This window comes from Vicugna pacos, chromosome 26 (assembly GCF_048564905.1).
Source record: "Vicugna pacos chromosome 26, VicPac4, whole genome shotgun sequence".
NCBI lineage: Eukaryota > Metazoa > Chordata > Mammalia > Artiodactyla > Camelidae > Vicugna > Vicugna pacos.
In genome coordinates, this window is record NC_133012.1 from 19,844,910 (window position 1) to 20,066,059 (window position 221,150).

At 42.5% G+C, this 221,150-nt stretch overlaps 4 protein-coding genes, 1 long non-coding RNA gene and 2 other non-coding genes across 21 annotated transcripts; 5 read left to right on the forward strand and 2 right to left on the reverse strand.

Moving 5' to 3' along the window:
- The first annotated feature begins 1,300 nt into the window (after positions 1 to 1,300).
- On the forward strand, positions 1,301 to 56,889 carry ACSL1 (acyl-CoA synthetase long chain family member 1). Of its 8 annotated transcripts, XM_072950463.1 has the most exons (22): positions 11,161 to 11,269; positions 20,961 to 21,193; positions 27,766 to 27,880; positions 31,511 to 31,575; positions 34,802 to 34,903; positions 37,105 to 37,204; positions 37,415 to 37,593; positions 40,550 to 40,582; positions 40,763 to 40,814; positions 41,335 to 41,408; positions 43,981 to 44,058; positions 45,763 to 45,897; positions 47,277 to 47,411; positions 48,250 to 48,345; positions 49,253 to 49,325; positions 50,796 to 50,884; positions 51,743 to 51,859; positions 53,300 to 53,443; positions 54,661 to 54,762; positions 54,873 to 54,944; positions 55,290 to 55,435; positions 55,551 to 56,889. In XM_072950463.1, the coding sequence occupies exons 1-21, from the start codon at positions 11,257 to 11,259 to the stop codon at positions 55,428 to 55,430; spliced, it is 2,148 nt and encodes a 715-aa protein (XP_072806564.1). In that variant the 5' UTR covers positions 11,161 to 11,256; the 3' UTR covers positions 55,431 to 55,435; positions 55,551 to 56,889. The 8 variants fall into 8 exon arrangements, with proteins under 8 accessions (XP_072806567.1, XP_072806565.1, XP_072806566.1 ...); XM_072950466.1 differs by lacking the exons at positions 11,161 to 11,269; positions 43,981 to 44,058 and adding exons at positions 1,301 to 1,487; positions 43,833 to 43,910 and having other exon boundaries at positions 55,290 to 56,889; XM_072950464.1 differs by lacking the exon at positions 11,161 to 11,269 and adding an exon at positions 1,302 to 1,487 and having other exon boundaries at positions 55,290 to 56,889.
- A 2,401-nt stretch (positions 56,890 to 59,290) lies between these two features.
- Positions 59,291 to 87,866, forward strand: CENPU (centromere protein U). Of its 2 annotated transcripts, none has more exons than XM_072950472.1 (13): positions 59,291 to 59,466; positions 68,212 to 68,260; positions 70,001 to 70,118; positions 72,227 to 72,332; positions 75,416 to 75,476; positions 75,956 to 76,192; positions 79,474 to 79,531; positions 80,654 to 80,762; positions 82,966 to 83,044; positions 83,261 to 83,308; positions 84,339 to 84,400; positions 86,170 to 86,326; positions 87,657 to 87,866. In XM_072950472.1, exons 1-13 carry the CDS (start codon positions 59,366 to 59,368, stop codon positions 87,768 to 87,770), a joined length of 1,299 nt encoding a protein of 432 aa, XP_072806573.1. In that variant the 5' UTR covers positions 59,291 to 59,365; the 3' UTR covers positions 87,771 to 87,866. The 2 variants fall into 2 exon arrangements, with proteins under 2 accessions (XP_072806573.1, XP_072806572.1); XM_072950471.1 differs by lacking the exon at positions 59,291 to 59,466 and adding an exon at positions 65,452 to 65,786.
- Positions 76,219 to 121,777, reverse strand: PRIMPOL (primase and DNA directed polymerase). 6 transcript variants are annotated; one of them, XM_072950468.1, is made up of 16 exons: positions 121,544 to 121,777; positions 120,530 to 120,589; positions 118,320 to 118,448; positions 116,300 to 116,529; positions 114,537 to 114,634; positions 113,493 to 113,622; positions 109,575 to 109,722; positions 105,560 to 105,847; positions 98,424 to 98,586; positions 96,542 to 96,630; positions 94,767 to 94,856; positions 94,577 to 94,685; positions 90,202 to 90,284; positions 90,076 to 90,122; positions 88,469 to 88,553; positions 76,219 to 77,892 (listed from the first exon to the last, which is right to left on the reverse strand). In XM_072950468.1, the coding sequence occupies exons 4-16, from the start codon at positions 116,477 to 116,479 to the stop codon at positions 77,798 to 77,800; spliced, it is 1,605 nt and encodes a 534-aa protein (XP_072806569.1). In that variant the 5' UTR covers positions 116,480 to 116,529; positions 118,320 to 118,448; positions 120,530 to 120,589; positions 121,544 to 121,777; the 3' UTR covers positions 76,219 to 77,797. The 6 variants fall into 6 exon arrangements, with proteins under 6 accessions (XP_072806569.1, XP_072806570.1, XP_031547245.1 ...); XM_072950469.1 differs by lacking the exon at positions 76,219 to 77,892 and adding an exon at positions 84,442 to 85,512 and having other exon boundaries at positions 121,544 to 121,776; XM_031691385.2 differs by lacking the exon at positions 76,219 to 77,892 and having other exon boundaries at positions 88,152 to 88,553; positions 94,767 to 94,853; positions 121,544 to 121,775.
- Positions 121,778 to 121,921: 144 nt separating this feature from the next.
- On the forward strand, positions 121,922 to 135,548 carry CASP3 (caspase 3). Its single transcript, XM_006197976.4, has 7 exons — positions 121,922 to 122,029; positions 130,350 to 130,417; positions 131,056 to 131,180; positions 132,429 to 132,557; positions 132,895 to 133,070; positions 133,355 to 133,475; positions 134,671 to 135,548. The coding sequence occupies exons 2-7, from the start codon at positions 130,365 to 130,367 to the stop codon at positions 134,892 to 134,894; spliced, it is 828 nt and encodes a 275-aa protein (XP_006198038.1). The 5' UTR covers positions 121,922 to 122,029; positions 130,350 to 130,364; the 3' UTR covers positions 134,895 to 135,548.
- Positions 135,549 to 160,622: 25,074 nt separating this feature from the next.
- Positions 160,623 to 160,695, forward strand: TRNAS-AGA (transfer RNA serine (anticodon AGA)). The gene has a single exon. It is a non-coding gene; the product is annotated as a tRNA-Ser (tRNA).
- Positions 160,696 to 174,045: 13,350 nt separating this feature from the next.
- On the forward strand, positions 174,046 to 204,861 carry LOC116285690 (uncharacterized). Of its 2 annotated transcripts, XR_012064512.1 has the most exons (7): positions 174,046 to 174,091; positions 174,398 to 174,482; positions 200,448 to 201,043; positions 201,212 to 201,312; positions 201,797 to 201,966; positions 202,184 to 202,255; positions 204,127 to 204,861. It is a non-coding gene; the product is annotated as an uncharacterized lncRNA (long non-coding RNA). The 2 variants fall into 2 exon arrangements; XR_004195366.2 differs by lacking the exon at positions 200,448 to 201,043.
- Positions 204,862 to 220,009: 15,148 nt separating this feature from the next.
- Positions 220,010 to 220,081, reverse strand: TRNAI-UAU (transfer RNA isoleucine (anticodon UAU)). Its single transcript has one exon. It is a non-coding gene; the product is annotated as a tRNA-Ile (tRNA).
- Positions 220,082 to 221,150: the final 1,069 nt, after the last annotated feature.

Below are 221,150 nucleotides of genomic sequence, written 5' to 3' on the forward strand. Positions count from 1 at the left end.
ATTAGCCAAATGGAAACCAATAAAAATGAAAGTGGAGTCCTTTTTTTTTTTATCTTTTCGATGAGGAGTCTAGACCTAGGAGACCTAGCTGGGGAAGGGTGTCTAGGAGAACTGAGCTGTTACAGAGGCCACGGGAGTGAGGGCTGCCCACACCGTCAGGTACCCGGTGCCCTGAGCACCAGGGGTGGACACAATGACTGCTGCCATGTTCAGGTGTTCTGGAACAGTGAGAGAAGCCTGGGGAAGTCCTCAGGACATTATCCTGGGGTCAACTGGAGTATGCCTGAGGCCTCGAGTGAGCACAAGCTCACCGCAATGTAAGCACAATTACATCTCCCTGACTATTATGGCCACAGTCTGGAGGCCGACTGCCTGAGTTCCCAGGGTACTTTTGCCTTCACTAGCAACCTCTCTGTGCCTCAGTTTCCTCTGTGTAAAAAGGAAATAATGACTGCCCCCAGCTCCCAGGGTTACGATGAAGATTCAATAAGAATGTGTGTGAAATGTTTCAGTAAATGATGTCTGTCCGTTAGGGGTGTTTGTTAAAACAATATTTCTTCTCATGCCTCAAATTCAAAGCAGCACTAGGTAAGAAGCCTCCACACCGTGCTGGGCGTAAGTACCACTGTGACTGGGACCGCAGTTATTAGAGGTTAAGGATGCTGGCAGGCCTCAGGTACTAGGAGGAAAAATAACACCTGGGCCTGAAAAAATTGCATTGGCCTCTGAAAGCCCCCTCTGGGCATCTATAGAAGCAGAGAGAAGCCCTCAGAACCGCACAGCCAGGACTGAGCAGCAGACAGGGCCCAAGAGCTTGGCAGGTGGATACTGCCCTTGAGCAATGTCGAACCTGGGCTTTGCTCCAGCTATACCCGGGCTGATTGGTCCCGGGTTGCTTCAGGTCCAGGGCTCTGCAGAGGTGGAGGCCAGAGCCCTCCCCGAAAGGGACCGTGGCGAAATCTGTCGTGTTAAAAAGGGTCGCGTGCAGGTCACTGCCAAAGAAAACAGGAAAGGAAAGCCCTCTGGTCCTCAGAGCTCCCGCCAAGAAGTCAGCGGGGCACGCGGTGGAGGGTGGAAAATGGGGAAGGGCATCTTCTTGGCTGAGTCATCACAATTTACCCTTTGCCCTTCCTCGGATTCGTCAAGAAATCCCAGGGCAGTTCGGGAGGCTAGAAATGAGCTTGCAGGCTGCCTCCCTGCACCCGCCCACCTGCCGCTGGCCCAGCACGCGCGCCACCAGACGCAAGGCGAGCGCGCGGAGGGGGCGTGGTCAGAGACGGGGGCGTGGCCTGAGGCCGGGGCGGGGCCTGAGGGCCGGGCGGGCGCGGCACGCGCACCGGCAGCAGCCTGGCTCCGCGGCAGCAAGGCCTGGGGCGCAGCCAGCTCAGCGGCCACGGCGGCGCCCTTAAATAGCACCCGGAGCCGGCGCAGGGCAGCCAGTGGGCTGCTGTGACAGCCGGCGGCAGACGGCCGGGACAGCAGAGGAGGTGAGTGCTCCTGCCGCGGGGAGCCGCGTCCGTGCCCACTGCAGCGCCGGGGTCTGGGCGGCTGAGGCGCGGGGCCGAGGCTGCCCCGCGGGCCCGAGCCCGAGAGGCGGTGGCCGCAGCGGAGGCGCGCGAAGGGCCCTCGGCGCTCGGGGACGTTCCGCTTTTCCGGCCTCTGCCCGGCGGCTCCCGGTTCCCGCCGCAGCGGAGGCCTCCGGGCCGCCCGAGCCGCCGCCGCTTCCTGTGTCGGAGCCTGGGGTGCTCGCCCGCCGCTCCCCACGGGCGGCGCGGGCACGGGGCTGGTGCACGGTGGGGTGCGGGCGCCGCGCGCCGCGGGACTGGGTCCTTGTCTGGGTGGCAGCTGGGACCGGCCCGGCGGGAAGCCGAATCCCCAGCTGTAGCTGCGACGCGTTGATCCCGCGGGGCCGTGACAGTGCTCTCTCCGCCTGGGCCTCCCTCTTGCCCCCGTGGCAGGGGTGTGAGGCGCGCTCCGACCGCTCGTGGAAGCGTCGGAGCCGGCTGTCCGCCAGTCTCGGCGTGCTGGTGGCCCCTGTGCCGGGCGCTTGCGAGAGGGTCAAAGGCAGCATCAAAAGCCGGTTGCCACATGTGGAAATTCTCGCGGTGCCTCCAGAGGAGTGCCCCTTAGCCGCTGCACGAAGCCGTGATGGAGTCACTTTAGGAGCCTGGCATTTTTTTGAAATCAGAAAGCAAAGATGGTACCTATCACATTGCAGCCTGGACAGAGAGAGGTGGTAAGTGACTTGAAAGAACACGTGCACGAGAACCTAGAGACAGATGGCTCCTGATAATCAGTGTATACGTTAGAATTGTAACTCCCTTCCCCACCTTACCCACTTTCAGGGTTATGGAGCTTAATTAAGACCATTATAATAAAAGTGCGCCTGCTTTAAAGTGAAGTCTTTGGTGCAGGAGTATCCAAAGTGCCCCGACCGTTAATATCCTTCCTTTTATTTTTGCCCGTTGCTTAGCATGAGAGAAACTGGTTAAATTTCACCTTTCTAACACATTTCACCTGTGATTATCTAAGTGCAAACAATCAAAACCTTCTGGCTGATTGTGCATTTTCAGGTGGCAGTGGCATGTTGGATTGGCTTAAAACTTAAGTTTTGAGTTGGCAGTCTGGTTGGGTGGCCTTGAGAAGGTGGAACTTTTAAATGAACCCTTTCTTCCCATAGGTGTGGAGCCAGCCTTGAGAGATGTTCTTACTTGTTCCAATTTAGCTCAAAGAATTTCTTCCCAGTCTGAAACTTGACTCCTTATTTGTGAAAAGATTGCATTAGACTGAAGTCTTTCACAAGCTAAAATTCTGTGATGAGAAATAGGAAATCCTTAAGAGAAGCACACCTCGTACCTTCCCCTCCCTTACTTGAGATAGACACATCACAGACCATGTGTTACAGACCTCTGATTTCTACATTTACTGTAAATTGAAAAGACTTAAAAATCACCCTTCTCTCACACTTATAAGCATTTTAACCTATTTCTTTCCCGTCTCTGTTATGAATATGTTTTATTATTGGCAATTTTTTTTATTATTTTTGTGGGCAACCTGGCTACAAAGAAGCTCTGGGCTTTTAAATTTGGGTCATTTAAGAGATAGATACTTGTAGCGACAGATATCTATGTATATCATTAAAGTCAAGTTTTCATAGCTGTCTTTGCTTTGGGGTGAAGTTTGGAATGGCTGAAAGTGTACCTGCATGCCACAATGTCATGTTTAATGTCCAGGTCTTGCTACGTCTTTGGTTTTTGGTGTAGCTGTCTTGTGGGAAGTGGTTGTGTTTGGAGGAGGGGCTGGGGAAAAGATCACTTTGTGATGTCATTACAGCTGGGGATTTCTCCTTGCTCCCTTCAAGTTTCACTTTTCTGGAAAGAGCGAGACTATAGGAATAGTAGTAATTTCTAGATGTGATACTCAATAGTCTTAGAGGAGTAGATAATTTTTCAAGGGCAGTTGCTGAATTTATTGTGCATATTTGCCAATTAATCCAACGTCCATTATTTATTTGCACTTACTGTCTGTTATAACCAAATTCTGTCAGTGTGGACAGAATTAATAATGTTTTGTGAACAGGACTGCTTGGATGATGCAATGGGTTAGACTCCTGTATTAGAAAATACAAAAGAACCTCCTTTCAGGTGACTCAGAGCTGTGGGTGTCCTAAGGCCTCTACAAGCCCTGCTCTCTGACAGGCCGCGGCCAGTCAGGAGGTAGATTGAAGGTGCCAGAGTTTTTATTGAAGGTTGTTGGTCAAACTTGGTATTCAAACAAACACGTTAGACTCACTTTGCTTTGACATTCATGCCTGGAGACCAAGTCTCAGTGAACAGAGCTGTTCCGAAGCTGCCAGTGGTTGAAGTTGAGTTTCAACATTCTAGCACTTAGAGGAGCTTCAGAGAGCTGTTAAACTCGAACCCTGAAGCCAGAGCTGATGCTGTAGGAAATAGGTCAGGAGTAGAGCGCATGCCTGACAGGCAGGAGGTCCTGGGTTCCATCCCCAGTACCTTCATTTAAAAACAAACAAACAGAAAATACCCAACTACACTTCAATAAATAAATAAAGTTTTTTTTTAAAGTTGATTCTGTGAAAAGACCAATTAAGTTAAAAAAAATTGAGGCAAATTTACCACTCCTTGTGTCTGCAACTCCGTTTCATTTCACCTCTGGTTCCTTACCTAATGTTGAAGGGCGACTCTTGAGAAATTCTGGTTTGTGTAAGTCTGAGGTGATACATAACGTGTACCACAGTGACAAGAGAAAACTGTCATGTAATCTGAGTTAGGTTCATTTTTCTGCTTTTTTACATCCTCACATTTAGAAGTTCTTGACTGTGTCAGAGATGACACAGTATTTAGTTGGTTGTGACCTTTGTGGAGTCAGGAGGGGAGGACGAAATAGAGTGGAGCCTTGCCTGACCTGTGGCCGGCTTGGAGGGATGGCACATTCTTTGGACAAAAACCTAGCTGGAGGTCCCCTATACTTTCTGCTGCAGAATACATTCAGCTGGAGATCAGGGTCTTGTCTCCAGCCCTAAGATTTCAAGACTGGTGGCTCCACGTAGTTTCCAAGTCTTAAATAAAAATTTGAAAGCTGTCTAATATCTAAATCAAAACCGCTTACCTCAGAAAAGATATATAAAAAACATATTTATATAAATATATATAATTATATATTATATGTAATTTATATGAAAGATACATATATATTTTATAATAGGAATCTATGCTTATAGAAAATTTGGAAACTATTAAAAAATAAAGGTCTTTAGGAGATTAAATAGTATTAACATTTTCATGTGTTTCCTTTTTGTGTTTTTCTTAACAATTTAAAAAATGTAAGCCTATATTTTTAATTGAAGATAAAATTTTTAATAATTTAATTTTAATCACCTGAGTTATATTGTGAACATTTTTCCATGTTACATACTCTTAAAAAAAATGAGTTTTGAGGATGACTTAGTTGGTTTATGGGATATGCCATAACTTATTTACCTCTCCCCTGTTGTTGGATATTTAGAAACAATTGTCTATTTCAAAAGTTTACCGAGCTTCTTAGATATTTCAGTATATCTTTTTTTTTTTAAGTTAGGGCGTGTTCTGCTTTCAAACTGTTGAAATTGGCAATGTTTTAGAAATTATTTTTATTAATGAGTGGCTTTAATGGACTTTTGGGTTCATGTGTTCTAGTCAAAAGCTGTTGAAATAAGGATTTCATGCTATGGAAAGATAAATGGAAAGATGTTAGGGCATCACAGGAGGAAATGCGGGTTGCCTTTTACATCATTTCCTCCTTCTGGGAGGGACTTCTGATGAGTGTATTATCTGTCCATTTGCACACTTTTGGCTGCTATAGAAATTGGTACTTTCCCCTCAGGTTTTGTTGTGGGGGAAAATGTCCATATATGTAAGGCCAGAATGCCCTGAATACCATTTTTTTTTAATTAACCAGAGTAAAGAGACAGTTGCTACAGGAGCTAGTTTCTCCCTCAGGGCTCAGCTGTCAGGGACAGAGCAGGGCAGTGGCAGCTGACTGACGAGGTGGCCACAGCCCAGCGTGGGCAGACCTGGGGCAACTGGTGGCGCCAAGTGCTTTGCTTGGTGCTTCTGCTCTGTTATCCCATTCATCCTCCCCACTACCCTGAAGGTGGGTCCTGCTATTATCCGTATTTCACAGGAGGTCAAGGAGCAGGTGCAGAGGTTAAGTCTCCCAGACCAGAGTTTGAACCTGGGCAGTCTGGTTTCAGGGCCAGAGCACCTGATGGTTTGGCTTTACTTCTAGAACTTGAAGGCTTCTGAGTCCAGGGGGGCCTGGAAAGTTCCAGTGATCCAACTGGTGGCAAGACTGAGGACAGAGCTGGTTCTTCTTCAGTGTCAGTACCCCTTGATCTTCCCCGTTTTGTTCACACTCTGTCTTGTAGAAGCAGCATTGCTGGAACGACAGCAAATTTTGATTCAGCTCCGTTCAGCAAGTGAGAAGATCACCTGCCGCACAGCTGTGACTTTCTAGAGAATTTAAGAGTAGAAGGCTTTGCCTGCCCTGGAAGTTGGTCTTGTTCTAGGTCATGCTGATAACTTTTAATAAGACAAGAGAATAGAATTGTGAATTTTCAGAGTTTGAAGGCACAGAGCTATCATCCAGTGGTTATGGCCCCCTTTTCCTAGGACAGTTTTAGGCAGAACCCCAATATGTGAAATAAAAGCCAGGTTGCCATGGTTGCAGGGAGTGGGGAAATGGCAATCTCAGATAACACAGATGCGGGACATGGTTACTTCCTGGCCTCTGAGACACTTCAGCACATGCCCAGGCTCCCCTGGTCACTGAGAGAGCCTAACTCACTCATTGGCCCGATGGAGATGCAGTCCCAGGTGCAGGAGATGGGATAACTGCCCAAGGTCACACCACTGTGTTCCCCTCAGGCCGTGACACACCGTAGGGTTTGGTCCTGGGCCCTGTGCCTGTTCGGACCTCGGTATTATCCTTGGCTTGTGCCCTGAGGTCCAGCCAGTCAGCAGGTTCTGCACCGTGCTGCCCGGCACCCACACATGTCTCCCTTTCATCTTCCATGCCACCGCCCTCATCCAGTTGGTCACCTCTAGTTTAGACGGCAAGGGTCCTTAGTTAAACAAAGAGGGAGAGAAGGATGACTCGTCCTAGCGCAGAGTTCTAACTGAGCCCCTCCTCTGCCCAGGAGGAAGCCTGCCAGCACCCCTTTGGAAGGTCCCACGTCTTCGTGTAGCTTGTCGGCTTCTTGAGTCTGGTTCCAGCCTGTTGTTCCTCATCCATCTCCCAAACTGCCACAGGCTGGAACTTTGGGAAAGCAGACTTTAGTGGCCCAGGGTGGAACCACAGTCTCTGCACCCGTGACTCTGTACCTGAGCTCTCCCTTCTGCCCGACCCACCTTCCTGTGCCTGCCTGAAAGAGCCCCCGGGCTAGCGTGTCCACCTCGGCCTGCCTACAGTGACCTTCCCTGTCCCACCCTCATCCCTCCAGGCCCTGCCCCTCAAGGGCACTTTTCCTGAGGTGACCCTCCTCGTCCTCAGAGTCCATGTCACTCACTGGAACCCTTGGCTGACAGCAACTGGCAGTTAAAATGTTGAAATACTCCCATTCTGGTTTGAAAATAGTTACTACCCCAAGGGCCCCCACCCCTAATTCAGAAACTGAAGGGTTAATGCCTGGCCCAGCAGAGGCTCTCCTGAACCTTGTTCTGGTGGTCGCCGACTTCTCCAGTTGGTTGGTGCCAGGCTGAACTCTTTATTCATTTTTTTAAATAGTGTCCTCCCGCTGCCCTTCCTTTGCCTCTTCGTGTGTGCATAGTTTGCTTCCCCAAATAGGCCCCCAGCCTCACTCTAAGCTCTGGACATTTAGGTGACCGGGGCATTGTCATTTCTGTGTTTTCAGCAGCATTTAGCTCAGGGCTTCACTGCTAATAAGTACTTAATATTATCTGGTGATTGATTGAGACAGGGAGACATTCAGATGGACAGATGTCCCACAGAAGGTGTCACTGGCAAGAATGTACATTTCATTGTTCCAGGTTTGTATGTTATGGTCCCGTGAAAGACTTAGATCTTTTCACTAAGATCCATCAAGGCATCGAAAATCTCCAGCCCAAAGCCTGTTCTTTCCCTGGGTTGAACTTGGTGTGCAGGAGGGCATCTGAGGTCTCTTCCAGGGTAATTTGTTAAGTTTGAGCAGCAGGTGGCTGTGGGCTTCGCAGGGAGGGAGGAGATCGGTGTCGAGTTCTCAGCAATCTTACGTAACTGTACTGTAGCCTGCGACTACCTGAGATTCCTACCTAAAATCATACCTTGTTTTTGTGTCACTGGTGACATGGTCAAATAGCTGTTTGTTCGTCCTGTTGGATGATTACCCACATTGTGCCTCAGACAAGCTTCGGAGGTGCCTCCGACTGAGGAGCTGGCAGGGACCTTGCCTGTCAAGCAGTCCAACCAATCACCGCACAGAGGAGGGGCCAGGATGCAGAGGGGTGTGCCCCGCAGCCCTGGGCAGGCCAGTCGCCCAGGGCGGTGCCAGACGGTTTTCCCCTGACGTGAATCAGAGGTCAAGCCGCTGACTGCAGGGCCTCTGTAGAGGGCACGCGGGGGCTGAAGCCGTGGGGTCCCGAGGACAGACTGCCTCCAATGAGGCCAGCCCTTGGCCTGGAGTCTCCTTTCTCCAGAACAGCCAGCCCAATCCTCTTGGCCTCCTGCGCTGGGCAAGGTGACAGTGACCAGCGCTGTCCTGCTCTCTGCAGCATGCCTCTTTCCATCACGGGGCCATGCTGAGTATTTTCGTCTCCCCTCGGACAGAAAGTCTACGTGCAGGCGTTGGTAGACACTGCTGGCCTGCGTCCTGGGTGTGGCTGGCTTCTCTGGGTGCTCCAGTTAACAGTGGTAGTTGTTGCCTCCCGGAGTCGGGAACTGGCAGAGACCAGCCAAGAAGTGACAGAGAGGAGACTGAGGGCTGGTCTCCAGAATGGGGTACATGTGCCCCGGGTCGGGGTGGACCATCCATTAGGGTGCAGGTGGATGTTTTAGAACTTCTGTAGGTATTTATTTTTAAGCTTTCTTTTAATATTCATATTTGTGTATTTTATAACGTTCAGAAAATATTTGCAGATGCATAGAGTTTATAAATAAGTGTATCTACATATTAGGGATACATTAATCATGATTTTTCATGCATCATCAAAAATTTGGAGAATCAGAAAATTAACTCCTCTGCCATCAGTGTGGCACAATCCCTTCAAATGCCATTTCTAAAAGGAGAATTTGTTAATTAAGGGAGGATAGACACTGCTTTGTGACACTGGGTTGTGATTCATGTCAAATTGGTATCTGCCTTCAGGAGAATCAGGTTAAATCCAAAGTATGTTTTTCCTTTGGACCCAAAACTTGACAATGTAGAAAGAAGCCTCATTGGGAAAAGCTTTAATTTTTTTCTGTTTTATTCACTACTGTGCCCCCCAAGGCTAGGGCAGTGCTCGACCTAGAGTGGGCACTCCATAAATATTTGTGTGTACCTTTTTGCATGACAATTAAAAATCATGCTGGGTTGGCTACTACAAGCCAGCATTTGAATTGGCTTTCTTTGTTTAAGCCTCTGGTCAGGGGCAGGATGCATGCCAGTTTTACCCCCGTAAATGAGTTGCCAAAGCTGTGGCCTCGTACAGGTGAAGTGGGCCTCAGTAGTGTCACTTGAATGATAGGATGTTTGGGATTTGCTTTTAAATTTTTTTTTTTAAGATGGGTAGAGAATGAAACAATACTGGCAAAATGTTGGTGACTGTGGAAGCTGAAGCTGGGGTTATGGGTACATGGTGGCTTCTTATACTATCCTATGTACTTTTGAGTAGGTTTGGAAGTTTCCATAATAAAAATTGAAGCCAAACATAAAGGGAAACCAAAGACCCCAAACTCATGCCACCTGTTCCAAGGAGGGATGGCCAGATGGGACAGTCTCTTTTCTTTCCTTCCTTCTTTTAAACACTGGGTCATTATTCTGGAATGCTCTGCAACCAGTTAGATTTATTTTGTCTTCCTCTTACTGGGACTAATCACCTCTTTTTAATGCTACCTGGACTCCTGGTGTAATTCTAGCTCACCAACTCCTCCCTCCTCATACCATGAGCCAAATCCTGGTTAACCTTTTCTCTGTTTCTCATATGGCTTCCTGCAGCATCGGTGGGGGTGTCCCCAGAGACGAAATCTGTAAATGCTCAACAGTGGATTCCCCCAGACTTAGGAGTAGCTGGCCTTGCTCTCTCTCTCTGGGCAGAAACGTCTTTCATTCTGTCTTCCACTCACCCGCTGCTGTTGGCTGATTTTCTAGTTTATCCATCCCTCTGAAACCTTGATCTATTTTAAGAGGCGTCAGTAACTCTACCCAGTCTTGTTCCCCCTCAGCCTTCTTATCCGGGTCACTGACATTTGATCGCTGTGACCTGTGGGAGCCACAAGGACTGGGCGTGCTTCTTCTTGTCAGCCCGTCACCAGGGCTGCCCTCCTGGGAGAGTGGCCGTGCCCTTAACGCAACCCTGCTCGCTCCCAGCACAGGCTGGCCCTCGGGTGTTTCCCCGCCCCCCACCTGCCTCTGCCTGTCCTGCCTGGCCTGTGTCCCTGCCCGGCTCTCTGGGTCGTCCTTCTCCGTGCTCCAGCATGTAATTAGTGCTTTCTCCCTCCTCTGGCTCCTGGAGCCCAGGGCCCTGAGCAGTTTGGTTAACTCCTGCAGGTGCGTTAACGCTTGTGGGTTAGGGGGAACCGTGAGAGCGGAGAGATGTATTTGCTGGGAGGGCTTTACCCCATCTGTCACTCCGCTGAAAGGACAGGTTGCCTCCCAGAGCCCTTTCTGGAGCAAGTGGGAAGTACCTAAATACAAGAGGAAATGAACTGACCTGACTTAGTTACAGCTTCTTTATCTTGAGAAACTAGGATAAAGAAACAAAAGCAGCAAAGTATAAAGAGTAATAAAACCGGAAAAAAAAAATACCCATGGAATTGATGGTTTTCAACATGGATTGTTTGATTTGTATGTCCTGAAGTCACCCAGAATTTCTGGGTGGGTTGGGATCCTGTTACTTTCCCGAATACCAGGACTGTGCGGCCACCTTTTGCTTCTTCTGGCATCGCCTTGGAGATACTCCTTGGTGTTGGTGATAGAAAGCAGAAGCTTCCCTCTGTCCCCCCTCTCTTCCCCGTCCCCTCTGGGCCATGCGGGCAGCAGGGGGCTGGCTCAGGGTTTTGCAGCTCGCGGGGCACCGCCGGTGTCTGGACAGTGCGCGTGGGTCTAGTGTTCCTTCGTGGCTTCGTTCTGCCTCCTTCCATGGCCACTACTTAAAGTTACTAGCTTTGAACAAAGCATCTGACAAGACCCCATGACTTCGGTGCCTTCTCTCTCTGCAGTTTCTCAAAAGAATGGCCCTCATCCCCAGTCCCGAGGCCTCAGCCAGGGAGCGCTCCTGCTGGCTGGGCCCGGCCCTGCCCGCTGTGGAAGGACAGGGGTCCTCTTCCCTGTTGGCTTGTTCTCCGCTTCTCTCGGGGCAGCCTCTTGCTTCAGGGTTTACTCCGTGGTTCATTGCAGGCCAGGAAGGTGGAGATGCCTCTTCTGGGTTTCTCTCCAGCTAGTGTGACAGGCCCTCCTTGTGTCGCCTGACTGCCCTGGACCGCACATCCTGTTCTGTAAGACACAGGCCCACGGACGTGGGCAGGACCCCTCCTGTGCCCAAATCAGCTGCAACAACGTGACTGATGGCCCCAGCCGGTAAGTGGGAAGCCTCCCTACGGGAGCCTCTTCTGTCTCGGTTCTCAGAGAAACGCCAGGCCAGCCTAACCCACAGGCCTCCTGGTCTCCGGGTGCTGGAGCAGAGCCCGCGGCGTCTGCTCTGCCCGGGGCGGCTCCCTTCTCTGCTCTTATCGGGGAAGTTCCCTGCCCGGCCATGACACACACCCGGACATCACTCAGCAGTGGTGAATCTGTGTTTGCAGACCAGTGGAAACATCTTGCTTTTCTTTTGATTTTTTTTTTTTGAACGGAAACATTTCCTCTTAAATCCATGCCACTAAAATTTAACCCTGGATCCCACCCAGAGGCTTTTCAGTGACCTGGATATCTGCACCGGGCACGGCCTAACTGTAATTATCATTTTCCCAAGTGGACATACCTGACAGGTCTCTGCTGAGGAGAGAAGGAAGGAGAGCTGCGTGGCTGTGGGTGTTCTTCTCTCTGGAGAATGCCGGGCAGGTCCTGCTTCGAGCATTCCTTACATCCCAGATGACCACCCACCCGCCCGGCTTTCTGGGCATTTCCGAGGGCTCCTCACTCCAGTCCTGCCGGTGTGTTCCAGCCCCTGGGCGGTTTCTCTGGTTTGGAAGATTCTCTTTTCTGTCAGAGAAATCTTAACGGAAGTTAGTGGCCAACCCTGGGGCCAGGCTCTGAGTCAGCCCTTCCTCTGCCATTGGCTGTTCCACTTAAGAAAGATATTTGCTCTCTTGCCTTCCCCAGTGGCAACCTTGATTTGTTTCAAAAAACCTGCAGTCGCATGTCTCAATGGACATCTAAATGTCTTTGAAGGAGAAGTGAGGACCCTTGCCCTTGGATGACCTTGGGGCAACATCATGCGTAAGTGAGAACAGTTTGAGAAACTGGAGACATCGTGGGCAGGTGGGCAGGAGAGTGTTTTTGGTGGCCTTTCAGTCAGGGGCTTGCATCTTGTTTGTTTGTTTCTCCCCCACGCCACCTGGAGATGTTGCCTCCTTCCAGCGCCCTGACTCATAGCAGTGGCGTGGGTGCAGAGGGAGATGCTGAAGTTTGGAGAGGCCCTGAATACCCCTCTTTCTCTTAGGAAAATCACTGCTCTGTACATACATGTTCTGGGGGCTTGCAGTGAAGCACTGGTCAGAATCACAGAGGGTCATTCTTGATTCAGGAGATGTTTATGAAGCACGTGTTCTGGGCAGGGCACGTGTTAAGCACTGAGGGTGTCTAGAGACCGACGGGTCGGGGCCCTGGCCCCAAAGGAGAGGGAAGCATCTCCATAATGGAAGCGTGTACTCGCCGTAAACAGAAGACTGAGGTGCTGAGGGCCACAGATAGAGGGTTCTTGGAATTCAGAGCAAGGACTGACTACTTCTGAATGAGGGGTCCTGTGAAAATTTATTGGCGAAAGTGGCCCCTGGCCTCCTTGGGTAGGACTTGGACACCTTAAAGCAGGGCCCGGGAGGAGAGCTGTTGGTGAGGCGACAGCAGGGAAAGGGGATGTAGCGGGCCTAGAGGCACAGGGAGGACCTTATGCTGGTCTTTGGGGAGGGCCCCCTGTGGTGCAGGAGGGCAGGAGTTCAGGGGAGGACCGAGGTGGCGTGTGCTGTGACACCTGCCTACTTGGCCGCGCTGAGGCCAGGGGTTGGCAGGGTCACCCAGAGAAGTGACAGGGATGGAAGGTTCTTTCACTCACAGACTGGGGGACAGGGCTGGGACCTACAGCCACTTTCCTGTGTCACCCTCCTCACTTTATGGCTCCGCCATCATTCTCCCAGGCTCAGAAATTCAACTTGCCAGTTCCTTCTCTTTTTTCCATTATATCCACTTAGTTACCAAATCCTAGTGGTTTTTATTTTAAGTGATTAAAAATTCTTTTTTCATTCTGATGAAATATGCATAACTTAAAATTTACCATTTGAATCATTAAGTGTGCAGTTCCGAGGCATTAAGTACAATCTCAGTGTCGCATAACCATTACCATCTCTAGTTCCAGAATTTCTATCATCCCAGATAGAAACTCTACCTGTGAAGCAGTCACTCCCCATCCCCCACCCTGGTAGCCTCTAATTTCTGTCTATGAATTTGCCTGTTTTAGGTCCTTTGTATAAGCAGACTCATACAGTATTTGTCCTTTTGTGTCTGGCTTCTTTCACTTAGCATAACGTTTTCACCTATGTTCAACAAGCTTCACCCACGTCGTGGCATGTGTCAGAATCTCCTTCTTTTGTAAAGGCTGAATAGTATTCTGCTGTGTGCACAGACCACATTCAGTCTGTCCCTTCATCGGTGGGTGGACATTGGGAGTCACAGCCCAGCTTTTTTAAAGTCCTGTGTGTCCTGGCCTTTTGCCGTCCTCTGCATTGTCCCCCACCTTTGTCTGTATTTGAATTACCGCCTGCCTGGGTCACAGCACTTGCCTCTCCAGGGCCATAGCCTTTGTTTGCCCTCAGACCGAGCTCTAGTCCTGTTCTTGTGTGGAGCCAGGCTGGGACATTGAACTTCCTGCCTCACGGTTTCCTGATCTTTGAACTGAGGGTCATAGCTCTGTGCAGTGAGGTCTGCTGTGAGCATTACATGTGCTCATGGGCATAATTGCTTAGCGCTGTGCCTTCATGAAATCGTGGCCTCACACTGATTTCCCTGAACGTTTTCCTTCCCCTCTCCTGCCCGACCTACCCCTGTTGTGTGTCCTGGATTAACTTGCGCCAAATCCTAGAGCTGAGGCGGGAAGTTGCTCCTTGTTGTCCCGTTTCTGTCCCCGTAGCCTGAAGTTAGACCTCATTTTCTTAGACACATTGTCCTTTAAGGGAGGCCCAGCTCACCCACTGGCTCCTGCACGCAGCTCTCCCGGAGAGGAGTGAGCACATCCATCATTCCTTTTGCACGTAATGCTACCTCGTCCTTCTCTACTTCGTGTGCGCATTTTTGTTGTGCAGTTTTCTTTCAAGCCTCGTGAGTGGGGTCTGCAGGTTTTCAGTTTGTATCCCGTGTGGATATTGAATCATACACACCCCGTGGAAGACGAGGGTTTCTCCAAACTCTCAGTCCTCATGTTAGAGTCTTACCAACAAAGTGCTCTCTCAGTCACTTGATTTTGAACATCAGTTGACAGGGCACCTTGTCTTGAATCCACCCCTGCCAGTCCAAGTCTTGGGTCCTTGTAAAAATCCACTAACTGAATTTATTTTCTCTAAGGCTAAGAAATTGAACACTGGCTGAGCGAATTACTTCTGGGGGTTGGACTTTACAGAGGCGAGCTTTGGATACTATTGTATAAAGCTTTTAAACATCCATTTAAAAAGCAGTGAGGTCTGTGGTTTAGTTATATGTATATGGACCCGTAGGGCAGATTTTTTTAAACTGTCCTAACATTATCCAAATGTGTTCCTGTGACTTGGGAGAATTTCTGCGGTGGTAGCTGCTGATGGGACTTCAAAAACAGCTTCCACTTAACCAGCTTAAATGGAAGAGGGAAATGTGAAGATACGCCCCAGAAAAATGTCAGTCCTCAAAAAGCGGCTTTGGAGATTTCCAGAGACCCTGTTGGAAGAAGCATGTTCAAAGATTTTGAATAAAATATTAATGAAATGTGAATAGAAAAACAGCAAATATTTCTAAAGTAATGGGTAGTGTTGTGTGACTTAAATATTTATGTAGCTCGATGAATATGGAAACTGTTACAAGTAGACATGTGACCATTTCTTCTAATCCCGAAAAGTTTTGTCTGTTCCAGTTGGACCCATTATATTTGGAATCTCTCTGTTTGGGGCGTATGTGCTGGTTGTGGCCTGTGGCCGAGAGGGGCGGGTAAGGCCTGGCCCTGATCTTACTCATTAAAACTAGTCTAGCTTGATCCTTACCTGGGAAGGCAGTGTGTCCCTCTCTTTCTTGGAAGACTTTAGGAGAAGGTCAGGGAGGGGTTGAATGTAGAATTAGTCATCTGGCCTTGACTATTTCAACAAATCCGTTTTCTCAAAACGGAGCATCTCTGCTCCCTTTCTCCTTTTAAAGTCTTCTTGGAAATTGAATTGGTGATCCACAGAATCACTTTAATGAAAAGTAGGTGGGGTTAGGGTTTACTGTGTGTGGCTGGGAAGGAAAGCCCCGAGGCCGTGGGTGAGGACAGCTTCCTGTGGGACTACTTGCTCCTTGTGCCTGGGCTCCCGAACGGGCCCAAGTGATCCTTGTCCTCAGGCCCGGGGTGAGGAGATGACCCCAGGGCAGGGACCTCGGTCAGGAACTCCCGTGTGGGCTGGGCTTGGGACAACAACTTCCGCTTTCCCTTCCAACCGGTGCACTCTGGCACCTCTGGAGAGCTTCTGTACCTCCCTCTCTCTAGGGAGAGCCTGGCTGCTCTTTTGGTTCCAGAGGGGATGGTTTAAGCAAATCTAGCTTTAGGTAATTTGCCAGCCAGGGTTAAGGAGCACGAATCCAGCGGGTCTGGACAGGCCCGTTGAAAGAACAGCGCACGGTCTGGCTGCTGCGCTCTTGTTCCTTCCCGAGGCCGAGCTCTGCCCCGCTAGTGCCAGACAAAGAGGGAGCTTTCAGGCCTCTGTAAATAGGCTATTGTACAGGGGGAGGAGGTGGGGCAAGGAATGGCAGCATCTTGCCAGCTTGGCCAGCTGCTTTAAGGAGCGATGTCAGGGTTTCTTCATTTGCTGCTGCTCGGGCAAGGGTGCTGTTTATGTGGGTTTGTTTAAGGGCTGCATTCCTGGTGGAGTAGTCCACCAAACCACTATTATTCAGCTGGATGAAAGCTTGAGGAACTTTAGAAGGAGAGAAACATTCAGCTCATCTGTTTTTTGTTTGTTTGTTTATTTTTTGGTTTCTAAATGACACGAAGAGAATAAAATGCTAATGTAAGTATCCATTTGCAGAATTGCGGGAGCTGCGTGTGTGTGTGTGTGTGTGTGTGTGTGTGTGTGTGTGTTTGTGTCCTTAGAGAATGATGCCCTTGTGGGTCACCTCTGGCCCCGACCCACTTTTTTCCTGGTGCGAAGAGAGTGGTAAGAGGTGAAGCTTTGTGTACGGTGGGCCTTGAACCCCCATGTTCAGAGGCCAGGGTGATGGGATAATGCTAGCAGGTATGTCAGATGTGGAGAGTTAAATGGGTTTCAGACGCCCAGCTCTCATCATCCTATGAGTGCCAGTGCTAACGGGGCCTGGAGAAGCCTCCTGCCCTCACACTTCCTGACCTGGGGTGTGGCCTGAAGGGGACTTGTGAGCCCCAAGAGCAGAGAAGTACGTGGATATTGTTAGTGGAGAGAGTCAGGGGCCCAACAGAGGGTAAGAATTGTTCACGTAGAGGAAAAGCTTGAATTGAGAGTCAGGCTGGTGTCTTGGTCTTGGAAGAGACCCTGGGGAAGCCTTGTAAGTCTCCATCCTCGGCTTTGTCGTCAAATTTTATATTGTGATACTCAGTTAAGACATAGGATGTGAAAGCCTTTCCAAAACACCACACTTGATGCTAATTGTGTTGTTTAGCTGTTCTTCCCAAAGTTTGGGCAGACGGGTTTGAGAGTTTCTGCTCTCCAACAGTCGCGCAGTCTGGTTTCTATTCCCCTGCCCTGTCCGTCTGTTTCCACCCAGGTCTAATTAAAGGCATCCTCTGCTCTGGTGCTTTGCGTTGGGTTCCTGCCACATTTCCCTGACCATTGTTATGGTCCCCGTCATCCTGTGGTTGTAGCCTCTAGCTCTGCAGGAAATTCAAAAGACTCAGCTGAGCGAGTTTACCTTCCGTAGGTGTGGGAGTAGCCGTGGGGAAGGAGAGCTGGTGGCCGGTAGTCCTGTGTGTTCAAGAAACACTGGCTGCTTAAGCCTTTAAGCCGACTGAATCATGTTCTTAGCAAACAGCAGCATGATTATATGCCTGGGCCATAAATACGTCCTGAGATGATGATATGGAAATTTGCTTTTGAAAGAATTAGAAAAAAATATTCCAACTAGAGCACCATTGGAACAAGAATAAAATCTGTCTGGGTTTTAACCATTCATTGGCAAGTTCATGAATCTTGATAGTTCTTAGAGACCTGCTGGGACTGTCTTAAGGCCTCGTGTTGTCTTCACCTACAGCATTTAAAGGCTATTTATTGTGGCTAATTTTCTTTGAATATAGGTCTGCTTCCATTTCTAAATAGCCTAAGTCCCTTTAACTTGATAGCAGTTAAATAGGAGGTAACAGATTTGTAGCACTCCCTGTTCACATTTAAGAGTTGTGAATTCACGTGGCTTTAAATGAGGTATTGCCTTTGTTCATTGTGTGGCCTGTGGCTTTCCTATGTACAGCACTGTCCAGTTTGTTTGGCGAAATTGATTTGTAGTTTGTTACCTGGCTGCCAGCTAAGAGGCGTGAATTAAACTGCTGTAGCTTATCGTTACCACCCACTGAAGATGAGGATTTAGCTGGATTTAAACCCTTAGCTTTACAGATTAGTACCTAATAAAATGTTCTTGCATGAGTGCTACAAAATCAGTAATTTTCTGGGGTTTTTTTTGTAAGTTTTCTTTCCTAGACTTATTTCTAGAGATAGACTTGTTTCTTTCTTAGTACAAAGCTGTATACTTGTAGCTTGGTTACTGCTGATGCTTAAGATTAAAAAAATTAATCACCTGTTTGTGACTGTGTTTGTTTGTAGGGGAATGACTGAATATTTCCACATAGGGATATGATTCTTTTTTGAGGGGAGGAAGAAGTAATTAGGTTTATTTATTATTATTTTTTTACTGGAGGTACTGGGGATTGAACCCTGGACCTTGTGCATGCTAAGCATGTGCTCTACCACTGAGCTGTACCCTCCCCCCGAGATATGATTCTGTTGAACAGCCCCTATAAATTCACACGGTCTAGGTTTTATGGAAATGACTTCGGGGGCTTCTGGGAGAGAAGAGGGAAGGGCAGGGGTGTGTGTGTAATATAATGGTAACTCCCATTCAGACTTGAAATGCTGGTGAGTGATGAAGACAGCCAGAAGATGGAAATGACTGGAGGGAAAGGCAGGTGTGCACATCATATGCATAAGGTTTCTGTGCATTCGTACAGTTGCAATATTGTTTATGAAGTCTGACTGCTCGGTGCCAGGAGGATCTGGGCTCGATTTGTCTGCTTATCCTCAAGTCTTGGTGTAAACATCCCTTCCCTTCCCTTCCTCGGAGAGTCCACCCTGATCTCTGGATCTTGATGGTGGTAACATTTACCCACCTTGCTGACAGACAATGCTTGTTTAATTTTGTGTCTCCCCCACTAGCCAGTTAGCCCTTGGAGAGCCTGGACCAGGTCATTGGCACTGTCTTCCCAGCTCCTAGCACAGTGCTCAGCACCCACTAGGTGCTCAGATTTGTTGAATGGCTGGAGTGGCTCAGTTTGAACTATCAATTCATCTAGAAGAAATCTGCTGTCAGTGTACTACTGACAGTCTATTCTGTTCTTGGCCTGTCTTGTGTCAGTTCGATATAACCCCCCAACATCTGATCATTCATTTCAATGGTTTTTAAAAATATGCCCATTGTCTCTTCTTATTGGGAAGCTGAGCAGAAAGAAAACAGTGTCTGTTTTCAGAACTGGCACAAGCAGTGACACTAACTGATGCCTGTCTCTGCCCGTGGGTGGAGCAGTGGGGTGACTGCTCCCAGCTCCTCATTGGCCCATCCTCCACCGTCTGTTCTCCTGGGATGTCAAGCATGGATTTTGTCTGCGAGTTACCTTTAGCCTAGTGGGCAGCAGCACAGGGCTGGGCATGTGACGAATGCCCTGAGAGACCTTGGCAGGCCGGGTAACATCGGCTGAGCCTTTCCACCCCATGCCCCGCCCCTGCTCCCACCCTTCCGCCTGGTCTGTTTCTGCATTCGTGTGTCACCCAGCAGTCAGCTGTTGGTGGCACAGATGGTGAGTGGTTTTGTGAGGGCTGGTGCTTTCTCTCCACAGTTATGACCTGAAGAAATGCGCTTATCTGCTCCTTCTCTCTTGTTATGTTAAACCTTGAAATTTTCTATGTATGTGTGTGTGGGTGTGTGTATATTGTGTGAATATGTGACATGAGATTGCATCGTGTTGGCTCCTACAATACTGATGGCCTGATATTCTGCAACCCTGTTAAAAAAGAAATATATATATATATATATATATATACACACACATACACACACACACATATATACACACACAACAATATAGATTTAAATTTAAAGAGAATTTCTACATTTGAAAAGAGAAGAAAATTATTTTCAGTCTTTGGACCTAGTTATTTAAAAGAACATACAGTAAGTAGCTCAAAAATAACATCCGACTTTATGGTTAAGAGGTTAACACTTGTTGCATTGCTGGGGAATTTTCAAGAAAAGTCTTTCAGATCATTTACTATGGTTTCCTTCCCTGTGTTACCAGGCACACTTTAGAGCAGATTTTTTTTTCTTTTTTGGGGGGTTTAGGGGTAGGTAATTAGGTTCACTGGTTTATTTATTTTTAGAGGAGGTACTGGGAATTGAACCCAGGACCTCATGTATGCTGAGCATGCGCTCTACCACTTGAGCTATACCCTCCCCCATTCATTAATTTTTAATTAGAATTGTTCTTATTTGTTATCTGTATTGCACATTAATATTTTATGTTGATGTATCTATAAATCTGTAATATTCAGGTGGAGACTTTAATATATATGGAGCTGTTCTTCTGATTTTCTTCTGTGTGTTTTGGCCTTGTAGTTTTGTTCGTAAACTCCTTGTAGTTAAGTGTCGTTTTTTATTACCTCTGCCCCTTACTGTTTTTCGCACAGGACTAATCACAATATCGGTAGAGGAAGCAGTCGTAATGCCCAGTGTTGACTGAACACGTGCTGAGGCCTCGCACCCTTCTGAGCTCTTTGTATGAACCCTGTAGTCCGTATGAAAGCTCTCCGAGATAGGTGCTGTTTTCATTTCCATTTGTGAATAGAGGCACTGAGAGGTCAAGTGATTGGTCCCAAATCATACAGCTCATACGCTAGGGAGACAGAATCCAGGATCTTAAATACAGTTTATACTTTCCGATACTGTGCTGCCATCTCTCTCTAGACAGTTGCTTGATAAGTATCTGTAGATATTTATGTGCACCAGATTATTATTTATTTTAGCTGTGATAGCTTGAGGAATATAAAAGACTGTCGTATCAGAATAGCCCCCTGCAGTTTCCCCTGTGTGGATGTGGCTGCTTTTACGGTACAAAGCATGTGGGGAAGGTGAGAGGCCTTGTGAAGTTCAGTCTGGTCTGTTTCACCAGCCTGGGAGCTTTGTGTGAAGAAATGGAAACCGATGGCCCACAGGTGGTTGGGGCTAGTTTATGCCGCTCTGTTCTTCTCCCCATCGGCTATGGTAATGAGGGTTTGGTGCATTTGATTATGTGGAAAAGAACAAAGAGAGAAAACTGGGCAAGTAAATGGTAACTTACACCACTTATTTGAACATGTTTTTGGCAAGAATTCTGAGTAAGTGAATCTTTTTAATGTGGTTAATGAAAACCTTCCACAAGGTGATAGAAGTAAAGTGAATGCCTAAGATGTTTTTAGAAAAGTGAAATCCTGGCAGCCAGGAAAAGACCGGACAGTCAGACTGGCTTTCATGCCTCGATCTGTCAGCCAGCCTTCGAGTTAGGTGGTCGGCCTTGGGGAGTCTGGAGCCGCGCCCAGCCGCCCTGGAATAAACATCACATTTTTCTCTCCGACAGACTTCAGCCTAGGACACTGCCAACCCCAGCCCAGGACGATGCAGGCCCATGAGTTGTTCCGGTACTTTCGGATGCCAGAGCTGGTTGACTTCCGGCAGTACGTGCGCACCCTTCCCACCAACACGCTCATGGGCTTCGGGGCGTTCGCAGCACTCACCACCTTCTGGTACGCCACGCGGCCCCGGGCCCTGAAGCCGCCATGCGACCTGGCCATGCAGTCGGTGGAGGTGGCGGTGAGTGGAGCCTGGCTGCCCGCGGGGTCCCCTGCCTCCCTCTCCCTGGTATACGGGCCCCACTGAAGGCGATGACAGTCACAGTCACAATCACAGGCACATATTTGTTTGCACTTTGTAGACTGAAATGTGCTCACCTAACAGAATTTCAGCAGTGACAAGAAATGGAAAAGGCCAAAATATAGGGCAGAGGGTCACACGGGGTGGTGCTGGTTGGGTGTCTACACATGTCACACGGGAGAGGCTTGTTCCGAAATCACATGGGGCTTCTGCGCTGCTCTGGGCTCTGCGCTGTGCCCAGAGGATCCCAAGAGGGGAAGGGACAGGCACGGAGGCCCCACCCTCAGGCCCAGGGTCCCAGTGGAGAGGAGAGGACGGTTGTCCAGTGTCAGGGGAAGATTTCACCTGTGATTGTCTGGTACTTGGTTGAAAGGGACTCAGGGGTTTCTGACAGGATGAGGCTAGACCAGGAACCTGCCGGATGACGTGGCCGCAGAGTTTAGGACAGGTATGAGGAAAGGAGGGCGCCCAGCAGGCCTGTGAGGTCGAGCTGGGTGCCGTGCGTGGTTGTGTCTAACGTGGGCAAAAGAAAGGTTGTGCTCTCATCGTTGTAAAAGTCAAACCAGCAAGTGATGTTCCATAATTAGGGCCTACTGGCTGGGATGATGTGGAAATGTGAAGGTCCTTCCAGAAAAATTCTTGGTCAAGACTGCCTCCCACTCCACCTTCCTTCCCTCCAGAATCTCCTTTTAAGATAAGTCAAAAAGATGAAGCAACTGGGTGTTGACTGGTGCTTTGACCCCTCACCTACTCTCTGCTTTGTAGTTTCTTGCTTCCCCTACCCAAGTCAGAATTCACTCTCAGTACTTACTACTTGCAAAAGAAGAATGTTGTGAAACTTAGATTCACCTCATTACTGCTTTTAGACTTAGCAGTGAAAGGTTCCCCCTCTCCCTGTCTGGTAGCCACGAGGAGGAGAGTGTATCCTTCCAGATAAAGCCCTGACCTGCTGAATACCTTTCCGTTATTTATAGGGTTCAGTTCTTTGTTTCGTTTCAGACAACTCCTTGGATTCATTAATGTGAAACTCTTAAAATATGTGAAAGGTATGTCTGTCTATTTCATGCCAAAATGTAAAAATAGAAAGGAAAGGAAAAGTTGGCTTTGTACTTGATTTCTAGCTAGAAGGTAAACTTAGTACTTCACAACAGCTAGTCATACACCAGTCATGAATAGAGTTTAATTTTTCTGATGGAGATGTGTGGGGTTTCTGGCATCCTTTCTCTTCTGGCAGAGGACCTGGTGTCTCATAGTAGCACTGCCATCACTGTGGAAAGAATACTGACAAGTGCAGATTTAAGATATTTATAATTTAGCAGCAACTGTTAAAAAAAAAAAGCCAGATTCTTACTGTATGAGAAGTTGTGGAGGCACTTGCACTGTGGTTTTTAAGTTCCAGCTTAGCATAAAGTCATTGAGCCTTATTAAAATAATGATGCATGTTTTCTGTAAAATAAGTTAAAACTGCAGATAAGCAGAAAGAAAATTAAAATCTTGAATTCCGCTTACCTGATTTTTCTCTTTGCTTACAGAAATAGATTTAGCTCTGATTTGCAGAATTTGTAGGTCTTAGGAAGAGATACAGAATTTGCTTTGCACTTCCAAGAAAGAACTGAAAATATTGAGTTTAAGACTTAACTTTGGGGTTATGACACCCATTAATTACAAAGCTTTTGTAATGCTAGCATCATCATATGGACTTCTGAGCAGAAAGAGGAACTTAATTAATTTCATTAAATTTTAATCAAGAGTGTGTATATCTGGTGCTGTTGTAGGGGCCTGATCACCAAAATAAAATATCGTTGCTTTGTTCCTACTTTGGGGACAAGTAAGCACCACTTGCCAGACCCACTCTCACACCCCATCCCGTTTCACATGTGCAGTTTTTCCTCCCTCCTCTTCCCATAAACTTTACACAGCTGTCAAAATGAGAAGAATCTGCCCTTTTTGGTTTGGCTGCATCTCATCACTACCCACACTGGCTATTTCCTAGCTACCCTTCTTTTCTTTTTCCCAAGCAGCAGCACAGAGGTTCTTAGGATAAATTAGAGCTTCTACAATTTGCTTTTATAAATCAGCGTCTTAAAGAGGATATTAGCACCCGTGCCACAGACCTGCGCAGGAAGGGTGACACAGACATAAGCTACACAATGGGGCAGAGAAGCTGGAGGTGGCAACGAAATCCCAAAAGCCTCTCATATTTCTGAGCCTGGTTTGATCAGGACCCTACTTGGAGAGCTGTGTCCCTCTGCCCGCAGGTGCAGCTCGCCAGCCTGCAGTCGTGCGTGTCCAGGAAGAGTTCTGTCTTCCACAGCGTCTCTCTGCTGTTGCTGCATAACTTTGAGCAGGGATGAAAGCACGTTTTTGTGCATATATCTGGGTTTTTAAAAATTTCTTTCACAAGTGATGTGCAGGTTTTCTGGTTTCAGCTTTTCTCAGCCTCTTCTCTGGATTTGAGATCCCTGAGTCCCCCCAGTGAAGGTGATCTTCACTGGAGTGACTAGAAACCCTTTGTGATTGGGCAGGACCCAGACCATGGTAGGTGCCGTTTCAGGACGTGGGAGAGCATGTTAGAGCCAGAAGGAACCAGAGAAGCAGGGAGATGTGCCGAGGCTGGGCCTGGCATCTCTGCTTGGACCAGGAGGCCTCAGGCAGGCTCACCCAGTCTGACCTTCAGATTCCTCATCCAGAGAACAGAGGTGGGGCACCTTCGGCTGCATAGATGTGGGCAGCGTCTGCTTGGCCTGCCAGGAGTATTCAGTAAATGTTAGTTTTCTTCTGACCTTCGCATTTTATACTCAAGAGCACAGCTGAGCCCACAGGGATGAGTTATATCGTGCAGTTAGTGTGTACATAACGAGGCACTGAGTTCCAGAGCTTATGAAAATGAATTTGCAGGCAGATGAGTCTGAAGGCTCTACTGGAAATGGAAGGGAAAAAGGGACAGGTGAGGCAGAAAACAGAGTCCGGGTCCTGCACACCGGTTGGAGGTATGGAGAGAATGTATTTGGAGGGGGTGTTTGTGTTGAGGAATGTTGAAGTCTAGGAGTGTTTTCATTCTCGTACGTCATTTCGGCACCTTTTCTAAAACTTAACGGGCTTCTTAATAACAAACTATGAAAACCCTTGCTAACTTACTTCTCAAGTAAACTCACGATAGGGGACACTTAACTGTGGTGAGGCTTGTCTGCTAGCTTTGGAGTGACTGTGATTTGAACGAGGTGGTAGCAGCATCGGCGCTGGGAGCTGGGCAGCGGCAGGTGAGTGTGGGGTGGGCTGCAAGGTGAGGGGCAGGTGCCCAGAAGACTGGAGGCACTGAGCCTGGTCTTTGTGCCAGGACCAGGCCGCAGGCGTACTAAGGAGCCACCTTTAGGGATTCAAAAATAGAAAGGTGATTTCTTTAGAAAAAAACTTTTTTAATTTATTTCTGGCTTCCCTTCAACCAGGAAGAAAAGCTTCAGTTACTCTGGGAATACAGTGAAACAGGTCTGAAAAGACAATTTGATCTTGTACAAATGATGCCCTCTGGCTTCATGAAGCAAGGAATGAACATGTGTACACATGTATGATGGAAATATGCGCTGTAATATTTATTGAAGTTTAAAAATAGCCTCCCCCACCCCGAGCATGGTCCACTCCTGTCAGATGGAAGGTGGCACATGGTGGCCTTCTGAGCCTCTTGACAAAACCCCTCCTTCACACCTGAAAGGCTCATGAGGGTAAGAAACGGGGACTTATTTCCTTTGGATGGTGAGCAAGCACCTCACCCGGACTAAACGGCAGGCAGGCAGGATGCTCTGGGAAGTTTGTCTGCCGGAGAGTGTGTGTCTGTTGGGGTTTGGATTCTGTGACTCTTAACTCTCTCCCCCTACATGGAGGTGGGCAGGAGCTCTTTCCTTCGTGTGGTTGGCTGGCTTCCTCTGGGGGTGAAGTGGACATACATTTGGCAGCACAGAACCCATTCACTCAGTACTGTTGCAGCCTCCCCACCCCTTAGCAGATCCTCCCATCAGGACAGGAGGGTTCAGGAAGCTGGAAATTGGAGGGCCATCTGGGAGCTGACAGGAAAAACCTCCTGAGGAACACAGGAGAACATTGGCGAACCAGACCCCCAGTTGGCCACCAGCGATCTGGGCCTGTCTCCTCCGAGATGGAGAAGAACGATGCGTGGGCAAGCTTGAAGCTTGCTCCGCTGCATTTTAAACGTGGACTGGGCCAGGAAGGCCTCTCCAGCATCTGTTTTCTCCTCTGCGAAGTGGCTGGTCTGCAGCAGATGCTCAGTAAATACTCACTTCCTTCCATCTCTCACGTAACAGATGCATCTGCCCTGCCGTCACTCATTGGGTGTAAATGATCTCGGGAAGTTGGCTGCTTCAATGGCGAGCAGGAATAGTAAACCTGAGGGTTCATGGTTACCCTGTGATATTTATGTCAGCATAATGGAGGAGTCTAGGTCCCTTTAAAATATCCCGTTCGTTATCATTAAAAACATATATATATGGTTGGGAGCATCACCTATCGGCTGGTCTTTAGTAAAGGTTCTAATGTGCTCTGCCAGTGATCTAGTATTGCTGGGTTGGGGGGCGATGGCCAGAGAGCCTCTCTAGGTCACTGGATGGAAAAGTCGCTTTGTGCCTGTTCATAACAGCTGCAGCTGATGGTGGTCTGGGCAGGTAAGATGCATGTAAAATCTAAGTGTGTATTCCATGTGGAGGATATTTCATGTGGAGGATATTGGAAAGAGAGAAAAAAACCCATCATTTTTACCCCCAAGGACTGTGTTTCCACCAACTGCTCCTTTTGCTAGGGGTGGATTAGACACTGAGATCTAGCCAAGTCTTCAACAGTCTCTTTAGAAGTTACTCAGTTCTCCCACCCCACCCCTCCTTGTCTCTTCCTTCCCCTCCTCCCTCCCTCCAACACCCCCTCCCCCCCCCCATTTCCTGTTCTCCCCACCCTCCCCCAGTCCTTCTCCTTAGAGGGAGCCGTTGACCCTTAGGGCCCGTAGATACCCGTTTTTTTCTAGATCAAGATAAAAGAGACCACAATGTATAAAGCTTGGGCCTCTCTATCCCCGAGAAATCCTCAAGGATGTAGTTATTTGCTTTTACATTTAAATATGGGAGTGATGCAAAATGACTCTCACCATCAAGTGATCCTTTTTTGCAAATATTGGCAAGAGTTCTGGTGTTGGTAACCATCAGTGGATTCCTGTCCTTCTGACCCCCAAGGGGAACTTGAACTTGTATTTCCTGTTCTGCCCACGTGGGGAGACTGACCTCTAGAGGAACCTTAGCTTGTGTAGACTTCGCTGAATATCCTCGTGACCGTGTTTAGCTCTAGTGTGTTTGACTCACGATCTTCTATTTTTTTAAACTGGGAAAACTGTATCACCACGTTAAAGGGGAAGGAAAAGACCCGTAATCCTCCCTGACTCACCCTCACTGGCCCATTTCCCGCACATTCCCCAGGGGTTGTCTGCAGAGCGCGCCCTGTTTCTTGAGCAAACCCCCACCCCAACTCCCGATCTTTAGGTTATGTCAGAAGTCCAGAAAGGCCAAATGTAAAGTATTTTTTTCATGTAAGTAGGTGTTCCCAGAAGTAGCTGTAGGCACTCAAATAACCCAGTAACTCAGTGCCCTGCCTTCAGGATGGCTCAGGCTCGTAGCAGACACGGACTTCGGAGCTCCCATTGCTATACTGTGCAGCCCCTCCCCTTTGTAGGTGTCACTCAGGTTGCTAATACCCAGTGCTTTTGCGTAGCATTTTCATTCAAGAAGAATGGTAACACATACACACATCAAAAATGATTCTTTATAGGCACACATGATCATTTCATAGAGCAACAAATTTCAAAATGCAGGTCCACCCGCATTTCCTTCAGCTCCTCTCATGAAATTACAGAGTATGCCTTATAATTAAGTGACAGTGTGACCTTCCACCCAGTGTTTCACCTGTAACTTAAATTGTGCCTTTATTTTTTTTTAACTGGGTTTATTTGGGAACAGCAGAGAGTTACAATTTAGGACATGGAGTCTATGGCAAACCACAAACAAACAGTGCTTTTTTTTTAATTTAGGTACTGGGCAGTGTGTCATTTCCACTGACCTGACAAAATCGGTCCTCTGTGCTGCCAATGGCTGCTGTCTGAGAATTGTCCCAGCGTGTGGGGGGGCGGAGTGGAGGGGTTTCCAGTCCTCAGACTCTCCATCCTTGTCTGGCGGGACCAGTGCTTATAGGTCTGCGAGCCTCTTTTCTTTCTCCCTCCGTCGTTTCCTTTTCCCAGGGATGCTGGACGGACACTGGGGCTCAGCCTTGCTTCTCTGCGGCCTGCACTGGTCTCCAGGCGAATGATTTATATTAGGTGCCAGCCCATTGCACCCTTCAGTTCATTCACATGCTCTCTGAGCAGCTACTTCGGGTCCCCGAGGGATTGAGGGCACACACATTAGGCTTTTTATTTTTGATACTTGCTTCTAACGTGCTGTCTATCTGTCTCTGCTCTTCTGTAGGGTAGTGACGGTGCCCGGAGATCCGCAATCCTGGACAGTGATGAGCCCTTGGTGTATTTCTATGATGATGTCACAACACTATACGAAGGTTTCCAGAGGGGTATGCGGGTGTCAAGTAAGCATTTGGCTGAGTTTGTGTGCCTGATGCTGAATGTTCTGCATTCAAAAAGAGGGTTCTTTCTTCAGAAAGCCACATTTGCTCACAGTTTTCACCTACTCAGCGTGGGTCCCGGCTCTCTGTCTCTTGCCATAACTTCTCCAGATTGAGGCGCACAGCACGGAAGTCCCTCTGGGTGTCCCCCCAGCAAAGGGGCTTCCGTGGTCAGGTAGTTGTTTAATGAAGTCACACATCCATTCGCTCAGTGTAGGCTCTGATGTTTCCTGCAGTAGAGAGACCTGTTTAATTGGACCCAATCCAACATTTCTCAACTTCACTTGACCCATATTTTGAAAAATAAACACTGACATTCAAAGCAAGTGATTTTCCGTCAGAGACACCTGCGGTGTGCCAACTCACTGGACTGCACTCCGTCCCTGAGGGTGGCCCAGGAGACCCCAAGTATCCAACAGCCGCCTGCCTGGCCAGCCTGTGTGCGCCCCTTGGGTCACACTGAGCTCAGCAAAGCCGCCCTGCCTCTGCTGTCTCTGAGCCCCCCGGCTCTGAGCGTCTTTTTGTCCCTGATCATAAAGCCTCTTCTTTCCCATCCCCATCCAGGGTGGCTGATAGAGTCTCACTAATCTCGTAAAACTCATATTGTGTTTCACCTTTTCTGTAAACCCTTCCTGGTCTGTCATTTTCATCCCCTCCCTCCAAGTGAGGCGTTTCCTCCTTTTCCCAGCATCCTGTACCTGTTTCTGCAGTCACTCCTCAAGGGTGTCAGGTGTTCCCCCGGAGCCCCGTCCCGCCGGCTGGCAGGGCAGCCACCCCTCCCCCACCGCCACCTCCGAGCAGCGCACGGCAGGTGCTTCATCAATGTGCCCTCGGCGGAGGGGACCACACCCGCTGCTACCACAGTCCCTCTTTTTAGTTTAGCCTCTTTGTCTTTTGCTTGTTCCTGGCTCCCCTCTAGAAATAGTCTTTGGGACCTGCCATTTGTTATTAAACCTTTCGGTGGTTAGCATTTGTTCCTGCCACTGGAGGCCAGACCGCACGCTCCCAGTCAGGGACGGCGCCGCCTCCGGCCCCCACGGTGTGTGGCATGTGTGTATGCTCAAGAAGCACCTCTTGTTTCTTCTCAGTCTTCAATCCAGTAAAAATTGGCTTGCTCACTTCAGTGTGTTTGCCCCAATGTTCCTGTAGCAGATTCATTAAGCCCCTTCACTACAAAGGAAGGCAAACTTACTTCTATATTATTTAATCTGCGAACTTCTTCAGAGTTAGTGTTAGGGTCAGGCTTTGTCTGTGACAGTAAATATCCACAAGGTAGAGCAGCCTGATGTCAGGCCACATGAAGACATTTATATGCTATACATGTAATACAAATACACGAGTGTGTGGATGTATGGGAGCATGTACAGTGTATGTACGCATATAAGATGTCTACGTATTCTTCACCACTGTGCAGAGCATGCGTGTGTATAAATGTGTGTATGTTTATCCCGTTGTTGGCAGAGGACAGGAGTCATCTGGGAGTATGGAGACTTCTGTTACACTTCTGACTCTCCCCTGATCTTAAGACAAGTCACGTAACTTTTTTGTGTCACTTTCTCTGCTTGGAAAATGAAGGTCTTACATGAATGTTTTGGAAAAATAAGTTCTTTTCTTAACCTGTACTGATTAAAGGGGTCTGCTTTAGAGAACACTTTTCTCTTCTTTTTTTTCCAGAGGACCTTTTTACTCTAAGCTTTGATTTTCATAGGCTGCTGCAAGATTAAGCTTTTGCAGGAGAGCAAAACCCAGCCTCGAGATAAGGTAGTTAGGAGTTTGTTGAATGATGTGGGAGAAGCCGGCCTAGAGCTTTTAAACCTAGTGCAGTATTTTAAAATGTCTTGTGCCTTTTTAAGTATCCCTGAACCCGGGAACCCGGGATTGAGTGGTTTAGCTTTGTATTACCTGGGGAGCTTTTCAGAAATACTGGGGCCCAGACCCTATCCCTGTCCAGTTAGGTCGAACATTTTGTTGGTGGGTCCTGGGTTTGGTACATTTCTTTAAGTTCCCCAGTTCCCTGAGGGTTAACCAGGGAGTCCTAGAGCGGGAGTCTGCAGACTTCCTGTATAGGGCCGGATGGTAAATACGTTAGGCCTTTTGGGCCAGATGGTCTCCATTACAACTGTTCAACCACAGCCTTAGACACTTAAGGGGAGAAGCGGGGCTGTGTTCCAATAAAACCATATTTACAAAACAGGCGGCGGCAGGCCTGACTTGGTCTCTGGCTGTGGGTTGCCAATCCCTGTTTTTGAGGACTAAAATGGCATCATCTCATCTGGCGAGTGCTTTTTTCCCATCTGAAAACAACTTCTGATGGAACTTGCCGTGTTCGGCCCAGTCTTTATCAGAAGCCCTGTGGACTGACGCGGGTCTCAGAGCCAGGCCCTCTTAGTGCTGCGCGAGAGAGCGGAGAGGTCAGTGTCAGGGGTGGGTCTGTCCAGCCCGGGTCCTGCCTGTCCTTACCACACCCACAGGTGTCACACTTCTCTTCCGCAGAGTGTGAGTTTGTGTATTTGGTCCCGGCTGGTCAGGGCTCCGGATGGGGTTATGCTCTGCTCCCCCAGCCCCCAGGTCCCCAAAGCAAATCTGACACCTCAGCTGACACTCCAACTTAGAATGCATTATAGCCTCAAAACGGAAGTGCAGGTGCTCAGTTCAGATGGGAGATACCAGAACATCCAGCCTCAGATGTCCCCGTAGGAGGAGCCCTGCAGACCCGCCGTCACCCAGAGCTGGAGGGACAGCCCGCATTTCTAGTTAGGAAGCATTCTCGTGTGTGGTCAACTCTGATCGTCTAAATGTGGCAGTTTAAAAAAAAAAATTTTGGTGGAGGGCATAGCTTTTCTTTTCAACAACTGCAAACTGAGTGTAAAGTGAGCTTGAGATAGATCTGTAGAAAGAAACTTGTACAATTCCAAATGTAAATGACTTGGGGCTATATTGATTACTGTGCTAGTTCTTAGTGTGATTGATTAAAATAAGGTTTCTTTCTTTCTGCTGATTTGGTGCCTAAGTTCGAATCAGGACACATCCTGATATTTCTTGACTTTTGCTTTCACAAATGCTCTTTTATTTTCCCCTCATTTCTTTCCTAATGAGGAAAGAGAAAAATCTCCATTTTTTTCTTTCTTTGAGATCAAGACTTTACCTACGTTCTTAGAATTCCAGGTGATTCTTCATACATTTAATCATCAGAATTTGGCCACTTAAAAACTGTATTTTCCTTTTTATATTCCGAGTTTTGAGGGATGCTTCTGAAAACCCATACCAAAATCTCGACCACTCAGCTGCTGACACCTTACTCAACCAATACTTTACCAGTATTGAGGAAGAATTCACAAATTAAGCATCCTTAAAAATTGTATTTGTCTGATCTCCTCTCTTGCCCCATATAAGAAACAAAATAGAAATAGAAAAACGAACACAAACTCAGACCAAAGCCTAGGGAGAAAGCATTTCCATTCTGAGTTCGTTATTTCACATCTGAGGACCACAGTAGAGTCTCCCTGTTACTTTGTGGAATGAGGTAGGATACAAATTAGAATCTAGGAAGATTTATGCATGGTAAGCCCATTTTTTGTTTTTTGCTCATTTTAGATAATGGCGCATGTTTAGGCTCTCGGAAACCAGACCAACCCTATGAATGGCTTTCATACAAACAGGTGAGTTTCCTGGTTCTGTGGACGCCTCATGCGAGCCATGGTGCTTGACTATGTCAGTTCTTGGAGGCACTGAACGTGGGGCTGGAAGGTTTCTCCGGAGAGTGCGTGCTGCCTAGCTTGGGGCTTTAGGACATACGTGTAGCATTTAAACGGAGACATTTCGCACAGACTTGGGGAGTATTTGAACTGGCAGCTCAAAGTATTTTAGAACTGATGTGTATGCATTGTGGAGTGCAGTGTAGTTTTTAAAATAAAATTCTAGAAATGTGCTTGAAGCAGGTGACTCTTCTCCCAGACCCTCGGGGGACAGGATTACTCCTCTCTGCCTTCAGTGGTACTAGACAAGTTTAGATGCCCCAGTATACAGTAGCCCTCTCATTTTATAGATGAGAGGAGCAGGCCTCGGGCAGGGGTGGGACTCACCCAGGTCACAGCTGGTTAGTGGGAGAACCAGGACCAGGAGTGAGGTCCACACTGTCCAGTGTAGGGATCTTCAGGCATCGTACTGATCTTGGCCAGCGTGGGGCTGGTGTGACCTTTAACCCCAGGGCAGCACAGATGTTCAGGGACAACACCTGTGTTACAGGACAGATGCACAGGAAACCATGATTGGGGCGTTTTCACTCCTGTCACTCTACGGTCCCAAAGGATCCACGGCCACAACTGTTTAAACAGTAGTGTGTGAACAGGAGGTAGCAGAGCAGGAAGACTTGCTGTTTATTTTATGTTTATCACAATTACAGCAAATCTCATGCCCCTGCTGCTCCCTGGTCCAAGCGGCCTCCCAGGGACAAGCAGGCGCAGCTGGAGGGGTCGGCTTTGCTGCCTTTTGTTTCCAGCACAGCTGGCCAGGAAACAGTGCTCTGCTCTCAGGGCAGGGCATCCCGTGGCTTCAGGAACACAGAGGGACCAGCCCTGCCGTGGTGGGTGTCTTCTGGGCTGTGCATGTGAAGGGGGTTGTCATCAGGAGCTCCAAAACCAGCCCCTGGAAAAAACACCTGCTGGTCCTCCCTCATCTGAGGACCAATGAAATGCAAAAGGCAGAGAGACAGAGAGAGACAAGACAACGGCTCAGCATGCCTTGCTTGTGGGAGTAATGAGCTGTGGCTCCGGTGAGCGGAGGGATTTCTCTGTTTTTATTTTGCCTTCCCAGAGCTAAGGAGTAGTTTTCCACCTAAATAGTTTTCAGATCGCTCATGCTCACAAGTGGTGTAAAAACAGTTCAGTGTGTTGGCGTTACAGCATTGCGTGACGGTCCTCCGGCCCCACGGGCTCTTTTATGTGCTTCATCTTCTTGTCCTGTTACTGTTTGGTGCCTTCTCAGCCTGTTAGTAACCAGTGCTGGGGCTGGACCCGCCCTTATGGTTATTATGACGGCAAGACGCCCTTCAGCAATAACTATAAGGAAACTTTAAAAAGTAAAGATTTCTTACTCTGGAACCTGGAAATTACAGAGCACACCTGTGCCACACAGCGAGGTCGCGGGTCGGTGGGGGGGGGGCGTTCACAGGGGGCCTGGGGTTCTGCTTTTATTGGACTCAAAGCGGGGGGCCTAGGGTTTCACGGGCTCACTCTTTATTGATGAATTTAAAATGTAAGAGCAGGAACTTAAAGCACAAGAAGAGAAGGAACAAGTGGCCCAAATGGTCAGTCACCAACATCGGCCAAGATGTCTTAAACAAAGGAGCCTGGGGAGGGGAGGGGCCCGGCTCCTCATCTAGTCTGTGGCTGGTGATGGGTTTGTTTCATGGTGCCATCTTGGATGTGGATGCATCAAAAAGCAGTCAAAGCTTAAGGCAGGCACTTGCATTGCAAAACAAACAAACAAACAAACAAAAACCCAACCACAACCCAACCATTGGGGTTCATACCACAGTTACTTAGAGTAATATGTCCCTATATTGCTTCTGTTATATTGGCTGGAAGAGAGAGGATGGGGTTCATTGCAGCGGGATTTTTGAGGGCAGATTGAAAATCACTGTGATTTCAGAAGGTATATTGTACGTTTCAGAGGCCAGTGAAGATAAAGAAGCAGACTTAAGCTAACATTGGATTAATATTGGATTTGTAAATTTAAATCATTTTTTCCCCCAGCCCAATAATTCTGACCTTTTAGGGCTGGGAACCCCTGTGAGCTTTTTGAAGAAAGGCCTGGACCTTCTTTCTAGAGATAGAAATGTGCGCATAGCATCCTGGTGCACTTTGCAGGCATTCCCAGGTTCCCAGCCCTTAAGGGCGAGCAGGAGTTGTGAAACAGTCCATGAGATGTGAAAGTAATAAGCATGTTGATGTCATTCTTGCTGTCATCTCTCCGGTGTCACTCTCAAGGCCATTGGCAGAGCAGAGGTGGCACTATGTGCCAGAGCCAACAGGCTTCTGGGGCAGGAATGGGTGTGGTTCTGTTTTCTGCAGGTGTGGGTGTGCTCTTGAGAATTCACTGACTGAGAATAAAGAAAAGCGTTCCAAGTTTCAAGATTAAAAAAAATTTTTTTTTAGTTCATTTGGGGTAGGAATGAGGAGATGAGGAGGCCAGCCTAATTTTTATGAATCTACCTATTTTTACTTCGTTGTAACAGTTGTGTACATTTTTGTATTTATTTCTCTTAAAATTGTTACAGATACTCCACTTACTTAACCATCCAGCCGTTGGTCTTTTTCCCCCTAGAGTCTTGTGACTTTTGAAAGTTTGAAATATATATCTTTGTCCATAAAGTTTTTTCTGACCTCCTGTTAAGACCATTATTTCCTAAGAGTAAGTTCTCAAGAATGGAATTGTAGAGCCTGATGATAAGAGCTTGCTTTTATGTTTTTAAAGGTCTCCCCCAAACCTGTTGTTTCTGTGTTCATAGCAAAGGACGAGTTTTGTCTGCTTGGTTGCTATTTATGAACACAGACACAAAATTCTGTCCCTGGATGGCTTTTATAACTTTATAAAGCTGAAGTATAGGGTAGAAATGTGTTAGACCCTGACGTACGTCATCTGTGACCTGCAGCTGTTGGGGTGAAAATTCATTTGCTTTGCAGAAGGAACCATATGATGCATTCCTTTCTGGTGAGTTCTGATGAGTCAAACCTTGACCTTTACAAAAATGTGAGCTAAAGGAATACCTGTTGGCCCCTGTCCTCCTCCTCTGGGCAGGGCTGCCTGTCAGCTGAGGTACCACCAGTTCGCTTTTCCTTTGATTTGGGCCTGACACTCTTCCTGGTTTTTTCTTCTCCACTTTAGGTTGAAGAAATGTCCGAGTGTGTGGGCTCAGGGCTGATCCAGAAGGGCTTCAAGGCTGCCCCGGATCAGTTCATCGGCATCTTTGCTCAGAACAGACCTGAGGTATTGACCATTAGGCACTGACAGCGCGTGGCTTGGAGAGCGCTCTTATATGAGAGCCAGTTGGTTCACACCTGCCTCTGCTTCAGACCAGATTCTGTGGTCTGATTGCGACTACAACATGCTTCGTGTTAGCCTTAAAGAGTTACACAGATGAAAACCCGAAACAGGCCCTTCCTTAGCCTTTAGGTAGGAAAAAAAAAAATCACTGGTTTCTGTGTTTTTAAAACCCAGGTCCGCAAATGAAAACAAGCAAAGAAACTCTTAGAACAAATAACTAACACAGAAGCCTTCCCTCTTGAAGGGTTGCCTCTGTGGTTAGCAAAATAGCATTAATAAATGACAAAGAAACGTGGATACATTTTTGTCATTAGCAAACTCTCACCTTTTCTTTCTAAAAGGCCTGAGCTTTCCCTCTGCTCAGGTTACAAAGTTTAAAACGCCAGGGGCAGCGGGGAGGGTGCTTGGCCTGGAGCTGCCTGTAGTTCAGGCAAGCAGACTGGCCGCCCCAGCCCAGGCGTGGCTCTTCTGCACACCGCCCACCACACTGAAGTAGATTGAAGTGGGACGCCCTCTGGAGCTATTGCTTATACTGTGAGTAAACAAATCAGTGGCATAGCCGGCTTAGAAAAAGTCAAGCCCTGAGTTGAAGAAATTGAATTGATTCTTCGACCTACTTGGGGTTGGAAGACATGCTGGCTCAATCCCTGTGCTACTGACTGCTTTATAAGTGAGAGTGGTTTCTTAGCGCTTTATGTAGTGCTGAGGGAGAGAAAGCATTTTTCACAGCTGGTCTGCGACCAGGCTCATGAATTTCGTTTCTTTCATTTGAAGTGAAACCCGTTTGAATGAACACACCCAGAACCTTTGCTTCAGTGGAGTTTTATAGTGAGTCTATGAGTAGGACACACATTCCTTCACAGAGTGGGCTTCTTCCTGCCTTTATCGGTTACTTCACCAAATGTTTGTTGAGTGCCTCCTATACGCCAGGCACTGCCAGGCACCAAAGGACAGCTGTGACTTGGCTCCTCTTCTTAAGGTACCATAAAGACAGCCCCATAAGCCTTTGTTTACTCTGTAATGTGTGGACACAAGGCAAAAGGATTCTGGGAGCTCTGTCAAGGAGGACTTCCTGGAGGTGGCATCCAGGTGGAGTCCGGAAGGCCGTGAAGGTGGGGAAGCCAAGGGAATATCAGAAACAGCTACACATTTGCCTTGAGCAGTGTGTGTGGGGATGAAGTGTTTTCCTAGGGGGAGTATGGAGGGGCAGGATGAGAGAGAGAGAAGACAGTTCCAGACGGGGGAATGTGAGCCGATGATGCTCCCTCCCCACGCTCACCCTGCCCTTCTCTGCTCCCTGCGTTCTGCAGAAGATCAAGAACTGCGGCTGGAGAAAACGGGCACTGCTGAGGATTAAAAGCAAAAGAGTGACCTGGCCACATCTGCCTGGTGGCTGGATTGGTTGCCATGGGGCTGATGAGTTTAGAGGCAAGATGACCAGTGACCGTATCACTTCATTACTTCCTTACTTTTCTGGGGAGGCTTTGCTGGGACAATTTCCCAGTAGACAGTGTGTCCCCCTTCCCCTGGTCCCCGGCTCTGCTGCCCACTGTGGCCAGATCGCTCTTCCTCAGACCCCCAGTCACTGTTTGGCCAAGAAGCCCCAGGGCTGCGCCTCACCTGGGGTGTAGAACCAAGCTCCTCCATGGACTCAAGCCTGCTCCAGCCCTCCACGCCAGACTAGCTGGTCCCTACCTCGCTGCTGGACCGTCCCTGCCAGCCTTGTGGCTCGCGGGCCCCCTCCCCATCTTTGACCACGCAGTCCCCTCTCCTGGGGTCCCCTTGCCCTTCTCTCTATCTGTCCAGACTGTGCTGCTCTTGCAAAGGACAAGCTTGGTTACGTCCCCCACCTCGGATGCCCACCGCGGGCCCCCTCGCCTCGGAGCCCGTCACTCTTGATCGTTGGTTCTCTTTTCACATATCTGCCTCAAATCTTCAGGCAAATTGCACTTTCCTTTTAAGAAGCGGACAAGTGTTTTGTCCTCGTTAGGAATCCCTCGGGTGCCTGGCACATAGTAGGAGACACACACGTTAGTTCTACTACATCCAGTGCTTCCTCCTTGAATCTCTAGAGGACTGTTCTCCCCGGAGTGGTCCCATGATGACATTTCATTGCCTCACCCCAACGTTTGCTTTTTCTTTAGTGGGTGATCATTGAACAGGGATGCTTTGCTTATTCGATGGTGGTCATTCCCCTCTATGATACCCTAGGAACTGAAGCAATCACCTACATAATCAACAAAGGTACGTCGGTGGCCTCTGGGGGCACGTTGGCTGGTTATTGGTTCAATCCAGTGACTACATTTGCTGATACTTAGCTTGATAGTGGTTTTCTATTTAAATGTACCTCTGCCTTGCTATTCAAAGAATGTGGTACTTAACCCAGTGTCAGATGCTATAGTCAGGCTCAGAATATCCCAGAGCTGATTCCTCATTGTGTCTCTTCACTTCCAGCCGAACTCTCTCTGGTTTTTGTGGACAAGCCAGAGAAGGCCAACCTCTTATTAGACGGTGTGGAGAATAAGTTAATACCAGGCCTTAAAACCATAGTTCTTATGGATTCCTTCGGCAGCAGTCTGTTGGAACAAGGCCAGAAGTGTGGGGTGGAGATCATCAGCATGAAGGCGTTGGAGGTGAGTCACCCTGCCCCGCCCCGCCCCCTTCTCTGCAGGGTTTCCCCAGAGGTCATTTTGGCTCAAATGCCTTACCCAGTGTGACTGCGTGGTCCCAGATCTGGCCCATTGTTCCAGCAACCCATAAAAGATGGAGAGCAGAAATTCCAGTCTCATTACTGGAAATAAGAATTCTACATGCATGCCTAGTGTTAATCCATCACAGTTTACTGGAAGTACTCTCATAAAGCTAGTTGCAAAGCTCACATGTTCTAGAGCACTGGCAAGTCACTCCAGTCAGTGCTGGATATGGGAATTTCAGATTCAGGAGGAGATTTAAGTTTTTATGTCCTCTTTAGGCTTCAGTGCCTCTTACTGATTTGTCCCTAAAACAGAGCCAGACATAGAAATCTGCCTCACTGTTCTCTTTTCCAGGGTGCTTTGGTAGAGTCCTGGTGAGTTTCTAGTCTAGATGCTTGATTTGGCTGATTTTCATATTATATTTCTTGAGGTTCACATTAATCACAACTTTAAAGGTAGGCGTTTTAGGAAAATGAGTGTAGTCCATACGTAAATTGGTTGTTGGACGTAGGATCATATAAGGACCTGATTTCCCCAGTTGCACTTGGATTAGAGTTCAATCCAAAAAAGCGGGCAAGAGGGGCCTCTTATGTGCACATCACTGGGGTAATTGGCTCAATAGAACAAGTCATTCTCTTTCTGAAAATGTTATAAATATTCTCCTGGAACTGATATAAATAGGGTTTTTTATTTATAGTTCTCCTTCTACTAAGAATTTGAGCTACAAGGAAGGAGCTAGCAGACCTTTCCTTGGGGGCTTAGTGGTCACAGGGAATCTGTCATGTGTTCTATCAGAGCTTCTGCCGCACACGCACACGCACACGCGCACGCAATAGCGTGGAACAGGAGTCCATAAGAGCTAATGGGTGTGTTGAATTGTTAAGTTGAGTTTTTAAATAGCTTTTTACCTAGCAGTTCCTCATTTTTTTTTTTACTTGTAATCTCATAATACAATTTCCTTTTCCTCCTATTTTCCCTCCTCTCCCTGCCCCCCCAACAGACACATACACAGGCATTTTTTTTTGTCTTTTTTGACTGCTCTATGATAAAGGAGTAATTTTAAGATTAAAAAAATTTAGATGAGTAAGTGACCAAAAATTATAAAGTTAATATTACAATATGTATTATAAAAGACATTGCTTTACACTTAGCTGTGTAATATTGATCCATATTTGGTTCTTAAAAATTTCATAGGCAAAAGATTAAATTTTTAAGAAATGAATTTAAAATTAGCCTTTTGGTTGATCATGTGATCCAGTTTTTATTAATATATATTTTTATTGCATCAAAAACAATGGTATTTGGCATTTTTGTACTTTTTTCAATATTTTATTATGAAGACTTTCAAACATGCAAACAAGTTGAAAGAATTGTACAGTAGACTACCACATACGTGCCAACAGTCTACAATTAATATTTTAATACATTTGCTTTATCGCATACTAATTACTCTGTCCTTTTATTCATCAATATGTCTTTTTTTGTGCATTTTCAGTAGGGTGTACATTTTATCACCCCCAAATCCTTCAGCATGCTAATCATTAAGTAGAATTCAGTCTTCCTTCTGTTTATGGGTTTGGGTTTGTTTTTTTTTTTTTTGACATTTGGAACCTAAAGATGACAACTTGTTTATTTTTATAATTGTTGAATTTTTTCCTAAATTATGACATAAGACAGGCTTGAGGCTGTAAAACTTTCTTGACAAATAATGCACTAATTTGGATAACTTTCTTCCCAATAAATTAAAAGTCAAATTGTATGTAACTGCCGCTTTATTTTTCTTAACTTCTTAAGATCTCTAATTCTTCAAAAATTGGTGTTATAAGAGAATTCTAAAAAGATGAGTGGAAATTTGTATCTGATAAAGATTATTTTAGAAAATGGTGGAATTGTCACTGCATTAGCTCTCAGCTGACTTCTACTTGGATTTCATTCTTCCTATTTTTAATCAGTGGTCTGTTATATATAATTTAAAGTGTGATTAGGGCTAAAGACTGTTTAAAACTGTGTGCTGGGCAGAAACTCACTGAACCCTGAGCCTACCCATCTAATTTCCATTTAATTTTAGGCATGCTCCTTCCATATGCTCACTTAAGCTGTTTGATTTTAGTAGGAAAAGAATGTAAATAGTTTATTTTAAAATTGAGTAGATATTAAAGTGGCCATGGAGACACTTTCATGCAGTAACTGCAGAATGAGCCCTTGGTAGTAACTAGGAGCCTGCTGTTGGGAAATGCTGCGCCTCAGAAATGAATCTGTCCTTCTTAACCCTTCATGTCTGTTCAGGAGTGGTCTTAGCACTTCTTTCGTGGCCTGTTGTGTAATCAGAGATTCCAGAATCCTTTTTCTGCGCCATGTCGGGAGTATGGATATTTGAGCCTCTCCAAAAATGGCCAGCATTTAAATCTGGCAGAGACTGATTTCTCTCTCCATACTGAAGATGTCATTTTTGCAGGATTGGATGATCATGTATCAGTGCTCAGCTCTGATTCTGGGAGGGTGCAGAGCATCTGTGTATGGTTCTCTGATTACAGTCGAGAGCCAGGCTTTGTTAAAGGCTGTAACAGGAAGAGAAGTGGGGACTGGAAGTACATGTAAGAGACTTTGATTCCTGTCTTTTGCATAAATCCCATGTCAAAGGCCAGTCCTAATGCCTTTGATACGCATTATGTAAGAGAGAAAACAACTGGAAAATGGCTTCTTGAAACAGTGGCCAAGTGTTTGGGTTCAGGTTAATTAGAATTGCTGTCATTTATTTAATCTGAAATGTATGCTGTCTTTGAGTTGGCTGTGAGTGAATCCCAGAGTAAGGGCAGCTTGAAGTGACTTGATGTGACTTTGTTCTTTACATTTAGAAAATGGTTCCTTTTAAGACTCTTTCTCTCTTCTCATCTAGGACCTGGGAAGAGCCAACAGACAGAAGCCAAAGGTGAGAGCACAGTGTCTGACCTGCCCCAGCCTCCAGCCTCTGTAGTTTCCATGTCTGGTCAGCTCAGAGCCTAGTAGAACTCTTGGATGATATCTTACAACTTAATCATTTTCTATTCTATTCTGATTTATAATGGCTTTTCTTTTTCTTTTCTTTTCTTTTTTTTTAACTGTGCTGTAGCCGCCAGCACCTGAAGATATTGCAGTCATCTGCTTCACAAGTGGAACTACAGGTCAGTTTTGAAAAGGAATTGCTTCTAAGTGGTATTTGGAAGTGTATATTCCATATCTCATTTTGTGGATGACTTATTCGAACTATAGATGGACTGAAAGCAGAAGACACAGAAATGCTTCAAGCCCTGTCATCTGGTAGCTCTGTAAGACAGTTCTAGAGTCTGAGAGTGTCCTCAAACGTTTATTGAAGGCGAAGGTAGAACCACCGGTCTTCCTAGGTCAAACTGTATCACTGGTTTCCAGAAATAAAATTCCTGGATTTTCTTCTCTTATTGCTATACACACCCTCTCAAACTTGCCCATATTAATAAAGATTGTTTAAGATAATAAGTTTCATGTAAAGGATTGCAGGTTGCTCAGGAATTTAATGTGACTCAACATTTGGCTTTCATAGGTGTACCTCACAGTAGAGGCACCAGAGGCCCTAATTATACAGGGTTTCTGGGCTTCTGTAATTTCTGTCAGTCCTGGATGGAGTTTCTGTCTTCTAACTTTGTTCTGCTTGTGTATATTCCTCAGGCAACCCCAAAGGAGCAGTGATTACCCATCGAAATGTAGTGAGCGATTGTTCAGCGTTTGTGAAAATGACAGAGGTAAACTTTGGCAGTATTGTCATCTCTCTCATAGCCATTGGTTGGCATCAGGCCTCAGGAGTGAAGGTGTCAGAGGCACCACCATCACGTTAGGCATGTGCTGTATTTGAAGCACTATCTGAAATACAGATAAGGTCTGAGCTTTCCTATGGCCTGAGGTCGCGTTCTGTCAGATAGTTTTCACTGTGGACCTAATCTCCAACTCCTGCCTGTGACTGATAAGGTGAATTGACAGATAGAATTTATGACATCTTTTAGATAGTAAAACTTTATTTGAATACTGCCCTATATAAATATTTCTGGGAAAAGACAGAACAACTGACTCTCTTGTGCTTTTTTTTCTATTTTAGTGCAGGGAAAAGAATTAATTTCTTTAAGTTGACAAATGTTACATGCTGCTGAAGGATTTTGAATTACTATTACTTTTATTATTTATTATGTTTGATTTGACTTCCGCTTTGTAAGAAGGATTAAAGCCTCGAACTTTAGTTGTTTCCTGTAATCTTAAAGTTTGTGCTACGAGTGTCCTAGTTTGCTCAGGCTGCCGTAACAAAGAGCACAGACAGGGGGTGGGGGGGGTGTTGAGCAACAGACCTGTGTTTTCTCACAGTCCTGGAAGCTGGATGTCTGTCATCAAGGTGCCAGCAAGTTCAGCTTCCTGGCTTGTAGACAGCCGGCTCCTCACCCTGCCTCACCTCTGCATGCCCACAGAGAACTTTCTGGTGTTTCTTCCTTCCCTTATGAAGACATCAGCCTTATTAGATCAGGGGCCCACGCTGATGACCTCATTTAACCTTAGTGACCTCCCCTGTCTCCAGATACAGTCACATTGGGGGTTTCGGCTTCAGTGTATGACTTTGGGGGAGGAGTTGGTCACAATTCAGTCTGTAACACCAAAGGTAGATTTCAAACTTGCCTTTTTATAGAATAGTGGTATAGTGAATGCCTTCCCCTCATATCTTTTGCTCACTTTTATAGAATTTGTTTTTGCAAATTCTGTGTTTCTGGGAGGGCTCTATAGGCTCTAACTTTGGTGGCAGGAGCCTGTGCTTCGTGGTTTTGGAGAATGGGCATCTCTGGTGGCTGCAGAAGGTCGATCTCATTTTCGCTTTTAGTTCTAAATGCCTTTTTTGGTATATACTTTCTAAACAGAGTTCAACATTTAGTACCTTATCAAAGTGAAATTTTAATTTCTTCATTGGCCTTCCAAAAAAAGAAACTTAAAATGCAATTACCTCATTGACCTTCAAAGAAAACTTAGCATGGCGTAAATCATTGAGGTAAATGATTACAATTAATGTTAATATTAAAATTAATATTACCAGGGGCATTCTCGGCTTCGTAAAACTTCTTGTCCTGCTCACGCACATTCTTTGTTTGACCTAAGCCAGAAAACTGGAAAATGTAGATGTTGACAAGGCTGGTTTCCCAGCGTGTAGCACTCTTCTTCTGACAAGTGCTACTGGAGATGCAGGCCACACTTGAATAAAGCTCCCCTGAGATGACAGCGTGACATGGGTACATCACGTGCTTGCAGGGCCCGGGACTCGTGCTCTCACCTGTGAGTGCATGATTACGAAGGGTGGCCCAACTTTGGGGACGAAGGGCACGGCTCTCAAATGGGTGCATCGCGCCCTCAGCAGCTTGACAAAGCCTTGATTTCTTAGCTGGTGTGGCCACAGCTGCTGCTGGCAGCCCCTTTTTTGGCCAGAATTCTCTATATTAACAACAGGAACATTCCGTATGCATCCCCCACTGTGCCCGGACCCTAAGCAAAGCCCGTTCTTAGCTATGAAATGGAAACCAGACGTCTGCACTTACTCGAGATGCAGACCTGTCACAATCAGCATTTTATGGTCAAGCAAATCCCCTGGGGCCAGGTCAGAGCTTGCGTTAAACAAATGGGGCTATTTTTTATGGAGTCAAGCAGGGTTTTCAGGTAGAAATGTTGATCAAACTAAAATACTTTATTTATGCTATAAATAAAAGGGCTTGGGAATCCAATTTCTCTTATCTTTCCTCCTCCTCTCCCTTTACAACATAAGATGCTGGTCTTTTGTTGGAATGAAACAAGTTTCTTACCTGACTGTGGAACTGAGCTCACCAGGCAGTGGGGTACTGTAACTTGGAAAATCTAAATGATTAGAGCACGTAATCTCTGGCCATCCCAATCTGGGCAACATTTTCCTCATTTTGATTCAAGTCCTCAGTAGATTCACTTTGTCGCTAGGAGTGACCTCCACTCTGTTTGAATAATTTATTGAAGTATTGCTTTGCATTTTACTCTTTGGTGAGAAATAATTGCAGAGAGTGAGCCAAAGCCATTTCTCCTTAGCAGTGAGAGATTACGTGCTCTGAAATAATAAAGTGGGACATTGCTGGAAATCCTAATGCTTTTCTGCTTGCTGCTACCTTTGCTTACAGAATGTCTTCATTCCTACCCCAGATGATACTCTCATCTCTTTCTTGCCTCTCGCCCATATGTTTGAGAGAGTTGTAGAGGTAGGCACTGAGTTTTATTTTGATTGCTTGCTCATTTGTTTGTATTCTGCTAAGTTGTTGTGTCTTACAGAAAGTACTTGCCTTGAATGCCAGTGACACACACATTTCGTTTTTACCGCTTGCACACATGTTTGAGCAGCTATTGCTGGTAAGTGTGCGTGTGCAGGCCGTCATCCCCATAGAGAATTCTTTGTTCAGCCCCATTTTAGAAATACCACTAATTAATTAAAAGAGTGTAATTTTTTTTCTGGATCCGGTTACATGAACTGTAATTATTCATTTTAAAATTACAAGCTCAGACTTCTGAAAGATACAGATACAGACATGAGTTCGGAAAGATGAGCTGTGAATGTAGAATTTTTATGAATCCCACCCCACAAAGTGCAGTGAGGCTTCTGGTCTGTAAGAAGTCTCTAATTTTGGGCGTGCTTGTCCATAGGCATGAGTTGGCTTAAGACTCCTTTTTCTCACCAATGTTCTAAGTGCCCTTGGAAAAGCAGGATGATCTTCAGCTGACCTCCCACTGGGGTCCTCGCACACAACCGTGTGGCGAATTTAAAAACTGACCGAGAACCATCCTTTTTCCTTCTTGGACAGTTTTGGATTGCGTCCTTATAGGAGAAACGCTGGACACTTTTTCCTTCATTTAAAGAATGTTTTGGGAGCCCCAGCCGGGCTGCAAGCCGTGGGCTAGGTGTTGGAGCCAGAGGAGTGACTGATAAGGAACCGACCCTCTGATTAGCCACTGCCCTGTAGGATTTACTTACCCCACGGGCTCAGGGATCTTCTGTCCAGCGCTTCTGCTGCCTGCACACCCCAGGAGACCTCGAGTCCACAGAGTGAGCTCAGATGAAGTTGACAGTGGACCATAGGTGCCTCACTGTGGTTTTCAAAGTGTGCCCAGGAAGCAGGCCACACTGAACAAAAAGCCTCCGGGCTTAAATTTTTAAACAATAAACCATGGTATTACCCTTCTAGTGGTTTCTGCTTTCAAGCCTGAGATGATTTGTACTTCCGTTGCATCATCTCTTGAATCTCTCTTTCTTTTTGGAATTTAAAACAGGCAGACTCTTTGTCAAGTGCCTGTGGTTTGCCAATGCAGTTTGCATCAGACAGGAAAAAATTCAGGCACAATTATAGTTGGTTGCAGACCCCTCTGAGACGGATGGACGAGCGTCTCAGCTGTGGCATATTCTGACTTGTCAGAAATGTTTAGTTAGATTCAAATAAAATAAGCAAGACTTTAAAAGGCTGGTTGCAGCAACATGGATGGACCTAGAGATTATCATATTAAGTGAAGTAAGTCAGACAGAAACACAAAATGTCGTATGATATCACTTATATGTGGAATCTAAAATAAAAAACTGGGACTGTCGGCAAGTAGCTAAGTTTTTATTTTGAGAATAAATTAGACCTAAAGTTTCTGGAAGGCTAAAAATACTTCGATTATCTAATACCATGTCATTCATTCAGCAGATATTTATCATGGAGCTAAAATAGCAGAACCTCTATGAGCATCGCTAAAAAAAACACATTCTCTGGTTTCTCACTAGCTCCTTTGTCTTCAGGATGACCAGGAGAAATACCACAGTTCCATGGTGGACAGTGACTGGGGGGACACAAAAACATTGTTTTAAAAGCTCCCTACGTTTAGGAACTTTAAGATTTCTGGAAACTGGTGTGAAATGCTGAAGCTGATGCTTTGTGTGTGTGTGTGTGTGTCTGTATGTGTCTGTGTGTGTCTGTATGTGTCTGTGTGTGTGTGTCTGTGTGTGTGTGTGTGTCTGTGTGTGTCAGGCAGCCCCCGCTGCGATGGTGAGATAGGTATTGGGTATTTCTGTTCCCTCTCTAGTGTACAATGCTGTGTCATGGAGCTAAAATAGGATTTTTCCAAGGAGATATCAGGCTGCTTATGGATGATCTCAAGGCACTTCGACCCACTGTCTTTCCTGTGGTCCCCAGACTGCTGAACCGAATGTTTGACCGAGTAAGTCCTAAGCGCAAATCAGGGGGCTGAGAGTGGGACCTTGAGTCTGAGGCTCAGGTGTGAGTAGGGCTCAGTGGGTCCCTTCTGTGTGACCGTGGACACTGCCCTTAGTGTCGCAGAACTGTGGCTACTCCTCTGCAAAACCAGAGTCCGTTTACCTCCTAGAGCTGTGGGTAAGAATTGTAAGAGGAAACACACATGAACTCACCTTGTAAACCAGAAGGTACAATACAGGTATAAGGCAGAGGTGGTTTTATTTTCACAGTAAACTCTTTGAGCCTCTGTTTTCTCATCTGTACAATGGACTGTTACTCCATCCCCTTCTCGTAATTGCTAATTGCATCATATGAAAATAAGAACTGTGAAATGGCTTTATAAATTGCAAAGCTCCACCACATGTAAAATATTGCTTCCTTAGCCACACTGAAAGACTGACTAAGCTAAGCCAGGGATGAAGAGGAGGCCAGCCCCGCAGTGGTGGGCCATTAGCGCCTGGACCGCACAGCCAGGGCAGGACCCATGTGCTGTGAGCAGTCTCCGAAATGAATCTGGACTGGACAGTTCCAATACTCTGTTTTGAGGCATGGCTTCTGTCATCAGTGAGAACCTTCTCATTTTTTTAATGGTTCTTTTTTTAAAAACCAGTTTTATTGAGGTATAATTTACACTACATGCAATTCACCGATTTAAAGTGTGCAATTCAAAGGTTTTCGGTACATTCACAGAGTTAAGCAGCCATCACTTCAGTCCATTCTAGAACATTTTTATCATCTCAAAAAGAAACCAATCATCTTCCACCCTGTTACCTCCTCTACCCTCCAAAGACCTAATCTACTTGCTGACTCTGTAGATTTCCCTGTTCTGGATTTTCATGTGAATGGCTTCAGGCAATATTCTTTTGTGACTGGCTTCTTCCACTTAGCATGTTTTCAGGGTTTATCCGTGCCATAGCTGCATCTGTACTTCATCCCTTTTTATGGCCAAATAATACCCCACAGCGTGACTGTAGCACATTTCATCCATCCATCCATCCATCCATCCATCCATCCATTGATTGGCATTTGCATTTGGGTTGTTCCACTTTTTAGCTATCATGAGTCCTGCTACTTATAAACAGTCACGAAGAAGTGTCCATGTGGATGTGTGTTTTCATTCTCTTGGGTACGTACCTAGGAGCAGACCTGCCGGGTCACACGGTAACTGTGTTTAACTGAGGGGCTGCCTGCCTGCTTTCTAAAGCGGCTGCACCGTGACACGTTCCCCCAGCAGTGATGGGGGCTGCAGTTTCTCCACATCTTCACCAGCACTTGTTATTATCGGACTTTTTCATTCTCGCCTTCCTGCTCACTGTGAAACCTTCTTGTTTCCTGACTCATTAGATTTTTGGACAGGCCAACACCACCCTGAAGCGATGGCTGTTGGACTTTGCCTCCAAGAGGAAAGAGGCTGAGCTTCGCAGCGGCATCATTCGAAACAACAGCCTGTGGGACAAACTGATCTTCCACAAAATACAGGTGACACATTGACTCAGAGGTGTCACTTGTCATGCAAACTGATTTGGGTTTCAGACTTTCTATGGGGGCTCTTTTCTTTTAATTGAAGTATAGTTGATGTATAACATGTAAGCTACAGCTGTACAATGTAGTAATTCATAATTTTTAAAGATTATACTCCATTTATAGTTACGGTAAACTATGGGCTATATTCCTCACGTTGCACAACGTACCCCTATAGCTTACTTTATACCTAAGAGTTTGTACCTCTTAATCCCTGCCCCTGTGTTGTATGAGGGCTCTTTTAAAAAGAGAAGGTGAGAGAAGCAGTTCCTGGTGCAGTTCTATTACCTAAGGACAAAGCCATCAGCTAAAGCTCAGGATCCGAGATAAACCTAGACGGTGTGGTGGCTCTTGAGGGCAGAGAAGAAGCCAGGTAGCATAGCCTTTCTGAGTCTCCATTTGCTTCACTTTTCTGGAGCAAGTGTATCACTCTTGAGGTATTTTTTTAAGGCATGAGTGATAAAAGAATATGAAACAATATTATGTCTCCCAAAATGTTGTAGTTGCCCCCAACCGCCACCCCCCGTTCTAATTCCTTAAATACCTGCACGTAAAGGTGTTCCTTTCTTCTCCAAACCGGCTGAGAATGAATAGAGTAGTTCCGGGTAGAAACAGACTCCAGTTGGTGTCCCTTCTGAACACCCGTGCCTGCCCCGTGCGATGGGGGTTCTGCGCAGCCTGCAGACCAGGAGCCGGCGGGTTGGGGTGGGGGCAGGTTCCAAGAAGGAACCTTTGAGGAGCCGGCCGACTCCCAGCCGCCAGACCCTCATCCTCTCCCCTCTCCCTGCCATGCAAGTCAAGCCTGGGAGGAAGAGTGAAGCTGATGATCACAGGAGCGGCGCCCGTGTCTGCCACTGTGCTGACCTTCCTGAGAGCCGCGCTCGGCTGCCAGGTGAGCTGGCCCCCCTGCAGTCCTGCCCAGGGATCTGCTTTCGAGGGGTCATTCTGATTCTCCTTGTGTGTGTCTCATTTTTCTTTGGAAGACTGCGGTATTCCTAGGTTGTTTGGAGAAAGAAGTACAGGCAGACCTCAGAGACGCTGCAGGCCCGTGCAGTACAGCGAATATCGCGCTAAAGCTGGTGCCGTGACCTTTTTGGTTTCCCAGTGCATAGAAAAATCATGTTTACACTAGACTATAGTCTGTTAAGTGTGCAATAGTATTATGTCTAAAAATCAGTATACATACCTTAATTTTAAAATCCTTTATTGCTGAAATGCTGTCATCTGACAACACAGATGTGTAAGAAACGCAGTATCCGGGAAGCGCAGTGAAATGAGGTGCTTCCGTATGTATCTTTTACCCCAGGCAGGGTATGCGTTTGTGTCCACCCCTGAGTAGCTTTCTCTAGGGCAAAGCACAAAACATGTCTTTAGAATCAGGCACGAGGGCACAGGGATTGGTCGTGATAAGCTTACTTGCAAACCATGCAGAGAACCTGTCTTCGAGGGGGCGGGGGAGCCAGGGAGACCAGGTGACAAGTGGGACGTGTGTGGGGTGAGCGGTGAGCTGACAAAGGGAGTGCCTTCCCGGGTGGGTTGTGCGCAGTGTGACCTGTCACAGCGATCCCTCCTGGAAGGCCCCGGAAGGTTATGTAGAAAATGGACGTGGATGGTGCCGGCGTTTGGTGTAGGGGGCGAGGATGTTGGGTGCAGTGTTTGGAATGAGTTTACCAAACAGAAAGCTTTGAGGTTTCACCAGTCAGCTGATACCCAGAAGCAAGAGGAACTTAGTTACTGAGCACTGCTGGCAGAGGTGTGACTGTCCCCTCTCATTCCTGTTCCATCTCTTGGCGACCCAGTTCTACGAAGGCTACGGACAGACCGAGTGCACTGCCGGGTGCTGCCTGACTGTGGCTGGAGACTGGACGGCAGGTGCGATGGCGGGGCTCTCCTCGTGGGGTCGCACAGTTCACATGGGGATTATTGGAAGTTATCATTGGTTCATCAACCAACTTAAACAAGTGCTGTGTCTCAAATGATAAGGGCTCGGGGCAGTCTTATAAACCTGGAGCCCCGTGGACAGTGTCTCCTGTGGCAGAGTGGGATGTGATTTTTAAGGCTCTGTCTGTCAAGCTGGGTGGGTGGCAATAGAGATTTACCCTGAACGTTACACCTAAAGATGGTGCCGTTTGTACCAGGTTCGGAGTGTTTGGCCCAACAGAGCTTCCCAGTTATTAACTGGGGTCTAATTACTTGATGGTACATTTTAATTAAATTTCCACTGTGTGCTGAGCTAGGCGTTGAGACTATGGAGAGAAATGAACATAAATCCTTTTTCCCAAAAGGAAAAACAGGAGGACAAACACCAATGGCATCACTTGTGCACCTGTGGTTCTGTGTTAGGTGCTTGGGGTGTATATTGTGTGTGTTTCATCCCAACATCCCAGAGATGAGCCCTGGTACCTCTGAGAGGAAATGATTGAATGTTGGCTAAAAAGCATGTAAATAACGTATAAGCATTTACACAGCCTTATGCTTCGGAGCCAGGATCCCACCCGAGGTCTGACCACGAAACTTCCACGCTTTCCCCTTTACCACGCCAGTAGTGCGTTCCACACTGATAGGTAAATTCCCTGATTTGTTTGCTATATCGCACTTATGAGCATCTAATAACATAGATTCCAGTGTCAAGAACTCCAGTAGCATAATTCTGCTGGGATTGGCACTAACAGTCTACCTCATGGTGTTTGTTTAATCTTTAACCCCTGGTGCCTCACCAGCTAGAGAATTTGGAACAGTGACCTCTTTAAGCTAAAATAAGCTAGGAAGAATGATTTGCGACACTCTTAAAACTTACCTAATTTCTGTTATTTTTGTTTTGGGAAAAGAACCCAATCCTAACACCCTTTGGCAAGAGTTAGGTGAGCTATGAGAAGAAGCCTCATCTTGTCTTAACTTTTGACATGTGCATCCAGTGCTCAAGGAAATAAGGCCACGGTGTCAGAACCATGACCGTTCAAGGTGGGCACTCACTGAGAACACAGACATCACGTCCTTATGAGGGAAAGGGGGCAAAAATGAGCAAAGCCATCAGATCATGGGAACCAGGTACAAGTTTTAGAAAGCTTGCTTCCAGTTATTCATTAAAATCCTTAAAATCAACAGCCAAATCATTTCTACTTTGAAAAATAATTTGGAGCATCAAACTTAGGGAAGATCCCAAAGAGATGTTTGAATGTTTCTGACTGTATTCTGGGAAAGGGGAGACTGGCTGTGATGCTGAAACCAGAGGTGTGTACCAGCTGTGCTCATTATGAGCAGGCTTGCTTTGGATAAAAATAATTTGGCCTAAGGGTATCAGTCGTCGCATTAGGAGTGACCATTCTTGTATTTGACATACAGGCCATGTTGGTGCCCCAATGCCTTGCAGCCTTATAAAGCTTGTCGACGTGGAAGAAATGAATTACTTGGCAGCCAAGGGCGAGGGCGAGGTGAGTGAAACCCTGCGGCGCCCGCTCCCTGCGGGGTCCTCTGAGAGCCAGGGCTGTGACAGGCGCGGGGCCGCTTCTCAGCACAGCTGCACGGAAAGCCGGCGAGCTTGGGGTTGTGATCCTGGAGTCGGACAGGCTTCCCTTTATGTTTGATGCTCAAGTGCTGTGGACAGAGGGGCACGAACGCCTGCCCTCTGTTGCCAGGCCCAGTGGGAAAGTGGGCCCAGGAGGATCTGAGGGCTCCAGTGCCCGGAGTCCTGGGGCACAGCTTCCCGCCTGCTGAGTGCCCTCGAGGGCTATTCGTGAGCTCCTGGCTAGTGGGAGGAAGGTCCATTACTTCAAGGGATTCCATCCCCTGTGGGGCTTTCCGGCAGCTTTGAGCTTGAAGTGGGGCCATTAGAGGTGCTCCCAGTGGGCTCTGTCCCAGTGGGCTCTGGCTGCTCTCTCTGGATCAGGGAATTCAGGGCCCAGACACACACACAGACCGACACACACAGACACACAGACACACACACGCACACCCTCTCTCTGGATAAGCCCCAGTCAGTGCCCCTAACAAAACATCTTTTTTCCCTCTAGTTCTGTTGAGAGATAATTGATACCCAGCGCTGTGTAAGTTAAGTGAACATCCATCATCTCATGGAGACAAAAAAAAAGAAGAAAAATATTTTTTCCCTTGTGATGAGAACTCTTAGGATCTCCTCTTTTAACAACTTTCAAATATACCATATGGCTACTCTCACCAGGCTGTAGTTATGTCCTCGGTGCTTACTTATCTTATAAGTGGATGTCTGTCCTTTTTGACCACCTTCCTCCAGTTCCCACACCCACATCTCCCTCCCAATCTTTTTTCTTCAGGTGTGCGTGAAAGGGCCAAATGTATTTCAAGGCTACCTGAAGGACCCAGCAAAAACAGCAGAAGTGCTGGATAAAGATGGCTGGTTACACACAGGGGATATCGGAAAGTGGTTACCGGTAAGTGGTCACCTCCCCTGTTCGCAGAAGCTTTGGTTCCACTGTGGGGATGAAAAGCTCCTACGAGGCGGCGGCACCCTCCCTTTCCTCCTCACTGAGCGGTGGAACGTAGCCCTCCCGTTTCCTGCATCCTTCTGTAGCGTTTTCACTTTAACTGCAGCAAATGTGTTTTGTCTTGACACCTGACATCATTTCTGGTTGCTGCTTCCAGTTGGAAATCCAGAGAGACTGTGTGTGGCTTTTCCCAGTTCAGTGCTGGGCCTTGGTGTTGGGGCCTTGGTTAAGGTCTGGGGGGGGGGGGCATTGCGTAGGCTGCCAGAAATGTATGACAGGTGAGAATTTGGGAACACACATGTTTCTTAGGGTTGTCCTCTCAGAAAAAAACAGGGTGAGTGCTTTGAAGATTCGGCCAGCTCCTTTGAACTTAGCCCAGAACCGAACCGTTTGCTGTAAAGAAATGCTTGTGTGAGAAGGTTTGACCAACTTCTGCTGGTTGTAGTGACAACCACTTTTTCAAGCTTTTTCAAGTTGTTACTATGTTTAATTGCAAGCACTTAATTGGGGAATGTAATTTTTATTATTGGGTATTGTTCCGGTCTTACAGGTACAAGCTGTTTAATGCTCCGAAATTTTTATTGCTTTGAAAAATGCTCCCCTGACCAAATTAATTCAGATTTCAGAATGCCCAAGCTATTTAGAAATCAATTAAGTCCCTCTTTCCAGACTCAGGAGGGATTAAGTATCCGTTCTAATTCTGGCTCTGGCTCTAAGGAGCATGTCTGGTAATCTCTCTGGACCTCAGTCGGCTCCTTTTGGAAACAGAGAACTGACGTGGCTGAGAGAACCCTAGGAACTTTCCAGCAGGTGACTTTGGGAAGCGTCAGTGACCCGGGATGGGAGTCGGGGGTTTGGTCATCAGAGGTGGGCACTGCTGGCATTCAGCGAGCCACATCCTCTGGATATTCTCACATCCCCACAGTCATTGTGGGGGCAGTCCACAGCCCCTGCCCTGGGGACCAGGAGCAGCCCCTCCTGCCCCGCCCTGGAGCAGCGCTGTGGGAGGCTATCTCTGCTCTCAAGGGGCTGGACCCCGCTGCAGGGCCAATGCATCAGTACCTGGTTCAGATGTGAGACTCAGTGATGCTCGCTCGCTAAGATGAAGGGAGTGATGGGGCGTTCTGATTGGCTGCCAAAGGTGATGTGGAGTCCAGGGGCCTCTGCAGTCCCTTCTCTGTCTGCTTGGCTCAGAGGCCTGAGGCAGGTGACTTAATCACTCCAAGCCTCAGTTTCCCTCTCTGTAAAGTGGGTCAACAGCTGAGCCCTGCCAGGGGTTATGAGGATTGAATGACAGTACAGGGAAAATGCCCCGCCTGGGTGCGACTGCCAGTTGGTGGACCGGTTTACAGCCCCCTCCGCCTTCTCCCCTCCCCCCATAAACAGAACGGCACCTTGAAGATCATTGACAGGAAAAAGCACATCTTTAAACTGGCACAGGGAGAGTACATAGCTCCGGAGAAGATTGAAAACATCTACCTCCGAAGCGAACCTGTAGCTCAGGTGTTTGTCCATGGAGAGAGCTTGCAGGTAGGTGCTGTCAGGGCCTTGAAATGCAATGTGGGGGAGGGTATAGCTCAGTGGCAGAGCAGGTGCTTAGCATGTACGAGGTCCTGGGTTCAATCCCCAGTACCTCCATTAAACAATACAAAAAGTAATTTAAAAAATAAATAAAATTTTTAAAAATATATAAATGCGATGGGAAGTTTCCGATGAGTGGGAATTGATTGTTGTGTCTGACGTGCTGGAATGTTGTGCTGACACATTGCTTTTCACTACTTGGCATTTCTATTTTTTTCGTTTATTTTGTAACTGGAAGTTTGTACCTCGTGTTTTTGGAATTTCTTATCCAGAAAAGTTTTTTTTTCTCTTTAATTTCCAAAGTTGTATTTTATCTGGAGTGGTCTGCTATACCAAGGGAAGCTGAATAAAGATACTAGGGAGTGGGTAAAAATAAGCATCTGATTTAATTATGAGGCAAAATATTGATAATTATCTTATAAGAAAGAATTTCCAAACATACTGAACCTAACTTATTTATGATATGCCTCCTACGTCATTTTTGAGCAAGTGTTAGTTGCGAGCCAACATATACTTAAAGTTGAAAACAAAAGTCAATATTGCAATGAAACATCATTTGCCAAAATATTGGACAGACAGTGGTAAGGAAGAGAAGGGGGTCTGGTTTCCTGAGGGTTAATCTTTCTACAAATCTTAAGATTCGTAAATAATTTTAGAAGAATTCTTTTTATCTTATAAGAAAATGCACCTGTTTTTTTTCAAGATGCACCTCATTTTCTTTGACCTGGAATCTTACCATGCCTTTGGTTTTTATTTGGTTTCATTGTCACTAAATTGAAAGACTGAGGTATTGGAGATCTTTTAAAAAATGAATCTGCACGCATTTTCTCTTTCTCTTTGTATGAAGCAGTTATCTGATATCTGTCACCTTGTTTGCTTATTTGACCCTGTTTTATTTTAAGTATACACAAAAGTAAAAAATCAAGATTTTTATTAGATTTTGATTCCCAGTGGATCTTTATTGCCCAATTCCCGATGCTGTCTATATTTTTGAAGCAGGAGTTCTAAACCTGGGCCCCGTGGACTCCTGGGGCTGGTCATATGCTCTGAAGAGAGGATCTGAAACTTCCACCAGATTCTCCCAGGAGCCCATGACAGAAAATAAAGAACCGCATTTTAGAGCATCTGGATCAAGCAATGTAATAACTCACTTGTGTCGGTTACAGGCGTTTCTCATAGCAATTGTGGTACCGGATGCTGAGACAGTAGGTCCCTGGGCCCGGAAGAGAGGATTTGAAGGCTCCTTTGAAGAGCTGTGCAGAAACAAGGTAAGGTTCCGAGGTGTGCAGTCCGCCTCCTGATTGTCCGTTTGCACTAAGTGCAAAGCGCAGGGACTCCCAACACAGGAATAAGAATCTTGTTTTTCTTACCTTATTAGGATGTCAGAAAAGCTATTCTAGAAGACATGGTGAGACTCGGGAAGGATTCTGGCCTAAAATCATTTGAACAAGTAAGATTTCCATTCAAGTGCATGAATTCCCCCAAGACGGGTTTTTGACTTGAGGATGTTTGTCGTGAGCAGGTTATAGAAGAGGACAAGATGACATAAAGACATCCGTGCAGAAGGGATGCTGGGGTGATTCGGCAGGGGAGGGGATTACTGTGACCAGGGGTCTGGATTCTCCTCCTACAGGTCAGGCAGCAGGCCTGGTTCTGTGCTAAGAACAGGCCACAGCCCTTAGTTGAGACCATGCAGCCGGGCCTGGCTTGGACCACCCGGATGGTCCTCACCCCTTCGGAGCCTTAAGTGCTTAGGTAGCATCCAACCTCCTTTAACAGCCTGGTTTATTTGCAGGTCAAAGCCATCAGTCTCCACCCTGAGTTATTCACCATCGACAACGGCCTTCTGACCCCAACCATGAAGGCTAAAAGGCCAGACCTTCAGAATTATTTCAGGTCGCAGATCAATGAACTTTATTCCACCGTCAAAGTCTAATGGAGGTGGGGAGCCCTCTGCAGTCTTCTCCCACTGCCACCCTCACTGGTAGCTTGGACGACGGCAGGTGCAGGGAACGAGCATCCTTGTCTGACTCGTGCGTTCACATTCTCATCATAGGAACACTCGAGGGAATGGAGCACTGCCTTACAGTCACCTCGCGTTGCAGACCATGTTCACGGTGATATATATACAATTTCCAAAATGAGCCTTAAAAAATTGTAAAGGGGAAACTATAAATGTGCTAAGTTATTTACGACTTCCTCAGTTCAAAAGGTGGGTGAAAACTTCTGTCTCCCTGTTTTGCTCACCAAGGGGTTAGGACTTTGCTGTCCCTGAGACGTTTGCTGCTTGCTGCAAGTCCCCAGTTGTCTGCTACTCCAAAGAGTTCCGTGCACTGGAGGGCGCCGTCCCTTACAAACTGGAGCTATCCCAGCCGGAGGACGTCACAAGTGGACCAGAGGGTTTTTTTTTTAATCCCTGCCACCTGCCCGTCCCCATCTCACAGTCCATCCCACAGCCCTTGTGATGAACCCCTGTCACTCCTGCTGGAGCAGAAGGTTCCCAGTGAAGCAAGGACAGACCCAACTCAAAACAGTGCACTCTGAGTCTCAGATGGCCGCTCCCCAGCGCGGGTGGATTCTGGCGCCCACAGCGCAGAATGTTCTCTGACCCTTCTCTCCAGTCCCAATGCCCTCCCTCCATCCTTTCCCAGGGGTTATTAGAAAATCGGCCTTAGACCCTACAGTGAAGACACGCATTTCAAAAAGAAATAATTACCTGGATCAACCATGCACAACTGTGATGCCAAACAGCTGTGTGGTCGCTCTGTCTGTGATGGCCCACCCGTGGTCTTTTAATGTGGTTTTCATATCAAAAGAGTATGTTGTGATTAAGTGGCTTTTTTCCCCAGAATAAACTCTCAGGCAAGGCATGTCTTTGAAAATATTAAGGGAGTAGATACACTTGGTACTTATTGAAATGGGCAGTGATAAATAAATGCTCTTTTCTCATAATTCTACCTGATTTCTAGGAAATGTATTTGACAAGCCAAAACTCTAGCACGTAGGAATCTGGAAATCTCATTTCCCGGGATTAATTTCTCAAGGGATTCTTTTTTTTTTGATTTGGGAAATTAGCAGCTTTTCACTTTTCTGCAAGTCTTTGCCACATGTGACTAAACTGAGTTGTCATTTATACAGTGAAAGCAGTTGTTTTGGGACATGTGAAGACGTGAATTCTACAAGCACAACAGGGTTTGCACTAAAGAACTGTCGTTGTGGTAACACTATTTGGTAGCCTAACTTCATATGTATATTCTTAATTGCACAGTCAGTAATTTGTCACACTGGGGTTTTGAATGTTTGCTTTAAGTGTTGGCTATTTCTATGTTTTATAAACCAAAACAGAATTTCCAAAAACAATGAGGGAAACCAAAATAAATATTTCTGCATTTCAAGTGAGTGAGTGAAGCCTCCCTTCTCGTGTCGGGGGGTGGTATCCGGACTGAGGGGCAGAGCTGAGAGCACGGCGGGCCCTCCGCGCCCAGCCCTTCCCGAGGGGTGGTCCCCCTCCAGGCCTCCTTCCCGACACTTGCAGATGCCGACCCAGGCCGGCCAGCTCCTCCGGCAACAGCCCTGCTGTGTTGTGGAGAAGAAGCTGATGGTGTGAGCGACACGGATAGTCTCGGGAATGCAGGTTCTCGGCGGGGTGGGGGCTGCATTTCAGAAGGGCTCGCTGCGGTTGGCTCTGGGGTGGATTGCACTCTGCTGCGTGTTAGTCCTTCTCTTCCTCCAGAACTGTCTGGGAAGCCGTCTCATTGGTAGCAGCCCACTTCTTCTTTCTTTTCCTCTCTCCTGACCCTACGTTGTCATTTTAAAGATTTTCTTTTCCTGACTGGGCGAGTGTCAGCTTCCTGATGCTAGTCGTAACCTTTCTCTTTCCTCCCTGAGCCCCCACTGCAGGGCTTAGGAACTCGGAGGTGTTCGTTAAGTAACTCTCACTTGAATGAATACTCGACGTTTTGAAGCACGCTTCTGTAATGAGGTTGATAGAAACACTGGGGTTTTTTTTTTTTCTTTTTAAAAAAAATTCTGGTGAAATACACTTACAGTTTACCGTCTTAATCATTTTTTAGCATCCAGTTGAGTGGCATGAAGTGCATTCGTATTGTTGTGCTGTCAGCACCACCATCCATCTCCAGAAACAAAACTGAAACTCTACCCACTCAGCAGTAACCCTCATTCCTCCTCGCCCCGGCCCCTGGCCACCACCGTTCACTTTCTGTCTCTGAATTTGACACCTCTTGGAGCCTCGTATGAGTAAATCATACAGTGTTTCTTTCTCTGACTCATTTCACTTAGCATGATGCCCTCAGGTTCATCCGTATTGTCACAAATGGCAGGGTTCTCACTTTTTATAGTTGATTCATATTCGTATGATTACACCACATTTGGGTTAGCCATTCATTTGTTGGTGGACGTTTGGACATCTGCTCCCACCTTCTGGCTGCTGAGAATAACCCTGCTATGAACGTGGGTGGACCAGTATCGGAGTCCCTGATTTCACTTCTTTTGGGTAAATGCCCAGAAGTGGGGCTGCTGGATCATAGGGTAGCTCTATGTTTAATTTTTTGAGGAACCTCCACACTGTTTTCCACACAGCTGCACGATTTTGCGTTCTCACCAGCCATGGACAAGGGTTCCACTTTCTCCGCATCCTCGCGGTTACTTGTTGGCTTTTGTTTTATTGATGATATCCATCCTAGTGGATGCAGGCAGTAACCCGCTGCAGGCTTGATTTGCATTCCCTAATGATTGGTGAGGCGGGGCGTCCTTTCGTGTGCTTACTGGTCATTTGGATATCTTCTTTGGAGAAATGTCCTTTGCCCATTTTAAAAAATTGGATTGGTCTTTGTTATTGGGCACTGGGAGTTCTTTATATATTCTGGATATTAGTCCCTAAACACCATCTTCAGTTCTTGCCTTTCCAGGCGCACTGCATCCGATGGCCTCCAGCCCACGAGTGAAAACCGCTCCTCCAAAGCCCTGCCTCACCCCGGCAGTTCGCCCGGCTCCTCCCCGCCGCCCTGGCTGTGACACCGCCTCACTCTGTGTCTACACTCCAACAGTTTGTTTTTAAGTGTATTTGGCTTTTGGTGTTAAATATGTTTGCCTCACTCTCAATTTTTTAAATTCCTCAGGATAATAATAATAACTGAAATGTCCTGAAGGTTGCCATGTGCCGGGCACTAGTCAGCAGGTTAGTAGGTGACCCATTTCAAGCCAGATGCTGCTTGGTTGCCGTTTTTACAAGGAGGACATCAAAATACCCGAATTCGATCAGTGTCACACACCCCACAGACCTGGAGCGGACCAGCCTGGCTCCAGACGCCCAGCTTTCCACCCCACACTGTGGAAGTTTCTTCTTGCCTGCCCGTGGTGGTGACTTCCTGACACAGCATATCAGCGGATTGTTTCTTGGCGCCAGCGCTTGTGCCTCTAAATTTCAGTCGAAGTGGTTTTGATTCCCGCTTTGTTCTTGGTCACAGCGGAGGCTAATACCACTTCCTGGTTTTCTAGTGGTTTTGTGGCTTATCAAAAACTAAATATGGTTGCTCTCGGGAAGGCTGGTAACAAATCCTCAAGGACCAAATGTTATGTAGAACCACCCACTCTAGTTTAAGAGGAAAATAAGTATAAAACTGGGTCACAGGCATGTGGCAGGTCCATGAGATCCTTGGAAGTTCTAGGAATCACCGGCTGTGAAAGTAAGAACAGCTCCGGGTCTCGTGGGTTTGCTTGGGGCCGGGGCGGGGGGTGGGGTGGGTTGTGCTGTATTCTTCCCTTACGTTCTCTCTCTTGATTCTCCCAAAACCCCTGTGAGGCAGGTGATGGGTCCACAGTTATGTGTCTAACACCAGCTAAGTGCCAGGCATGGTCCTGTGCTGTGAGGACTCAGCCATGAGCATAGAAGACAAGATCCTGGCCCTGGAGCAGCCCCCTTTACAGCAGAGAGACGGACAGGAAATGAGAAAGTAAGTGGACAGCTTCAGATGGGGATGTGCTGGGTGCCTTGAAGAGAACAACTGACAGAGTATTAGAAGACCACAGGGCCTCTTCTAAGTGTGATGGCAGAGAAGCTGTCTTTGAGGAGAGGACACTTGGGGTGATAACCTGGAGAAAGAGGCAGAACAAGCCTTGCCATGGTTTGGAGAAAGAGTTTTCAAATAGAAGAAATAGTGAGCGCAAAGACCCTGGGGTGAGAAAGAGCTCGCTGTAGTCCAGGCACAGAAAGGAAGGGGCAGTGCGGCTGGAGCATCAGAAGCGAGGGAAAGAGTGGTACCCAGAGAAGTGAGAGACGAGGAAGGGCCAGTTATCAGGCCTGGCAGCCCAGGAATCCAGGGTTTACTCGGAAACCAATGAAAGGTTTGAGGTGAGGAGTGACATTCCCTGAATGACCACTCTGGCTGCTGCAGAGGGACCAAAGGAGAAGCTCAGAGACCAGGAAAGGACAGCGAGTGCACGATGGCAGCCCGAACCAGGGTGGAGGGTAAGTGTGAAGGCTGCTGGAGGCAGAAGCAGTGCATGTGCAGGATCAGGAAAGGGAGGGTTGGGGGTGAGCACAGCTGGGTGGATGGTGGAGCCGTACTTACTGAGACGGAAGACCCTGGGGCATTGGTTTTGGGGGAGGGAATCGAGGTTGGATCTGGACAGTTTCCATTTGAAGTTCCTGCTGGACAAGCACCTAAGGATGGATGTGGGCCCGGAGCACAGAGAGCGGTCAGGAGACACCAGGTTGGAAGTCAGCAGCACAGAAGAGGTATTTAAAGCTGAGGGAATTTATCAGTAACCCGGGGGAGTAGGAAACAGCAATGGGGATGGAGGGGTACCTGCCATCGTCTGTCAGATGTCTGTCTGGCCCAGAGCATCCTTCCCACTTATCCTCCAACCTTCTGAAGTTTTCATGGACGGTGGCCACGGTCGTGAGTGTGACTGAAGGGGACTCTCCTGAGGTTCAGGGCACAGAGGTAGTTCCCCTGGGTCTTTTGTTAGCGCAGCACCCCCACCCCCACTCCCACCCAACCCAGCTGCCCTTTCACGCCTGTATTCTAGAGCAAGTGCCCAAATCTGTGTCCATCTTGATCTCACCCCTTCACCCAGAGAGAGTAATTGGGAAATTGACCCTCCGCCTTACTTACTGTCCACACATGTGGCATAGAAAGAAATCTAGAATTTTCCTTTTGACTTTTTCCTTCGCTGTTGATTTGTGCCAATGGTCAGCGTCTTGCTGGGTGAATTCTGCTTCTCGGCCCTGTTCTTCAGGTACAGAGGGATTCTGTTCTTGCCCAGGAGCGGGTTTTCCCCCCTACCCCGCCCGCCCACAAGTATATTTTGCACATAAGTTCTTAGCCACTCTCCTTCGTTGAGATTTTTAAAGAGGGAATGGTTTTGGCTGTCAAGTTTCTCTAACAGAATCGTCCTTGCTACACACGAAGGCTGCTGGTTTTCCCTCTAGGAACCCCAGGCAGGCTCCCTGCTTTGCATGTGGCTGGGTAAACTGGAGGGTGAGTCACGGGAGTGACAGCGGAGTCCGCTGCAGGGGAGCTCACGTGGGTGCTCGGCTGGGACACACGGAGCATGTGTAGAACCAGTTGGCTCACATTCTGCATTGGGCAACGTGTGCCGACACAGAGGGACTCTTGTTTTTGAGTCTCTTGCTTTCCCACACCCTCTGATACTGCCACCCCCACCCCGCTGGCTCCTGCCAGCTCCTCGGCCCCGCCCAGGCTGAGCTGCCACCCAGCCCTGCGTTTGGGAGCAACTCCGCGGCTGCCCCAGGCAGCCTCAGCTCCCCTGACTTGCTGAGGCTTTCTCCTGCTGTCTCTCAAGCCCATCCACTTCCCTCCATCCCTCAGTCCGCCTAGCCAAGCAGGGCGGCAGCCAGCCCTTGCTGGGACGACCGCATCTGCCCCTTACTTGACCTCCTCGTCTCCTGGAGCGGTCTCTGCTCACTCACTTCTCCCCCACTTGGCAGCGAGGATGATTTCTCTAAATCACAAGTCTTCATCGCATGACTTCCCTGCTTAATCATTCCAGGGTTTCCTATCGCTCTCAAGTCTGAACCGCTGAGGCACTTAGAGGAAGGCTTCTCCACTGTGACTGTGCACCAGGTCCCCTGGGGATCTGAAAGCACGGATTCTGAGTCAGTAAGTCTGCAATCAGGGCTGATATTCTGCATTTCTCATAAGCTCCCGGGTGGGGCCTGTCCTGCTGGTCTGTGCAGGCCACTCTGAGGAGCAAGGACCAGGAGGTCCCCTGCCTGTCTCCCTAACCTCATCTCTTGCCACCTTCCCAACTCTGTTCCAGCCACACTGAACTTATTCTAGCTCCCAGAATGCATCACATTTCCACTCATCCCTGGGCCTTTGCACGTGCACCCTCACTAGCGCACTCTTGTACCCCAGCCTGGCTGGCTTCTGCCCTTTATTTCAGTTAGAGGGTAGATGTCATTTCCTCTAGGAAGTCTTCTCTGATTCTCCAACCCCAGGGAACAAATTGGGGAGTGTGTTTGTGGCCCAGCAGTGGTGTGAGGTGGAGGGATAGGGTGGTAATAATGTTATGCTCAGGGACAAGGTCAAAGGGGTGAGTGAGCTGAACCGTGAGGTACAAGGTGGCAGCCAGAGAGGTGGGGAGCCATTTCCTTCTACAGAATGTTCTAGGAAGAAGATTCTCGTGTCCCCTGTGGTGGACAGAAGACTGTCTGACCTGAGCTTGTGCAAAGGGTCCCAGGTCTCCTGCTGAGCAGAGAGGATCCCCGAGGAAAGGCCACTGCTTCCGCCGCACGAGGTCAGCCACACAACTGTGTGTGTGTCCTCAGGCCACCTGAAAGTCATGTCTGCATGACCAAGGCTGTTACAAGGATGAAAACTTTTTCCAGAAAGTTCTTTTTTGACCACAGCCTGAGAGAGAATCATGGAGACAAGTTTCTACAGTAGAAATCTCCTTTCCTTAAGAAAATCTTTTTCTTTAAAAGTATCCTTTAATTTTTTTTCTCTTTTTTAGTTTATGTGCTCCTTTGGTCCTTGTTTGATTTTTGACTTATAAAGTTATTTCCTATGCAGGTGGGAAGTCGGTTATTCTTGGCTATGAAATCCTGGATTTTGCTAGAATGTTCCTGCCAGGGTTCCTGCACCGGACTCTCTGAGTCCAGCAGGGGGCTGGGAAGGGGATCTGAGACACTTGATACCGCATCGTCAGGATGTAGTGATCAGACCTGTTTAGCCACGTGACCTCAGCTTGGGTAGGAGAAGTGCCAGTTAGGTCTGGAAAAAGTAGAACATTAGTTCCACAGCAAACAAGTCCAGTAGCTGGGAATCAGAGCCAGGGCAGGATTGGAAAGCATGTGACTTGGGGAGGGAGCTAATGTCACTGCAGTTTGCTCCAATGGAAGAACGTCCCTGCCCTCCAACATTAAAAGACACTGAATAGTACTTCCTTACTGAACTTAATTTCCGCTTGAACCAACTTTAAGCCAGTATTTACAGTGTCTGAACTGGTCGCTAGTTAAATCTCCAGCCCTGTTCTTACTCTGCCCTCTAGTGGGCACAGCACTGAATAGAAAATTCAACAAGAAGCTGGCTAGAAAAAAGCAGAGGCACCGTTGGAAGTGAGAAGCCCCTCTATCTAGGGTCCTCCACATTCTTTACCTCTTTATCTTCATGGTAATCCTGTAAGATAAATAATGTTCTCACTTATATTTTCATTAAGCATCAAATTAATAATTCCAAAATATAGAACTAATATATAGATACCTACTCCACAGCGACGGTATCCACAGAGAAGTGTCCATGCACAACCACGGATCCCAAGGATCCAAGATACTTTGTAGTTCTTTATTTTCTGTGTTTGTACTACAAAAGCAATAGAGTTTTTTCATTTCCAAGCTTGAAAGTAAATCACATAACTTAGCGACCCTCTGTGTACATGTCCTCCAGCACCTCCGAGCCTCCCAGTGTCCCTCCGGGTTACCCCCAGGGCTCCGGATCCGCAGTCTCCACTCCTGTGTTCTCAGCCCGCTTCCAACACCCTGCTTCACCGCATCCTGAAGACTATTTCTTCTTCACAACCGTCCCAGACACCTCGGGACAAGGTTGTTGATTTTAGCAAACATTTACAAAAGATTAACTGTGGTGGGAAGAGCGGGGAGGGTATAGCTCATTGGTAAAGCCCGTGCCTAGCATGCAAGGGTCCTGGGTTCAATCCCCAGTACCTCCACCAAATAAACAAACAAACAAACAAACCTAATCACCACCCTCCCTCACCCCCCCAGTGGTGGGAAGAGTACAGCACAACACAGGCACCATCTTAAGTTAGAAAATCTTGGCCATGGCTTCTTCCCCAAAGTAGTCCGCCATTCTCTTCGTGGGGAGTTTCTCATCGACCAGATCCTTGGCTGCAGCGTCTTCAGTTTGCTGGGTTCCTCCTCTTCCTTCCAGTATCCCTTCTCCCTTCTCTGGCTGCAGCCTCCAGCCCCATGCTTCCATTAATGTCTTACAATGAGCCTTTGTGCGGTCCTCCTCCCTGGCCAAACTGGACGCAACACCTGGCTTATACGTTCAGATGCTCGTGAAGGGATTCTGGTCTCCACCCCCAGCAGCAGAAACAACCAGTAGAAGCTTTGAGATTGCTAGTCAGCATCAAAGTCCTAGGAAAGGCTCTCATCCCAACTCTGCCCAGAGCAAACTGAGTCTTCTCCATGTTGTAGTGTTGCCTTGCTTTATTGCACTACACACACCGGAGACCCTGGAAGGTGCGGCTTTCCCTCTCCCCTCCCCTCACCCAAACTGAGAATCACTGCTCTAAGCTAATAGTTTAACTGAACAAGCAGCATGACAGAGGTGAACAATGTGAGTTTGGGGGTGGGGGGGGTTGGAATCCTAGGTGGGATTCCTGGCTTCCCTGCGGCTAGCTCTACAACCATGGTGGTGTTGGTAATAGCAGAAAGACTGAAATGTATGCAACCCATGTTTGCATACACAGGAGAATGGATAAATAAAATGTGATATATTTACTTAATGCATTCCGAAGACAATGAAAATGAATGAACTACAGCTACAGGCATCGATGTGGGTAAATCTAAAAATCATAGCTTTGATTAAGAAAAAACACTTCCAAAATACATACCAAATATCATTTATATAAAGTTTAAAAACAGCAATAATTATTACATTACCTAGGGATATATCAAGGTAGAAAAACAGAGAAGTGGTTATCCTTGGAAGGAATGATAATTATCAATTTCCTAATCCAGTAGCGAGTATCTGTGTGCTCCTTTTTATCTTTATACATGTTATTATTTTGTATGCATGAAATATAATTTTATTGTAAAATATACATAACAAAGTTCAGTATTTTAACCATTTTTAAGTGCAGTTTAGTGGCACTACTTAAGCACATTCACACTGTTATGCAACCATCCACCCACTGTCCATCTCCAGAACTTCTTCACCATCGCAAACTTCTTTGGGCGTCAAATCCAACAAATCATTGCCAAACCGAGCGTCTGAAGCTTTTGCCCTGTGTTTTCTTCTGAGAGTTTTACAGTTTGAGCTCTTACAGTTAGGGCTTTTGCTCCATTCTGAGTTTATTTTTATTTATGGTGTGGTAAGGGTCCAACATCGTTCTTTTGGAAGATACTACATTTTTAAACAGAAAGCAAAGAATCAGAGTATTAGCTCCAGAAGGGGCCCTCCCCATTTACGAATGGAGAAACTGGGATAGAAATAAAACAATAGGCCAGGCTCACACAGCTGATTAAGGGCAGCAGCGGACTAAAAGCCAAAAGCTGTTTACAAAGCTTTACAGCGGACGACTGCGCAGGCGCCTAAGCACCCGCGCGCCCACCCGGGCTTTGGACCCGCCCCTCGCGGGCGAGCGCCCTCAGGCTTTCCGGCACTGGCTCCTCCCCTTCCCCATCCTGAGGGCGGGCCCGGCGGTCCAGGAGCGTTGGAACTTGGGAAAACAGGCGCGGCGCGCGAGTGAAGGGAAAACCCGGAAAACCCTTGGCGGCTCATGGACCGTGAGGAACTGGGTGTAAGGCGTGAGCTCCCGCTCCCGCTCCCGCTCCGCCTTCCTACTATACCAGGCCTGGTTTTCTCTCGCACTCTAAGACGGGGAGGAGCCCCGCCTTGTAAACTCGGGAACAAGGGCGTGGGCGGGGCGGAGGGCGAGCCCGCGTGCTTAGCCCGGATTGGTTGCTTGGAGCGGCGCGAGGTTTGGCGGGAGTTTCGGGGCTGCGCCGGCGCAGAGAGCTGCGGGCTGGGATGGCCCCGCCAGGGCGAGTGAGGCGCGCGGGGTAAGTGCTGCGGGCCCTCGGAGCGCGGGGCCGGGGGCCGCTTTGTTTTCTTTGTCTTCCGCGGGGCTTGGGCCTCTCGGAGCTGTTCGTGCTCCCTGGTTCTGCCACTGTGCAACTTGTCCTAGTGACTAACCGCTCAGGGCCTATGTTTCCGCGTCTGTAAAACGGGAATAACAACAGCCCAACTTCGTAGGATTATGGTGATGTTTAAAGGATTACAGTTTAAAACTGTGCCTGGCGGGGAGGGAAGAATGTTGGCCACTGTTAGCATTACGTCGTGTGGGTGGGTGCTCGAATTGTTTTGAAACAAACTGTCCAACAAATGACTGTTGAGTGCCTGCTATTTGCCAGATAATATATTCTAGTGACGTTTACACTCTGGCTGGAAGTCAGTATTCTTATTTTCAAGATCCTGCTTGTTTTCGTAACACAAGCCAGAGACCATAAAGCTGAACTAAATCTCCGGCGGGGACACCAAGCTGCCGCTTGTTTTCTTAAAAGGGGCACTCCAGCCACGATGAGTCACGCCTTTTGTTTGTTTTTTTTGTTTTTTTAATCAAAAAGGGTATACATGTAAAAAATAGGCTGCAAAACTGCTCTCTAAAATATTCTTCATGGATTCATTGGCAAATATCTCACTGGTGGGGTCTGGAGTAGATTCAAGGCCCTGTCCTGGCTGGAGGGGCCTCCGCTTGTCTCCACAAGTTCACACGTTCATGAGTTACACCTGGGCCGTGGGAAGACTGCCTGGGCAGAGTGCATTTGTAGATGCGGGCTGAGGGTGGACGGCAAGCCAAATGGCACAGGGTAAAAGCTGCAGCAGAAGGGAGCCGGGAGGTGGTGTAAAGGAGATTAGACTTAAGGGGAAAATGGAAGACTCCCCAGTGGAGAGAAGGATTTGGAAAGAATATAGGGGCCTTGAAAGATCAGCCAGCAAGAGTTACACTTGATCTGATAGGCCAGTAGGTTTTTTTTCTCTCCGCACCCCAACCCATAGATACACACACATACATACATATATCATTTTTGGCTTCCAGACTCAAGAAATCTGTTCGCTCTCCTCCCTAAAACACACTAGTGTGCATACACCAAAAATTTTACATGTTATCACGGAGGTTTCCATCTTTCCGCAGCCTCACCTTGCTGCTAGCCTAAGGTAAGAAGAAGCTTGACCACTTTTTGGAGCACAAAGCAAGAAATAGTGGAAAGAGTAGGTTAAGAAGTTATGTGATCTTTGTTTCTGGTCCTTTTCCTTGGCTGTGTAATGACTGGTGTCACATAACTTTTCTGAACCCCAGGATCATAAAATAAAGGCTGTAAAACTAACATCTGTTCTACTATTTTCTCTGGGTCTGAGAATCAAATCAGTGGTTTTCAAAGTGTGGTTCCTTGATCAGCTGCACCTGGAACTTGTCAGAAATGCAGAGTCTCGGGCCTTCCCAGGCTTACTGAATCAGCCCCCCCACCCCGGGGGTGGGGCCTCACAGCCAGGCCTAACAAGCCCTCCAGGTGATTCTGATGCCTGAAGTTCAAGAACCAATGCTCTCAAAGAGTTTTCCAACTTTTGTTTAAACTGTAGCTCACAGTGAAGATGTTTTACATCACAATGGGTACACACATGTGAGCAGACACATAACAAAAGGTTTATGAGAGCACTGTGTCCAGTGCAATCTTGTATTTTATATTCTCTTATGTTTTCTTTTAAAAATTGCCGCTGAGGGGAACCTTAAAGGACATTATAGGGCAATTGGTAAAACTTGGATATGGACCGTAGATTAGACAATGTCAGTGTTAGATTTCTTGGTTTGGGGATTGTGCTGTGACTCTGTGAGATAATGCCCTCTTTTTTAGGAAAAACACACTGAAATAATTAGCGGTAAAGACTCACAGTGTCCCCAGTTTACCTTACATGTGTACACACAGAAAGCCAATGAGACAAAATGTAAATTGTGACATGGGATTCACTTCTACCTTAAGGACTGTTAAGGAGCTCAATGAGAAAATGTGTGTCAAAGAGCCAGGCTCAGGATGGAACCAGGGCCAAGGGCTTGATAAAGTTTCGTGTATATTTCTTGCTTATTTCTGCAGAAAGTCAGCTGTTGCTGTGGTTTGGGACATCAGGGACAAGGATGACAGCAGGGTTAGCAGTTGTCCGTGTCCCTGAGGGCAGAGAGCTGTGCTGTTTATACATAAGTGATACGGTTTGACTTATTAAAAAACAGAATTCAACGTGTGAGATATAGTTACGCTTTCCAGAAGGATTTTGCTGTAAACTGAATTTTGTCATGTGCACATTGTTAATGCAGCTAACGAGGAATGTAATTTGGAAATAAAATGCTTGGAAGACATGGCAAGTTACGGTGTTTTGCCCCAGTTGTTTTTATGCATTCCTAACTCTTGTATGTTTTTGCTCTTTCATATGAAGTGAGAGAAATTCACGGAACACTGTAGGAAGAACACATTCCACAAAAGATGTAAGTTATCTTTTTATACTATATTTTAATTGGCAACACACAGTAACATTGTATGGGAGACTTGGTAAGCTCAGTGTTTTATTGTAGGGGAAAAGTAAACTCCTTTCCTCCAGCTTTGTCCAGTATACTGCGGTTAACGTTTTGAACCTTTTTTCCCCCCGCTGCTGTTGGTTTTATTTTCACTGGGACAGTTGGCATCGTTGAAAAATCGTACAGTTTGCTGTATTTTGCTTTTTTCACTTACAGCCATCTCTCCACGTCGTTGCAGTTTTCAGCAGTTGTTTACAATTTCATAATATTCCATTTAGTTTTACCTTCACATTGTATTTTTACTGGGGGGTAGAGTCTTAGGAATAAATGAGTGTTAAAGGCGGGTTTCTTTAAGACTCTCCACTGCTCCTTTCACGTTCTCTTCCAGCGGCTTGGCCCCCAGGCACTGGATTCTCCTTAGCAGCCTGTGCCTGTGCCTGGGGGTGGGGACTGCTCCCGCTCCGGGGCTCCGGGTCCCCGGTCCGCCCTGGGCTCTCTGTCTGGGCGGTCCCTGTCCGCCTGCTCCCCTGCCCCCTCCTCTTTACTCGCGCCGCCCCCGGCCCTGGCTTGCTCCTTCTTTGGGTGGGTTTCTTCAGCTTCCCTGTCTCCTCCCTCCTTTGGAAGGCAGCGGCCTCGCACGTGGAGGCGCACTGGCCCCGGGGAGTGTGGATGGTGGGGCCCTGCCAGCCCCTCCTCCGCATCCTGCCCCCAGCAGTCCGTCAATAATCTTCCACGGAGGGTTTGTGAGTGTCAGTCTGTCCGTTTTATTCCATCTCCTGTGTATCTTCCAGAATCTCCTCATACTTACTGTCTTCCGTGCTGATGGCATTTTCCAGAGCCGCCACGGAGAGTTTCCTCCCCTTCGGTGTGTTGTGGTCTTTTATGAGGGGAGCCGTCTTCGCGGGGCTTATGAGGATGCACCGTAAACCCGTGTCTCTCCTGCAGTCAGGAGTTGTCACCCCTGTGTGTCCTCAGAGCTGTTTATGAACTTTCAGGTAAACGGGTGTATTTCTGGACAGAGGGCCCACCGCTCTCCTGGATCAGGCGTTGGTGGCCTGCATTCTGTGACCAGGTCTAGCCTGCTCCCTGTTTGTACAGCCCTGAGAGCTACGGGTGGTTTTTATTTTACATTTTTAAATGACTGAAATAAAATCAAAAGAAGACTATCATTTGACATGTGAAAGTATGAAATTCAGGTTTCAAGATTTATAAATAAAGCTTTATTGCAACCCAGCCGAGCTTACTGCTGTCGCACTGGGATGGCTGAGCCGAGCAGACCCCACAACAGAGCCTCCACGTCCTGCAAAGACCAATACACAGTTGCCCCTTAAACAGCGCAGGTTTGAGCTATGTGGGTCCACTTATAACCCGGGTTATTTTCAGTAGTAAATCCTGTATGATCTGCAGCTGGTTGAAACCGCGGGTGGGGAACTGTGGATGGAGGGCTGAGTTGCAGAAAGTCATACTGGGATGTTCAGCTGTGCGGAAACTGGGCGCCTGTAACCACCTCGTTGTTCAATGGGCAACTGTATTTACTCACTGGTTTTTTTATAGAAAAGTTTACCAAGCCCTGCCTTGGATTATCCAAAGAACCTGTGCCGCCCAAAGTGTCACGGCTCTTGTCTTCACGCAGCAGTGGTAGCAGGCGTTTCATTTGTGATCTTGTTTGCTGGGGCCAATTCAATGACTTTGAACTTCATTTACTTTTAGAAAGCTGGCCAAAAGCACAAGCCTACTGATGTATTTGATTTTCCTGATGATTCTGATACCTCAAGTATCGGCAGGCCGGGTGAAAATGAGAAAGATGAAGAACCCTATGAAACCTTTGGTTAGTATCCTAAATCTTTATCCCAAAAACCTCAAAGTAGTTCAAGCAATAGCACTCAGGCTAGGTACTGATAACAATATAGAAATACCTTCACATATAAAAATGCGGCTATGTACACATGAATATAATGGTCTGGGGAGTATTTGCTACTTTGAACTAATTTTTCTCACGTCTAAGTACACTGGAACTAAGAACTCTATGTTTATTAAACATAGTCAGAGTGGAACTGTCCCCGTAGCATTTGTCAGCAGGCCAGCGGCAGTAGGACACCCAGCACAGGGTCTGTAACAAGAGGAATGTAGAAGGTAGTTCCCGCTTCATACCTCCAGGAGAGTCACTCGGCAAGAGGTAGCATGTCAGAATTTCCTTTTTGAAAACGTGGTGCATACGTTTATGTAGAGACCACATTTTGTGTGTCTGTTCACCTTGGGCTGCTTCTGACTGTTACGAACGATGCTGCAGTGAGTGTGGATGTGCACGCACGTTGCAGTCCTGCTTTCCCTTCTTTGGGGGCTATGTGTCCCCAAAAGTGGGACTGCTGGCTCAGTGGTAATTCTGTTTAATTTTTTGAGGAATTGCAGCTGCACCATTTTACATTCCCATTAGCAACGCACAGATTCCAGCTTCTTCACATCCTCACCATTACTTGTTCTGTTTTTTTTGTTTGTTTTTTCTTTTTTGATAATAGCCATCCAGATGGATGTGAACTGGTATCTCAGTGTGGTTTTGAGTTGTCTTCCCCTAGTGATGACTGATGGTGAGCATGATTTCAGTGTGCTTTTTGGCCATTTGCACACAGGCTCACCTCGGAGATACTGCAGGTTTGGTTCCAGACCACTGCAATAAAGTGAATATTCAATAAAGCAAGTCACACAAATTTTTGGTTTCCCAGTGTATGTAGAAGTTATGTTTACACTACATTGTAGTCTGTGAAGTGTGCAGAAGCATTATGTCTAATAAAGTGTACATACCTTAATTAAAAAATACTTTATTGCTAAAAAAATGCTCATCATCTGACAGTGCAGGGATGCCACAAAGCTTCAGTCTGTAAAAAGTGCGGTATCCGCCAAGTGTGAGGACGAGGTCTGCCTGTGTCTTCAAAGGAGTGTCTGCTCAGATCCTTTACTCATTTTTAAATTGGGTTATTTATCGCTTTATTGTTGAGTAGTAAAAGTCCAGCTTGTACGAGATTCAGAATTGGTCTAGTTTTCTGTTTTTCCCTTGTCGTGCACAGAAGTGAAGTAAATAAACCCCTTTGCCTAGTTGAGGCGAGTACAAAGTATGTTTCTAACTTTAAAATTGAGTAGCTGCTCTGTGCACTGTACAAGCAGCTGTCTACCTGCACACACGTTAAGCGTGTGCACTGGCCTGCAGTCTGAGCACAAAGAGATGGTTGCTTGGCTCTTACCAGGCGCCGCTCCTCCCCGCGAGGTCTCCACCCCGCCGTGAGCCTGCTGGGGTGCTGGGGCCTCTCCTGGGACTCCTGTCTCCTCAGCAGGTGGGAGCACCCTCATCCTCTTAGCAGCTCCTTTCTGGGTCTTTCCACCAAGGCCCTTTGGTCTCCTCTCCTTTCTCTTCTTCATTCCGAGTTAACTTTCCGCTTAGCTACAGGCTGTAGCAGTGCAGAGGGAAGGGGAGAGGAGGCACTGGGGACCCTCCGCAAAGGGCCATCCGTCAACCGTGTTGAGAGTCCGCCCTGCGCCAGGCACTCTGGGGGGTGACAGAGTCGGGGGAGCAGGCCAGGCACTCCAAACCTGAGAGTTGACATTTTAATGCAGCCGCCTCGCAGGTACACGTGTGACACGCCACCAGGCGGGGAAAGAGAGTGCCAGACCTCCTGTTATCGCCCAGCTCGTTAAAAATCTTCCACATAATATACGAGCACAGTACGGTTCTAAGTGGTGACTGTGCATGTAGTTATGGGTGAAATGGTTTACACTTTTTGCTGTTGAGGTGTGAGATCAGAAGTAGCCTGTGTAATTGGTTTGGGGTTTGTTAGCCATTTAAACAAAAGTTGCTTTGTACTCCGATGTAAAGGAACAAACATGAATATGGCCCAGACAGCCAGACTTCTAAAGTTGCCCTTTTTTCAAAAAAACCTTTTGTAGACCCTCCTTTACACAGCACTGCTATATATGCTGATGAAGAGGAATTCTCCAAACACAGCGGGGCGTCGCTGCCCTCAAGTCTGCCAGGAAAAGAAGCGAAAAGAAGGTATGAGCGTGTCTCCAGCAGACATTTATTCATGGTTAGTGGGGTTTCTGAGATGTTCTTTATGAAAGCAGCTTATAAAACTAAGCTTTATAAAGATCTTTTGAGCCAGCTTATGTTTTTCCTCAAGAGAACTTGGACATAAAAGAATTAGTTTTTCAGTAATTGACATTACTTATAATCACTGTAACCGACACCTGATTACTCCTAGAGAGACGCCAGTGAAGGTGGTTTAGCGTTGAGGTAAAACGAGGAGGGCAAAGAGTTCACGAGCACAGCATTTTACAGGTGATTGTTGACAGGTTCCCTGTAACTTACAGATTACCTTGCAGCAAGAGAGATGTTTTCTAGTGCAGAACAGAATAGGGGAGACAGGCTGATAATCACAAAGGAGATGGAGTCTGTTGGAAATTTCAGCTGTGTTGTCTCTAAGGAGATTTGGTTTGAGTTTGACAGATTTATGGGAAGGCGTGGGTCAGGTAAGTCGGGTAAAAACCCCTCCCCAGAGACAACCCACCTAACGAAGGCTGTGGTGCTAATGATGAGTTACTAGCTAGAGCAAGCCCTGTACTAGGTAATAGGTCAGTTCTAGTTACTGGCTATATTTTGAGAGTAACAAAACGATATTTTTGAAACGTTCCCCACTGGGGCAGAAATCGAGACCCGGTGTCTCTGAGGGTCTCTGCCGTGGGGAAGCCTTATGGTACTTGGTTATTTGGGAGACTAGTTTTTCTATGAGATGTTATTGAACATGGGTAACAGAAGCCAAATATTTGGAAAAACACACACTTCATTTTAAACAGTGGTGGCTGTAATTTTTCAAGAACTTTTTGAATAGGCAACACATTTGCGTGGTTTAAAAATATAAAATGGTTAATAACAGAGGCTTTGTCTCCTCTGAGCCGTCTCCCAGCTCCTGTACCCCTTCCTCCGTCTCCCCCCCTCCCTTAACCTCTCACATGGCTTCTTCACAGTTTCCTTGTGACACTGAAGTTCCACTTGAGTTCTAACCTTCCTTGAGGAGGCAGGACGCCTTGCTCCCTGCCTTCCCCACGTCCTGCGTCTTGGAGACCTTCCACATCAGCGCGTGGGGGGCTTCTCATCCCGCCTGCAGGTGCAGGGGTTCTCAAGTGTGGCCGTCCCCGCGTTTACGTCCCTGGTCCTGTATGGACAGGCGGTTGGGTTGTTTCCTGTCTTCTGCTGTCACCAGTTCCTGGTACATATGTATTCCACACACGTGCCTCTGTTTCTAGAGGATGTACGTTTAAAGGAAATCCTGGGTCAAACCAAATGTGCGTTTTAATTTTTATAGTTATTGCCAGATTCCGACCAGAATGGCATCAAACTTGGAGTTTTGCCAGGGTTGCCAGTGTGGTGGTGCTCAGACTAGTTCTGGTTTGTATTTTTCTTGTGATTGAGTTGAGTGGCATCTCTTCATACTTTTTTTTTCCCTTCCAGTTTTACTGAGATATATTTTGACATACAGCACTGTATACTTTGGGGGGGGGTAATTAGGTTTATTTGTTTATTTTAATGGAGGTACTGGGGACTGAACCCAGGACCTCGTGCTTGCTAGGCACTCTCTACCACTGAGCTCTACCTTCCCCGCCGCATCCCTTCATATACTTTAAAAGTTCTTGAATTTCTTTCTTCAAACTCTTTAGATCCTTTTTCCATTTTTCTAGAATTTGTCATTTTCTTCCTGACTTCTGTGACTTCATTTAGACATTAGTGAAATTTACCCTATTTGTCAGACATCTCCTGGCTTGTGTAAATGGACTGATGATCGTGCCACTGAGTAAGATAGGCGGACCTAGGAGATGGGTAACCCCTATCACCATGAGGCAATCATGAACTTGGTGCTCAGAAGTCAGGACTGTTGTGTACTTGGGTCTGGTGCCCAGAGGAGAGGGCTGAGCTGGACTTCACACCGAAGTGGTTCGATACAGGAGGTGTGGGGCTGTGGGCACGGGTGAGTGCTCACAGTGAGAGACAGTGGCCTGGGAGAAGGCAGGACCAGGGGCCAACCCGCAAGAACACCCAGCATCTACTGTTCAGGTGGAGGAGAAGGAGCTGGCAAAGGAGAGAGAAGACCAGTGGCTAGAAGGGAAAGAGGGAAACCAGAAGAGGGTGTGTTCACGGGAGTGGTGGGGGGAGGGAGGGAGTGTTGTCAGGAGGCTCAGATGCAGTTGAGAAGCAAGTCAGGGAAAGCCTGAACACACGTTGCGTTTAACAGTGTGGATGTTCACAGTCATCTTGGTTTTGGGGGTTAATAAGGCCAAACAAAAAACATTTGGGTGAGTTAGACAGGGTTTGTGTATGGATACAGAAGGAAGTCTGGGACACAACATTGTAAAATGATTATAAATCAATAAAAAATGTTAAAAACAAAAACAAACCCAAAAAAAGGATACAGAAGGAAGTCTGGGCAGAAAAGAGCAGAGTTTTCGGAACTCAAGTGTCATTACCATCATCTGTGTCCTGATCCCCCAGCCGTGTGTCCCCATGTCCTCTGTCCAGTGCTTGCGAATCATTCTGCACTGTCTATGCCTTCCTACTAGACAGTGAACCCCTTAAAGGAAGGCTCCTAATTTTTCAAGTCATTTTATTCCCTGTACTCTGCACTTTGTGGTTAGTGTTAAATATTTGTTGTATTAAATTGCATGAAATAAATGAAAGAACTCTCATCAGAAGTTTAGGGTTGTTTTTTTTTTTTTCCCTTTTCAAAGGACCAAAGAAGGTAGGGCCTTTTATATCTGCTAAGGCTGGGCCTGCTCTCTGCAGACGAGCACAGGTGATGGCCCATACACCTGGGGCAGCAACAGGGAGGAAGGAGCGGTCCTCCGACAGGACCGCAGCGTGCTGCAGTGGGACACTCATGTGCCTGCCGGCGTCAGACCAGGGTGGCCTTGGTGAGGGGGATGACCCGTGACCCTGGGAAGGCGCAGGCCCGGCCATGCGGGACAAGTGGGAAAGCTCCTTGTTAAATCAACCTTGTTTTCGTGTTGGATGAGCAACTTTTAGGAGACATATGTGAATATAAATGAAATGTGTGCAAAATACTGATGGTTTGTTCTTTGGTACAGTTCAGGCACTTCTGAAACTGAAGCAAGTCAAAACGAGTCCGTAAGAATTAGTGCAAAAAAGGTATGTAGCTGTATTCTCCCTTCTATCTTAATCTGCAAGATACTTCATATCCTGTTTAGACTGGATGCAAGCAGAGGAAATGTTCTGTGAAACATTTCATATTCTGTTTGTATGTAAATAGAGAAAATGCTCTGTAGCAACGTTTTTCATAAGAATATTATGTTTTAGAAGATACTTTTGAAATGAAAAGTGACATGTTTTTGACCTCAAATCTCTTATGTACCCTGTCAGTTTTCACAGCGTTCACGTAATGTGTCTAGACTGTGATTTACAGACGTGGAGTGATTTGTTGGGAGTGTTGGCCTGGAGCTCCTTAATCTGAGTTTCTCGTCCTGCCCAGTAGTCACGTTGCCGTCTTCCTGTGTGGTCAGTCTTGCAGTTCAGAGATGAGGAACGTGGACTTTATAGTTAGTGACTCACACAGTAGGGATGGTAAGCATTTGTGTTTTCTAAACAGTAATGCTGTTTTCTTGACACAGCCAAGAAGAAAGCTCAGGCCCATTAGTGACGAATCTGAAAGCACTGAAGAAGGTGATGTAAGAAGAAAAGTTAAACCAGCAGGGAAGGTCAGTGCACAGCGACGTGAGGCTGCTTCGGCCATCGCGGCTTCTGAGCTTTCAGAGAAACCGGCTGAATCAGTCATTCCTAAAAAGACAGGACCCCTTGGTGCCAAGTCCTCTGTTGAAAAAGAGACCCTGGCAGCAGCAAGTCAGCCGGTAAGAGGGGCTGCCGTCCCCACAGAACAGAAGTTGACTGAAACTGTTTAGGAGGAAAATATTTTCTCTTTCCTTCACTTCTTTTAAAAGATAAGTTTTATAATTTTCTTATTATAAAAATATGTTTATTTTAGAAAATTTGGAAGGTATGGAAAAGAAGATAAAATCACCTACAATTCCATCACCCAGAGGGGTGATTATAGCTCAGTGGTAGAGCACATGCTTAGCATGCGTGAGGTCCTGGGTTCAATCCCCAGTACCTGCATTAAAAATTTTTTTTAAATAAAGACTGTGTCCTTCCTCTGGGGCTTAAAAAGAAAAATCTATCACCCAAAACTAACCACCATGTTTTTTGGTCCATACTCTTCAGTCCTTTCACTGAGCTTGTCTCACCCTAAGTGGGACCACTTAGGTGTCAGCAAGTATTCTGCATACATTTTAATGAATGCGTGACATATTCATGAATATGCCATAGTTTAATCTGGTATTAATGAACAATTGCAATTTTAAAAAATGTGAGTGCTTTGATGAATTTTTTTCTGACTAAATCTTTGTGCACATCTTGGCTCATTTCCTTAGGAAAAAAATTGCTACAATAAGATTTCTGGGTCATAAGTGTTCTGTCTATGATTCTTGAGAAATAATATTTTTTAATCAAGCTTTTGATATGTCAGCACCTTGATTTTGGCCCATTGAAATGGATTTCAGACATCTGAACTCCAGAACTGTCAGAGAAGAAATTTCTGTCATTACAGTTGTGGTAATTCATTACAGCAGCCACAGGAAACGTAAACCACCACCCAGGGACTTTTCCTTTTCAGTAGCGTGCTTTTGGGTTTTACAGTTTATAGAATTTCCTTTTTTTCAGTTTCTATACACCATGCAATGACTTTTCCTTTTTAGTAATGTGCTTTTGGGTTCTACAATTTCTAGAATTTCCTTTTTTTCTTAATTGGCTGAGATTCCCTAAGATCATCCTTTCCTTCTTTAGACATATTTATGATAGCTGCTTTAAAGTCTTTGTTTTCCAAGTCAGATACAGTCAGGTCTCTGTATCTGCAGGTTCCACATCCACAGATTTGACCAACTGCAGTTAGACAATATTCAGAAAAGTTCCAGAAAGTTCCAGAAAGCAAGAGTTGAAATTGCCCTGCACCAGGAACTATTTACGTAGCATTTACATGTATTCACAGCTACTTACATAGTATTTACATCGCGTTAGGTATTATAAGCACTCTAGAGATGATTTAAAATATACGGGAGGATGTGCGTAGGTTATATGCAAACTGCACCATTTTATATGAGACTTGCACGTCAGCGGATTGTGGTACCTGTGGGGGATCCTTGAGCCATCTTCCTCGGATACCGAGGGACGACTGTATCCGGGTTTACTTCAGGGTCAGTTTCTTTTGAGTCCTTTTGTCTTAACTATAGGTCACTTTTTTCGTGTGGTATTTTTAATCTAGTACTTTTTAATTGTGCTTTGAACGCTACTGTCGATGGGTTGCTGAGATTCTGAATTCTGTTTTCTTCTGAATGTTGACTTCCGTTCTAATGTGTGGCTTGACTGTCGGCTGGTCATCTTGAACTTGTGTAGGTGTGGTGTCAGCCTTTGTCAGCGTCGGTGTGTGGGAAGCCCAGGGTGTCTCCCAGGCCTCTCACTCTGGGAGGGACTCGGCTTCTGTATTCGTGTTCAGTTGCTGCAAAACAAAATACCACAAACTTTGTGACTTCAAACAACATACATTTGTATCTCAGTCTCTGTGGGTCAGATGCCAGGCGCGCCTTGGCTGGATTCTGCTCAGGGTCTCACAAGGCTGAAGTCAAGGTGCTCTCCATGGCGGAAACCTCATCCGAAACTCGGTCCTCATCTACCAAGCTGTTGGTAGAATCTAATCCTGGCCGTCGTAGGCCTGAGGTTCGTGTGTGTCCGATCCAAGCTGGGGGTCTCTCTCAGCTCCTCGAGGCTGCCCTCAGGCCCTGGTCTAGCGGCCCTCCCACAGTACGGCAGCTGACATCTGCAAAGCCAGCCAGAGTCTCTCTCCGCTCCACTGCCGTGCGTCTTACGTAATGTGACGGAATCAAGGGAGTAAATACCCCATCCTGTTCACAGGAGCCTCCCACACTCCGGGAGGGAATTACTCAGGTCATCAGGAGCCATATTTTGGCCTCCACAGCCTCCTTTCTCTGCCTCCCTGGTGCATCTGGCCGGAGACGGGTTTCAGGCTCCGTTAGGGTGGGTCTAGAGCAGGCCTCACTCCAGGCCAGTGCTTCTCAACCCTTTTTCATTGTTGTCCTCCCTAAGAAGAGCCTTCCTAGGCATTTTCTCCTAATCACCCCCCTCGTTAAGTTTTAATACATGTGTATGTGTGTATGTACTTGGTTCTCTGGAGGGTCGGAAGCCATGGTGGTGTCCAAGAGTTTTTGGCAGGTCCCCGTTGGGAACAGTTTCACCCTGAGCGAGACGGCATGGCCTGGAGGGCAGTTCTCACCTCTAAACTGTGGTCTTTCCGCAGTGTAGCTTGGCTGCGTAGACAGGTGCTAAGTAGCTGTTAATGAGGCCTCTGCATTTTCTACATCCGGTTTCCCCCGGAATTTTCTGTCCTTTACTATGTCTTGTGTATGTTCTGAATCCCGTGGTAGCCGCACTGCACTGCACTCCATGGAGCCTCACTCTGCACATGTGGAGGTGGCAGGGACTTTCGGGGAACCCCTGCCCCCCGCACTTCTGGTGTTCTCTGGGAGCTGATTATAGGTGTGTCGGCTGCTGTCCTCCGGTGTCTGCCGCCTCGACAGAGCAGGGCTCCTTTCTCTGCTTGGACGGGCGGGGCCGCTGTCTGAGGCTGTCCCCAGGCGGGAGGGAGGGGGACTTCCACAGGACTCACCTTCTGATCCCCCCCTCTTTCTTCACCTGTTGTCCAGTGCCACCCCCTGACCCCACTTTATGGTTGCTTACTGCGAGAAAGCTAGTTCAGAAGCTGTTACTTCTTCACAGCTTGGAGCAGAAATTGAGCTGATTCCACACATAATTATCTTAAATAATAAAAGTATAATTTCCCCCAAGGCACACAATTTTTTTTAGTTTTTATTTTGAGGCAGTTTAATTTTTTCAATGTTTCTTTATATTAATTTAGGTAACTTATATAATTAATATTTTAGCTTCAAAGGAAGAGAATTGTGGCTAATATATTGATGGACAGTGTCTGATAATACTATCTTCTTAATTCTCATGTTTTAAGAAACTTCTCTTGAATAAAAATCTTCGTTTTTTTTGAACTCAGGAAAAGAAGATGTTTCATGGCAAAAGGAAGAAACCAAGAAGTGAAGCCACAGACCTGGGTACAGAATAGTGTTTTATACATAGTCAATAATGCAGGAATTTCAGTTTTTAAAATATATTGCTTAATTTGATAAAGTACTAAATTTAAGTATATAAAATGCCACTTTAAAAAATTAAAAATATGTGACTTTGAAGAAACTGATTTTTCCAGCATCTATCATGAAAATTTTCAACATACAACAAAGGTGAAAGAACTTTACAAAATATGTTCATACACCTGCTACCTAGATTTTACTATTGAAGTTGATTTTACTTGCTTTAGCACCTATCCATGAATCCATTAATTAACTAATCCATCAATGGATCCATTAATCTGTTTTATCCATTCGCCTATTTTAATCTTTCGTCACATATGTACACTTTTCACACATCACATAGCATGTACTTTTATTTGAGGCTACTTTCACTCAGCATAACTTTTTTGAGACTCATCCATGTTACTTTGCATTTTTATTGTCACGGAATTTATTGGAAAATGGGAGGAAAAATAAACCATTTTCTCTCTTTCCTTCAGTTCTTTTAAAAGATAAGTTTTATGTTTGTCTTATTATAAAAATGCTTATTTTAGAAAACTCAGAAGGTATGGAAAGGAGGATAAAATCACTTAACAGTTCCATCACCCAGAAGTTACCAGCATGTGTTTTGGTCCATACTCTCCAACCCTTTTACTAAGCTTTTCTCACCCTAAGTGGGATCATATCCTTGTCATCAAGTATTCTGCATATAATTTAAAAAATGTATAATATTTCATTCATGAAGATACCAGAATTTTAATCTCCTCTTTTACATTACTACAGCCATCTAAATCAATACACTCAGTAACCTTTATGTGTTCTAGAAGGGGGTGGCCTGTCAGGTAGATTAAAACTAAGAAAACAGTTAACAAAGATCTCAGCCACCAGCAGCGCTGGGTAACAGCAGCCTGTAAAGTAAAGACGCAGCAAGGTAACCGAGTGGCAGCTTGCGCGGCGCTGGGAGAGGGAGGCGGGAGCACGCCTCCCCCTGGGCGCTTCCTCACGAACTCCGCCTTCAGCGAGTTTGTTGCAGGCTTTCAGAACCCCGGACCTGGAACTAAATTGCTGATAATCACAATACTGAATTGACTTACCCTAACGTTCTAGATACTTCCGACTGTGTACCGATTTGGTGTTTAAAAGAAAAGAAAACCAGTGACATCATGGAGTTAGATGTTGTTTTGTCTGCATTTGAGAACATCTTCCTAGAGTATAAGTAAGTTTCTTTTTTAAATGTATGTATATTTTTTTATTGAAGTAAGAGTCAGTGTACAGTGTTGTGTCAGTTTCTGGTGTACTTACAGCACAGTGCTTCAGCCATACGTGCACACACACACATTCGTTTTCATGCTCTTTTTCACCTTAAGTTACTGCGTGCTACGTAAGACACTGAATGCAGCTCCCTGTGCTGTGCAGTAGGAACCTGACGTTGGGATCTACATACCTCATGAACTCCCCTTGAAGCAGCACTTCCGCTCACCCCACAGCTTTTGATGTGTAGCATTTTCATTATCAGCTTTACATGTTTTTACACTTCCATTATAATGTCTTTAATTCTGCAAATTATTTCGTAGTATGTTTTTGTATGTCCAAATACATGATAATGAATTTATATTTCCGTATTAACCTATCTTAAATAGTTCTGGTCAAATTTCAAGGGCTGGCGATACCTACTTCTGAAATATTGAGGCTTCCTTTGTGGCCCAGCACATAATCTATGGGGAATCTCTAGTGAGTGGGTCTGTATGTAGAATCTCTCATTATTGGATCTATGTAAAATCAGTATTATTCAATTTTTCCTGGTACTTCTATCAATTTATGTTATTTATATAGAGATTATTTTATTAGGACATCATGTTTAAAATTGCTTTTAGACTTAACATTTTATCTTTATGTAGTGACCTTTTCCATTCCTAAAAATGCTTTTTTTAATCTTAAAATCTATTTTATCTGTTAACATGTTACTAGATATCTTTTGCTAGTATTTGCCAGATTTTATATTTTCTTTTACTTCCAACCTTTCTCACCTTGAACTTTATTTCTTAGAAAATGTTTTTAAAATCCAATGTATCCCATCTTTGAATTTCAACTGTGGACTTTAGTCCAGTTACATTTATTTTAATTACCAGTATACGGAGGAAGGTATTGATACATTATTTATTAAAAATTTTTGTTTTGTTATTTTTAATCCTATATAACTTAAAAAGAAAAAAATCTGTAACCCCACCAGTAAGACTGGAACTTTGGCAAACTCTCAGAATCTCCTGGCCTTCTCTTCCTTCCCTACCCCAAGCCCCATCATCTTATTGTACCCAGACACTTTAATTCTTGGAGAAGGGCTATCACCGTTGATATGTAATGGCTTCTCTTACCTGTTTCAACGTGTCTGTTCTTGACCTTGAACCTGCTGGGGTACTGCAACTTCATAATTGTTTTCTGTTAGAATTAGAGTTCTCATAAAGGCTTTTGGGGCCATCTGTAGTTGTTAAGTTGGTTTCCCTGTGGGGGAATGAGGTCTGGGGCTTCCTATTCCACCATCTTCTGACGTCACTAGAAGTACTTTTTAACACCCATCTATTATTGGATGGGAACGTATACAAAAATCTGTTCAGAAGTGCAGGCCTTCTCTCATGTTGTGCTTAGCGTCTGAAGAATTAGCCCATGGGCTTAGCCCCCTTCTCCTGGGTGACTTTTCCTCATGGATTTGCCCCAAGAAGAAAACATGACAAACCGTAACTTACACAAGAGATTTACTCTCAGTTAAAAGCGCCGTTGGCTTTACAGAACACTGTGCTGAGGCAGAGCAGGGGTCTAGCTGCTGCCCTGGCAGAGCGTCTGCTACTGCTGTGGTCACTGCAGGTCCGCCATCCGGCTGCGTGAGCCAGGCCGGGGGACTGGGCCCCTTTCTCCCTGATGACAGGGACCGCGACCGGCTTCTTTGGGTCAGCTTTATATTGAAGAACTGTTGGCTTCTTGCTATTTACATGATCATTGGTTAGTCCAAATGAGTTACACAGTTATTTCTCCAGTTGTCTCGGGGCGGGGTTGGGGGGGCAGGAAGGAAGAAGTGCAAGTCTGCTGGTCATTGGATCAGGCAGCAGGAAGACTGGGATTGGCTGTAAACATTGCTTTCCACGTGGCTTGGTGTCACCTGTAGATGAGGTCAGCGTCGGGGAGTGCTGACCACATACATGAGGGTTTAGGGGGAAGTATTTCCTGTTCTTTTCTTTTGTTGAGATGTTCCCAGTATTTTTTTAAATCTGAGTAAGGGCTGTAAGCTGACCGTGCCATCTTAGATAATCAAAATGGCGTATACCAAATTGTGTGTGTCTGTGGATGTGCTAAACATCCAAAACACCCCTTCCAAAATTCTTTATATGATACTGGGTTTGACTTTGTTTTTTTAAATTCTGCTACAGACAAAAAATAGACTCTAGACTTTGTAAGGAAGCCATCAACAAATTTCATTCCACTTTGAAAGAAGAACTCATCAAAATGGTAAGTTGACATAAATTTGTTGGTCTAAGTATTTTTTACTAATCCTGAGGCAGCATACTGTCATCTTAGAAAAGTTTGCGTTTGCTGGCAATGTGGTAAAGAATGCATCAGAACTGTCCATATTTCACACGCTTTTAAACAAGACGTTCTATTTTGTGAACTGATAAACATTTAATTTTGGAAAATGCATGTGAATATTTATTTTATTTTGTGTAGCTTAAAGAAGTCCAGATGTTGAAAACTCTGAAAAGGAAGAACACTAAGGTAAATCACTTGTGTGATTAGAACACAAACATGTATAGTTAAGTGAAGCCTGACTGGGTTTATGACCTTCAGAGTTTGTAAAAGGTATTTTCTCTGTAGTCAGGCTGACTTGATCTGGTGCTTGATCAGGGGAGTGCTATTCATGCCAGCTGAGGAATGTGGGTCCCAGCTGGCCTGAAAATGGCTACCAAGCCCTGGATGACCAGTGACATGGAAAAGTGTTAAGTGATGTACATTTCTTTCATGGATGTCAGAAACAAAGCCTTTCAGACTAAAGAACTGCCTCATTGGGAAGAATACTGGGTTAAGGGTCAGGAGACTTCCTTTCTTGTCCTTGTTCACTGTACTTTGGTGCACTGTACACCACCAGGTGTGCAAGGAGAAGTGAGGCCCTCCTTTCCCCTGTTCACTGGACCAGGTGACAGCTGATGCTCCGGCTCTAAACTCGTATGACTCCACATGTAGGAGCTCCCCCTCTCCTTTACAACAGAAATGGGCTTGAAATGCTTGCATTTTTCCTTCTGGAGACTATTATTTCTCAGTTTTAGTCTCTTGTTGGTCAATCCTGCACTTCTTATAAGTGAGAAGAGTATGAATGTCCAGCAGTGAAATACTAGGTTGTTACTAAGCGTAATGGTTGAGATAATACAGTTTATTATATTGAAGTGTTCTTTTTACAGATTGTATCGTGACGCTCCCCTGTGTCAATATTTTCCTTGTGTTCCTAGATAAAACCAAACCTCCGTGCTTTATAGCTCATCGGGTAGTAAAGAAAGGCCCTACTTCCTCTTCACAGTTGTCCTGCAGTGGACGCCCCTTTCTGTTTCAGAGTTCCCTTTTCTCTTCCTTGCCAGCACATCTCAGTTTGTAATCACATCCTGTTTGTATGTAATGTCTCTCTTCCCTACCACACCAAAGTTCCATGATAGTAAGAATGGGGTTTGTTTTGTTTCCCATTGTATTTCCAACACCTGGTACAGGGCAGTGCTCAAATACTTACAAAATTAACAAAAACTGTTGTGTCACTCAGATGATTTCACATATCGAAAAGAAAAGGCAGCGTTTGATTGAAGTCCAGGATGAACTGCTTCGGTAAGATAATACCAAAGTCCTCTTTGCAGACTTACCTAGAAGGATTTAGGTTGTCACGTGAGGCTAGTAAAACTTGCTGCTGTGCTGCATTTAAATACCAGGTTTTCTTTGAGCTTGGAAGCTCAGTGAAGGCAGGTTATGCTGCAGAGTTGAAAAGCCTTTGGCAAAGGAGAATTCAGCACTCATTTATCCACCATCAGATTTCTCAGTTCTGGCCTGAGAGGCAGCCAGATTAGAGACTTAATGCATAGACTCTAGAACTAGACTGTCTGGGTTTGAATCCAGGCTCTGCCACTTACTGGCTCTGCAACCTTGGTCAGGTTACTTAACCTCTTGGTGCCTCAGGCTGCTCATTTGTAAAAGCATAATGATAACTACACCTCATAGGATGGATAAACATACAGAAAGTGCCTCCAGTGGCTGGCCTGCAGTAGGTGTTGTATTAAGTGTTAACAGTCTGTGTTACAGTTGTTGAAACATACACCTTGGCAAGGCACTCATGTGAACCCAACCCCAAGTGCTGGGCCGGGAGAGCTCCACCAGGCTGTGTGCGTGGTCTGGCGGGGAAGACTGGAGTGCACTACATCACCAGCCACCTCCCTGGGCGGTCCTCCACACGGACATGACCGCTGGGTGAGCCGGGCGGTTGGCAGTGAAGCAGCAGCAGAATAAGCAGCATCAGATGTGCTCTCTGCTCTTAAGGAGTTTTAAAATAGCTTGAGAAAGTGGTATTATCAGAAAAGACAGCCTATAATTAAGTACTAAGTTTTAAAGACAAGACTGCCATAGAAATTTATAAGTGGGAGAAACTGGTTGTCTGGTGTACTGGTTTCCAAATCTAGGCTGTGGACTGGTGCTGACCCACGATAAAGCTTTCACTGGCTCAGGCCAAAATAAGAAAATTAAAGACTATAATGATAGGGAGCTTTGTGAAGTGTGAGCTGTTCATACTGGGCAGGTCCTGAGTGCTTCACATGCTGACTCATTAACCGTTGTAACCCTGTGAGGCGGGTTATTATGGATGTATAATAAGATTGTGATCAGACTCGACTTGTCTTAGAGATCAGCCTCTTTTGTTCCTTTTCCAGGTAGAATTTTAGAAGTTGAGAAGCCTATTTTGAAAAGGCACAGAAAGAAAGAAACGCGGGATATCGTAATTGTAACTTTACGTGTGAAACCCTAAGGCGCGGGGCGGTAACTTACCAGAGCCACCCGCCTGGGAGGTGGGGGAGCCAGGACCTGGTGTTCGTAACTTTGTGTTTTATAGGTTAAGAAAGAAAAAGCAGGTTGCCCAAGGTCACACATTTTCATCCAGGCGCTGTGATAGTTCTTCCACTGGTTTTATTGGACCTTGGAAATGGACAAAACTTCAAGAGGAAGGAGCAGCGGGAAGGATTTTGTCCATCCTTCTGCTGTTTAACTGCAATGCCTATCTCTGCCTGAGGCTCTAAAATGTTCACCCAAGTATATGTTTTAATTCATTTTAGTCCCCAAGACCCTAAAAATGACATGATACATTTTAGGATACGTAAGGCATATTCTTTTGTGGGCTTCATTGCATGTCGTACTTCAGAGTTTTTCCTATAATTTAAATTGAAATCTAGTATCTTTTTTACATTCATAACCACAGAGCCCAAGATATCTCAAACCATCTAGCCCACTCCCCGTTTCCTTACTTCAGTATACTTACACATTCTATCGCATACACTGCAGACTGTTTGTTAGACTTTGTCATTTATTTTGAGGAAAACATTTTCTGTTTGTTTTAGGTTAGAACCAGAGCTGAAACAACTACAAATAAAGTATGATGAACTTAAGGAGAGAAACTCTTCCCTTAGGAATGCAGCATATTTCTTGTCTAACCTAAAACAGCTTCATCAAGATTATTCAGATACTCAAGAGAAAGACCCAAATGTCAAGGAAACGGTAACTTCAATTTTTGCTTGTCACTGTGCTTCAGAAGATGGCACACTTGCACGCTGAAGTACCAGTTTATTAAAACCTTTGTAGTTGCTTCCGATTTTTGCTGCAGATTTTACTACTGTTGTGATAACCAGCTCAGATTAATAGAAATGTTTTAAACAGGAAAAAATTACATACTTGTATACCATAATTTTATATAAAATATACAATGTACACATAGACTTGTTCTTAAGTTCAATTTTAGAAGTAAAAGTTTTTACACTGATCTAGAAGTTAATTCTCCTGAGCCTGAGGTTTTTAAAAAATTTTCTGTGACAGTACCCAACTGGTCTAAAGCTTATCTGGAGTTGGGGATTTGGTTACTAGGAGAAATTACAACAATAATAATAATGGTTAAATTTGATCAGTGATAATACTGGTTGAATTTGAACATAACAAACAACGTTGGTGAGAACTAGATTTAGCGACTGCCATGTTTGGAATATGTGGCTTTTACTGCAGACATCATGGACTTCTACTGTAGTGTATGTCTGTTTTGCTTTAGAGAGTGTAGCTATTGGGGTATATGTCTTAACTCTTCCTAAACTAAAAATCTAGCACCAAATGTTAGTTCTCCCTGCAAGCAGGTGTCCTGTGGTAGCGCCAACACATTAGGCTCTCAAATAATTGCCTAATAATGTGGTAGATGATATTCTGGGAAAATTCATTATGTGGGTGGTAGAGCTTTTCTGCTCCATTTTATTTTAAAGAAAACCACCTTGAAAACATATTAGATAGCATTCACCCTTAGATAAAATTTGCACTATTAAGTTTTAATTTCAAAATCATGAGTTTTCTATTTTATGTTGGGTTGGTATTTAATTGTCTTTAGTCATTAAGGACATTTGGGTTGGCAGCTTGTAAGACATTTAATTGATTTTCCGTAAGTAATTGTTTCTAGATGATGGATTTTTTTTCTCATGAATTTTTATGGCCTAGTGTTCTCAACTGCAGTAAAAGTAAATCTACCATATCATTTTCTGTGTTTAAAATAGGTATTGAGATCAAGCAGACATCACAGAGCTCTAGCTGACTTGCCCCAAATCAAGTCTTGACCTGTCCCAGGAACGACTTTGCTTTAAATAATTCAGATGCTGCAGTTCTTTGAACTAACTGGGCTTCTGGTCAAGCTTTATCATTTGTCCTAAGGAAATGGATCAAAACCAATTTCCTCAAAAAAAAAAAAAAAACTGAAAACTGATTCATGAAAAGCCAAATTAACATTGGCATTTGTTATGTAAAATGGATAGGGTTGTAAGTTTTTAACATTAATCTAAAAATTTTCCTTCAACAGTATGATTCATCCAGCCTTCCAGCTCTGCTATTCAAAGCAAGACCCCTTTTGGGAGCTGAAAACCATCTGCAAAATATCAACTATCAGTTGGAGAAGCTCCTTGAGCAGAAATGAGATCAGTGTACTGAAATGTGCACATACAAAGATTCGTTTCATGCTACTGCTTGTTGCATTCTGAAGCCACTTTTGTAATAAAAACTAAAAAAGGGATATGTACTTCTCCACAAAGGAGATTTTTTTTATTACTATTAGTTTTCCAAGCTAGCTATATGGTCTAGTCACCAAATTTCAATATTCTTTGTCATTAAAATTAGATGACTGGGTAGTAGTTTAAGAGACTGTAATGAGTTTTAAAATGTTGATACCTAATTGGCCCAAGACATATAAAATGTTTTACCCTATAAATATACATGCAAAATGAAGCTGGGATGAACATAGACTTAACTTCAGTTACTCAAATAAGGAGATTTCTACTGAATTTCAGCACACTGGGGCTAATTTTCAATAAAAGTGTTTTACTTCATTAAAAGAATTAGTAGCAAAGCGATAAAACTTAGTTGATATAACCAGTTTAGTAAGTTACTATAATTTGTTATTAAATGTCTTCAAGTAATTATATAGCCCAGTTATGTAAGTGTCCATGATTAGCTATTCTTGTAATACTTCTATAATTAGTTCGTCAGAAATTTCATCCACTCCATTATAACCAACAAAACTGCTCTCTGCAGCTTCTGCGAATTCAGCATCTTCGGTAGCCTCCAAAAAATAAGTGTCATCAATGCCATTATCCCAGTGAGCATCAGAAAATGTACCTTTTGGCAACGCCCTAGATGATGGTTCATGAGGATTCTTGGTTTCACTGTTTGTTGCGTCATCTGCTGGAAACTCCTCCTCTTCCTTTAGTTTCAGAGGGCGAGGGCGAGTGGAATAGAGAATACCAGTTATTCAGTCAGAAAGAATGTGTAATAATTTCACCACATATTTGAGCTACATTGAATTAAGGATTTTAGTTCTTCAGTGGACACTAAAATGAATACTCTGGGTGATACTGTCTCCAGTACAGTCACCACAGGAACGGGCTCATTGTTGCTGCCTTTGAGTGGTCCAGACACTCTTGAAACTCCAAATTTGGAAATGCCTCCAGTTCCTGTGGTTACTTCTTTCCAGTGTGCACAGACAGGGCTAAAGCAACAGTAGACTGATTTTTTTGTTTTAATAAGCAGGTAGTCCTGTTGAAGGCAAACTGGAAAGTGTATCTGCTATCTTAACAGACTTACTTTTCTATTTATAAAGTATTTTAAAAATTAACATGGATTAAAAAAATTGTAAAGAACAGTTTTGAGACAACTGTCAAAGTATGACTGGATTTATGTATATTATAGTACTATATCAATATTAAATTTCCTGAACTTAATAATTTCACTATAGCTATACAAAAATGTCCTTCTCCAGCTACATGCTTAAATGTTAACACTTTGATTGCCCATCGTGGATCAGGTGCCCCAGAAGAAACACAACCGTCGCCCAGTTTTGGGTGACATGGTGATCAACGTGTTAAGGGATGGAGAAGGGTTTTGATGCCTGCAACTTAATCTCAAGAGACTTGTTATGGACTGAACGTTTATGTCCCCCCCAACCCCGCAATGTGATGGTATGGGAGGTGAGGTCTTTGATGGGTGATTAGATCACGAGGGCGGAACCCTCATGAGTGGGGTGAGTGCCCTTACAAAAGACCACAGAGCTCTCTCATCCCTTCTACCCTGTGACGACATCTCAGTGACCCAAGAAGCGGACCTGAGTCAGCCAGCACCTTGACCTTGGACTTCCCAGTCTCCAGAACTGTGAGAAATTTGTCGTTTGTAAGTCACTCGGGCTAAGTATTCTATTATAGCAGCCTAAAATGCCTAAGACAAGATTCATCAAAAATAATGTGTAATGTGTACAGCAGAGAGAGAAAACGTGTGTAGCCAAATGCTAACAAACGGGCAAACCTAGATAAAGGGCATACAGGAGGGTTCCTTGTCCTGTGTCATGTTTCTACAGGTTAAAACTTGTTTTTAAAAATGTTTAAAAACTACAATTGTACTAGAAATTCTTCCTGAGCAGAAACATAAACATGAGTATTTGGATACTTTGTAAGGCAAAAAATGAGAAACTTAACTAAATGAGAAATATGTACCGAGGAGAGAAAAATGAAGCTGGTTAAGCAGGTTAACAGTTTCCCATGCAGCAGTAGAAAAACATGAGATTCATTTATCAGATATGTGCTGAGATGGGACGATCACAACATATTCCTAAGTGAAAACAAGGTACCAAACTCAGTTTAAATGCTGTGTGGACACATGTGGACACCATCAGCCATTTACTGTTGTACCAAGAACTAGTTAGTAATGAGAAGGAAACTACAAACTGCCCTTACCTGTTTGAGAAGAAACCGGAGACATACTTCAGCAGGTAATGGAAAACCTAAATCAGAAACAGTAAAGCTATTTTATATAGATACCTAATTTTTACTTTGTGGTAAATGCAAAAAGCAGTAACTCACAGTCAGATTTGAAGTTTTCTGCTTTACATACGGGGTCATGACATTTTTGATACCAAACTTCTTTTTTCAGGTCAACCAAAATCCTTTACATTAAAAAAGAAAGAAAAAATATTAACTTCCTATCCAGACTGGCTAGAAAACAAAATTCAGCTACATGCCATTTATAAGTGATATGCCTAAGACTTAAAGATGGAGAGAGGTTAAAAAGTAAAAAAATAAAAAAGATGGAAATAGATATACACCAACCAAAATTGTTATCAAAAATATCACAAAGTGGACTTTGGAGCAAAAAGTATATGCCAAGTTCCTCCCAGGAAGATGTAATTTCCAACCCGTACCCACATCTCTGATTCAAGAGAGCTTCAAAATAATATGTGAGCAAAACTGACATTTCAAGGATAAATAAAACAAATCTTCAACCATAAATCAAGATTTTAAAACATTCTTTTGATAACTGATACCAAAGAATCCAAAAAAATTCGGGATACAGAACATTTGAGGATTTAAAACAATTATAAAAATTGGCTTATATAAAAAATTAGGTACAGTATGAGTCATCAAATTTAAAGTATTCATTCACACAACACATCTCTGACAAAGCAAATTATTTAGAAATGACAAAAAGATAAAACTCAGTTTAGAAATTAAAAACATTTTTCTTAATAACCAAATGACTTAAGGAAAAATCATGATGGAAATTAGAATATACTTAGAACTGAGTGGACCTGAAATTACATATTAAAATATGTGAAACAGCTAAAGTGACCTTTAGAAATTTAGAATCTTAAAAGCTTACTTACAAAAGAGAATGTCTAAACCCAAGTAAGTAACTTTACTTAAAAAATGAACAATAGAGTAAACCCTAATAAATTAAAAGGCAGGAAGTAATAAAGAACAAAAATTTAGAAGAATCAACGAGGCCAAATGTAAAAACTAAAAAAGGTAATGACAAATGCTATTAGAAATTTATTGAGATGTAACTACAAATGCAGAATATACTAAAAATACAAGACTATTAATCCACTTTTTCCAATAATGTTGAAAATTTTGGTAGGACAAAGTACCAGATAAAAATATACCAAATCAATCAAACCAAACCAAACAAATCAAAGTCACAGAAAATCCGAACAGTCCTATAACCACTAAAATGTTTTCTTGAAAATTTGATTACTTTAAATTTTTCCCCACATTTCACAGAAGAGGAAACATAAAATAGCTAATATTCTGTGTGGTACTGGAACCATACCAAGGAGGCAAAAACACTGGCAACCCAGTCTCATTGACCCATAAACATTCCAATAGTAAGACTCCCTAAAATGCAGACTAATGCTGCAGTTCCCATACTACACCGAAGTGCCCCCAGGTCAGTGTAGGGTATTTATATCTTCCTGGGAAACACGGTGATACTTGCATCTTCAAGCACCCTACAAACTACTTGCTTGTAATTCACAGCTTCAATATATCACCATCCTTCTTCATTTCTTTCAGTGATGTCCTGTCTTTGTAGAGCTAGGTTTTGTGGTGGTGGCTGCAATAAAAAGCACCATAAACGATTTCGCGTGAAGTGAGACAACAGTGGGAGTGGCAATACCCAGCCTGATCCAAGGTTGAAGAGGTTGTGTATGCAAGGCTCAAAAGGACACACATCCCACTAATAATTATATTTAGGAAGGGTCAAAAGGTCCAAACTTCTAGTTATAAATTAAGTCATGGAGACGTAATGTACAGTGACTGTAGTTAATACTGTGTTGCATATTTGAAAACTGGTAAGAGTAAATCTTAAAAGTTCCCATCACAAGAAAAAAAATTCTAACTATGCATCATTGCATGGTGATGGATGTAAGATTTCTTGTGGAGATCATTTTGCAATGTATACAAATATAGAATCATCATACCTGGCACTAGTGTGTTATATGTCAATTATACATAAAATAAAAACATTTTCTTTCAGTTGACGAGTATTGTTTTTTCAGTGAGCTACTAAATTATTAGGACAAATACGTATTAAGTTGCTTGAAAATGATTAATAAAGAGAACTATTAGGTATTCCTTTTGCCCTTGGAGCAATGAGGGAAAATTACTAAGATACTAAGGGCACCACCAACTGAGCAACTCCGGAAACCTCTGGGCCGACGGCAATCTGCTAGGCGGAAAGTTCTTATGTATAGCATGCTGTTTGCAGGATGTTTCTGATTTCTGCATACAGTAAACAAACCTAGAGTCTATGGGTTTATGAGGCACAGTTCCCTAGACATGTCACACAGGCTATGTAACTACGAATATAAAACACAGATGTGTCATAACCTCAGCACTCTGCCACGTGCAGTCCCTGCTCACTTCTGCCTCAGCTTGCAGCCTGAATCAGAGAGCATCCAGGGCAGGAAGGACAGGGGGGAGCCCTGCCAGCTACCCCAGCCTCAGCACTGCTTCACCTGTCCCTTTCATTCCCTGTATCTTTGGAGCTACTATTAAAGCTTAACACTAGGTAAGATCTGTGATTTCATATGAGTGAGCTTTGACAATCCAATCCTCAAATTCATTAGTAATCAGGGAAATTCAGATGAAAACCACAGTATCATTTTACAATCACCAGATTAGCAAAACAAAGTTTTAAAACCTAACAATTTTAATAAAGTGTTGGTGAGACTATGGAGCAGTAGAAAATCTGAAAACACTGCTGATGGGAGTATAAAGTAGCATGACCATTTGAGTAAATAATTATCTAATAAAATTAAATATGTGCATATTCTATGACATAGCAATCCTACTTTTAGATAAATACTTTGAGAAACTGCTGCGTATGTGCACTAAGTGATATATACAAGAATATTTGTAGCTTCACTGTTTATAACCGCAAGCCAGATGTCCACAGTAGGACAACAGGTGAACTAGTATATTTATATGTGTATAATGACATACTACACAATAATGAAAAAAGAGTAAGTAAGCAACAGCTACCTGCTGCAGTATGGATGAACCTCACAGAGTGCTGACCAAAAAGCAAGTCAAAGGATGCAACTTACATAAGATTCAAAAACATGTAAAATGAAATAATATATTGTTTGGGGATACAAATATATATGGAAAAACCATACATATGCAAACAAGGGAAAGATGAACACAAATCCAGGATAATAGCTACAGTGTCTGAAGAAATTGGGGTTGGGCCCACAAGGTGTTTCTGAGGTTCAGATAAATTCTGTTTCTTATAGTGGGTGGCAGATATGACAAGTTATTTTAGTATTAATCCTTAAAATGTACATATAAATTAGACACACTTTTATATGTATGATACATTTCACAGTTAAGAAAAAGAATACGTTATGGATATATAATACAACCTGGTCATTCTTCAGAAAGAAATATATAGCAACCTGAGAACCCCAAAAAGTTAAAAGATGATCAATGACTGATAATGATTTTCTGGTAAACTCTTACACGTAGAAAAAAAGACGTAGAAAGATCCACCAAAGGCATAACCATAGTTATCACTGGTTCTGGGACTATGGGTGGTCTTTTTGTGTTTTTCTGTTACAGCTTTGTGTACTGAACGTAGAGTTTTTAAAGCTGTTTTTTTTTTAAACTGAATTAATCTACATATGTAGGTATAGCATTGAATCGCGATACCCAACATGTCTTCCAGCTTTCCAACAAAAGCTTCATGATCATTGTGTCACATCTGGCCCATGTGCTGTAAACACTTACTATAGCGAAGTCTCAGCTTTGATGTTAAGTATTAAAACATAACAAAATTTCTCACATCATAAATGATAACTACTGGGTTTCTATTTTACCTCTATTTTAAACATCTCCTTATATTATTTAAAATTCAATTTCTGGCTTTACTTAATCCTTTCTCCCTCTCCTTTTGCCAGGGGCATTTAAAATAAAACTCCAAAAACAGGGCCTGGCATATACAGCAAGCACTCAATAAATACTGGTTCCCTTCTATACCATTCTTTGTCTTGAATGTGTTAACACATAACCTTAACTCCATTTCTTAAACACTAACTGAGTAGTTTCCTTCTTGCCCAAATTTGCTCATCTTTGATTTAGACTCCATAGGTGTCAAGGGCCAATGGCTACGGCCTCTCATTTCCTTCCAACCCTGCTCAATTCCACTTTAATCCTCAAGATTAAACTATCTAAGGAATTATTTTACCAAATAAAGATGCACGGACTAGAAGCAAGGTAATATTTAAGACATACAAATTAAACATTAAAAAACACAAACCAAATAAAATATAAATTGAATTACAACTAAATCTATTATAAAAAAATCATTTTTATATTCTCAACTTAAAAAATTTTATAACAAACATTTAAAATGTACTTATTAAACACACAGAACTCATTAACAGACAGTATTACTTACATGATATTATTACTCTTGTGGGCTCTTCTAATGTTTTCACACCAGCGATATTTACAAATATCATAAACTAGTAATTCTTCTGGAAAAAAGTAGTTCCAACGCCGAATTCCTGAAATGCAAATAATGTTTCTAAAAGTATTATTACTGTATCATACATATAATAGTTAATAAAGAATAAGTTATTTTTTACCTCCTTTAATGCCATTTTTATTCACCAGAGAGAGAACAAATTGATCAATTTCAGGGTAAGGTGAACACTGAAAACCTTCAACGGCTTCTACTGTAACAGAAAGAAAAATTAATTATAAACTATACTGGCTGAAAGTTGAGGAGTTAAATTTTGATTTAAGTTGTTTAGTACAACTATGGGTTTTCAACACCCCTCTCCCTGCCAGCTTTTCTTTTTTCCTTCTCTGCAATTTTTCTTTTAGTCAGTCATGGATTCTTACAAGGAAACAGATAAAAATTCAAACCTCTCAAATCAAATGTTAACTAATTTTGGTATCATTTCAATTGCTTTCTCTCTGATAAAGAGAAAAGCAGCTCCTTCCATCCAGGAGCTGTCCTAGTATTGTCGCTGAGGCCTTGGTGTTGCTACAAGCTGGCTGGGGACTCAGCTCAGCCCTGGTGTTCTCCTGTTAATCATAAACTATTTCACAGAACTTCAACATCAGATAAGGCCACTCCGTGCCCATGATGATTCAAGTCAAAAACAAGACAACTCTGTAACCATGTCTGAATACAGACAAAACGTGAGCATTTTCCACACCACAAAAATGAAAAAACGGCCACCTATGTCGTCTGATATAAGTAGCTGCTCCTTTACCAATTACAGCTTTGGTCTCCCTGTAGCCAGCCTTCCTTCTAGATAAGATTTATCAAGATGTTCAATCACAGAATTGTCACTGACTGCACCCAATTCAAAACAAACCCACATTTCCTTGGATACTCTTCAGAAGCATCTAACTCAAGCCTGAATCCTACAAGTCCTTTCTAACACTGCTTTACAGAGATGCCCCAGTTTGCCATGGTGTGCATTCTCCACTGCGGCAGCCAGTAATAAACTCAGCTTACTCACCACTGGTGTGGCCCTCAGTGCTCTGTAGCTGTATGGCACTGACATTCAGTTACATTTTCTATCTAAGACACTAATGAAATAGTTTAGAACAATTTATTTTAAATCTCCTTTAAATTTAAAGATAGACTATGTATTTTTCTTAAAGCCTAATCTTGCTTACAAAGGTAATATACATAATTAAAGAAATTTTGGAAAATACATTAAAGCACAAATGAGAGAAATAAACCTCCAAATTAACATCTAGAAATAACTGTTAAACGAGAGGAAAGTAAAGATAAGAAAATGTTATCTATATTTTAGTCTTAATATCATAAATGGGCATTTTCCATATTATATAAGCTTTATAAATCTAAATTAAATGACTAGAGTATTTTATAGTATGTAACCAATCCCATTTTGTTGTACATTTAGATTTTCAGTTTTTCACTATTATAAATAATGATAGCCCAAAACATTTGCATAAAAATATTTACTGGAAAATTTATATATGATATCTTAGATTTTCTGAAAAACTAATGGCCACTGAAAGCATAAGGAAGCTCTCCACATACTGGAAATATTTTGGAAAAGCTCTGCTAGGTTAAATGAGAAACTATGGACAGTGGTTACCCATCTTTGTAGACAGAGGGGTGAAGAGAACTTACAGTTTTTTTCATTTTAATATGTTTATTTTATACAAACTATCGACACTATTTTCATATTTTTCCCCGAAACCATAAAATGAAAATTAGTAAATAAGCTTTAAAATACAATTTTTTACACTTTTTCCCATTTTTGATAGAAACCTAGTTGTTCTGGAGAATTAGTACATAAGAATACTTAAGATTTTTAAGCAAAATAAAATTTTCATCCTTAAATTTTCATAGGAATTGTTTTCTTAAAATTACCTGAAGTACTGGTGCTGTTAAAATACTCAACTCGGTTTTGTTTATTTTGAGATATGTCACATGTCAGAATTCGTAACGCATCTGAGAATCTGAAGAAGAAAATATATACAGCAAAGTAACATATTAGAATTAAACAGCTGTGACTACAGAAAGGACACAATTTCAAACAGTTCCACAGTAAAATCCTTCGTTCAACAGCTAATTATTCTAGGATGTTTATACCACGTTTGCCTACAAAAGCACCAATACACCCATACAAATAGAGTAGCCTGGTGATCATTTCTAACACTTGCCTCAACTACAGAGTGAATCAGAAGACTCTTGGACCGCTGAAGCTACAGAATGAAGTATAATTCTATTCCCCAAACATACAGAGCCTTTGAAGTTTTTGTTAACAATGATTTTTATAGTCTGAATAATAGGAAGAAAAAAGAAAGAGGGATGAAAGCAAAGGGAAAATAGGTTAACATTAGCTGAAAGAAAAGATACATTCATAACTATAAACAATTTTGCCTTTATTTCACAAAGAAAAATACCTGATACTTAGTTGGATATACAAATGACAATTATGGTAACCCTATCCAGCGGAACCTCCACTTCCGTAAAATTAATATTAAAACTACAAAAGAAATGGGATTTGGTAATCAAGAGATCACCTGTACTCAGGCTGTATTAGAGGCCAACTGTGTTACTCTTCCCATAAGTAATAGAATGTGGCCTTATTCTGGTGCCAGCAACAGCGGGCAGCAACAATCACACAATTTTCAGGACCACATTACTTCTAGAATCTCAGATATGACTAACAACTAACATTTACTGAGCAGATACCATGTGCCAGGCACTGCTGTAAGCACACACATACATACAGTTCTACCTTATTTAATCTTCACAACTCCATAAAATAGATGTTAATATTACTTCCATTTTAAAGGTAAAGAAACTAAGACTTTGACTTCTGAGACTTGGTATAAAAGGTCAAACAGTCCAGAAACAAATAGAGAAAAACAACCCATCTTCCCACCCTCCTCAGTAACCACTATCAAGTGGACATTTGGACACAACTTTCCCTATGGCGGTATATTTTAAATATTTTTATTAAAATTTACTTCTATGGAATTTCTCTTTAAAATTATATATATTATAAGAAAGCAGGCAGAGAAGAATCAGAGCAAGTCAATTTAGCAAGATAATTTGGTCTGATCTTCAATCACATGTTTTGCACTAACAAAAATTGCTAGCCAAGAATGAAGGGGAACGAAGGCAAATATTTCTGTTGAAAGATGTCTTTCGAACTTTTTAAAAGTGATCAAAACATTGGAGTTTAAATGTTCAGTAATAAAACTGACAACAGAGTATAGCAATATAACGGAAAACTATATATACATAAAGTTTTATTTATAATTAATTGTTGGCAAATTATTAACTTGACAAATATTCATGATATAATGTTGAGTGGATAAAACAGATGACATAACCATACAAATAACGATCTCAAGAAATATATTTCGAATAAAGGAGCTACATAAATTATAGTTCTTAATATGCACATATAAAATTAAATGTTAAATTATATTTCCAAATGCAATACAAGTAGTTTTTATTTTCTTTTTTATAGAAGCGATAATCATTTTAGGAAAAATTGGGCAATATTATCAATTATAAACATAAAAAGATATAAAGAGAAAGATAAGTGGTTAAAAATAACTTAATCACTATTATTTTTTAATTAATGGACAAAAAAGAGCAGTTAACCAAGAATTTTAAGAAGCAACTTTCTCTTCCTCAAGGTAGAAAACAATTCACACGTTAGCAATGCACAATGCCATTCACTGCTTAATAAATATTCATGAATACACAATGGTTTAATTCTGGTACTGTATACCTGACATTGCTAACCAAAGAAGAGAGGAAATACTGATATTCTTCAGAAATATTCTTTGATGGTACAGGATAAAACTTGTTATCTTCAGCAACCTCCAAAGCCACATACTTTCCTATTTTTGATGATTTATACAGCCGAAAGTTTCTATTTCTTGTATAAACTCCTAAAGCAAAAATTAATAAAATAGTATGAGTACATGTTTTCAGTGATTTTTTTTTACAGTCAGCAAATACTAAGTTAATTCTGCACAGCATTATGAGAAGAAACAACCGGTGCTGGTTCAAGATGGTGATGTAGGAAGATGCTGAAGTCACCTTCTCCCGTGGACATGCCAAATCTACAGCTATCTATGGAACAACTTCCTGTGGGAAAAACCTAAGAACTGGTGGAGCAACCCCTTCACATCAGGCAAACGAGAGGGAAATCACAACGAAGCGGACAGGAAAGGCTGAGATACACTCTTGCTATAAACTCGACCCCAGGCACAACGGCACACAGTCCGAAAAGAACTCAAACCTGGGACTCCTCCCTGAGGAGCAGAGTTCACACCCCACATCAGGCACCCCAGCTTTCTGACCAGCACCTTAGGCGAGACTCCCAAAACCTGGACTTGAAGGCCAGCTGGGCTCACGCGCACAAGACACATAGGACTGTGAGCACTGAGGAAGCTCTCTTAAAGGGCTCACATGCAGACGCACCTGCCCCACGGCCAAGTGTAGAAGCGGCCCCTTGAACAACGCCCATTCTTTAGGTGAAAGTGGCTCATTTGCTGATTTTAAAGCAAAACTGGCTGAGGGACGAGGTCCTGCTGGGACATTCTCCAAGGACGAGGCCGGTGGGCGCCACATTCCCGCTCTCCTTCTGCCCTGCGAAAGCCAGAGGGAGCCACCTTCCTTTCCTCTTTTTTCCTTTCATCAGTGGGTGCCATCTTCAAACTTCCCCCTCTGCCTTGCTCCAGCCAGCAGGCGCCACCTTTGTGCTCGCCCTCTGCCATGCTCCAGGCTGCCAGTCTCTCCCAGAGCGGAGCTTCTACACACACCTGGTGCCCTGGTTTTCACATCTGGTACTGTCCAGGGGACACCCCCTGATCTCTGGGCTCTGGAGTCTGGAGCAGCTTGTGATCCTGGGTCCTACAGGGCTTAACGATCAGGAGACAGCTCTTGGTAAACTACCACTCCCAGAGCACCGCACAGACAGCAGACTTAAACACACTCAGTCTTTCTGACAAAGAGGCCTATCTGCTTGTCCAGGCGCACGGAGGCCGGGGAAGGGACTCACAGGGAACAAAGGCCAGTAGGCACCACCTCTGTGCTCTCCCTCTTCCTCCCTACAGCTCACCAGTGTCTCTCAGAAAGGCGCTTACACACTCATCTGGAGCCCCAGTTTTTGTGACTCCTGCCCGGGCAGACTACCTGGCTCTGGTGACTAGCGGGGCTGGAGCTTGTGGTCCCACAAGAGTGTACACATTTGCATTCTTTAAAAGCTGCTGCCTGAAGGTCTGGCTTCCAAATCAGCTTGAATCTGGGTGCTGACTGAGATCCTTTCCTTTGGGACACTGACTGGCCTTGGTACATGCTCAGCTACTGAGCTATTAAAAAATAAAATAGACTGCCTGGACAATCACAAAGGTTTGAGACAACATGAGCTAAGACAGGACTGAGTGACAAAGTTCATCTACACAAAGTCAATCCTTCAAGACTTGGAGAAGTGGCTGTTTCATCTAATGGATAGAAATCAACATAGAGAGTCAAGCAAAATGAAGAAACAGAGGAATACGTTCCAAACAAAGGAACAAGATAAACCTCGGGGGGAAATTCTTAATGAAATGGAGGAAAGTAATTTACCTGATAAAAAGTTCAAAATAATGATCATAAAGATGTTGGCTGAACTCAGGAAAAATGGAGGAACACAGTTAAGAACTTCAACAAACAGAAAATATAAGAAAGTACCAAACAGAAGTCACAGAGCTGAAGAATATAATAACTGAAATGAAAAACACAGTAGAGGGGTCCAACAGCAGACCAGACAAAGGAGAGGAGAGGATCAGTGAACTCAAACACAGGGCAGAGGAACTCACCCAATCAGAGCAGCCAAAAAAGAAAACAATAAAAAAAATGAAGATAGCTCAAGGGGCTTATGCGACAACACCAAGCAGACTAACATTCACATTAAAGGAGTCCTAGAAGGAAAAGAGAGAAAAGAACAGAAAAGAACCTGTAAAAGAAAACAGACACAGATCCAGGAAGCCCAGAGAGTTCTAAATAAGACCAACCCAAAGAGAGTCACACTAAGACACACTATAATTAAAATGTCAAAAATTAAAGACAAAGAGAGAATCTTAAAAGTAGCAAGAGAAGAAACTTATTACATACAAGGGAACCCCCAAAAAGACTACGAGCAGAAATGTTGCAGACCAGAAGGGAGTGAAGAGCATGATATATTCAATTTGGCTGGCAGAAAAGCCTCCAACCAGGAGTAGTCTACCTGGCAATGTTGTCATTTATAATCGAAGGACAGATAAAGAGTTTTCCAGACTAGTAAATACTACAGGAGTTCATCACCACTAAACCAGCCGCGTAAAAAAAACATTATTAAAGGGACTTCCTTAAACTGAAAAAATAAAAAGTGTGTTAATTAGTAACAAAACATATGAAAGAATAAATCTCCACTAGTAAAGGTAAATATGTAGTAAAGGTAGTGGATTAACACTTACCAAACTGGTAGGAAGTTTAAAAGACAAAAATAGTAAAAATAACAACATAATTAAGGGATAACCAAGATGTAAAATGTGACATCAAAAACGAGGAGTAAAAAATTTAGAGATCTAGAATGTGTTCAAATTTAAGTTGTCGTTGACTTAAAAAGACAGTTATAAATGTAAGTTACTATATTTAAGCCTCATGGTAACCACAAAGCAAAAACCTATAGTGCAATACAGAAGATAATGACAAAAGGAAGCTAAGCATACCACTAAAGAAAGTCATCAACCACAAAGGCAGACAGCAAGAAAAGCAGAAAGAAACAGAGAAACTACAAAACAATCATCAGAAAACTGCCAAATATATGGCAATAAGTATATACCTATCAATAATTACTTTCAGTGTAAAGGGACTAAGTTATCCAATCAAAAGATACAGAGTGACTAAATGGATTAAAAAAAAAAAGACCTATTTATAAGCTGCATACTAGGGACGCACTTCAGACACAAGGACACACACAGGCTGAAAGTGAAGGGATGTAAAAAGGTATTCCAAACAAATGGCAACAAAAAGAAAGCTGGAACAGCTATACTTGTATCAAACAAAAATATGAGATAAAGAAGGGCATTATGTAATGATAAATAAAGGGATCAATACAAAAAGAGGATAACATTTGTAAATGTTTATTCATACTCAACATAGGAGCACCTAAATATATAAAGGAAATATTAACAAACCTAAAGGGAGAAACAGATGGCAACAGAGCATTCAGAAAGAAAATCTATCAGGAAACAGCCTTAAATGACACATTAGATCAGATGGACTTAACAGAACATTCCATCTAAAAGCAACGTTCTTCTCAAATGCACATGGAACCTTCTCCAGGAAAAATCATGTTAGGCCACAAAGCAAGTCTTAACAAATTTAAGAAGACTGAACGCATATCAGTATCTTTTGTGACCAGAGTGGTATGAAACTGGAAATTAATTACAGGAAGAAAACTGGAAAATTCACATGTATGTGGATATTGACTAACAAGCTAGTGAGTAAACAATGGGTCAAAGAAATTAAAGAAGAAATTTTTAAAAAATACCTTGAGACAAAAGCAAATAGAAACACAACATACTAAAATGTGCAGAATGCAACAAAAGCAGTTCTAAAAGAGAGAGATTCATAGTGATACAGGCCTATCTCAAGAAACAAAAAAAACCCTCAAATCATTTAAATTTATACATCAAGGAACTAGAAAAAGACCAAATGAAGCCCAAAGTTAGTAGAAGGAAGGAAATAACAAATAACAGCAGAAATAAATGAAACAGAGACTAAAAAGATAATAGAAAACATCAATGAAGCCAAGAGCTGGTTCTTTGAAAAGATAAAATTGACAAGCTTTAGCTAGACTCACCAAGAAAAAGGACTCAAATAAAATCAGAAATGAAAGAGGAGCTATTACCACTGATACAAAGGATCATAAGAGACTGTTATTAACAATTATGTACCAACAAATAGGACAACCTAGATTAAGGATAACATACAAACTGCTGAGACTGAATCATGAAGAAATCAAAAATCTGAAAGGACCAATTACCAGTAAGGGTACTCAATCAGTAAAAAAAAAACCTCCCAGCAAACAAAAGTCCAGGACCAGATGGCTTCAAATGTGAATTCTACCAAACATTCAAGGAATAAATACCAATCTTTCTCAAACTCTTTCAAACAGTAAAAGAGGGAACACTTCCAAATCCACTTTGCAAGACCAACATTACCCTGATACCAACACTACACAAGGATACCATAAGAAAAGAAAATTAGAGGCCAGTATCACTGATGAACATAGATGTAAAAATTTTCAACAAAATATTAGCAAGCCAACTTGAACACAACATTAAAAGGATCATACACCACGATCAAGTGGGATTTATTTCAGGGATACAAGGATGGTTCAACAACCACAAATTAATCACATTAATGCGATGTAACACATTAACAAACTGAAGTATAAAAACCATATAATCAAAAAAAATCATATAATCATCTCAATAGATCAATAGATGCAGAAAAGCCTTTGACAAAATTCAACAGCCACTTATGAAAAAACCTTCAACAAAGCAGATACAGAGGAAACATACGTCAACATAATAAAGCTCACATATGACAAGGCCACAGCTAGAAATACTTAGCAAAAAAACTGAAAGCTTTTCCTCTAAGATCAGGAACAAGGACGTGCATTCTCACCACTTTTATTCAACGTAGTACTGGAAGTCCTAGGACTTCCACAGCAATTAGGCAAGGAAAAAAAAATAAAAGGCATCCAAATTGGAAAAGAAAAAGTAAAACTGTTATTTGCAGATGACTTGATATTATATAAGCTGAGATCTTATAAGCTGAGATCTGTCCCAATAAACACACTGTAAGTTGAAAATATCATTAAGTTGAAAATGCATTTAACAAATTTAAGAAGACTGAACTCATATCAAGTATCTTTTCTGACCAGAGTGGTATGAAACTGTTTAGCCTAGCCTGCATTAAATGTGCTCAGAACATGTGCATTAGCCAGCAGTTGAGCAAAATCATCTAACACAAAGCCTATTTTATAATAAAGTGCTGAATAGCTCATGTAATTTATTGCATACTGTACTTAAAGTGAAAAACGGAATGGCTGTCAGATACAGAATGGTTGTCTCAGCTGTCTACCCTCGTGACTGCACAGCTGACTGGGAGCGGAGGCTCAGTGCCGCTGCCCAACATCACAAGAGAGGACCGTACCACACATCACTAGGCCAGGAAAAGATCAAAACTCAAAACTCAAAATACGGTTTCCCCTGAATGCATATCCCTTTCACAACATTGTAAAGGCAAAAAATTTTAAGTCAAACCACCATTAAGTCAGGGACCATCTATATACAGAAAACCCTAATGACTCCACCAAAAAATTGTTAGAACAAATGAATTCAGTAAAGCTGTAGGATACAAAAAAAAAAATCAAAACACAGAAATCTGTGGTATTTTCATACACTAATAATGAACTATCAGAAAGAGAAATTAAGAAAATCCCATTTACAATTGCATCAAAAATTATAAAATACCTAGGAATAAAATAAACCAAGGAGGTAAAAGACCTGTACACTAAAAACTACAGGCATAACTCAGAACTAGTGTGGGTTCAGTTCCAGAACACCACAATTAAGCAAATTTTGTAATAAAGCAGATCACATGACTTGCTTTTTCCATTTCCCATTGCACATAAGTTATGTTTACACTGTACTGTAGTCTGTTAAGTGTGCGATACCATTGTCTTAGAAAAAGTACCTTATTTAAGAAATATTGTATTGCTAAAACATGTTTACCATCATCTAAGCCTTCAGTGAGTCATAGTACTAACATCAAAGGTCACTAATGATAGACCACAAAAACAAATACAATAATGGAAAAATTTGAAACATTGTGAGAATTACGAAAATGTGACACAGAAACACAAAGTGAGCAATTCTTGTTGGAAAAACTGCGAGTCATGCTCAAAGCAGGGTTGCCACAAACCTTCAATTTGTAAAACACATAGTATCTATGAAGTGCCAACAAAACAAAGTATTCCTGTTACACTTCCAAATTCTGGCACCTGGTTGTCAGGGTGCTAGAAGGATACGCAATGCAGCAGGAACGCTTCCCTGCTCTTGGCCTGGTAACCTTGTCTGTAGCTTAAACCTATATTCCCTCAGCCTGCAGACACTGAAACTCTGAGATGCTCTAAACCATCAATGGCAAAAATGCTGCTCTTATGGCTTTTCAAATCATAAGCTAGAACTCAACATAACAATGAGGTTTAGTTCCTCATATTGGAGATCATCTGACTGAGGGGTCCAGACTGGCCTGTGTGTTACCTAACCAGGCTGCAGTCTTGTGCCAGTGGCTCACACATCCTCAGGTTCAGAGACCACAAGCAAGCGGGCACAAGAGAGCAAGGCTGAAGAAGCCACCGGTTTGACCATACTAGGAAGCTGATGAAACAGCTCCTGCCACTCCTGCAGAGCTCTTCAGTGGAGAAAACACCAGCCTTACTTTGCCACGTAAAGAGCATGATTTGTATATCATACGTGTTTTTACAATGTATTTCGTCTAATTAAACCTCTCAACAGTGTTGGAGAGTGCTGGCCCAACTGTCCCACTGTCACGGACCCTTTGGACATTTCAGAGCAGAAGCCAGCCACCACCATCCTCTTCTGGAGCTCAGGCCAGCCTGGTGCTTATGTCCCACGAGACCTAAGAGCGCCGAACAGAAACCTACTAGATGTCTAGCCCCTGAGCTCACTGATCACACTCTGCTCATGGTCACTGTGGGGCAGCAGTGGTAGTGTGAATCCCGGGTGACAAGCGGGCACTGACTGGTCTCTCATAGAAGTACACAAGGGCAATCAGATAGAGAGCAGTCAATCTACTTACCTAGATCTACAAAAAGATGCCTTCCTCCTACGCTGTTCTTCACAACTAAAAATGAAAGGTCAGGACTGCTTTGCTTGGCTGACGCCAGCCCCTCCAGTTGCTTTGAATTCGATGTCCAGCACTCTCCTATATCCTCATCTGTGGACATTTTGCTAAAGGAAATTCCTTGTTTAGTTGATGTTTCAGAAAAATGGGAAAATCCATGGCCAGTTGTCTCTGGAATTGTACAATCATCTTCACTGGCAAGTAACTGAACAGCAGGCTGTAAAATTTTTCTCACGAAATTACCTAAAGAGGGAAAAAAGGTTACTATAATTCTTCCTCTCTGCAAACTATAATTTAAGATCTAAGCACAAGTCTACACATGACGATTTTACACAGTAAGGCTTCTATTTTCGATTTCCAGTTTTACAACTGAGTTGTTATTACAAACTGTAACACACTTCTGTACTTCCTTTTGTGTAACCTTTCACTTTTCAAATTCCCATTGACAGGGGAGTTTGGTGTGACTTATAATCATCTTAGAAGGGAAGGTTAATGTGAGAAGACTTGCTAATGTTACTAGTATGGGCCTGGGCCTAACTCACTGTCACCAAAAAAGCACCACTTTTATTAAAGCAAATTGGGTAGAACTTATAATCACAATTGATGATTAAAGAATCCAAGATTTATATGAGTAAACATTGCTGCCAAGATCATGCACTGAAACACAGAGAATCTCTGACACACTCTCCTTAAGTCAGGATGTTGGCAAATTTCTCAGGACTTACTCTCTCTCCTTTACCCAGCATGATGTGCCCCAAGAACCCTGACATTCATATCCATCAGTTTAAGGTTCTTGCTCCTCCTGTCTCTCCCTATAAATGGTCATGAGGTGGATTGTGGCCTCATGACTATAAAGTCCAGAACTAAAGCAAGAAAATACATTTATTATATGTCAACATTTATTCTAAGAACTCTAAATATTAGTGGTGCTATCTTTACCAAGAAAACATGGTATGACAATCTGGAACTTTAAACACTCATGTATCAGTACACCACAAAATCAAGTAATAATTTGGTTAAATTGCTTCGTGTATAACGATACTGGAGAAATGCACCACTATAAGAAAAACTTAATTTAATTTTAACCTTTTAAACTGGTATGTTCGGGGTTTGTCACTTTATTTACCAGAGAGCTTGAACCCTAAATCATAAGATACATATGCTCAAAGTTCAAAATTCTTTCTCCAAATTTGACTGAATTACTTCCCTACTCAAAGAAACAAATCCATTACTTGCAAACTAAACTTCAAAATGAAAGCAAAAGCATTTGATCCTTGCAATCATGTACAGACATGATTATCTCTGGAGTGAGGGAAATAAGGTAAACACTGAGTGAAAAGAAATCACGATGTATCAAAAGACAATAAAGCAATACAAACACAAAGTGATTAAGTCAACCTTGCAAGAAATGTAAAATTACATCTACTTGACCCTAAGCAGTAAGAGGAGCGAAGGTGTGGCTGGAGAACCAGTAGCAAAGGTCACGCCAGGAGGCCAGGCAGGCCCCTGACCTGTGGCAGGGAGCTAACATGGCCAGGCTATGATGGCGATGGAACAGTCTTAATACTGACACCGGCTCCCAGCAAACTACTCTGCTTTCTACTGCCCTTTCCCCATCTATTACCCTCCCCTCATCATTAATATAGGGACAATTTTATTGGCTGAGAATAACTCAAAAGAATGTAACAATCACAGGAATTTCAGGTCCTATGGCAGGCTGGCAGAAGAGTATTTCAGGCAGATCAAGTTTGCACATTTTGCTAACAACTCACAATCTCTGACACTTACCCTAATTCCTCTTTCTGAAAGGCTGAGGACAGGAAGCAGAAATGTCAGCAAGAGATACACTGAGGGAGGGGAAACGAAGGGGGGAATTTGGATTATTTCATCATCTCTGTATCTCTGGTTCTGATGGTTCATAATCTTAGAAGCGAGAAGCCTCAGACGGCATCCCATTGTCAAGTCTGACTGTGTCTCTCGAGCCCCACTAGACTCCCACTGCTCCCCACATTAGTCACAGACTCCTGTCTCTATACTTTTGCTTATGCTGTTCCAACAGTAAAGCCTTTCTTATCTTTGGTTATATGATGGAACTGGATTTAAAGCCCAGCTTTAATGGCAGCACCTTCAGAAGATACCTGAGGCAGAGACTGCTAATTACCCATTAGATTTCTATTCTCCACTTCTCTAGAAACAAATCCCCCTGTTTAGCCTTGTGGCCAGGAGTCACAGAGCAGACTAGGAGGAGTAAGCAGGGGTCAAGAAGTACCTTGCTGAGGACTGTCTCTGCACCCTGACAGAAGAGGCCACCTCACACTCAGTCATTCACTCAGCAAATACCTATTCCACGTCACCTGTATTATGATTGCTACTGCCCTTGTTCTATCAGTACAAATTGCCTCCGGAAGTGGTGAATGCTTTGACGTGATTGGCACTCTCTGCCACAGAGGGAACACAAACCCGTCTTAGGGTTTGGGATGTGACAGAAATGGCTTCTCAGATGACAACACCTTAACAGACCAGGTGAACTGGTCAGTCGGTAGCATCATCAAGTGCAAAGGACCAAGGAAAATGCGGCCCTGGTGGGGGCTGAGTGAAGGACAGAGTGAGAAGAGCCACATGGTGAGAGACGAGGCCAATGCTCAGGGGACCTCATCGTGCAAACCTCGCCACCCGGACTTTTTCCTGACGGCAAGGAACAATTCTGAGAAGGCCTGAGGCACAGAAGTTGTATCATCAGGTCACTACAGCTGACTAGGTAAGCAAGCTGAGAGATAGCATTTCTATTTGGGTGCCTGAGTGGATGGCGGTACCACTTTGATACAGCCATCACAGGAGAAAGAGCAAGTTTGGGGGAGGAGATGAGGAGTTCAGTCTAGGTTGTGCTGAACTGAAGCGTCTGTGTGGGGACATTTAACAGCATAACAATCTTGGCTGCAGACATAGATTTGAAAGTCACTGACACATAGATGGGAACTGAAGTCATGATAGCAGATGATCAAGGTTACATACAGAGTGAACAGGACGATGATAGATTCAACAGTTACTAATATCCAAGGGAAGAGACAGTCAGAGAAGAAATGTCCAACTAAGCTGACAGCAAATGGGGAGGCAACAAGGAGTCCTAGGTACACAGCACACTAGGTCACTGTGACCTCGCATGGCCCCAATCTAGTAATTAGGTTCCTGACTCGTATGCTAGTCCCTTTACCCTAAGTCCCTTTAAAACTGTCAGCCACTTGTTCTGAAATGGATTACCTGTTACCTGAACGTCAGTCAAGCGTCTGCTGTTTGGACCTAGGAACACTTGCCCTATCCCTGCTTTGATATACGTCAGCATTTTGGCTTCTATTCAGACCGAGGTTTTCAGTGTTCCCTTTCTATTTGTTCTCCTTTGAACTGACCTTATTTTATACCTGGGCCTATATCTCTAAATGTCCAGTCTGGAATTAATCCTCTGGCTACACTTCCAGGCTTATACATCTAACTTCTTCCTACCCCTAAGGTTTGGCTTGGAACAATAAACAAGGCTTCCTGGGTTCTGCCTGGAACCCAAGCCCCAGTCCTCCCATACTAAAAGCTAAGGGAAGGCTGAAGCAAAGGTCAAAAATCCAGAGCTGAGGCATCACTGATTAGACTGGAATGAGGCCTCTCCCACATTTCCCAGAAAACTTCTGAAATGACTCCTGTTGGAACAGAAACCAGGAACAGGGCACACATGGCCATCCCAGGATCTACAAACAGAGGCACCAATGCCAAGGATATCTTGAATACACTGTGTCTAAAATATGTCTAGAACAGGAAGGTAGGTCTAGAACTAAAGGCAAATCCTGAAAACATGAAAAATCACAATTCATTTTTTAGGACAGGTTAACAACCATAAAACCTGACAAACACAAAACTTAAAGAGGAAAGGGAAATATAAGCTTTTGATATAACTTCATGACTTTTTAAAAAACAGTATACTTACCAACATGAATGTTATCTTTAAACGCCACATCATGGAGTTGAAATATTAAATGGTGACTAAATTTTTCTTCAGTGCTAGAATCCAAGTTGAGAACATCTTTGGCTGAACAACTAACCCTGTATAACTCTTCAAGTGCTTTACAAACATGCTGAAAACACAAGTAAAATGTAAATAATTAGTATTTTTTTAATTTGTTTTAAAATTTTTCCACGAGTAAAATTCAAATATCTTGGTACAAGTAAGTCTAACCTGTTTATTTTGATATACTATCAGATTATTTATTATATAACAATTTTACCAAATTACTTATGTATTAAAATATACATAATTATACATGTTTACGTTCAAAAACTCATAGGCTTTCAGGATTAAAGGCCTCTTAGAACTCAAACAATTTACTGTACACATTAATCTCTAAAATCATAGTAAAAATACTTCTTTGTAAGCATCTTTAAATATCATCTATGAGTTAAAAAGTCAGTAATTCCACTACTTATAGTTTTAGTTTTCAAAAAGTACCTCACGCACATGAGCCCAAATCTATCTCCAAGAATAAGCCTCCAGGGCTGGATGGTGCTGACAATGAAGGCAGTTGTGCACGACAGGAAGGCAGCAAGCATCCGGTTAGGGGCGCATGATTCAGAGTAAGAAAGATCTAGGTTTGAGTTCTGGCTTTGCCATTTACCAGCTCTGTCACACTTTAGTCAAGTCCAAATCAAACATTCCTCAAAATGAGATAATAACAGAACCTAACTTTGGGGGCTGTTGTAAGGAGTAAAGAGAAAGTGAGAGTGAAGAGCTGGCCCAGCGCCTGGCACATGCAACTGCTTAAATGCATTAGCTGCGCAGCCACAGGACAGGTCCCTTCTCCTGAGGCTCAGCCTTCTCTTTCGCAAAACTAAGGTACTAGGAACTTCTATGCAGGGTTATCTTGGGATTAGCAAAAATGTATGCACATTGCCAAATACTTAGACACCTAACAGTTATGCAGTAAGTTGTATTTATTAATGTTATTTTGGCATTATTATAGCACACCACCTCCCACCATGCTCTCTGATCCTACTCTTCAGTAAATTCTTTCTCAGAGGCTTCCTCAATTTCCTTATCTATATCAAATTCCCCCTATATACTCGACCGCTCTTTGCAGTACTTACACAGCTGCAATTTATGTAATTTGGGATTATTCTGATATGTTTCCTCTACGTTACAGAAAACATCCTCAATTACTTGTCCTCTCCTGCATCTGTACAGATAGAACCCTGAATGTTAGCTAGCCACGAGGCTATCCAGGATAAAGACCGTGTTTCCCTGATTCCCTTGCAGTAAGGCGTGACCATACGAGTAAGTTCTGGCCAACGGGATGTGAGCAGAAGGAAAATACTCCACTTCTAGGTTATAATCTTAAAGGCAAGGGGCATGCTCACCTCTTCCGCATTTTCTACTGACTAGAATGCAGACACAGGGGAGATGAGCCTCTTCAACAATGTAAATAAGGGCACCATCTTAGAAAGTGCAAAGCAACAAGTCTAGTTCCAGATAAAGTGGAGTCACATCCAGGTACTACATGAGAGAGAAATTCCTATCTTATTTAAGCCACTTTAATTTTAGGTCTTTATTAAGGCGGCAGAATCTATCCTAATTTATTATCCTCCATTAGATGATAAATTCTGTGAAGGCAGAAATTACCTCTTTGGGCTAACCATTGTATCCTTAGTGCCTAAGGACAGTGATATTAGTAGAGGCTGAAAAATTTTTGATAAATAAAGTCTAGTTTTGTACTTTGGAGCTATACAGAATAAATGTAATGGCTCTGTAGGTAATAAAAATAATCATAACCTCCTTAAGTCCTCCTTCCCAAGTTAAATTTTAAATAAAATTTTAAGTTACAGGGAACATAGCTAGTATTTTATAGTAACTACAAATGGAGTATAACCTATAAAAATTTTGAATCACTATGTTGTACATCTGAAACTAACACAATATTGTAAATCAACTATACCTCAATTTAAAAATTTTGTTATTTAAGTTGTAAAATCCAGAAGTTAAAAATATATGATTATTTGAGCAATGCTACCTGTCAACATAGTTTTATAAACTGCTTTAGCACCAGAATCATTCCATTTGGCAGAAGTGGCTTACTGAAACTGTTAGCTAAGTCAATAAATAAAGGGCATCATATATTATCACTAAGTATTATTAGCCAGTTATTTATTAACCATTTGTTATAGTAACAGCTAACCTAACTTATGCCTCTTCACAGAGACTCCAAAGTAAAAGTACTTACTGGATTATACAGTTGTTAAACACAAAGTAACCAATAAATGAAATTAATTTCAATATAATCATATGTAAAGTAATCATTTATATTAAGTAAAATAATTCTAATAACTTTTCTACCAATATGGTAAACACATTAAATACAAATGCTGTATACTTTTAAACTTAGATTCCTACAACTTTTTCTAACTCTTGTTGATGTAAAAGATTAGTTGTTCAAGACTCATTTGGATAAGAGTGTATAAAGAATTAGGAGGAAAACATTTTCAACACCTACATGACCTTTGCCATACCAGTGTTTATGAATCTATGTTACAAATGGGATTTGCATTAGTGTTGATTCCATCAGGGATGTTTCTAGTTTCTAATACAATGTAGTACTTTTTGGTTAACGGTCTAATCATATTTAAGTGCTAGTGAAAAATCTCTGAATCTTAATTACTTGTTAGCCACACAGAGCCTACATAATAAATCCCACCTTAAACTGTAGAAGTATATTATATACCAGAAAAGTCAATATCTACAGATTATTAAAAACATAATTAAGATTAAAAATTAAACACAAGTTACCAACTATAATGAAAACATTTGAATTTATTTTTAAGAGTCCAATAGCTATTTTAAGAAAAACATAATTTTTAGGTCTTTTTGGGGGGAGGTACTTATATACATTTCTTTTGCTTCAAAGCCAGGAGAAAGCTAACATTACGATTTTTTACAAAACAGTATTTGCATACATTTTTCAAATAAATTTGAAATAAAACATGCAGAGCCAACATAATCAGCATATATTCCTAAATCAAAAACATTTTTATTTAGATATATTTTTAACATTATAGAATGAGTCATCACAGTTAACATCTAAAAGAAAAAATAATTAATCACTAAATGTTAATAATACCTACTCTGAGATCAAATGTCAATATAATTTTAGTAAAACTTAATGCCATAAAATTTTAAAAGATTTTATAAACAAACCTAATAGAGCTTAGTTGCACAAGCCCATATTCCTTTTATTCCTAACTTCTTGGTTGACACTAAGAAATCAAAAATATATACTAGAACTGTACTTTTTTCTCTTTGTTAAAAACAAAGAACTGATCATTGTATTTCTAGACCAGATTTTGCCAATAACTGGCTGTAGAACCTGGAGTTGTAATTAATTCTCTCTAGGCTTTAGCTTCCTCATTTATGATGGTGTAAGAATAGTTTCCATAATTTCTGCTAGTTCAAAACTTACGACACTATTTTTATCAAAATTTTCTTGAAGCTTATTCTCAGTACTGTTTCTACAGTAAAAATTACTTTGCCTAATCTTCACCAGAGTCAACTACTTGTAAGTCAAAGAATTAACACGTAATTAAGAAGCAGAAAATTCCCAAACTGCCATCTTTCTCAAAGCTTTTTTTAACTAGATATGGTAATATAATGAAATATATGGACATTAAACTGAACCTTCCTTCTTTTTAGAAGTTTCCTCAGAGAAGTGGTATTAAGAAATGAAAGTCAAAAGGAAGAGTAACAAGAAAAAAAGAGAAACACAGAACCTATATACTATGTAGGTTGGATTCATTTAATGAATGAGTAAGTGAAAAGCTACACAGGTAGCTGTAAGGAGAAAAACCTGAGTCTGTAATTTACCTCAATGAGTAATGCAACCATCTTTTCCCCATCAGCTCCTGGATTGGCAAGTTTGTTAAATTCCAAATCAAAATAAAGCTTGCACACAGCATTTTCAGGAATGACTTCATAGCAGTGTAAAAGATGTCTTCTGAATTGAATAATTCAAGATTGTTAGGTTTCTATCTCATACCTTCTAAATCACAGAAGTTGTTCTTATATCTCAAGATACTGTATTAACTGTGATTTAACAACATAACTATGTTACAATAAAGACAAGAGAATGTGAACAACTGTTCACCATAGGTTTATGGATCACAGTATCAAGTTTCCATCAAACAAGATGTAACAATCATATTCTGTAACATTACTTAACTGGAAAATACAGTCAACTTCATACTGTTATTTATTCACAAGTGATTCTGATATTAGGTAACACTTTTATATTTGTTTTTGGTATCACCATGAAGTAAATTTTGAGAAAAGAATTTTCTCAAACTGGGAAACCAGGATCATGCATTCTTGGGATTCCATAAGTTTTTTAATAGGAATTTTTAAGTTTTATATTTTCATTAGGAATATTTAAAAAACGGGTTAAAAACATTCTGAATCACCTGACTTCAATGAGCTTTCAAGGCTCACATTTGCTATTATATTCTCACTGGTATCAAGAGGCATGACTTTAACATGGGTTATTATGAACAGACGTCGACTTTATTAGTAAATGATAAACTGTGCTTAGTGAAGTTCGGATGGCATCGTATCCAAATAAAAGGTTTTTGGTGATCTGAACAAGGAAAAGTGATGGGGGAATTGTCATCACGTGGCACAGGTAGTACAGGAACTCAAAACACCACCCCACACACAATTTGTTTCTCCCAGCACTGCGATAATTCAGTGTTGCTATGACAAGGAAACTTCAAGATTCAATTCCAACAGTAAAGGAGTAACTAACTGTGTGACTGAGAATTACGAAAGCCAAGGCAGCTTGATTTAATTTCACAAGAACTTCCACAAGAATTATGTAACTTTAGTTTAATGTGTTGGCCTTTACAAACTACTTACCGGGATTTATAATAGAACCAAAGTTGAGCATAGGTTGTTACAAGGTAAATACGCTGACCATCGTCCACTTTCCATTCTAAAGCAAATACATGAACGTCCTTTATAAAATCAAAAATAATGTCCAAAATTTAAATGCAAATTTAAAATCAACTGTAGCTATTAAATGTTCATACATATTCATTCAAATTTTCAAAAACTAGAATATGAACATCTATATTATTAAAAACAAGAAAATTAATCACTAGATCTACGCCAATCAAAATCTAGTTATTTGTATTTATTTATATTTAGTCACTTAGCTAATACCTGTTCAAGGAAGAAATAATTAGAACATCCGGACTTTAAAAAAAAAAAAAAAACAGAAAAACTAGAATAGTTGAAAAATGATTTAACTTCTACTATACTTTTATTTGCTAGTTTATGAAATTGAACTTATCTTTTAAAACTACATAAACATTATTATAAATGATTTGACCTAAAATTAATAAATCCTCTCAAACATATAAAAACACACAGGAACCATTTTTTAAAATGTATTCGTATGTTAATCTTAGAAGTTTAAGGAAAGTTTTTTAATGCTTAACTTTAACGAGTAACTATAAATTGTTTTACCTATGAAAAACCAATTTTTTTAAGGTTAATTGCTGTGGCCCTTGATGTAACTCTGCTGCCATAGTTTCTTCTAATAAAGGAATACACAAGTTCTTTCGTTTCCACCTAGCTAAAGGTAGCTGTTGAGCCTGTAACTTCTATTTTCATGAGAGAGATAAAAAGATTAAGTAACGCAACCCTATTAAAAATCTTCAGGATAAATTTTATAAACTGGTGATTGGTAAATTCAATACTCATATAGCTATACATATATTTTTTAAATTCAAGATCAAATGAATCTGTCAGTATTTTGACATCTGAATTAGCTTTACACAAAATGAGCACAAAAGGTTTTTCTATTTCCTATTCTCGTGAGATGTGAGTGAGCCTCCTTTACTAGGGAAAGTCCTCCTCCTGAAAAACTTTTAGCACTTTGAGTTTTTATACATCATCAATGATCAGAATCACAATATATTTATGCTAGATTTCATATATACATCTTTTCATTATATTTCTTTATATTCCCCACAGTGCCCAACAAACAAAAGATGTGCAGCATACTCTTGTTTATTTTTGAGCATCACGTCCTTTATGAGGCTAGCACATAGCAAGCACTTCCTCCTACTTTCCTAATGTGTCAAAAATTATGACAAATCCACTCTACTGCTCCAAAGCATAAAAGGAGACAGCAGAAAGAGAAAAACGTGTGTGCTTTTTTAAGTTCTATGGCTTATTAACTCTAAGCTACAATATTCAAGACATCTTTTTTTTTTCAAGACATTTCCATTTAAGTTCAAATCTCCATTCCCTAATTTCATCCTTAACATCTCACACTCCACTCATTTCCTGATATTTCTGTGGATGTTGTTTTAGTTTTACTCTTAAACTCATTCTAGTATTTTTCAGTCCATGAATACAGTCACTTTTTCTCTAAGCACAGCTTCATTTCTGTCATTACAATTTTTTTAAAACTAATTGACACTAGATATGTCATTATTTTTCATAATTAATATAAATGGTTAATGAGTCATAAGGGTATTTTTCCTAAATGATATTAAGATTGGAATTAAATTCTTTTCGTAACATATGTGGCCTGAAATGAAGACAAACAATAGATTATTTTGGAAATCTTACGTTAAAGTGCCCTAAAAACAAAGATAAGAAAATATTACCTCTTTACAGCTTTTAGCAAAATTAAAAGCTTGAGTTTGCCGATGAAATAGTTTCCAAATGGAGGGTGGTTCTTCTGGTTTGGACAATCTTGGTCTGTACACCATGGACAACGGCTTCCTCTCATATTGGGATGCTCGTTCTTCAATTTGCTTCAGTCTTGCTTCCCACTTCCTCTTCATTGCTTCAGAAGTATGAGGAGACTAGATCCTTTCCCATGTATCAATTACTACTAAAACAAAAAAGCAGACATCAACTTCCTCATTCAAAATATATTTTGTTTGGTAGAACTAATCTCTGCTTATTTCCTTGTCTGCTTTACATTTTATGTTTTGCATAAAGTTTTAGTTAACGTGAAACAAGAACAGAGCTGGTTATCAGAAATCTTTAGATCCTGACTCTTCCATCTAATAGTGCTATGGTTTTTTTCTTATTGTATTATTTAATTATCTTATTTTGGCAGTGACGGGGGGAGGTAATTAGGTTTATTTATTTTTAGAGGAGATACTGGGGATTGAACCCAGGACCTCATGCATGCTAAGCATGCGCTCTACCACTTGAGCTATACCCTCCCCCTCTAATAGTGCTATAGTTTTGGACACAATAGTGAAGCTCCCTGAATCTTAATCAGCTGCAAAATAAGAATCAATATCAGCTTTATGTAGTTATCTTGAGGATAAATATGGTAAGACATGAAAACGTTTTGCAAATTATAATGCCTCACGTATATATATGTTTTTTGTATCACTATGGTTTTTATTACAATAATTTTATTGCATCAAGTGCCATCTACCTTGCCCAGCTGGTGCTCCTACCTTGGCCATCATTCTTGTGCTATTATTTCTTAGTGGAGAATTCATTTTTTGGCACCACTGTGCAGTTCTTAGCTCCCTTTCCCCCTTTTTTTTGTTCATTGCTTTTCTCTTCTCCCAAAACAACAGTTAGCTGGGAGGATAACCCAATGTATGAATGGGAATTAAAATATTGGCTAGTTTTGGCTTGGGATATATGGTAATCATAAGCATGACTTAAAAAAGACTAAATCTTAACCTATGTCTGTTAATTTAATGACTGTATTTTTGTGACTAGTCAATGTGAAATGACTGTATTTTATTCTTTGTTTATTAATGACATGTGTTTGTTTACATGCAATGCTTCCTTGTTAGCCATGCCAAAGTAGGGGGGCCAGGCAATACCTTTCCAATTTGGGATTACGGTTTACTTACAAAGGAAACAGGGTAGGTTTTTAGAAGGGGAAAAAGCTACCACTGTACATTAAAAATGGGCATAAATTCTCCAGCATTCCTCCCATCAAGAGATGCCAGTTGGGGGAAGGATACAGCTCAAGTGCTAGAGCGCATGCTCAGTACCCAAGAGGTCCCGGGTTCAATCCCCAGTACCTTCTCCAAGTGGAAATCAATGAAGAAACCTAATTACCTCCCCCTCAGAAAAACAAACAATACAAGCAAAAAAGAGATGCCAGCTAAGCCCATTCTCATACTAAGTCCGGTCTTGGCCATGTGACTTGCTTTGGCCAGTGTCACATCGACAGATGCGAAGCAAGCAGAGGATTAATAACTGCTTTTGCATTGGATTTGGCAATCCTGGAGTCCTGCCCAGAGATTCATGCTGTAACTCTGGACTTCTAGAGGACAAAAGGCCATCTGGAGAAGAACCAAGAACCCTGGCTAACAGCCAGCACCAACTGTCAGATACGTGAGTTGAGCCATTTTGGTTCATCCAGCCATCATTTGAATTAAATGCTTGATTAAGCCCAAGTGAGTTCAGGTGAGAGATCCAGTAAAGAACCGCCCATCCAACACACAGGACTCTTAAGAAAAAATTGGTTTTTTTGAAGCCAGCAAGTTTTGGCCTGGCTTTTACACAGAAATAGATAACTGACAATCTCCCTTTTCACTAATACCATCTATGTCATAATTTACATATGTAGAAAACAGACACATTAGTTTAAGAGAAATAATAGCATATACTAAAGCATATGACAGTAAAATTCCTACTTACCTTTGGCAATCAATGCCTTTCCAGTACTTGAGTTCATCAAGTTGATAAATATGCTCTTGAATTTTAGCAGAAAACTTTGCAACAACACCAACTCACTGGCAAACTCCTAGAAGGAGAAATAGAATCACCCTGAAAGATTAAGAGAGGGTAGGAATGTCATGACATTGTTTAAAAAAAAGTGACTTCAACCATAACAGACCCAAAAAAGATTATTCTCTCAGAGTTGTGCCTAATCCACACAAAATTTATAAATTATAAACCAAAAAATAAATAAAATTCTAAAGATCTCAACATTAATTCCATAACAGATATGCCTAGGAAAGGAATATATAATTTCCCTGGACTGAAGAGATGGAAAAAATTTTAATACAGCTTTGTTAATTTTTCAAAGTGATATGACTCCTTATTGCTAGAGTCTGATTTTTCAGTTTATTTTAATCCACTTCACATGCAAATAAAAATCCCCTCCATTTAGACAGCCTAACTGAGAAACTGACTTTCTTCTATGAAACTAACTTTCAATAAAGTCCACTGATTACTTAAGAAAATGAACACAGAATGCAATCAGATGTGGACTATGGTTCTAATACCTAACCAATAACTGACTAGAAATTACCACGTGGATGTTCACACTTAATCACACTGACATCAGGAAAATTATTTCTGGTTTTGTAAAAATATTGGTACGACCACAGGAGTATATCATATATGAAAATCACAGTCACAATTAACAACCAGTTTAAGACTTACTGGACTGGAAAAAACCATGCACGTCAACAGAAAAAAAAAGTTCAAAATATTTGATGCCCTCTTGTTCTGTGCACAGTTTGAAAATTTTAACAGCTGGGCAGGAGGGTTGAATGTCAAAAGCAAAGGAAATGAAGAACAGGAAGACTTCTGGATTTGAACTATCATATTCCTCATCCCTACCCTCTGGGACAGTATGTTACCATTTTAGAAATGCTTTTAATCCCTGGTGGGGATATAGCGCTTTTTTTCTTCACATGTATACAGCTGTACATCAAAACCCCTTTCACACAAGGACCATAACTATTTTTGGTTAATAGTTTCCAAGTTTCAAAGAAAAATATTTGTTGTATTTTTAAATAGCAGGCTTAAGAGCTCTATTATTTCGCAGCATTGCACCAGAATGTTTAATCAATTTTAGTACCAATTTTACAACTTAAGGTGGTAAGGCTGGAAATAAAGGCTGGCTTAGTCTTTCTGGAGTGGGAGAAGGGGCAGTGAGAATGAGAGTGAAGAGATGGCTCAGACAGCCAACCTAAGTAACTCTGGTTTTCCTAGGTTTAAGCCTAGACTTGCTCAGCTGTGACACTTGACGGCCTGGTCCCCAGGAGCTGCTGGACTAGGCAGCATGTGTTTCTTCATGATAACTGGCTTCTAGGGAGAGCTGAAGCCTGCCTTCTATGGTTCTCTCTGGCCCAGTTCGCCTAGCTTTTTTTTTTTTTTTTTTTTTTGTCTAATCACAAGTCAATTCCTATTCCCCAACTTCAACTTCCCACTCTGCCCTGAGAATAGATTCAACAGTATTGTGTGTTTTCTGGCATATTTGTTCCAGTTCTAGTATTTAGTAAAGTTCTGGTATTTGGCAATGTTTTCTTAATATAATTCCCTTTATGGCCTCTTATAATACATTTATACTATTTCTCCGACTGCTAATGTATTCATAATAAAGTATGTTGATTAAACTTCATTTAGAGTAATAACACAGTTTACTTCCCAGATGATTAACACCATACAAAATTAAATACACTAATTGACTTTTTTTTTCTACTTCAGTCTCTTTGCCTATCTATGCTGAACAGAGGTACTCGTTTAAATTTCCCAAAAAGCTCCTGTAAGGGATAAAACATCCAGTGACACAGTGTTTTCTCCAGTTCCACCTTTCTACCCTCCTTATATGATCTCCCATCCAAACAGCCTAAATCTGCCAGATTAATCACCCTTAGGACCATTTTCATAACTTGTCCTGGGGACACCCACTAATGTTTCAGTGCATCACTTAATACACACTAAAGTTTACCTCAATAAGCCCAAACTTCACAGGAGTTGGCCTTAAACCACCTCCCCATTTTATTTCTTATTGTTCAGCCTTCTCACCAAACGAATGATGATGACCACTCCCCGCACCTGGCCCTCTCCACGAGCCCTCCTGGATTTATTTCTCTCACCTGGAATGCCCCACTCACCTTTCCCAAATTCTCCCCTTTCAAAGCTCAAATCAAGTTCTGCCACCTGTTGAAACACCTCTGTGAAAAGAAATTACCAGACTAAGTCAGAAGACATTGCCTCCAAGCCAATCGTTTTGCTGTAATCAAAGTTTCCCCAGACTAAGTAAATCAGTGTAATTTACACAAAAACAGAAAACTGCTGCTGCTTTAACTGAAGCATCATTTTGGTAAGAAAGTTTAGCAGAGGAAGTTTAAGTGTCACTATGGGGTAACAGGACTGGTTTAAAGGAAAAAAACTGGTACACTAGTACCTTCCTTATGAATAACTGCATGCCAACCACTGTTTGGGTTGGGAGTGGGACCTAGTCTTCAGTTTTTCTGCAGCAAAGAAAAGGACTGCCACACACTGCTCCTCTCTGTTTGAGAAGGGTAAAGGCCTAGATTTTATTCCTGGCATCTGAGTTTAACTCGTGTAATTTAACAAGAGCAAACTACTAACTTTCTTAAGCCCAGGTGAGAATCAGAATTCCCAACTCCAGGGTTCATTGACAGGAAAAGAAAATGTACTGCCAAAATTAATAAGACAGATAAGCACTCAACCAATGTAGGCACAGAGGTCACAACGTGTATTTGTGTACAAAATATCGCCCCTGATTTATACCCAAATGAACCAAAGCGCTGGAGGTGGGCGAGCTCTTCACTTGGGGCCCGTGACTTGTCAGAGTGTCAGGAACCTCTTAAAACCTGGAGAATTTTCCAAGCCCAATTGTATCGGCATATTCTGCGAAAATGATTCAGGGTCTAAAAAGATTTTCTGAACTTACGTAGGCGGGGGCCCAGCAGGGCAGTTAAGGCTTCTGACTCAGGAACAGGGAACTGGGGGCGACCTAACGGAAGGCCTCAGGGCACTGAGGGGAAGCAGAGACCCGGGGGGCCGCGGCCGGCTCCCTCCTCCCTCCCTGACAGGGCGCCAGGCCCGCCCGCGCCTCCCCGCTCTCAGTCCCTGCGGCCCTCACGTCTCCCTCCGTTTACCTCCAGAAACGCGAGAGTCCTCAGCGGCGGGCGGGACCCGCCACCTGCCCACCGCGGCGCGACGGAGTCTTCAAACTGGGCGCCGGGGCGGGACCGGGCGGGAAGCGGGGAGCGCGCGGGGCCTGTGAGGGGGCGGTGTTCTGCGGCGGCGACTTAAGGGAGCGGCCTTCGGGAGGCCGGGAATGGCGGGCGCGGCGAGCCGGGGGCGGGGGGGCCTCCGCGAGGTGGTGAAGCGGCAGTGTTCTCGGACTGGGCGGTGTTCCGAGGGGCGGGGCCGGGGGCGGTGTCCTCGGGCGGGCGGAGGCGGGGCGGGGCTAACCGGGGCCTGAGGGACGTGTCGGCGCGGAGAGGCGCGCGCGGAGCCGAGGGGCGGGGTCAGGGGCGGGGCCTGCAGCGGAGCTCTGCTCTAAGCGCTGCCGCCACGGAAGCAGCGCTGGCGGGGAGCTGTGCAGAGGGCGCAGGTTGCTACGGCTTGGGTGCCGAACGGTGAGTGATGCCCTCGACTTTTCTCATCGCTGCGCCGTCAGCCCTGGACTAGTTCCCTCCACCCTCCCGAGCCCAGCGCCAGTCCCAGGGACCTGAACGGGCTAGCAGATGCTCGCGGAGACGAGCGAGACAGGCACGGTCCCAGAGGCAGATCCTTTGTTTTGCCACGAAGACGGGGGCGGGGACGGGCACTAAAGACCGCTGCTCCAGAGACTCGGCCGGGGGGCAGGAGGCCGAGCGGGAGAGCGGAGACCCCGCTGGAGATGCGGAGCCTGGGGGGACGAGGGGCCGGGCCGAGGATCGAGAAGCTGGGCCGGGAATGGGGGTGTCGGGAGACCCGGGTCGGGATGCTGAAGCCAGGTAGCAGGAGGCTTGACCCAGGTCGCTGAGCCTCGGCGGGAAAGGCGAGGGAGGCCAGGCTGGGGTGCTTAGGAGGGTGGTAGGAGGTTGGACCCCGGAGCGGGAGGCAGCGGAGATCCAAGACTGAAATTTGAATCTGGAAGGAGGTGAGGGGGATGGGCGCAGAGAAACGATGACCTGAGGGCTGGAGGCTAGCTGGTTCTGTTTTAGAGGCCTCGGGGCTGATCCTCTCATTACTGGGCGAGGGTTTGGTCTCTGCTGCCTTCTTTGTCTCGGGCCTAGATTTTCTCGGGTTGACTGTGAGACCCCGCTTTCCAAAGAGGTAATTTTAAATATTGAACTCCTGTTCATTTTCGTACCCGAAGGCCTCCATGAATCCTTCCAGCTCGTGCCTGTGACTGTGTATCCATGGCCAAAATCCCTTAGGAGCTGCTCTCAAATCCCCTCAGCACTCCGTTGACTCAGAGTGCCTTTGTCACTCTTGTGTGGTTCTGCTCTCAAGCCGTACTTCCCAAAGCAACTGCCTCTTTCCCGGTTCTCAACAACTGGCTTCCAAGCCAAGAAACTAGGAACCAATCTTCCCAGCTGCCTCTCCTACCTTTTTCTCCAGTTAGCTGCCAAGCCTTCTGGACCTCCTAAATACCCGCTGGACCTGCCCACTTCTCTCCATCTCAGATTTAAGCCCCTCTAGGCTCTCACCTGGCTGCAGGAGCCTCATTAGCCTCCTTACTTCCAGATCCTCCGCCCTTCTCCAGTCCATTCTTCACAGCCCAGGCTGAGGGATCTTTACAAAATTAAAATCCAGAAAACTGTTCCTTTGCCCATGGGATAAACTCTGTTTCTTAACATGGTTAACAAAGCCAAGCACAGGTTAGCTCATTGGTCCCCTCCCCTGATTTATTTTTCATTACTGCACCGTTTCACTTTCTACACAGCCATGCTGCTCTCAATACCTGTTTTCCTGGAACACTAGCGTTCCCGCTCCCCATCAGGATACGTTTGCCTGAGGAACGCCTATTTACATTTCTGTTTTCACTAAATGGTTCTAGGTTAAGTCTAACTATTATGTGTTCCTTTTGCATCTGCCGGGTCCTAAGAGGAAAATGTCATATCCTTTGCAGTTGCTTATTTTTACACTCTTTCCTGCTAGCTCCTTACCACATTCCGTGAGCCACTGTGCTTATTATTGTGTTTCTTGTTGTCTTTCCCCACATCCAGGCCCTGGCACAAGTGAATGCCCATTTATAGTATTATGCTTTTTAATAATTATGCCCTAGCTAGAAAAAAAATAGACCTGTTTTAGAATTACTTAGTAAATTATAATTAAAAGATGTGGACTAGAAAGGAGTGGTAGCGGTGAAATACGGACTTGCTATAACGATATATGCAGGCAGGATTGTGTTAGGAGATATTAAGCAATAAGCAAGGTGGTTAGAAAAGCCTGTATCAAAATGCACTCAGCCTCTTTGAGTAGTAATTACCTGATCTCTAAGAATGAAATGTAAGGCTTAAATCATTCCTATCCCAACCTGATGTTTGAGCTTTGGTTTTGCTTTGCTCTTCTGCGGAAGAAGGCTTTTGAAAGTTAAAATATGTTTTAATGAATGAACAGTTTATTGGAGTGTAACAATAAAACCTGTTCACACTAAGGAAGAAATGAAACATTGTATCCAAGTACATCAGATTTGCTTTTGCTTTCTTGGAAAAAAGTTGTCTCCTGTGATTTTGAGAGACTGATAACTAATAGAGGCAGTTATAGAATGCTTCTTTCCTGTTTTGCTTTCACACCCAATTTAACACAATCTCCTACTGCTTTACCCCCTTCTAATGCAGGAAAGCAGTCTTTAGGTTCATGAATGGCATTAAGTCAACTCTGGTGCCTAATATTAGATAGTTCTTGGTTCTGCCTGAAAGATGGAAAGCACTGGTGTTTGGGTCTTTAAAAAGATGTGGAATTCTTAGACTTAGATACTGTTGTGTATTCATTTAACAAATACAAATGTAATGGAGGGGAATAGGTACTCTGCTGTCAGAACCTGAGGCCACATTCCCTAGTCCCTAGGGTGACAATTATATTTCATTCATAAATTGGGCATGAGTAATATACTTCATAGGGTTATTGTGAGGATGAGATGAGGTAATGTCTGTGACAAGGCTTTGTAAATCTCTACGTAATGTTGTTGATTCTACACCTATTTAGGTATTCAGATTGCTTATAGGGTTTCTGCATTAGAGCATAAAGTTACCGATTTTGTACTGAGCCTTGTCTGGCATCTGTCGTGATGAGCCGCTTTTGAATACAGTGAGCTTCAGTGCAGGGATAGGATCTTGGTCTCCTCCATTACTTCGTACTGTTGGTGTTCAGTCAGTTATCACCACACAAATGACAAATGAATAAATACTGCTGACTCTGGCTTTTCGCACCTTCTCTGGCAGGTGGTTGTCAAACTGAAGCTCCTTCTGCGGAGGAGTGGTTCTCAGTGGGAGGGAGGAGGCCTTCTGGGTTATCTGTAATTTTTATGAAAGGTAGCCAAGATCCTTCATTCTACATTTATTTTATAACACAATTTAAGTCTTTGAGGGCTTCCCCATGTCTTCTTTTGTCCGTCCAGAGATGCCATTTTAGGATGGCCCCTTGCACTTAAGTAAGTACTGTGTTCTTCCTGGCTTGTGCTCTGAGGAGTGGAGAGCCCTCCAGCCTGTCTTCCTGTACGTTACAGCGGAAATCTCTTATCCAAACTATTGTGAAAATTATCTTATTCCTGTTTTGCTTACTAAATGCTTACTAAATCTGCTTTGGAGACTTTGTCCTCAGTCATTGGTAATGAATATGACCCCGATTTTATTGAGTTCTTTGGCCCAACTACAGGCCATCATCCTTGTCCACATGTTCTGCAACCAGATATGGAAGGCTGACTATTACACCATTGAGAAGGGACTTGAGCATCTGAAGATTTTTGTATTGTGGGGGGAGTTGTCCTAGAACCAGTCCTCCATGCATACTGAGGGAGGACTGAATAATCTCCCCAGAAGTCATGGTGAAAAGCCTTTACCTTTCCCTTACTTTTTTTTTTAATTGAATTACAGTCAGTTTACAGTGTGTCAATTTCTGGTGTACAGCATAATGTTTCGGTCATACACGATACACACATATATTCATTTTCATATTCCTTTTCATTATAGGTTGCTACAGGGTGTTGAGTCTAGTTCCCTGTGCCTGAAGAAACTTGTTGTTTATTTTATATATACTAGTTAATATTTGCAAATCTCGAACTCCCAATTTATCCCTTCCCATCCTCTTCCCCCCAGTAACCATTAGATTGTTTACTGCATCTGTGAGTCTGTTTCTGTTTTTTAGATATGTTCATTACTGTCTTTTTTTTACCTTTCCTTTCGAGGCCAATAGAGACATAGAAAAAAGGTCTGAATGACTTATACTGAATGCTTAGTATGAAACCCACTATTTTACTTTAAGAAATAAATTACCCAGTGGTGTCAAAAACACCATAACCATCATTCCTGTTTTCTTCATGAATTGGAGTAAGTGCACTTTATACTATTTCACAGTCTGTAGTCAGTTTCGGTCATGTTATTTATGCTCTCTGCCTCATCCTAGTGTTTCCAGGTTATGGATTTTTGTTTTCCTTCTTTGAAATTATTGTTAGTGTTACCCCTCCTATGTAGTACTAAGCCACGTTCAAGTGTGGGAGTCCATCCTCTCAAGACAGACAGATCCTCGTTTGAGTCCTGGGTCTGCCATCTTGACTACTTTAAGCCTCAGTCAACTGACCTGTAAAATGGGAATCATATACTTCAAAGCATCATTGGAAGGACTAACTAGAAATACATAAATTACAAAGACATAAATAAATGTACCTTTTAGCTCAGAGTCCAGCCCCTAGAAGCCAGCAGTTAAGAGGAACTGTTATTATGTAAAATTCAAATCACACTTTGCATTATGATTCTTTGGCTACCTGTTTTGGTAAATTTTTACTTACAACTTTTTTTTAAGACAGTCATGTTCGTGGAAGTGATCAAAAGTAAGTGGTGTTGGTTCTTATGTCTCATTTTGAGATTTAAAACCCATTTGGTAGGGCAGAGACCAGGCTTTAATCCCTTACCTCAGTTTCCTTGTAGGGCAGGCAGTAAGAACAGCCAGCCCACTGGTGGGTGACAGGTTAGCTGAGTATGAATCTCTCAGACTGATTATACTCGCTTGATAACGCATTTTGAAATCTCTACCATAGGCACACATTCAAACTGCCTTTAATAACTCTTCCCCCCAAATGTTAATGCTTTATAACTTCATATAGAAATTTCAATTTCAGAAATTAATTTTATTCCTCTCCTTGATCCCTATAGATAATTTATCTGTTTTACTTCATTATTACAATATACAATAATCCCTTTAGTTGGCTAACCGCAATAAATAGGGAAATCATTGCAACTTTTCACTTCTGTAGGTATTTTTGTGTGGCAGTAAATTTCTACTGAGAAAATTTTTTACTTTTTGAAAATCCAACTGTTGTAGCTTCAGTGGCAACTGCTAAAGGGATCTAGGAATTTAGAGACCTGATTCTAAGACCCAGGTTCCAGATTGGCATCTAATATCAATTGGTCTACTTCAACCCAAACTTCTCTGGGACCCAGTCTGTGTTCTGAATGTAGTATCATCAGCATCCTGAATTGATGGGAAGGATTACATAACATCAGTACAGTGAGAAACAATCAGTGTTAAGTCTATTGCTGAATCGCAGTATTTCTTTTAAGCCCCTATTCCTATTTATGCTTTGTCAAATGAAGATGTTCCAAGAACTAACTCCTGTCATCATATAGGGCATGATTTTTTCCCTCGGGGGATCATTATTTTATCTTTCTAAGATGAGGTCACCACACCCAGAATATTCAGCCAGGCATTAGCTAATGGAGATGAGGTAATGCTGAGTATAACCCTTAAGTAAATTCTGCAGGAACCAAAGCTCTGTTCCCAAGAGTGTGGATTTGCTGCTTTTGTGTGGGAAAAGCAGATGGTGACAAGTGGAGAGCAGATGTGCACATGTCTGATGCAGTGAGGATTTCATCTGCTATTAGATACATTTTCAATAGTATATGAAGGTCAGCTGATACTGTTGCAATATATATTATTCAGATACTAATAACAAAGGGAAGGAAATACATTATAGTATTTGTTCCTGAGAAATCCTTTATCAATTAGAAACTTTTAAATCCTATTCTAAAAGAATTCAGGTTTCTTTCAGCCATCAGCTACCTTACTGAAACAGAATTGTCTATCTGGTGTCTAATACCAGAAATTATTAATTACAATTACTTGTATTAAGGCTAACCTACCGGAAACTTTCTTAACTTTTAAGAATTATTTGTTGATTAAATGTACAAAAAGGAAATGACTACTTGAAAGTCACCTATTATTTAGATGAAATCTTAACCTTGGTATGAACCAAGATACAGTTGACCCTTGAACAGCAGAGGGGTTAGGGGACCCTCCCCATAGTCAAAAATCTGACCATATTATTTATAGTTGGCACTCCATAGCCCCGCTCCGTATCCATAGATTCAGCCAAGCTCAAATGGAGTTAGGGCTGTAGTAATTGCTATTTAAAATATCCATGTATAAGTGGGCCTACACAGTTCAAACTCAAATTGTTCAAGGATAACTGTCTTAAAACTCTGGAAAGCTGGCCACTATTTAAATCTAAACCTTCTATTAACGGTCATAAATGTAGAATCATTTTATCCTACAGCTTTTGTTGGTGAAAAATAAAAGGTTGTTAGAAGTTAGTATTTCGGTCTGAGAACCATTGCATCATTGTTTGAAGAAGTGTTCGGTAAGAGACCTTAGGGCCTTGATCGTTCGTGGGAACATACAGGCATTTAGGGGTTCTTGAACACATCCTGTGTACCCTACATTTGGCAAACTCATCCAAAGGGCCAATTTGAGGCAAAAACCCTGGGGTCAGGAAGGACACCGGCAGGAGCTCTGGGTTCACCCTCAGAAATTATTAAGTCTTCTTTCCCACTGTGTTTTCACTCCGTGTTTTCCACAGGCTGGCCATAAAGTCTTCTTGAAACATTAATCGTACTATTACGTAACTGCCTAGGTTTCCAGAGTTGTTAGCCACCCTGTACTGCTCTCTCAATTAATCAAATTAACTACAGCTTTGTTTTCAAGTATGGATGGATTGTCATCTTGACATTCATTGGGGCAAGTTGGCCTCTCTCTATATTTGGTTCAAGGAAGTTTGAAATTCCACGTACGTAATACATGTTTATTGTATGTATCTCCATCACCCGGAGATAGCCGCTGTTAATAAACAGGTTAATATATAAAGATGCTATGTAATTACTTTTAGTCTTTTTCTTGTGTTTAATTGAGATTAAATCTTTTTTATACAATTTTATAGCCTGTTTTTACTTAGCCTTGTAAGTATTCCCCATGTCATGGATAAGTTCTTTTAAAAAGCTTCATAGCTGTATTGACCAATGTACAGATACAATCATAACTCAACTATTTCTCCACCCAAATTCTCAGTATTTTGATGAGTAATGCATATGCTTCCATTTCCTCCTCCCCCTGATCCCTACAGTTGTTTCCTCAGGCTGCATTCTTAGAAGTGTAAGTTTACCAGAGCAAACTTTAAGGCTTTTATTGAGGGGGTCACAATGTTCTGCTGTCACAGTGTTCTCAAGAGATGATGCTGATTTCCGTCCCTTCCAGTGGTGTGTGGGAATGCCTGCCTCACACCTTTGCTAGCTTTCTGCATGATTAGTTTTTGTATTACTTGGTAAAATGCATGGGTGAGTACACAGGAAGGTATAGATGGGACATTTGGGGATTTTTGTCTCACGCTTTATCTTCTAAATATAGAGAAAATGGGTGCCTCGTCTGCCTTGCATCACATTCACACATTATGTCGAATAGTTTGCCCTCCTTTCATTACACTAGCTGAACCCTTGTTCTGATCTGAGACTAGTGCTTCTCCATATGTGAGCTAGATTCACAAACCCTCTCATCCCTTCAAGAGCTGTGCTCTTTTTCTGCTCTTGCCTTAGTAATTTCTCACTTAACGTGGATCATTCTCATCAGCCTGAAGACATGCCTTAGGTGGCCCATCTTTAAAACCAGACAAAACAAGAAATCTCTGCCCCTTCCCCGTACTATCCCATCTCCATTCCCTTTCACAGTAAACCTGTGTTTACTCACTTGTGTTGTCTTTACTCATTGTTGTTTTCCCATTCTCTCCTCAACCCAGCAAACGTAGATGTAAGCGGTTGCATATAATGAAATGAATTTGCTGATAGAAGCAAGATAGGTTAATATCCTATAGGGTAATAAAATGTAATTTGGGAGGGTCATCTTTTCTATAGGTTGGAAATCAGTTACATCATTACAAGACAAAACGCATCTCCGTTGCTATAGCTATTGGCAAGAGTCACTCACGTGGGGTCTGTTTTCTATGGCTTAACTTCCTGCAAAGTCGTAAAATAGCCTAGTAAGGAGAAGGCCAGTCAGAAGAAGACACCCTATAAAATCAGATAATCCCCGAGCTTCCTCCAGCCAGCGGGAAAGGCAAGATCGCATAGGGTCTTAGGCACCAAGAGGAGCCTCATTTCTACGCTAATTGCAAGTAGAAACCACTGGAGTGTGTTAAGCAGAGGAAGGACAGCATGCTTTAAAAAGATCATTCTGGCTGCTGAGTGGAGAAGCATCTGCAGGAGGTTGGAGTGGAAGCAGAGGCCAATGAGAAGCCCTCTGGAGCAGTCCTCAGGTTTGACTCAGAAACTTTCAACAGTGGAGGTGAAGCTGGGGGAGAGATGGTCATGCTACAGTGACGAGGTCCATATGAAGTGTCAATTTAGAGAAATCATTGGAGTAATTAATATAACGCAGTGGTCTTATAAGGACTGATTTTGGTTGATACCTATTTTCTTTACATTCTAGTTAATAAAAGTATCCATGGAGAACACTGAAAACTCAGTGGATTCAAAATCCATTAAAACCTTGGAGACGTGAGTATTTAAATGAAATCTTAGACAGTCAGAGAAAGACGGGTGTGTGTAACACAGCAAGCTTTGAGGAAACAGAAAGAATATGGGCTTTCAAGCCAGAGACGCCCAGATGACTTCCTGTGAGAATAAGTTTACTGACCCTGGTCTAGATGACGGGTTTTTGGATAAGTGATCTTCAGACAAGTATTTTCAATTATTTACAACAGTAATTCTGTGCAGCAATAAGTTAATTTGTTCATCTCATAGGGTTAAGGAATAATTTAGGAATTGTGATAAATACTGTATTTTGAGCCTTTTTTTAAAGTGTAAAGTGTATGGTGAAATTTTAATAAAATTTAGAGGAAAACATAAAATATAGAGATTAAAAGTCTAATCGCTGAAGTCCAACACATGCTTGCAGCCTTGGTCTGACACGGTATCTTGCGTAACCGTCAGCACATTACTTAGCCCGGTGGTGGTCACTTATCTGTGAAATAGGTTTTTGTGAAATTTTAGTCAGGAAAAGCCTGTCACACACAGCGTGGCCCATTACATTCAACAAATGTTAACTGTTCTTACGTGTCAGAGAAGTTGGATTAATGTGAACAGTAGCATTGGCCGTTTCTCTCTTTGTAAACTATTATTTGATTTCCAAACAGAAATATCTTCCATGGAAGCAAATCAATGGACTCTGGACTACCCTTAGACAATAGTTATAAAATGGATTATCCTGAAATGGGTTTATGTTTAATAATTAATATTAAGAACTTTCATAAAAGTACTGGTATGTATCATAATATAATTTTGAATCCTTTTCACTTATTTGTACCATTTGCATTTGATATAATATAAAAAAACAGAATTGATGTTATTAGTCAGTAAACTAATGACTCAGAATGGCCATGAGGTAGAGCTAGAACAGGATCCTGTGGTTCCTAACATTCAATGTGGACTCTTAATCTTCTACAGAAGGCTCACAAACCAGGACCAGAATTCAGTTACCTTGCCACATAGCTGCATAGTGTCCTCAGCAGTTCCAATGTCAAAACCTTGATGAGCTTATTTTAATTTTATAAAAATAATACATGGTCATAAACAGAAATTACAGATTAGCAAAAATTAAAAATTAAGATCACTCACAGTCACACAACTCCGAGATAATCAACACCACTTTGGATATAGAAACATTTCCTCTTTTTTCCATTCATACATGTTAAATATACTCAGTTCTGTGTGTCCTCCCATGCCAGCCCTCCATGCTTGAGGGTTTTTCAATTTGAGTACATTGTCCTGTCAACCTGGACACGTGTGTGAAAGGCACTGTGAGGAATGAGGGAAGCCCGGGAGCCCTGTACAGGCCTCACACTAACTTAGTGCACAAATGAAGCTAGTCATGATAACCACCAGCCAGTCGTGGTTGGAAGGATGAAAGGAGATCACTCAGAACAGATGCCTGATGAACAGTATTAAGGTGGTGTAGTGGTTTGTGTGTGTGTGTGTGTGTGTGTTTTCCTGAAAAAATATTATGAAAGTACTAATGTATCCTAGAATTGCTGGGAACTTTAAATCAAAGAAATAATTCCTCTGAGTGTGTGAGGGGTGTGTGTGTGTGTGTGTAAAATCTTAAAAGTAGGATGCTATTGTTTTCTAGTCTTTTTTTTTTTTTTAACAAGGACCATTTGCCCATGGCAAAATTTTATCTACAGAATTTTAATGGCAACATAGTGTCCTATTAGATAAATGAGTTATGACTTATGTAACCAAACCCCTCTTGTTAGGCATTTAAGTTGTTTGTTTTTCACTATCGAAGCAGCTATGAAAGACATCTTTGTGACTGTATACAGCTTATACCATGAAGTGTCTTATATGCTAAGAAATGAAAGAGACTTTGTGTTACCATGATCAGGATAATTGAATTTTCTTAGCATTTGAAAGGAAGAATTTATTGTGGATTGTGTGAATAGTTCATTTCAGAGCAGTTTATCTTTTTTTTTTCTTAAATGCAATTAAAAGAAATGTTTTTCTGTCCAAGGAATGGCATGTCGGTCTGGTACAGATGTAGACGCAGCAAACCTCAGGGAAACGTTCACGAACTTGAAATACGAAGTCAGAAATAAAAATGATCTTACATGTGAAGAAATTTTGAAATTAATGTACAATGGTAAGAAATAATTCAAAGCATGGCCTTCATTGTCCAATTTATGTTACCGTCTATCTGTAATTATACATATATACGTATATACCAAAAAAACACAAGAATTGTGGAACTATACATAATCCGACTCCCTATATTTTTAATAAGTAAAATGGGTTATTCGTACCAACCCCCTAGAATGGTTTGAGATCTGTTGCTCTGCCCCAAGCTGGGTTTACATGATTTCTTAGTTCTATTCTCAGATTTCTTCATCTTGTTCCCATACAGTATATATGAGACTGTTGAATAAAATTGCATTGATTTTTTGTTTGTTTGTTTTTCTTGTTTGTACATGTTTTTTCAGTTTCTAAAGAAGATCATAGCAAAAGGAGCAGTTTCATTTGTGTGCTTCTAAGCCATGGTGAAGAAGGAGTGATTTATGGAACAGATGGGGCTGTTGATCTGAAAAAATTAACAAGCTTCTTCAGAGGGGACAGTTGTAGAAGCCTAACCGGAAAACCCAAACTTTTCATTATTCAGGTAATACATGTAACTGAGCAGCTTGGTCACTGAGGATTCATTACGCAGTTGGAGATTATCCAGAGGAGTTATTTTTCTTCCCCAAAGCTACTGAACTGTTGTTCCTTTTTTTCTTTATTTAACCCACCACCTAGGTAGAATAAATTTTAATTTTAGACTTATAGCAAAAGGACTCTGCATCATTAATATCAATTTTTACACAGCCCTTACATTTCTTAGAGATAACAGTTATGCATGAACACACATTTTTAAAAAAAAATAAATGTTTATTTTCTAACCTCTAGGCCTGCCGAGGCACAGAGCTGGACTGTGGGATTGAGACAGACAGTGGCGTTGAGGACGACATGGCCTGTCAGAAAATACCCATTGAGGCCGACTTCTTGTATGCATACTCCACAGCACCTGGTAAGAAGCTTACAAGAGACAAATAATGAGTGTTGTACATAGATTTTAAACAACGAAGAGGGTGTTCCGAAGGCTCTCAAGAGTTTGATATCCATTTAAAAAAAAAAAAAAAGCCAACTTGTCTATATTTTAGGGTACCTTAACCACAGGCAAGTCTCAAAAGGTTGTCTTTAGCTAAGTTTGACTAGAAAATATGCATTTATAAGAAAACATACTTACACAGTGTCATTCATGAACTTACTACCTCATGGATACTGTATTATAACATAGGCCAACTCAGAGCTTTTCCCATTTCCTGGAATAGGAGAGAGGTGTGTTTTCCAGGAATTCTTTGGAAGGTAGGAAATAAAACGGATAACCATGAATAGCATATGAGCAAGTAGAGGTGGAATGAGGGAAAATAAAGTGAAAAATGGTTTATGAATAGGCTATTAACCTCTACTTTTTGGTAGTTGTGTTACGTGTCATCATATAAATATTTATTGATCATACAGTTGTTTACTTATTATACAACTAAGGGTGTCACAAAGTTTGGAAATATAGGGCAAATGTATCTTTAAACAGCGTTACATTTTTAAATATTCTCAATATGATATTTTTTAACGTCCAGGCATCTTTCCAGATAAAGTATATCCAAGTTAAAAGCTGTGGCTCCAGTAGTTAATCTCGGAAAAGTACAATCAACACATTATTTCCCCTCTGGACTTCTAAATATGCTATAATGTGTTTATTATACTCTAGTCAGATGTCCTGTAGACAGTTTAGGACTCTCAAATGTGTGTGCATACTGAAACAATTTATTTCTTGGATAAGCCAATAATCTGATTGCAACACGATGCTACTTACAATGAGCCTTTTGATTTCTTTGCTTTTGCGTCCCCCGTGTGTTTACCTCTTCTCCCCTGTTGGAAGGGAAGCCCAGGAAGTAGAATTCTCAGTAATTCAATGGCCAACTTAGTCTACAACTCATTCTTCCTGGTCGAAAGCGGAGATTATTATATATACAGCACATGTTTGTCTTTTTTGTTTCTGTTTTGCTTTCCCCTGGAATCAAACGTGTCGTTTATTTGTTTGTTTTTATGGCTAATAATGCTTGGATGTTTATGCCTGTTTTTTCCTTCATGATTATGGAATGATTTATTAAGTCGGCTAACATCAGATACCCATGATTTTTTGGTTATATTTTGCCTTGTAGGTTACTATTCCTGGAGAAATTCAAAGGATGGATCCTGGTTCATCCAGTCACTTTGTGCAATGCTGAAACAGTACGCTGACAAACTTGAGCTGATGCACATTCTTACTCGGGTTAACCGAAAGGTAGCAATAGAGTTTGAGTCTTTTTCCATTGACTCTGCTTTTCATGCAAAGAAACAGATTCCATGTATTGTGTCCATGCTCACAAAAGAACTCTATTTTTAATAACTAAAGAAATGGGTGCTTTTTTTTTTTTTAATTTGTATGCGAAATGAGCAAATGGTGTAACTGATACTGTATTTTCCTCTCTCATTTAAATCTCATCTGACCCTCCAGGTGATACTTTGAGATATGCCACTTTCATAGCAATAGAACTATTATGGCGCTACCTCAAACAGAGTCAAGTAGTTGAAATTGAATTTAATTAGGAATATAAATAAAAGTGGGTAGTGATATAATCATTATGAGAGGAAATGATTATAAATTAACAGCCTCATAATCAAGTTTTAGTGATGATGCGATGCTACAAATTTTCAGGGAATCGTGGAAGAAGTTAAACATTGCAGAAATGAATTGCAATGATGTCGATATGCCCTCATTTCAGAGTATGTGTTCTGGTTTTTGTCAAACTATAGAAATAATGATGTGGAATATATATATAATCACACCATGGAACCTGGGGGTCTGTGGGCATGGTCAAGGGCTTGATCTTAGAATTAGTATTTGGAGATAAGAAAATGGTGTGTTGATTTTTGTTGTTGTTGTTGTTTTGTTGTTGTTTGTTTTTTATCTTTTTATGAAGGTGCTGGGGATTGAACCCAGGACCTTGGGCAAGCTAAGCCTGCACTCTGCCACTGAGCTACATACACACCCACCCACCCCCCTCCCTGAGAAGGATACTCTTTTATCACTTATCTGAGTGTGTGGTTTTGTGATGTCTGTTCTGAGCATATCTTTGTTGGTTTTAATGAAAAAAAAGTTTAATATTGGAAAAGGAACTAAATGTTTTACTGAGGTAAAGTGGGAGCAAACTAAGGTGACTTTTAAGGTTAAATGCAACATTAACAGAGGCAGACAGAGTTAGAAGTATAAGGTGCTAAAACGCAGCTCACCCACCAGCCGCTGGGCCTCACATACCAGCAGCACATCTGAGGGGTGCTTCTGTCAAAGCTTCCAACTTGGATCAACACAGAGCAGCGTGAATTGAAGAAATTCTTCGGGAACTTACTGCAACTTACAGAATAAACACTGAGGTGTAAGGAAGAAACAGCAAATCAATCAGCGGGACACCCCAAATTAGAAGATGGTTTGAACCTGAACGGAGCACAGCGCACGCAGCCTGCGTGATGACGGCAGAGACATAGACTATGGCTTCAGGAGGCTAGTTTCCTCCTGCGTGAGGATGCCCCCAAGGCAGGAAGCTCCAAAAAGCAAAGTGAATCAAACTTCCGAAATGGAAATTTTCCAAAGATGGTGAGAGTCATGATACAAACCATAGCACTCTTTGTAGTAAAATCTTTTGAGCATAAGTGAGAGCCTGTTGATGTTTACAATCGAAGGAGACACTGTTATGATCACATACTGTTCTCTGAAATGAAAGGACCATGGTACACGGGACTTTAGAATTCATTGCGTCTTCCCTCCTTTGGTGCCTGGGGAAACTGAAGGCCAGAGAGGAGATGCTGCTGGGACCAAGCCGCTAAGGCCAGGCTCCCAGCTGCCTCGCTCAGGGGGGATGTCAGCCGTCCCTACGTCGCTGTATCCCACTGGTTTTCAATCTTGACTTTCCCCACGAGCTTCCTTTTGCTCAAAGAAAGAAACACACATTTATAAATGACACCTATTTGTTTTGACTACAGCTGTAACTTTTTGTAAATGAAGTGTGTAATTGTACCTTGGGGTATGTTATGTGTGACAATTTTGTAAAAAATGTATGTCAAAATACAAATTTTAACTTAGAATTGCCAACATGTTCAAGTTTTTTGTTGTTTCTGATGTGCTGTTAATTGAAGTTAAAATATTTTGAGCCAAGAGCTTGATTTGGAAGGGCCAAAGAGAATGTAATATTTTGAGATGGTGACAAATTACCGAACAGGATCAGCAGCCTTCCTGTTCTCCTCGGGGCCCTCTCAGAAGGCCCTGTTTGTAAAATTACCTTGACACCAAGAAGGACGCCAAGCTTGCCTAGACCGCAGTCCGTAACTGTGACCATACTTCTGTTTGTTTCCTTGCTTTGAGGAATGGAGAATAGCTGGGTATGAAGGCTACTGCTGAAATGAATCCTTTTCCGCCCGCAGATTTTTCTCAGGGCTGATAGAGGAGGGGCAGAGAACTGGGGGGTATGGGCTAAACCACTGATGCTCCCTGAGGGTCACCTGGGAGATGGGATTGTGACACTGGAAGATGTTCCCTGTTTACGTACTTAGAAAAGGAATATGAGAAAGTGCAAAGGGCAGTGGTTTTACATTTCTTCCAATGTTTCTATAGTGAACATACATTACTTTTAAAATAAGAAAACAAGATAAAATTCTCCTAATTGGGAATAGGGGATTATTCCTGTTTCCAAGGAGTAGGGGGCGGATGAATAACTTCTTTGAGACACATTTAAAGCTTTAGTTCTGTACTGTGTTGACAGTCCAGCCCATTTTAATCTCTGCTAAATAAAGAAGTCTTAGATATTAGAAAAAGACCAAGAACGCAATATAAAAATGGACCAAGGACATGAACAGTTCATACACACACACACACACACACACACAAAGACCCTTATACCTCAGGTTAAAAAGCTTCAGTCGTCATCATAAGAGAGATGCAAATTAAACTAAGGTATTATCTGTCATCTATCAGATTGACCAAAATCCTCAAGTTTGATGACATTCTTTCGGCTAGGCTGTGGGGAAATGTATTCTCCATTGGTTGGGAGTGCAAAGTGGCGTAATTCTCTGCAGAGGAGAATCTGACGATACCTGTCATTTTTTAGCCTTTGAAGAAGCACTCTCAGCTCTTGGAATCCACACTACCCACACACCAGTCCATGTACAAAATGTGCACGATTATTCCTCACAACATTGTTTCAATGGTAAAAAGAAAATAGCAGCAACCCAACTGTAAAGAAGACAGGCTAATACACTGATACATCCACACAGCGGAGCACGACTTGCTATGAAACAGAATAAGGCTCCTTTTCAACTGACAGGTGCAGATCTCCAGCATGCAGATTAAGTGGGAAAGATGGAAACACAGAATACTATAGACAGGATGCTGTTATTTTGTGTGAAAAGGGAAGCGGGGGTGGGGAGGGGATAAGAATATGCATAAAGTAAGACCAGGAGGATAAAGGAAATTAACACAAATGTAAACAGTGGATGGGGACAGGAATGGAAGTGAGATTTCTTTTGTGTTTACCTTTCTATATCATTTGCACTTTTGGGGACCATATCAATGTATTTCCTGGCTTCAAAAAAAATGGAATTAAATCAAGGGAAGGTGGGAGAATGGCACAAAACTATCTGAGGAATGAGAACGTGGATCAGTACGGGGCTACGGGATGCCATAGCTGTTCAGTGCAGCCGTGTTACGAGATTTCATTTAACTTATTCTCTTCTTTGCCTCAACCTCTATAAGGTATTAGCTGAGAAATTAACACGATATTAGAACTTGGGCCTAAAGTAATTCTCAGCATCAGCTCTTTTTAGTTCAAGGAGCAAACTAGACTAGTCACATTAGCTTCTTAATTCATTCTCTCATTGTTGCATCCTTATCCTTTGCCATACGATTATAATAAATAATCACATGATGAGGCAGAGCAACAAATATCTACCCAAGAATTTTTGTGCGCAGAATCTCTGCCATCTGCTACATTGAAGATGAAAAGAACTGAAGAACTGACATGTTTAGAGATGTTCAGAAAAAGCCAGCATCTCCCTTTCAAGAAAATTCTGCCAAATGCAAAGTTGGTACAAAAGCTATTAAGTAGCTTGTTTGAGTTTACAAGTGTCCATTGTCTGACCTACCCCTTATGCTTTGTTTTTAGGTGATTTGAATGTCAGCTCAGAGACCTAACAGCCTCATACGCGGTTCCCTAAGAGGGAAGCGTGTCTGGCTAATGTGTTGAAATCTAATTCGTTGATTTTACCGAAATATTTCCAAAACCTCATTTCTGCCTGGTAGGTTTAAGGAGCACTGAGGAGGCTGCTGTGGATGGAGAAGAGTCAGCAAGCAGGAGGGTAAGTGAGGTTGAGAGAGGAGACAGTGCAGGGCAGGGCCATGTGGATGCTCTGCTTAGGGATCCCATCTGGGGAGAGTCCATGTGCAAAGGGGAGAGGCTCCAGCATCCCGCGACCTAGGAGAGAAGACAGAAAAAGACCGCAGGAGCTGAAGGCGGGAAAACTGGAGTACGAGGTAAGAAAGCCACGGGAGGAAACTGTTCCCCAAGGAAGGGGCCAGCTGGGACGAACTATCCAAAATACAGGGGAAATGAAAATTGGAACTATACACTGGATTTGAGACAAGAGGTTATAGGTGATCATGACAAATATCGAGGCAGAAGTCACTTAGAAAGGATTGATACACGAGTGTCAGGTAAGGAAACAGAAATTCAAAGTATAGAAAACTTGAGAAATTGGCTACAAAGGACAAGAGAAAGAGGGGGAAGTAGCTAGAGAGGGAAGTGAGTTGAAATGTTGTTGCGTGTGCAAGAGTTGAGCCTGTTTAAATGCTAATGGCAAGAATCCAGTCAGGAGAAAGGCTGAAAATACTGGAGGGAAAAGTAACTGACCGTGTAGGTTTCCTAAGAAATGAGAGAGGGTTAAATCCAGGCATAATTGTGGGGACCAGAGAGGAGGTTTTTTGTTTGGAGGTGGATGGTGTTTTTTTTTTTTAAACAGGAGGAAATATGAGAGGCTGAGTGTGAATAAAGGAAGGCTTGTAAATTTTTGTGGCAGGAAGTTCTCTTGTAATATCTTCTATATTTTTTTTAAGGAGTAGAAGACAAGGGCTGTGCTCAAAGTTAACTGTCCAAAGTGTCAGGAGAGTACGGAAGGTTTAAAACCATCGTTGTCAAGAGCTGGAGAGTCGAGCTGACCAGAGTTTAATAAGATCACTGGGCAGCGTTTAGGGCCCAGATGAAACCACAGTGTTGCCAGCCTGCCCTACTGTGTGATTTTTATCTAGGAACATGCAGATATTTGAGTATTGGCATGTGTTGGCTTCATTCAGCTTTGGACTTTAGCCCACATTTTTATAAAAAAGGAACCACGGATTTGAGGATCCTGCAAAATGAGTTACTGAATTGATAGACCATGGAATCTAAGCTGGATAGAGAAGGAATGAACAGGGAAGGGGGTTAATTTCAGGGAATAGGAAAAGTTGTCCATAGCCTGGTGGTCCTGACGGATGCAAAGTTCCCTCGTCCAAGTAGTGGAACAATAAGACTAAAATGATGACAGATTGTAGTCAAATTTGATCATGAAAATGACGTAGCTGATTAAAAGGATGAAGTAAAATGAAAGACCATTTTGGAAATGATGTCATGGAACTAAGAGGTGAGAATGTTGGATGTGCCTCCACCCTATCGGTACTGATTTGCTCAAATGAGATTCCATATGTGGGAGTAAAAAGATAGTGTGATAAAATGTAGTTGTATTTATAAATCGTTGATTTTATGGAATTTTTAAAAATCTATCTTTTGTTTTTGACAAATAACCTTTTTTAAAAAAAAAGTACTATGGAATTTTTAAAAATCTATCTTTTGTTTTTGACAAATAACCTTTTTAAAAAAAACTACCACCTGTTTCCACCATTATTCATAAAAGAAAGGACATTTTAACTTTCGCCTCCTTAATTTCTTCCTCAACCCCAAAATAAGGAGGGGACATAATCTCAGATTAAAAGATCATACATTCCAAGGGAAAGTGGTGTGTTTATTACACCCACACACACTATTGCCTTTACTTTTCTCAGTTTGCCAGAATCAAACCTGCTGCAGGTTGAAATGTTCCTTGTGATACTATGATTTATAGTCAGTGTGTATTTGGTCTTCCTCATCCTAGCACTGAGCTCCTAACCCTTGGAATTTCCTAAATGATGAGAGAGATTAAAATGCCTTTTATGTGTCCGTGAGGGGACTTTTGGAAAGCCCTAAGGTAACCTACGGATGAGACCTTGTTGCCTGGAAAACCAACCATGTGATTAGAGGGTTGGAATTTTCAGCCCCATCCCTGATGTTTAGGGGAGGGGAGAGGAGCTGGAGATCGAGTTTAATTACCTATGGTCAAAGATTTAAACAGCCATGCCTATGTCATGAAGACTTCATTAAAAAAAAAAAAAAAAAAACCTGGGTTTGGATTGCTTTCAGATTGGTGGACATGTGGAGATGCGGGGAAAGTGGTACCCAGAGAGCATGGAAGCTCCGCATCCTTTCCCCAAACCTTGCCCTATGCATCCCTTCCATTTGACCATTTCTGGGTTACATCCTTTTATAATAAACTGGTAATCTGGTAAATAAAATGTTTCTCTGAGTTGTGTGAGCTGCTTTAACAAATTCATCAAACCCAAGAAGGGGATCATTTAAACCTCTGATTTATAGCCGGTTGGTCAGAAGCACAGATGACAATCTGGATCTTTTGTTGACCTGGGGGATGGGGGGTGGAGAGCAGGGGGCAGTCTTGTGGGACTGAGCCCTTAACCTGTGGAATCTGACCCAGTCTCTGGGTAGGCGTGTCAGAATTGAGTTGGGTTGAAGGACTCCCAGTTGGTGTTGAGGAATTATTTGGAAGTATGAGGGGGAAAGTCTGTTAGAACTGGTATCAGAACCTAAGTCCTTGAGCTAACATTTGGGAAGCATTACTCTAGTTCTTTAAGATAAAATTTCACTTGCCCCTTGAAATAAATTTGTGCTCTTAAAAATTTCCTTCCCTAATGAGACTTGGGCAGTGAGGAGCAGCAAGGAGATATACAGAGATAGATCCAAATCAAATGCAATAAGCACGTGGGTGTCAGGAACGAGGATCTGGGGGTTCCAGTCTCTAGGAGGCCATTTAACAGCAGAGTGATCTTGGTCAAGTTATGATTTTTTGTTCCCTTTCTCTCCACAACCAGATGCATGTGGAAGTTCTTTGACTATGAACTCATGTCAGTACCTGTAGGCAGCGTGCACAGTGATCTCTCTCCATAGCTGAAAATAATTGGCCAGAGCAGAAGCAGCCAGGTGAGCGTGGAGAGCAGAGGAAGCCTTGTGGGGAGATGGCCGAGGTCATCCGAGTACAGAGACTCAGAAGAGGTGGCAAGAAAGGAAACAAAATCTCATATTCCGTAACGTTCATATCGGTTATAATTTAACAGTCTTCGAAGTGAGTTTATTATGGTATTTCCAGATCCTATGGTTAATTTATAGTATTTATTTCTAGGTCTTCAAGTTTTCCAAGGCCCCTGCTCATTATTAAAGCTTAGAAAAATAATTGTTAATTTTGCTCAAAACCTTAATATATATATATATATTTTTTGTTTCCAGTTGTTAATCAGAGCATCATACAGTCAAAAGCACAGAGTAGAATAATTGTTCCCTGTTTCCAGCCAACACTGCTGTTTCTCTTTTTCTCTGTTTTGACCGTTTACCTCCGGAGCCATTGTTGCTGATGCAAATTCAGAGGGAGAAGACTGAGAAATAAAATTTGCAAGTGGTATCTGTTGAGAGTTTCTATTATTTGTAAATCTGTGAGAACTAGTTGAACTACTGCTGGGGCCTGGGGCGAGTGACCAAGGCAGTTTGTGTAGGAAAATCTTGTTCCCCATCCAGACAACCTCACCCTGCCCTCCCCGTCTGCTTCTCCCCCTCCAGCCCTCAAGGCTCTAGTCAGTACTTTATCTCTATTGATTAACTTGGTAACTTCTAAACAACTTTTCAAAAAAATCTTTAATGTGAGAAATTTAATATGAACTTTGTGGGTAGTATGACTATCTCTGATGTTCAAACCAAATATCCTTTGTATTTCATTTGGATTATAAATACAAAATCATGCAAAATTAGAACCTGATTCATCCTGTTCTCTCCCATCCTCTTATTTGCCCTCAAGCATAGGGCAGAATTAAAAGGTTGAAATAGTTAAACTAGAACAGTGGTTTAAGTTTATCCAAGGAGAACATGGAAAAGATAGGCTAGACTCAGAGCCACAAAAATTCATTCATATCCTTAAAGTGAACCACTGAAAACATTAAATGATTTGCTACAAGTTCTCTTTACAAATTTCTTCCTAAAAGTCATCCGGTCACTGATGGAAGCTCGATGTGAAAGTAGAGTCTTTAGGTCATGAGCCTTAAAGTCATCCATGTTGTGTTCAAGCGCTGGTGTAAAAGTCCCTTCAAACCACTGTGTTAAAATCAGCTAGCTTAGCTGGAGGGGAGCCTCATTTCAAATTGCGTCAAGAAAATGCTGGGGAATTCCGAGCTGACATCTGCACTGTCTTTGGAGGTTTTATGTATGTTGGGCAACCCTTTTTTTTTTTTCTTTTTCCAGCATGTGAAACTTACAGGTAAACTATGACTAAGAAATGTTTTTCACTAAACACAGTCATAGTTCATTTCAACTCAGAATTCCCCCCTCCCCACTTCACCTCCCACGTGCACACTTCCTCTGTTGGGTTTCCTGTAGTTTGGGTAGTACCAGCTCTGGAATCTGCTAACTAGCTACCTCTCCCCTAGTCTGAACCCCAGTTTCTCCTCGACAATGGGGGCGACAATATCTTCCTTCCTGTAGGAGTGACGTGAAAAAAACTTTAAGATAATGATGGAAAAGTTATCTGATAAATGAAAGCTCTAGAGAACCCTGGTAGGTCATTCTATGCATCTATTGTTCTGCAGTCTTTGGAAATGTCAGTAGAACTAGGGAAAGAACTTTTCTTATCATCACTTACCGCTCTGAACTTTGTGCCCCATCTATTCTAAGTGACTTATAAATATTAACTCATGTCATCCGCTTATCAACCTTATGCAATATCTCCAATGAACAGAGGGAAGAAACTGAAGGAACTTGACCAAGGGCACAGTGCAGTGAGTGGCACGGTCAGGATTTGAACCCAGGAGTCTGGCTGTAGAGTCTACCCTCTTAACCACGATGCTGGGCCACCTTGACAGGCCCTCTGAGACAGTGACAAGCCAGTCAGCAGGTTTAGCTCTGTGTGCAGACAGTCACTGGGGGACTTAAAGTTTTCATTGAATAACTGTTTACTGAGCATTTACAATATCTTTGCCAGGCATTGTGCTAGGTGCTGGGGCTACAGAGACAAAAGGCATGTTTCATACCCCAGAGGAGTTTGTTGGACAGGAAATATGAAATAAGAAGCTGGAGGGGAGGTATAGCTCAGTGGTAGAGCGCGTGCTTAGCATGCCTGAGGTCCTGGGTCCAATCCCCAGTACCTCCACTTAAAAATAAATCTAATTACCTCCCCTCCACCCCCACACCCCACACACAAAAAACAAACAAACCAAAACCAAAAACCAACCTCTCACCAAATAGGAGGCTATTTGCTTTCTTTCTAGTCAATAAGAATAAGCTGAGTCAGAGGAAATCCCAAAGCACGGGAATGCTAACCCCTGCCTTGTCCCAGGTAAACTCTGGCCAGCCTCCCTGTCTCTAGCTGTTTATCTGTCAAAAAAGAAAGCAAAAGAATCCTGGATGATTCAACAGTTTAGGAAACCAGAGGTGGTGCTTGCCAATGTTAAGGCAGATCAACTGATGGTCTTGGTTTAGCCTACTTCCTCCAGACCATAGAGTCAGGCCAAGCTAAGTCACAAGAGCTCAGCCTTTTAGGGTCTTAATACCCATGGGTGATCCACTTAGCACTCTTGCTCTGGAGAGAACGATATCCTCACAGGCTTGTACACAGGGAGTGAGTGTGGAGACAGCGCGTATCACAACGTTGCAACAAGCACTAGAAAGACCCAGGCCACTCACACCTGTGTGCGTGACACCACAAACCAGGTTTAGTGCCTCAGAAGTAGAGGAAAGCAATACGGTCCCGTCTTCTTGAAGTTGTGTTCTAAGGAAAGCAGTAATAAAGATCAAGATAATACTGGAAACACTTATTGGGGATCTATTCTCATGAAGTGAACGTGGAAGAAATAAGCAAATGAACAAATGGGTGTTTAGAATAAAGACTGATATTCCACAAGACTTTCTAAAATACGGGCACTTGAAATTCCTTTGTGTGGTGTCCCGAAATCTCTTTCTCCTGACATCCTGTTAGGTCTTGGGTCGTGGGTCAGCAAGTCAGGCTGAGAAGTGAGGAGTCAGACTCCAGGGCACAAGGCTGTGCGTGACCTCAGGCCTGACGTGGGGCAATTGCAAAGGCTTTACCTGGCAGATCTCGGTGGGGACAGCCGCCCTCCCCACACACACTGCACGCAAAGCCAGGGCCCGGGGCCAGGGGCCCGCGTGCACTGCTCTGATTCTGCAGGGAGACTCAGGCCCTCCCAGGTGGCCGTGCTCTGACACTTACCTGCATTCCTAACCCAAACACCTCCATCTGGAGCCTCCTTACTGGGGGGCCCGTGGCTGAGTCCCTTTTCAGACACCTCTGCAGAGACCACCTTATAGGCTTGGAGGGTAGGGGGTTCTGAAGACATTTTTCTTCATTCTGACTCAGTTTTCAGTCCTCTTTCACTCCCAGCCCTTCCCCCTCTCCTCCCACTCCCTCCATAAACTGGCAGGAACCTTCTATCTGGGACTGCCTGTTTGTGCCGGCCCTGTCCAATGGGGGAAAATAAAACACTGGGAAACTCTGCTCTACATTATCTAGGAAAGCTGTTAAGAAAATAAATCCTGAGTTCTCCCCACAAGGGAAAAAAAAATTTTTTTTCTATCTCTTTAATGTATCTATATGAGATGTAGATGTTCACTAAACTTACTGTGGTCATCATTTCAGGATGTATGTGAGGCAGATCACTACGCTGCACACCTTAAACTTACACAGTGTTGCACGTCAATTCTATCCCAATAAAACTGGAAGAAAAAAACAAAAAACCCTAAAACACTGGGACAACCGATGCTTTCTCCAGTTCAGCTCATTATACTCTCCCAGTAAGGGCTTAAAATTAGGCTCGACTCTTAACTCTCACTCTGGTTTGTTGTCTTAACTGGTCACCTTGACACCTGGCAGCTCCACTCGCTCCAGCTCCACTATTGCAGGAGGTTAAAACAGAAGGATATTTTCTGATCGTAATTAAAGGGAAAGTATTAGAACTGGGAAATTAATTAAACAGGGAGGCACGCGGACTCTAACACCTGGGCAGCCTACGTAAGCAAACCCAAACCTAAACCAGTAATGCCGCAAGGTTAGGAGATCAAAGCCCGCGGACAACCACCAACAGCTGGCTTTCCCAAATAAAACAACCGCTGAAGCTGCCGCCGATCAAGTAATTTCCTTCCTTTGCTTCTCCATCTTCCCTATAAAGCCTTCCCCTAGCTCTGTGGGTGGGGGCGCTCATCACCACTTCCCGTTTGGTGCTACCCAATTCAAATTGCTTTTTCTCACATGAACTCTTTAAAATGTAGTATGCCTCCATTTATCTTTTAACAAGAATCCTAGCCAAAGTAACCAAATAAATAACCTGCCAGGAAAATCCCTAGTCAACAGCTGCTTTCCTCTGTATGGTCCTAGCACCACAGCCACCCTAGGAATGGATCAGTCCCGCCAGCTTCAGATGAACCCTATTATCATTTGTCAACAATGATCTTTTGGGTGAAGTTTAGCCAAGGGGATGTTCTAGCTTCCAAATTGTATTGATAACTTTTTAAAAACTCACACATGAAGTCTTAATAATTCGCTTCTCCTGTGGCTAAAATTAGCAGCTTAGATTGAAATCTTAAATCAGAAAAAGAGGCAACATCCTAGAAGAAAAAGAAAGCCATCCGTTCTATTTCTTAGATTGCTTTGAACTAGAATTGTGTATGTGAAAAAACTGAGCTGCAACAAATATGTGAGTTTGCTTTAGACCTTCTTTAATCCGAGCATAAGAACCATGAGAAAGTAGAGGGTTGACAGGGGACTGACAAAAGAGGGGACCCAGGAGGCAGGAGAGCAGGGAGGGACACCAGAAGACTCAGTACATGTGTATGTGTGTCTGTGTGTCTGCGTGTCGGTGCATTTGCTTGGAGGTTCAGTTCATCACACCTACTTTCAGGATATCAGCTAATTAGTGATAAAAAGTTAAGGCAGCCATAGTTTTTATCCCCTTAACTTTCTGTCACTATTTCGTGGATGAAAGATTGGATATTTACTCACTGTAAAGTGTATGACATTTAATAAGTGCTTAATAAATGAAAGCTACTATTATTATTACAACTACTATTATGAAAACAGTATAACGGGATTTTTTTTCCATCTTAGATCGACATGAGAGAGGAGCATGTTGCTTGGACTTGGTAACTCAAATTCTCTTCCTCCACCTTCAAGGTAGACCCAGTCACATGGTATTGGATAGTTGAGGTAAAAGGAGTTACCAGGCTGCCTCCAGTATTGCTTCTAAAGGAAAACAGCATGGGATTCTTTGTTACAAAATTTGCCTTTTCTTGACAGCAAGTGGCCCAAAAAGAAGCATCTAAGACCTTGGCAGGTTGTTTGTTATCACCATTCCCAAAGCGGTATGTCCTGTGTGTGGTGAGCATAAATTTTTCAACCCACCAACTCCAGTATCCAAGAAATGTAACTGTAGGGGCAGAAAAAAGTTCCATCATTCCTTCTAGGTCCTTTGGTCCAATAATTAAATTGACAGAAGATAGAATAATAGGCAAAAAATAAATTTCACAGGTACAGGAACCCCATAAAAATATGAGACTCACAGGCAGTCAGGTCATTGAGGCTTATATCCCATCCTGAGCCAAGGAGAAGCGGGTTGGGGTCTGGGCTTCGAAGGGGAGGAAGACAAATCACAGGAAGATAAGAAAAAGTGTTTGCCCTGCCATGCAGATAAGGCTTTCTGATATTAAAGTAATCTCTGGTCAAAGCTCTCTTCCTGGTACACACCCTTTGTCTAAATTCTTTTAGGCAGTTAAGGGAGAGGCAAAAAGGTTTCCCAGCGCCTGCTGCCTCTTTACTGCCTTCAGCTCAAAACAACACACGTGCCAAAGTGGCCTGTTTTGGGGTGGCGCATTCTGTTCCCCCTCCTTTCTCTTGTTAAATGGCAAAACTAAAATGATTTAGTAACGAGTCTGATGTCCCTTATTTAGGGGAGATCTATGTATGGATCGGGGGAATACAGTGCCTAAAAAGCAGTGGAACGCTCTTCCCAAGGACTCTAGGGCAGGAGTGAGTTTTCCGGAGCATTAGAAGAAGGAATGTGGAAACAGGGCCCGACTGGGGAGCGGGTGAGGTTTCCTTTAAGACTAACAGGCCCTGTTTTCTAGGGGAGGGTGAACTAGCTGAAGCTGGGTTGGAGGATTGTGACTGGTGCACGCCAGGTTTCCCCGACAGGTGTTTCTGGTAAATGCAGGCTGGTTTAAGTTTAGATTTGTGACATGGGTGGGGCCACTGGGGTGGTCTCCATTTTGGGAGTCCTGAATATAAATTATCTTTATCACTCCATTAATAGGTCAGGTTACTTGAACCTCGATTCTGCCTGGTAGTGGAGAACTCATCAGTTTAGAGCAAACCTAGTCCATTCAGAGTTAACCAGGCCCACTTGGGGCTCGCCCCTGCCTGGCGGTTTGTAAACCATCACATCATGGAGGGAGGAGGCAGTTGGAGGCATGGGGACTTCCATTGTCATAGGTGGTCCCTGGGTCCTGCTGAGACAAGCGACATTCCATTTGTTTGTCCTCGCTCCCCTCTGGGGCATCCATCACAAGTCTGTGTTCCCGTGGAGTTTCTGCTCTTAGGGTTTACCCGGAGGCCACTCTGCGTCCTCCCGTCCCGTCACGAGGCCCCTGTAGGGGAGGAAAAATAATTTTCCCTTTACCCTTCTGAGTTTATGGCTGAGGTCCCTGTAATACAAGATAGTCACAAGAGAAAAAACAAACAGAAGTGTGTACGTGGGCGAGACAGGAAAACTGAGTAGCTCCCAACCTGACATAACCCACTGGCTTGAGTAACCTCTTCAGCTACAGACAAAAGGAAGAAAAGTGAGAGGAGGCTGGTTAAGGGGCGGTTACCAGGAAAAGCAAGGTAAACAAGGGTGAGGTTTGTCACCACCTCCTCCGTGGATGGGTCTCTTATGATGAAGGCTCACCCTCTTCTCGGTACAGAGAGGAAGACACCCTGACAAGTGGCAATTTCCTTTACAAATGCAAATTGCTCTTTAGAAGAAGAGTAACTTGTGCTTTGTTTTCAGGGCTCCCCCTGTGTCTGGAGTTTCTCAAAATAATCCTGTGCCAAAGAGCTATATTTTAGGGCAGCGTGTTCTGTGGCGACACTTCATCCCTCAAAGTCAACTGCATCTCAGACCACAGAGGAAGATGACTGAGCTGTGTCAGGACCAGCAGGGTGTCTGGGAGGCTGCCCCTGGCCCACGTACCGCTTAAGCCTTTTCTGCAGCTACCATGATGGGGAGGACACTGGGAGCTTCCCCGTCAGGGATCCAAGCAGGAAGTGGGGTGCCAGTCCCCTCTAATTCGCAGAACCCCAGATCTAAGGGGCTGGAGAGCTGGGCTCCCTCCCTGAGGCCAACACAGTGACTCCCTCCGGCTCTTTTCCTAACTGGGTCTCCTCCCTCCTTGCTCAGAGGACTTTGACTTGGTGGCAGGGAGGACAGGGAGGGAAGAAACAGATCAGGCTTCTCCTTCTGTGTCACACCCAGCCTCCAGCTGTTAAACATCAAAACACAGGAACTGAATGCGACAGTTCTCCCTGGGGCCACGAAGGCCTCGTGTCTAACAGGTGAATCAACAGCGTGGGAGTAGGAGGTGGTAACAGAGTGAAAGGAAGTGAGGATGCCACTTTTGCCTGTAACAGTGGTTACTCCTATGCAATCTCTCTGTGCCAAACACTTTACAAACATCATCTCCCTCAATTCTTGAGAGAATCTTATGAGGCACTATTATCTTCCTGATTTTGTGACTGAGGAAATGCAAGCTCAGGGGTTAAACAACCTGCCTAAGGTCACACAGCCTGTGGCTGGCAGGGCCTGAACTTGAATCCAGGTATTTCTGACTCCCAAGTCTTTGCTCTTTCTCCTATCCCCCGACTACTTGCTTCTTCAAAGGATACCAAATGAAAAACCCAAGCCAGAGCTCGCACTAGAATCTAGCAGAGAGCACACGTCTGTAAAACAGGCTAGGAAAACCCCTTACACCTGATTTTTAGAGCTTTGCCTCATGAGATATTGAAGCAGCAGGTGTATGGTGAGTTGGTCACAGTGATAGCAGATCAGAAAGGACTGGGGTCATAGCATGGGCCTTCCTTGGGAGTCTCTGGAGGAAAGAGCAGAAGAACACATGATCTCAGATCCTTAGAAACAATCTGAACAGATGGCAGAGACTCACGATGGCCAAGAACTGTACTTCACTGCATCACGTCAAGAAGCCACTTTAAAGAAGGGTGAACAAGTCTCAGCATAGACCTGGAACACTACAGAGTCAGAGAGCCAACTCTGGTTGAAAGTGGGCAGATCGCTGTCCTGGGATGTGTACACCGGTTTTCTCACCTAAATTTCTAAGTCTCTTGGCAATACATTTAAAACACCATAGTTTTCTTTTTTCTTTTCCTTTTCAATTTTCTATCCAATGCCATTGTTTTTTCACTCATCTGTTACCTTTGGACCCAGAAAGCAAAGCAGCAGCAGCCGTGAGAGCTGAGGGATCTAAATTGGGAGCATCTGTCCATCGTGTTATGTGTGGGTGGGGGTAAACATACATGAGCAAGAAGACAAAGCGTGTTTGGGCTCCAAGCATTGCTCCAAGCCAGGACTAACTGTATGGGCATGCCACAGGGCCGGGCACTTGGGATGGCGTGGCTCTTGGGAACTCAAAAACAAAGCGGAAGGTGAGAAACAGGAAAGAGCATTGTGAAATTAAAAGTTCATTAGCTTTAGGGTCAGTGAGATCTGGCCACAAAGCCTGCCGTCTCCACTCATTAGCTACTTGAGCTTGGGCCTTTAACTTACCCTCGGTCAGCACTGGTTTTCTTGCTCATGAAATAACTTATCATAACATCATCGTTGCGGTGTGGTTGTGAAGATTAGAGATGATAAATTTACAGAACACAGCCTAGGACTTCATAAGCAATCAGTTCTGCCCTACATCAAGGCTCACTTATGTCCTAAGGGATCTTCCACAGCTTCCATCAGATTCTCAGAGCCCATAACAGGTTGGATTCACTGCCCTGCTCTGTGCACAAGGTGCCAGCAGCTCCTGCAGAAAGCTGGGGGGATGTGAGTACCAACTGGTCCCTGCTACATTCATTCTCTACCGATGCATAACCATTTAGCACACACTCCGCGTCTGAACACAGCACAGGTTTATTCTCTCACAGTTTCTGTGGCCTGGAGTCCAGGCACAGTGTAGTTAGGTCATCCGGTCAGGGTCCAACCAGGCTGAGATCAAGGTGCCAGCCGGGCTGTGTTCTTATCTGGAGGTTTAACTAGGGAAGAAACCACTTCCAACCCCATTAAATTTACCGGCAGAATTCAGTTCCTTATGGATGTTTTCCTGCTGACTGTCAGCGGGACCCCACACCTCTCAGCAACTGTGAGCCGCCCTTGGGTCCTTGCCACGAGGGCCCCGCCACGGGTGGCTGATGACATGCTGTGTGCTCCCAGGCCAGCAGAAGGACCTCTCACTTCAAATACCTCCTGCCTTCAGAGAAGGGCCAGGCCCTTCTGAAGCATTCACTTGCTCAGGTCAGGCTCACCCAGGAGCATTTCCCTTTTTTTAATTCAAAGTCAACCAATTAGAGTCCCTAGTTACACCTGCAAAACCCCTTCACTTTTACCAGGTAACCTCACCCTACAAAAGGAGCGACATCGCACCCTACTCCCGGGTCTCACCCACCCTCAAAGGGGATGGAATCATACAGGTCTGTACACCAGGGGGCAGGAATTTGGGGGGCCACCTGAGAATTCTCCCGACCGTGCCCACTTGGTCACACTCAGCTTCAAGTGAGGACCGAGGGCTGAGCCTTCATACGGGGTGACTAACACGTGGAAGACGCCTGTGAATCAGCTTTGATTCATCCGGAAGTTCACCAGGTGGTTTTTCTTCTGGCTAAATTAACGTATCCTACAGGATCGCAGCAGAAATTCCGGATGCCGCACCCTAAGAGAATACTGTCCTTTTGGGAAATGGTTTGCCCTGGGGGAAGCATCTTTTACCATCTCCAAAACGCCTTATTCTGTTCTGCAGACGCCGAGAGGTTGTGACGCCCATCCACAGGAATTCAGGTCACGTGACCTGAGATCTAAATTTTTTAAATACTCTTAATCTAAATGTGGGGAAAGAAAGCCTAGACAGGACCAAATTCACCTGGTCCCCTGCTCTGGGCCTCTTGCAGTGATGTCCTGACCAGAATGTCCACAGATTCAACTGAGCAGGATTCCTAGCAGGTAGTCTAATGAGTAGGTGACCACTAGAAAATGGAAAAAACAGAAGCCAGTGTTGGGTGGGTTGAGGCATTTTCCAAATAAAATTTAATGTCCCGATGACTCCCATTGTAAAGAGAAAGAGTAAGAATTATTTTCAAATTAATTGAAATTGAATTAATGGAACGAATTGAGGAATATTTCTTTTGCATAAAGCCTTTTTTCTTGTTTGCAGTGGAGACATAATTTTGTATTAATATTAATGGGCTCCAGTTGTTCAGTGCTTGCTCTGAACAATAAGTTCATCCTGATACAATTGAAAAGACTCAAAAAAAATCTCCAAGGAGACTTTTTTTCAGCCTACCCATCGTCAGTGGGCAGACAGGTCTAGTGACCATCCCGAGCATCAGAAGTGCACGATGGTGGTTACACACCGAGATGTTTGCTGCTTTGTTGCCGTGCTCCATCTACACTCTCTGGTCAATGAGTCAGGGCAGGGAGGTAAAGGGGGTTCACTCATGACGACAAGGTCTCACCGACTCTCTGGATATCAATGTCTTGACCTCATTATGGTCACTGTGGTCTTATCTCCAGGAATGAAACATACAATAGCAATTTGTTCCCTTACTTATCATGTTGATATACAAAACACTTAAATGCTTCAGAGTCTGCTGGTATGCACCACAAAGCACGAAGGGAAAATCCCCATAGAAGAGGCCCTTCTCACCTGAGATTCTGTGTGTGACGGTTGAGTAGTAAAAGGTTGAAAAAACAAAGCTCCCCAAATGTTATGGGTAACGCAGCTAGTCTAACTTCACAGAGTTTGTACTTTTCCTTTCCAACTCAGCAGAAAAATACAGAGATAATTAGCAACTGATAGATCAATGTGCTCGGCCATTGACGATTCTGTATTGTTAGAAATTAGCATTTACTCCTACTCTAGGCTACATTAAAAAAAAAAAGTCCACCCAAACACCTGTAGAACAAGTCTAATGCCACTGTGTTTCTAGATGACAGTTACAGTTGGGAAGGAAATAGTAGTTCACGTGAAACAGGAATACTTAAAACATGTTGCAGAAACAGTAACTTTAAAACAACATAGTCAGAACTCTCTCCCCCGGATACTGACAAACAGTGAACACTATATACTCAGAGATTGATTCGGAAAAGAAATCTGAAGAACCAAAGGTAGGAAATCTTACAAGGAATCAAATTTAAAATAAAACATTGTGAAAGAGGTAACAGAATTGTGGAATAAGAGAATGACAAGAAAACTCAACATTCTGTTATTGAAAAGTCTTTTCTGTTTTACTTTTTTTCTCTTTTTAAAAATGACTTAAAGTACACCAAATGGATTCATCATAATCCTTGGTTTGTGGCATATCTTGGTTCATAGGTCATTCTTGACTGTGCCTGGGCCTCTATGTAAATATATTTGAATGCACTTGAGTAAAATAGTGATCACCTGTGAACCCACCGCACAAGTCAAGAAGCAGGACTCTGACTGTAACATCTACTAACACCTGCTCTTCCCCTGTCCTTTTCCAGGCCTCACACCCTCCAGCCCAGGGGTAACCCTCCCCTGAGTTTTTGTTTATAATTCCCATGCTTTAAAAAAAAATGTTTTGTTGCATACACACGATTGCCTAAACAACATATTGCTTGGCGGTGGGTTTTTTTTTTTTTTAATGTATAACCTATTTTCCATTCTCCTACTAATCTGTCCATTTTCTTATTGATGAACGTTCGGTTTATTCTCAGATTTTTGCTTTACTCAGTGTACCATGTGAGGGTTTTTTTTTTTTTTTTGTCTTCTAGTGCACATGGGCAAGAGTTTCTCTCCAGCTTATAGCAGAGGAATTTTTTCTGCCATAAAATATGAGAAAGTTCAATTTCATGAGATAATCCAAATTATTTTCCGAAGTGCTAGTTCTAATTTGAATTCTGACCAAATAATGAATAGCTTTCTCTCTCACATTTGACCCACAATCTCTCCATATTGGGTGCTGTCAAACTTCTTAATATTTGCCAATAGAATTGATGCAAAACATCTCATTCATTTTCCTGATTACTCAGGTTGAGCAATTTTTATGTGCTTATTGGCCAGATGTTTCCTCTTCTGTGAAACCCCTATTGTCTTCAGCCAATTTTCTATTGCATTGTTAGTTTTTATTAATTCATAAGTGCTCCTTAAACTGTGTTTTTATATTAACCCTTTGTAGGTTTTAATGTGCTGCAAATGTCTTTTTCCATTTTATAGTTTTTCTTTAAACCTTTTGATGAAAGTTCTTAATTTTGCTCTAGTCAAAGTCAAGTCATTAAAAATAAGTAACTAAATTAAAGTAAAATCATCTATAAATTGTGGTTTAGGTTGAGTAATTTCTAGTCACTGTTCTTATGTCCACTGCTTTTTATCTTCTGTTGAGTTTATCCAGCAAGACTTAAAAAAAAATTTTAGTTGTTATATTTGCTTGAATTTAACAGAAAAAAATAACTGAAGTAAAAGTAAAATCAGTGCTGACCTTTGGAAGAATAATTTTTTTCGCTCCATGACAAGAGAAAGCTATTATTCCCTTTTCTCTTTCTCTTCAATACAGAACGTATTAGCAGGGCCCATTAGAAATTACTGTAGACCTTCAATTTTGGAAACACCCTTGCTCTTCACCATATCAAATATGTTAAAGTGATCACATATTTTACATTAAATATAATTTTCCTATAAAATGTTTGAAGGAATTTTAATAATACATCAATTAAATTTTTATTATTTTTTTTTTTTCAATTTGAGACAACAGCAAACATTCTTGGAGGTCCTTTGGTTTTCTGGCCCCAGACTCTGCACCTGGGCTATCCAACGGCTCTGGACTCACTTTTTAAATTAAAAGGATCCTTGATTTAAAATGTTTCAGGTGTATAGTTTTTCAAGATATTGAATATAGTTCCCTGTGCTATATAGTAAGTCTTTGGTGTTTATCTATTTTATATATATTAGTGTGAATCTGTTAATCTCAAATTCCTAACTTATTCCTCCCCTGCCTTTCCCCTTTGGTAATGGTTAGTTTGTTTCATATGTCTGTAAGTCTATTTCTGTTTTGTAAATAAGTTCATTTATATCATATTTTCAGATTCCACATATAAGTGATATCACATATTTGTCTTTCTCTGTCTGACTTACTTAGTATGATCATCTATGTCCATCTGTCGCCGATAGGTGCAACTGGTGTTCCAGGTTCTTGTCCCGTCCCAGAAAGAATTCAGAGACAAGACTTAGAGGTTAAAAAGGTAAAGTGAGGGTTTATTAAAGAATGGATAGTACACTCTCAGGGGAGAGCGGGCAGACTCAGGTGAGCAGCTGCCCTGAGTTTCTTTGACAAGTTAGTTACATAGGGTGTAAAAATGAATGGGCGGAATATTCACTGAGGAGGGAAGGGTTTGGGGTCGTATTCCCTGATTAGCATCCCAACTCCACCTTCCCAAAGGGAGGAGAGATTTTTGTCCTTATTTAGTCTGTATCGGAAGCGTCATGGCGTCAGTGTATGATGGGTACTTCTGATCTGTAAGGCTAATTTTATTGAAATGAGGGCATAATGAGTAAAAGGTTACATTCGGGCACTGGAAATTCCTGCCTTTTCTGACCTTTCTTTGTTGGTCTCCAAGCCAAAAGGTGTGGTCCCTTATCAGCCCAAAGATTCCAGCTTTTCTTTCTCTGCCCAAGGACCCCTGCTGCTCATATGATGTGTAGTTTCCTGCATTTGGCTTGTGCCCCTCCTTCCTGCCTAATTCCTGCCATTTGGTCTGTGTCCCCCTTTCTCTGCTCATATTTAGCTATCTGCCTGCTCTAACACATCCATGTTGCTGTAAATGACATTATTTCATTCTTTTTTATGGCTGAGTAGTTATCCATCGTGTATATGTGTGTGTGTGTGTGTGTGTGGTTGTAACTAGTGGGGCTATATAGATTGGGGTGCATGTATCTTTTTGAAATAGTTTTCATCTTTTCTGGATATATGCCCAGGAGTGGGATTGCTGGATCATATGGTAACTTTATTTTAATTTTTTTAAGGAACCTCCATACTATTTGGCTCTGAACTTATTTTGTTGATGAGAGTGGATTTGACGCCTGGCAGAGCCTTGTCAAATTTTCCTTTCTCTTTCATTAATCATCATCTCCTTCTGAAGTGTATAGCCTGGCATTCATTATACTCTTTTCCAGGCTTGGTTACTCCAGGGAAATTATGCTGTTTCTCTTGGGGGCAGTTTATGTCATTTGATAATGAGGGAAGTAAATCCTATGATACAACTTTATTCAGTCATCTTTACCCAAAAGCCTAACATTTTCTTAAAAAATGGAAACTATCATTTCTGGTCCTTTCTCAGTGCTATCTAAACCAAGACATTGTTAGCTTTTGATACTTTAGAACATGTCTGTCATTCCTTGGTTATCACTTGCTTAGGTAACATTTCTCCCTAAATTACCAATTAAATCCTAATTAAATTAAATCCTAAATTTTGGCCTGATTCTTTATAAATGGCTCAAAATTGCTTCCATCTTTTTAGCCAAAGTTGCCCAACTCTAAAGCATCATTCTTTGTTTATCTACTAAGAAGGAATCTATTTCAGGTTACTTTTTGCTGAAATTCGTTCATACGCTCCTCGGATCACTGCATACCGCCTCTTTTCTAGCTTCTGTTCTGCATGACAAAGACGCCCAAAGCTCCGAGTCACGAGGCTTCTTTTCTTTTCCAGGTACTCCCTGCTAAGTTTTTCTGTTTGCTTCATTATCATACTTCCAACCATTTCTGTTTAATTTGTAAATGGGCTTATTTTAAGTTTGCTCTTTCCATTGTTTTGTTCTGACAACCTAAGTTTAGCAAGTTATTTTTTTCTTCTCTGATAGCTCTGATGGTCGGTGCTGTTAATAACATTAGTGTAAAAAGTGAAATTTGTCGCTTCTATGCTGATACTTGAAAAATGATTAAGTTGTCAATTTAATAGGTGTTTTTTTTAAAAAATGTGACTAGTAGGCAAGGGCTTTTTTCTGTTGTTGTTTGTTTTATTTTGTCTTCAAAGTCCTTCATAGACTAGATTTAAAAGTTTATGGAAGATGGGAAAAATTATCGGGTGAAAGTTGCTTCTTGTGACTTCAGGCTGACCTCAGGCAAAGAAGAGTGGATTTGAGAAAGACACCATCCTTCTTTGGGGATTTGCATTTTAAAAGAGGAGCCCGAAGAGGCAGCTATGGAAGATTTGTTTTAGATGTTAGGGGAAGGAAGAGAGCATCTCTGTACCCCTCCACTTACATTTTGTTGAGCCTCTGTTGTTTTAGGGGAAAATATGAAAAATGTCATTATATTACCGATTATAATGCACACCACACTGAGTGCAGTGATGTGTTGATTGTTCATACCAGGGCAAGAACTGTGCGTTCCTTTGGCCAAAGGCTCTGTATTATTCATCCTTCTAGCCCGAGGGCCTAGAACAGTGCCTGGCCCATAGTTCATCTCAATAAATGTTTGCTGAGTAATACTTGGAAGAGTTAAAACATCTTTCCATGGCCTTGTGTAGGAAGTTAAAATGTGATTTTCCAGTGCTGGTACATAAAAGGTGTTTATTCATAATTATATGGATGACATTCTAATTTCTGAAGAGAAGGACCAAACTGAGGTTACTGTTACATTGTTTATAATGATGAGTCATTGTCTGTCCTCATGTCTGTAAATGTCTTGTTTCCCTAGATGGACTAAACGCCTGTGCCCCGTCCTGGGTGTGCCTTCTTACCTCCACCACTGGGGGGCAGCACAGATAATGAAATCAACTCCATCAGTTCACACCCTGCCGAAGCCCTCCACACCAGTCTACGATACACAAATACTCTTTGCTTGTAGAAAATATTCTCAAATAGTAATATGCAACGATTTTAAGTTTTAGGATTATTTTTTCCAAACCTGTAGAAAACCCCAACACATTACCTTAGACCATAATCCTGTGATAGAATCTCATTTCCTAAGTGAGGGTTTAGTCTAAGGTTCCTTTCAGCTCTAAGATGATTGTTTTACCAGGTGGATCCTCTCTGTACCACCCACCCCATTTCTGATTTTTAAATGTGGGGGTAAATAATAGATGACCAGGTTTACCTTCAGGTCAAGAGTGGCTGAAGCCTCAGGGCAGAATTGGGTGTGAGGAAGAAGGGCCCTGTGACCCTAATCAGGCCTCCTACTGCCTGGGAACCCTATTTCCTTCCTTTTTTTTTTTCTTTTAATTGCCTTTTTCTTTTAATCCTCTTCCTGCTCCAACTGTTAAAACATTACCCAGAAATTAAACACAAGGAAGCTCAAAGAGCCCAGGCAAGCCAGCCCAAGAGGCGCAAGCTCCCTCTCCCGGGGGCCGAAGTCTTGGCACAGGGGTCCCCACTCGGAGCCCATAGTAAAAGCTGGTGCGGAATAAGGCAGTTCTGGGGACTGGCAGTAACCTGGCCCAGAGGGGCTTTCTACAGTGGGGCACCTCTACCAGGGCCAGGCCATGTTAGAAAAGTGTTGTTTGGCCTTGCCCAAGAGCCCCGTCCTGTGGGCATCCAGGAACTGGGTGCTATGTGCCCAGTAGTAGCCAATCCTAAGGCCCCAGATTCACACAAGGTGCCCAAGCCACCGAACGCAGCCCCTAGCCTGGCCACGGCTGCGGATGCTCTGGGACCCTACTTTCTGAAGCTTAAATCTGGGCAACGATCTGACCAGAGGAATGTGTTTATAGATCTCATGTCCAAAATATGACCTGGGGACTATCCAGGAAAATCTGGAGTCCGCAGTCCTCAGCCGGATGGTCAGCTGTAGGAAGGGGCCGTTCACACTCTGTCTTGTGCATGGTCATCTCTGATGTCAAATTTGGTCGCAGCTTTTTGCCTCTGGTCTGCTTCCCTTCCTTGTTCGTTTCCCATAAGCTGCTCACTACACCCTGCTTCCCCACGGGCCACAGTCAATTTGGGGAAGTTTTCATCATGAAAGCAAGGGACCACATAAGGAATTTAGACCCTGAAATAGAGGGAAGAGCGAGACAGGGAAGAAGGAAAAGCTAAGACCAGGGTGGGCTGCGGAGGGTCCTGCTGTGGGTGGTGGGCTGGTTTCCACCGGGATCTCAAAAGAGCTCATGCAAAGCTGCTTGGAATTGTCCACCCGAAAAGAATGGGAGGCCTGGGATTTGCCCACCTGCTCCTGATCTGCCCTAGTTGAGGTGTCCTCCTGGACGGTAATGCCAGGTGTTTCCGGGCTGCGTTGGTGTGTGTTGGAGACGACCTTGGGGCGGACAGTTTGGCTTGGGCTTGAGGTTGAGGTAAGATGCTGGCAGCACAAGACAGTCAGTGCTTCCGCAGAACCATCCACTGTGGCTGAGACTGAAGGGAAAGGGCTGAGAGGACATGATGCCCCATTGGTTTGAGCAGTTGACTTCGTCAAGGATGCCTTTACCTGGACCTCGTGCTTTGGAAGGTGCCTCTCTGGCCTTCCCCTCACTGCCCCCCTTTCCACCCAGAGCTTGCACCCTCTCTTCTAGACCACACCCTGGGTATGCAGGACCCTCCCCAAATGGCTGTGAGCTTGCATGGCCTCGTCCATCTTCCAAGTCAGGCTGCTCGCCCAAAGGGTACCCAAGGTGCTGCTGTCTGAAGAGGGTAAGGATGAGTGGATAGAGCTTGAATGGGGATTAGGGAGCCCATACAGGGGATGCAAGTCCCCTCATGTGAGAACAGGGCTGGGATGACAGGGAAAGGGATTGGCCCGGGACTGGGGGCCAGCTTTCCCTCTGCCACCACGTTTCTGTCCGGGACACCAAGGAGCCTGAGAATTCCAAACTCAACCTTTGTCTTTGCAGGTCATGTCTGTGGTATATTTGTCAAGGTAGAAGTAGGAACATGTTTTATTTAACAACTTGTTAGCTTGATTTATAACTCATAATTACTTAGACACATGGCAAACGTGGGAGTCAAGCTCCATCACGTTCCAATTTTTGTGGCCTTGAACTAAGAAAAAGGAACCTGGAAAAAAAGGCTTTGTATACTTGCATGATTTTATATAGAATTCCCAAGTTCATTAGCTTTGGTAATGACTCATGGTTGTTACTAAAATAAACTTTATATTATCTTTAAAAACCTAGGGATGTTATTTAGGTCAGCAATTAGAAGGCGCTAGACTCAACATTTCTGTGAACCAAAGGATATGAATGACTAAAAGCTGGGGAAGCGTTGAATTCGAGGGTTGGATCTCAGAACATTACATGCAAAATTGTTTTTGTCGACTCAGTGCTGGCTGAAGCCGGGGCAGGAGAGCGTCAGGAATAACACGTGCGTGAGTCAGTGAGGAAGGTGGGGAGCAAAGCAGAGAGAAGCGGGCCCTGTCTTAGGTGAAGATGAGCCTTACAAGAAGAGGAGGCATTTTAGAAGGAAAAAAAAAAAGGTTAGGGGGAGGGTAGAGCTCAGTGGTAGAGTGTGTGCCTAGAATGCACGAGGTCCTAGGTTCAATCCCCAGTACCTCCGTTAAAAAAAAAACAACCTAATTACCTACCCCTTGCCAAAAAATTAAATATAAATATAGGAAAACACTGAACTTCATACAACAGAAGGAGGCTACCTGGACTTGCATTTGGGCTCCATCAAATTTGGATGCTGGATTATGGTCAATTTACTTAGCCTCTCTGTGCCTCAGTTTCTTCATGTGTAAAATGAGGATGATTATAATCCCTAACACTTATGATTGGAGACAATATATGCAAAGGGCTTTGAAGGGAGTTTGTCACATAGAGAGCACTCAATACTTGTCACCTGCTATTTAGCAATAATAATAGACCCTAAAAGAGAGATTCCTACTTCACACCTAGCTTCTCAAAAGAGTATCAGACATTGGCGATGTGACAGGAAATGACATCAATATGATTTTTTTAAAAACTCTATTGTGGTAAGAACACATAACATGAGATCTACCCTCTTCACAGTGTTGTCATCTATAGGCACAATGTTGTACCGCAGGTCTCCAGAACCCGCATCATCTTGCATGATAGAACTATGCCTGTCAATTCGCTCTTCCCCCTCTCCCCCTCCCTGCAGCTGCTGGCAACTCCCATTCTACTCTCTGCTGACTGTCTAAAGCACCACCTATATGGGGATCATGCAGTATTTGTCCTTCTGTAACTGAGCATAATGTCTTCAAGGTTCATTTATGTTGTCACGTGTTATAGCATTTCCTTCCTTTTAAAGGCAGAATAATATTCCGTGGTATGGATATACCACATTTTTCTTTATCTGTTCATCTGTTAATATTTAGATTGTCAGAAATATACCTTTTTCCAAAAGGGTTTTGAAGCTACTTGAAAACTTTTCTCTTAACTTTAGGATTTCAGAGCTTAGCTGCTGAATAAGGGGTGACTCCAACAAGCATTTGGTGAGGACCCACCGTCTGCTGGCCCTGTGAGGCGTTTGAGGATAACACATGATGGACAGGAAGAAGCTAATAATAATTTGTGCTTAAGTCATTGAACAGATTATAACATGAGGCAGAAAGTGGCAGGTGTTCAAGAAGAAGAGGTACAAAATGCAATGAAATTGTCAAAGTGAGGAAAATGATCTCTCAAGGGTCGGGAGGATTGGAGGCGTGTCTGGGGAGAAGTCACTTCGCTCCCGGGCTGGGCGTTGAAAGATGGATAAGAGTTTGACAGTTAGAAATTGAATTTTGTGGACTTGGCCATGTCAATAGAGTGTACTCATGTATTTTTATGTCTCGCAAGATTTACTCTTTGTACATTTTTTAAGAGTATTTGTTGAGCACGTACTGTGTACTCTGTGCTGAGTGAGGCACAGGAGTTGCAGGAAACTTATGACACAGCTTCTGCCCTTGAGTAACTTACCCTCTAAAATGGAAAACAAACATGTATATAAACTCAGTGCAGTCTGATAGTCATATGCAAGTCATCATGATTTTCCATTTTTTAAATAAAATTTTATCTATAATTAAAATTATATGTAATTCTATTTACTTTATAAAATTTTAAACTTAAAAGTATTTCCTTCCTTTTCCCTGAAAAACCCATTACATAATCTTAGAGGAAGTTTCAGTCTGTAACCTTCATATAAACTGCAGTAGCCTCTGCTGCTGAGGTACCTGCTTGTGACTGCTGGCAGAGTCCAGGCATTACTGGGAAAGAATAGTGTGACTTTAGAGCTGTACCAGGTACTGTCCACAGTTCTCAGAGCAGGGAAGGCAGTGCTGTGGTCGAGGAAGAAGGCATCCAGACCGTTCTCCTAAAGCCCTCAAAGTTCTGCAAATACCTTGCAGGCACAGAGCTCCAAGTATATGCCAACAAAGCCTCGTGCCCCCAAACTGACGCCCTTGCAATCCATTTTTTCACAAGTTTCCAATTCTGTCTCTTCCAAGACGACTTTTTTAATAGCTGCATATTTCCAAGCTTGTATTGCAAGCAAAGAAAAGATGAGAAGGGGACTAAACTTTGTGGAATGTCACCTGCTCCACAGACCAGGCACTGCCTGGGGAATTTGTGTTCTTTCTCTCTTATTCCACATCAATCATCATGTGTAGACATTAACCTCCATTTTGCAGGTGAGGAAATTCAAGCTCTGGGGGAGTTCATAATCTACCCAAAGTCGTGCAGTTTGTATATATAAGGCTGGAATTATAATCCAGGCTGTGTGATTCCCAAGTCTCACTCCACCACATAGAGTCCATTTTACTTTGCAATCAGCATAAGTGGGCTATTTCTGCCCTAAAATAATCTGTAGGACTACTGGTCTCTCTCTCTCTCAACTTAACAACCATGGGTCTGCTTTTTAGTATTTGGAAGTGTCATTACATTACATCAGTTTGCTTTTGTTTGACTAGGGGGCATTATACTATTGAGCTTAGAGATTTGTGATATTCTCGTCTAAACTGAATGAAAGCTATTAGGGGGTCTTTAAAATTAACCTAGTTTGATACAAGAAAACAGAAACAAGTTGAGTTGCAATGAGGTTGTCACTTCTGAATTTAAAACTAGTCAGGATAAAGTAGATGTTTAAAAAGATCACTATAATCTTCACCTGAATACTAATACATTTTTTGATCAAACAATATATATGTTTACATGTAGGCAAATAAAACCCACCTTAAAATGCTAATGTCATTTTCTCTGTTATTTCTTGAAGCCAAAAAAAAAAGATACTGAACTATTGACTATTAGGCAGCAACACAATGTTGAATAAGTAAATAAGATTTTCAGAGATACGCCTGCACACAGCATGGAACAGCATTTAGTGCGTGCAGAATCCAGCTGCACCAGAATTGTGACAGGAAGACGAGGAATGTCATAAAGGAAGAATATATTTAGCTGAATCTGATCGGGAAGTCAGAAGACGTAATTTCCACGAAGAGTTTCTTGCTTTGTTGATTTGTTGATTCTCCACATTCTTCCAAAAAAAAAGAAAATCTAGTATCAAACTGCCTTAATTTGTTAACAGTGTGACTTTGGCAAAAATCACTTCTATATCTTAGGCTCTCTAGCACCGTATTTCTTTCTTTTTCCTTCCTAAAAATAACCATGTGAAGGTACTTAAAGCTGCTGAACTGTACACCTAAGAATGGTTAAAATGGTATATTTTGCTACATGTATATATCCGCAATAAAAAAAAAAAACTAAAAGCTTTTTAAAAATGAAAGATTTTTTAAACATTTTTGATTGAGTTGTAGCCATTCCACAATGTTGTGTCAAAAAATGAAAGATCTTAATAATTAAAATAAAATAAAAAGTAATTAAAACTATCTCAAAACTAAAGCTAAAATTAATTCTCCCTCAATCCCCACATCTACGTGCCAAGTGTGTTATTTCTGCTCTGATCATTCTACTGTGAGTGTCCATCTGTGGACTCTTCTGGCTAGTTAATCACAGTAACCTGGGATGGGCACCATTTCTTCTCATTCTCTTCCTCTGGGCCACCAGCTACATCCTACATCCTGCAGACCACCCCAGACAGCTATTCATTATTGCTGTGCCCCTCCCCCAATTTCCTGCGGTACCCGTTTTTTTATAGCCCACCTCCTGCTGCTCTAGGCTGATCTTCATGCAGTTGAATATCTTGGTATCAGTGACTGTGGACCTGTATAAGCAAAAAATACGATTAAATTGCTCTTTTCTCCTTGCAGAAGATCCAGGAATAGGAATATCTTTGGGTGGCCCATCTCGGTCCATTGCTTCCTATTAGCAATGTAGCAAATGTTTTGTGGCTTAGGATTTCAAAGAAGAGGGATTTTATTAATTTATCAGCTGAATCCATATTACAACAGCTTGTGAAGAGTTTGCAATTGTTTGGATTTAAAGCAGGGACAACAGTGAAACACTTAATGAAAAACTTGTACAAAACTTGAACTCTTTCCAGCAGCTTAGCTATGTGAGAATAACGTTTACACCATGGCAACCCTAAAAAGACAACATTTTTAACTTAAAGCTGTTGTTCCAGTTGCTTCTTAAAACTTTATCCCAAGAACCGAGATTGCTTTTCAGTAAAATGCAACTACAGGCTTTTCAAAACTAAGCTTATGTTTCCTGTTGATGAATTTATTTATTTATCTATTTTTGAATTTATTTTTTATCTTTGAATTCATAGAGTGATTGTCAATAGTATTGCTTATCATTTAATTTTTCAATAGAATGATTTTTATTTTTATGTGCTAGCAGAGCTTTAATACTTCTTATGACGTTACCAGCTTTTATTTTGTGCTTTGTGATGATGATGCCAGCAAGTTACATTCTCGGCCACATTTTGCAATGTTTTGGATTATTAACAGAACTATCTGTGTTTTAAAACTATGGCATTAAGATATACCCTCAGATAATGCCATTTAATGGTCATGTGTTTAAAACTTGTGTAAATAACTATGTTTCTTTTTTTGCTTAAAAAAGAAACTTTTTATTTCTATCAGAGTAGAGCAGAGTTAGTTTGATTAGAAGTGTGATTCTTAAATTGTGTGCCGAAGCACCCCGGGGTGACCCGCAAACTTACGGAGGCACTGTGGGTTATTTTAAGTTTTTGAGGAACATAGGCACCTGCTGGCTACCACAGGAACTATGACTACGAAGTTGTTTAGACCTGACTACTTAATGAAGAGAATTATTTAGGTATTTCTTTTGGCCTGGGAGCGCCAAGAACCAGGAAAGTTTGGAAATCTCTGAATTAGAAAGATTAGTGGACATGAAATAAAAGATAACGGAGAATTATTTATACAGTATAATCCTGTCATTTTATAGAGAAGAAAACCAAGGTCCAGCATGGTTAAGATTATAAAACCCATGAGGCCTGAATACCCAGTCTCCTAGCTCCCTTGTCAGGCTGTAAGTAAAAAAACCTGATGAACTTGATCGTCTGTTTCCACTCTACACCATTTCTCTCTGTCTCTCTGCTTTCTGGTCAGTAGATCCAAGCTCGGGAGCCCAGCTTCACCATATAGCAGTCGAATAGCTTAAACCAAGGTCCTTAAACTCTGTGACGCAGAATGTCCTCATTTGCAAAATAATCAGGCCGATGATAACGGCTAATCATAGATAAAAACTGAGTCACATGTAGATCAGTAGAAATAATGCACTTGAAAAAGTCTTTGTAAATAGCCAGACACTTTATAAATTATCAGTGTTCATTCAATAGCATTTAAATATCTACTGTGTGCCAGGCACTGGAGAGGCAAAAAGAAAAACAAAATCACCCCTGTGTTTAAGAGCCTTATCTCCCCTGGAGGGGAGAAATAGGAATGATTATAATAAAAGTTGGTAAATATTCCAGTAGAGGCAGTGACCAGGTATACGGCAGAGAAGGACTCGGGCTGGAGAAGTCCTGGCAGAAGGGGCAAGGGTTGGGTCTAACTTGGAGGGTGGGTAGGTAGTGAGCAGGGGAGGGAGAGCAGTCCAGGGACCAGAAGTGCTCTGGACCAAGGAGAGAAGTGCAGGAACAGAGTGCCTTCAGGAAAAAGCATAGCGAGGGCTGGAGAGAGGAGGATGAGAAACAGGAGGAGCAAGATTACAGATAAGAGAGTAAATGTGTGTGCTGGATCCTGAAAATATTAGATGGAATGTCCCATAAATAAATAATTCATAAGTTTTAAATTGCAGGCCATTCTGAGGAACTGATGAAATCTCATTCCCTCCACTGTGAGTCATCCCTTTGTCTGGGGCATCCATGCTGTACCAGCACCTGCCTGTTTGTGTAGGAAAGAACCGAGCATCTGCAGGGATCGGTACTATCTGTGGTTTCAGGCATCTGCTGGGGGCCGTGGAATGTCTCCCCTATGGTACCACTGAAGCCAGGTAAGATCAGCTTCTCAGTGCTTCCTGGGTACTCAGGTGACCATCACCTGCTGCCACCAGCCCCAACCAGGGACTCCGTACCACAGTACAGTCCTTACCCCCTAGCTGGGAAAAGCCTGGCTTCCACTGTCAAGACAGAGGGCTTCACTGACTTTTTGCAGAGATGCTCTCTTGTTTTCTGTCTCGATCTTTCACATCTGTCACTTCCTCTCAACTTTGACATTTGCTTTGGTCAGGGGTGAATAAACCATGGATGAGTTCAGGCCTAGAAATCCCTGAGACGAAGCAGGGTTCGAACAAATGAGAGGTGGCAGTTCAAGGACCATGCAGCAGGGCACCTGGGGTACATGCCCCTGACTCCCTCCATCCCTGCAGTCAGACCTGATGAACAGACCTCCACAGCTGGACTCTGGGAACTGGGTTGCTCAGCCTCCAGGATTCCAAACTCCTTCATCAGGGTGTTGATACCATAGTTTAATTATTATTTATTCAGTGTTTATTGTTATTAGATGCTAGGTATTACAATAATTGTTACTCCTCATAATTGCCCTTTGTGTTAAGTTCTATTGTTATCGCCTTTGAATTAAGCTCTAATATTATCACCATTTTACAGGTAAGGAAACTGAGGCTTATAGAAACTAAGTAGTTTCTCCCAAGTCACATGGGCTGTAAGTGGCAGAGCCGGAAATTGAATTCAGGTCTGATTTATTCCGAAACCCCAGCTCCTCACTGGAGGAATGGGAGCAAGAAGAGAATTTCTGCAGGAAGACCCCAGCATCGTGACACTCCTGTATGTGCTCAGTATCACCGTGTGTGTGTGTGTGTGTGTGTGTGTGTGTGTGTGTGTGTTTGTGTATCTTGATCCAGGATGTGTCAGTGCTGAGTGGTTTTGAAAGTCCTAACTGAAACAGTCAGAATATACATAGGAATTAGCCTCAGCTGAGTAACTTGACCTATGTTTTCTCACGTCGTCTTTGCGCTCTGAATGGCTAGCATGGACTTTCACATTCACGTTCTTACTTGCCTCTCTAGGACTGAAATAGGTTAATGCATATCTTGACTACAACGTGGGGCTTCTAAAAGGCAAAGTGCATATAACATAAGACAACGTCCATGGATAATACTTCTACACTGTAAATTCTTGGTCGAATCTTTACCAAATTTTTCTTCGAACACACTGAGAACTTTCTATGGCTTAGATGAGCCGGAAGTCAGCTATCCAGCAGTATACTGGCCTACCCTGGCTCACGAGAACTGGTTGTGTAACTTTCCTTACAATTCTGCATTCGGTGAAGTCAGTTATCCATGATGGAAGTATTTGCACCATGTGTATTCATTTCCTACTGCTGACAAAAAAGTAACACCCAGTACCATAATAAGAGTTAACTATTCCTGTTTTATGTATTTATTATTTATTATGTAGTATGCATTATTTTCTTAACCAGTGTAATAGAGCAACTGATTAATATTATAAAGATAATATCAGTGATTTAAATGTACTGTATTCTCCTACAGTTCTGGAAGCTGGAAGTCTGAATCAAGGTGTCAACAGCGCTATGTGCCCTCTGAGATTCTGGGTAGAGTTCTTCTCTGCGTCCTTTTAGTGTCTGGTGGTGGCTGTCAATCCTTGGCATTCTTTGGCTTATAGATGCATTTCCCCAAATGCTGGCATTCTTCTCTGTGTCTCTTCTCCCTTTCTTATAAGGGCACCAGTAATATTGGATTAAGTGCCCATCCTACCCTGGTATGACCTAATCTTAACTAATTACATCTACGATGACCCTATTTCCAAACAAGGTCACGTTCTGAGGTACTGAGGGTTAGGATTTCAACATATATTTGGGGCAGGGACACAATTCAACCCATAAATAACACCATGGAAATCAGCCAATGCCACAAATCAGAGCTTTTATTTTTTTGAGTTGGTTTCCAGCATATCAGTGTATTGATCTGTCACCTGACACCTGGGAAGGGCCACCCACCTCAATAATCATTTTTCCATGGGAGTTTTTAATCAGAAATTACATCATACTCCAAATGGACTGTACCTCCCCTGGCAGAGGAAGCATTAAATATGGCAGGATGCTTGGTGGGATTTTCCAGCCATTTCTTAGCCCTTTCAAAATTTCTATGTATTTCCATTATAAATTTTTTTGAAAAATACAGAAAAATAGAAAGAGTAGAAAGCTAAAAAATGAATTATTCATAGTTTTATTATCCAGAGAGCTATTAATTCTTGATAAAGTTTCTTCAAAATATTTTTGAAACTATATTTCTCTTTATGCCTAACCTGTTTGAATGTTTTGCCCTCTTTTCCTCATGCTTTTTATTTTATAAATTTAAAAAAATGTGTGAGTAATAATACATGAAGATAACGTTCTAGTTATAAAAAAAATTACACAATAAGATTAAGCAAAATCCATCTTGAACCCTACCCCCTACCCAATCTTCTCTCTGGAGGTGGACACTCATCAGTCTTAAGTGATTTTCCCCATCTTTTAAAATGCATTTTCATGCAGAAACATCTTTGTTCATATAAATGATAGTTTTTCCCTATAAACATAAACCATATTATGCCATGTATTTTACACCACAGCTTACTTCTCTCCTCCCTCCCACTAAATTGTATGTCTTTGAGAGCTTTTTATGTCAGATTTAACTTGTTCTCTTTTATTGCTGCAATGTATTTCCTTCTACAGATGTGCCAATAATTTCTTTAATTATTTTCTGGTTGCCAATTTGTAGGCATTTTCAATCTTCCACAATCACAACTACGTAGCGATGAAAATCCCTGTACATGCCTCTTTGTGCATATATACAAGTGTTTCTCTAGGATAAATAGCAAGAAGCTGAATATCCGAATTGAAGAGCATTTATCATTTTAATATGACAATTTTCCAAAAAAAAAATAATATGACAATTTTCCTTGAAGATCATCCCAGTTCACCCTTCCACTGATAGGGTAAATAATTGAAGAAATAAAGAAATGAAAACCACAAGCCAGAGGTTCTAAGTGGACTTCAGATTTGTTGCTTTACATTTAGATTGCAAAAACTTCCAACTTTCTCTTCTCTGTATTTTCTAGGTTACATCCAGATTCTCTGGTTTATAACTTATGTCTTAGCTCCAACTATATATTCCTTGATTGGAGGTTCAAATTCGCAGGTGGCCATCTCACCAGAATCCATTCCTCATTTTCTGGTGGCAGGAGACGTTTCATTAGTCTCAATAAAACTAATTTTTCTATGTTTTGTTTGAGTAGTTGTCTCTTTCTTGTGGTATCTTTCTATTTAATGTAAAGAAATAAAGATCTTCTTTTGAAAGTTTATTAAGATGTTTACATCTGCAGTGTAATCTTCAGCCTCCAAACTTAAGGGAATTGTTTAGAGTTGTGAAACATGTTTTTGTAAGAAATTTGTATCAGCTTATGACATACATGATCAATACTTTTCTCTTAAGGTGTAAATGGTGACACCAAATATATTGTCTTCTTCTATCTTTGTAAAAGTTAGAAAACTGAGAACAATTTTTGGTTTTTGAGATGCATGCCGTGATTGGTTATCTTATTCTTTGTGAGTAATGGAACAACTTATACAAGAATTAATGTACTTTTAATAGTTTTCCAAACCAAAGCACAACGTTGAACATTGTTTTATAACAAAAATTCCAGGCACTGGAATTCAGGCATTGATTGAAACAGTAGGCTAACAAAGATAAAAAACATATAAATATTTAAATTAAATACAATTTTATGGGAGCACAGAAGAAGGAAATTCAAGTCCCCAGGAAGTCATGAAGGAAAGAATTTATCTGTTGACAGTGGAATGGCTGAATGGGAGGGGGGGGGGCGGTGGGAGGGGGGCATACAGGGCGAGTGGGCAGTGAGCACAGTGACATGGAACATGTCACATGATGTACAACACAATTTGTCCAAAGAATTGCTAGTAGTTTAGTGCAACTGAGACATAGCGAATGAGGCAGGAACAGTAGAAGAGGTAGTTGACGAAGCAGGCAGCTTAGAGACACAGCTGGGGAAGGATGCTGCTGAGCATTTGAGATGGTAGGAAGCAGAGAAGCCAGTAAATGGGCTAGTGCAGTAATAAAGGCAAGGTTCTGAGCTCAGGCAATAACAGTGGGAAAATGAAAAGGAAGGGAGAGTATCGAGGCCTATTTAAAGAGTGGAATTTATAGAACTTAATGTATGTGAATTGTGAAGGAGAGAAGCGTAGAACGTCTCCTGGATTATTGGCTTGGATGACTGGTTTCTATGAATGGGGTCAGTTAGACAGAGGAACACAGGGTAATGGGACAACTTGGACAAATGGGGCAAGCCTGCAGAAATGTGGAAACAAAAAGAAGCAAAAATTTGATTTCGGCTTTAAGAGGGATCAGTAAGCCATCTCCCCAATGTCCCGTAACAATAACAATGAAAGTTCACAGGAAGATTAAAACAAAATCACTGTGAACTTTCATTAGTATTGTTATAGGACACGTGGGAGAGGGCTTACTGATCCATCTTAACAGTCTGGCAATTTCTTATCAACTTAAGCATTTGCTTTAAAATATGACATAGCAAACCCACTCTTATGTATGTACCCAAGAGAGATAAAAGCTAATCTTCACCTGAAAACCTGTATGCAAACGGTTATAGCAGCTTCATGTATATTTGCCTCAAATTGGGAACAATCCCAAATTTCCTTCAGCTGATGAATACATGAACAAAGTGCAGAACATCTGTGTATCAGGATATTATTGGGCTATAAAAAAATCTCCTGATACACACAATGAAATCCCTCAATCTCAAATGCATTTTACCAAGGCTCAAAAAGCTACGTGATATGTGATTCTGTTCACCACTGTTGTGAATGGAAGGTTTGTATCCTCCATCCCCAAACTTACGTTGAAACCTTAACCCCAAATGCGATGGTATTTGGCAGTGGGGACTTTGGGAGGAAGTTAGATGAGGTCATGAAGGTGGAGCCCCTGTGATGGGATTAGTGTCCTTATAACAGAGAGAGACCAGAACCCTCCCACTGAGAAGGCAGATGTCTGTAAGCCATGAAGCAGGCTCCCACCAGGAACCAAGTCAGCTGGCACCTTGATCTTGGACTTCTCAGGCCCCAGAACCATGAGAAATAAATATCTATTGTTTAAGCTACCTGGTCTGTGATATTTTGTTATAGCAACCAGAGCAGGCAAACACAATCATAATCTCAAAAAAAAAAAAAAAAAAAAGCAAAACTGCAGGAACAGAAAAACTGTAAGTCGTTCCCAGGGCTTCAGGTTAGAGCAGCTGTCTACAAAGGAGCATGAGGGAATATTTTGGGGGTGAAAAAGGTTAGCTTTGCTAACTACTGATGAACCTTACTCAGTAGTTCCAACTCTAATCTTGTTGCTTGTATAACAGCAAAACACAAAGTCAATGCCTGAAAAAAAAAAAATCAGAGGAAGAATGAACTGGTTTAGATGTAAATGGGCAAGGAAAAAGACAACAAAATAAGAGATCATTAGAAATGCTGAAAGTAAGCCAAAGTAGGAAAAGCTAGTTTCTGGTGAGAAGCTATTCAGCAGAAAAAGACCAGGCGGTTTCTGTGGCCTATAGGTTCAATATATACACATAGTCTGAGTACAGAGTACACAGTACACAATACTCTGTGTTTGTTGCCATCATAGCTAAAAACCTAAAGCAGCCTTACGCAGAACTCATTAGAAATATGGTGTTCTCTACACTATCAGGGAAATGTCGCTTAGTCCCTGGCATACATAAAGAAAGGTATTGAGAAGTAGTGTAATAAACTTTAAAATAATTGAAATAAAGAAATAATATAAAGTATTATGGAAAACTTAGAATATAGAGAAAGATATCATTATCTAAACGCAATGTAAATCTAAAATAAATTATTTTCCAACACAAACAATATGTGTTTCTTGCAGAAAATTACCAAACATGACGAACAAAAGGAGAAAATAAATTAAAGTCCCATTTTCAAAATTTAGAAATTGACAGAAATCAAGTATATCTAAATTAAAATAATAATCAGATACTATTTTAAGTCTATCAAGCTAACAATAAAGAAGTTGTGACAACACTCAGTTATAGCAAAAATGTGGATCTTAGAGAATTCACAATCTATTTTGGTGAAAAGAATGAAAAGAGGTTCAACCACTTTGTAGAGCATTTTGGCAGCATCTGGTGAAGCTGAAAATACATATATTCTCAGGGGCTGGCAATTTGCATAATAATATTGTTTACAAGAACAAAATATTTGGAACAGAGTAAGAATCCCTTATCAGATTAGATAATTAAATTGTGTCATTGTCGTACAATGCAATAGCATATAGAAGTTAAACTGAATGAATCAAAGGTGAGGGTATAGCTCAAGTGATAGAGTGCATGCTTAGCACACACAAAGTCCTGCGTTCAATTCCCAGGACTGCCTCTAAAGACAAACAAGCCTAGTTACCACCGCAGTCCCAAAAGAATGAATTAGAACTATATATGTATTATGTTTTTTGATAAATCTAAAAGAAAAGGATGAAGGGCAGTGAGAAGAGCAAATTATTTAACGATTCATACGGTATGTATGACACCATTTTCTGAAATACATACAATACACATACGTATGTAAATATATACACATATACATAAAAGCCCTTCAGAATGTATATGTATGTGTGTGTATTTCTCTGCAGAAGAGAAAGAACTACATGAGCTATCTCTATTCGTAGAGTTTTTTCACCTCTGTAATTTTTTACTTTTAGAATGAAGAGAAAGAAAAAGGTTGGGTAGGGGAAAAGGAGGAAGGAAGGAAGGACCTAAAGTATGGCAAAGCTTTGTGGTAGCCAGGATGTTTAAAACTTGTGCTATATACTTTTCTTCATATTTGAAGTATTTTATACGAAAAAGGAATACATAGCCCTGGTAAACAATTCAGAAAATAAAGTGTAAAAAAAGTCATTCCTCATTGAAAAAAAAAAAAAGAATCTTAACATTTTGTTGCATATTCTTCCAGACTGAGACATATTTTCATTAGTCTGCATGTCATACACAAAATGTTTTTGGTACTCTTTTCGAAGAGGCAAAAATTTCTCAAAAATCTTATGATTGATGAGATGTATTGATGTCTGTTCTTTCTCTGAATCTTTGGGATGGCTTCTTTTCCTTCATTCTACGGTATTTTCTCACAGTTCCATAATCCTGTTTGCAGATTCTGTGCCTTGTCCTTAGCCCCACTCAGTCCACATGAGGGCTATCTCAATCCATCTCAGATCTACTGTCGAACGGAAGACGACACGCACAGTTCCCAAACCAAGTCTTCCTGTCCCACAGGGATTCACTGAGAGCACTCTAGCCGTCTGACCTCTCCTAACTGCACCCTTTGACCTTCTGACACTCTTAGTACACGTAATTCAGGAGAAACTACAATCCCCGTGGGGCTCTGCTCCCTGGCGCCCCGCCTCCATCCCCGCGCCTGCGCACTCTAAGCATGGACTACAATTCCCAGGATGCACCGTGCTGCCGCCCTAGCCGCTTTACTTCCTGCCGGGGCGTTTCCTGAGTAACAGTGGCTCGACGAGTCCAAGAGAAGTTAAAGGTGGGAGGAGTTTGTGGGTGGCTTGGGAAGCTGTTGGGAGTCGTTTTATTAATTTTTTTTTTCTGTCACACAAAAAGCTGCAGGTCTGCAGCAGAGATTTCTGGTGCGCACGGGCTTGGCTTTTCTGAACCGGGAGCGAGGTCACTCAGACGGGCCCTGCACAGGGGGTCACGGCTTGCTCTCGCCCTGGCAGCCCACTTGTTCGTGGAGTTGTCCGAAGTCCCTCCCGGGGTGTGAGGGTGGCTGACAATCCTGGGTTTTCATGGAGTGGTGGATTTTTTTTTTTTTCTCTTTATATCTTCGCAGGCCATTTCGCGGGAAATTAGACGACTAGAGGAGGCTGCAAGTCAGAGATATTTTCTCCTGGAAATCCAGGCGCGCTTCTTGAAAGGTTGTTCCCAGTTATAGTTTCGATCTTTGTTTCATTTGGGCCTGGGATTCCTGTTTTTATGATCTTTCAACTCGTAATTGTTAATGTGCTGTGAAGAGAGAACCCGGGAGGAATGCCTGTGTTTAAGGGGAAGTAAGGAGTCTCCTAACGCACCGCTTGACTGACACCTTTCATATATGTGATTAAGATATGTAATATGACATGCTTAATAAGTGTCACACATGGGAAACTGCAATCCTTACCCCACACCGTTGTAAGTGGAAACGTTCTAGTTCAGGATTAAGGGGAATGTCAGAGGGACATGAGTTGAAGAGTGAATGGTGGGCGCGAGGTGAACAGTTAATTACAGGTGACCACAAACTGCTTTTTCAAAAAATGTGTTATTGCTGAGGAGAAAGATGGGTGGTGGGATGAGACCCAGATCTGCTATTTATTAAGGCCATCATTTCATACAGGTTAGTTTACCTCTGTGGATCTCAGTTTCCTCATCTGTAAAAGAAGGGTGATTTTACCTTTCCTCCCCACATGACAGTTTTTGAGAAGGCAATTTAAAGTGAAGTATATCAACACAGTTCCTAAATTCCATACTTACCCAAAATGAGTTGGTAATGATAGTCATGAGGCGAGGTAATGAAAGGGCAGGGCAACTAGGAATGCCAGTTAAAAGAGGAGTTGAAACCATTAATGGTGGGGTCAAGGCTGAAGAGTAAAGCAGATGAATCTGGGAAGGGCCTGAGATTCTGGGAGAAGACGGGTTGGTCAATTGGCAGTATGTCTGTCTTTTCACTAAGCTTAAGGAAGGTAGGAGGCACATCTGTATGTTCACAGCTGTCTGCCTGATGCCTGGCGGTGTCCAGCATATGGTGCCTTTGCTCTTATGTCCCCTCTGCTTGGAACACTCTTACCCCATGTATCAGCCAGGATTCTCCAGAGAAGCAGCTGGTGGGGGGGTTGTGTGTATATACACACGAATATATGTCTTAGTGTACATACACATACGTGCATATTGTACACATACACACACACCATATATGTGTATTTTAGCAAGCATACATCATGCATACATACCGTACATATATGCATATGTACTACATGTGTCCAGTAGACACGTACAAATATGTGCCTATGGTAGCACACACACAAATAGAAGATACACTTAAAGATTTATTTCAGTGAATTGGCTTCTGTAATTGTAGGGGCTGGCAAGTCTGAAATCTGTAGGACAGGTTGGAAACGTGGGTGGGAGCTGATGTTACAGGCTTGAGGCAGAACTTCTGTCTCGGGGAAACCTCAGTTTTGGTTTTAAGGCCTTTCAAGTGATTGGATTGATTGTTTTTCACCTGAATCTTTGCTCCTATTATTAGTCAATAGAATGTTTTCATACAGATAAACTCTAGCAAAGGCCTTCGTTTAACCCGCAGACAACCAGGTTGATTTACTTAAAAACTGCCCACGTTCGAGGGGAGTCTCCTGTACAGCTTGTAGATGTTAAAGACAGCAGCGAGATAGCTCCACAGCAACAGCTAGCTTAGGGGTTGATGAAAAAACTCCGTACTCTGTAGCCCAGCCAAGTTGACACGTGAAACTGACCATCATGTCCTAGAGGGCCTTTGCTCAATGTTAGGTTTTTATAACATTTAAAATTGCAGTTCTGCACACATAGTCTTACATCCCCTAAGCTCCTTCTCTTTTCTTGCATTTCCTTTAGCACCTGTGATCTTTGAGCCATCACTCTAGTTCTTATTTCCTGTGTTTGCTGTCTTTCTGCCCCTTGTAGAGTGGAAGCACGTCAGGGCAGGGATCTGTGTGTGTGTTGTCCCCGGATGTGTCCTCAGCGCCTGGAACAGTACCTAACACACAACAGGCTCTCAGTAAATCTTTGTGAATGACTGAAGGAATTAGGAAGGTGGGGACTTGGTAAACATTTGTGGAGTAAATGGAAGGTTCCATCCTGAAGTATTCCTGAACAGACTTTCTTGAAGTGTAGAAGGATAGTGGATCGTGGGGAAAAAAGGAAGAATTTCAGAGTTTGATGTCTGGGAGGTGGAAGAAGTAATGAAGCTGCAGCATAGACAGGTCAGGATGTGCATTCCCTTTGCCTGTTACTTAGCGGTGTGACTTTGGACAGGTTACCTAATGTCTCTGGGTCTCAGTTTCTTCATCTGTAAACTGGGAATAATACTACTTAGTACACAGGGTCGTTCCAATAATGAAGAATTGATGTAATAACAGAGTTGGCCTGGGACATGCCCCAGGATGAGCATGTAAGAGATAGCTGTTGCCATCATCATCACTAGTACTCAATATCAAAGAGGCAACATTAGTGAGAGATTACAGTAGACTAAAAGTAAAATTGTTAGAAATTTAAAGGACAAAGGGCCTGGGAGGTTGGTCTGAAGTGAAGTTAGTACACAAGTTTGGGCCCTGCAGACAGTTAGGGGCATAGTTCACTTTAGTCAGGGTCCTTTGATTATGTTTCAGAACAGAATGGACATCTTTAGGTGTATGCAGCCCAAAAAACTAATTAATTGACACCAAACCCTTCAGCTTGCCCCCAGCTGCCATTTTAACTGCAGGGCTCATTGGTTCCAGGTCAGACGCCCCATTCATTGGCTTCCTACTGATACATGAGAGAAAACTACGTTTTGGCTGCTAATGTTCTGCTCCCCAGGATTCTTTTGTTTTCTCCTGAGGTTGTTGCTTTGGGCAACAAGAGGGATGTTAGATTCCAAAAAAAGTTTTATATATACCCTGACCCAAATCCACCGTAATTATTACTGCATACAGCTAACAGGCGTTTTTAAAACAATCCAGAGGCTTAGACACTTGCATTGAACCCGGTACCTGTCTTGTTGCTTACCTGCTGATACAAACAGAATTGCGAGTTTTGGTCCCCTTCGATGAAACCATCGTTTTTACGGCATGTGGGTCGTGTGTTTATCAGAAAAATACTGATTTTGAAAAAGATAGTGTGGCGCTGGTCATTCTGTGACATCATGCCTGATTTTAACTGCTTGCGAGGATACATTTACAGTCATGAAGCCAAGTAGATTTCACACAGAAAAAAAAGATGAAGGCTAGATGTTTGAGGTTTTTCTTCTGTCTTTCTGCTTCCTGTAGTCTCTGACTACAGCTAGTTATAATGTTTTGTGTTTGTTTAAGGAGCAGGCATATTGTGAAAAAATAGATAATTGGCTGCAGCATTCTGAGCTATGTTTTTGCTTCTGGATTTCTGGTTTGCACTGTGGTTCTAAGAAATAAACAGGAGGGAGAGCTGTGTTTAAGAATGATAGATTCTTTCAGCAGTTCTTTTTTTGACCCAAGGCCATTTCTTCACATAGGGAGGATTGTAGAATTTGGAGTAAGATTTTTTTTTCAGTGTCATCCAATTTTGGAAGTCTCGACTTCGGTGGGGAACAGTGGTCACCCTGACCTTCCTTCAATATTAGAAGGTAATTTCGTGTCTAAATGTTAGGGGTAGATCAAAAAAGGATCACTGTTCTGTGCTCTGTTTCCCAAGTGGAAAAAAAAAGCCCACTGACTTAAGTGGAATTCCTCCTTGCTTACCTTTGTGTTTGTTTTAGACTTGTTCATAATAAAGAATCAAAACAGTGCTTTCACATTTATTGTGTTCACATTAAGGGTAATTGAATGTCAGTTTAATTCAATGTCAAATTAAGACTGATTGATGTTCTGTCCAAAGCATTAGAATATCTTGGCAAATCCTTTTCTAGTAGGAATAACCTGGGATACCATTGGGTAGGACTCGACACTTTGTTTTGTTTTAGTGGTAGGATGTCTAAGTCTGCATCCTTTCTGATATTGAAAGCATGTAACAGAGATAGGGCCTCACCTTCTGCTGTTAACCTTGTTTCACAGCCTCAGGCATTTCACTGAACAACCCCAGGAGGTGCCATTCACATCAAGTTGTGAGTTTTTTTCAAGGAGGAGACCTTGATGATTTATTCCCATCAATTTCTTAAAAGGCAGAAAGGAGGATGACTGAGTTTCTGTTTATACCTTGCTCTTTTCATTCCTGAGATATGACAGTTGTGGTCACTTTTTGAGTAAAATTGGGATTGAATTGCCACAGTTCCTGCCACTTTCCAGGGACACTCTGGCTCTGAGTTCTTGTTCTCACCTAACTCACTGTCTCAGCCTCCATGGAGGATCCTGTGCTTTGTCTTGCCAGATTTTTATCAGATGTCTTTTTCTCTTGCTTCCTCCCATGTGTGTTGCTCCCCTTACCTTTTCAGTCTCCTTCCTGTCTCCATGGATTTGCACTGATTGATTACAGTGATTCTGGACATTTCATATAAAGAAATCATGTAACATGGGGCATTTTATGTCTGGCTTCTTTCACATAGCATAATGTTTTCAAGGTTCAACCATGTTGTAGCCTGTATCAGTATTTTATTCCTTTTTATAACTGAATAATATTATATGAATATAGCACATTTTGTTTATTTATCCATTGATGGATATTTGGGTTGTTTCCAGTTTTTGGCTGTTGTGAATGAAACTGCTACGAGCATTTGGGTGTAAGCTTTTGTGTGGCTGTGCTTTCATTTCTCCTGGATATGTAACTAGGAGTGGAATTGTTAGATGATGTGATGACTCCACACTTAAGCTTTTGAGGAACTGCCAGGCTGTATTCTATAGCAGCTGTACCAGCATTGTATGAGGGTTTCAATTTCTCCACATCCTCACCAAAACTTACTATTTTATGTCTTTTTTTTTAAGACAGTAAAAACTTTATTATGGTTATTTTAAGAAGATACACTTGTCATCTGGGTTTATTTAAATATTAGCCTTAGGCTGTCCGTCTTTTAAAAAATGGTAGTTGTGAAGCACCTGGAGTTTTGTTTGAGATGAGTCTGTAAGAACTTACACTTGTACTTTTTTTATGATATCGAAAAGTAACCTTTCAATGTGCCGTATACTCATGTACGAATACCACCATTAATTTTAACATTTGATCTCCTTTACTTTTATTTTTTTAACATTTTTTTTATTGAGTTATAGTCATTTGACAATGTTGTGTCAAATTCCAGTGTAGAGCACAATTTTTCAGTTATACATGAACATACATATATTCATTGTCACATTTTTTTTCGCTGTGAGCTCCACAAAGTCTTGTATATATTTCCCTGTGCTTACAGTATAATCTTGTTTATCTATTCTGCATATGCCTGTCAGTATCTACAAATTTTGAAATCCTACTCTGTCCCTTCCCATCCCCTATTTTATGTCTTCTGATTATTGTTTAGTGTGTGTTAAGTGGTCTCTTACTGTGGTTTGATTTGCATTTCCCTCATAACTATGAAGAATGAGTTGAACATCTTTTCATGTGCTTATTGGTCATTAGTATATCTTCTTTGGGGAAATGTCTCTTCAAATGCTTTGCCCATTTTTAAATTGTATTATGTCTTTTTATTGTTGAGTTTAGTTCTTTATAGTCTTAATAGTAGACCGTTACCAGATACATAATCTGCAGATTTTTTCCCCTATTCTGTAAATTGTCTTTTCACTGCCTTGCTAGCAAAAAAGTTTTAAATTTTAAGTCCAGTTTATTTTCTCTTTGATTGCTTATACTTTTGATAGCCTATCCAAGAAACCATTGTCTAACCCAAGGGCATGAAAATTTATATCTATATTTCTTTCTAAGAGTTTTATAGTTTTAGCTCTTATATTTAGATCTTTGATCCATCTTAAGTTAATTTTTGTAACTAATGTGAGGTAAGGTCCAAATACATTCTTTTGCATGTAGATATCCAATTGTCCCAGCATCATTTATTTAAAAGACTATTTCACCCATCGAATTATCTTAGCACCCTTGTCAGTTGACCATTGATACGTAGATTTATTTCTGAATTCCTATTCTGTTCCACTGAGCTATGTGTTATCCTTATGTCAGTGAGACACAGCTTGAAAACTGTAGCTTTTTAGTATGTTTTGAAATTGGGAAGCTGGGCCTTCCAATTTTGTTCTTTTTCAAGATTGCCTTGGCTATTTCCAGTCTTTTGAAATTCCACGTGAAATTTTAGGATCACTTCATCAATTTCGGTAAAAAGCCAACTAGGATGATTTGTGTTTTAAAAGTAACACTATGGCTATTAGGTGGAGAATGTATTGTAGAGAAACCAGTTAAGAGGCTACTGTTAGTAGTCCGGGTGAAGGACTAATACTGCCTTGAACAGGGTATTAGCTATAGAATTGGTGGGAAGTGGTTAGAGTTTGAAGATATGACTCCCTGGGCTTACAGATGGATTGTGGTGCGAGGGAAGAAGAGGACCTAGGGGAGGTTAAAGGTTTTGATGTAGGCAACTGAGTGAACACTGTAGCCATTTACTGAGATGGGGAACCTTGAGGAAAGAGAGCAGATTGGAGGACAAGAATCAAGACTTTGCTTTTGGACATGTTATGTTTGAGATGCCCATTAGAAATCGTTATGGAAATGTCAAGTAAAAACTTCTGTATGTATAGTTCTGGAAGAGATCAGAGCTGAAATACAAATAAGTGTACAGATGGTATTCAACGTTTTGGGACTGAAGTGACTGAAGGAAGGAGTGTGAATAGAGAAGAGTTCTGAAGATGGATTGTGGGGGTACCCTAACTTTGAGAAGCTGGAAAAAAGAAGATGGTCCAATAAAGAGATGCAGATAGATGCAGAACCAGGACAGTGTGTGTGTGGTATTTTGGATGTGAAAGGAAAGCAGATGTTTCAAGGTAGAGGAAGTGATTAACTGTGTCAGAGGCCACGAGTGTGAGTAAAGTGAGGACTGAGGATTGCGCATTGGAGGTCACTGGAGAATATGATTTTAGCAATGTTGGGGACAAAAGATTGGAGTGAGTTTGATAAAGAATGGGAAGGACTGAAGTGGAAATGGAAGGCTCTTTCAAGGAATCTCTTTTTCTTTCCTTTTTTTTTTTCTCTCTTAATTTGTTTTACTTACAGACATTTTCATGACAAAAAAAGCAAGAAGGGAGACCCACTTCTAGCCCAGATGGAGTAACAGGGACCGTATTTACTTTCTTGCATGAAACAGCTTAAAAATGGACAAAATGTATGAAAGAGCAGCTTGAAAGATTTGGGGCAACAGGCAGCAAGAGAGTGATCCCTGCGAGGCAAGAAACAAATGAGTGAGCCACGGGACCGCTGCAGCTTTCTCTGCCTGGAGAGTGTTTTCAGGCCTCAGCACAGGGACGGGGACAGAGCCTGGTAGACTCCCTGAGTTGAGGAGATGGCGCTGGGAATCTAGGGAGATGAAGGTGGCTAGAGGTCACAGGACAGAGTACGGGAGAGAAGAGAGCTGCACAGAGAGAATTTCAAAGATCTGCAGAGGGTCCCCCTTGATTATTTAGCTGAATACTCATCAGCATATAGTCTCTCTGAAAGGATTAGCAGAAACAGTGTCCCCCAGTGGACTGGGAATGGTGCCTTTTCTCTCTACCCAGAGTGGAAAACATCGAGATTCATGTGGCATTTGGTATGGTACCCAGAAGGTTTTGCCTCCGTAATGAGACTAATTAGCTGTAGATGGAACACCTCTGTGTTTTTGCCTGACACATCTTAAAGGCAAGATTCAAAAAGATCAAATCATTGCCAAGTATCTTAACATCCTGGGACAAAGCTCAAGAATACGTACAGGAATACAAAAATATCCAGCACCCTTCAAGGTAAAACACATAGTTTGTTGTATCCAATTAAAAATTACCAGATACTGACGAGGAGGGAGGACAAAGGGGTACAGAAGGAAGAGGAACTGACAGATCCTTGAGTGGGCAGGAAAGGCTGGGCTGGTGTCCTGTGTGCCTTGGAGGAGAGGACAGCTCATCCCCAGCAGGAGAAAAGACAAGACCTGGGTGGGGCTTGCTTAATGCGCCACACTGGCTCTTTGTTGGTAATGATGGTGATGTCAACAATTACAGCCATGAGAACAGTTAGTAGGCATTGAATTCATTAATAGAATGAGTCACACAAATTGAGCAGTACTTGATTTTCTTTGATGAAGTTTTCAACTAGGATACCAGTGAGTATCCTGTTGATGCAGATTTCTAGGTATCTCCAGCTAAGAAGGGAAAATGCCTGCACCTCCATCTCTCCTCTGAAGCAATGCTCACTTGGTCTGAATTGGAGTAATCAATTGATAGAGATAATGGAAAGTCCCATGCCTGTGTATTCAGTGTGAAATTATACTGCCATTCAAGTTTTTCAGTGTAGCAATATTTTCATAAACAAAACCTTCTGTTCTGTATCCCCTGTGCCCTGTCAGTACCCCCACCATCACTCCCACCACGGTTACCTATGCACCAAAAGAAGCAGTGGCTACCATTTGCTAAGTGGTGCCAGGCGTGACTGTCTCAACTGCATATTCCAGCAGCTCTAGAGTGCAGATGATTCCCCTGTTAATAGTTGTGGGAAATGAGTCTTACAGAAGTTAGATTGTTGCCCAAGGTCACATCTCAGAAGTGTCAGAGCCAGAATTAAAATCCACATCCGTGTGACTCCCAAATCCTTGTTCTTAAAAAGAATTGTATGCTGTACCACCTCCCCTTGTGAATGAGCAGTTTTCCTGGCAAGAGTGGATTATATGCATATTTTCCTCCAATTCTTATTCATTGCAAGGACCAACTTTTTGACAATAATAAAGGAACTTAGAAGAATGAAAATAATTCAGTTTCAACATCCTGTCGCAGCAACTGTTTTCATTTTTCTCCATTTCCTTTCGATCCTTATCCATGTGTACATATTTTTCATAGCTGTAGATGAAATTTTATATTCTGCTTTCATGGTTAATGTTATCCCAGACATTTTCCTTGTTGCTATTCAGTCTTTAATGGATGCATAATATTCCAGTTTGTTAATGTGCCATGATTTAATTACCCCATCCCAGTGATGAACAAAATTGCTCCCACTTTTTTAGTTCTATAAACTATGCCACAGCAAACCGATTTTTTCCCCATCTTTTGTAATTTAAAATATATTGGGGCATGGAGGGGAGGTAATTAGGTTTATTTATTTTCTTTATTTTTAATGGAGGTACTGGGGATTGAACCCAGGACCTCATGCATGCTAAAGGCACACACTTTAGCACTGAGCACCCCACCCCCCTTTTTAAAAAAGAATAAATTCCTAGCAGTGAGATTTAATTTTTTTTTGAGGGGGGTAATTAGGTTTATTTATTTATTTTTATGGAGGTGGGGATTGAACCCAGGATCTTGTGCATGCTAAGCATGTGCTCTACCACTGAGCTACACCCTCCCCACTCCCCGAGATTTTTTTTTTTAAAGAATAAGTTCCCAAGAGTAAAATTACCAAACAAGAATTTGAACATGTTTATGGTTTTGGTACTTGAAATTAGAGTGAAATTAGGAAAGTTTGTACCTTGGATCATGGTGGATACATTTCATAGCTGGCACAAACAGATGAACTAGTTTAAGTGTTGTTTAGGAAGACCAAAACTGAAGACAAATGGGGAGTGACTGCTCAAGGGTACAGGTTTTCTTTTTGGAGTGATGAAATGTTCTGGAATTAGGTAGTGGTGATGGTTGCACGGCTTTGTGAATGTACTAAAAACTGAACTGTGTGTATACTTGAGAAGGGTGAATCTTTATGGTATGTGAATTATAACTCAATAAAGCTGGTATAAAAAATTAAAGACAATTTCAAACATTCCAAGTAATAATTTCAGCCATTGCTAAATTGCTATCAGTGTTCTATGTTTGTTTTTATATTTGGAAGCAGTGTTTCTTAGTGTTTAAGATCATGGGACTGCCAGGATTTAACTCAGGGCATCACCACTTAGCTGCTGTGTAACCCCCGGTGAATGCCTTGCGTTCCTTCCATCCTCCAGAAGCCCGCGCTGAGACAGTGTGGGGTGCAGGATGTTTATTGAGCACCAGCACTTACGAAGGCAGGGCGGAAGCGGGACTGGGCGGAGGGAGGGATGAAAGTGAAACGCAGGTCTGACACAGCCTCAGATGACCCCGCAGGGAGCTCTGGACTGCCAGTGTCCAGCCCTGGGCTGAAATAGCCAGGCCTTTTTTCACGTGGACCTTGCACAGAAACGTGGTGAGTGCTGCCCGGGAAGGGCAGGGCCACAGCTCAGGGTGTTCTGCACCTGTGGTCGGCCCTGAAGGAGCTGACAGCAGACGGCTGAGCGTCCTGCTCCCTGAAGGGGACCAACGTGACCGGGCATCTGGGTGCCACTTCTCCACGTCTGTCACAGGAAGTTACTTTAACTTCTTTTGCCTCTATTTCCTTCCCTGTAAACCTGACATAGCGATAGTATCTACCTGTTAGGATTGTTAGAGAATTAAATGAGGTAACACACGGGAGACAGAACAGTGCTTGTCTTATGATAAGTGCTCAAAAAATATTGGCTGTTATTTTATTATTCCATCATTATTTATAATAATATAACTATGTTATTAAATATAATTCATAAGTGTAGTTTCATAATACTGATAAACTGTTAAAAATAATATGTAAATACTACATATAGTATTTGTTACTGTCACTGTTAATGAATAATATAGTTGGTTTTGCCCAGATGATGCTCAAGAGTTGTAATGCAGCATATATCCTGAGAACGCTCTGAAGACTTTTTAAAAATAGTCTTTATTTTTTAGAGCAGTTTAGATTCACAGCGAAATTGAGCAGAAAGTACAGAGGGTTCTGCCCCCTGGGTCCCTCTGCCCCCAACACACATACAGCCTCCCCCGCTATTCTGAAGACTTTTAAGAAAAGGGAAGGACATCTTTCTGAGAAGGCTTGTGTATATTTTGGGGCCAGAATGGGCAGGATCTACAAAGACTGAGTTGAAAGATGTTGTGAAACTTCCCTGCCCAAGATTTCCCCATGATCCATCTCCTCCCCACTGGTATTTCTACCCCTTCAATCATTCTTGCTTATGAACACCTCCACTTGGTGAGATGGATTATTGGATCCTTTCTGCTCTGGCAGTTAGCTGAGAGCAGAACCTCAAGTCAGGGAAAGGAGTTTTGGCAAACAGTTGTTGAATAGGGGGAGCTCGCCAGTGCCGGGGCTCCAGGGCAATGGGCCTGGAGGTCGAGGTCGCAGACAGCAGAGCCCGTGCATTTGCCGGGGAGAGTAGGGGGAGGCGGGGGGGGGGGGCAGCTTGAGCCCCTGGGTGCCCTGCTTGCAGGTTTGCAGTGGGGGTTGGGCAGGAGAGGAAGGCAGGCCCTCGGAAACAGAGGAGGAAGGTAAAGAGGAGTCTTTGTTTAGTCACAGCTTTACCAAGAGCTGACCCTTGGAAGTGGTTCTGCCAGAGGAGGGAAGACAGCTTAGGTATTTCACTCTTTAATTTTGGATTCAATTTCAGTTTTATCCACATGTATAGGAGAAAATTTCTGAGTGTTGAAGCAGCTTTCCTTTTTTTTTAAAAAAAACATCATTCTGTGAAATGGACTTTCAATGAATTTTTTTTCCAGTTTTTTTGGGGGTTGGGGGGGTAATTAGGTTTATTTATTTATTTTTAGAGGAGGTACTGGGGATTGAACCCAGGACCTTGTGCATGTCAAGCATGCACTCTAGCAATTGAGCTATGCCCTCCCCCTCTATGAATTTTAACACGTATAAATTCACGTCAGCAGCAGCACCATCAGGGTACAGAACAATTCTACCGCCACATAAAGCCCTGTGTGCTCTGTCTTTGTAGTCACACTCACCTCTGGCAGCCACTGGCCTGCTCTCCATCGCTACAGTTTGAGACAGCTCTGCCTTGAATAATTTTGTCTTCTATCCTCACGGAGTTTGCAGAGATTGTGGGCCTGTGAGTCAGAGAGAGATGCTACCTCCTCCATTATTAAGTATGTGGTTTGTGGGGGTTAATTTAATGAGACATGGAAAGAAAAAGTAACATATTTATAAGGTCCTGACCAATGAGAGTAAGCCTGTCTTTGCCATCTTGGTAACTTAGCCTTACTCAGCAGATCAGAGTAAAGTTAAGGTTGGGGGAGGCTTGTCTAGACTAAATGAGATAGTTTATCTGAAGTACTTGGAACAGTGCTTGTCATGTAAGAAGTGCTCAGAAAAATCTAGCTGTTACTATTTTATTGTTATTCTGGTGAATAATATAGTCGTTTTTGCCTAAATGATGCTGAAGAGCTGTGTTGCTGCACATACACCAAGCAGGCTCTGAAGACTTTTTCAGGCTACAGACTTTATATTTTAGAGCAGTTTGAGGTTCACAGCAAAACTGATTTACAGTGGGAAGGGTAGAGAGTGACTTGGGGAAAGGAGGTGATGGGTTTGGCAGATGAGATGAGATGCGCAGAAAGTAAAAGCGTTGACACAGCAGGGGTTTGAAGAGAAAGTCTGCTTTGTTTTGGGGGGACGGGTTGAGACATGGAGAGAAAAAAACTGGATGTAGTTGAATGCTGTGATCAGTAGGGCTTTGGGCAGATAAATGCTGGTGGAGGAGGCTATTATATAGACATTTTGTTGTGTATTACAGAAGAAATCTATGACATTTTGAAAAGATGAGATAAAGATTTAAGTTGCTTTTAAATTATTTTCTGATATAATTTATTTATGTCTTCTATTTTTGAGGCAGACCTTGAAGCAGTGTGACTGTCGTTTTTATTTATTATGTTATAATTATTGTGATGTATATACGGGTTTAATAAATGTGATATAAACACACAGGTTTAATCAACACTCTGGGCCAGGCACTGTTGAAGTGGCCTTAACAACGCTATCTCATTTAATCCTGAGAACAACCCTAAGAGATAGATACTGTTATCATTATTCTATTTTACGGAATTGGAAATCAAGATTTCGAGAGGTTGGGCAGCCTACTCAGAGCTGTTAAATGGATCTGAAGGCAGGCTTTTTAATGGCAGAAATCAATCGTCTAACCATTATGCTATATCGCTGCCACTCAGGTTCAAATTTCTCATCTGTAAGATAGAGAATAATCCCTAACCCATCAAATCATTCTGAGGGTGAAATGAGATCATTACAAGCTCCCTGAACAGTTTGTTCTTATTCTGCTTTCGTTCCAGTTGTCCATTACCGTGCCCTGCACGTAGAAGAGATTTCAATAAAAGCACTACCATTTTTGGGGGGAAAGGGAGGGAGGGAGGAATGAATACATGGAGCACAAGGGGTTTTTAGGGCAATGAAATAATGCTGTATGATACTATAGTGGTGGCTCCATGTCATTATGCATTTGTCAAAACCCATAGAGTGAACCCTTATGTAAACTATGGACTTTGGTTGATAATAATGTGCCCATGTTGCTTCATCAATTGTACCAAATATGCCACACTGATGAGGGATGCTGAGGGCAGGGGAGTATGTATGTGGGGCTGGGGAGGGCTATATGCAAACTCTCTGTATTTTCTGCTCAATTCTGTTACCTGAAACTGCTCTAAAAATTAAAGTCTATTAATAAAAAAAGTAAACAGAAAAATTAAAACAATAAAAAATTAAAAAATAAATCAGTGGTTAAAAAAAAGCATTACCATTTTATGACTGAGCATATTCCATGCCAACTCCAGGTTTTATGCAAGAAATTTTTGAGTCAATAATCACTGTGCTACCACTGGGGATACAAAGATAAATAATATCCTTGTCCTAGGAGCTTAAAGTCCTGAGGGCTAGAAACATACGAAGAAATCATTCCCATACATTGTGGGTGAGTGCAGTTATAGCAGAAGTACAGACGTATGGTCTGCTTGAAAGCTGTTTTAACAGATAATTTGGAATTCAGAGGGTAGGTGAGTAGGAAAAGGTGGACATAGGAAGGCAAGACACCGTTTGGAGAATGGAAAACCAGTGGTATCTGGTGTTTGTTGCTGAAGCATAAAATGCTGGGCAAGAAGGCAAGACATGAGGTTGGAGAGGCAAGCACCTGGTGTGCCGTGTGGAAAAACTTGAACTCCATCTCGTGGGCCACTGTTTCCAAAACATCTTGTTTTCCACTCTCTTCAAATTTTTGCCATATCCATGTTGTCTCTGTAATAGTATTTGTTTAATATTAAATCAGCTCATTTTTTACTTAATCTTGGCCTGAACAATAATATCCCTGAAGTCAATTTTGTTGTACTGGTTTTATTTTTCTAATACAGTTTACAATAAATGTACTACAATTAAAAATTTAGAAAATGTTTATCCACGGATAGCTCAAAATCATCTCCGATACCACTGAGGGGTCGGGGGTCGGGGGTCGTGCTTGTTCAGGTAGTCAGTGGGGAGTCCTTGAGGGGTTTTCAGCAGGGGAATGATTCAGTTAGATTTACTTTCTCTATGAAAGATAGAAATTTAAAAATTTTACTCAGGAGAAGAACGAGCAAATAGGCATTTCTCATTACAAAATGTCCTCGTTAAGATTTAGGGCTCATGTTCCCTTCTCTATTCTCTGGATCCCAGACAGAAACTAGTTTGCCAGCTTCAGCCGCAGCACTTCTTTTAAGAAGGTCCAGATGAAGCATTTGCTTATTTTTATAAGCAAATACAAAGCACAGTGGAAAAACCATTTTGCTCATCAGTATGTTTTTGTGATCCTATTGTTTTTGATTTTAAGAGTTATCTCCTTTTTCTCTTTTATTCGATTTTGTTTTAGAAGCATGAATTCAAAGTAAAATCTACAAAACAAAGTATTTTCAGAGAAATCTAGGTTCTTCCCTTCACCTCTTCTTGTTTGCCTCAATCCACCCTATAGGGAATTATTTTGTTTATCTATTTGTGGTTTATTCTCCCATTTAAAAATATGTATAAGATGTATTTCCACTTTGCTTTAATCACACTGTATTCTGGAGATCACTCCATAGCAATGTATAGAGACATTTTTCATTTAGAGTAAAGTTTTGAGGAGGAAAGTGTGGAATGCAGAAAGTCATACAAAGTAAGTTCTCTGATCACATGAAATTAAACTGTAAATCAATAAGAGAAAGACATCTAGAAGGAAAAAATTTCAAATACTTAAATATTAATATCTTTCTAAATGGCTAAAGAAGGAATTACAAAGAAAGTGAGAAAATATAATTTGAACAAAATTGATGACACATGCATCAAGATACAGTTAAAGCAGACCTCATTGGGAAATGTATGGCATTAAAAGCTTATATTAAAAAGGAAGGAAGTTCTCAAATTATTAACCTAAGCTTAAAGAAAACCTTAAGAAAGCTAAAAAATAAGAACAAATTAAACCCAAAACAAGCAGTAGGAAGAAACAATAAAAATAAAATCAGATATTAGTGTCCTAGAAAACAGGAAAATAGGCAAGACAAAAAGCTGTTTCTTTGAAAAAGGTAATAAAATTGAGAAGCCTCTAGCCAGCCTGATAAAGAGGAACAACAACAAAGACACAAATGAACAATATTATGAATGAAAGGGGGCCATTACTGCAGACTCTACAGATATTAAAATGATAATAAGGAAATACTGTGGTCAACTGTATGTCAATAAGTTTGATAACTTAGGTATAGACATTTCTTGAAAAACACAAACTACCTAAAGCCCACTCAAGAAGCAGCAGATAACCTGGATAGCCTTATATTAAAACAAATTGAATTAAAGAAATTGGATTTGTAATTAAAAACCTTTACAAAAGGAAATTCCCAACCACATGACTTCAGTGGTGAATTTTACCAAACATTTAAGAAATAAATAGTATCAATTCTGCACACAAAAATATTTTGTGAGCTTGACTTAGGCAAAGATTTCTTAGATAATTTAAAAGACTGGCAATACTAAGTGCTGGTAAGGATGCAGAACCGTTAGAACTCTCATTCACTGCTGGCTGGTATACAGAATTATGTAGCCACTTTGGAAAACAGTCCCGTAAAGTGAAGCACACACATACATTTTCTCTATGACCCATAACCCCATTCCCATGTATGTATTTAACCAGGAGAAAGGAAGACATGAATTCATACAAAGACCCATCTAGGAATGTTTCCAGAGGCTTTATGCATAGTAGCCAAACTGGAAACAACTTAAATGTCCTTCGTCTGGTGAATGGATAAACCAACAGTGACTCGTCCATGCAAAGGAGTACTACTCAGTCATAAAAAGACTGAACTATTGATACCCACAACAACATGGATGAAATCAAAAGCTTTATGTTAAGTGAAAGTATCCAGATTCAAAGGTTATATACTACATTGTTCCATTTATATCATAGTCTTTAAAAGGCAAAACTATAGAAATAAAAATCAGTTAGTAATTGTCAAGGTCAGGAACCCATGGAAGGGGATTGACTAAAAGGTCAAGAGCTTTTTGGGGTGATGGAAATATTCTATAACTTGATTATGGTGGTGGTTACACAACCACATACATCGGTCAAAATTCATCAAAGTACTTAAGGGAGTGAACTTTAATATATTGTACCTTTATTAACTTGACTTTAAAAAATATACTAAAGGTAAACAGGAAGCAAGAAGAAACAATTGAAGACAGAAAAACCAATAAAAAGACAGAAGAAGGGAGGCTTATACTAGGGCAGTGACTGCTAAGTTAGAGGCACAGGGTTTAAGAATCCTTGTCTTTGGAATCAGACAGACTTGACCTTGAATAGTGGCTTTGCCATTAACTAGGGGTGTGATCTTAGGCAAGTTATTTAATCTCTGTAATCATACCCATCTATGAACGCTTAGTACAACGTCTACAGAAGAGACCACTATTGTATTGTTTAAGTAGTGTTTAAAAGGTAAAAGTGATATGATGTGGTGCTTGATTAGATCTTGGAAGTAAGGGAATAGAAGGAGGTAAGGTGGGTGATTCACAGGCACGGATTTGGGTGATTGCCACCAGCTGACATACGGTTTTGCAGGGAAGACAATGAGTTCAGATTTAAACATTATGAGACTCAGGAGCTGCTCTGACAGACATCTCGAAGAGCCTTCCACTGAGAGTTATGTACAGACGTCCAGAGCTCAAAGTAAAAGGCTATAGCCCATATGGATCTAACTTTTAAAGCAAAGAAATACCAAAAAAAAAAAAATGTAGAAAATAAGTTGGATTTTTAATTCAGGCTCGTGTTGAATATATACCTCTGAGGTTCCCACTGATGGTCCAGTGGTTAATCTTATTGGCCTGATATCCAAGCCAACTAATGTTATGATAATTCCCTATGCCTTAGTGCTGAAACATGGTAGGCACTCAACTAATATTTGTTAAATGAATCTGTTGACTATTTACTCTCTGCCAAGTATTGGAGGCTTCTGTAGTCCCTGGACTCACTGAATCTAGGTGGACTTTGGAGGCAGACTCAGAAATTTAAATTCATGGTGTCTGATGGAAGGACGGGAGGAGCTGGTGCTACTTGCTACCTGGTTCCAGTGACTTTGCACCAAACTGATGTAGGGTTTTCTTTCTCCTCTTAAATCCAACTGCAATCCTCCCTTATGCATTCATTGCATTTTTTATTGCATTGGCAGTTAGAGCCATGCAGAAAAGACCTGAATCCTCTCTGAAAACTTTTTTTTGTTTTTTTAAGTTTGTTTGTTTGTTTGTTTTTACAAAGTTTGTGACTTTGGTAACAGGGCCTGGAAGTGTCACAGGGAGAATAACTTTGAGCATCACTACTGTACAGCAGAAAATCATTTTGGCTTTATTGTTACCAGCTCAATCCAGTTTGGGCACCAAAGTATTATGTTTCTAATCGCACAGGAGTCTGTGAATTCAATTAAAATCTGGTGTGACTTCCTGAAAATCACCAGTTAGGTTGACTGCATTCCTTTAACTCAGTTGGGCAGGATGGCACATGTCCTAAAACTTTCTGGAGTCTCTTATTAGCATCTATTTCTTACTACCCAGAGTCTAAGAAAGTAGTCCTCACTTTCTGGTTGTTATTTTTTTCTGCAGACCCTCGAACTCCCCTTGTGTGTTTTTTTCAGCATCCTGTGCATGGAGCAGGTTGGGTTTGAATGTCACGGTTATTGAGCAAATTTGAAAATAAGTGGGTTTGTAGGAGTCAGAGTGAGAAGGATAGCTGGTCTCGTCAGAGGAGTGAGAAGTTAACGGACTGTGGGAGGGATGAGTCACAGCGGCTCTGAGCTTCAGAAACAGCTCAGCCTGGCCAGCTGTGGGCACTGGCCTCCTCATTTTAGCAAGTGAATCTCTCCATCCTCCCCCAAGTGGGCTGGGGCAGGAATGAGTTGGGAGGTCCTCAAGAGGAAACTCAACATTTAAAAATGGTACCTTCATATCTCAGTTCCACTCAGGGACTGTCTTTGAAAACCAGTCATCAGTCCGAGCTCCCAGGAGTGACCTGAAGGAGGCACTGCCCAGGTGACAGAGGCCGGAAATCCCAGAATCTCCTCCCGTCCCCACCCCCTTTTTTTTGCACAGAGTTAAACTGAAGGATCTGCTGATACTGCATATTCAAAAGTAGGACATCCCTAACGCTTCATCGTTTTCTTCTCGGTTCTGACAAAAAAAAAAGTTCACATGTACAATTATGCACCACACCCGTAAATGTGTTGGGAGGAAAAAGTTTGTAATAAAAAGAAGCTGAAAAAAAGAGGCAGAGCAATGGAGTCAGGTTCCATTTGTACTGCCCTCCCGTTAGTGATCTCATTGGGAAAAAGCTCAGAGATGTCAGAGGTACACAGAGAAGGAAAGGTGAGTAGTTCCAGGTCGGATCAACCATTCGGCATAGCCATTCATCAGGAGCCGTCCGGGAGACCCCGGTTGACAGAGGCTGCGGCCGGCCGTTCTGGTGAGGCTGTGAGGTTGGGCACGGTGCAGGGGAGTGAAGGGAGGGGCGCTCCCCTTCTCCTCTTGTTGCCCGCCGTCCTTCCCATATCATCCTAGTGTATCTCACCAGGATCCCACATTGTTGTTCCTTTCATGGTCTAAAGACTCGACTGTAAAAGGCCCTTCAGCTCTTGGGCAAACACAGTAAGATGAAGACACTGCCAGTGCCTCTGAGTCGCAGCTCTGAGTGAAGACATTTGCTCTTGGGATCCTTGCCTGAAGTCCAGCTCTGCAGGCTCCAATACCAGCGTGTTCGCAAGCTGCTCAGTACTCAGGAAACAGAAAACACTACCCAGTGCTCGCGTGAGAAACCCCAGCAAGGCTGGCTTTATCAGGCCAACGACTTGTCTCTTGTGGACATTATAATGTGACAAACCCAGGGTCTCTTATTCTGAGTGAGGTCCTCAGGTTTGGAACAGGGAGAGAGAAGGGGTCAGCTGTAGCATCTCTGTTCATGTCCTGTGTAACCTTGTATCCTAGGCCAAAGGTCACTTCAAGTCAAGGACAGCTTGGTTCTGTGGAAAGTAAATGTTTTTCTGAACGTTGCCACTTCACCACCTGGGTCCCGTTTGGGAGGAGGAAAATTAAAGGATACATACAGCAACCTAGTGGCGAAAACAAGACCTCTACATTTGGTTTCTGTTCTATTTTTAAGACAGAAACCAAACCCAGATGGAGGGGTTGAATAGATAGCGTGAGACAATGACAGTCACACTAGTTATTTCTTTTTTAAATTCTTGAATCTATAATCATCACCCAGATATTCCTTCAGAAGACAGCTGAATTCCGTACTTTTACACTGAGTGTTATAGATACTTGGAATATGACTAACTCTGGTGCGAGCAATCCTGAACAATCTAAAAAGAAAAAAAAAGTGACAGCAGAGCAATAAACCAGAGGCTAATGTCTTCTGCTGAAATGCATGGATGGAAAAGGACCTGGCATATAAATGAAATCTGCCGGGACCTTCGCTGAGCCCACTGAGTGCCAAGCCAGGTTTGGTTCAGCGGATCCAGCTTGCCAGGCGGCTATGCCCCTTCTCCCTTCACACATCTAGGGGGCCCCCTCCTAGGCGGGTGCTACTGCCTTATAAGAGTATGCTTTTAGAATTTGAAGGAAAAAACTTGAACTCACACTGACAGAGTTTTTGCAGAGGGAATCCTCCCTAGAATTAAAATGTTAAAATTATGGTATTCGTGAATTAGTTCATTCAGCTAGCATGTATTGTCTATCCACTGAACACACGGCTTGTTAGTTGGGCACTCACTTCTTGGCCATTAGATAGCATCGCTGAAAAATCTGCAGACTTTTCTCTCTCGTGCCTGGAGGGGATCAGGGCTTTGCACCCCCGTTGCATGCAGGTGTTTCCTTATTCAGAAAGAGGGCTGAGGGCTGCTCCAAACAGAGAACTCTGTCATCTCCAGAATAGCTCTTCTTAGAGCAGCTCTTGCTGAATTGCTCTCCCTTTCTTCTCGCATTCAAAACTGACTCTGTAGGTCTGGAGCTTAATTGGAGAAATACTTTAAATTCCACTGATAGGTGGCCCTTCACTGATTCTTGGAAGCGGAAAAATATTTTGCTTTGGTCTGAAGCAGCTCCAGGGACAATGCACAACATTCAGCCTCTTGCACCAAGTGGTCCAACAGCTGCAGGTTATTACAGGGGCTGGCGAACATTCTGTATTTAAAATGAAATCACTACACCTGACAGCGGCTGTAAAAGCATCTATGCAGGAGGGAAAAATGGTTCCCACGGAAAAGCGCCTTTGAAATGTTACACACCAGGACCGAGCCCTCCTGCTGTGAGGCAGGGTGCATTTGTCGGCATCCCACAATTGTTCCCTGTGCAATCTCTAATTACTTATTTGGATCGCCACATTTCTTTTCTCCAAGCAGGCACAAGGGTTTGCTTGCCATCCACCTACTCTTGCTTTTGAAAAGTACGGTCACGTGACGAACCATAACTATTAATGAAGATACTCATTAAATAAAGTCATATATATTTAGAATATTCATCCCTGCTGAACTTTCTTACATTAGCATCAAAATGGTTAGAAGGATAAAAAGCCATGAGAATTCCAGATAGGGCTTTAATCCTAAAGCATAGAAAAACCGAATTAACTATATCCCCAAGGCACTCGAGGGCCTATTTTTCTTGCCGGGCAAAAACATAATCTTGGTCCCTAAGAATCATACCTGACATTTCTCTTGATTTAATTAGATGCAAAAAAGGAACAAAGCCATATTTAAATGAAAGAACATGAATGCCTAATTATTTTTGTTGCAAATGATCTGCATGTTTTCCTTACCTTCGTGTGGCTTGCCAATCCTTTTACAAAATGACCTTACCTACGTTATCTTATTTGAATCACTCAGCAATCTTGTGAAGAAAAATAGGTGGCAGGAGTGACTGTCAACATTTTGCAGGTGAGGGAACTGAGGCTTCAAGAGAGCTGGCCGTGACACTCTGCACCGAAAGTAGGGATTTAATCTTTGCTGCTTTCCGGAAGGAACTGAGGCTGTTTGCCAGTACAGCTAATACTTGTGTGTGTGAGTGCCTTGGTCTAAGTATAGAGGCAAAGGTAGCTGGAAGATTAAAAAAGAAAAGAATGAAATGGAAAATGGACTAAGAGGGGATGAGACTAACTAGAGAAGTTATGCAAAAGTGTGGTTCAGTGCAGCAAAGTCAGCCCCATATACCGTAAGGTGGAGGTATCCAACGAGCAGCTGTACTATGTGCTACACGTCATGAGTTCTCAAAAGATGGCTCATAAGAATTCTTTGGCGCCCAAGCTAGTCACCAGGCATTGCTCTTAGCAGATATTGTAGTTAGAACATGGAGTAACAATAAGACCCTCACAAGTTTGAGATAAAGTTAACCTCTGGGACTAAATGAGGAAGTATCAAAAGATGATGAGTGAAGTCAGTAAATTATTGACTAAGGAGACAGAGATGCCCTAAGGTAATCAATGTGTTATATCAGGACATCGGTATTAACTTATCAGAGGCTGAAGATAATAGGTATTATTAACCTGGAGGAATATGAATCAGTTGTGTTTGCTTTATCTAGGGAAGAATGACTGTTAACAGGAGGGGGCTGGCTGAACACAGCAGGAATTTGGCAGTTGGGGGGTGGGAGGAAGGAAGTAACTGGCAGCCACTGAAATCCTCTATTATGGGACAGGATGCTTCATCAGAGACTGTGGGGCCTGGGAATCCCTATGCTCTGATTTCACGCTCATCAAGCAGCCTATAAGGGACCTAGAACAATGGAAGGGGCTGCTGAGATTGGAGTAAATAGTCTTTGGAGAGATCTAGTCCTTCTTATAAAGTAATAACTTAGCATTCTGGTTTAGATTTCAGGTCTTTGAGGACAGCAGGTGTGAGTCTGTCCTCCCATAATGCAACCAATTCCAGTGGTTCTGGATCAGCGAAGCAGAACCCTGATCTAGACGTGTGATGAGCATGCCAAGGCTCTCTGTCCATTCTGACCATCCTGTCTGGTGGACAGTCAGTCTTCTTGGATCACAGCTCTGACGATCTCCCATAGTGACAGTGGACATAAAGCTTTTTTCTTTTATTTAAATGAATAAGTTACTTGTGGCATGTAGGGTAGTAGTCTGGTTCAAGGGCAGATGCAGCCCTATACCGGGACTGGAGAGAATAGGGGTTCTTGTCTTGGTGTTACCACTAGCCACACCTTTGAAATTTCAAACTATTTAACCTCGGTCTAGGTTTCCTCATCTATACACTGAAGGGATTTCACCTTATTATCTTTGTAATTTTCCCAAGGCCGCTAAGCTGATCAGTGACAATTGGACCTTTACTCCATTACCCTCGTCCTACTTTACTTCTCTCTGTGTAAACTCGGGAGCAGAGCATGGGTTGGTAAGGGGAATGTCCCAAGGAAAAAGTAAGATAGTTTGAAGTGGATTCCGCTTCTCCTTAACTGGTTGGAATCAAGGTAGATTATGCTTAGATTTTTGTTAGCTACGTGAAAACCTTATAAATTAGGAATTATTTCAACCACAGCCCAGCCTCCAACCTTCTTCATCTCAGTGGACACGTGTTGAGAATGATAATGATAGAAAATTATATATATTACATACTGGGATAAACACATGGAGCTGCATGTGGCCACCCCAAGGGATGAGGGACTCAATATTTTGGCCCCACCTGTAACATTTGCCTAAATACACTGGCTGGAATGCTACGTCACCAGCCCTCTCAAACCAGGGCGCTACCAGGAATAAAACTAGATTCAGTTATCTCCTCTTCCTGTGATCTATCTCTGATTAGTAGAATAATTTCTTCTCATCCAAAACTAGAGATGCAGGTCACAACTTCCCTCTGTTCTCTATTATGTAATGATGGTTTAGTGCATAAGGGCTGCTGGTCGGAAGGAACATGCTTCTTTGGTTTGGTGTCTTTCTGTAAAGGAAGGGCATCTTCTATAGCAATATACACAGTATTGCCTATTTTGTTGTTGCTTACTTCTATATTTATCATGACTACTGTCTTCTTTCAGCATGATTTATTGAATGGTATAATAGGCTTTGTTCCTTAATGATTAACATCCTAACAGATGGTAAGGAAGCCAACTTCCATCATTTGATACATTCTAGCAATCTTTTTGTATGTACCATAGAAAGCAGAGTCATCCTTATAAAGTCTTTTCCAGTAGTAATAGTCGAAATTTTAAGTCCCATCTCCAAATCTCCTAACTTTGCATTGTTAATACATAATAACTTACTTGAATGCCACTGTTCTGACAGCAGAGATGGAAGATCAGTCCAGTTAGTACATTTTTTCTTGTTGTTTACTTTTTAAATGAAATGTAGATTACATACAATAAAGTGCTAGTGCATTTTTTTGCACAGCCCCTTAGCTCAAGTCTGCTCATGTTTGCATGCCTTCCGCAGGTGTTTTTGGCAAACCTCTCGAGTATGAGGGACCATACTTGATCTTTTTAAAAAAAATTATTCAGTTTATTTATTTAATGTTTTATTTTTGGGGGGTGAGGTAGTTAGGTTTATTTATTTACCTTTGGAGGAAGTACTGGGGATTGAACCCAGGACCTTGTGCATGCTAAGCATGTGCTCTACCACTTGAGCTATTTTCTGCCCCCATACTTGATCTTCTTTCTTCTCATTTTCTTTTTCTCACCTTATGATTGTTATCTCTTCCTTTCCTATTTCTCTGAACCTGAATCTGTTTTTTTTCATTTTTGGCACATTCCGCTTAAATTTCCTCCTTTCTCCTTTCCTCATTTTCTCTCTTCCACTTATTACTTAGTCTGTATTTCTCTATACCATTTCTTTATTTCCATGGTAATAATTACATTCATTACTCTTCCCCACATTCACTAGGGGTTGCTAAGCTTCTAATCTGTGGAGGCTTATCATTCCCACCTCATGACAGGCCCTCCTTCCTACTTTGCTGATTCCACATCTGATGGGTGAGGTTACTAGGGGTGGATTGTGAAGGCAATTCCTAGTTTCAGTGTCCGAGGAGCAGGGTTTCCTAGCCAATGAGGAAGTCAGTGGTCTTACTAAAGACCAAGATGAGAAATGCAACCACAGTATGAGAACAATAGGGGTGGGGAAATGTTAGCAACCAAGATGTGGGGCTGGTGGTTCCAAGTGGGAGGTAGGATGATAGATTTGGAGAAAGTCTAAGAGCTAATGAGTAAGATACTGAAAGAGCTATTTTTATGATTCTAGTTCTAGTTACCTCTTATCGTGTAACAAACCACCCCAACTTCAGTGGCATAAAACAGCACAAACCATTCACTATTATTACCTCTCACAATTGTGGGGTTGATTTGGTTTTTTTGGGGTTAATTAGGTCTCTTATGTGGTTGCAGTCAGATAGGGGGGCTGGGGTTAGAATCTGGGGTTCATACTGGCTGTCAGCTAGGGCTTCAGTTGGGGCTGTCAGTCAGAACACCTCCATGTGACTTCTCCATGTGATCTGGGCTTGTGTACAGCATGACAGCTGGGCTCCAAAAGCAAGTATCCAGAGAAAAATCTAGGAGGATACTGCATTGCCTTTTATGATCTAGTCTTAGAAGTTACATAGTATCACTTCTCTATACTCTGTTGGTTGAGGTAGTCACGAAGGTCACGAAGGTTCAAGGGGAAGAGACATAGACTCCACCTCTTGATGGGAGATGACAAGAACACATTGTTAAAAGAGCATGTGGGATGGGAGATACTGTTACGGCCATCTTTGAGCCATATGGTCTGCCAGAGTCTGCCCTCTGCCAGCTGACTTACACCCCTTCTGCCTGCAAAATACACTCATCCCCTCCCCAAGACCCCCAAGTCTCAATGCTTTATGGCATCAGGACAGGTTGGGAGGAACCAACACAGAGGAATTCCCTCATGACTCTCTCTGTCCTTTGCTTTGATCAGAGAGAGTTTCTCTGGGACTTTTTCCTGTCTGTGCAACTTAAGCAGTTCTGAGTTTCAGACTGTCCTGCGTCTGTGACAAGAGATGTGGAAGGGAAAAAACCCCAGGACGCTCACTATCTTATTGGACTTTCTTGGAGTTTTGACTTCCCTTTCCAGTCTACCTGCTACTATTTCCTTTCAGAGTCTTCATTAGTTGCCCTATGTATTCTGTCTAGAGTTTTTAGATGAATTCAGTGGGAGAGAGATTGTGGGATCTGCTCACTCTATCTTGACTGGAACCAGATCCATAAGCCATTTCTTAATTTTGGATGTGTTTGTCACCTGGGAATGAGAAACCATTTTATTTTCAAACTGAGCAAGACCTGTCACCTTTATATTTAAGTGTTTGTTCTTTAACTTATCTTCATACACTCTCATTTTATGGTAGGCAGCTGGAAGAGGCCAGGTGGCACTTCCCGGACTGTGCTTGAACATTCCATTGGCTAGATCACACAGTTCATTGGTACGTTTTCTATTTCCTGAGTTATCATGGGTATCGGTGTTGCTAAACTTCCCACCACTATATAAAAAAGCCTCCTTTCTTCCAGATTCCAATGACAGTTTCCTCATGTTTATTTTAGTCTTCACTAACAGACCTTCAAGGCCGGCCCAAAGGCAGTGCACGAGTTTTAGGTTTTTATTACCCCCACTCTGGTTCCAGAATCTGTATCAGTTAGAGTTTGATCAGAGGAGCAAAACCACTCCGAGGTAAACAAGGAACTTACTGTGGGGGTTAGAACATGCCTGATGACAGGAGCTGGTTATGCTCTCTTTGCAGTCCACTCTCCCTGAGTCAGGACTTGGGCCTGAAGTCAGCAGGACGGACCAGCTTCATGCGGAGAGGTTGCATGTGAGCTGGACACGTGAAGACAGCAGGCACACCCCGGAACCTGCCTGGTGGATGAGCTGGAACCCATGTGTCCCACCTCCGTCTCTCATGCTGCCAGTCCTCCAATTTGATGACGAAGATGATCTGCAGAAGAGCTGGTGCCCTTTGTAATGGAGTTACACACAGTCCTTTAGGATTCAGAGATGCTGAAGAAGCAGTTGGAGGAACTGGAGGCCAAGCTGTTGCCTGCAGAGGCACTGCCTTGTGTTTGAGCTGACATAGAATCTGACCCTGCACCAACCTTCTGGCTTCCGACAAACGTGGCTGCCATTCCACTGCTGCTTTCCACCTGTTGCTCAGGTTTTGTGGGATGCATATTTCCAGCTCAGCTACACTGACATCATACAAAACTGCAAAATCTCAAAGCCGCCGGCAAGGAATTAGGAGCATAGCCCGAGAATGCACAGTGTTTGTCCATCTGTAATGGTAGACTGGCCAAATATTTGAGAATGTGTGTGGATCAAGTTCAAAGAACTCAGGCAAAGGTAGGAAAAAGTTAGTATTTAATAAATCATTGATATTAGATATCTAACAAATGAAAATGAATAAATGTCCAGAATAAATTTGAATAAAATTATCAAAAATGATTATTAATGCTATTCCTGTGTATGCCAAACGAAGATGTTAATCGGTTTTCTGCATTCGTTTGCTAGGACAGCCACAACAAAGTGCCACAGACGAGGTGACTTAAGCAACAGAAATTTATTTTCTCATGGTTCTGAAGCTGGAGGTCTGAGATCAAGATGTCAGCAAGGTTGGTTTCTTCTGAAGCCTCCCCCTTGGCTTGCAGATGGCTGCCTTCCTGCTGTGCGTTCAGATGGTCATCTCTCCGTGCCTGCACCTGTTGGTGTCTGTGTCATCCTAATCTCCTCCTCTTATAAAGACACCAGTCATTGGATCAGGGCCTACTCTGAAGACTCCACTTTAACTTAATTACCTCTTAAAAGGTCCTGTCTCCAAATACAGTCATGTTCTGAGGTACTGAGGCTTAGGACTTCAACATACGAATTTGGAGGGGGAGGTAATTCAGCCTGTATCATTTGCCGCAGTACAATAAAGTTTGAGAAATGCTACATGCTCTGTTTTCTTCTTGGAAATTCACAAAGTCCATTTGTATGTGAAAGATGACACAAAGTCTTGAAAAATATCGAAGATTCATCTTTCACACACCCCATTGCTTTATTCCTTAATTGTCAATAATCCTAAACTGCCTTTCGTCTTTTGTACATTGGCTGTAGCGTTGAATGATTGCGTGGTGATCCCGTCCGCCGGCTGGTGCTGACGGTCAGGCAGGGAGATGGACGTGAGGTGGAAGAAAGCGAGTACAAACCAGAACCCGGGTCTGACTCTCATCAGAACCTGTGTTGGGCTCTCACCCCGTCCAAGCTTCAAGCTCTGGAGGTGCTTGGTGAGTAGCTGTAGAAGAGCTGTGCTGAGAGATCACTTTGTAAGTGGGAAGAGGGTTGGCCTTTGCCACATGGAATTGCCCTTCCACCAGTACTAAGGGCATCTTCCGGATAGCTAGGGGCTGGGAATGTCCTTGCTCACCTATAGCCGCTGGCCAGGGTGAGTGGCCTTGCATGGCCCAACTTCTGCTCATGTCTTTGTCTTCTTGTTCTTTGCAGGTGAGGCGAAGAGCAGAGCTGTGGACGCCACTGGGGTGTGACAGGCAGCTGGGCAAGGATCCATCCAGGAAGGTGAGGCCGGGTCTGAGTGGGTGGGGATGAGTAATAAAGGTTACTGGCCTTGCATGGCCAGCTAGTTCTGCAGTGGCAGTGGCAAAAAGAGTCCCCTGCCACGCCCTGGTTCCAGATTCCACATCAGCCGTGTAGGTGTTTACACCACCTGCTCGGGCCTTTCCTGAGTCGTGGCCTACTTTCTGCTTCCTCTTCTTCCCTGTACAACCTAATGCTCATTTCAACTAGAGTCCTTTCCCTGGGCCCTGGGTCCCATTCTGAACAACTCCTGTGGCTGTGGCCTTGCACGAATTGTCTGAGGCAGACCCCAGACTCACTCTACACCTCAGCCGAATGAGGACCCGCCCTGCCACCCTGGCACCTGTGGAAGCAGGTGGTTCTCTCTGTTCCTGTAGTGCTCGTCCTGAATCACCTCCCGGTGCCCTGGGCAGGATTTGTCCGTTTCTGCTGTCAGCTGGGCTTTCACACTGGTCTTCGCAGCCTAGTGAAGGGTCTACGCTTTAATGAAGCGTGTGTCTCAGCAGTGACTGGTCCATCAGGTTGGCACAGGAGTAACTGCTTCTCCGGGGCAGGGCACAGAGCGAGTGGCTCCACGTGCACTATCTCTGCTCCTCACGATGGCCCGGAGAAGACGAGCTCCTGGAGAGCAGCTTCTCGTGGCCAGAGTCTGTCCGAGCGTTGGCTTGGGCCCCGGCCTGTCTCCCGACTCCAGGGCCATGGCCCTCGCACAAGCCTCACAGCCCTTCTGGCTTATGTTAAAACAGCCGGAGCCCCGCATTGTCCTCACTCTCTACGGATTTACTGCATTTCCCCATAAATCACAGTTCAACATCCCCCCAGTAGCCTCTGTCAGAATGCTCCCCGTGAGATTCCAAACACTCAAGTTACACGAAAACCACTCCTATTCCGAACCCCATTCCCGCTGAACTGCTTTGGGAAATATATATATATATATATATATATTTATACCTCTTTAAAAATTGAAGTATACTCAGTTTATAATGTGTCAATTTCTGGTGTACAGCACAATGCTTCAGTCATACATCAACATATATATATTTATTTTCATTATCTTTTTCACTGTAAGCTACTACACGATATTGAATATAGTTCCCTGTGCTTTATATACAGTATAAACTTGTTTATCTGTTTTATATATACCAGTCAGTATCTGCAGAAACAGACTCACAGACACAGAAAGCAAATTTATGGTTACCAGGGGAGAAGGGGATGGGAAGGGATAAGTTAGGAGTTTGAAATTTGCAGATACTAATGGGAAATATATTGTTTCTAAATGAAAACTGCCACATAAATGTGAGAGGAGGTGCGATGCCCCTCTCTCCCTGCACAGCCTCCATCTGCTACCTGTGCGGCTTTCTTTTCCAGAATCTCCCTTTCTCATCACTGCCTCAGACAGACCGCCCCCTGCCTCTCACAGAGGGTATCGGCATCTTCAGCCGACATCCCTTAAAACCTTATACACATCTTTTCTTTATATATTTTAAAAACAAAATAACACATTTAAGGACATACCAGTTTAACTAAATAGGCTTAATTGTGGGGGTTATCGCAGCAGTGTTTGTTAGGTGGAGTTTGGCTTTCTTGTTTCACGGCATTAAGAGAGGCTAGGTGGAAGACTTTATATTCCTTTAGGTCAGTTTACAAGGCAGTTTTACAAATGTTCTCATTGGGCCTTTAAGAATCTCTAAGAGGGTTAGACAAGTTGATATTTTACAGAAGAGGATCCCAGCTCCATGTGGGTAAGTGACTGTCCATGGTCCTGCAGCTGATTTGGAGAGAGGGGGTCTTCTGGTCTAAGATTAGTGCACTTTGAATCCACCACAGACCAAATTCATGTCCCTTTTATCCAGAGGGTGACTGACTTCTGTGGACCAGTGAGCCATAATGAAAGAAAACCTCATTCTCCTTCCCCCATTCACAAAAAAACAAGAATTCTGGACTGTGCATACTGTTTCGCCGGCTGTCAAATGACAACAGAGCTATGGCTGAAATGACCACGAAGCCGCCTTGAATTGCGTTGAATCTGGGAGGTAGATGGAGCACACCATCTCTTCCTCCAGCTTCCTAGTCTTCTGGTACGCAGGTAAGGAACATCGATTTGCACTGAATGCAGGAGGAATCGCCAGGTCAGTGGGGGTCAGCCTCCAGAAAGCTTCTCATTTCCTTGCTGCTGCCAGAAAGGAAAGAAAGAGCCTTGGATCCAATCTCTCTCCAGGGATCCTTTTATAGGTAAAAGATACAGTCTGAGAGTCTATGCCCTCCTACTGGTTTTGTCCATGTTAAGTGAGACCTTACGGAACAAAGCAGCCATGCAAAGAGCTGCAGAAGAATGTTCTAGGAAGAGAGAACAGGAAATGGAAAGCCCTGAGGAGAGAATGAACAGGGCAAGTTTTAGACACAGGAAGGAGACCAGTGTGATGAAAGCAGGGTTCAACAAACTTTTCTTGCAAAGGGTTAGATAGTAAATATTTTAGGCTGTTAGGGCCACTTTGTCTCGGGTGCAACTCCTCTGCTCTTGTAGTACAAAAGCCGCCCTGGATAGTGCACAAACGAATGAGCATGCCTGGCTCCCAATAAAACTTGATTTCTGGACACTGGACGTCTGATAATTGAACTGTCTATCATTTTCACATGTCACAAAATAACGTTCTTCTTTTGATGTTTTCCCCAACCGTTTAAAAATGTAAAAGCCATTCTCAGCTCAGGGCCTGTCGGCTGGATTTTGCCTATGGACTGTAGTTTGCTGACCCCTGGACTAAAGCATGGCAAATGAGTTGGGGTAAGAGAGGGGAATCCCAGATGGGGTGAGAGAGGGAGAGGTAGGCACAGGCCAGACCACATGCAGGGGTTTTGTAGGCCACTGAAGTGAGTGTGGATTTTATTCTAATTGCTATGGGAAATGTCTCTGCACACTTTAGGCAGGAGTGTGATATGTTTTATAACAGTCTGGTACATGTAGGTCCAGAGTGGATAATATCATTCAAAGTGAGAGGACACATGCTCAAGTCGTGTTAATGACTCTGTGAGAGGATATGTGTGTATGTGTGTATTCATATTCTTGCTGAACCACATGAAATAGCTGAAGTTTTTCTACTGATTAAGATTTATCAAGATCATTGGCGTTATTGGTACTCTGAAAACACATTTAGTTTTCATCTATTTAGTGGTCTTCATTAAAAGCATTAATACATAAATCAAACCATCATATTGTACACCTTAAAGTTATACAGTGATGTATGTCAATTATTTCTCAATAAAACTGGAAAAAAAGAATTAATACATCAAAAAAGATTTTTAAAAAATTATCCTTAGCTATAGGGAGAAAAAAATAACAAACTTACTTGTAACTTTGCCAGAATTAATAAAGAACTAGTCTTCATGTGCCATTCCATATCCTCCCTATCTCTTGATCTCACTTGGCACTGAATCAGAATTAAAATGTATGAAACACCAAAGTCAGGAATTGGCTGGATATTGGCAAATTATCAACCTGAAAAAGGGGATGAATCACCCTGGACCCCATATGGGACCACATAAGACCATGAGGTTGAGATGAGAGATGATAAAAATCTAACCAGCCCAGAATCTAGGTGTTCAGTAGACAGTTGTAGGGTTAAAGAGTTTATACCTACTTGACTTTGTGAACTTAGAAAGGTAGAGGTGGTTAGTCAGTACTTACTGATATTGTATATACTGCAAAAGCATAAATCTGACCACAGTTCTTGGCCTCCGAAGGCTCTGGGGAGAGTCCTTCCCTGCCTCGTCAATTTCTGGTGGCCCCAAGGATCCCTTGGCTTGCAGCGCCATCGCTGTACGCTCTGCCTTTGTCTTCACATGAGCTTGTCTTCAGTAGGGTTATCTTCTCCTCTTCTGACTTCTGTAAGGACACTTGTCTTTGGATTGAGGGCCCACCAAGATGACCCAGAATGATTTCATTTCCAGATTCTTAACTGTCAAGATGTCTGCTGCCATCTTTGTTTGTGTTCCTTTTTGTATATCTTTCTCTTCTCTGGTTGCTCTTAAGGGTTTTCTCTTTATCATGTGTTTTCAGAAATTTGCTTATGATTTGCCTCGCTGTGTTTTATTGTTTGTTTGATTGTTTGTCCTGCTTAAGGTTTGTTGCGCTTCTTGCATCTATGGGTTTCTTCAAACTCAGAAAATTTTTGGTCATTATTTCTTCAAAGATTTTTTTTCTGGCCTCCCCTCTCCTCTTTCCTCTCTCTCTGGGATTTCAGTTATTTATATATAGGCCAGATTGCTTTGCATTGTCCCACAGGCTCACTCAGTCTCTGTTTATTTTTTCTCTGTCTTTTTTAAAAAAATAAATCTATGCTTCATTGTGGATAGATTGTATTACTATTTCTTCATATTCCCTTCATACCTAATCTGCTGCGAATCTTACCCAGTGAATTTTTTTAAACAATCTTTTATTTCAGAAGAGTCATAGATTTACAGAAAAAATTGCAAAGATAGTACAGAGAGCTTGTGTATACTCCTCACTGAGTTTCCCCTGTTGCCAACCTTTTACAGTACTGCAGTGCATTTGCTACAGCTGATGATATACCAACTCTGATATGTTACTATTAACTAAAGTCCATACTTTATTCAGATTTCCTTAGTTTTTACTCAGTGTCCTTTTTCACATCTAGGATGCCACATTAGGCTTGTAGCTCTCATGCCTCCTTAGGCTTCTCTAGGGGCCTGTGACAGTTTCTCATGCTTTTTTGTTTTGGATGAGTTTGACAGTTTCGGGGAGGTATTTTGCAGAATGTCCTCAGTTTGGGTTGGTCTGATGTTTTCCTCATGGTTAGACTGAATGTGTTATTTCTTTATTGTTGCAGTAACAAATTGCTACAAACTTAGTGGCTTAAACAACACAACGCAAATTTATTTCTTACAAATCTGTAAGTTGGAAGTTGCAAGAGTCTCACTGGGCCAGAATCAAAGTGTCAGCAGGGCTGTGTTCCTTTCTGAAGGTTCTGGGGGATTCAGTGTCCTTGCTTTTTCCAGCCTCTAGAGGCCACCTGCAGTTCCTTGGCTGGTGGTCTCTTAATCCATCTACAAACTGAGCAGTTCTTTCTGACTCTGCCTCCATCCTCATATCTCTCTCTCTCTGTCTCTGGTGACAAAGCAGTAAAATGTCTCCACTTTGAAGGACTCACGTGATTAGACTGGGTTCTCCAGATAATCCAGGATAATCTCTGAATCTCAAGGTCCACACCCTTAATCTCATCTGCATAGTCCCTTTTCCCATAAGGTAATATATTCAGGGGTAAAATATTTTGGGGGCCATTGTTCTGCCTACCACATTGGAGTTCTGAGTTTTTGAGAGGAGGAACACAGAGACATTCTTGTTACATTATGCTAGGGGTTCATGCTATCAACGTGATTTATCACTTATGATGTTAACTTTGATCACTTGGCAAAGGTAGTGTGTGTCAGGTTTCTCCACTGTAAAGTCACCTTTGCCCCTATTTCCATACTGTAGTCTTTGGAAAGAATTCACTGTATGCATCCCAAACTTAAGGAATGGGGGTTGCTACGCTCTACCTCCTTGAGGGAGCTGGACCTACATAAAATTATTTGAAATTCTTCTATATGAGTATTTGCATTAATTAATTAATTATTATTGAATTATATCAGTATGGACTCATAGATACTTATTCGACACTTTGGGTTATAATCCAGTACTTCTTTTTTCTTTTTTTGGTTCAGACTGTTTCAACATAGGTTTTTCAGTTGGCTCCTACGTCCCTTTGACATACCTCCATCATTTTCGGTTCTTTTTGAGAACTTTCTTGCTTTCTGGTCCCAGGTTCATCTTGCATTCTCCCTGCCCCAGCCCTAGAATCTATATTTTCTCCAAGAAGCTCTGGTTTCTTTTACTGGAGAATGGATTTAGAAACCAAGATCTGGTTCTGGATTCATCCAGTCAAACTTTCCTTTCAGATGGTGTACTTTTTATCTTAGAATTTTCATTTGGTTCTTTTTGATATATTCTCTTTTTTTTTTTCCCTCATTAGGGTCATATTTTCCTTTAAATATGTGTTCACAATTATAAGAGCTTTTGAAAAAATTTTGTCTGCTAGTTCCATCATCTCTGGCTTTTTATTTGTATCTATTCCTATTGCTTTTCTTCTTGATTATGGATCAAATTTTCTTACTTCTTCGCATGTTTAGTAATTTTTATTAGATTTTAGACATTGTGTATTTCATATTGCTGAATGTCTGAATTCTTTTTTTTTTTTTGTCTTACTTTAATGAGTTTTTGGCTTTGTTTAGGCAAATAGTTTTACTTGCATTTTAGCTTTATCCCTTTAAGACCTGTTTTTAATTTTTCTAAGAGGTATAGAAAGTAGCCTTCACTCCAAGGATTGTTCAGCCCTACCAGAGACATGTAAATGACCTGAATGTTCAGTAAGACCTCTCCATTCTGCCTGTTGGGAATTTGATCAGTTATAAGGTCTGTGTAAGCTCCGGGAATATGTCATTTACGATGCCCCAGCCATTCTTTGTCCAGCATTTTGGAGTACTTGTTTCTACATGCCTGGTCCAGTACTCAGCAAATATTAGAGGGGACTGTACAAATTTCTGGAGCTCTTTTTTTCTATGTAACTACCTTTTTTGAGAACTCTGCCTCACAGCTTCCAGCTGTCGAAGCTTCTCTGATGTCTGATCTTTGTTTCCTGCATTTCTTCCCTGGTTCTCTTCGGGTCCCCTGTCGCTGCAGCTGCAGAATGGAAACTGCCTCCAATGGAAAGTGCAGGGCTCACTTTATTTGATTCCCTTTTCTCTGGGATCACTGTCCTGTGCTGCCTGTTGTTCAATGCCTGAAAAACAGTTGTTTTGAGCGTTTTTCCAACTTTCTCGTTGTTTACTGCAGGTTGTCAAGTCTAGTCCTTACTACTCTTTCATGGCCAACCTATCCCTTCATTTCTTAATTGTGGTGACGTCTTGCTATAGATTTTCGCATTATATCTTCGTTCACATACTGTGCTAGACATCGGGGTGCCTTTTCAATTTGAAATGTCATGTTCCTCAAAATTTCCTGAGGAATTTTCTTATGCCTCTACTAATTTCCTGTCCCCTGTTGTCTCATTTCTCATTTTCTAGAATTTCTATTAGATATCAGATCTGCTGCACTGAGTATCCATTTTTCTTATTTTTCCTTTTATTTTTTCTTTATTATTTTATTATACTTTATATTGCAATTTACTTGACTTTATGTTCTAATTATTCTATAGAATTAAAAAAATTTCTGACATATTTTTAACTTATTCTCTAATTATTTTTTTTACATCATTTTGTTCTTATTTCATTGATATAGTATCTTCTTTCACATCTTTAATGTTGTTAAAGATTTTTGACATTGTCTTTCCTGCATCATCTTTGTTTCCTCTGAGTTCTTTACTCTGTTTTCATCATGGTTGTATTAGAGTGTCTCCTAGCCCTTAGATTATCCCCTGGGTATTCCCTCTTGAAAGTAAGGCACCAAAAGGCTGACCTGGCCAGAAGCTCTGTGTCCCTACCTGTGTTGACCTTATACACTGGTGATCTTCACTGTGACAAATTAGGGGACCAGTTGGTGTTTTTACCGAGGCCCTGCAAATATCACTGTTTGCAAGTATTTACTCTGGGGCAGCACCCTCCAATCTCTTCTATTGGCATTTCAGTCTAGATGTTGGTTTTCTGGGGCTGAGCAGTAGGAAGGAAACAGAGATTTCACTGTTTAGCACACAGACTCCCTCAGTTCTCTTGCTTCGGTTGGAACCCCTCCATCTTTGCTCAAGTCAGTATCTGGAGGGAGAAGAGATGTCAACAGACTGCCTGGGAGCTGGATGAGGGTGGAGAACTGGAGGGGTCTAACTGCTCCTTACGGAGATTTTTAATTTAATCTTGCTGCCCCCTGCCCAGTTTTCCCCACTTTGGTGGTTCTGTATGGAAAACTGGCTCACGTTTCATAGGTATTCCTCCGACTCCCTTTGTGGGTTCTAGGTTTGACCTTTCTTCCCTCTGCTCAGTCTTTGATATTCTTCTTGCCAGTTCTGTCTCCAAACACTGTGGGTACAGACATCTTTTAGTTTCCTAATGATGGATATGCATCTCTGTTACCTGCTCTTTTTGATGTTTCTTGGTGAATTTTGGGAGAAAGTGGTTGGGTGGGTATGTCTTTACTCCATCATTCTGAAACCAGAGTCTCCCACATTTTTGTAGCAGAAAACATGACTCGCCATATTATGGATTCTTATAATTCCTTTATTTTTGTTTAATGAAAGCCTAAACTTGGAGATAAGTGAAATTTGCATCTAATTTGAGCTTTACACTAGCTAATAGGAAGAAGTAAACTGTATGGAAAAAGGGTTATAGGTCATCAAACATCTGGATAAAATACTAGTTTAGCGCACAGGTGTTTTGATTACATGACCACAAGCTAAACATCTGGATATTAGATATTTTCTTCTTTAGTTTTCTCCAGCCGTTTGGTATCATGGGATAGTCATAGCCATGTAATTAAAGTAACTGGTGAGTGGAATGCTGAGTTAATAAATAACTTGAGGCTACCCTTCTGTACCTCTTGAATGTGGCCATGAATAGATCTAATCCATTACATCAGCCCGTTCACCAGTGCACACCCTAACTTAAGAGTGTCCAAGGAATTCACATCTGCAGACATTGATCTGGTGACTATAACTTTTCTCTTTCATTTCTATGGTATCAAAGTATCACAAGGAAATGGTTCTCAGCGTATAGGTTTAGAGGCTGAAGAGCTGCCTCAGAGATCTTATTAAATGCACATATTTCTTCCACATGTTGGATGTTGGAGTCTTTCTGCTGACCCCCCCCCATATCCAATTTTTAATTGAAAAAACCAGTTTCCTAACTATACCCATATATCTACTGTATAATTCAACAAAATCCCTTTGGCGTAAACACAGAACTGGCCTGGACTATAGGACCAGGTGAGTTTGTTAGATGGGTCTTCTGTGTGGGATGACAGGACATTTTAAAGTCTGAAAGCTTCTGTGAAGGATTTTTAAAGCTGGCTATTAAGTACACACACACACACACACACACACACCCCAATCCATTTTTAATTACTTATTTATTTTTAACCTCTTTAAGGTATGGCTCAAATCCCACTACCTGTGTGAAGGCTTCTGAGCCTCTCTTTCCATAGTCCTTGCTATGCTTCGTTGTTTACTGTGTGGAACTGTTTACTTTTGTGCTTGACTGATGAAAGTGTCACATTGATGTCATGTCGTGATGTCCATTAGGACACTGTCACTCAGTGAATAATTCTTCAGAAGAGGTACAGAGAAAACTGGATGAAGGTCTCGATTTTTCCTGAGGCCACTGAAAGGATGACGCGGAGGTACAAGTGAATGTTGAGCAGAAATGCACATAGCATTTTATTAAAGCATATTCCGTGTGCTGGACCCCACCAGCGACTTGCTTCCCTCCTGTGGGTGCATCCAGTCTTCCTGGAAGGAAGCCGTGTTGGTTCTTTAAGATGACGTAGAAGGATTCATCAGGAGGAAGCAGAGAACCCTGCTCTGCTTCCTCCTGAAGGCGGGGTCAGGCTGGCATGAGAGCAACATCCTTTATTCCCATGGCTTTACACTTTAGGAAATGCCTCCTGACCATTTAGGTACAGAGAGGGCTATGATGAGCCCTTCCCACAGGGAAAGCAGGCAGGTCCCATGGGGAAGTGAAATGCCAGCCTGCTCAGAAGGGTCTCCATTGGGGTGTATTAGGTGGCTTTGGGTTAAAGCTCTCCTGCCAGAAGAGCCCTGAAGTGACATAAATATAGTGGACAGTCAAGAAAAGTCTATTTGTAGTTAATTATCAAGGCCAGGTCTCTCTCCCTCTCTCTCACACACATACACGTACACACACACACACGTACACACACACACACACACACTCACACACACACTCATACACTATACCTAATAAAACAGAAATCAGAAATCAAAGTGTAACTTTTCTCTTTAATCTGCTCTGGATTTCCAAATTTTCATTTTGGTTTAAAATTATCATGTTTTCCTCAATACAGAAATAAAGAAAAAAATGGTAATCTACATGTCCTTAAGGTGACCAATATTGGCAGCTTTGTATCTACACTTTTACCCTTTAAATTCAAACATTTTGTGTGGAGGGAGTCACTGTTGTCTTTGCAAAAAGGAGATCAAAATATGAACATTTCTTTGCATCTTGATCTTCATTCCATATAATACATCCTGGTTCCCTGTCCAGAACAAGAGATGTTCTTAATTTGTGCTTTTTATAACATTCCATAGATGGATCGACCACAGTTTATTCAATCATTCAGTTATTAACAAACATTCACGTTCTTTCTGATTTGATCATGACAAATAAGTCTGTATTGCTTGAATATTCTACTATAACCATATATTATTTGTATTAGAAAGTATCATTAGAATATAAAAGAGAGAAGTACTATAAACTCAAGAAACAGATGCTGAATGAATAGATAAACGAATGTATTAAAATGTTACATGGGAGTGGGTACCATTTCTGTCTTGAAATAATCATCTTTCCACTGTGGGTCCTGTCCCCCAGCGTGGACTGCAAATGCCCCGCGGTGAGGAACCAGGCCTCTTTCTTCCTGGGCTCCTCCAAACCGCTGGCTCGGCCCTGCGGCGGGCGGGCCGCCCCAGACCCACACAACCCACTGTGTTCTCCTAGTTTCTTTTCAAAACAGCTAATTAGATTTCAGAAGGAAAGTTTCTCATGTGTACAGTGTTATAAAGTGGTGCATTCCCGGGTCAGCCCACAAACTCTTATTTTTTATTTTAACCCATAATGAAGGAAAACCATATATTTGTAGCATGATAGTTTCTTATTATTTCTATGGGGAAAATGTTCTGACTTGAGTTTCTGTATGCAGAGAACCCTCCTCTCACTCTGTGTGTGTGTGTGTGTGTGTGTGTGTGTGTGAGAGAGAGAGAGAGAGAGAGAGAGATAGGGAGAGAGAGGTCCCTTCTTTCACTGCCCTCTGATGAGTTGGTTTCCCTCCCTTTCTGCAATTCTGCTTGTATATATAGAAGCCGAGGAAGCAAAATAGGAAATTTAATGACTAAATGTGAAAGTGCCAGGAAGACGACAGGCAAAAAAGAAAAAACATTAACTTAAAAGATCGATATTTTTCTCAGAGTCCTCATTCATATTTGAGATCTAAGAATTTAAATTCAATTGCTAAGAATATAGTAATACTCTTGCATACAAATGAAACTTTACAAGTAGAAAAGATTCTTCATTTGTTAGAGATTTCTCTTAATTCTCCATCTTTTTCAAAGAGCATATTTAAAATATGATGTGAATCAAAGCCAAAGCTTATTTAAATATTAATAATGATCATGGGATTTATCACTTATTAATGGCCATTGATCTGGACACAGGTTCATTTATACGTTTGTTTTTATATATTCCTTTGGAGAGTCAATATTTGAACTGCTAAGATAAAATGCAAATGTATTTTTAAATGAATATTTTGATAAAATAAAAGACTAAGAAACTGTATAGCACTTGTAGGAAAAACTATCTTCTCTGTAACTTAGACAGATTTAAAAATTCTTAGGAGAATGTAGTGTAAAATATAAGATGTATTAATCAGTTCTTTCTCTTTTGAAGTCTTGTAGAAGAAACTAGCTAAAACTTACAAGTCATTTATATAAAAATCATAACCATGTCAAATAATTTTCTGAAATCGCTTATAAAAATATATTTAATATTTTACATTAATAAAAGGAAAATCTATTCTTAAAAGACTAATTTTTCAATAGGAAAAAAATCACCCATAGTTCCATCACTGAAAGACAACTGCTATTAATGTTTTGATGTAGTTCCTTTTAGCCTCATTTATATGAACATCTTTGGGGTGATCTTATTGTACATATAAAACCTTGTTTTCCTCTTATCCTCAATGGAGCATATAGATTTCCTACTATCAGACTTAATGTCATCATAAGCAAAAATACTAATGCAGGTGTGTATGTGGTAAAATATTTGTGAGCCTTTTGAAAGATGACAGGGTTAGGGTAGTGTTCCTCCAAGTTCTCAGTGAGGGAAAGGCTTGTCCAAAAGCATCATATAAACATGACATCAGCTGCATACATTGTGAAACAAGTGGTCAGGATTCTGTTGGTTCTGCATCCCTGAAAAGATGAAAAGTTCTCATCAAGACAGGAAACAAAAACAAGGAAATATGGAGACAATTTGAGCATCTCAAGTGAGGATGAACCTAGAATGTTGGTCCCTTTAACGAGGCTGGCTCTGCCTGGCTTCCCAGCATGGACCCAACCACGTCAGCCCTTCTTCAGGCTTCTGTTCCATAGTCTCTGTATTTCTTTTTCTCCTTCAGTCTTAAGGTTCTTCACTCCTGGTTTGTAGTGTTTTCTTTCTTATCTCCAATTATAGAAAAATGAACCAAAACTAACAGCCATCATTGGCCGTTTAATCTTTGTTCCATTTTTTTTAAGCAACAGAAACTTTTCCCAGATGAAATCTTACTCCAAACCTCAGTACATCAAAGGGAAGAAGTGGCCCTTTTTTGATTGTCAGGAGAGGAGCAGTGCTAAAACCCAGCGCCACAGCTGGACATTGGGAAAAGATGTGATGGGCTGTTGAAACCAGTATTTGCTTTCGAATGACAAACATCCAAGGCAAATGGCGAAGTTTTACCTGTGCTGATTGTTCTGCCAACAAAAATTCACTTTTGTGGAAACTGTTTATTACACACAAGGAGTTTCTGACAGAAAAAAATCTGAATATTTTTAGAAATCAAAAAAAATGAAATACACTGAAAACCATTAACCTTTGGAATGAATGTTGATCTTATGGTGACACAATCTCTGAAAATTAGCATTGTTCACTCAAAACAGTCTGAGGAAACTAGCGTGTTCCTGGAATCCACAGTTGTATTAAAAAAAAACAGATTTTTTTTTTTTAAGGAAAGTTTTGATGAGGGGTGGGGTAAAAAAAGGAAAGTAAAAATTTACTTCATTTATTTGTAGAGATGAAAATCAGAAAATTAAAGGCAAATAAATACTTTAACTTATAAATACAAAAAAGAAATGAAAAAAGATTAAACTGTTTCAAAATATCATCAGTGGGTTGTGTTTCCTCAACAAATTCATCATGTAATGAACTGAGAGGGGCATGAAAGAACAGTTGCAAATTCTTCTAAGAAATGCACAAATTGAGAAATCCTTGCATTTCGTTGATGTTGAGGAGACAATTGCGAAGTTTATAGCGTGACTTTTTAAAACCACAGAACCCTTCAAAATCTTTCCATTGATCTTAGAATAGATCTTAGCTAATCTTAGATCTTAGCTCCTTGATCTGGCCTCTTCCCACCTGACCTCTGCCTGTGTCCTTCTCACCCTCAGTCACAACTCTTCAGTCACATTCACTTTCTCTGGTTTCCAGAATATGCCAGACTCCTTTGCTTCTTAGGCCTTTGTCTCCACTTTTCCCCCCTCCCTGGGGAGTCATCACATAACTGATATCTGTTATGTGTTGAAGTGTGTCCCTCTCAAAATTCATATATTGAAATCCTAATGCCCAGCAGCTCAGAATGTCTTTGCAGATGTCATTAATTAGGATGAGGTCATATTGGAGTAGGATGGGCCACTAATCCAATGAGACTAGTGTCCCTATAAAATGGGGAAGCCTGGATACAGATGCAATCCAGGGAGAACACCACGCTAAGAGGAAGGCAGAGATGGGACGTTGCTTCTACAAGCCACAGAATGCCCAGGATTGCGGGCCAGCCAGCAGGAGCTAGGAGGCAAGGAACAGATCCTTCCCTCACAGCCCTCAGAAGGAACCAACCCCATAGACACCTGGATCTTGGACTTCTACCTTCCAGAACTGTGAGACATACATTTCTCTTTTTTCAGCCACCTAATTTGTGGTCCTTTGTTACAGTAGCCCCAGGAAACTCTACAGTAACCTCTCCTTCTCCAAGTCTTGGCTTAAATGTCATTTTCTCAGAGGAACCTTCCTTGACAGCCTAGATTCCTCCAGTGTTTTCGATCAAAGCTCCTGTTTGTTTCCTTCAGAACATGAATACAGATCTGCAACTATTTTACTGGTTTGCTTGTTTGTCTGTTGACATCACCCCCACTAGAACGTAAATTCCACGAGAGCAGGGGCTTGTCTTCTTCTGACTGCCTTTGTAGCGACCCTCAGGGGACCTGGAGCACAGCTGGGAAATGTCTCGGGGTTGCATCAAGGGCGAAGGAGGCAGCGCCAAGAGCTGTGTGTCTGAATTGTCATCACCCTTTGGATGTAGTGGAGGTGAAGCTTTTTGAGAAAGTGAGAGTATTTAAAAATACTCTCAATCCTTTGTTTTAGGACACTCTTCTGTCTTTCTGACTGGCAAATTTCCAAATAGTTTCAAATAGAATAAGGTGTATTATTCAAGGTGCTCAGGAGTTTGGGGAGAAAGAGAACAGACTGAACGTCATCAAGGTTCACAGGCTGTGAGTAAGGAGCTTATAGGGAAATGGTGGAAGCTGTAATAAAAAGGTCTTCAAATATTCAGACCCAGTGAATCATGTGGTTTGCTGAATTTACGTTACAACTTTGAAGTTTACTTTGTGTTTAAAATATTTTTAATACTTGAAACTATTATAGTAATTCTTTCTAAAGAACCTCAGGGCAAAGCTATAGACACTTTTTCCTTCTGACTTTAAAAGCACTACTTTATAGTTTATCACCTTAGAGAAATAATGAATATTTCAAAGCCATATGGGATGTAGAGAAATTATAGCAAAAATAATTTATGAAGTTTTCAAAGTTGAAAGCCTTCCTTTTGGACAAGAAAAAAACCTTATCTCCCCCCCCCCCACTTCACACACACACACACACACACACACACACACACATATCCTGGTACTTTTAAAGAATATTTCTTCCCTTCATCAGATGAACAGGACAAAATTAATATTTATTACTAAGGATTGGGCAACATGTTTCTCAATTTAAATTCATGATTTTCAGAGAATAATTGCAACAAAATGAACCTCATTTCAGAGTTTCTAGTAAAATGGAAGAAACAATTACATGAGGTAATAGTCAAGAATTTCTCCAACTTGATGTCTGTGATCCTTGGACTTTGATGACTTTTTCAACATCTTCACAGCTCTACTGTCTCCACTAAAATCTAATGTGACTATATGTTTATTCAGCGCAGACTTCGCAATGATATTTTCGCAATGCAGAACTATAATCTATGGCTTTATATTGGCCAACTGCTCTGGTAAGTATGGAGCACTCATTTTCCATGATTTTATAACCTCTGCTGAATTATAGCGGCATGGAAGAGAACCTTGGTGGCCAAGATGGAGGTGGTACCCAGAGATACTGTGGGGAAATTAGGGCATAAACTGAGCGAATGGTGATGGATCGCTGATTTACATACTTAACCCTTTAGTTAGTACACCATCATGTTCTACATTCTTAAGTGGAACGTACAGGTCTAAAGACTGATTTTAGATGGAAGTGATGTCGGTGCCATTCCTGGGATGATACAATAGAAATAAACATTCCAATTTACTAGACTGTGAGGAAACGTCTTGGAAGGCAGAGATTTTCCTTTGTTTTGTTCACAAGAAAAGCTCTTAGACACTTAATATAACATTTACTTGAACAATTATTTTCTCAAACTATTCTTATTTATTAAGAAAATAAATGTAAAAACCCATTTGAAAAGGGCTAACCTTGAGTGTATCTTTAAATTTCATTCATGGAGAGATCAGTTGCTACATGGCCAAGTAATCATTGTCCTTTCTCAATTCCCTTGAAAAGAAATGAGTTCTAATGCATCCAGGTAGATCTTCTTTTTGGATGTTCCATTCCACAGGTGAAACACAGACACACCTCACTCAGCAGCTCACTCTAGTTTTATTCTACAAGATTGCTCAAACATCTTTTGCTTTAGACCAAGGTGGTTGGTCAGATTTCTTTGGTATGGCAAAGGTTATTTTTTCCAGAAATTTTCAAAAAGGTTATTATATTTTGTGATATTGATCCATTTTCCACAGAGCTTTATGACTATATACGTCAGAAGGCTAAGAAATATTTCTTGACTATCGATACCGTGTGGATTTTAGGGTCATATTTGTGTTTTGGGTCTGCACTGACATGTTTTCAAGGGCGTAAGAACAGAGTGAAATGCATTCTATGCTTATGAGTTTAGACACCTGGAAATTGGAAATAAGACCTATGCTTTGGGGAGAGGCTCAGGAAAGCTGGGAGTTAATGTTGCCTCCCAGTTTCCTGGCTGGTTAATGAAGTGACAGAGACAAGGGGGTAGGGAAAGAGGTTATGAGTTTAGTTTTGGATGTATGTAATTTGTTGTGCCTGAGGAACATATAGGAGGTAAATGCATCCCAAGCTCAGAAGTTAGAGATTTTGGAGTTATCACCAAATAGTGATAGCTGAAGCTTTTCGTGTGGGTGAGAGCACTCAAAGAGAAAGGATGTTGAATGAGAGAGTAGGAGGTTGAGGATAGAATGTCTAGAAACACCATAATTTAGGGGGATGGCAGCAGAAGAGGAATCAGCCAAGAAATAAAACAGAAGGATGTCACACAGGCATCAGGCAGCATGATGGGAATTATTAAATGATAGAGAGATGCTGAGTGAATGAGGACTGGAAATGGCCCTTTAGAAAAATTACTAGAAGGAAATACATAAAATATCACCATGTCTATTTCTTACTGGTAAGATTGCCATCTTCTTTCAACTTTTCTGTACTTTCAGCATACAGTACAATAAATATAGATTACATTTATATTAAAAGATTAAAATATTCTGTTAAAGTCTAAAATAGTTTATGAGAACAAAAGGCAAGGAACTATGAATTCACAAGTAGTTGAATGCCTCTGTGCTGGGCACCATGCTAAGGATAAAACAACAAACAAGAGGATAGCTCTGTTGTTTTACAAAAAAGAATGGCAGCTGGTTTGACAAGGGAGGGGCAGAGAGCTTGTGGGGCACAGGAGATGAGGCTGGAAAAGAAGTCTGATGCCAGATATAACAGACTTTCTGTGTTATGTCAAATGATATGGACTTTATTCTGAAGGGTGCAGGGAGGTTTTTGAGGGGCAGGGTTAGGATTGAAATTGTGCTTCACCTGAAGTTAATTTTCTACTTAACTTGGACAGTAGTGTGGCTATTAACCTAGAGGAATTGAAATTAGAAGCCCAGGTCCGAGACCACTGCAATACCTGAATGAATGTGATGCAAAGGGGATGCAGAAGGGGCAAGGTCCAGAGATATTTGGGATCAACACCAATAGGCCAGAAGGATGTGTGTTGTGAAGGAAAACATTAAGGACTACCGAGTTTTTAACTTGAGTCCGCGGGTGGGTAGAGTGACAACTGTCCTACAGAGTTTGTGTATAGTTACTCTAATTGTAATGGTCATTGCCTTATGAAATAAGAAAGTGAGTGCTGTGTCAAATAGTATCATATGAGAGGGTATAAGAAATAATGATGTATGTGAGATCTATTTCTGAAACCACAGCCACAGAACAGAATCCTGAACCCTCAGCTATCGCCTCACCACATGTGCATGTTTGGATACTTCTGTTTCTAGTCCATAGAACTCAATCCTGGAGTTATATATTTTAAAATATATTTTTAAAACATTTCAAAGGGCAGGAGGTAATTAGCTTTCCTGTTTATTTCTTTATTTTTAATGGAGGTACTGGGATTGAACCCAGGACCTGGTGCATATAAAGCACACACTCTACCACTGAGCTATACCCTCCTCCTGGAGTTATGTTTTTAGAAGTGTTTACATACAAGTAGCTATGGCCTTCCAGGAAGGGACTTCCTGTGTTGGGCAGAGAAGTTTAGGAGAAGGCCAATGAGACTGCATTGGGGCGGGATGGGGGGGAACGGGGCATGGGGAGAAACAGATATAAGGTGAGAATCTACTTTAAAGCAAGGGACCCAAAAGCAGCAGGTCCCAAGTGAATTGTATTAGTTTGAGCTAACACATCTTGAAGGTGACAGGTGCTGCACCTGTATTCTTGCATTCTGTCACTTACTCTCATTTCAAGGCATTGAATACTGAGGCCTTGGGTTAAGCAATATGACCGAAGATGCCCAGCCAGTAGGTTAGAGAGGCTAAGTTTGAACCTGGCTGGAAGTACTATACTCTAAAACCTCTCTCCTGGACCAGCCACACATTAAGACATCCTGTAGGAAAATCCGCTCTCACCCTTGTCCATCTCTTCCTGCAGGAAGGGTACTTCTGTAGCAGACTCAGTCTGGGAGAACGCTGCTGTTGACTTACTAAAGGAAGGCCTTCCTTATCGCCCAGAACCCAAACGGAGCTCCAGGCGGTGTCCCAAATGACAGCGGCCTCTCAGATGGTTGCACCTTCAACTACTGATAAGGGGTCAAATAAAGTTAAGGACGCATCACTTGGCCCAGTTATTGCACTAATATCCAAGTAATGCTCTTGTCAGCGAATTGCGCCTTTTGTTCCTTTGAAGTGGGCAGTGATACAAAGTGACTTTTTATTCACTCAGAAAACAGAGGCTCTCAACACCGCTTACACCTGCCCCACCAACTGGATGGCAAGAGCTCTGCTTCCCCGATATGCCCTCCTCCTCCCTCCTTCCCCACCTTCAGGTAACCCTAAAGATGGAGAGTCAGATGGGTGCCTGCCTTCCTCTCCTACTGCTACCAGCTTCTGGCCGGACCCCCCGGGCCCCCACTCAAGTGTTCACGCGGCGAGTGTGAGCGCGCGGGTGTGCGAGCAGCAGACTCACGAGCAGACGCTTGTTGCGCCCGCTGCCGCGACGTGGGGAAGTGAAAATGAAATTGACT

Coding starts and splice junctions, on each gene's coding strand:
- ACSL1 (XM_072950462.1), top strand. Junction 27,881..31,510: donor GAGGGGTATGCGGGTGTCAA/GTAAGCATTTGG, acceptor TGCTCATTTTAG/ATAATGGCGCATGTTTAGGC. Junction 51,860..53,299: donor ATATCGGAAAGTGGTTACCG/GTAAGTGGTCAC, acceptor CCCCATAAACAG/AACGGCACCTTGAAGATCAT.
- CENPU (XM_072950472.1), top strand. CDS start 59,366: ATGGTCCTGTGCTGTGAGGACTCAGCCATGAGCATAGAAGACAAGATC. Junction 68,261..70,000: donor GAACACATTCCACAAAAGAT/GTAAGTTATCTT, acceptor ATTTACTTTTAG/AAAGCTGGCCAAAAGCACAA. Junction 80,763..82,965: donor AACATCTTCCTAGAGTATAA/GTAAGTTTCTTT, acceptor ATTCTGCTACAG/ACAAAAAATAGACTCTAGAC.
- PRIMPOL (XM_015249000.3), bottom strand. CDS start 116,479: ATGAAGAGGAAGTGGGAAGCAAGACTGAAGCAAATTGAAGAACGAGCA. Junction 114,635..116,299: donor TTGCTAAAAGCTGTAAAGAG/GTAATATTTTCT, acceptor GATTTTATAAAG/GACGTTCATGTATTTGCTTT. Junction 90,123..90,201: donor AGAAAACTTCAAATCTGACT/GTGAGTTACTGC, acceptor TTTCTGATTTAG/GTTTTCCATTACCTGCTGAA.
- CASP3 (XM_006197976.4), top strand. CDS start 130,365: ATGGAGAACACTGAAAACTCAGTGGATTCAAAATCCATTAAAACCTTG. Junction 130,418..131,055: donor TCCATTAAAACCTTGGAGAC/GTGAGTATTTAA, acceptor ATTTCCAAACAG/AAATATCTTCCATGGAAGCA. Junction 133,476..134,670: donor TGCATACTCCACAGCACCTG/GTAAGAAGCTTA, acceptor TTTGCCTTGTAG/GTTACTATTCCTGGAGAAAT.